Consider the following 288,358-nt stretch of genomic DNA (forward strand, 5'->3'; position numbering starts at 1 on the left):
GAAGTCCTACATTTTGGATCAGAAGACTCAATGGGAAAAGTATTTTCCCTTGGTGGAATTTTCCTACAACACCACGATTCACTAGCTAGCTTTGATTGACTTCCATCCCTTCCACATATTGATCATCAGCTTTGAGACTGTAGGAATGACTGAGATAGGTGAGATCAAAATATCTCTTAATTCTAAATTGGACCAAGCCTTGTAGGATTGCAGCTTGAATTTTTTTGATATTTCTCAAGAGAAGTAGGGCCCAAAAGTCATGAGAGGTTGCAGCCCTCATGATCCATTTGCTTGCCATTTTGATGGCCAGAAGTTTCAAATTTAGAATGCCGAGTCCACCTTTGTCTTTAGGCAAGTAGCATATATCTCCAGAGACTTTGGGGATTCTTGTGTGGTTTTCATTACCTCCCCAAAGAAAATTCCTTGCCAAGGCTAAGGCCTGTTTGAGCTGGTACTTGGCTGGAGACCAACATGACATAAAGTATATTAGAGAGGGTAAAATATAGTGGTTAAGTACAAAAGCCCTTGAGGAGATGGAGGACACGTATGTTTGCCACTTGATAATTTTTTCTCTGAATTTGTTTATCACCCACTCCCATCTCTGAGAGAAAGTGATCTTGAAGCCCATTGGGATGCCCAACAATCTGAAGATTTTTTTATCTTCTAACACCTGACATCTAGCTGCAACAATTGTTTGAGGTGTGGGACCTGAAGATACCTTATATCCAGTTTTGGTATGATTGATAGCAGACCCACTGGCCAAGCAGAATATGCTAAGACATTTCCAGAACTTGTCAATTGACTGACTGTTATTAGACAATATGGCATTGATATCACTTGCAAACTGCTAGAGTACAAGATCTTTAGCTGCACCTGGTATTTGAATCCCTTATAAACTGCCACACCTAATAGCATCTTGGATCAACCAGCCCAAAGTATCTGAACATTTAACATATAACAGAGGGGCAATTGGGCAACCTTGCCTGATAGATCTTCTGAGAGGGAAACGGTCAGTCAGATCCCCATTAACAGAATATTTTAGCAAAGGCATACTTTATGAAAAATTTTCCAAATCCAATGTCATGTAAAGATTGGTATATAAAATCCCATTTATAATAAACTTGGACACCCCAAGTCAAGATTCTACCGCAACACAACAAAGATTCGCTTAAAAATAGTTCACAGAAGACGACACTGCCCGGCGTAGTTCCGTGCCCAGAGGTATTGGCCCCAAAGACTGGCGTCCCTTTCATTATTTCTTTTAATATTAATCTTGGTGCGAAGTACAAGGGAGTCTGTTGGGATACACACTCAGACTCTGCGTCCAGATGCTCTGAGTAATGAGGGCCCAACAGACATATTTATTGTTACAAGGGATGCCCAAAAGTAGAGCCCCAAAATCTCAAACTCAAAAGCTCTTAAATTTAAAAGCAACTATAATCCAAAATCTTCTCAAAAATTAAAGCATAGTGCCCAAAAGCTGGCCAACGTAATTTCCGAAATTCCATACAGGCTGTCAGCGCAAACAGCGGAGCATCCATACTATTGTCCGTACAGCCTGCCACGTCAGCATGTCAGCGCATTTTGTGGTGGATTTTCCGTTGGCTGCCACATCAGCCTGTGTGGCGTATTTCAGGCAGCAGGGTGTGAGTGTGTATGTCCGGGGGCCAACCACGTCACCAGTTTGTGACATTATTCCCTCTTAAAAGAATTGTAATTGCCCTCGATTATGCGTGCAAAACAGATAGAGGCCATAAACTGTCTTAGTGGACATTGACTGTTAGTACCGACGCACTAGACATAACACATCTAGCACATGTACCAAATCAACAGTCACATCACCAGACATCAAAGGACATCACATGACAAATCACATTCAAATTCATTCCAAATCTCAAACCATGATTAATCGGCAACGTATTTAGTAATCGCATCTAGATCCAGCCAGGACCTCACAAATGCCCGATTAACTAATCCTTATTGCAATCATGTCTATAGTATCATTTTTGGGAATTCCAGTTCATAAAGTCATACGGCAGAATACTGTCAGCCCAACAGTATCCGTGAAACCCAAAGGGACATCAGTGACTCTATATAAAAAATCGGGGTAATCTGTTGACAAAGAAGCGGAGTGACTCCCCTCTTGTGCAAGCCCGTTGCACTAGATTCACCCATGCTGAAATCGGAGTTCTATCGGAGTAAACTATGCTAAACTGAATGCTTGAAGGTAAAGTTCCACAATCTAAGGAGTATCTGCTAGGTCCTCCTCCTCCATCCACTTCGCATCCAATGCAGGATAGTTCTTGAATTTAAACAAGAACCACCTAATCACTTTACCTTTAATCTTTCTATCTTTATGTGGTAATATCTATTCTGGAACGAGGATCTCCTCGCTTTCTTCCACTTCGGGTTGCTCATCTGGCTTCCCATCATTGGGCACATCGCCTTTAAAAGGCTTCAAGAGATTCACATGAAAAGCATTGTAAATCTTCCAAGTATCGGGCAGCTTCAGTCTAAAGGAGATATCATTTATCTTTTCTTTTATATGGAAAGCGCCATAATACCTCATGCCAAGCTTTGGAAAAAGCCGCTCCTTTCCTTTTCGTTTTCTTAGGCATGCCTTCTCAAAACGTAAGAGCATCCAATCGTTCTCCTTTAATTTCAAATCGCAACGATGTCAATCTCCTGCCTTCTTATGTCTTTCTTGAGATTTCTCTAAAGCCTTCCGAGCCTTGACAAAAGCGGTGTCCACGTCTTGCGTGTACTTGTCGCCTTCAAAAATCTTATCTTTGGTATGGGGAATGTTCTAATCTGCCAGTTGATTCCCTTTTTCCTTTCTTTCCTTGTGCCTTGGGACCTGCAGATAGCGTCTTTCGCTTCCCTGTCCATTGGCACGTCAGAGCCAATCACCGAAACCCTAAGACGCACTATCATCTGATTCCTCTTTCTCTAGAATTCTTTGTTGAACTTACATCTGGTTTCCTTAGTTCGTCGGAACCCTCTGATTTTCCAGAATCTTGTGATGAGCTATCATCTGGTTTCCTTGATTCATTCTCTTCACTGGAAGACTCTTGCCTTTTTGATTAAATCCTGCCCGTTGCATAAGTCAATGAGCTGGCATGCATCCCAAATCGCTGCTTAGTCATGTCCCATGAAGTCAGACTTCTGGTTTAAAGCATAGTCTCGAATCTCTTTAGCAAATCATAGCAAAACCGCTCAATCTGGTGTCACAAACTGGTGGCGTGGCATGCTCGGACACTTTCAGAGTAGGATACAAGCTTGGAAAACGTAGCAACAGGCTGACGTGACAGTACCGTATGGATTTTCGCTTTTCACACTGACTGTCGTACAAAAATCCCTCTTTTTGCACTGAGTTGCTGACGTGGCAGTGCATATGGAAAAATCAGCTGGCAAAATCTACGTGGGCTAATTTTGGCAGCTTTTGAGCCAATTGCTTTATTTTAAGAAGCCTAAGGTCTTCTGATTTTGGGGTTGTGCTTTTGGGCATCCCTTGTAACCTATAAATAAGTGGACAGGACCCTTGCTTCTCAGAGCATCTGGACGCAGAGTCTGAGAGTGAGCACCCTCCCACTCTCTTGTACTTTGAACACAGATTAATACAAAAAGAAATACCGAAAGGGACGCCAGTCTTTGGGGCCAATGCCTCTGGGCACGGAACTCCACTGGGCCATGTCGAATTAATTGTGAAGTGTGTACTGTTTTGAAGTAAATCTCTATTGTGTCGCGATAGAATCTTGACTTGGGGTGTCCAAGTTTGTTACAGTCGTATCAGTGCGCACCCAATTTCTCTTCTACCGGGAAATCCGATCCTTTTCTCGCAACACTTATGGATTCAGACAGAGATCTGGAAGGTGCAACGGAAGTGAATGTTGAACTTTGCTCAAGATGAGTGCTCCAAACTGTGCTCAAGGGTTCCTTTTACTTAAGGAAGGGAGAGCCTTCCGTTCCTTTAATGAGAGAGTGCAAATGATCACAAACAAAGTGAATGACACTGTGAATGAAGGTGCTGAGACTAAGAGATAGAGAGAGAAGAATATGACACCAGAATGTTATCAAACCCTCCTCCAAGGACCCTACTCTCTATGGCGAGAGAGGTCTATGCTATTGATTGCACAATCCTCGTACAATGGTCTAAATGCAATGGACTTGCCGAGGACGTTGACGACGAGGAGGGCTGAAATCTGACAACGCTAGGGGCTGAAATCTGCAAATCTTGTATCTGCTGAATTCTAAATCTATGTTAGGGACGACGACGATGATGACGACGCAGCGACGATGCGCTAAAAACGCAGATGCTGAAATCTGCGAATAGCGGGCTGAATTTGCAAACATTGGCTGATCTGACCATGAGACGAGGATTTGCTGCAGGAAGGTGAGATTTGCAAAGTTTGGGGGACTGCGGTACGGAATCTAACTATTGAAAACTGAAAACGCTAATGCTAATGGGGGATTTGTCGCGGGGAATCTACAAGCGCTGATGATAATCTGCAAATGCAAAAACGCTAGGCTGATCTGTTGTCTGCTGCAAAAAAGCTAGGGAATATGCTGTGAATTTGCTAACGCCAGGCTGATCTGCAAGTTGCAAAACGCTGGGGCTGATCTACAAATGCTGAAAACGCTAGGCTATCTTGATTGCTGAAAAACGCTAGGAGTTCCTGTCGGGGGTCTTGCTAAGAAGGTGCACTGTCAGACACTTGGTACCTACTGCCTATTTTGCAAGAAAGTGCTAGCTCAGCTTTCTTATATGTTAACTTGCCAAAGTTACCCTACCCAGTTTTCCAACAAAGTCACTTATTAATAATAAGTGAAAAATGGTTAAAATAGGAAAAATACGTTCTGTGCGCACTGTAAAATGCTCTTGATGGATTCAGATGGTAATGCTGATGATCATGTTGTGTGCAGCCAGAGGATATGAAACTACTCTAAGTGCCTGGATATGCACGGGCCTGCGAACATACTCACAAAGGTGCTATAACACTTTCTAAGCTATATGAACCCTTGTCATGAAGTAGCTTGTCCACATGCACATAGGGTTAGATGTGCACGTGACATCCCCCCCTTTTTCAAGTGAGGTACTGATACCGAACTATATGGCGTCGAGGGAGATCGCCAACAGCGTCTGGATGAATCCTGGGAAGGACTCTTGGCCGGCCAACTCTGATGTGTGGGTCGTGCGATACTTGAACTTCATAAAGGTCTGCAACGCTTGCTTCTTTCGGCCACACTGAAAGCGACACAAAGTCATCTGTGGCTATGTCAAAGCTCCAACTTCGGCTATAGTCGTGGATCTACCTTCTTCAAGAGTCTCCAAGGAGGAAAATTCTTGAAACCACGTCCAACACAAAAACATGAACATACCCATTCCGTGTAAAGAGACTGGAAAAATTCTAGTCTTCTCTAAAGACTGTGCATGCAATGTAGATAAACAAGGAGACGGAGTGCCAAACCGTTTATCAAACACACACAAAAAGTGAAATTCAAACTTGTCTTTCTGATCTAAATCTATCAACTGTGGCAAATCACAATGGAAATGCCGATGCTCCATGCTCAATCCTTCTTGTGCTCTTTCGGATAATGTGTCATGCCAAGGAAGAGACATGGAATGTGAATTCCTTGAATGCAAACATTTCATCTTTTCATGAGTAATCCGCATAATTCGTGCTCATTCATGAGTGAATCGTGTTCATCGTACAATATGGCTTACCTATGGAAAGGGAACACATAAAGACGGTGACTAATACAGGAAACCGTCACGAATGAAACACTCGAACAATGCATACTGACTAATGATGCGTATACACAATACTTCCTGCGGGGGTTCCTTAGATCTTGACTCGAGAGCCAAGATCGGTTCTTCGTGATTGATCGAATTTGCAAATGAGGTTAGCTTCACTAGAAAACGCATCAACCAAACCATCATCCTTACGAGCAATCACATCTGTATCTTGCAAATCATCATCATTGTGAATAATCACATCTTGATCATGCAAATCATGTGTGTCGTGCTTTGGAGAAGAAAAGACTGAGAAAGTCTCCTTCTCCTGATCCTTTTCAATCTTTGCCTGTACATTAGAAATGAGAGATGAAGAATGAACAACTTCCTCCCCACGAATGACAATGGGAGAGTCACTTTTGGCATTGAAAGTGAAAGTAATGGCTGCCCAATCAATGAGAGAGTTATTCTCACGAAACCATCGAATGCCTAAAAGCATATCACATCGTGAGAGAGGAGATACTACAAATTTTCTGTGGAAGGACGCTTGTTGAACAGTGAACAACACATCAAGGCACTCTCGTGTAATGAGAGAGTCCATACCGGGAGCGAAGCACGACACCTCGAAAGGAGATGTCTTGCTAACCTCCAAGGGGGCTCTTTCGACAAGAGAGTCACTTATCACATCATGCATACTGCCTGGATCAAACAATATGACAAAACGTTGACCCTTCACATGACCATAACACTTAATGAGAGACTCATCAATGGGAGAATCATGAGAAACTTGGGTCACACTCGCGTTCTCATTTATGGCATTAACAGAGGATGTGGGTTCTTTAGATTCGCTAGATTCAATTGTAGGACATGTTCTTTTTATGTGACCCTTGATGTGACAATGATAACATCGACCTTCCTTAGAATAAATGCTTTGTTCTTTTGACGTGATGTATCCTCGTAAAATTCTTTGTGCTGCTTTTTCATATGGAGTGAGCTTAGGTTTAGCAATTGTGTTAGCTTTACCCTTAGATTCATTTTGAGAGTTCTTTTCTGAGAGACTAGAGGAAGATTGGTTAGAAGAGTTACCATTCTTACCGTTCTTACCGTTCTGTGTGTTCTGAGAAGTCTAAAAGGTACTTTGAGACGACTTGTTCTCCTTAGGCTTTCCCTTGTTGTGCTTCATCTCTTGGGAGAGAGCAATTGCTACCACCTTGTTGAGATTCGCAGGGTCGAAGACTTCTACATATTCGTCCAACCCAAAAAGGAATGCCTCTTTTGCGCTCATGATCCAATTTGCGTAATTGGGTGCTGAGCTGCAAAACACGGTTAGAAAAAGCCATGACTGGCATACAATTCTGCTTGAGATTGCGTCAATCTTCTTTCAACCGCGCTAGGTACTGAGGAGGCATAAACTAGCCTTGAGCTTGTCTTGGAAGTCGGCCCAATTGAAGGAAAGGGGCACGTCTTCGTCAGCTTCCTCTAGGTGCGCGGTCAATTGTGCCTCTTGCCATGCGTGATACCAATTAATGGCATCACCGGCAAGGTACATGGCTGCCGTTAAAACCTTGCTATTCCATGTCTTCTTACTTGTCGCAAAATAAGCATTAAATTGATGCAACCAAGAATGAATAACGCTAGCATAGATCTTACCGTCATACTTACTGAATGTCAACTTCTCGGTGATGGGGTTGTTGGAGTCCGAATCTCGGCTTGCACCACTTGATGAACCACCAACATCTTTGGCCGGCTTGGGTTTCGAGGTGAGTACCAGTAGGACTAACTCTTGCATGCGTCGATCTCTCTGCACCTCACGCTCTAACTCCAAGGCCTCTCGTCTATCTTCGGCCTCCAAGCGCGCTTGCTCGCGCTCACGCTCCAAGGCTAACCGTCTCTCTTCGCGCTCACGATCCTTTTCTGCCTTTCTTTCTTCGGCCGCCAAGCGCGTCACACTCCAAGACTGCAGTTCTTTTTCGGCCGCCAAGTACACTTGCTCACGCTCATGCTACAAGACTGCCGTTCTTTCTTTGCGCTCGCGCTCCAAGGCGGTGCGTTGCGCTTCTTGTCATATCATCATGTCCATCATCGTCTTGACCAAAGACTCCATAGAATTTGGTGCAATCCTTGGAGTAGATGGGGAAGGGGGGGGGGGGGGGGGGGGGGGGTCGGAAAAACCTCCTCATGGGGAAAATTCTTCTACGCCACTTCCATGCTCATGACCTCCATGCGAAGTATCCATTCCGCTTCGGGTGATGACCATACACTGAAGTCTTTGGTTCTTAAGTTCACGAGGAATTTGGGTTCTTGTGGTGCTTAGGTTCTTGAGGGTCTTGAGTTCTTGAGGTTCTTGAGGGTCTTGAGTTTGTGAGGTTCTTCTTTAGCTTGCAATCTGTGTTAGAGAAAGATCTTCTCTTTCCCGAGCTCTTCTCTTTCCTGCGGGCGCACCCCTTGGCGGCCTTGCGCTCACACCAAGGTTTCTTTTTCCCACCTCACGTCGATTGGCCGGCCGCTAAGTGCATGGTCCGCTCTCAATGAGTGAAAAGAGAAACAAGGGGAGGCTGGACAAGCTCTTCTTTCTTGGGTTTCTTGTCACTCTTCAAAAACACGATTAGAAATCAACACGTCCAAGTGGACTTGGGTTACGTGCGACCACAACAAGCAAAAAAAATTATTGTGGTTCTTTCCTTGAGTGATACAGAACACTGGCAAAGCTCTGATACCAATGTAAGGTGCAACGGAAGTGTAACATTTAATGACCTAAAAACTTGTGTAGCGGAAATTAGCATGAACATAGTGGGCATTTCATTAGAATAGATTCCTAATGAGAATTACAAGAGTGCCTGGGTGGAGAGAGCAACAAAAAGCATAACACCTAGTTAGATAGCATCAACAATACTTTCAAAAGAGAGAGAAATTAAGCTATTGACAACAGTTGAGGACCGGATTTGCATGGAGCCGGTCCCCCCTCCAAAAGGCTTTGTATTATGGTTTCTCCCATCAAGAGAGACATTGTACAATACAATTCTTTGTGATCCTTCAAGACTAGCTAGTGCAATGAACATGAAATCTTCATGCACTAAGCAAAACACTTAGCAAAGAAAACTTTAATTATCCCCGTTCTCAGACCCAAGACCTCACACACCTTTGAAGATGGTGAGAGCTAGCAGGGTATGAGAGTAGATTGAGAGGAAGAAGGAGTATCTTACGAGAAAGATGTACATCTCCTCACATAATCACTCATATTAGCATAGATTTAGCTTAGTAATTAGCTTGGTAGAGGAGATGAGCATGCATTGAAGCTTGGCTCTTGGTTGGATTTGCATCCACATGCAAAGAGTGTGTTGATGTAGGCTTCTATCTCACAAGCTTGGAGTAGGTGATGAGCTCTCCATTAAAGCTTGGGAAGAGATAGTCTTCTCTTTCTTCACACATGAGATTGTGTGAGTGTGTATGTGATAATGCCTTGCAAAAATCATCCCCCTCTCTCTCTCTTGGGCGAGCCCTCTTGCTAATTGCTCTTGCAGGCTCGCCATTGGACCTCCCCAAGTCAAGCCAATGGCTATTAAGCAGCATAAGTGATAGCCTTCTGACATGTGTCCCCCTTTCCCCTTTTGTGAGAGCTTTAGGTAATTTAATAATTAAACTAAACTCTCATTGGACCCCTTTGCCTCCTGGCCAATAGGAATCAGGCAAGCCATTGGGCTCCTGAATTCTCATTGGACCCCTTGGGAGACTGTCCAATAGTCTTCTAGGAGACTTAATTCTCATTGGTTCTTTATTCTCTTTGAGAATTTAGGAACAAGGCTAAACTTCTGTTCGGCCTATCATCCACAAATGGATGGCCAAAGTGAAATAGCTAATCTAACCATTCTCGATCTACTAAAAGCCTATGTAACGGAAGTAGATCAAAGATCCCAATGGGAGAAGTACTTACCCTTAGTGGAGTATGCTTACAACAACACTGTACATACTTCCACAGGAAAAGCACCTTTCGAGGTAATTGAGGGAAGATCAAAAAGTCCCTTGCTACTTAAAGTACATGGGAAGATCTTCGCTACAGATGAGTATAGCCGAGACCTACAAGAAATTACTGGTCATTCTAGGATCTCTATCTGACACTATGGACATTGGCAAGCCATGGTACTTGAAAATTTGTGAAATGAAGAGGGTTGCCATTTGATGGGTTTTGATAGTCTTTTTGACAGGTATAAAATGAGCTTGTTTACTGAACCTGTCTACTATCTTCCATATTCCCGTATTCCCATGGATAGACTTAGGCAATCCAAAGATAAAATCCATGGATATGCTCTCCCATGGTGAATTAGGGATTGGCAAGGGTTGAAGCAATCCAAGTTGCTTCCCTCTATCAAATTTTGTCTTTTGGCATACCACACATTTAGAAACATACTCTTGTATGTTCACTTTCATGGTAGGCCAATAGAAATATGTTTCAATTCCCTTTAAGGTAGACTGAATCCCTCTATGCCCCGCATAAGGTGGAGCATGAGATTCATACATTACTTTCTCACGTAGTGAATTAGTAACGCATAGTCTATTGTCATAGAGAAGATAACCATCTTGTAAAGTAAATGGTTCCTCTTTCTTCCCTGATGCAAGGGCTGAAATCACATCTTTAAAATCGGGATCAATAGCATACTCATCTATCATTGAAGATAGATCATTGTGAGTTGCTATGGAAACCGCATTCACTCTCGGCCGTCTTGAGAGTGCATCAGCTACTTGATTATGCTTGCCAGCAATGTGAGCAATATGAAAATGAAATTGCGAAAGGAAATTTGCCCACCTCATTTGTTTGTCGGAGAGCTTGGTCTGCATCATGAAGTACTTAAGACTTTGGTGATCCGTTCGCAGAATGAAAGGAGTCCCCAATAAATAGTGCTTCCATGAGTCTAAGGCATGTAGAACTGCAAGGAGTTCCTTTTCATATATGCCTAGAGCTTGCTCAACAGGGTCGAGCCTTTGACTCTCATAGCCTATGGCGTGCCCTTCTTGGAGCAAAACAGCTCCAAGGCAATCACCACAAGCATCACATTGGACCTCAAATGGTTTTGAGAGATCCGGTAGTGTAAGCACAAGTTGAGAGATAAGCTTTTCTTTAAGCTTTTCGAAAGCATTTTTCTCCTTAGGAGACCATGTATACCTAACGTTTTTCTTTGTTAGGTCATGTAATGGTCCCGCAATTTGTGAGAACTTTTCTATGAAGCGTCTATAGTATGCACACATACCTATAAAGCTTCTTAGTTCATGAAGATTCCTTGGTTTAGGCCATCCTTTTATTATCTCTAACTTTGATGGATCCATTTGGATGCCATCTTGAGAGATAATGTGACATAAATATTGAATCTCTTGCAAGAAAAATTCACTTTTCTTTCGATTAACATAAAGTTTATTCTCTCTCAAAACTTGAAATATTACCTGGAGGTGTTGCTTGTGTTCGTCTAATGAATTAGAGTAGATGATAATATCATCAAAGAGCACTCCAGTGAAGGTTCGATGAGGCCAGAACAGCTTCTCCATCAAGCGATTGAATGTGGCTGGTGCATTGGTCAAGCCAAAAGGCATGACAATGTATTCGTAAAGACCAAAGGTGGTGCGAAATGGGGTCTTTACAATGTCTTGATCAACTATCCTTATTTGATGATAGCCACTTTTTAGGTCAATCCTACTGAAGTAGGTCGATCCTTGTAGCTTATCAAATAGGTCTTCTACCCGTGGAACGGGAAACCTATTCTTGATAGTGATCCTATTTAGTGCTCTATAGTCGACACACATGCGATATGTGCCGTCTTTCTTTTGCACTAATAGCACAGGTGAGCAAAATGCAGATGAGCTAGGCCTAACCATGCCCTTCTCAACTAACTCATGCACTTGCCGCATAATCTCCTCTTGTTGAGCTTGAGAAACTCTATAAGGAGGTTTGTTAGGCGGTGAACTTCCTGGAAGAAGTTCAATTGCATGGTCATCATTACCTCATTTAGGAGGTAGCTCATAAGGGATGTCGTCAATAAAAACATCTTGAAACCCCTTGAGAAAATTGGATAACTCTAATTCCTTTTGGTTGCTTTTATTTTCTTTTGCTAAAGCATTAGGTTCATTTTGAGAATCTTTAACAAAAATCATGTACACAGAAATAGAGCTCTTTATTGACTTGTTGAAAGCTGGTGTATGTACAGCTGGCCCCCCCTTTGGATCCCTATTTTTCCTCCTTTGGATCCCTACTGTGGTCGGTCTGCTAGCTTAACCAATATTCTAGCTTTTTCTCCCCTGGCACTTCCCCACATTAAATGATAAGTTTAATATGAGAAAATCATTTAGGAGAATTAGAATGATTATTATGACAGGAAGTGAATGTTGAACTTTGCTCAAGATGAGTGCTCTGAACTGTGTTCAAGGGTTCCTTTTACTTATGGAAGGGAGAGCCTTCCGTTCCTTTAATGAGAGAGTGCAAATGATCACAAATAAAGTGAATGACACTGTGAATGAAGGTGCTGAGACTAAGAGATAGAGAGAGAAGAATACGACATCAGAATGTTGTCAAACCCTCCTCTGAGGGCCCCACTCTCTATGGCAAGAGAGGTCTATGCTATTGATTGCAAAATACTCGTACAATGGTCTAAATGCAATGGACTTGCTGATGATGTCAATGACGACGATGACGACGATGAGACGGGCTGAAATCTGAAAACGCTAGGGGCTGAAATCTGCAAATCTTGTATCTGCTGAATTTTGACTCTATGTCGGTGACGACGGCGATGATGACGATGCGACGACAATGCGCTAAAAACGCAGATGCTAAAATCTGTGAATAGCGGGCTGAATCTGCAAACACTGGCTGATCTGACTGTGCGGCGAGGATCTGTTGCGGAAAGGTGAGATCTCCAAGGTTTGGGGGCTACGGTACGGAATCTAACTTCTGAAAATTGAAAACGCTAATGCAAATGGGGGATCTGTCGCCGAGAATCTACAAACGCTGATGATAATCTGCAAATGCAAAAATGTTAGGTTGATCTGCTTTCTACTGCAAAAACGCTAGGGGATCTGTTGTGAATCTGCTAACGCCAAGCTGATCTGCAAGTTGCCAAACGCTGGGGCTAATCTGCAAATGCTAAAAACGCTAGGCTATCTTGATGGCTGAAAAACGCTAGGAGTTCCTGCCCGGGGTCTTGCTGAGAAGGTGCACTGACAGGCAGACACTTGTTACCTGCTGCCTCTTCTACTAGAAAGTGCTAGCGCTAGCTTTCTTATATATTAACTTGCCAAAGTTGCCCTACCCAGTTTCCCAACAAAGTCACTTATTAATAATAAGTGAAAAATGGCTAAAATAGGGAAAATAGGTTCTGTGCACTGTAAAATGCTCCTGAAGGATTCTGATGGTAATGCTGATGATCATGCTATGTGAAACCAGAGGATCTGCAACTACTCTAAGTGCCTGGACATGCATGGCCTACAAACAGACTCACAAAGGTGCCAAAACACTTCCTAAGCTAATTGAACCCTTGTCATAAAGTAGCTTGTCCACATGCACATAGGGTTAGATGTGCACGTGACAAGATTAGTCGACTTCTTCTGCATCTGGGAATACAGGAGGAGATCGAGGAGAAGATTCTCATGAGCAATCAGAGGAAGAGTACGGCCCACCTCGGCCTACTTAGGCAGAGATTGAAGAGATGGAACGTCGAAAATTGGTTGACGGCGCGACAAAGATGATGATCAACATTACGAAGGATCCGAAAATTTGCATAATGTTTTACTCGGATATCCTTTGACAAGGTGCACACGCAGTGGCAGAAGGCCATAGAGCCACCCATCAAACCGGAACTCAAGAAACCTCCTACTGCAAGGATGTATACAGAGCAAGAATTGGAAGAGGTGGTTGATACACGGATCAGTCAGCTTTTTGATGCGAACAATAAAGCCAAAAAGCACGACAAAAAGCAGAAGAAAGGTACTGACTTCCCGGGTTATTTGGATCGTCAATCTACCTTTGCATTGGCAAGAAAGCAGAAGAAGCGTGTACGATTTGAAGTATCCAGTTCTGCTTTCTTCTTCTTCTGACAGTTCTTCTAGCTCTTCTCACTCGAGCAAAGAAGACAGAAAAGGAAAAAAGCGAAGCAGAAAGCAAAGCTTCGGAAAGGGCAAGAAAAAGGCAAAGAAGCCTAAGTTTCACCCAGTTTCTGACAGTTCTATAGAGGACTCGTCCTCAGATAGTTCGGACTCCGACGATCACAGATTTTACGCAAAGAAGAAGCATTTCTATAAATCCAACCAGTATGACTTCCTCAAAGATAAAAGAAAAAAAGTTCGAGAATTTAAAGAAGGTGGACAGTCAATTAAGTTTGACACTTTTTCTGGATTCCGAGATGCTTCGAGGGCTTTGGCCTTCATACAGCAGCTTGATATAGCTTTCTTTGGAGGGCATTAGAGCACTCCAAGATTCGGAGGGCTACCTCTTTCTTCAAGGGAAATGCTCGAACACGGTGGTCCACCCTTCTACTGAACAAGGAAGCTCCGATTAAGTAGTTGAAATTCAAAAGGCTTTTTATTTCTTCTTGGCTAACTCAGGAGTACGAACGAGATATACAAACTGCTTGGAATCATCTTTGTATGAACAAGAGAGATTCTCTGGACGCGTATTCCGAGAGATTTTGGAGCTCTTTTCTACCAGCTTCTTCATTTAAGAAGATCTCGTTTAAAGAACAGATTGAGCGGTTTTGTTGCGGATTTTCTACAGAGATCCGAGATCACTACTTAGAACAAAAGTACGATTCTATTCAAGAATTGATGGGTCATGTGAAACGGGGTTTTGCCATACATTCAGGCAATCTCTTACCCCACATTTGAGATCGTGACTCAGATAACCGAACAGACTTCTAATAATGAAAGTAGAAAGAAGAAGAGCCCTCAAGAAAAGAAAGATAAGGATTCACGACCCCGGCTCACTCTTCGAGAGAGGGCCAACTACATCAAAGAGGGGAAGTGTTTTGGATGCGGGGAACATGGGCACATCTCCGCGAAGTGCCCTAAAAAGGCACAGAAAGAACAAGATGAAGAAAGGCCAGAGAGTTCAAGGAACATAGACGAAAAGCCAAGATAAAAGCAGGACTAGTTCCAGATTGCATGGGTACTGACCCAAGCACGATTGATGAAAGTACAGAACTTTGCCGAGCTTGGGGCAAAGTGAAAGATCAAGAAGCCCCGATTTTCTTTGATGGAGGAGTCAAGGCCAACTTCATTTCACTTGAATTGGTGGCATGGCTCGAGATTACACCCAATCGGATGGGACCACAAGCAAAGGCAGTTCTAGCGGCACCTGGCAGGGACGTGGCCATTACCCCTGTCATTGGCGAACTTCGGTTGCATTGTCAGGGGTATTTGGGACACAAGGACTTCTACATAATGCCGTTGGAAGGTTGTGATGTCCTCCTAGGAATCCCTTGGTACCATAAGAACAACGCCGTGGTCGATTATCGGGCGAAGAAAGCGACATTGACTACTTAAAAGGGCCGAAATGTTGTACTTGATGTGAAATTGAAGGGTGAGTCTGTCCCTATTGTATCGGCTTCGGCCGTTTTGAAATTAATCAAATTCAGTTTGTTTGTTTACTCGATCTATTTGAAAGAGTTGAATGATGAACATAGGGCAAATATATCTGAACTTGATAAAGAACGCAAAGATTTTCTCCACACTCATGCCAATTGCTTCTCAAAGGGCCTACCAAGGGAGTTGCCACCATCTTTTTTTTTCCCAAAAAAAGATCCTTCTATTAGTTAATGAAACTACCCATAGGGCTACAACCTCCTCTACAAAAGAGGACTACACATCATGATGGGGAGACTCTCCCAATGAAAAAACAACATATGTACAATGAGGCTAGATCAGGGGATGGGAGGAGGGAAGAGCCACACAGGTGGACGGTAGTGCCATCTAAGCACACCCTGGTCCATGGTGAAAAATGGCCCAGGATGCCAAAGTTGAAGGAAAGCCTCTCTGCGCTCCTGCATGCGGTCAGAACTGCCCTAGAGTCTCTCGAACTGTCCTCTAAGAGTATGAATTAGCTGAAGCCAAAGATCCTGAACAGTCTCTGCTGGTGGTATAGGCCGCGCCTCGAAGATGCGGAAGCAGTGGGCCCGTCACATGAACCAGAGTCTCCGGCCACTGATGAGCTCCCAACACACCTCTCTCTCACTGCACCACTCCTGTGGAGTAAGCTGTGTGGCAGGTTGGATTGTAGGTCGCCCCCCCTGCATCACTATCATCCTGCTGGTGGATGATAGCTCAGACTAAAGTGTCGGGCCCGTGAGAGTGGACCAAGCAGCTGCCCCCGAAGTGTATAGCTAAGCCATGGAAAGAGCAGGCATCAGAACACGAAGCCACACCTGTTGTGCCAAGGGATAGTCCCAAAGACAGTGACGCTGACTCTCCACAAGGTGGTCACAAGCTGTGCATGCGGACGAGAGGCCACTATGCACAAGCCAGCTCCCAGCTGCTGTAGCTCTGTGTGCAACCAGCCACTGAAACAAAGTGACTCGCCTCGGCAGTATGGAGTCCCACAACCTCTCCCAAAAAATTGCCAAGAATTTAGCTGTGAGACCCTCCTCCTGCCAATGAGGTGCTGCAGCAAGGCGAGCCTCTCTCTGTGCTGCCAGTATGGGACGTCCCAGTCAAACAGTGTACTGAAAGAAAGGGACACCTGGGTGGTCTGCAAAAGAAAAGGGTCTCTCTAAAGCCACTCTCCAAGATCCACTGTACTCGTGCCAGTGGACAGCACTCCCAAGCCCACAGTCTCCAATGTCCAGTCGCAAGAGCAGCTGGGTCACGATCGATGACACAAGTCCTCCCACAGATGCCCACCACTCGGATCCTCTAAAAATAGCACTCTGCCACCTGCGGGGCCTCTACTGCAACTCGCTGTAAGCGTCCCTCACCCTGTAGCTCAAAAAACAGGGAGGGAACAGTCTCTAAGCAAGCCCGAACAGAGATGAGAACCTTCAGTCGCGTAAAGGCTCCCATCCATTTGGGCGCTGCTGACTCGAGAGGCGTGAGCCACTCAGCTGGTACTGCCTCTGAGATGTCCTGGCACATGCTCTGCACCCCTCTCATGCCCTGTAGCTGAAAGCCCTGTAGCTTCTCTGACAAGCCTGAAAACTGTAACCAGTCACCTAAAGAGCGTGCTGGACCCGCTACCATGGAACACCAGGAAACATGAGGCCGATTACCAACCAAGTGACCTCTCTGAGTGCTAACCATGGGGTTCCAAACAAGGGGCTGTCTCGCAGGCGCTCCTCCGTGCAAGTAGGCTGACGCTGCTCCAGGCCTTGCCGCAAGTGCTCCCAAGATCGCAGCAACCCCACAGCGAAGCGATCCTCCAATCTCCTGCTCAAACCAACTCTACACATCTCTGTGAAGATCCATCTAGTCGAAGGTTGCCAGGGGCCTCCTGCTTGAGGCACCCTAGCACGAAGCCGCTGTAACAAGAACTCCTTCCAGGGCTCCTCACCTGGAAGAAGACCTCGGACGATGAACTTCCCAAGAAGGGCTCTGCTCTGCTGTGCTGGGTCTATGATCCCAAGCCCTCCCTGGGAACAAGGAAGAATGATGACCTGCCAGGCCACTTTGGCCCGGGCTGTTAGAGTGTCTCGCCCTGACCAAAGGAAATTCCAGATCAGTCGCTCTATCTGGCTGATACAAGAACTCGAGAAGATCCAGCACAAGTGATGTACCACATAGTAGCCAACAACACCTGGTTGGCCACTACAACTCTGCCAGCCAGAGAAAGTCGTGCGGAGCTCCAATGTAACAACTTCCTCCTGATAGACAGGAGGAGGGGAGCAATCTGCTGCTCGAGAGACAAGTCCAAACCAACCTGACAACCCAAGTACCAAACTACAGTCCCTGGGGGAATCCACTTGAAACCCTCACCTGGCATCCAGTAGGGCACAGGAGCACTACCAACTGAGAAAGCCACTGTCTTTCTCCAGTTGATCAGTGCGCCAGATGCACAACAGAAGGTCTCAAGAGCCTGCTCACACCTGTGAAGGTTGGCCTCCTGGCCATCCAAGTACAAGGCTCAGTCGTCAGCAAACTTAGCGTCCAGTAGCTCATCTCTCCAAATAGGGAGTGCTAAGCCCCGTAAACCAACCTGCTGCGACACCAAAAACCTGCTCATCGCCTCAGCATAGAATAGAAAGAGGAAGGGGACAAGAGGGCAGCCCTGTTTGACCGAACGTGTGAGCATGAAACATATCACCTCTACATCCTGACAAAAGTACCTAACTGTGTGCCCGTCTGTACAAAGCTGACACCCCTCTGATCCAAGCATCTAAGAAGCCCATCTTGCGTAGAGTGCCCTCTAGAAAGTCCCAGTCAACTCTGTCATAGGCCTTCTCAAAATCAAGAAGAAGAATCACCAGATCCTCACCACGGAGCCGCGCTAGGGCAGAAGCCTCCCAAAAAGTAAAGATGTTGTCAACGATACTGCGCTCCTTGACAAAACCTCTCTGAGTCCCATGTATAAGGCTCTCAAGAAGTGGCTGGATCCTCAAACTCAGTTGGCAAGAATTTTGTAGGCTAAGTTGAGGATGGTGATGGGGCGCCATTCTCGAATCTCATCCAAGGAGCCACCCTCCTTGGGAATGAGGTAGATTAGACCCTCAATCATGCTGTCAGGCATCTCTCCTATGTGCAAGATGTACTGCAAAGCACTACAGAGATCTGTGCCAAGCACGTCCCAGTACTCCAAGAAAAAACTCGGAGTCAAGCCATCCTCACATGAACAGCTACCACGGGGGAGTGCACTAAGAGCCGTGTGCAACTCCTCAAGCTGAAGTGGCAGCTCAAGCCCCTGACGCATCTCCTCAGTCACAAGGCAAGGTATCTGTGCCCACACCTGCTCCCTGTATGCATCCTGACGCTCTGACTGAGGCTCTGCAGACAGTAACTCACGGTAAAAGTCAGTAGCACTGCACGCATGTCCTCTGGCTCAGAAGCAACTGACCCGTCGGGCCTCCTCAACTGATTGACCTTGGCATGCGTATGCCAAGGTCCCACTGCCTCGAAGAAAGCACCAGTCACTCTGTTATCCACCTGTGTCCACTGAGATGCCTGTCGATGGAAAGCAAACTCATGGCGCCGCATCTCTGTGCTAACAAGCTCCTGGCGAGCCTGCTGTAGCTGCTCCTCCAACCAAGGACTGTCTGGATGCTGCTCCTGCATCCTCAACAAGGAAGCAATGTCCAGTCTGAGACGCTTTTCTTCTTCTCTCGCTGCAGCCAGGCGAGCCAAAGACTCTTGGAGAAAGAAACGACTAATCTGAGCTAGTTCTGAGGCCACTCTATCAGCAGGAGAATCCTGCATGTCCAAGCGCTCTGTCTAGAGAGCCTCTACTCTCCCTCTCTGAGTGCAGAGTCCAGCAAGACCCTCTCAGAGATGCAAAGCATCGTGCTCCCCCTCCTCTGTCTGTCTACCACTGTGAGAATCACTGGTGCATGGTCCGAGAAGGAAGTCCCTGCCAGAATGCCAACTGTCCCACCCAAGTCACTGAGATGGTCACTAGTGTAGAAGCGATCTATCTGCGATAGATTCACTCCTCCCACTCTGCGGTCCGAACGAGAGAAGGCCAGGTTGTCTGGGAGCCTCACAAAACTAGAGTGCTGCCACACATCCGAGACCCTCAAAGTCATACAAAACCTCTCCCAAGCTGCCAGCTCAACTCCATGCACAGTAGCATGGCTACCACCAATCCTGTCAGAAGGGTCCTCCAACATGTTGAAGTCACCCCCTATGCATCAATGTTCTGCCTGCGGCAGAGACTCAACAATCTGTGACCAAAACTCTGCTCGTGCGCTCGCCACATTGGGCGCATATATGTTCAGGAAGCCCACAAGGCAAGCCTGAACTTGCATAGTGATCCACTGAGCCATGCCTGGCACAATAATCCCTCTGCCCACAATGGCCTGCTGCAAAGAATCTGCAAGAGTCATACATACCCCACTCTGGATGCCTCTAGGTCCAAAAGCAGCTGACCAAAAAGTATCATATCGTCCACGCAAGAGCTGACCACAACGTCTAATGCAGCTCTCACATAGATGATGCTCCTGTAGCATAAGGAGATCAATCTCTCCTCCCACAAGGCAGCGCTGAAGCTCCTGACGCACTTGGCCCTGCTGACGCTGAAACTGGGGCCCACCAAGTCCCTGCATGTTCCATGAGACGATCCTCATGGGGAGCAAGAGAGAACAGATATTGCCGCAGTAGCTAAACGTGCTATCTTCGAGGCTGGCTTGGATGGGGAGTAATCCGCATCCGAGCATCCTCTAGATAGGCGTGACTGCAACGAGTGCCTAGCGCAAGCCCAAGTAGAGCGAGCCGTATGTAAAGCAGCCTCCTCTATCAAGGAGTCCTCATGAATGTATACATAGCATGGCGAGCACTGAGTATCAGCAAAGAGGTTAACCACAATGTGTCTACATCCTGCTGCATCTGGAGGAGTCACCGCAAACTTGGCCAATGGCCAGAGAGTAGAAAGCAAGTCTGTAACTCCTAGATCTCCCAGGTGGTGAGAGAATTCTAGGACCTGTGTATGTAACCACTCCAACACTGAGTCGAGGGTCCACTCAGTCTAGTCCCTGCCGCAAAGGGAAAAGAGAACATGAACCCTGAAGCAGGCTGCCTCATGGTCTATTGAGGAGTCACCGAGAAAACGTGTAAAGTCGTAGTCAAGGAAGTCCCATCGGCGCCAAATGTCGAAGCTCGTCAGACCACAAGGGACTCCTGCAAAGGGAGACGTCTGTACCTATAGAGGGGGTCGCAAGAAAGGTTGTTCCTCTCTCGCCAAGCGACTCGTGGCAAAGGCGCTGCCAAGAGATCTCCTAGCAGCCGGAGATGGCCCTGCCCCCTGGGTCGACTGTGGAGCTGGAGCGGGAGGGGGGGGGTGTAGGAGCACGGGGAAGAGGGGGAGCGGCAGAGGTAGAGAGGCGAGGGAAAGAGGCGGCGAGAGCAGGAGACAGGGAGGAGGACGATGAGGAGGGGCTGAACTCTGGGGGGGGAGGGACTGTCGAGGGTGAAGCTGAGGTGGGGGCTGGAGCAGGGTCCTCATCCTGCTCAAGAGGACCGAAGCAGTTCCCCGTGGGAACCCACTGCTGCTGGGCAGGCGCTTGAGGACCACTCTGAGTGCCAGGCTGTCGCTGTGGCCCCTGCCGTCGTCGACCACGAACCTGCTGCCATCCCTCCTCCGTTGGAGCCCCAGGCTCGAAGGGTGGCTCTGCATGTGTGCGTTGTGTCTCTGCCTGTGGCTGCTGGCCAGCCCTTCCAGGCTGGGGCTGAGTCTGTGGTGTAGGTCAAGGCCTCCTTCGTGGACAGGCCTTCGCAAGATGGCCCATCTGTCGACAAATGAAGCACTGATTTGGGAGGCCCGAATACTCCACGCTCTCTCTAAACCAACCCCCACTCACCCAAGGCAGAAGAATGACCTTCGGGAGAGTGTGAGTGTCCCTAACCAGAACGCGAACTGAGGGAATGCCGGCCGCCTTGGCAGCTATTGAGTCTGCCGTGCGAGGTGTCTCTAGGATAGTCCCAATCGTTGAGCCTATCCTGGACAAGAGTGGTAGGTACTCCCTCCGCAAACCAGGAAAGCAGGCGGAGATGGGGAAGTCTGCCTCCTCTACCAGAACATCTGAAGCAGGGTCAAAACCATGTCTTCACTTTCGAAAGTGAGATCAAGCTGCTGTATGGTCAATGGACTCATGGCAATGACCTTGGACGCCATCTCAAGGGTCTCGAACTCGATCTGGTGGTAGCCCCGTCCGAGGATCTGAACGTCCAAGATCTTGCCCACCTTTGCAAGAAGGCGGGCCTGGAGAAGGTCGCGCAGCTCTCCTCTGTTGGGTCTGGTGCCGAGAATCTTGCAGATGACGGAAGTCGCCTGCAAACGATCCACCTCTGTGGCTAGGCTCGCTTGCTCTGTCGGAGTAAGAGCAAGTCGAATGGTGGCCTCAGCGGGGTCGGGCGAGGAGACTTCATCAGAGTCCCTCTGTGGCGGAGCTTGAGCCTCCATCTGTGTCTGCTGCTGTGTCGGAGAAGAAACGGGAAGAAATTTTTCTCTACAAAAAAGCCCCAACGAGCACTATCCGGAAACCAGCACTTGTCAGAGCCAATCACAAGAAACTTAGGCGCGAGGGTGGCAGAGAACGAAGATACGGGCGGGGCGGGCTGGAAATGGCAAAGGGTGGGAGTAGCGGGTTGGCAGCGGCAGTGAGGGGAAGGCGGGGCGGGCAGGTGGCTGAGGAGCGGACAGGGAGGGCAGCGCAAGGCAAGGGGAGGGCGGGAGACAGCGAGCGCACGCAACATAGGCTGCTGGCGGCGCAAGGGGGGCGGTGGGGGGGAGGGAGCTAGCGATGGCGGGAGGGGGGGCGATAGGTGCTGGCGAGGGAGGGAGAGAGAGCGGTAGCAGGCAGCGAGCACGCTATCGTATCTGAGTTGCCACCATCTTGTCTTGAGGATCACACTATTGATGTGATACCTGGAAGCACACCACTGAACCGGCCACCTTACCATGCGAGCCGAGCCGAGAATGAAGAGATTATGAACCAAGTGAAAGACCTCTTGGAAAAGGGTCTTATCCAACCGAGTACTTCACCTTACTGCTCTCCGGTGTTGTTGGTTTTGAAGAAAGATGGATCTTGGAGAATGTGCATTGATTATAGAGCTCTCAAAAAGATCACCATCAAGAACAGATTTTCGATTTTCAAGGATCGATGATATTCTTGATAGACTACAGGAATCCTCTTGTTTCAGCAAGATTGATTTGAAAAGCGGATATCATCAGGTCCGAATCGTGCCGAGAGATGTCTACAAGACAGCTTTTCGGAAGACTTTCGGTTTATATGAATTATGGTAATGCCTTTTGGCCTTAGCAATGCTTCAACGACTTTTAACCGAATGATGGACAAGATTTTCAGAGAGTATAGATCTTTTGTTGGCACTTTCTTTGATGACATTATTGTCTTCTCCAAGGATGAGGCAGAACATACACATCATCTGATACAGGTCTTTCAGGCATTGCGGGATCACAAGTTGGTGATCAATGCAAAGAAGAGTGAATTTTTCTTATCAGAGATACACTTTTTGGGACACATCGTCTCAGCAGCAGCAGGAGTGCAGATAGGCCCGGCCAAGATTGAGACTATACATGATTGGCCCGATTTGAAGAATGTCCATGAAGTTAGAAGCATCTTGGGCTTATGTTCTTACTACCGGCGGTTCATTAGAAAGTTTGTAGAGGTTGCTTTCCCTTTTCATATCTTGACACAGAAAGGAGTCCCTTTCTTGTGGGGACCCACAGAGGTGGCTGCCTTTTAGACTTTGAAAGAGAAATTGACTACAGGACCAATTTTGACTTTGCCAGATTTGCAAAAGTCATTCGAAGTATATTGTGATGCTTGTGGTCATAGTCTGGGAGAGGTCTTAATGCAGGAAGGCCATGTCATTGCCTATGAGAGCCGATTGTTTTCAAGGCCATAATTGACAGCACAGATATATGAGAAAGAGCTTTTGGCGGTTATCCATGCTCTTACTCAGTGGTGGCGACATTACCTACTCGGAGCCGATTTTACTATCTTCACTGACCATCAGAGTTTATGCTACTTCTTGTCACAGAAGCAGCTATTGAAAAAGCAAATGCAGTTTCACTTCCAGATTGTCCATGTGCAGGGATAGAAGAACTTGGTCGCAGATGCTTTGTCCCGGAAGCTGTTAGTCTTGGCTATTTCGGCGATTCATCATAGAAGCTTCGAGGATATGGTCGATCAGTACAACACAGATTCAGATTTTTTGGATGTATTCACACGAATACAAAATGGGGAGGTAGTAGCAGGATATTCCATACGGGATGGCTACTTGATGAAGAAAATGATGTTGTGCGTTACACAGTCGTTGAGGGAAAATGTTCTAACCGAATGCCACTGTCCACCATTTATAGGTAACCGCGGCATTGATACCACCTTGAAAAGTGTGGAGTGATACTTCTTTTGGCCGAGACTTAAAAAGGACGTGGATGATTTTGTACGCAGCTGCTTGGTATGCAAGAAGGTCAAGTTTGACAGGCATAAAGCACAGGGATTGTTACAGCCTTTACCCATTCCCACCCGACCCTGGGAACATATTCCAATGGATTTCATTTTTGACCTCCCGAAGACACAGAGTGGGCACGGTGGTATCTGGACTGTTATTGATAGATTTAGCAAGCCAGCTCATTTCATTCCAATGAAGAAAATAGTCAATCCAAATCATTTAGCGAGACCGTTCATTGCCCAGATATTTAGATTACATGGCATGCCTGAGACAATAGTCTCTGACAGAGATTCCGGATTCATGAGTTTGTTTTGGAAGTCTATTTGGGAGAACATTGGTACACGGTTGCAGTTCTCGTCATCTTTCCACCCGCAGACAAATGGGCAATCTGAGATTGCAAATTCAATCGTATTGGATTTATTGAAGTATTACATTTCTGATAAGAAGACTCAATGGGAATTTTTTTTGCCCTTGGTGGAATTTGCCTATAATAACACGATCCACTCTTCGACGAGGAAGGCGCCATTTGAGATTATTGAAGGTGCTACGAAGGTTCCACCCTTCCTAAGCACAAAAGATAAGATTTTTGAAGCCGATCAGTACATGAGGGACTTGGACACTGCTTTTGCCAAGGTTCGAGAGGCTTTAGAGAAATCTCTGGAAAGACACAAAAAGACAGCAGATTGACATTGTCGCGATTTGAAATTAAAGGAGAACGATTGGGTGCTCTTACGTTTTGAGAAGGCACGCCTGAGAAAGAAAAAGGGAAAGGAACGGCTTTTACCAAATCTTAGTAGGAGATACTATGGACCTTTCCAGATAACCGCAAAGATAAATGATGTCTCCTTTAGACTGAAGCTGCCCGATACGTAGAGAATTCACAATGATTTTCATGTGAGTCTCCTGAAGCCTTTTAAAGGCGATGTGCCCGATGATGGGGAGCCAGATGAGCAACCCGAAGTGGAGGAAAGCGAGGAGATACTCGTTCCAGAACATATATCAGCACATAAAGATAGAAAGATAAAAGGTAAAGTGATAAGGCGGTTTCTTGGTTAAATTTAACAACTATTCCGCATTGCATGCGAAGTGGATGGAGAAGGAGGACTTGGGCAAATACTGCTCAGATTGTGAAACTTTACCTTGAAGCATTCGGTTTAGCATAGTCTACTCCGATAGAACTCCGATTTCAGTATGGGCGGAATTTGGTGCAGCGGGTTTACACAAGAGGGGAGCCACTCTGCTCCTTTGTCAACAGATTGCCCTGATTTTTGATATAGAGTCACTGATGTCCCTATTGAGTTTCAGGGATACTGTGGGCTGACAATATTCTGTTGTAATGACTTTAAGATTTGGAATTTCCGATAATATGATATTGATTTGTACTTGACTTGTTTAAGTGCAGGAATTGATAAACGAAATGAGTGTAGCATTTTGGTCTGATAAATCTCTATAGACATGATTGCAACAAGGATTAGTTAATCGGGCATTTGTGAGGTCCCGACTGGATCTAGATGCGATTGCTAAATACGTTGCCGATTAATCATGATCTGAGATTCGAATGAATTTTGAATGTGATTTGTCATGTGATGTCCTGTGATGTCAAGTGATGTCCTGTGATGTGACTGTCGATTGGTACATGTGCTAGATGCATTGTTCCTAGTGCGTCGGTACTATCAGTCAGTGTCTGCTAAGACAGTTTATGTGCTCTGTCTGTTTTGCTGGCGTAATCGACGGTGATTACAATGCTTTCAAGAGGGGGGCATGTCACAAACTGGTAACGTGGCAGCAGACCCCGGGACACACATTGACACGTGGCAGCAGACCCGGACACATACACCACTGCTGAAATCTGCCCAGAAAATGCACTGACAGTGACACATGGCAGACAGTACAGAAACCCCTACTTTTTACATTGACTGTTGCTGATGTGGCATCCGTACGGATTTTGCGGTGTGAATTGCGGAGTTGCTGGCGTGGCATTGCGTATGATAATCCGATGGCTGAATTAGCAGCTTTTTGGAATAATTGCTTTTAAAAGTGAAAGGATTTTAAGTTTTACTGCTTTTGGGGCTCTGCTTTTGGGCATCCCTTGTATCAATAAATAAGTGGGCAGGGCCTCACTTCTTAGAGTATCTGGACGCAAAGTTTGAGAATGAGCACCTGCCCGCTCTCTTGTACTTTGAACACAGATTAATATTAAAAGGAATACCAAAAGGGGCGCCAGTCTTTGGGGCCAGTACTGCTCTTTATTTTCTTCTTGGCTGACTCAGGAGTACGAACGAGATATACGAACCGCTTGGAACCATCTTTGGATGACCAAGGGAGATTCTTTGGATGCTTATTGCGAGAGATTTTGGAACTCTTTTCTACCAACCTCTTCATTTATGAAGGTCTCTTTTAAGGAACAGATTGAGTGGTTTTGCTGCGGACTTCCTACAGAGATCCGAGACTACTGTCTGGAACAAAAGTCAAATTCTATTCAAAAAGTGATTGGTCATACAAAACGGGGTTTTGCGATACATTCGGGAAATTTGACTTACCCCATTGATGAGATCTTGACTCAGAGAACCCAACAAATCTCTCACAATGAAAGTAGAAAGAGAAAGAGTTCCGTGGACAAAGAATAGAAAGATACACGTCCCCGACTGACTCTTAGAGAAAGGGCTGTGTATCTCAAAGAGGGGAAGTGTTTTGGTTGCGGGGAATTTGGACACATCTCCGCAATGTGCCCCAAAAAGGCACAGGAAGAACAGGCTGAATACATGCCAGAGAGTTCTAGAGCAGCAGAGGAATGTGGCAGAAAAGGCAGATGAAAGCAGAACTGGTACCACATTGCATGGGGCCCGAACAGAATCAGATGAACAAAAGTACATCACTTTGCCACACTTAGGGCAAAGTGAAAGATCAAAAAGCCCTCATTTTCTTTGATGGAGGAGCTAAGGCCAACTTCTTTTCACTTGAATTGGCGGCTTGACTTGGAATTATGTCCGACAGGCTGAGGCTACATGCGGAGGTAGTTCTAGGGGCACCCGGATGGGATGTTGCCATTACACCGATCATTGGCAAACTTCGTTTGCAATGTCAGGGGTGTTTAGGGCACGAGGACTTCTACGTAATGCCCTTAGGAAGGTTGTGACGTCCTCCTCGAAATCCCTTGGTACCATAAGAACAACACCGTGGTTGACTGTCGGGTTGAGAAAGAGACTTTGACAAATGAAGGGCAAAGAGATTGTACTTGATGAAATTCAATTTCTTTACTTGATTTTGTGGAGAGAAGTGAATGATGATTGAAGGTCGAATACGTTTTGACCTTGATAAAGAACGCCACGATCTTCTCCACACTCATGCCGATTGCTTTTCTGAGGGCCTACCAGGCGAGTTTCCACCATCTCGTCCCGAGGATCACACTATTGATCTGATACCTAGACGCACACCATCAAACCGGCCCACTTATCGTGTGAGCGGAGCCCAAAATGAAGAGATTATGAACCAAGTGAAATACATCTTGGAAAAGGGTCTTATCTAGCCGAGTACTTCATCTTACTGCTCTCCGGTGTTGTTGGTTTTGAAGAAAGACAGATCTTGGAGAATGTGCATTGATTATAGAGCCCTCAATAAAATCACCATCAAGAACAAATTTTCGATTCCAAGGATCGATGATATTCTCGATAGACTACGGGGATCCTCTTGTTTCAACAAGATCAATTTGAAAAGCGGATATCATCAAATTCGAATCATGTCGAGAGATGTTTACAATATAGCTTTTCGGACGACCTTCGGTTTATTTGAATTTTTGGTGATGCCTTTTGGCCTTACCAATGCTCGAGCGACCTTTAACCGAATGATGGACATGATTTTCTGAGAGTACAGATCTTTTGTTGGCACTTTCTTTGATGACATTATTGTCTTCTCCAAGGATAAGACAACACAGAAATCATATGACACAGGTCTTTCAGACATTGCGCAATCAAAAGTTGGTGATCAATGCAAAGAAGAGTGAATTTTTCCTACCGGAGATACACTTTCTAGGACACATCATCTCAGCAGGAGGAGTGCAGATGGACCCGAACAAGATTGAGACTATATGTGATTGGCCCGATTTGAAGAATCTCCATGAAGTTAGAAGCTTCCTGGGCTTATGTTCTTACTACCGGCGGTTCATCAGAAAGTTTGAAGAGGTTGCTTCCCCTTTGCATATCTTGGCACAGAAAGGAGTCCCTTTCTCGTGGGGACCCACAGAGGTGACTGCCTTTCAGACTTTGAAAGAGAAATTGACTACAGGCCCAGTTTTGACTTTGTCGGATTTGCAAAAGTCATTCGAAGTATATTGTGATGCTTGTGGTCATAGTCTGGGTGCGGTCTTAATGCAAGAAGGCCATGTCATTGCCTATGAGAGCCGATTGTTTTCAAGGCCGGAATTGACAGCACAGATTTATAAGAAAGAGATTTTGGCGGTTACCAATGCTCTTACTCAGTGGCGACATTACCTACTCGGAGCCGATTTTACGGTCTTCACAGATCATCAGAGTGTACGCTACCTCTTGTCACACAAGCAGCTTTCAAAAAAGCAAATGCGGTAGGCTAACATCTTGTCACAGTTTCACTTCCAAATTGTCCATGTACAGGGACAGAAGAAATTGGTGACAAATGCTTTGTCCCGGAAGCCGTTAGTCTTGGCTATTTCCGTGATTCATCATAGAAGCTTCGAGGATATGGTCGATCAGTATGCCACAGATCTAGATTTTTCGGATGTATTCACACAAATACAAAATGGGGAGGTAGTAGCAGGATATTCCATACGGGATGGCTACTTGATAAAGAAAACGATGTTGTGCGTTACACAGCCGTTAAGGGAAAATGTTCTACACGAATGCCACTGTCCACCATTTACAGGTAACCGCGGCATTGATACCACCTTGAAAGGTGTGGAGCGATACTTCTTTTGGCCGAGACTCAAGAAGGACGTGGACGATTTTGTATGCAGTTGCTTGGTATGCCAGAAGGTCAAGTTTGATAGGCATAAAGCACAGGGATTGTTACAGCCTTTACCCATTCCCACCCGCCCCTGGGAAAATATTTCTATGGATTTCATTTTTGATCTCCCGAAGACACAGAGTGGGCACGATGATATCTGGACTATTATTGACAGATTTAGCAAGCAAGCTCATTTCATTCCAATGAAGAAAACAGTCAAGCCAAAATATTTAGCGAGACTGTTGATTGCCCAGATATTTAGATTACATGGCATGCCTGAGACAATAGTCTCTCACAGAGATTCCCGATTCACGAGTTTTTTTTGGAAGGCTATTTGGGAGAACATTGGCACACGGTTGCAATTCTCTTCATCTTTCCATCCGCAGACAGATGGGCAATCTGACATTGCAAATTCAGTCGTACTGGATTTATTGAAATCTTACATTTCTGATAAGAAGACTCAATGGGAAATTTTTTTGCCCTTGGTGGAATTTGCCTATAATAACACGATCCACTTTTCGACTCAAAATTATTGAAGGTGCTACGAAGGTTCCACCCTTCCTAAGCACAAAAGATAAGATTTTTGAAGCCGACCATTCCACGAGGGATTTGGACACTGCTTTTGCCAAGGTCCGGGAGGCTTTAGCAAAATCTCAGGAAGCAGCAGATCGACACCGTAGATTTGAAATTTAAGGAAGACGATTGGGTGCTCTTATGTTCTGAGAAGGCACGCCTAAGAAAGAATAAGGGAAAGGAGAAAAGATAAATGCTGTCTCCTTTTGAGTGAAGCTGCCCGATACTTAAAGAATTCACAATGCTTTTCATGTGAGTCTCTTAAAGCCTTTTACAGGCGATGTGCCCGATGATGGGGAGCCTGATGAACAACCCGAAGTGGAGGAAAGCGAGGAGATACTCGTTCCAGAATAGATACTGACACATAAAGATAGAAAGATTAAAGGTAAAGTGATTAGGGGGTTCTTGGTTAAATTCAAGAACTATCCTGCATTGGATGCGAAGCAGATGGAGGAGGAGGACCTAGCAAATACTTCTCAATTTAAGAAACTTTACCTTGAAGCATTTGGTTTAGCATAATCTACTCCGATAGAGCCCCGATTTCAGCATGGGCGAATTTGGCGCAGCGGGTTTGCACAAGAGGGGAGTCACTCCGCTCCTTTGTCAACAAATTGCCCCGATTTTTGATATAGAGTCACTGATGTCCCTTTGGGTTTCATGGATACTGCTAGGCTGACAGTATTCTGTTGTATGACTTTATGAACTAGAATTCCCAAAAATGAAAATAATACTGATTGATTTGTACTGATACGGTAAGAATGGTAAGAATGGTAACTCTTCTAACCAATCTTCCTCTCATCTCTCAGAAAAGAACTCACACAATGAATCTAAGGGTAAAGCTAACACAATTGATTTATACATGAATGAGCACGGATGTATTCGGATTACTCATGAAAAGATGAAATGTTTGCATTCAAGGAATTCACATTCCATGCCTCTTCCTTGGCATGACATAGTCTCAGAAAGAGCACAAGAAGGATTGAGCATCAAGCATCGGCATTTCCATTGAGATTTGCCATAGTTGATAGATTTAGATCAGAAAGTCAAGATTCGATCTCAAAGAAGGTAGATCGACAACTATAGCCAAAGTTGGAGCTTTGACGCAGCCACAGATGATTTTGTGTCCCTTTCGGTGAGGCCCAAAGTGCAGACCTTTATGAAGTTCAAGCATCGCACGAGCCACACATCAGAGTGGGCCGGCAAAGAGTCCTTCCGAGGATTCATCCGGACGCTGTTGGCGATCTCCCTCGACGCCATACAGTTTGGTACCAATACTTCACATTAAAAAGGAGGGGATGTCACGTGCACATCTAACCCTATTTGCATGTGGACAAGCTACTTCATGACAAGGGTTCAGTTAGCTTAGGAAGTGTTCTGGCACCTTTGTGAGTCTGTTCGCAAGCCGTGCATGTCGAGACACTTAGAGTAGATGCATTTCCTCTGGTTGCACACAACATGATCATCAAATTATAGTCAGTACCAATCAAGAGCATTTTACAGTGCATAGAACCCATTTTCCCTATTTTTGCCATTTTTCACTTATTATTATTAAGTGACTTTGTTGGAAAACTGGGTAGGGCAACTTTTTTTTTTCCGAGTGAAAGATCCTTCTATTAGTTAATGAAAACTTCCTATAGGGCTACAACCACCTCTGCAAGAGAGGGCTACAATAATCATGATGGGGAGACTCTCCCAATTAAAAAATTAACATATGTACAATGAGGCTAAATCAAGAGATGGGAGGAGGGAAGAGCCACATAGGTGGATGGTAGTGCCATCTGAGCACACCATGGACCATAGTGAAGAAAGGCACAAGACGCCGGAGTCGAAGGAAAGCCTCTCTGCGCTCTCGCATGCGCTCGGAGCTGCCCTGGAGTCGCTCGAATTGTCCTCTGAGAGTATGGATCAGCTCTAGCCAAAGATCCCGAAGTCTCTGCTGGTGGTACAGGGGGAGCCTCGAAGATGCGGAAGCAACGGGCCCGCGAGATGAACCAAAGTGTGCTCCCAACACCCCTCTCTCTCACTGCACCACTCCTGTGGAGTAAGCTCTGTAGCAGGCTGGAGTGTAGGTCGACTCCCCTGCATCACTATCATCCTGCCGGTGGAGGATAGATCAAACTGAAGTGCCGGGCCCGTGAGAGTAGACCAAGCAGCTTCTCCCCATGTGTACTGCTGAGAGGTGGAAAGAGCTAGCATCAGTCAAAGAACACGAAGCCACACCTACTGTGCCAAAGGACAGTCCCAAATACAGTGATGCTGACTCTCCATAAGATGGTCACAAGCTGCACATGCGGCCGAGAGACCACCATGTACAAGCCAACTCCCAACTATTGTAGCTCGGTGTGCTACCAGCCACTGGAACAAAATGACTCGCCTCGGCTATCTGGAGTCCCACAACCTCTCCCAAAAAGCTGCCAAGAACTCAGCTATGAGACCCTTCTCCTACCAATGAGGTGCTGCAGCAAGACGAGCCTCTCTCTGCGCTGCCAGTATGTGACATCCCAGTCGAACAGTGTATTGAAAGAAAGGGACACTTGGATGGTCTGCTGAGGAGAAAGGGTCCCTCCAGAGCCACTCTCGAGGATCCCACTGTACTCGTGCCAGTGGACAACTCTCCCAAGCCCACAGTCTTCAATGGCGAGTCTCAAGAGCTGCCGGGTCGGGATCAATGACACAAGTCCTCCCACAGATGTCCACCACTCGGATCCTTTGAAAACAGCACTCTGCGACCTGTGGAGCCTCTACTGCAACTTTGTGTAAACGTCCCTCACCTTGTAGCTCGAAAAACAGGCAGGGTACAGTCTCTGAGCAAGCCCGAACTGCGGTGAGAACCTCCATTCGCGTGAAGGCTCCCATCCATCTGGGTGCTACTGACTCGAGAGGTGTGAGCCACTCAGCTGGTGCTGCCTCTGAGATTTCCTGACACATGCTTTGCACCCCTCTCATGCCCTGTAGAGCTGAATGCCCTGAAGCTCCTCTGACAAGTTTGGAAACTGTAACCAGTCACCTAAAGAGCGTGTTGGACCCTCTGCCATAGGAACCCACGAAACATGAGGCCGACTACCAACCAAGTGGCCTCTCTGAGTGCTAACCATGGGGTTGTCTCAGATGCTCCTCCGTGCAAGTAGGCTGACGTTGCTCTAGGCCTCTACGCAGACTCCTCCCAAGATCAGAGCAGACTCAGCAAAGTGCTCTTGCAGTCTCTTGCTCAAGCCAACTCTGCACATCTCTGTGAAAATCCATCTAGTCGAGGGTCTCCAGGGGCCTCCAGCCTGAGGCACCCTAGCACTAAGCCGCTAAAGCAAGAACTCCTTCCAGGGCTCCTCACCTGGAAGAAGTCTAACGATAAACTTCCCAAGAAGGGCTCTGCTCTGCTCTGCTGTGTTGGGTCTATGATCCCCAACCCTCCCTGAGAACAAGGAAGAGTGATGACCTGCCATGCCACTTTGGCCTGGGCTATCTGAGTGTCACTCCCTGACCAAAGGAAGTTCCTGATCAGCCTCTCTACCTGGCTGATACAAGAACTCGAGAATATTAGTAGCCAACAACACCTGGTTGGTCACTACAACTTTGCCTGCCAGAGAAAGTCGTGCGGAGCTCCAATGTAACCACTTCCTCCTGATAGATAGGAGGAGGGGAGCAATCTGCTGCTTGGGAGACAAGTTTAAACCAACTTGACAACCCAAGTATGGAACTGCAGTCCTTGAGGGAATCCACCTGGAATCCAATTAGGCGTAGGAGCACTACCAACCAAGAAAGCCACTATCTTTCTCCAGTTGATTAGTGCGCCAGATGCACAACAGAAAGTCTCAAGAGCCTGCTCACACCTGTGAAGGTTGGCCTCCTAGCCATCAAGTACAAGGCTGAGTCGTCTGCAAACTCAGCATCCAGTAGCTCATCTCCCCGAATAGGGAGCGCTAAGCCACGTAAACAAACTTTCTGTGAAACCAAAAACCTGCTCATCGCCTCAGCATAGAACAGAAAGAGAAAGGGGGCAAGAGGGCAGCCATGTCTGACCGAACGTGTGAGCATGAATCAATCACCTCTATCTCCTGGCAAAAGTACCTGACTGTGTGCCCGTCTGTATAAAGCTGACACCCCTCTAATCCAATCATCTGAGAAGCCCATCCTGCATAGAGTGCCCTCTAGAAAGTCCAAGTCAACTCTGTCGTAGGCCTTCTCAAAATCGAGAAGAAGAATCACCAGATCCTGACCACGGAGCCGCATGAGGGCAGAAGCCTCCCAAAAAGTAAAGATGTTGTCAAGGATACTACGCTCCTTGACAAAACGTGTCTGAGTCCCATGTATAATGCTCTCTAGAAGTGGCTGAATCCTCAAACTTAGAGCCTTAGCAAGAATTTTGTAGGCTGAGTTGAGGATGGTGATGGGACGCCACTATCGAATCTCATCCAAGGAGCCACCCTCTTGGGAATGAGGTAGATCAGGCCCTCACTCATGCTGGCAGTCATCTCTTCTGTGTGCAAGATGTACTGAAAAGCACTGCATAGATCTGGGCCAAGCAAGTCCCAGTACTCCAAGAAAAAACTGGGAATCAAGCCATCCTTACCTGGACAACTACCACGGGGGAGTGCTCCAAGAGCCGTGGGCAACTCCTCAAGTTGAAGTGACAGTGCAAGCCTCTGACGCATCTCCTCAGTCACAAGACAAGGCATCTGTGCCCACACCTGCTCTCTGCATGCATCCTGACGCTCTGACTGAGGCTCTGCAGACAGTAACCCACGGTAAAAATCAGTAGCAACTGCACGCATGTCCTCTGGCTCAGAAGCAACTGACCTGTCAGGCCTCCTCAACTGATTGACCTTGGCATGCGTATGCCGAGGTCCCACTGCCTCAAAGAAAGCACCAGTCACTCTGTCACCCACTTGTGTCCACTGAGATGCCTGTCGATGGAAAGCAAACTCATGGCGCCGCTCCTCTGTGCTAACAAGCTCCTGGCGAGCCTGTTGTAACTGCTCCTCCAACCAAGGACTGTTTGGATGCTGCTCCTACATCCTCTGCAAGGAAGCAACGCCCCATTGGAGACGCTGCTCCTCCTCTCTCGCTGCAGCCAGGTGAGCTAGAGACTCCTGAAGAAAGAGTCGACTAAGCTGAGCAAGTCCTGAGGCCACTCTTCATCAGGAGAATCGTGCATGTCTACGCTCTCTGTCCAAAGAGCCTCCACTCGCTCTCTAAGTGCTAAGTCCAGAAAGACCCTCTCTGGGATGCGAAGCATCATGCTTCCACTTCTCTGCCTATCAGTCACTGTAAGGATCACTGGAGCATGGTCTGAAAAGGAAGTCCCTGCCAGAATGCCAACTAGTCACAGAAGTGGTCACTAGTGTAGAAGCAATCTATCCGCGATAGATTCACGTCACCCACTCTACGGTCCGAACGAGAGAAGGCCAGTCTGTGTGGGAGCCTCACAAAACTAGAATGCTGCGACACATCTGAAACCAGCAGAGTCAAACAAAACCTCTCCCAAGATGCCAGCTCAACTCCATGCACAGTAGTATGGCTATCACCAATCCTGTCAGAGGGTTTCTCCAACATGTTGAAGTCACCCCCTACACACCATTGCTCTGTCTGCGGCAGAGACTCAACAATCTGAGACCAAAACTCTACACATGCACTCGCCACATTGAGCGCATAGATGTTCAGGAAGCCCATGAGACAACCCTGAACCTGCATAGTGATTCATTGAGCCCTGCCTGTCACAATAATCTCTCTACCCACAATGGCCTGCTGCAAAGAATCCGCAATAGTCATACATATCCCGCCCTAGATGCCTCCAGGTCCAAATGCAATTGACCAAAAAGTCTCAGATCGTCCACGCAAAAGCTGACCACAACGTCTAATGCGGCTCTCACAGAGATGGTTCTCCTGTAGCATAAGAAGGTCAATCTCTCCTCCCACAAGGCATCGCTGAAGCTCCTGACGCAATCGGCCCCTCTGATGCTGAAACTGGGGCCCACCTAGTCCCTGTACAAATGCAGTTGACCAAAAAGTCTCAGATCGTCCACGCAAAAGCTGACCACAACGTCTAATGCGGCTCTCACAGAGATGGTGCTCCTGTAGCATAAGAAGGTCAATCTCTCCTCCCACAAGGCATCGCTGAAGCTCCTGACACAGTCGGCCCCTCTGATGCTGAAACTGGGGCCCACCTAGTCCCTGTACATTCCATGAGACGATCCTCATGGGGAGGAAAGAGAACCAATGCTGCCGCAACAACTAACCGTGCTATCTTCGAGGCAGGCTTGGATGGGCAGTAATCCGCATTTGAGCGTCCTCGAGATAGGCGTGACTGCAGAGAGTGTCTAGCCCAAGCCCAAGTAGACCGAGACGCGTAGATCTCCTCTGTTGGGTCAAGTGCCGAGAATCTTGCAGATGACGGAGGTCGCCTGCAAGCGTTCCACCTCTGCGGCTAGGCTCATTTGCTCTGTCAGTAAAAGAGCAAGTCGAATGGTGGGCTTAGCGGGGTCGGGCAAGGGGACTTCATTGGAGTTCCTTTGTGGCGGAGCTTGAGCCTCCATCTGTGTCTGCTGGTGTGAGGAAACTGCGGAGAAACGTCGATGATGGGGGAAGCTTCTACTAGATTGAACCTATCAAGGGTGCTGGCGAGGCCCGACAAGCAAGAAAAGTGGCTAAAGGTAAAATGCAGGCGGGCGGGGCAAAGGGAAAAGATAGTGTGCAGGTGGGCGGGTGGGGCAAAGGGCAGGCTCGCGGACAAGGCAGCGGCTAGGGACGGACAAGCAGCGGGTGGAGCTGGCGTTGGGCGGTGGAATGGGCTGGCGACGGGCAGCGTGGGGGGGGGTTTGGCAATGGGAATCAGGGAGCGGGCAGCGTGTGCGGCAGCGGGCAGGGGCGGGTAGGGGGGCTACGCGTAGGAGAGTGGGCGGAGGTGTTACGCGAGGGCAGCAAGAGATGGGGCGCAGCGATGGCGAGGGGATGGGGATGAGCAACGATGGAGAGGGGGGGGTGCGGGCAGTAGCAGCGAGCGCCTCCAAGAGATCTATTTCCCTAGGCTCATGAGTTATGGGTAGGGCAACTTTGGCCAGTTAATATATAAGAAAGCTAGCGCTAGCACTTTCTGACAGAAGAGGCAGCAGGAGTCCAACCACTCACAGTGCACCTTCTCAGCAAGACCAGCGTTTTGGCTCAAGACCAGCCTAGCGTTTTTCATCAGATCAGCCTTGGCGTTTTGCAGACATCAGATCAGCCCTGGCGTTTTTGCATACCATAGATCAGCCTAGCGTTTTCGCAATTGCAGATCTACATCGGCGTTTTGTAGATTCCCGGCGACAGAACCATCCTAGCACTAGCGTTTTCAATTTTCAGAAGTCAAACTCCGCACCGCAGCCCCCAAACCTCGCAGATCTCACCTTCTCGCAGCAGATCCTCCCTGCACGGTTAGACCAACCTGCGTTTGCAGATTCATCCCGTTATTCGCAGTTATCAGCATCTGCATTTTCAGCGCATTGTCGTTGTGTCGTCGTCATCGCCGTCGTCATCTACATAGAGTCAAAATTCAGCAGATACAAGATTTACAGATTTCAACCCCCAGCGCTTACAATTTTCAACCCGTCTCGTCGTCGTCATCATCGTCGTCGACATTGCCGGCAATTCCATTGCATTTAGACCATTGTACGAGGATTGTGCAATCAATAGCATAGACCTCTCTCACCATAGAGAGTGGGGCCCTTGGCGGAGGGTTTGACAACTTTTCCGGTGTCGTATTCTTCTCTCTCTATCTCTCAGTCTCAATACCTTCATTCACAGTGTTTATTCACTTTGTTTGTGATCATTTGCACTCTCTCATTAAAGGAACGGAAGGCTCTCCCTTCCGTAAGTAAAAGGAACCCTTGAGCAGAGTTCGGAGCACTCATCTTGAGCAAAGTTCAACATTCACTTCTGATGTACCTTACATTAATTGCTTTTGGGGCTCTGCTTTTGGCATCCCTTGTAAGAATAAAAGAGTCCTAAGCGCCTCACTCTTCAGGGCATCTGGATGCAGAGTCTGAGAGCAGAGGACCTTGCGGGAGTTGTACTTTGCTCAAAGATTAATATAAAAGAAATACCAAAAGGGGTGCCAGTCTTTGGGGCCAATCCCTCTTGGCAGGGAACTACGCTGGGCCATATAGACCAAATTGAACTGTGATTTTAAAGTTGTGAAGTATTTTAAGTGATTCTCTCTCGTGTCACGACAGAATTTAGACTTGGGGTGCCCAAGTTTGCTACACCCACTGTGTGTCTTTGAGAGATCAAAATGAAATCCATAGCAATACTTTCCCAGGGGCGGGTGGGAATGGGTAAAGGCTGTAACAATCCCTCTACTTTATGCATGTCAAACTTGACCTTTTGGCATACCAAGCAACTGCGTACAAAATCGTCCACATCCTTCTTGAGTCTCGGCCAAAAGAAGTAATGGTCCACACATTTCAAGGTGGTATCAATGCCATGGTGACCCATAAATGGTTCATAGTGGCATTCGGTTAGAACCTTTTCCCTCAACGACTGTGTAATGCACAACATTGTTTTCTTGATCAAGTAGCCATCCGGTATGGAATATACCGCTTGTAACATTTAATGGCCTAATAACTTGTGTGTAGCGGAAATTAGCATGAACATAGTGGGCATTTCATTAGAATAGATTCCTAATGAGAATTACAAGAGTGCTTGGGTGGAGAGAGCAACAAAAAGCATAACACCTAGCTAGATAGCATCAACAATACTTCCAAAAGAGAGAGAAATTAAGCTATTGACAACAGTTGAGGACCGGATTTGCATGGAGCCGGTCCCCCCTCCAAAAGGCTTTGTATTATGGTTTCTCCCATCAAGAGAGACATTGTACAATACAATTCTTTGTGATCCTTCAAGACTAGCTAGTGCAATGAAGATGAAAGCTTCATGCACCAAGCAAAACACTTAGCAAACACAACTTCAATTATCTCCATTCTCAAACCCAAGACCTCACACACCTTCAAAGATGGTGAGAGCTAGCAGGGTATGAGAGTAGATTGAGAGGAAGAAGGAGTATCTTACGAGAAAGATGTACATCTCCTCACATAATCACTCATATTATGTCCTAATAATCAATATCTAATTCTCCTAAATGATTTTCTCATATTAAACTGATCATTTAATGTGGGGAAGTGCCAGGGGAGAAAAAGCTAGAATATTTGTTAAGCTAGCAGACCGGCCACAATAGGGATCCAAAGGAGGGAAAATAGGGATCCAAAGGGGGGGCCATCTACAAAAGAGCCATGTGCAACAATGGGCTAAAAAGACCCTAAGGTTCAGCCCATTAAGACTTCATAAATGCTAAGGTTCCAAAATTCAAAGGTTATGTCCAAAGGTCAAACCTAGGGAAATTGGATGCTTTGTGTGTGTAAAAAAAGTCTTTGCATATCCCTACATGGGAGGGGGCGAGCCCTTCTTCTAGGGGATGAGAGAGAAAGTCACACACACACACACACACACAAGCTCCCTTTACACAAAGGGAATGAGGGACACATGTCAGCTCCCTAGGCCAGATGCCCACAAGGTGTACCCAATTCCTATTGGATGGCCTTAGAGGTGGACCAATGAGAATTAGGCTAGAGTAAATCTAGTTTAATTAATTTAAAAACACTTAATAAAAAAACCAATGAGAATTAAGTCTCCTAGATGACTATTGGGCAGTCTCCCAAGGGGTCCAATGAGCATTCAGGAGCCCAATGGCTTGCCTGATTCCTATTGGCCAGGAGGCAAAGGGGTCCAATGAGAGTTTAGTTTAATTATTAAATTACCTAAAGCTCTCACAAAAGCGGAAAGGGGGACACATGTCAAAAGGCTATCACTTATGCTGCTTAATAGTCATTGGCTTGACTTGGGGAGGGCCAATGAGGCTAGAGCAAGAGCAAATAGCAAGAGGGCTCGCCCAAGAGAGAGAGGGGGCTGATTTTTGCAAGGCATTATCACACACACACTCACACAATCTCATGTGTGAAGAAAGAGAAGACTATCTCTTTCCAAGCTTTAATGGAGAGCTCATCACCTACTCCAAGCTTGTGAGATAGAAGCCTACATCAACACACTCTTGGCATGTGGATGCAAATCCAACCAAGAGCCAAGCTTCAATGCATGCTCATCTCCTCTACCAAGCTAATTACTAAGCTAAAGCTATGCTAATATGAGTGATTATGTGAGGAGATGTACATCTTTCTCGTAAGATACTCCTTCTTCCTCTCAATCTACTCTCATACCCTGCTAGCTCTCACCATCTTCAAAGGTGTGTGAGGTCTTGGGTCTAAGAACGGGGATAATTAAAGTTGTGTTTACTAAGTGTTTTGGTTAGTGCATGAAGCCTTCATCTTCATTGCACTAGCTAGTCTTGAAGGATCACAAAGAATTGTATTGTACAATGTCTCTCTTGATGGGAGAAACCATAATACAAAGCCTTTTGGAGGGGGGGGCGGCTCCATGCAAATCCGGTCCTCAACTGTTGTCAATAGCTTAATTTCTCTCTCTTTTGAAAGTATTGTTGATACTATCTAACTAGGTGTTATGCTTTTTGTTGCTCTCTCTACCCAAGCACTCTTGTAATTCTCATTAGGAATCTATTCTAATGAGATGCCCACTATGTTCATGCTAATTTCCGCTACACACAAGTTATTAGGCCATTAAATGTTACATATTAGCATAGCTTAGCTTAGTAATTAGCTTGGTAGAGGAGATGAGCATGCATTGAAGCTTGGCTCTTGGTTGGATTTGCATCCACATGCCAAGAGAGTGTTGATATAGGCTTCTATCTCACAAGCTTGGAGTAGGTGATGAGTTCTCCATTAAAGCTTGGGAAGAGATAGTCTTCTCTTTCTTCACACATGAGATTGTGTGAGTGTGTGTGTGATAATGCCTTGCAAAAATCAGCCCCCTCTCTCTCTTGGGCGAGCCCCCTTGCTATTTGCTCTTGCTCCAGCCTCATTGGCCCTCCCTAAGTCAAGCCAATGACCATTAAGCAGCATAAGTGATAGCCTTTTGACATGTGTCCCCCTTTCCCCTTTTGTGAGAGCTTTAGGTAATTTAATAATTAAACTAAACTCTCATTGGACCCCTTTGCCTCCTGGCCAATAGGAATCAAGCAAGCCATTGGGCTCCTGAATGCTCATTGGACCCCTTGGGAGACTGCCCAATAGTCATCTAGGAGACTTAATTCTCATTGGTTCTTTTATTAAGTTTTTTTTAAATTAATTAAACTAGATTTACTCTAGCCTAAATCTCATTGGTCCACCTCCAAGGCCATCCAATAGGAATCGGGCACACCTTGTGGGCATCTGGGCTAGGGAGCTGACATGTGTCCCTAATTCCCTTTGTGTAAAGGGAGCCTGTGTGTGTGTGTGTGTGTGTGTGTGACTTTCTCTCTCATCCCCTAGAAGAAGGGCTCGCCCCCTCCCATGTAGGGATTGCAAAGACTTTTTTTGGTACACACAAAGCATCCAATTTCCCCTAGGTTTGACCTTTGGACACAACCTTTGAATTTTGGAACCTTAGCATTTTGGAAGTCTTAATGGGCTGAACCTTAGGGTCTTTTTAGCCCATTGTTGCACATGGATCTTTTTCACATGGCCCGCCCTTTGGATCCCTATTTTCCCTCCTTTGGATCCCTACTATGGCCGGTCTGCTAGCTTAACCAATATTCTAGCTTTTTCTCCCCTAGCACTTCCCCACATTAAATGATCAGTTTAATATGAGAAAATCATTTAGGAGAATTAGATATTGATTATTATGACACCGCCACTACCTCCCCATTTTGTATTCGACTGAATACATCAGAAAAATCTAGATCTGTGGCGTACTAACCGACCATGTCCTTGAAGCTTCTATGATGAATCGCGAAAATAGCCAAGACTAACGGCTTCCGGGACAAAGCATCTGCCACCGAGTTCTTTTGTCCCTGTACATGGACAATCTGGAAGTGAAACTGTGACAAGATGTTAGCCCACTGCATCTACTTTTCCGAAAGCTGCTTCTGTGACAAGAAGTAGCGTAAACTCTGATGATCAGTGAAGACCGTAAAATCGGATCCGAGTAGGTAATGTCGCCACTGAGTAAGAGCATGGATAACCGCCAAAAGCTCTTTCTCATAAATATGTGTTGTCAATTCCAGCCTTGAAAACAATCGGCTTTCATAGGCAATCACATGGCCTTCTTGCATTAAGACCATTCCCAGACTACGACCACAAGCATCACAATATACTTTGAATGTCTTTCGCAAGTCCGGCAGAGCCAACAGTGGTCCAATAGTCAATTTCTCTTTCGGTGTCTGAAAGGCAGTCACTCTGTGGGTCCCCATGAGAAAAGTTACTCCTTTTTGTGTCAGAATGTGCAAAGGGAAAGATACCTCTGCAAACATTTGAATGAACCACTGGTAGTAAGAACACAAAGCCCAAGAAGCTTCTAACTTCATGAACATTCTTCAAGTTAGGCCAATCGCGGATAGTGTCATTTTTTGCCAGATCTATGTGTACTCTTTCTGTTTAGACGATGTGTCCCAAGAAATGTATCTCAGGCAAGACAAACTCACTCTTTTTCACATGTATAAGCAATTTATGCTTCCTCAGTGTTTGGAAAACCCACAAATGATCAGTATTCTTTGAAAATCCAAAAAGTCATCATGAAAGCTGTCTTGTAGACATCTCCAAGAGCAATACAGATATGATGATAATCACTTCTATATATCAATTCGGCAAGTAGAATTCTGAAGTCTGTCGAGTATATCATCAATCCTCGTATTGTGGAAATCTGTTCTGGTTCATTGGTTCTTTATTTTGGCCTCGGCTAACTCTGTAAGGTGGCCGGTTCGGTGGTGTACTACCACGAATCAGTATTATCAGCTGAGTGGCTCACGCCTCTCGAGACAGCAGCGCCTAGATGGATGGGAGCCTTCACGCGACTGGAGGTTCTCATCTCAGATCGGGCTTGCTCAAAGATTGTACCCTCCTGTTTTTCGAGATACACGGTGAGGGACGCTAACACCGAGTTGCAGTAGAGGCCCTGCAGGTGACAGAGTGTTGTTTTCAGAGGATCCGAGTGGTGGGCATCTGTTGGAGGACTTGTGTCATTGATCCTGACCCAGCAGCTCTTGAGACTGGACACTAGAGACTGTGGGCTTGGGAGAGCTGTCCACCACTGGCACGAGTATAGTGGGATCCTAGAGAGTTGCTCTGGAGGGACTCTTTCTCCTCTACAAACCACCCGGGTGTCCCTTTCTTTCAGTACAATGTTCGACTGGGACGTCACATATTGGCAGCACAGAGAAAGGCTCGCCCTGCGGCAGCACCTCATTGGCAAGAGGAGGGTCTCACAGTTAAGTTCTTGGCAGCTTTTTGGGAAAGGTTGTGGGACTCCAGACAACCGAGGTGAGTCACTTTGTTCTAGTGGCTAGTCGCACACAGAGCTACAGCAATTGGAAGCTGGCTTGTACATAGTGGTCTCTCGACCGCATGTGCAACTTGTGACCATCTTGTGGAGAGTCAACGCCATTGTCTTGGGACTGTCCTTTGGCACAGCAGGTGTGGCTTCGTGTTCTTCGACTGATCCCTGCTCTTTCCACGACTCGGCAGTACACCTGGGGGGCAGCTGCTTGGTCCACTCTCACGGGCCCAGTACTTCAATTTGAGCTATCTTCCACCAACAGGATGATAGTGATGCAGGGGGGGCGACCTACACTCCAGCCTGCCACAGAGCTTACTCCACAGGAGTGGTGGAGTGAGAAAGAGGAGTGTTGGGAGTTCATCAGTGGCCTAACACTTTGATTCATTTGGCAGGCCCACTACTTCCGCATCTTTGAGGCTCGCCTTGTACCACCAGCAGAGACTGTTCGCGATTTTTGGCTAGAGCTGATCCACACTCTCAGAGGACAACTAGAGAGACTCCAGGGCAACACGGACAGCATGCGGAAGCGCCAAGAGGCTTTCCTTCGACTCTGGTGTCCTGGGCCTTTTTTCACCATGGTCCAGGGTGTACTCAAATGGCACTATCGTCCACATGTGTGGCTTTTTCCTCCTCCCAATTCTTGATTTAGCCTCATTGTACATATGTTGTTTTTTCATTGTGAGAGTCTCCCCATCATGGTTGTTGTAGCCCTCTCCTAAAGAGGTGGTTGTAGCCCTATGGGCAGTTTCATTAACTAATAGAAGGATCTTTTTCTCGGAAAAAAAAAATGCTCTTGATGAATTTTGATGGTAATGCTGATGATCATGCTGTGTGCAACCAAAGGATATGCAACTACTCTAAGTGCCTCGACATGCACGGCCTGCGAAAACAGAATCACAAAGGTGTCAGAACACTTTCTAAGCTAACTGAACCCTTGTCATGAAGTAGCTTGTCCACATGCACATAGGGTTAGATGTGCACGTGACATCCCCTCTTTAAAAAAGAGGGGTACTGGTACCGAACTGTATGGCGTCGAGGGAGATCGCCAACAGTGTCTGAATGAATCCTGGGAAGGACTCTTTGCCGGCCCACTCTGATATGTGGGTCTTGCGATGCTTGATCTTCATAAAGGTCTGCAACGCTTGCTTATTTGGGCCGCACCGAAAGCGACACAAAGTCATCCGTGGCTGCGTCAAAGCTCCAACTTCGGCTATAGTCATGGATCTACCTTCTTCAAGAGTCTCCAAGGAGGAAAATTCCCGAAACCACTTCCAACACAAAAACATGAACATACCCATTCCATGTAGAGTGACTGGAAAAAGACTATTCTTTCAAAAAACACTGTACATGCAATGCAGATGAACAAAGTGACAGAGTGCCAAATCGCGTGAGATCGAATCTTGACTTTCTGATCTAAATCTATCAACTGTGGCAAATCACAATGAAAATGCCGATGCTTGATACTCAATCCTTCTTGTGCTCTTTCTGAGACTGTCTCATGCCAAGAAGAGACATGGAATGTGAATTCCTTGAATGCAAACATTTCATCTTTTCATGAGTAATCCACCGTACAATATGTCATGCCTATGAAAAGGGATCACATAAAGACGGTGACTAAAATACAGAAAACCGTCACAAATGAAACACTCGAACAATGCATACTGACTAATCATACGCATATACAATACTTCCTTTGGGGGTTCCTTACATCTTTATCATACAAAACATGTGTCATGCTTTGGAGAAGATAAAACTGAGAGAGTCTCCTTTTCCTGATTCTTTTCAATCTTCGCCTACACATTAGAAATGAGAGCTGAAGAATGAACAACTTCCTCCCACGAATGACAATGGGAGAGTCAATTTTGGCATTGAAAGTGAAAGTATTGGCTGCCCAGTCAACGAGAGGGTTATGCTCACGAAACCATCGAATGCCTAAAAGCATATCACATCCTGAGAGAGGAGATACTACAAATTTTCTACGGAAAGACGCTTTTTGAACAATGAACAACACATCAAGGCATTGTCCTGTAATGAGAGAGTCCATACCAGGATATGTCTTGCTAATCTCCAAGCGGGCTCTTTCGACAAGAGAGTCACTTATCACATCATGCATACTGTCTCAATCAAACAATATGACAAAACGCTGATCCTTCACATGACTATAACACTTAATGATAGACTCATCAATGGAAGGATCATGAGAAACTTGGGTCACAGTCCTGTTCTTATTTATGGCATAAACAGAGGATGTGGGTCCTTTAGATTTTCTAGACTCAATCTTAGGACATGTTCTTTTTATGTGACCCTTGATGTGACAATGATAACATCGACCTTCCTTAGAATAAATGCTTTGTTCTTCTGACGTGATGTATCCTCCTAAAATTCCTTGTGCTACTTTTTCATCTGGAGTGAGCTTAGGTTTAGCAATTGTGTTAGCTTTATCCTTAGATTCATTTTGAAAGTTCTTTTCTGAGAGACTAGAGGAAGATTGGTTAGAAGAGTTACCATTCTTACCGTTCTGCGTGTTCTAAGAAGACTGAGAGGTACTTTGAGACAACTTGTTCTCCTTAGGCTTTCCCTTGTTGTGCTTCATCTGTTGGGAGAGAGCAATTGCTACCGCCTTGTTGAGATCCGCGGGGTCGAAGACTTCTACATCAAACTTGATATATTCGTCCAACCCAAAAAGGAAAGCCTCTTTGTGCTCATCATCCGATTTGCGTGATTGGGTGCCGAGCTGTTAGAAAAAGACATGACTGGCATACCATTCTGCTTGAGATTGCACCAATCTTCTTTCAATCGCGCTAGGTACTGAGGAGGCATAAACCGTGCCTTGAGCTTGTCTTAGAAGTCGGCCCAATTGAAGGAAAGGGGCACGTCTTCGTCGGCTTCCTCTAGGTGCCCGGTCAATTGTGCCTCTTTCCATGCGTGATACCATTTAATGGCATCACCGGCAAGATACATGGCTGCCGTCAAAACTTTGCTATTCCGTGTCTTCTTAGTTGTTGCAAAATAAGCATTAAATTGATGCAACCAAGAATGAATAACACTAGCATCGTTCTTACCGTCATACTTACTGAATGTCAACTTCTCGGTGACGAGGTTGTTGGAGTCCAAATCTCGGCTTGCGCCACTTGATGAACCACCAACATCTTTGGCCGGCTCGGGTTTCGAGGTGAGTACCAGTAGGACCAACTCTTGGATGCGTTGGTCTCTCTACACCTCACGCTCTAACTCCAAGGCCGCTCTTCTATCTTCGGCCGCCAAGCGCACTTACTCGCGCTCACGCTCCAAGGCTAACCATCTTTCTTCGCGCTCGCGATCCAATTCTGCCTTTCTTTCTTCGGCCGTCAAGCGCGCTTGCTCGCACTCACGCTCTAAGGCTGTTGTTCTTTCTTTGGCCGCCAAGCGCACTTACTCACGCTCACGCTCCAAGGCTGCCGTTCTTTCTTTGCGCTTGCGCTCCAAGGCGGTGCGTTGCGCTTCTTGTCGTATCATCATATCCATGATCTTCTTGACCAAAGCCTCCATAGGATTTGGTGCAATCCTTGGCGTAGATGGGGAAGAGGGAGGGTCGGAAAAAACTCCTGATAGGGAAAATCTTTGACCCTTCCATGCTCATCATCTCCATGCGAAGTATCCATTCCGCTTCGGGTGATGACCATACACTGAAGTCTTTTGTTCTTAAGTTCACGAGGAACTTGGGTTCTTGTGGTGCTTGGGTTCTTGAGGGTCTTGACTTCTTGAGGTTCTTGAGGGTCTTGAGTTCGTGAGGTTCTTGAGGTTCTTCTTTAGCTTGCAATCTTTGTCAAAGAAGAATCTTCTCTTACCCGTGCTCCTCTCTTTCCTGCGGGCGCACCCCTTGGCGGCCTTGCGCTCACACCAAAGTTTCTTTTTCCCACCTCACGTCGATTGGCCGGCCGCTAAGTGCATGGTCCGCTCTCAATGAGTGAAAAGAGAAACAAGGGGAGGCTGGACAAGCCCTTCTTTCTTGGGTTTCTTGTCACTCTTCAAAAACACGATTAGGAATCGACACGCCTAAGTGGACTTCTTGTAGTTCTTTCTTGAGTGATACAGAACACTGCCAAAGCTCTGATACCAATGTAAGGTGCAGCGGAAGTGAATGTTGAACTTTGCTCAAGATGAGTGCTCCGAACTGTGGTCAAGGGTTCTTTTACTTACGGAAGGGAGAGCCTTCCGTTCCTTTAATGAGAGAGTGCAAATGATCACAAACAAAGTGAATGACACTATGAATGAAGGTGCTGAGACTGAGAGATAGAGAGAGAAGAATACGATACCAGAATGTTGTCAAACCCTCCTCCAAGTGCCCCACTCTCCATGTGAGAGAGGTCTATGCCATTGATTGCACAATCCTTGTACAATGGTCTAAATGCAATGGACTTGCCAACGATGTCGACGACGATGATGACGACGACGAGATGGGCTGAAATCTGAAAACGCTAGGGACTGAAATCTGCAAATCTTGTATCTGCTGAATTCTAACTCTATGTCAGTAAATGACGCCGATGATGACGACGCGACGACGATGCGCTGAAAAAGCAGATGCTGAAATCTGCGAATAGCGGGCAGAATCTGCAAACGCTGGCTGATCTGACCGTGCGGCGAGGATTTGTTGTAGGAAGGTGAGATCTGCAAGGTTTGGGGGCTGCGGTATGGAATCTAACTGCTGAAAATTGAAAACGCTGATGCAAATGGAGGATCAATCGTCAGGAATCTACAAATGCAAAAACGCTAGGCTGATCTGCTGTCTGCTCCAAAAACGCTAAGGAATCTGCTGTGAATCTGCTAACGCGAGGCTGATTTGCAAGTTGCAAAACGCTGGGGCTAATCTGCAAATGTTGAAAACGCTAAACTGTCTTGATGGTTGAAAAACGCTAGGAGTTCCTGTCGGGGATCTTGCTGAGAAGGTGCACTGTTAGACACTTGGTACCTGCTGCCTCTTCTGCCAGAAAGTGCTAGCTAGCTTTCTTATATATTAACTTGCCAAAGTTGCAGTACCCAGTTTCCCAACAAAGTCACTTATTAATAAGAAGTGAAAAATGGCTAAAATAGGGAAAATAAGTAATGTGCACTGTAAAATGCTCCTGATGGATTTTGATGGTAATGCTGATGATCATGTTGTGAGCAACCAGAGGATATGCAACTACTCTAAGTGCTTGGACAAGCCAACCAGTATGAATTCCTCGAAGATAAAAGCAAGAAAGTTCGAGAATTTAAAGGTGGACAGTCAATTAAGTTTGACACTATTTTTGGATTCCGAGATTCTTCGAGGGCTTTGGCCTTCATACAACAGTTTGATATAGCTTTCTCTGGAGGGCATTACTCAGAGCACTCGAAGACTCGGAGGGCTACCTCTTTCTTCAAGGGAAATGCTCGAACATGGTGGTCCACCCTTCTACTGAACAAGAAGGCTCCGATTAAGTGGTTGAAATTCAAAAGGCTTTTTATTTCTTCTTGGCTGACTCAGGAGTACGAACAAGATATACGAACTGCTTGGAATTATCTTTGGATGACCAAGAGAGATTCTTTGGATGCGTATTGCGAGAAATTTTGGAGCTCTTTTCTACCAGCTTCTTCATTTAAGAAGATCTCGTTTAAAGAACAGATTGAGCGGTTTTGCTGCGGACTTTCTACAGAGATCCGAGATCACTGCTTAGAACAAAATTCAGATTCCATTCAAGAATTGATGGGTCATGCGAAACGGGGTTTTGCCATACATTCAGGCAATCTCACTTGCCCCACATATGAGATCATGACTCAGAGAACCGAACAGACTTTTAATAATGAAAGTAGAAAGAAGAAGAGCCCCCAAGAAAAGAAAGATAAGGATTCACGACCCCGGCTCACTCTTCGAGAGAGGGCCAACTACATTAAAGAGGGGAAGTGTTCTGGATGCAGGAAACATGGGCACATCTTCGCGAAGTGCCCTAAAAAGGACCAGAAAGAACAAGATGAAGAAAGGCCAAAGAGTACGAGAGCAGCTGAGGAACATGGACGAAAAGGCAAGATGAAAGCAGTCAGACTTTGAAAGAGAAATTGACTACAGGACCAGTTTTGACTTTGCCGGATTTGCAAAAGTCATTCGAAGTTTATTGTGATGCTTGTGGTCGTAGTCTGGGTGCGGTCTTAATGCAAGAAGGCCATGTCATTGCCTATGAGAGCCGATTGTTTTCAAGGCCGGAAGTGACAACACAAATTTATGAGAAAGAGCTTTTGGCGGTTATCCATGCTCTTACTCAGTGGCGACATTACCTACTCGGAGCCGATTTCACGGTCTTCACAGATCATCAGAGTTTACGCTACTTCTTGTCACACAAGCAGCTTTCGAAAAAGCAAATGCGGTGGGCTAACATCTTGTCACAGTTTCACTTCCAAATTGTCCATGTACAGGGACAGAAGAACTTGGTGGCAGATGCTTTGTCCCGGAAGCCGTTAGTCTTGGCTATTTCCGCGATTCATCATAGAAGCTTCGAGGATATAGTTGATAAATACGCCACAGATCCAAAGTTTTCGGATGTATTCACACGAATACAAAATGTGGATGTAGTAGCAGGATATTCCATACGAGATGGCTACTTGATGAAGAAAATGATGTTGAGCGTTACACAGTCGTTGAGGGAAAATGTTCAAACCGAATACCATTGTCCACCATTTACATGTCACCGTGGCATTGATACCACCTTGAAAGGTGTGGAGTGATACTTCTTTTGGCCAAGACTCAAGAAGGACGTGGACGATTTTGTACGCAGTTGCTTGGTATGCCAAAAGGTCAAGTTTGACAGGCATAAAGCACAGGGATCGTTAGAGCCTTTACCCATTTCCACCCGACCCTGGGAAAGTATTGCAATGGATTTAATTTTTGATCTCCCGAAGACACAGAGTGGGCACAATGGTATCTGGACTGTTATTGACAGATTTAGCAAGCAAGCTCATTTCGCTCCAGTGAAGAAACAGTCAAGCCGGATCATTTAGCGAGACTATTCATTGCCCAGATATTCAGATTACATGGCATGCCTGAGACAATAGTCTCTGACAGAGATCCCCAATTCACGAGTTTGTTTTGGAAGGCTATTTGAAGGAACATTGGCACACAGTTGCACTTCTCGTCATCTTTCCACCCAAAGACAGATGGGCAATCTGAGATTCCAAATTCAATCGTACTGGATTAATTGAAGTCTTACATTTTGGATCAGAAGACTCAATGGGAAAAGTATTTTCCCTTGACGGAATTTGCCTACAATAACACGATTCACTCTTCGACGGGGAAGGCGCCATTTGAGCTTATTGAAGGTGCTACGAAGGTTTCACCCTTCCTAAGCACAAAAGATAAGATTTTTGAAGCCGACCAGTACACGAGGAACTTGGACACTGCTTTTGCCAAGGTCCGGGAGGCTTTAGCAAAATCTCAGGGAAGACACAAGAAGGTAGCAGATCGACACCGTCGCGATTTTGAGAAGGCACGCCTGAGAAAGAATAAGAGAAAGAGAAAAGATAAATTTTGTCTCCTTTAGACTGAAGCTACCCAATACTTGGAGAATTCACAATGCTTTTCATGTGAGTCTCTTGAAGCCTTTTAAAGGCGATGTGCCTGATGATGGGGAGCCTGATGAGCAACAGGAAGTGGAGGAAAGCGAGGAGACACTCGTTCCAGAACAGATAAAGATAGAAAGATTAAAGGTAAAGTGATTAGGCGATTCTTGGTTAAATTCAAGAACTATCCGGCATTGGATGAGAAGTGGATGGAGGAGGAGGACCTAGCAGATACTCCTCAATTTGTGAAACTTTACCTTGAAGCATTCGGTTTAGCATAGTCTACTCTGATAGAACCCCGATTTCAACATGGACGAATCTAGCGCAACGAGTTTGCACAAGATGGGAGTCACTCCGCTCCTTTGTCAACAGATTGCCCCATTTTTTATGTACAGTCACTGATGTCCCTTTGGGTTTCGAGGATACTGTTGGGCTGACAATATTCTGCTGTATGACTTTATGAACTGGAATTCCCGAAGATGAAGATGATACTGATTGATTTGTACTTGACTTTTTTGAGTGCAGGAACTAATAGACAAAATGAATACAGCATTTCAGTCTCATAAATCTCTATAGAGATGATTGCAATATGGATTAGTTAATCGGGCATCTGTGAGGTCCCAATTGAATCTAGATACGATTGCTAAATACGTTGCCGATTAATCATAGTCTGAGATTTGGAATGATTTTTGAATGTGATTTGTCATGTGATGTCAAGTGATGTCCTGTGATGTGACTGTCGATTGGTACATATGCTAGATGTGTTGTTCCTAGTGCGTCGGTACTAACAGTCAGTGTCTACTAAGATAGTTTATGGTCTCTGTCTGTTTTGTAGACGTAATCAAGGGCGATTACAATGCTTTCAAGAGGGGGGTATGTCACAAATGGTTGACGTGGCAACAGACCCCGGGACACACATTGACACGTGGTAGCAGACCCGGACACATACACACACTGCTGACAGTGGCACGTGGTAGACAATATGGAAACCCCCGCTTTTTACACTGACTGTTGCTGACATGGCATCTGTACGGATTTTTTGGATTTTGCGGCGCGAATTGCGGAGCTGCTGACATGGCATTACGTACGGAAATCCGTTGGCGGAATAGGCAGCTTTTTGGGATAACTGGTTTTAAAAGTGAAAAGCTTTAAAGTTTTATTGCTTTTGGGGCTCTACTTTTGGGCATCCCTTGTATCAATAAATAAGTGGACAGGGCCTCACTTCTGAGAGCATCTAGATGGAGTGTCTGAGAGTGAGCATCTGGACACAGTGTTTGAGAGTGAGCACCTGCCCGCTCTCTTGTACTTTGAACACAGATTAATACAAAAAGAAATACCGTAAGGGGCGTCAGTCTTTGGGGCCAATACCTCTTGGCACGGAACTATGCCAGACCGTGTCGTCTTTTGTGAATTGTTTTGAAGTGAATCTTGGTTAGAATCTTGACTTGGGGTGTCCAAGTTTGTTACAAGAGGACCCTGCGGGAGTTGTACTTTGCTCAAAGATTAATATAAAAGAAATACCGAAAGGGGCGCCAGTCTTTGGGGCCAATCTCTCTTAGCACGGAACTGCGTCGGGCCGTGTCGACCAAATTGAACTGTGATTTTAAAGTTGAAGTATTTTAAGTGATTCTTTCTCATGTCGCGATAGAATCTAGACTTGGAGTGCCCAAGTTTGTTACAGTGGTATCACAGAACGGCCAATTACTCTTCTACCGGGAAATCCGATCCTTTTCTCGAGACAGTTATGGATTCCAACAGAGATCAGTCGACTTCTTCTACATGTGGGAATGCGGGAGGAGATCACGGAGAAGATTCTCATGATCAAACAGAGGAAGAGTACGGCCCACCTCGGCCTACTCGATACGAACTTGAAGAGATGGAGCGTGGATAGCAGGTTGACGAGGCAACGAAGCAAATGATTAAATTTCCTAAGGATCCCCAATTTGCAAAATATTTGACCCAGCAAGCGATGACTAAAGTTCATACTCTGTGGCAGAAAACCACCCAGCTACCAATCAAACCGGCGATCAAGAAGCCTCCTACTCCAAGAATGTTTACTGAAGAAGAAGTCCATGATGCGGTCCAGGCCAGAATCAATCAGATTCTGGATACAAAGAAGCCGACGGAAAAGCAATTAAAGCAACGTAATAAGGGAACTAATGTCCCGAGTTACTTGGGTCAAAAATCCACTTTTGAAAACGCCAAAAAGAAGAACAAGCGTGTACGCTTCAAAGGATTTCCCAGTTTGTCCTCATCTTCTGATAGCTCGGACACCTCATCTTCTTCTGAGTCGAGTGATGAGGACAGGAAAGGCAAGAAACGACGGACAGAGCACATGTTTTATGCAAAAGAAAGAATTTTTACAGAGCCAGTCAATATGCTCTCCTCGACAACAAGGGCAAAAAGCCCAAAGAATTCAAAGAAAGAGGACAAGCAGTAAAGTTTGAGCATTTTTTAGGGTTCCGAGATGCTCCCAAGATAGAATTTTCAGGAGGCCGCTATACAGAGCACTCCAAGATCGGATAGGCGGCATCCTTTCTGAAAGGCAATGCACGGACATGGTGGTCCACTCTGCTGTTAAGGAAACAAGCACCGAAAAAGTGGTTGAAATTTAAGAAACTCTTTATTTCTTCATGGCTCACACAAGAATACAAACGAGATGTGATTACTGACTGGAACCATGTTTGGATGGTCAATACAGAATCTTTGGATTCTTACCGTGAAAGATTTTGGAAAATTTTTCTACCTGCTTCATCCTTTAAGAAGATCAAATTTAAGGAGCAGATTGAACGGTTTTGTTGCGGGCTTCCCAAAGTAATTCGAGATTATTGTCTTGAAAGGAAGTCCGAGTCTATACAACAGTTGATGGGACACGCCAAGCGGGGATTTGCTATACATTCGGGTAAATTGACTTACCCATCGGATGAACCTTCAACAAGTCATAGGAGAAACAATCGACGAAGAGACAGATGACCTTCACTGACAGAAGACCAAAGAGATGAATATTTCAAAGCAGGGAAGTGTTTTGAATGTGGAGAACAAGGACATATCGCTACAAGGTGTCCCAAAAGGGCACAAGAATCGGAATGACTGGTAGATTGAAAGAATAGCAAGACGAGGCGATACTCGTTCCAGAACAGCTTTTTGAATTAGCATTATTTTGCTTTATGGATTTATGAAACAAGACTTTTTTTTGGAAGATTATTTTGAAATTTTGAATAAAACTAATGTTTTATAAAAGAATCTATTAATTGTGTAAAAAGAGCACGATTAAGAATGAGATGGAGCAGTGACAGCTCCTGAGTGAACCTGATAACAAATCATGAATCATGACTGATTCAATGGAATGAATGACTGGACCACTCTGTTCAGAATGAACTTAGTGATAATTTGGGATCCTCGGAAATGATTCTCACACACGACACTGCTTGAGGCGAAAGATTTCTCGCACACAACAGTGCTTGAGGTGACAGATTCTTGCACACGACAGTGCTTGAGTCGAAAGTCTCTATAGACATGATCGCAATATGGGATTAGTTAACCTGACATCAATGAGGTCCGGAAATGGATCTAGATGTGGTGACTAAATACGTTGTTGACTGTCATGGTCTGAGATTTGGAATGAATGTTTCTGTGATTGATTGTCATGTGATGTCCTGTGATGTCATGTGCAGTGATGTGACTGTCGTCTTTGTACATCTGCTATATATAGATGTGTCATGTCTAGTGCGTCGGTACTAACAGTCAGTGTCTACAAAGACTGTTTATGGCCTCTGTTTGTTTTGCAGGCATAATTGAGGGCGATTACAATTCTTTCAAGAGGGGGGCATGTCACAAACTAGTGACGTGACAGGCCCCCGGACAAACACACACACGTTGATTGCTGACATGGCGATACGGACAGGGCCGCTTTTTGCGTTGACAGCTGTACAGAATTCTGTATTTTGTGTTGATGCTTTTCTGGGCAGATTTTTGGGATCAGTTGCTTTTGGAACAAATTGCTTTAAGGGACTAGTTGCTTTTGAGTTTAACTGTCATGTGCACATCTAACCCTATGTGCATGTAGACAAGCTACTTCATGACAAGGGTTCAGTTAGCTTAGGAAGCTTTCTGGCACCTTTGTGAGTCTGTTCGCAGGCGTGCATGTCAAGGCACTTAGAGTAGTTGCATTTCCTCTGGTTCCACACAGCATGCTCATCAAATTACAATCAATACCCATCAGGAGCATTTTACAATGCATAGAACCCATTTTTCCTATTTTAGCCATTTTTCACTTATTATTACTAAGTGACTTTGTTGGGAAACTGGATACAGTAACTTTGGCAAGTTAATATATAAGAAAGCTAGCGCTAGCACTTTCTAGCAGAAGAGGCAGCAGGAGTCCAACCACTCACAGTGCACCTTCTCAGCAAGACCAGCGTTTTGGCTCAAGACCAACCTAGTGTTTTTCATCAGATCAGCCTTGGCGTTTTTGAAGACCACAAATCAGCCTAGCATTTTTGCAATTGCAGATCTACATCAACATTTTGTAGATTCCCGAAGACAGAACCATCCCCAGCAGTAGCGTTTTCAGTTTTCAGCAGTCAGACTCCGCACCACAGCCCCCAAACCTCGCAGATCTCACCTTCCCACAGCAGATTCTCGCCGCATGGCCAGATCAGCCTGCGTTTGCAGGTTCAGTCTGCTATTCGCAGACTTCAGCATCTGCGTTTTCAGCGCATTGTCGTCCCGTCTCGTCATCGCCGTCGTCACCGACATAGAGTCAAATTCAGCAGATACAAGATTCGCAGATTTCAGCCCCTAGCGTTTTCAGTTTTCAACCCGTCTCGTCGTCGTCGTCGTCGTCGTCGGCAAGTCCATTGCATTCAAACCATTGTACGAGGATTGTGCAATTAATAGCATAGACCTTCTCGCCATAGAGTGGGGCCCTTGGAGGAGGGTTTGACAACTTTTCTAGTGTCGTATTCTTCTCTCTCTATTTCTCAGTCTCAGTACCTTCATTCACAGTGTTTCTTCACTTTGTTTGTGATCATTTGCACTCTCTCATTTAAGGAACGGAAGGCTCTCCCTTCCGTAAGTAAAAGGAACCCTTGAGCACAGTTCGAAGCACTCATCTTAAGCAAAATTCAACATTCACTTCCGCTGCACCTTACATTGGTATCAGAGCTTTGGCAGTGTTTTGTATCACTCAAGGAAAGAACCACAAGGGTTTTTTTTTTTGCTTGTTGCGGTCGAACGTAACCCGTAACCCAAGTCCACTTGGACGTGTCGATTCCTAATCGTGTTTTTGAAGAGTAACAGGAAACCCAAGAAAGAAGGGCTTGTCCAGCCTCCCCTTGTTTCTCTTTTCACTCATTGAGAGTGAACCATGCACTTAGCAACCGGCCAATCAACGTGAGGTGGGAAAAAGCAACCTTGGTGTGAGCGCAAGGCCGCTAAGGGGTGCGCCCACAGGAAAGAGAAGAGCTCGGGTAAGAGAAGATCCTTCTCTAACACAGATTGCAATCTAAAGAAGAACCTCAAGAACTCAAGACACTCAAGAACCCAAGAACCACAAGAACCCAAGTTCTTCGTGAACTCAACAACTCAAGACTTCAGTGTATGGTCATCACCCGAAGCTGAATGGATACTTCGTATGGCTAGGAGCTTTTTTCGACCCTCCCCCTTCCCCATCTACGCCAAGGATTGCACCAAATCCTATGAAGGCTTTGGTCAAGACGATGATGGACATGATGATACAACAAGAAGCGCAACGCGCCGCCTTGGAGCACACCCGCGAAGGAAGAAAGACAGAATTGGATCCTGAACGCGAAGAAAGAACGACAGCCTTAGAGTGTGAGCGCGAGCAAGCGCACTTGGCGTCCAAAGAAAGAAAGACCGAATTGGATCACGAGCGCGAAGAAAGACGGGTAGCCTTGGAGCGTGAGCGGGAGCAAGCGCGCTTGGTGGCCGAAGATAAACGAGCGGCCTTGGAATTAGAGCGTGAGACGCAGAGAGACCAAAGTATGCAAGAGTTGGTCCTACACGTACTCACCTCGAACCCCGAGCCGGCCAAAGATGTTGGTGGTTCATCAAGTGGCGCAAGCCGAGATTTTCACTCCAACAACCCTGTCACCGAGAAGTTGACATTCAGTAAGTATGACGGTAAGATGGATGCTAATGTTATTCATTCTTGGTTGCATCAATTTAATGCTTATTTTGCGACAACTAAGAAGACAGGGAATAGCAAAGTTTTGACGACAGCCATGTATCTTGCTGGTGATGCCATTAATTGGTATCAATCGTGGCAATACGAGCAACTGGCCGTGCACCTAGAGGAAGCCGAGGTAGACATACCCTTTCTTTCAGTTGAGCCGACTTCCGAGACAAGCTCAAGGCGTTATTCTTGCCACCTCAGTACCTAGCGCAGTTAAAAGAAGATTGGTGCAATCTCAAGCAAAATGGTACCCCAATCATGTCTTTTTCTAACCGTGTTTTGCAGCTTGGCACCCAATTACACAAATCGGATGCGAAGCGCAAAGAGGCTTTTATGTTCGGGTTGTACGACTATATCAGGTTTGATGTCGAAGTCCTCGACCCCATAGATCTCAACAAGGCGGTAGCGATTGCTCTCGCACAAGAGATGAAGCACAATAAGGGAAAGCCTAAGGAGAACAAGACTTCGCAAAGTACCTCTCAGACTTATCAGAACCCTCAGAACGGTAAGAATGGTAACTCTTTTAACCAATCTTCCTCTCGTTTCTCAGAAAAGAACTCACACAATGAATCTAAAGGTAAAGCTAACACAATTTCTAAACCTAATCTCACTTCATATGAAAAAGCAGCACAAGGAATTTTAGGAGGATACATCACGTCAAAAGAACAAAGCATTTATTCTAAGGAAGGTCGATGTTATCATTGTCACATCAAGGGTCACATAAAAAGAACATGTCCTAAGATTGAATCTAGCGAATCTAAAGAACTTACAGAATCCACATCCTCTGTTAAAACCATAAATGAGATCACAAGTGTGACTTAAGTTTCTCATGATCCTCCCATTGATGAGTCTCTCATTAAGTGTTATGATCATGTGAAGGGTCAGTGTTTTGTCATATTGTTTAATCCAGGCAGTATGCATGATGTGATTAGTGACTCTTTTCGAAAGAGCCCGCTTGGAGGTTAGCAAGACATCTCCTTTCGAGGTGTTGGGCTTCGCTCCCGGCATGGAATCTCTCATTACACGAGAGTGCCTTGATGTGTTATTCACGGTTCAACAAGTGTCCTTCCGCAGAAAATTTGTAGTATCTCCTCTTTCAGGATTTGATATGCTTTTAGGCATTCGATGGTTTCGTGAGCATAACCCTCTCATTCATTGGGCAACCAATACTTTCACTTTTAATGCCAAAAGTGACTCTCCCATTGTCATTCGTGGGGAGGAAGTTGTTAATTCTTCATCTCTCATTTCTAATGTGCAGGCGAAGATTCAGGAGAAGGAGACTCTCTCAGTCTTTTCTTCTCCAAAGCACGACACACATGATTTGCATGATCAAGATGTGATTATTCACAAGCATGATGATTTGCAGGATAAAGATGTGATTGTTCACAAGGATGATGGTTTAGTTGATGCTTTTTCTAGTGAAGGTAACCTCATTGCAGATTCAATCAATCACGAAGAACCGATCTTGGCTCTCGAGTCAAGATATAAGGAACCCCCACAGGAAGTATTGTGTATGCGCATGATTAGTCAGTACGCATTGATCGAGTGTTTCATTCGTGACGATTTCCTGTATTTTAGTCATTGTCTTTATGTGATCCCTTTTCATAGACATGACATATTGTACGATGAACACAATTCACTCATGAATGAGCATGGATGTATGCGGATTACTCATGAAAAGATGAAATGTTTGCATTCAAGGAACTCACATTCCATGTCTCTTCCTTGGCATGACACAGTCTCAGAAAGAGCACAAGAAGGATTGAGCATCAAGCATCGGCATTTCCATTGTGATTTGCCGCAGTTGATAGATTTACATCAAAAAGTCAAGATTCAATCTCACGGTTTGCGTGTGTTTGATGAACGGTTTGGCACTCAGTCACTTTGTTCATCTGCATTGCACGCATAGTTTTTTCGAAAGAATAATCTTTTTCCAGTCACTCTACGTGGAATGGATATGTTCATGTTTTTGTGTTGGAAGTAGTTTCAGGAATTTTCCTCCTCGGAGATTCTTGAAGAAGGTGGACCTAAGTCCATAGGCGTAGTTGGACCATTAAAGCAGCCTCATATGACTTTGGGCCGCTTTTGGTGCGGCCCAAAGAAGCAAGCGTTGCAGACCTTTACGAAGTTCAAGTATCACATGACCCACGAATCAGAGTGGGCCGGCAAAGAGTCCATAGGATTCCAGACACTATTGGCGATCTCCCTCGACGCCATACAGTTCGGTACCAGGACCTCACTTTAAAAAGGAGGGGATGTCATGTGCACATCTAACCCTATGTGCATGTGGACAAGCTTCTTCATGACAAGGGTTCGGTTAGCTTAGCAAGTGTTCTGGCACCTTTGTGAGTCTGTTTGTAGGCCGTGCATGTCCAGGCACTTAGAGTAGTTGCATTTCCTCTGGTTGCACACAACATGATCATCAAATTACAGTCAGTACCAATCAAGAGCATTTTACAGTACATAGAACCCACTTTTCCTATTCTAGCCATTTTTCACTTATTATTATTGAGTGACTTTGTTGGGAAACTGGGTAGGGAAACTTTGGCAAGTTAATATATAAGAAAGCTAGCACTAGCACTTTCTGACAGAAGAGGTAGCAGGAGTCCAACCTCTCACAGTGCACCTTCTCAGCAAGACCAGCGTTTTGGCTCAGGACCAGCCTAGCGTTTTTCATCAAATCAGCCATGGCGTTTTGCAGACAGCATATCAGCCCTGGCATTTTTGCAGACCACAGATCAGCCTAGCAGTTTTGCAATTGCAGTTTTACATCGGCGTTTTGCAGATTCCAGGAGACAGAACCATCCCTAGCAGTAGCATTTTCAATTTTCAGCAGTCAAACTGCGCACCGCAGCTCCCAAACCTCGCAGATCTCACCTTCCTGCAGCAGATCCTTGCCACACCGTTAGATCAGCCTGCGTTTGCAGATTCAGTCCGCTATTCGCAGATTTCAGCATCTGCGTTTTCAGCGTATCGTCGTCGCATCGTCCTCATTGCCGTCATCACCGACATAGAGTCAGAATTCAGTAGATACAAGATTTGCATATTTCAACTGAAACTGGCCCATGGGGCGGTAGGCGTTGGCTTTCACCCGAAATTCTTTACTTTAGACACACACAGAGAGAACGTGCAAAGGAAACCTGCAACGGGAATTAACACTTAAGTACACACACGGCTCGGAAGCTAGAATGCTCTAAGCAGACGCCGACAAACTGTAGGCCCCAAAATTGGCGCCCCTTTCGGTATTTCTTTATACTTTGAGAGGGTAAATTACAAAGTAGAGACGCCGACAACCTGTAGGCCCCAAAATTGGCGCCCCTTTCGGTATTTCTTTATACTTTGAGAGGGTAAATTACAAAGTAGAGTCCTGGGAATACTTTACCTGTATCCCGCTAGATACCACCTGTTTTGGCCAAATTTCGGCAGCATAACAACCCCGAAACTTGCGCGAAACCAATTCCCCTGTTGGAACTCACTTCCAAGCATAAACCCTCTGATTTCTGTCTAAAAACAGTAAATACAAAAATACAGGTTTTTGCCACGTTTTCAGTCCCAAACAGTCTCCTAATTGTCCTCTGTCAGTGGGGCACAATTCCCAATGGTTCTGTCGTCCATATGGCTGAAAAACAGTCAATTTACAGCGCATACACAGCGCTGAAAATGCACCTGTACGGTGAGGTTATGACCCTCACCGGTGTCTACTTTGAAGTAGCAGTTAGCTATCCCTGTTCCTGCTCAAGGAGGCTCTTGCCTCAGCACAAAAGCATAAACCCACACAACTGTACATCAGTCAAATGAAGAGCCCTCTTGTGGGGCATCACATAACTTTACGTAGGGGAGAGAGAGAGCAGTGTGTAGCGTGCAAGGCATCACTCCTAGCACCACACTGTACATGAGAGGGAAAGAAAGCACCCCATAGCTCTTAACCTGTGACAAAAACCTTAATGAAGCATCCCCCCAGCATAAATCGAGCGCCCCCTCTTCTGGGCTTGACCTGTAATGCATCTGTGAACAAACAGATGCAAAAGGGGAAGATTTCCATGGCTGCCAAAACCTGCGTATAGCTGAAAACGCAGCAAAACAGCCCTGTAAACACGCATCTGATGCCTTCCAATGCTGAAAATGAGCTCCTTGGTGCTAGTTAAAGTCATGGGAAGCTCAAAAATGGAGAGAAATGGCTGAAAATCAGAGTTATCAGCCTCCAAAACTGCTCCAAAAAATCAGTTACGAGTTCTCTTCTCCCAAACTTGGTAAATTGGCCAAAAAGTGCCACTTGGCACTCATACATGCAATTTCTCCGCATTGGGCTTCCTGCTTAAAAGTCTCTCAACCGGTGCATCAGTTGAATTTGCAGCAGAGTAATAAAGTGTTCCCCTTGTCATTGCGAAGGTAGTGACACGAACACATTTCACGGCCCAAAATAGCAGTTCCCTAATGTTTAGGAGATGCTTTCGTTGGGCTCCTATTGGTCATCTAACCATCTATCCCCATTCGGACCGCATCCAAAAATGCAATGTAGCCCATTTGTCGAGTACTTTCCTTTGGTGGTCCCACCTTGACTTTGTGACTTTATTGAGTTCACTTCCTAGTATCCACCAACTTGCCAAGTGCGACGGGGGAACCTAAATGACTTTGAACTGAGCCTAGACACCCTTTTACTACTAGAATTCCAATGCCGACCAACTTCCTATCTGCGGGTGAAACTATTGTTCACAATGGCTATACAATGTCCCATTATTTGCAACTTCAAAAAGAGGGTCCCAAAAATTAAACAAAAATCATCAGAAAGAAACCAACAACTAAGGTTAGCAGTTGCCACGTCCTCGTGACATACCCCCCTCTTGAAATTGCAAACGTCCTCGATTGCGTACCATATATACATGCCATAGATGATCTTGTGTGGTAAGCACCCTTTTATCATCGCATGTATCCGCAAGAAAGATTGTCAAAACATGTGGACAAATGACTTAATGAGGCCTTCATACTTTTGTCAAATTGTACACTGCTATTGCACTGAATCCATTAGTACATTTGATGTGCTAGCTCTATCATTACCCCTCCTTTGCAAACATTGGGTTGGGGCATACGTAGGCTGTAACCCAAAGGCCTCAAGGTAAATCTGCAATACATTTGGTGACTCTGACTGTTCATGCTCTTCCATCCACTTTGCATCCATAGTTGGATAGTTCTTGAACTTCACCACATAGCATCTTGCAACCTGTCCCTTAACTTTTACCTCTGCAAGAGGCTCTTGCCTCTGCAAACGAGCATAATTCCACAACACTATGACGTACCACCCACGACCAAGTAAGCTCAAATTTCCAGATGATTTACCAATGCGTCAAAGAATCCAAGCAATCGCCTCAAAGAATCGGCGAGCAACGTGTCACATGGCAGACCCGCATCACTTCCGCAGGAGATCTAGTGGCCAATCTACCACCGTGAGACCTCTCCCTGTCTCATCTTGGTTCATACTTGCAAACCCTAAAAACACAGCAGAAAATCAGCCCTAATTTGACCACTTTTTACCAAGGCGAACATGCGGAATTTCCTGTTTGTCTTGTGAAGAGGAACCCTCTTCCATAATGCCCTTCCCTTTGTCGGCCATAGTATAATCCCGCGCTCCTGTACTCTGTGTCTTTACCCAAAACAACCGAGCCTCACTTCTTGAGGAAAAAGTGATTGATATCCCGGCAATGGAACCTTGAAACCGGCCCGTGGGCCGGTAGGCGTTGGCTTTCACCCAAAATTCTTTACTTTAGACGCACACACAGAGAACGTGCAAAGGAAACCTGCAACGGGAATTAACACTTAAGTACACACATAGCTCGGAATCTAGAATGCTCCGAGCAAACGCCGACAACCTGCAGGCCCCAAAATTGGTGCCCCTTTCGGTATTTCTTTATACTTTGAGAGGGTAAATTACAAAGTAGAGTCCTGGGAATCCTTTACCTGTATCCCGCTAGATACCACGCAGCATAACAGCCCCGAAACTTGCGCGAAACCAATTCCCCCGCTGGAACTCACTTCCACTAGCATAAACCCTTTGCTTTCTGTCCAAAAACAGTAAATACAGCTCGCTGTATTTATTGGTTTTTGCCCTGTTTTCAGCCCCAAACAGTTCCCTAATTGCCCTCTGTCAGTGGGGCACGATTCCCAATGGTCCTGGCGTCCGTATGGCTGAAAAACAGTCAATTTACAGCGCATGCACAGTGCTGAAAACGCACCTGTACGGTGAGGTTATGACCCTCACCAGGTGCCTGCTTTGGAGTAGCAGTTAGCTACCCCTGTTCCTGCTCAAGGAGGCTCTTGCCTCAGCACAAAAGCATGAACCCACACAACTATACATCAGTCAAATGAAGAGCCCTCTTGTGGGGCATGACATAACTGTACGTAGGGGAGAGAGAGAGCAGTGTGTAGCGTGCAAGGCATCACTCCTAGCACCACACTGTACATGAGAGGAAAAGAAAGCACCCCATAGCTCTTAACCTGTGACAAAAACCTTAATGAAGCATCCCCCCAGCATAAATCGAGCGCCCTCTCTTCTGCACTTGACCTATAATGCATCTGTGAACAAATAGATGCAAAAGGGAAAAATTTACATGGCTGCCAAAACCTGCGTATCGCTGAAAACGCAACAAAACCGCTCTGTAAACACGCATCTGATGCCTTCCAATGCTGAAAATGAGCTTCTTGGTCCTAGTTAAAGTCATGGGAAGCTCAAAAATGGAGAGAAATGGCTGAAAATCAGAGTTATCAGCCTCCAAAATTGCTCCAAAAAGTCAGTTACGAGTTCTCTTCTCCCAAACTTGGTAAATTGGCCAAAAAGTGCCACTTGGCACTCATACATGCAATTTCTCCGCATTGGGCTTCTTGCTTAAAAATCTCTCAACCGGTGCATCAGTTGACTTTGCAGCAAAGTAATAAAATATTCCCCTTGCCATTCCGAAGGTAATGACGTGAGCACACTTCACGACCCAAAATAGCACTTCCCTAATTTTTAGGAGATGCTTTCGTTGGGCTCCCATTGGTCATCTGACCATCTATCCCCATTCGGACCGCATCCAAAAATGCAATGTAACCCAACTGTCGAGTACTTTCCTTTGGTGGTCCCACCTTGACTAAATGAATTTGAACTGAGCCTAGACACCCTTTTACTACTAGAATTTCAATGCCGAGCAACTTCCCATCTGCAGGTGAAACTATTGTTCACACTGGCTATACAATGTCCCACCATTTGCAACTTCAAAAAGAGGGTCCCAAAAATTAAACAAAAATTATCGGAAAGAAACCAACAACTAAGGTTAGCAATTGCCACGTCCTCGTGACATAACCCCTAGCGTTTACAGTTTTCAATCCCCGTCTCTCGTCGTCGTCACCGTCGTCTACATCGTCGGCAACTCCATTGCATTCAGACCATTGTACAAGGATTGTGCAATCAATAGCATAGACCTCTCTTGCCATAGAGAGTGGGGCCCTTGGAGGAGGGTTTGACAACTTTTTTGGTGTCGTATTCTTCTCTCTCTATCTCTCAATCTCAGTACCTTCATTCGCAGTGTTTATTCACTTTGTTTGTGATCATTTGCACTCTCTCATTAAAGGAACGGAAGGCTCTCCCCTCTGTAAGTAAAAGGAACCCTTGAGCACAGTTCGGAGCACTCATCTTGAGCAAAGTTCAACATTCACTTCCGTTGTACCTTACATTAATTGCTTTTGGGACTCTGCTTTTGGCATCCCTTGTAACAATAAAAGAGCCCTAAGGGCTTCACTCTTCAAGGCATCTGGACACAGAGTCTGAGAGCAGAGGACCCTACGGCTCAAAGATTAATATAAAAGAAATACCGAAAGGGGCGCCAGTCTTTGGGGCCAATCCCTCTTGGCAAGGGATTGCGTCGGGCCATGTCGACCAAATTGAAATGTGATTTTAAAGTTGTGAAGTATTTTAAGTGATTCTCTCTCGTGTCGCGACAAAATTTAGACTTGGGGTGCCCAAGTTTGTTACACCCACTGTGTGTCTTCGAGCGATCAAAAATGAAAGCCATAGCAATACTTTCCCAGGGGCAGGTGGAAATGGGTAAAGGCTGTAACAATCCCTCTACTTTCTGCCTATCAAACTTGACCTTCTGGCATACCAAGCAACTGCGTACAAAATCGTCCACATCCTTCTTGAGTCTCGGCCAAAAGAAGTAACGCTCCACACCTTTCAAAGTGGTATCAATGCCGCAGTGACCCGTAAATGGTGGACAGTGGCATTTGGTTAGAGCCTTTTCCCTCAACGGCTGTGTAATTCACAACATCGTTTTCTTCATCAAGTAGCCATCCGGTATGGAATATCCCGCTACTGCCTCCCCATTCTGTATTCGACTAAATACATCAGAAAAATCTGGATTTGTGGCATACTGATCGACCATGTCCTCGAAGCTTCTATGATGAATCGCGAAAATAGCCAAGACTAACGGCTTCCGGGACAAAGCATCTGCCACCAAGTTCTTTTGTCCTTGTACATGGACAATCTGGAAGTGAAACTGTGACAAGATGTTAGCCCATCGCATCTGCTTTTCCAAAAGCTGCTTCTGTGACGAGTAGTGTAAACTCTGATAATCAGTGAAGACCGTAAAATCGGCTCCGAGTAGGTAATGTCGCCACTGACTAAGAGCATGGATAACCGCCAAAAGATCTTTCTCATAAATATGTGTTGTCAATTCCAACCTTGAAAACAATCGGTTTTCATAGGCAATCCACATGGCCTTCTTGCATTAAGACCGTTCCCAGACTACGACCACAAGCATCACAATATACTTTGAATGGCTTTTGCAAGTCTGGCAAAGCCAACATTGGTCCAGTAGTCAATTTCTCTTTCGGTGTCTGAAAGGCAGTCACCTCTGTGGGTCCCAACAAGAAAAAGGACTCCTTTTTGTATCAGAATGTGCAAAGGGGAAGATACCTCTGCAAACTTTCGAAATGAAAACTTTCCAAAAACTATGTGTGGTGCAAAAAGGATCGGATCCTCCGTAGAAGAAGAATCTTTCTGTGTTGTGATACCACTGTAACAAACTTGGACTCCCCAAGTCAAGGTTCTACCACGACACAACAAAGATTCACTCTAAAATAGTTCACAAAAGACGACACGGCTCGGTGTAGTTCCATGACCAGAGGTATCGGCCCCAAAGACTGGCGCCCCTTTCGGTATTTCTTTTTAATATTAACCTTGGTGCAAAGTACAAGGGAGTCTGCTGTGACTCGCACTCAGACTCTGCGTCCGGATGCTCTAAGTAATGAGGGTCCAACAGACATATTTATTGTTACAAGGGATGCCCAAAAGCAAAGCCCCAAAATTTCAAACTCAAAAGCTCTTAAACATAAAAGCAATTGTAATCCAAAAGCTTCTCAAAAATTAAAGCATAGTGCCCAAAAGCTGGCCAATGTAATTTCCGAAATTCCATACAGCTTGTCAGCGCAAAAAGCGGAGCGTCCGTACTGTTGTTCGTACAACCTGCCACGTCAGCATGTCAGTGCGTTTTGCGGCTGATTTTCCGCTGGCTGCCACATCAGCTTGTCGACGCATTTCAGGCAGCAGGGTGTGTGAGTATATGTCCGGGGGCCAACCATGTCACAAGTTTGTGACACCATTCTATTCTATCATATGCTTTATCGAAATCTATTTTGAAGAAGACAAATTCTTGCTCACTCTCCTGTGCATAATCCATAGCTTCCCACAAGGAAATTATTGCATCAAAAAAAAATATGCCCCTCATGAAGTCTTTCTGCTCTGGTAATATAATCATATGCATTATTGGGCAAATCCTTTTGGCTAGAGAGAAATGAAATGAAATGTTATATTATTGTCTTCAAAAGGCCAAAGTGACCTATGAGACCAGAAAGTTACAATGTGGTGGATCTGATACAAAGTCCGAGTAACAAAATAACAACATAACAAAATAATAATACTATGGAATCCTAAGCTGCTCGATGTGAAGTAAGCAAAGTAAGCAGCTGGCTGGGATAGCTAAATAGCTAAATCCATCGCTGGCGGATCTCATCAATCTCCTCCCTTGTCATTAGTCTGACCGGGGCGTCATGCATGCCTGGCCAAAGTGATCCGAATCCTCTGATGCAACCTCTGTTGATGCTGTGTAGTCCTTCGCAGTCATGGGCGTTTGGATCTCCCTAGCTCAATCGCTCAGTCGATTAGTGTGCCTCTGGTGCGAGACGAATGTGAGCTCTGCTGTGGTAGTAGCTCCTCCGGTTGTCCAGTGTCTGCTCTAAAGAAATATGTGATCCGTCTTAGCCTCCCCTCTCATCAGGCTCTCTCTATGTCTGCGCAGCTCGAGCAAGAACAAACCCAGGCATCTCTAATCCTCGTATCCCATGACTCTGAAGAGTGGTCCAAAACCCTCTCTAAATAGGCAATGGAAGCGGCCTCGTATCTCGTAGTAGACAGGGCAATGGCATGTATAGTGCAACTCTATCTCACGCTCCATGTCACACAAGGGGCATGTCCTAGCCTCTGCTGGTACTCCGCTGTACCTCCCAGTCTCAATCCGCAGCTGGTGTAAGATGTGCGTATCTGGCCAATAGCACATCGTATCCCATGAGACACATGGGTGTCCATGTATATGGGTCTCGTCACAAAATCGTCCTCCGTAAGCTGGAGAAGATGCTCTCTGTAGAAATCCATCTTCATGCCCAACTCCTGTGCTGGCTGTATCCACGTCCTCCTGGTGTCTAGCTGAGTCAAGTCCTGGCGGATGAGCCTGGTGATCTCGGACTGTATAAGAGTGAGAGCTGGTGTAGTCAGTGAGAACTGGAAGGGGCCATGGCAGCCTGTCTATGTTGAACCCATGCACCTGAAACCATGATGTCATCTCCCCATACCAGCATGTTGTATCTCCCTGCATGGCTAACTGTCGAGAGGACTCAAGTGCAAGGCGGGCATATCCATCTCTGGGAAGTTCCCACATGCGGTGTATGAAGGAGATGGATTTGGTGAGCGCCTCAACCACAAGTGGGAGGGCCGCTAACCCTTCTCGGATAATGGCACGCGGTACTGAAGCCTTTACTCTAACGAATCGCGATATCATAGAGACCAGAGGTTTCTCCATGTCCCCTCATCTATCAGTGCGACCCGACCTCTCATGATGATCCAATGAAGGTAGCTCCATAGAGCAATGCAGAAGCCACCTAAGTGTCAAAGAGCCAAAGCTTCGTCCGAGGCTCCTGAAACTAAACCTGCGAACACATCCTCTCCAATCTACGCAATGTTGCATGGGCTCTAGTCAATCTGGTCTCTACTTCTCTCCTCAATGAAAATGTTGGCTGCGAAAAACCACTCCAAGGTAAGTGTAGCATCTATGTACTCCACTGTCTCTTCGCCGTATGTGAATGTAGGTGCTAACCTCCTGATCCACTGTGGGGTGGTATTAAACACCATAACCTTGGTTTTACCAAGGTTGACAGACAAACCACTTTCGTGGGCAAACCTATGCAAAGCATCCAAGTGACATTGCATCCCCTCTGGAGAGTCGGAGATCAACAAAATATCATCATCATATAACAATAGTGGAATCCATGTCCCTGCCAACTGTGCACCACTATCACCATCGCTCTTGATGTAGTCAGAAATCTCATCCACATACATACCGAATAGAGTAGGAGAGAGCTGGCAGCCCTGCTTCACCCCAATAGTGGAGTGAACCGGTGTAGATAGACCCTCAGAGATGCGTACATGCCCCACTACTGACCTGTATAATCCCATGATCCCCCAAATGAGCTTTGTGGGTACTCTCATCTCCTGTAGTCTGCGCATCAATCTAGCTCTGGGTACTGTGTCAAATGCTTTGCGGAAGTCCACAAAGCTACAATAGATCCATCTCCCATGTGATCTGCCCTCCTCAATGATGGCTCAGAGTGTCAAGATATGATCATCGAGCACTTTAGCTATTTGAGCGGGAACACTTTGTTTCCTTATTCTTGCAATAGTTGCTCTAGCTTTTGTGTGGTCAGCTCCTCTCAGAGGAGGGGCCTCAAAGATATCAAAAAAGTATTCTTTAATAGTTTCCATGTTTTCTTTATAGCTTGAGGCCATAGAGCCATCTTTCTTTTTGAGGTAAGGGATGAAGTCCTTAACCTTTTTCCTTTAAAGAAGAGAAAACATGTTTTTATATGGTCTATCTAGCTTTCCAACCCAAAATTGCCTACTCCATAGGATAGAGGTCTTAGCAAAAAGGAGCTCCTCCTCCCTAAGTCTTGTTTTCAGTTCAATGAGGGTAGGGTCAGGAGGACTCGAAGGGTCAACAGAAGCCTCAGGCTCAGATATTTTCTTATGTATCATCATTCTTCTGTTTACTCGAATCTCTCTAGCCTTCCTCTTGTAATCAGTCATTAATCTTTGAAAATCTTTGACTGTAGCATCCCAAGCTTTGAAGGCGGAATCAATAGAATTGAAAGATTTAACCAACGTATCCATGACCTTCTCTTTTATAACTTGAATGGGAAAGGGGGACTGGTCTAGGTGAGGCCAGCCAGACTTAAACGTACATTCTTCTTTTTGTAACTCAAAAAGCACAGGAGAATGATCTGACAGTAACATAGATGCATCTTTGCTACAATTACCAAGCCAAACATCTGATAACAACCCTAAGTTCATGTAAACCCTGTCAAGCCTAGCTGATCTGTAACACTCACCATATTGTTTATTGCTCCAAGTGAAACCAATGTTTGTAGAAATGTCAAGCAGCTGTAGTTTATTTGCCATCTGATCCCAAGCCATTTTTTCTGATCCAAAAATTATTTGACCCAGCTGATTCCATCTATTAGAAATGTCCTCATTGCTCAACCATGTTGAAGTCTCCTGTGACAACACAAGGGTTAGAGAGCAAAGACATCTCTTCCAAATTTGAGTCATTTCAAAGAAAGAATTAGGGGCATATGCTGAATGAGCTATCCAAAGTTAGTGCAACCCAGCACCCTTTAGTGGACAACTGTATTTTACTCACCAAATGGTTGTATTTTATTGAGATGCCAATAGCAGCTCCACCTTCACCTGGACTGTGATTAGTAGTAAACCATTTGTAATCTGAGCCAAGTCTTCCCAAGTTAGAGTGAAGTGAGTTGCCTGCTGTTTTAATTTCCTGCAGGCATATAAAATCAGGTTTGACATTAAAATCAACCGATCAATTCTTTATGGCTTGTGCTCTGGAGGGGTCAGCCCAAGATGATTAGAGTTTGGGGGAATGGCTGCCATTGCAACATAAGATATATTTTGGGGTGAAAATGTGCCAGGGTTTGCCAGAACATGTGTAGGAACGTCCTTTAACATTGGAATTTCCTATTTGGAGAAGCCTTACAAGGGAATTGTGTATGTTTAAAATATAGATAATTGATTTTCATTGAGGCTAATCTAAAGAAAAGGAAGGACGAAATTCAATAGTAAATGACATCTTGGGAGGTAGCTTTTAAAGTGAACAACACAATTCCAAAAATGAAATCATTGGCCTTGGTCTTCTTTAGAGTGCAGCAGGGAAGTTTACCTTTAAGGGCATGTATTTGGAGATTTTTTCCAATCTAGCCAAGCACCATGTGGCATCCCTATGAGAGATATTGTATTCTTCTTCCAAAACAGTAGAATCTTTTGGTTGACCTCCTGAGATTAGGTCCCTCCATCTTTTAAGTCCAGCTTTGAAACACCTGTGGGCTCTTCAAGATAGGCCATCTTTGAGTCGATCTGCAAAATAACCAAACCAAAGCGAATCATCCCAAAAGCATGAGATATTATCCAAGAGTTTTTTATTCGGGGTCCAACTAGCTTAGCTCCATGCCTTCCACATATTGATCATCAGCTTTGAGCCTGTAGGAATGACTGAGATAGGTGAGAACAGAATATCTCTTAATTCTAAATTGGACAAGGCCTTGTCATGATCCATTGGCCTACCATTTTGATGGCCAGAAGTTCCAAATTCAAAATGCCCAGTCCACCTTTGTTTAGGCAAGCAGCATATATCCCAAGAGACTTTGGGGATTCTTATGTGGTTTTCATTACCTCCCCAAAGAAAATTCCTTGCCAAGGCTAAGGCCTGTTTGAGTTGGTACTTGGTTGGAGACCAACATGACAGAAAGTATATTAGAGAGGGTAAACTATAGTGGTTAAGTACAAAAGCCCTTGAGGAGATGGAGGACACGTATGTTTGCCACTTGATAACTTTTTGTCTGAATTTGTTCATCACCCACTCCCATCTCTGAGAGAAAGTGACCTTGAAGCCCATTGGGACGCCCAGCAATCTGAAGATTTTTCTCTCTTCTAACACCTGACATCCGGGACCTGAAGATACCTTATATCCAGTTTTGGTATGATTTATAGCAGACCCACTGGCCAAGCTGACTTGTCAACTGACTGACTTCCCAGAACTTGTCAACTGACTGACTGTTATTAGACAAAATGGCATTGATATCATCTGCAAACTGCTGGAGTACAAGATCTTTAGTTGCACTTGGTATTTGAATTCCCTGTAAACTGCCACACCTAATAGCATCTTGGATCAACCAGCCCAAAGCATTTGAACATATAGCATATAACAGAGGGGCAATTGGGCAATCTTGCATAATAGATCTTCTCAGAGGGAAAGGGTAAGTCAGATCCCCATTAACATATATTTTAGCAAAGGCATTGTCAAACAAAATGTGTACATACTTTATAAATTTTTTTCCAAATCCAATGTCATGCAAAGATTGGAATATAAAATCCCATTCTATTCTGTCATATGCTTAATTCTATCGAAATCTATTTGAAGAAGACAAATTCTTGCTCACTTTCCTGTGCACAGTCCATAGCTTCCCACAAGGAAATTATTGCATCCAAAATGAATCTACCCCTGATGAAGCCTTTTTGCTCTAGTAATATAATCATATGCATTATTGGGCTAATCCATTGGCTAGAGAGAGAGAGAGAGAGAGAGAGAGAGAGAGAGAGCAAAAATCTTGTAAACTAAAGTCGGACAAGGAAGAAGTCAGAGACCAAAAATATTGTAAACAAAAGTTAGAGATGGTGAAGCTCCCCGCGCCTTCCATAATGTCCATCTCCATCCCCGAGGTATTTATGATGCACCGATTGCTCAAAAAGACACAGCCACCACATAAGGAGCATGCAATTCAATCAGAGATAAGAGTGCAGAGAGCAAGTCGTACATTTCCCAAGAGATTAGCAAAATGCAGCATTGTTTTGGATATCCATTTTGTATTTTAAACCATGCAATTAGCCAGATGACAACCTAGTGTCAACACAAGATTGAAACAAGCAAGTTTTCTGCCCTTACTTCACTTTTGCATCATACATTGCGTACAACCTACGTAACAGTGTCTGTCTGGCTGAAATTTTGCATGCTCGGGCCAGTAACACTGAACATATGACCGAGCAATCAGCCAGAAAAATAAAAATATTTGCAGCAAATGATTCAGGAGTTGCATGTGTACACATTTGTTATGAAATCTTCCATTCCTAATTTATTGCTTGGCAATCATGCATTACCCCATGCACCATCCAATCTGCCATATCCCGAGCGTCGTGCTTGCAATCCTGGTAATCAGCCATACACACAGATTTGACAGGACATACGGCTCGTCATATCAAACGGCAATGCAGTAACGAGCGAGAGAGAGAGAGAGAGAGAGTTCAAAAGCCAAAAACCTACTTATTCACAGTCTGTAAAAGTAATACTGGCTTTGTAAGCCCAACACCCGTTATGGGTAAAATGTTTACTAAAAAAATAAATACTACCATTTTAACCTAACAATTATATTATAGGGCTTCGCTTCAGTGGCAGCTCTGCCTTGTACACAACCATATCCTCTGTGGCATCTTCCGCCGTGACATTGACCCACACCGTATCATCTACTTCTCCACTTACATGCAATGGTAGAAACTTGGATGATGAATACTTTCGAAGGCGAAGATCCCAGTCAATCGTTTCCGTCAGCTTCTTCACCTCCCAGGTGCACCCAGTATCTGCAACAAGCTCTTGGTTTCCTTTGACAAAGCGTACGATGAAATCGTCTACCTTCGTGAAGACTTCATCTACAGACGCCTCCACCTCTTTTAATAGCTTTCGTGCAAGATCATGATATAGCTCTGCCTTTACAACACTGTCAATTCCCGCATTCAGAATGGCACAGAGCTCTTGGACCTTAGATCTTAACCCTATCTCAATGGAGCTCCACAGAAAGCTTTTCTGAAACGAGTCCATCTTGGAGCCATGTTGAGCGAGGACTCCTGTGAATCTTGCATCAACTCCAAGCGTTGCTAGCATGCGGTTTACCATGAGGGGCTGCATTAAAGTAGAGCGTTTAGTCACTACGTGTATACTGTGCGTCGCCATCGGAATCGCACATTTTCAATCGAGTGGATTATCTCAAAACTCTAATCGCTCTCTCTCTCACCTTTGCACACCTGAGGATCTATTATTGCCACATTAGAGCTTTTGAAAAATAAATTCGGTCCTTTTGCAACATAGTATTAATAACAACCTCTACCTCTAAAGAAAAGCATACCCATAGTCGAGCATATATTATTGCCACATTAGAGTTTTTGAAAAATAAATTCGGCCCTTTTGCAGCATAGTATTAATAACAACCTCCATCTCTAAAGAAAATCCTACCCATAGTCGAGCATATGAATATATCTATTGCTTAGACTTTTGCATGCTATAACGATTACACTATGGCACAGATGCTGATGCTCATGCTGCTACAATAGCATGAGGAAAAAATATGTCATTCTAGCAAACAAAAGTCTAAGCAATAGATATATTCATATGCTCGACTATGGGTAGGATTTTCTTTAAAGATAGAGATTGTTATCTATGCTACAAAAGGGTTGAATTTATTTTTCAAAAACTCTAATCTGGCAATAATAGATCCTCAGGTGTGCAAAGGTAGAGAGCGATTAGAATTTCGAGATAATCCACTCGATTGAAAATATGCAATTCCGATGGCGACGCACATCATACGCGTAGTGACTAAATGCTCTACTTTAATGCAACCCCGATGGTAGACCTCAGGCAAGCAACGCTTGGAGTTGATGCAAGATTCACAGGAGTCCTCGCTCAACAAGGCTCCAAGATAGACTCGTTTCAAAAAAGGTTTCTGTGGAGCTCCATTGAGATAGGGTTAAGATCTAAGGTCCAAGAGCTCTGTGTCATTCTCAATGCGCGATTTAACAATGTTGTAAAGCCAAAGCTATATCATGATCTTGCACGAAAGCTATTCAAAGAGGTGGAGGCGTTTGTAGATGAAGTCTTCACGAAGGTAGACGATTTCATCGTACGCTTTGTCAAAGGAAACCAGGAGCTTGTTGCAGATACTGGGTCTACTTGGGAGGTGAAGAAACTAGCGGAAACGGTCGACTGGGATCTTCGCCTTCGAAAGTATTCATCATCCAAGTTTTTGCCACTGCAAGTAAGTGAAGAAGTCGATGATACATTCTGGGTCAATGTCAGAGCGGAAGATTCCACAGAGGATATGATCGTGCACAAGGCAGAGCTGTCACTGAAGCGAAACCCTACAATATGATTGTTAGGTTAAAATGCTAGTATTTATTTTGTTAGTGAACATTTTACCCATAATGGGTGTTAGGGCTTACAAAGCCAATAATGCTTTTACAGACTGTGAATAAGTAGTTTCTTTGCTTTTGAACGTGTGTCACCTAATTGTGACATACCCCCTCTTGAAAGCATTGTAATCGCCCTCGATTACGTCTGCAAAACAGACAGAGGCCATAAACTGTCTTAGTAGACACTGACTGTTAGTACCGACGCACTAAGAACAACACATCTAGCACATGTACCAATCAACAGTTACATCACACGACATCATTTGACATCACATGACAAATCACATTCAAAAATCATTCCAAATCTCAAACCATGATAATCAGCAACGTATTTAGCAATCGCATCTAGATCCAATCGGGACCTCACACATGCCCGATTAACTAATCCATATTGCAATCATGTCTATAGAGATTTATGAGACCGAAATGTTGCAGTCATTTCGTCTATCAGTTCCTGCACTCAAACAAGTCAAGTACAAATCAAATCAGTTGGTATCATGTTCATTTTCGAAAATTCTAGTTCATAAAGTTATACAGCAAAATACTGTCAGCCTAGCAATATCCCTGAAACCCAAAGGGACATCAATGACTCTATATCAAAAATCGGGGCAATCTGTTGACAAAGGAGCGGAGTGACTCCTCTCTTGTGCAAACCCGCTGCGCTAGATTCGCCCATGCTGAAATCGGGGTTCTATCGGAGTAAGACTATGCTAAACCGAATGCTTCAAGGTAAAGTTTCACAAATTGAAGAGTATCTGCTATCTTAATCCAAGTGCAGCACTTTGTTGCCTCTGGATAGAGCTTGCAAACAAAAAAACAATTTCAATGAGTGTGGCATGACCATGTACAGTCCCCCTTTAGAGATCGAAATGCACCATGCACGGCATTGTCCATGATAAGTAAGCGCCTATCTCTCGAGGGGATGAAGCTGCCCGCTTTTGCATGGGTCCGGAAGAAGCTTCACTTTTTCTCATCGAATCCATTTTAGGCATATCGATGACCTCCTATGAAAGAGCGGCATTGGGTGCGGAGACTGAACACTGCCTATACAACTTTTCAATATAGTAAGAGGTGCAACAAGCTTAACATTGTACAAGGGGAAGACTTTACGAAACATGTGGTTGATAAACAATCCAGATTCTAACTTCTCTAATAAAATCAAGTTATGAACAACATTTGAAATCTGAAATCTGTAATTGGAGTGGATGCTTCAAGGTAAAGTATAGACCCGTTGATAAAGGTAATACCTTGCTTAGGTTTGCAATTCTGGGCTAAGAACAAACCTTATGAGGAGTTAAACTATCCACACTACACCCAACATACTAACATAATGTAATGTGCGAACTATAAATGTGTCATACATAAGTATATTGGAGATTTGGCACTCGGTCAATTAAAAATTTATAAGAAAGGAAATCCATGTCCTACTTCGTAGTCTAGTACACAGTTCGCCCTACTCCATGGACATTAGAATTCAGAGGGAGGCACTGAATCTAGAAGTCTTGTCATTTTTTGTTGCATTTGTCGCTTTCTAAATGTTGTCTTCAACATATGAGTGTGTTTGTTGTGGCAAACAAAGCAAGAGGTCAAGTTAATCAAAATAAATAGAGATTGTACATTAATTTCAAATGCAATTGGAAGCATAGAAAACTATTGGTCCATGTCTACTATCTACCAAGACAACTACCAGGTATGTTCCCAGCATATCATTGAACTTTTGAAGATTTTGGGACATCCTTTTATCGCAAAGATCACCATGAGGAAGCTTGAGCCTCTAAACTAGGGTAGAAAGCGGGTCTTAGGGCCAATGTGGGGCACCAAATCTTACCAAAAGGTATCAATGGGGTCATAATTAAGTGAATAACAAGTTCCTAGGGCCAAAACACAATGTTCATGATGCCTTTGTTTATGGCCGCTATCACAAACAACTCCTCTAAATCAAGATTTCTTGCCACATCAAGAATATGTGCTTGAATCACAAATGTGGATTGTTTATGGAGATAAAAACATCGGTTTAATGTCTGATCAAAACCAAACTTCCATGGCAGCACCATCAAACTATACAAACCAATGTATATCACCAAGCCACCAACTTGGGTTCTAGAAAAAATTGGTATCATACCGAGGACACATGAAGACATGTATATATAGACTCACATGGTTTATCTTACGCTTTTAAGGACTCCACTCTACCACAATGATTTATTTTTTTTTAAATGCTCTCTCAAGAATTTTCCTCTAACTAAGTATTTTTTACTTTTTGCCTATTCTCAACTTTTTACGTTAGAAAAAACAAAAATTTTGATAAATAAGAGGGACCCTTGTCATTTGATTCCCTTATATCTATATCCTCATCCTTACCTCCTTCTCCACACTCACTCCCCACCCTAACATGCAATTAGACCCTCTTGCCCATTCCATCCCCTCTTCATCCATAACCACTCACATTTTTCTCATTTCAACCAAACCTCAACGTGTAAATGCAAACGGGAAGGTAGAAGAAGACAACGGTCAATTGGAAACAAGTGAATTCATAACTTTCTATTGCTTCAACCATTTCTTTAAATCCTCTTTCTATCATAAATATCCATGCTTTCAGCTAGTATACATGGATTTTTTAACTTTTAAATATCGATTAACTAATTGACTCAATAACCATCAATCTTTTCTCGAAATGTACCTTCTCAAAACAATCTCAAGAGGAAAGATTTAGTAGAACATATTTACCTCTCCCTTTTTCCATCTCCATTTACTCTAAATAACTCTCACACTTTTGGGCCCACATCCATGTGACTCAAGGGGACAAAAGAGACCAATGCACCTAAATGTGCTTTGTGCAAGGGTGAAAGATTGGGTTCCTTGCAACTGCCAATGTGCTCTGGCTGTTAGTGTAGACGAGAGTGCCAACAGACTCTTGTTCAACTCCCAAATCATCCATAAGGTGTTTAAGCCATACAGACTCAACCATAGCTCTGAAAGTTGCCTTGTACTCACCCTCACAACGAGAAGCGGCCACAGTAGGTTGCTTCTTGCTTAACCATGATATGCATGAACTGTCAAGCATGAAACAAAAACCACTCGTCATGGATATTTGTGTTTCATAGCATCCAATCCAATCTGAGTAAAAAAAAAAAACATAAAAATTATGGCTTCAATGATTCCCCCTTGGGATAAAACAACCCAAGATGTAGAGTGTCACTCAAGTAGAAAAAGATCCAGTTAGCTGCGTGCTAATGCTTTGATCGTAGGCTATGCTTAAATCTACTCACTTGTGAAATGACAAATGGAACATATAGCCTTGTAACGGATACATTAATTAGGCAACCTACAAATGTATGGTAAAGGGTAATATTTGCAAGATCTCTAGCATCATGTAGACTTAAATTTTGACATGTTTCCACAGGAGTGGCAATTGATTTTCAATCATCAAGTCCAAATCTACTTAGCAAAGTTTGCACGTACTTTGTCTAGCATAATGTGATATCCTTATCACGCTTCTTAAACCGAGTGCCCAAATAGTGATGTAAAAGCCCTAAATCTAATATCTCAAATGTGGCATTCAAATTAGCCTTAAACTCAGCAATATGTCTTGCATTTAGATTGGTCAGTAAAACAAATCACCCACATACACAACAACAAGGAGATATCATCATCCACACGTTTTACATACAAAGATCTCAATTGAACTATTTCAAACGCCACAAGAAGTCAAATGATTATTCATTTTCTCATACCAAGTATGAGAAGATTGCTTTAAACCATACAATGTTCTATTACATATGCATAATTTCTTTTCTTGTCCTTTCTTGACAAAACCACGAGGTTGCATTACATATACTTCCTCAAACAAGTCACCATTCAAGATGTACATCCCATTCAAAATAAGCTATCATCCCATTCAAGATGTACATCCTATCCAAAATAAGCTCTCAATGCACAAATGAAACAAGCAATAGTCATACGACAACTGGGAACAAAAATTTCTTCATAGTCAATGTCCTTCTGCTAAGTATAACCTTTTGCAACAAGCCTTACCTTATATCAATCTATACTACCAACTGACTTATGTTTCAACTTATAAACCCACTTTGTACCATTGACCTTCTTGTCAGGCTGCAAGCCACATTAAGAACAAGTATTGTTCTTCCCAACTGCATCATATTCATCTTGCATAGCAACCATCCAATTCTTTAAATTTGTGCACTTCATCGAATGTGAGAGGTTCATCCTTGTCACGCATACTTGACATAAGCATAAGAATCTGATGCATAAGAAGCATGATGAGAAACTGAATGAGTACGATTAGACAAAGGTGCATCCAATTTACTATCATGCAAAGTATGCACCAACCATTTTGGCATATCTCTAGCTTCCTCATTTTCAGCCATGTCCTCATCAAGTGCATCATTTACATCTGCATTAGAAATAGGTTGATCTATGACATCACTTGAAACCTATGTAGGGTGAATTTTTCCCTCATTTGGACTTACATTTATATTCACACCATTGAAAAGAGGAAATAAGGTATCAAAAATTTCACGTGAGCTTACACTTGTCTCTTTAGTACATGGCAATAAGGGTTGAACTTCAACTTCCACAAAATAACATCTCAAGAAGTTAGAATGTGTTTCAACTATGGATGATATAACTTCTAACCCTTGCTTTCACTAAGTGTTGTGTTGTTGGGGAGAAATTGGTGTTCAGATACTATATGCAAAGCAAAGCTTGTCAATGGTCTTCCCCTATTGGGAGTATGTGAGACACTCGACTTTCATGCTGCTCAATACACCGTTGACCTTCATATATGTCTCCATGATGATGTGGTGCATGAAATCTCTGTGAATTATGATTGGCACCTCGGCCATCTTTGCGAGTATCTCAATCTGACATATACATTGCCGAAGTTGTGCCTCTTTGTTTTCAATGACAAGGTTGTTGGATTTAGACAACAAGCTTTCTTTGTGAGGACATTGCATTCCCACGATGTATTACTATAAAAGCTTGTAACTGATGCAAATTTATGTCCCATTAATATATATTATGTTTTGAATCTCATCTCTGGACTTATTTGTTCATTTTCAAATTTCTCTACAGCATTTTATTTTAAGACAAGTTTTTGAGCAAAAATGTTCAACTAGATTGACTGCAAATGCCAATTCCTTCATATATTGTCTTGTATTGCTTTGTCATAGATTTTTTTAATCTATAAATTTTAGTTAATTTCAAGGGTTTTTTTTAAAGTTTTCAAAGTGACTTTGGGTATATGAACCACTTTCTAAGTTTTTTAATTTCATTGCTCACATTCACACTACAAGAGGTTGTGTGCTCTTGTGACGATGTTAGCGACGGAAATACACTGGGTTTTTATAACCCCCGACGTCGCTAAAACCGTCGCTACGAGCGTCGCTATATGCATCGCTATATAGCGACGCTCATAGAGACGCTCATAGCGACGCATATAGCGACGTTTACACAGCAGACTATAGCGACGCTACAGAGCCATAAATAGCGACGCTTATAGCGACGCCCGAGAGATTTTTTTTTTGGTGGCAGGGCATTGAATGCCCTGCCACCCATCAACCATATTGTACTTGATTCACTTTTTTAAAAAAGTGCAAGGGTAGATAATAGACCCAAAATAGTCACCCACAAGACGCATTGTTTGCAAAATTGACAATTGTACACATCATAGGCAAAATGAATTGATTGGCAAATGTAATAATGACAATTGTACAACATCATAGGCATAAAGAATTGATTGGCAAAAGGAACTGTGGTGACAAATGTAATAATATACATGGTTCAAAAAGACGTATAAAATCCGTCTCATGATACATAAGCTATGAGAAACCCTAAACTAATGCTATCTAGCTACGGCTAAACTGACGTCGTCTAGTCAGACGTCTCATCGCGTCCAAGCGGCGTATCTGTCGGATTCTGCAAAAAAAGACAATAAGACAGCTTTCAGTAAGTATAAACATATAACGACATTTATAAAACAATACAAAAAATAAAAAAGAGTAAACCCTAATACTAACCATGCCGCCGTGAGAACTAAGAATTTCCATCAGGGCGTTTAAGCCCTTCCTGCCTGCGTACTCGCGCTCGTACGGTGTGGGATCACGTCCTGTCATCGACCACAGTCAAAACATACAAAGATTTCATTATGTTAGAATTACAAAACTCATAAACCCTAAACTATCGAACATAAAGAGCAATGTGAAAACACTTACAAAATCGGCCTCAAATGATGCCCATCCACCGCTCCCCAAGTGGTGCGAGCTCCCTGCCTCTACTCGCGCTCTGGCTGCATCCTTTTGTTGCTTCCACTTGTCGGGATTCTCGCGCGCTGCTTTCTTCGCATTCTTCCAATCTTCTTTGGCCAGCCAATCTGGCCTGTTCCACCCATTCTTGATTGCTTTTTGCACTTCGGAACGCTTGTGTTTGCAGTATTCGCGTATTCGAATCTTCATCAGGTCTTCATTGAAGCGCTGATCCCGTGTTGGAACGGGAAACTCATCATGAAGTATGTTGATGACTCTGTTTTTTAAATCACTTGGTACTTCACTCCATTTGTTTAGTATGTAGTGTCTAAACAGCTGAGAGCAAAGACCACGCATGCGCGAGATCACCTTCTTGCCGTCATCATCCATGATGATGCCGCCGCTGATGTCGACGGAGTAAGGCAAGCCCTCTGGCCGGTGACGCGTGAACCTGGGTGTCCCGGCAGGGGTCTCTAGCGGCGTGTCGATGGGGGTACGGACGTCAGGTGTCTCCACCGGCGTTTGGGCCCCGAAGCGAGGAGTGTCGAGTGGGGTGGCTCCTGGCGGAGTAGGTAGAGGTGTGTAGCTTCTAGGAACAGTCACCGTGCAAAACCTGGCATAGATGGCGATGCTGTGGCTGGTGTGGGGGCGGGCAAAGAAGGGGAGGGTAAAGAGCCTCGTCGAACACGAGGCGGTGTGGAGGCATCGGTGGCAGAATCCCCACAACAACCGCCACCGCCACCACTAGAGCGCCGGTGTCTAGACGAGTGTGAAGCTCGTCTCGTCGACGCCGAAGCTTCGGAGCACGCCGAATGCTCCGAAAGAGAGGGAGATGCGGATGGAGTAGGAACGCGCGATGATGCGCCAGAGCGATGACGCTCCACGTACCACTGTCTCTACTGCGGTGACAAAGAAGAAAGAAACTCCTCATCATCCATACCTGCATCAATTGGCAACAACTCGATCTATAATAGATGGATCGAACTCGCCAAATTCACGAACGTGCTGCAAAGAAACACGTCTTGTCCGTCGCACAGCATGCTTGCATTGATTACAAGGACAGAAGACCCTCGTTGAGAGATAGGTGTTTCGGTTGGACGGTCCCACATCCTCGTCGCTACTCATAATGAGGATAAAAAACTTATAACCTGGACAACAAATTTAATATTCTATTGGCATTCTTCGTCTTATCTCTCTCTCTCTCTCTCTCTCTCTCTCTCTCTCTCTCTCTCTCTCTCTCTCTCTCTCTCTCTCTCTCTCTCTCTCTCTCTCTCTCTCTACCTCACATTCTCTAGTCATGTCCAATCCCCGCACACCTCGGTCTAGAGGTGCACGGAGATCAGAACCACCGGGTTATAATCTCGTCTTTATTGGTCAATACCTATATTTGTGGGTACAAGAAATCTACACACCCACGTCTACATGATACTGCATGTAGTGGACAAAACCCCTTTGCCTCTTCTCTAGCTGTAGCACTTCACAGCATCTTAACATCTTTTCACAGTAGATCTTTTCACTGTTCGTCTAACTCTAAACCCTAAACCATAAGTAATTCTTGCGTGGACTCGATCTAACGTAAATAAGCGTAAATCTAAATAAACGTAAATCTAACTAAAAATAAACCTAAATCTAATTTAACGTAAGTCTACATCTAACCTAATCTTTAATGTCTTTTGGGATAGTTTCCTACGACGTTAAAACTCTCTTCTTCTTGTGTGTGTGTGTGTGTGTGGGTGGGTAAACCTAAATAAACCTAAGTCTAATCTAATATAACATAAATCTAAATCTAACGTAAATATATTATGTTATATTAAAAACAAAGAACTAAACTAACAGGGATTATAAGAACCTTAAAACTGATTTAACACATAATTTTTCACATAACTCGGCAAGAGTTGGCATTCTCATCACTAAAGATGTGAGAGTTAACTTCCGGCGGTGACGCTGCCTCATCTCCATCCACATCTGATGACAGCAATTGGCCCTTTAGACCGTTCTTGCTTTTGTTACTAACTTTGAAGTTGCTGTTGAATGACTAGAGGTTGTCTAGATGGTCATTGTGTCGGGGATGTAGTGACTCTTGCCGCCTTGAAGATCCACCTTCTTCCCTATCTTCTGAAGACATTTCACCAGTACTTTTGGATCGACGGAGCCCACCATGAGTGAAGGCAGCAATACCCTATATTCCATTGAGGGCTTTCTTCACCCGCTTCATGCAGGCATCGCAGGCTATGGAGACCTAAATCTAATCTAATATAACGTAAATCTAAATCTAGCGTAAATAAACGTAAATCTAGTTAAAAATAAACCTAAATCTAATTTAATGTAAGTCTACATATAACTTAATCTTTAACGTCTTTTAAGATAGTTTCCTACGACGTTATAACTCTCTTCTTCTTGTGTGTGTGCGCGTGTGTGGATGTGTGTGCCAATAAAAAGAGATAAATGGTATAACCTTTCTATCACCCATGCCAAGTATGATAGATTGATTATGCCATTTCCCTCTTGAATAATAGGTCTTGAGTTCAACTCCTCGTCGGCTAGATCTTTAGTTCTTTTAATTTCAATTAGTTTCCTACGACGTTAAATTAGTTTCTCTCTCTTTCTCTCTCAATGTGTGTGCGTTTTTTTGGATCGTATGCATGTTTTCTCTCTCTTTTCCTCTCTCAATGTGTGCGTTTTTTGTTTATGCATGTTCTCTCTCTCTTTTTCTCTCTCAATGCGTGCGTTTTTTGTTTATGCATGCTCTCTCTCTCTTTTTCTCTCTCAATGTGTGTGTGCATTCTTTGTTTATGTATGTGTGTGTGCGTTTTTGTTTTTGTTTGTACTCTCTCTCTCTCTCTCTCTCTCTCTCTCTCTCTCTCTCTCTCAAAAACACTATGTGTGTGTGTGTATGTGTGTGTGTGAGAGAGAGAGAGAGGGAGAGAGAAAGAGCGGAAGGGAACATGAGAATGAGGAGAGGGAAGGAGCATACCTGGCTCTCCTTCCTCTCCTCGTGTGTGTGTGTGTGTGTGTGTGGAGAAGAAAAAGAGAGAGAGAGAGAGAGAGGGAGAGAGAAAGAGGGGAAGGGAACATGAGAATGAGGAGAGGGAAGGAGCATACCTGGCTCTCCTTCCTCTCCTCGTGTGTGTGTGTGTGTGTGTGTGTGTGTGTGTGTGTGTGAAGAAGAAAAAGAGAGAGAGAGAGAGAGAGAGAGAGAGAGAGAGTGAGGGAGAGCATTACCTGCTCCTTGCTTGAGGGCGTCGAAAAACTCAGATCTGAGATCTGAGTTTTTGGGCGCGCTCGGTTATTTTTTTAGCCCAGTCGGCGTCGCTATGAGCGTCGCAAATTTCTTTGTAAATTTGCGACGCTCATAGCGACGCCGGGATTTTTTTTTTTGAGCGTCGCTGTGTGAGCGTCGCTAATATGAATAGCCTCTTGTAGTGTCACACACCTCTAGCACTAAGCTCTCTTGGCATCTTCCTCGCGCACAAACACATGGCAACATCATTTGATGCACTCCTTGCACAACTTGGAAAGGTTGACCTTACAGATCAAGAACATGACCTCGTGAGTGTGTTTGACGGATCAATCAACATGCATGCCATATCAAACTTACATGCAGAGGCCTTCCAAATATTTCTCGATTACATGGAGAAGCACATGACTAAATATGTAAATTTTTTAAAAGGATCTGACACAGTGTGGTTTGCTGGTGGATCTCCTTAAACATCTCTATGGGGCCCTTGCCTTCTCTACACTGCCATGGGTTGATCGTACGAAATAGATGATCTTTGAGAGTGCTCATCATGTCGGCAAGCATCCGAAGTACCCTCCAGCTTGATGATCTGCGAAATATAACCAGGTTTTGAAAGGTCTCTGTGCTTCTTTCCCGTCTTGCCCGGCTTGTTGCTACACGGGCAAACATCACAGAAAAGAATTGGTGTGAATCTTGAGAATTAGGCACGGGGACCTACTGCATATCAATTCCATGAACATTGATAAAGGATGGTCGAGGGCACGGGGTTGATGGATCTGCATGAGCTAATCGTACTTGGAGCGTAATAATGTTGGTTATAACCAGTTGCGCCTGCAAAAACGAGATGAGTAAGCTGGACAATATACTGTTCAGCTGGTCATTGGGTCTTGTTGCACACAAAGCTGCTATGATCGCTACGCGGCGAAGGCGCAAGTAGGCTTATAATTAGGTGTTGAGGCTTCATTGAAAAAGAAGACCGATTCCAATATGCCAATGGGGCAAACACTGCCGATGGGCCACTTCCGACGGTGTTTTCCCTGTGGCCTGCTCTTACTCAATCATCACCTCATCCACTCTTGCAGAGGCAACCTACATGCGTGAGCGAGAGCATCCTCGCGTGCAAGAAGGACACACACACACACACACACACACACACACACACACACACACACACACACACACACAAGTTGGAGATACTAAAACTAGAATTTGAGCTTGTCATGTAGGCTTTGGAGATGAATTGCTTCATTATTTTTAGACATAATAACCTTTTTTGGGAGGTAATTTTGTGACAAATTGCTAAGAATTCAAATAAGGATCTCAATTGTCAAAAAAGAATGAAGATTAGGGAATCGTGACCAAAATAGATACAAGAGTATTTTGGGAATTTTTTAAATTTGAGGGGTATTTTGGAAATTTCCACAAATTAGAGGGGTATTTTGATAAATTTTCCTTTAAGAAAATAGAGTTAAATTGAAAAATACCCTCAAACTATAGAAAAGCTGAAATTTCTATGGCCAATTCATGGCAGAACATCAGGAAGCTAGTCAAAGATGGTTTTGTGATTCAAAAGCCAACTAAGATTCACTCTAGAACAAGGGTGAAGTGTGCTCTAGAAGCTAAGTTCCCAAACCTTGTTCCAACACCGAGAACATGGCTTCTAAGTTCCATCCAAAAGAAAAACAAAAGGGCACACTTAAGATTCCCCTTCATGGTTAAAAATTTGAAGCCTTCGCCAATATAAACTAAATTGAAAATCTACCTAGTATTTTGCAATTTTAGAGGATTAAAATGCACTAAATCTTACCCTTTTCGGGAGGTAATTTGTGACAAATTAATTGCTAAACATTCAAATACGGATCTCAATTGTCAAAAAAGAATAAAGATTAGGGAACCGTGAACAATCACACCAAAATAGATACAAGAGTATTTTGGGAATTTTTTAAATTTGAGGGGTATTTTGATAATTTTTCCTTTAAGAAAACAGAGTTAACTTGAAAAAGATGTCAAATTGTCCAATATAAGGGGTCGTCCGCTGCTAAGTCTTTCTGTGTTGTCCCCCAGATCCTGTAGATGCATTTGTGTCATCAACCTCTTCAACTAAGGAACCTGAAGGTTTCAAAGGTAACGGCTAGATGCAAACGTTCAATTCTTATCAGCAGCAATAAGAAGTGGAGAAAGTTGTGTGTGCGATTTTGCAAGCACATTACGCATGCATCAAGTCTGTCTGCATCAACAGTGTTGCAGAGGGCTTGTCCTTGGTGACCAAAGGTGACGTGCTGAAAGAAATGAAGACATCTTACACCTAATGAATTTTATTTTAAAACTCCCAGTAGTAGGGTAGTGTGTCAAGCGCTAGCACTCACCAATTGGAAGTGTAAGTGTGTGTGTGTGTGTGTGTGTGTGTGTGTGTGTGTGTGTGTGTGTGTGTGTGTGTGTGTGTGTGTTAATAGCTGTTTTTTGGCTCTTCGTAATTGCCATAGTGAGCTACCTCACCCTACCAAAATCACCCAAACATTGTGGCTATCTTCACCCTTTCACTGTACATAGGCGTGTGTGAGTAACGGGACTTTTCCCATATCTTCTTAAAACCCTCAGCTAACTAGTCACTAGGCTAGTGAGCCAAATAAATAAATGAAAACAAAAGCCAAAGTATATTATAGCCCATTGGTGTATAAATATTTCATTGTATATAGGGCCTAAAAATAGGGAATTTTCATAATTATTTTGGTATTTGTTTAAATATTTCTACCTAAGTGTGCGTTATTTTTCTAAGTATACTATGTACATTTACTCACCATTACCATAATCTTTCTTACCTACATATTCTATAAAAAATCATTTCATGCAAGCTTCTCTTGTTTTTGGTGTGAATCCACTCCAAGGAAAAACCTCAAAAAATACCTTCCACCATCAGTCGTTGCCTTTCACTAAATTTCTATTTTCTACAGGTATTTATTCTAACCTCTTGTAAATAAATATACATCAATAAAAAAAATGAGGGCCCTCCTCATTTGATTCCCTATATTTTCATATATTTATTTTATATATATATAACCCACACTATTCTAAATTCCATGAATTGTTTATATATACTAGCTTGTTTTCTTTCCATCATATCCATATATTAAATTTATGAATAATCCACAACTATGCATATTTTCAAACCCTTAATAATTAATTAGGTCATGCTCTAATGCAAGGAGGGGCTCACCTTTGGAGCCATATGCAAATTCAACAAAAGGGGGGCCACTGAAGACTTTTTTGTGAAGAAATATAAGCATTTTGGTGGGATTTTTTATATCTATCTCCACTCCAAATTTGAAGCGGTGGTTAGAGGAAAAAGTGTGGAACAAAAGTTGAATGATCAACTCAAAAATTTTCATAATTTTTGAGCTACCATCGGTGAGGTATGATTGTTTTATTGGACCCCAGTCTGCCCACTTTTCTCACAAGTAGCCTATAGTCTTCTCTCACCTCTTTCCACACTTCTACACACACACACACATACTCATTCCTCTCAATCCCTCACTCAAACCTGCACCTTCCATGGTTTCTCTCACCTTCTTCACCATTAACCTCCCCTCTTACTTCCATAGCTCTCATATGAGCTCTACATGTACATACACCATCTCTATGCCTCTCTCTATTACTTCCAAAGTACAATTTCATCTTACTCCTTCTCTATATACATAAAATTCAGCATGTAAACCATGTTTAACCTCTGCAAATTGAGAGATCTCATCAACCGAATTTCTATTTTCATCGTGATAATCAACCTTGACGGCGGTGGCATAAAGAAGAGAAGAAGAAGAAGAGGATCGATAGTCATTTTGAGAACCTACACAAGTAAGTCCAAAACTTCTTCAAGCTTCACCATCACAAGGATTTCCTCACTTCATTCAACCATCTTACTTCAACCATCCACCTCATTCTACCCATTGTAAATATATCATTAATTTTCTAGTGATTACTAACACTAACCACTAAAATACTAACACAAAATAGCCATTGAACTCCATAAAAGACACCTCACCTCAAGACATGTGTATAGTAACTCTATCTCTCTCTCTCTCTCTCTCTCTCTCTCTCTCTCCCCTTTTAAAACTCTACTTTCACTTTATCCACCATCAATAATGCTCTCTTTTGAACCCACATCCATGACTCAAGTAGACAAAGAATGCCTACAATGTTTTAATATTCAGAAAAAATCATTATCCTGATTTGTTACCTTGTAAATTAGGATTTTCAAATAAGCTTAATGAGGGTCTCAACCTATAAATATGCCCCTCTCCTTCTTGAAAAACTATCCCCCAATATCTCACATAGCACCCCAACACTCTATGCGTGAGGAGAGACTTAGGCGTAGCAACCACTTTGTGAGCTTCACTTTTGGTGTGAGAGAAGCTTTCAAGCTACACATTGCGAGTGAGAAAGCGTGAGCTCCAAAATCTCAAAACCACTATTGTATATGTTCCTCCATCATCAATAAATTGAGGTTTGGTGCATCAAAAGGCGTGAGTCGACGTTAAAATCTTCGTCCTTCCACTTGTGCGATACAATTCGGTGAATTCAAGGTGACTTGTGTATTCTAAGTTTCTATCGTTCGATCTTGTTTGAGAAAGTGTTTTAGTGTGTTTTCATTGCCAATTTTGTGTCCATTGTACAAGGGTACTGTGGTGAGAGGTCTCCCACACCCTAAGACTGTGTGTGTGTGTGTGTGTGTGTGTGTGTGTGTGTGTGTGTGTTGGCAATGTTTATCATTCACAAAGCATTGAGTTAGCTTTGTACTAGCTCTACGATAGCATCATAACGAACCATCTCCATTTGCAAGTCACAAACAAGGTATTACGCAAGTTCCGTTCCTCTCTCTCTCTCTCTCTTCCCTTTGCTCTAGCTCTCTCTATTTCATTTTGTGTGTGTCTTTGTGTGAGATTGCTTGTGTGCATTTTGTTGCACCTCCTTTTGGTTGTGACAAAATCTCTCTTGCGTCCTAGTTCGCATCCCATAACTAGGTGATGCCCCTATCTTGTTTTGGGTTTGTTGTTGTGTTGTGCTTGTGGTTGCCCCAGCCCCAATTGAGCAGGACAGGAGCCTTGAGGGGTGTTTAGAGGTTGCCTCTCTTCTTGCCTACCCCGAACCGCCTCGGTGTGTGTGTGTGTGTGTGTGTGTGTGTGTGTGTGTGTGTGTGTGTGTGTGTGTGTGTGTGTGTGTGTGTGTGTGTGTGTGTGCGTGCGTGCGTGCGTGCGTGCGTGCGTGCGTGCGTGTGTGTGTGAGTGAGAGAGAGAGAGAGAGCGACTTAATGTTTGGAGAGGAAGACACAGAGCCCCTTGCCAGTGTGGATGCTAGCGCCCATTGAGATTGAATGAGAGAGGAAGAGATAGTCTCAACTTGAAAAAAGTAACGCACTCGAATTAAATTTTCAATTGACTTACCCCTTCGCCTGCTCTGTCGCTCTCCCAGCTCACATCATGCAATTAAGGCCTTCCAAGTAATGACATCCTGGATAATAAGCCCACCAAGATCTTTATTTTCTTATTTTATTTGTGTGTGTGTGTGTGTGTGTGTGTGTGTGTGTGTGTGTGTGTGTGTGTGTGTGTGTGTGTGTGTGTGTGTGTGTGTGTGTGTGTGTGTGTGTGTGTGTGTGTGTGTGTGAGAGAGAGAGAGAGAGAGAGAGAGAGAGAGAGAGAGAGAGCGAGAAGGGGAAAGATAAAGAGTGTGGAAAAGAAGATAGAAAGAGAAAGTAGGGGGAAAATAAAGGTAGATAGAGAGATATGGACAGGGAGGGATTGAAGAGACAAGAAATTGATACTAATAAAGTCCAACCACCATGGTTTTCTCCAAGATTTACTTGATGATAGCGTAACATATAGAGATAGCTTCATTGATAGCTATGGGTGTGTTAATTATCTATAAATATAGCTTAGAGTGTCATCTAAAATATATTTGGATAGCCACTAATCTCTAGAAATCTCTACCAACAATGGCTTCCTCTTCGTCATGCAAGGTGAGTTTGGTCTTGAGTATTGTTAGCGGTGAATCTTTGTTGCTTGATTGCCCTGCAAGATTTGCCATGGTCAATCCTATAGATTGTGGACGTTGTAGTAATAGTGAGATACTTGCCATCATTTCCACTACGGATGGTGACATTCATACATTAGGGGAATTTTGAGGTCACTTTTGTGCCCTGTAAGAATATGTAGAGAGAGAATATATACTTTATTTTAAAAATAGTGAAATGTTTGTAAAAAGGTGAGTTTGCGTCCTTTTTACCTCCACCGAAACATGTCATTGTCAAACCTTTCAAGGATCTTTTGTATTCTAAAAAATACTCCCTCCAAAACTAACGAAAACGTCAGTTCTGGCCCAAAATTCAAAATTTTCAAAAGCTGAAACAAACCTTTTCTGTGTCGTCTTCTTCCTCGTATCTGCACAGCTTTTTCCTATAGTACTATCTCTGACAAATACTGTTAACAGACTTCCATGAGGAAGAGAAGAAGCTTATACCATCTACACATTGAGCTAAATGAAGAATATTGTCCAGTGCGCAAGAGAAACAAATGTGCAGAGGTGTCCTCGTCCATATTTGAAGCAATGCGGCAAGATCAAAAAAATCACATTGATCTCTGGACTGATGGAAGATTGTATCCAGTGGACCCAATGACAAAGAGCACTCCCCCATTCTCAAATTGTTCATCTTTGATAAAATTTGTGGGTGATGGTCAAAGAGGGTTGCTGGGTTATACACAGAGTCTTGCGGCAAAGAGAGATATTCTTAAGTTAGAAGATCATTTGACCAAACAAATGATAAATACTCTTAAACAACAACTTGAGGAATGTAAAGAGAGAAACGAAAAGCTACAAACTCAGCTCAAACAAGCTAGAAGCAAGAATACAATGTTAGGACACAGACAAAGAGAAAAGAAGTTAAAGAACATTGAAGCCTTGAGACGTGGTGGAGGAGGTTGCAGCAGGAGAATCAGAGCAGCAAGGTATTGTTATTTTATATGATTCTGCTTATGCTTATTTTATATGATTCTACTTATGTTAGGTTGTTAATCTTTTTGTTAAGTTGTATTATGATTCTGCTCCACATTATTATGCTTATGTTATTGTTATTATGCTATTGTTCTTTATTAAATGATTAATATTCAGTTAACTTTAATTTAGTTTGTTTATTTTGTTGGTGTCATTTGGACAATAATCAGTTAATTTTGTACCTTTTGATTTAGGACTTTGCTACAACCAAACTCTGCATCAAACATGGAAATGGCAGCTAAACATTATTGATGTTTTACCTCTCAAGGTTGCCAAAAAGATTTTCACAGAGAAGAAGTTTAAAAAGGCAAAGGAGCAGTGCATTGAGGGATTTTTGCAGAGCTCTTGCTTGGACAAGGAGGATGTGCAATATACTATGGATAAGGTAGGCATTAGCAGAGATGGTTATAGCAAGCTGTTCAGAAATATGAAGTCAAGGTTAAAGCAATGTAAGGTCAGGTCCTCTTTGCTTCCAAAGCCATCCATTGTGCAGCAAGCAAGGAAAAAGATCAATGAGAGGATAATGGAGATGTTGGGTGAGCCTCACCACATTCATGGTACCTATCATGGTAAAAAGAGGGATCTTCAATTTGACGAGTTCAATAATATTTTCCTTGACTTGAAGACACTTCAGAAGGAAATGATCAGATTCTATGAGCTGGAGCATACAGAAGCAAATGGTGTTGTAAGTTTTGTGATAAAGCTTGATGAATGTGAGATTGTTAAGAACAGAAAAATTGAGAGGATTTCCATAACTTTAATGAACAGAGCATTGAAACCGAAGGATACCAAGTACTTCAGTGTGCAATCGGAGAAGAATGTCTGGTGGCTAGGTGCTTTTGAAGTAGAGAGTGAAGACTTTGATGTTATGGATTGGGTTTTCCATCAAACAACAATACCCGAAGTCATTAATGCACAAGAATTAGGGGAAGAGCTTGAAGTTGAAGGGTTTGGAAGTTTGGAGAAAATTGTATGTGGGGTTTGCCTGGAAGTTACAGCCAAAAGCAGCTAGAGATGCTGCAATCAAATGTATTGAAAGGGTTTTATCAGAAATTGGCCTTCACAGTGGTAAGGTTAAGATTGAAACAGACCTGAAGAGGCCTTCAAATGGAAACAATGTGCCTAGAAAGGTATCTGTTGGTGGTGTGAAGGCCAGAGCTTTCCTAGGGTTTCATGGCAAACTAGGAAAGGTAAATGCCAAGAAGGGTTCATCCAATGTGAAGTATAACCAGTGGAAAGCTCTCCACAATGCCATCAAAGATCATGGTCTTGAAGGTACATCAAGAAACAAAAAGGCAGAGGTATGGGAATCACTAGACAAAGTATTTTCCTACTGTGATAAGACATCCTGGGGCAAAAATGATCTGCCAAATTTCAAGAAAGTGCTCAATAACTTCAGAAGTGCAATGAAAGATGCTTGGGATCAGGAATTCACACATTACATGGTAAGTTTTTTATTTATTTAACATACCTTAGGATACTCATCCTCCTCAAACAAGGCAGGTTCCCATATATCAATGGATCTAGTTGGCCTTACTTCATAATCTCTGGTCTTTTCCTCTCCCATATGCTCTATTTTAAGCCTTTTCTGGATCTCATTGAACTCCTCTTCAGAAGGTACACCCTGTTGCTCATATCTCAGAACAATGTCCTGCACATGCTTTCCAACACTTGAGCTGTCAATAAAATTTTCTGCCTCTGTGTCCAAGAGTGCTAAGGGGCAAGGTGAGTAATCAATAAATCCTATGTCATTAGATCCCCACTCAACCAAAACTGCCAAAGCATAATCTTTCCTTAGATCAAAAAGATGTTGAATGTCATTCAGCAAAACATATTCCTTTTTGTTAACTTTGTATGTGGGAAATGTTGCTGTGCAATGCAAAGGATCAACATCTTCATCCTCAATGTCAACATTCTCCACTTTAGTGATGTTTTCTGCTTTAAATTTTGCAATGTCCAGCATCTCAGTGCTTTGTAGCTTCTCTTCCTCTTCATGGAACTCCATCTCTATCTCCTCTTTCTCTTGGTCCTCCTCAGCCTGGGAAATCTGCTTTGGAATCTCTTTGCCCTCTGGTGTTGGGAGTACACTGAAGAAAATGATAAGTCCAAGGTCATAATCTACCAACTGGCAATGCATATTACCATGAAATTTGCAAGGCTTTATGATCTTTTGCCAGTCTGGATGAAGGCTTGACCACTTCTTTGCAATACCTGTCCTTGACAAGCTACCTGCTTTGCATATATCAACAAAATGAACAAGATTGTCAAGCCTGTGATCTCTGATCAATTCTGTATATATCTCTTTCAAGTCACTAATTTGTGTAGAGAAGCCATCCACAAGTGCTTGAAGATCAAAGGCAGCATTAAAAATCTGTTTAACACTTTGAAATCTTGTAAGTTCATTAACTTTGTAAAGAAAAGACATCAGCCTGTCATCAGCAGTCTCTTGTATATCCTCTGTATCCATTATGACAATCCACAAATGCTCAGCTGAAAAAGAGAAAAGAGAAGTCTATCAAGACATTAACCACCCTTCTTTATATCAAGTCTACAAACAAATTAAAAGCATAAAATTAAGCGCACAAATTAACCGCAAGCAAAAAAGAATTACGTAAAATTGTCACATGCTAAGTTTGTCACTTGCTATGCGAACTGTGAGGGGTTAAGAGAAACTCGGCACTCACTAACTATGCGCACGGAGTGACACTTGGTACGCGATTTCCTATTGCTAGGAAGAGGTCGACGGCTCCCAAAATCGCGCACGGGGTGTCGCGGTGTGTCGCTTGGAGGGTTGGAGGCTTAATTTCGAAGCCTTGTGAATGACAATAAGCGAAAAAACGGGTTGGGTAGGTTCTTTTTATAGCCAAAAACGCCGCCTCGGGGGGTGTGCAAATCGGTTGCCGCCTTGAAGTGTGGTCCAACGGCTAGTATGCGCCTAGGGACTTGCGCAAAGCACCCTATATAAAACTCCTCAGAGCCCAAACTAAGCGCATTTTGAAGGAGGTTCTACCCGGTTCTCGCACTTCCACAACCCAAAATTTCGAGCGCTTTGACCGTCACCCCGTGCACGATATTTGTAAGTGTGAAGACTTTGCCCCCTTTGTCATTTCGCGTACGGAGTATCCAAGCAATGTGTTCCACTATGTCCACAAGTGTGATCATGTTTACGATGTGTACCGCAATGTGTGCCACTAGTGTGAGGACTGTGCTCCCTTTGTCATTTCGCGTACGGAGTGTCACCGCAATGTGTTTACGATGTGTACCGGAATGTGTGCCACTATTTCCACAAGGAGAAGTTTACCATGCATACAATGTGTGCCTCTGTGAACCGCTTGGCACTCCGTCACCCCATGCGCGATCATCGAAAGTGTGAGGACATTGGTCCCTTTGTGATTTTGCGTACGGGGTGTCACCGCAATGTGTTCCACTTTGTATGGAAATGTGTGCCATTATGTCGAAAAGGAGGAGTTTACTTTGATAAAGTAATAATAAAAATTAAATATACATCGTTTACTTTTTTTACTAATGTTTGTTGTGTAACAATCATTCCTATCCCTTTTGAAGATGGTAAGGACCAAGAAGACTGCAAGGAAGGTTGATAAGCCTCTATCCAAAGATGAAGAAGAAGCTCAGCCTAGCAAAGCTTCAGCTGGTACTTCGAAACCAAAGAAGAGCACATCTCAGAGGAAGGACCCTAAACCAAGCACACCTGACCCTCAACCAAGCAAAAGAAAAACTACACATCAGAGGAAAGCTTCCAAGCCACTGCAGCTTAAGCCTCTCCTTACAAAGAGAAAGTTCAAGCAGGGGGTCAAATGTCTAAGAGAGATAAGGAAGGCCATAAAGGCCATCAATCTTGCAATTCCCAAACTTCCCTTCCAAAGACTATGCAGACAAGTTGCAGAGGAGTACAAGATTGACATGAGGTGGACTAGAACTGCATTGGCATGTATCCAGGAGGCTTCTGAGGACTTTATGATTGAGCTTTTCCAAGATGCCTATATCTGTGCAGCTCATGCCCATAGGGTTACTTTGATGGACAAAGACATGATCACTCTCAGGAGGCTGAGATACAGGTTTTCAAGAATGTTGGAGCCTGTCCCTATGCATAATATTAAGGCCTTTAATATTCTCAACATCCCTCCATGGAGGAAGCCCAAGGAGCCTGAAGTAGGAGTAGTTGATATTACTGAAGAAGAGGAAAAGGAAAGGAAAAAGAGAGCAAAGGAAGACAAGGAAATTGCAGAGAGAAAGGAGCTTGACCTGTTGGAACCTCAGCTAGTGCCCCTCTTGAGGAGTGTCAATCCTACTGGTTTTGTTGTCGCTCTATTCAGTGAGGAGGATCCTAGGGAGGATTACAATTCACTTGACTCTGAGACCTTGGAAATTCTCAAGGACTGGACCAAGGAGATGAATTCTCCACTCCTTATCACATGCCTCAGGTTGTTTTTGTTTTCCTCTGTATTTTTGTTTATAGCAAGAACTCTTTATATAACAATATCTTGTACCAGGTTAATGATGCATACATATGAGCCAGACCTTCAACAAAAGGTGGAATTTTTAGACCCTTCTATCTCCCACTTTCTCAAGACAGAGACAAATATTAGAGAGCTCACAAAGTGGTTGATTCATGTGGACTTGGAAATCTGTGAAATTTTCTTGATTCCTTATCATGAGAGGTAAGTTTCCTACCTACACCTTGTGAAGAAAATTTACTAATTCATGTTAGAAGGCTAACTGAGGCTTGTTTTTATAGCTCACATTGGAGTTTAATTGTAATTGATATTGTGAAAAGAAAATGCTACTTTGTCAATTCTCTTGCTGGAGTACATGGTCAAGCAAAATTGTAAGTATAGTAGCAGACACATTTTGTAAACCACAAGCAGAACCTCAAGCACATACTTTTAAAAAAGAATTTTGGACAGTGCTGCTACAAGATTTATAGAGACACTGGAGAATTGTCCACCCATGCCAAAGATGCTGACTGAAATCCAATTTTCAGTTGTGAAGGTTGGAATTCTTTATGCTTTGTTCACTTCAATGGATTATCCTCAAATATTTTTTCCCATAAATACATGTAATGAGTTGCAGGTTCCAATCCATCCTGAAAGCCATTCATGTGGATGGAGGGTAGTGACAAATGCCAAGCTCCTCTTGGACTTCATATACTGCAATGACAATCAGAATATAGAAGTATAGCATATTTCATATTTGCCAGCTGTATTTTTTCTCATTTTATTGTTCCTAAAACTTGCTTTCTATTGCCTTGTATAGATCAACAGAGAGTGCTATAGTGAGAACCATGTATGGTTGACAAGAGCAAAGATTATCAAGTATATGATTGATGCAAATAGACAACTGCAAGAGGTATTTAAAGATGATGATGTTGAAGAGAAGGGGAAAGCAAAGCTAGAAAAGGCAAAGGGGAAAGCAAAACTAGAAGAGGAAAAGGGAAGTGAAGAGGAAGAAGAGAGTGGTGAGCAGGAAAAGGCAAGTGAAGAGATGGATGATAAGAGAAAGAGGAAGCAGCCCTCAAGCCCTCCTGCCAAAGAGCCCACAAGAAAATCTCCCAGGACAAAAGAGCCCACTGCAAAAGCACCAACCCCTAGGGACAGGAAAACTCCTGGCAGAAAACTATTCTAGCTTTTTGTAGCCCACTCTAATTGTAGCCCACTTGTATCAAGCTTCCCACTTGTATCCAATTGTCTATTCTATAGCCCACTTCTATCCAATTGTCTATTCTATAGCCCACTTGTATCCAATTGTCTATGTAATTGCAAATATTTGAAATTGAATACATTTTGATCACCTTGTTTTAAGACTCTATTACAAAATCAAATCATTGATGTTTTGAAAAGTTGCATTTCAATAACAAAATAAAGATCCTTTTAGATCTTTATTTCAATAAGATCCTTGCAGGTCATGTGATACAAAACAAGATCCTTGAGGTCATGTGATACAAAATAAGATCCTTGCAGGTCATGTGTTACAAAATTGCCTTGAAGGATGTTCAAGGCACCAAATGTACAATGCCATCCAAGATGTCCTTGCACTGTAGCCTCTTTTCATTCCTTTTTGATACCTAACAAAACAGTCCAAGTTAAATAAAGAACCAATAAGAGAACAAGAGACTTTTAGGGATAACAGTTACCTTTCCACCATTTATTTGAAAGCAGAATGTTGTGGGCAGTTCAATTTCATCATTTTGCAGGTCCAATCTCAATTGATGTAAGCTACACATGCCTCTTATCTTTACAATTGACAGATGCTCATTGTTTACCCATATATCAATGTCTTCTATTGGGCTGTCAATGAAGTCCTCCATGTCTTGATCAATGGAGTTAGCTGACCACCAACATAGTGCCATCTTCTGTAATAAAATGACATAATGAAGTTTTGTGTCCCTATCATGTATTTGCAAGCAATTGAGCCAGCTTGCACATTACAAGTGATTCCATTCACTGTTTTGGTGTTCCAACCCTCATCCACAAATTCAAGTAGATTTGTTGAGTCTAAAGTCTTCACTGAAAACATTGTTCTAGATTTTCTGACTTCAGCATTAGAGAAGAAGTCTACAAAAACTGTAATGGGCATGAATATAGAAATTCTACTCTGTTTGCTTGCTATGTTTGCTTTCAAACACTTTTAAATCTCACAAAACAGTTTGCACCTGTAGCCCTCACTTGTATTTGAGCTAGGGAGTGACCATTCTCCACTTTTGAAATCAGGCAAGTCTAGCTTGGTTGTGGCTCCAAGTTCTCCAGTCCTTCTAGGTGGAACATAATAATGGTCAAAGAAGAATATTCCATTCTCTGCCAATGAACCCTTAGTCCTTCCCTTGTATATTTCTTCACCAATTGATCCATGACACACATCCAGAATATTTATAACACATTCTACTGGCTGCCATTCCATAATGTTTGAAGGATACAAATCTGTACAACAAATAACCTTATACAACATGCATTACAAATAAGGATTTAAGTTAAGAGACTTACAGTTTGGTCTATGTAATGGCAAAGCAGAACTCTCTAGGTCAATATGCAGATCTTTATGCATGTACACATGCTGAACCAGCACCTCTTTGATTGATTTTTTGTTGTCGCCAAAGCTGAAATCTTTAACAATACCCTTCCATCCCGCCAAGAAAGAGTTTTTGGTGGAAGACTTTATTCTCTTGTTCTGTTGCATCCGTATCCACGTTCCTTTGTGTATAGTTATTGGAATCCATTCTCCATTTTGATCAGTCGTGTTGTAAGTGACAATGGCTTCAATGGAAGTTCTTGGTCATTTTGATCGTGATGAAGATTCCATGGTGAAAAAAGAAATGAGCAGAGAAGTTTAGCCTGAGTTCAAGAGAAGAATAAGCAAAATGTGCAAAAAACGGTTCAAATCTGGAAAAGATCATGAGATAGAATCCAAACGTTGTTTTATGATGACGACGTGCAAAATGAAAACAATATAATATGAGAAGTACGTCTTTCTAAAAGCGACACCTATTGAATGCCTTTGCACTTTTACTTGTTTACATTGCTATTTACCAGCTCAAAGTTGCGGTAAAGATAGAATATTTGCTTTTTTGTGAGTTTTCAAAAATAGAGGTTCCGTAACGGAAGCTCTTCAACCATTGGTTGAGACCACTCTCTCTCTCTACACACTAAAAGGCACAAAAATGACCTCAAAATTCCCCTAATGCTCAGGTGAAAGATGCACATTGTCGTGAGGGCACGAATGCATGAAAAATTCATGTTGGACACATCTTCTTCACAAGTGCGGGGAAAGAGGTATGAAATAAATATTGCAAGTAGCCCAATGTGTACATGTGGTGACTTTGCAGAACGAGTGGCACAAAGAAAACCCTACATTGCCTGCAAGCATATTTACTTCTTCTTCATTCACTACTTTGTCTTGGACCTAAACCACAATATCTTGATCCATCAAAGCAAGCTAACAAATGAGGATCTACTTCGTGTGTTCAATTGTCATTGTACAACATAAAAAAGCATTGTAATTAAATTAGTTCTCTCACATCCCTTAGTGCCCATATGTATTGTATGGCACAAACCGCAACAACTGATTTAATATTGTAATTCTTTTTGTTGGAATTCATGATATGAGATGGTGGCTTGTGTCTTCTTGTCCTTGTCCTATGTTCGAAGCATAATTTTTTCCAATGCACCCCCATCAACAATGTGCATGCTAATTACATTTTTAGCATTGTGTATACAATGAATAGTATGTGCATAGCACAATGTGCACGCAAATACATAGAGTCTTTCCATGCAGTCAACGATGCCACAACATCCCTATTCAACACCATGTATCAGCTTGATTTAAATGCACATCCAATCGAACTCGATATTGAGCAACTTGTTATTGCAAACAATGCAATCATGCTTTGAGGGGAACATGTTTATTGCACCCCACAAAGAGTGCATACTTTGAGTGACATGTGGAGGCTTGGGTAGAAGTGTGGATGACATACCTTGTTGTGCAAGGTCAAGCCAATGGAGCCAACGACAACACTAGCGATGAGGACAACTAGATTTCCCGATTGTAATCTAGTGTTAGAGCAATAGTCTTGTACTGTTTTGTTTTGGTCCATATCTATCTTATTGTAGGTGTTGTTCTAAGATGTGTACTTTCAAACATTTTAATATTAGTCTATATGGGTTTGTTATTGCAGTATTTTAATGTTATTCATCCATTGATTTTTGAGAGAGGACAAAGTCAAAGTGGATTATTATGTATTGTAAACCATTGTTATTGGCTTGTTGCGATTAGTCTGCATGGATCATTGTCCGGCTGATGGCTAATCTTGTTGCACGACGTATATTGTGATGTTTGAAAAGAGTGTGTGTGCTCTGATCCGGGTATAATTTTTGTTCGTGTAAAATTGGATTGTTGCAAATGAGTCGGGTGTATGCTTGCATGTCCGTGTGGTGGTCAAGCTTGTACATGAGTGTATGAGTGCACATGAGAGAGGCAAAAAAAGAGAGAGATTTGTAAATGATGGATCTTTTATCGAGGTGTGTTCACCAATGGATATATTCACACACACACACACGCGCGCGCGCGCACGCACACACACACACAGGAGAATTTTAACATAATAGGAAACTATCACAAGTGACCTTAACGATCTATTTGACAAGGAGAGTTGAACTCAAGACTTGTTATTCAAGAGAGAAATGACATAACCAATCTACCACACTTGGGTGATAGAAAGGTTATACCATTTTTCTTTCTTTTTTAGCACACACACACATATGCGCGAGAAGAAGAAGAAGAGAGAGAGAGAGAGAGAGAGAGAGAGAGAGAGAGAGAGAAGAAGAATAAGAGAGAAGAGAATTTAAATGTTGTAGGAAACTATCACAAGAGACGTTAAAGATCTATCCAACGAGGAGACTTGAACTCAAGACCTGTTATTCAAGAGAGAAATGGCATAGCCAATCTACCACACTTGGGTGATAGAAAGGTAATACCATTTTTCCTTCTTTTTTTTAAAGCGCGCACACACACACACACACCTAAGATGAAGAAGAGAGAGAGAGAGAGAGAGAGAGAGAGAGAGAGAGAGAGAGAGAGAGTCTTTTTGGAATTTGCTTGCGAGATTCCAAAAAAGCGCTCGTCGAAAAATGCTCACCACAAAGTCACGTCCAACTTGCCTCAACAGATTTTGGAAGGGGTTGCCTTAAATTTGTCCTTTTCCTAAGGAGTGGTTGGCAATCATTCAGAAACTACAAAGGGATAAAGTGGTGTCTCTCAGGATATATGAAAATATGGCCTAATTTAATATGCACATGCACATCAAGTTTTTTTCAGACAAGGTGATGGAAATAAATCCACTTGATCTAGCATAAGGAGATAAGTACCTAGGATAATAATTAGGCTAAGAAATCACAATTATCCATAAGGAAGCTCTGATACTAGTTGTAGGTATTAGGTTAGGCCGGATGGGTGTTAGTAGCATTCATAGATAACTAACACAATGATGTCAATGACAAGATTAATCAAAAGGTGGACTCGATATGGATGCTGAAGTAAAATGACATTGCATTACATTGATACAAAATGAATAATGTACATTGTGCTTTCATAGTCCAAGGCTAAGCTTCTAAAGGCATAGAAATCATGGACCTTCTTTAATGCAGTCTTTGGACTTCATTGAATGTAGTTTCATGTGTCATGGATGTATGTCATGCATGTATGCCTCATGGAAGTTTATGGTCATCATGCCATGAAAAGAGATGATATTCCCCTAGAACTCCATGGCTAGGGCAATCCCAATAGTAAAGCCAACTTCACATCCATTTGGACAAGTTCCATGTCCTCAAAGGCTACTAGTCCAAGCACAAGACGTAATGTAGTCATCTTAACCACTGGAGAAAAAATCTTATCAAATGCCACGCCTTTCTTTTGATTGAGACCCTTAGCAACCAATCTAGCCTTATACTTAGGCTCAAGATCTTTTGCCATGTACTTCTTCTTGTGCGCCCATTTGCAAGGCAAGGCTTGTTTTCCCTCCAACAACTCTATCCATTTCCAAGTCTCATTATTTATAATCGAGTTATACTCAGATTGCATTGCATGCTCCCACTTCACGTTATCTTCCATCTCGATAGCCTCTTTGTAGCAGGTAGGCTCGCCATAGTCAATGACCAATAAATAGTCTAGCCTAGCTAAAAATGCTTAAGGGAATCATATACATGTGTAGATCTCCTCAATGTCTAAGCGTTAGACTCTGCTCTTGCATGAGCATCACTAGCTCTCTCTCGAACACTACGAGTGGTAGGTACATCGCTAGTAGATTGAGTTGTTTTTGTAACTAGACTTGAGGCTACATCCTCGAATCTCACTTCGCTACACAACCTCTTTTACAGGTTTTTTGTGCATCTTTGGCTCATTATAGATCACTTCTGAGCTGTGAATAACTCTTCGAGATTTCGGGTGCCAAGGAACGATACCCATCTCTCCATCTACACCATAGCCAATGAAGATGCAAGCAATTGTGTGATTTGGGGTTTAGCTTCTTTCTAAGATATTTAAGCACATGTGAGAATGCCTCACACCCAAACACATGTAATCTATCATAATTAGGATTCTTGCCTGTCCACATCTCCTACAAAATCTTGTAGTTCAATGGTGTACTAGGTGACCTATTGATTATATGTACTACTGTCATAACAGCTTCTCCCCAATATGCTTGAGGTAAATTTTGCATAGATAGCATGGAAGTGACCCTATCTTGAATAATTCTATTCATTCTCTCAACAACTCCATTATGAGCAGGTGTATACAGCATAGTAAATTGCCTTTGAATGCCTTGTTTTCTATAGAAGTCCTTAAAGTCACTGGAGACGTACTCTTCCCCATCGTCAATGCGCAAAGCCTTCAACTTCTTGCCTTATTGGTTCTTGAACATAGCTAAGAACAGTTGGAAGAGACACTAAAGAATTCATTTTGTCCTCTTCAAGAGGTAGACCCACACCTTTCGAGTAGAGTCATCAATGAAGTCCACATAGATCACTATGAACCAAATCCAAAGGATTCCCTAACTTTCTATCCAATGGTGATGAGGTAAGCCTAATCCGTTTCCCATAAATGAAATGCTCACACAAACTAAAATCATCATAGTTTAACACGAGGATATAGCCAAAATGTTGTAATTGCTTCATTCCTTTCTGACTAAAATGATCAAGCTAGCTATGCCACAACTCAGTAGAAGGCAGCTCGGCTACGTAGATAGAATTATCTTTCACAGAAGAGAAATACAAGGAATATACTGAGCTAGATTTTTTGCCTTTGAGCGTGACCAAGTTACCTTTTCTAATTATTCATAAACCATTGCTAAACATTATAGTGTATCCAAGATCATCAAGTTGTCTTGTTGAATCTAAGCTCTTAGTTCGCTTTGGCACATGTTTGACACCTTTGTTAGTGGGTCGCTGCCGATGAACGTCTATAGCATAGCTATCTGGCACTAGCATAATATGTCAACACTTAGGGAAGTGGCGTGGATGGGGCACAAGGACTCTCTAAAGTTATCAGTTCTAAAGAAGAGAAGTGAACGTAACAAGAAAAAGCATCAACTCAACAAGCAAATCATCACTCTTCGATTGAATTTTTTTGTCTATGTCCTTTCTCACCGCTCTATGTCATCATGCCATTTCATCGATTAAACGAACTCAGATTGTCACAAAACTTTAAGGAAAGCTTTACTAGGCCTAAAGGGACAAGTCTACAAAGTCTCATCACAATCGGACGAGGTACATGGATCACGATCCATCATGACCCAAGTCACATAAACTACAACAAAATAGTCCAAACACGTCGCCCTAAGGTCTAATAACACTTTCCTATGGTCAAAACATTGGAGAGAGGGAAATGGGAACACACCCAGAACACAACACAATGCCTCACTATAGCCCAAGGGGGTATACACAGCGCCCCAATCCACTAGAGTTCACCTTCAAAACTTGACACTATCCGCAAGACACCAATTTCACACGACCATACGCACACATGCTTTGCAATGCACCAAACATACCCAATCATTTTGCTATATCCAACTCACAACCTCCCACATGTACACAGCCTCTCTCTATCTCTCTTTGCCCAACAAATTTTGGGGGGCACACACGCCACACGCCCAAAAACACACGCACACAAGCAAAGAAGAGAAGGGTGAAGGGGAAATCGGCGCCAAGAGACATCAATGATGGAGTCCACTATCATCAACACAAACATGTACAAAACGGCTCGATTGGCACAGCTTTGACAAGCTCAAAATCCGGGGTTGGCAGCCCTATCTGACTATCTGTACCATCAAAATGGCAAAAAACCCCTTCAATTTCACATGCATCTCCTTTTATAAGAGTGGTTAAGCCAAAAGAAAGAAAGAAAAATGGATTTCCTAGCTCGTGCATTCATCTTTGAGCTCATTTTGGTTTTTTTTTTGCCTTGCATACACTTGGTATGTTCCTTTTAGAAACCCTTGCATGGGCTCGCCACACTGACAAGCTACTATTTCCTCTCTCACACTTTCTCACATGACTCCTCTCCTTGTTTTTTTATCTGGCTATAATTGCCCTCTTGGCCGCCCGGCTCGGCCGCGCACTTTGATTACCCTTCGGGTTCTCTCTCTCTCTCTCTCTCTCTCTCTCTCTCTCTCTCTCTCTCTCTCTCTCTCTCTCTCTCTCTCTCTCTCTCTCTCTCTCTCTCTCTCTCTCTCTCTCTCTCTCTCTTACAACTACCCTGGGACAGCCCCCCTACCACTAGCGATATCGCTAGTGGCGGCTCCCCCTTGTTGTCCTCCAAAATTTGGGTGCCCAACAGGGCCGTGGGACCCATCCCATAACGGTGCCACATCATCATTGTCTTCAGTGCCGCTGTCAACCAACGCTCCGCCAAAACCGGCCATAGCCGCCTCTAAGCATCGTCGTGCGCCTGACGGGCCACCACCCCCGCCTATGCAAGGCCCAGCAAGACAACCGCCATCGCTGCGTTAGGAGCTCCAAGAGCCCTCGCCTCTTCACATAATATCCAATGGGCCCGTTTTTTGCTTTATACCATGGAGTTCCCACCCCCTAGTTCGCCTATGGGTTTAAACAATGCCACGTGGCCCACCATGGGTGATTACCCTCCAAGCCTCCAAAAATCTCCTTTGAAAATCTTCAAGAAAACCCCCCAAATTAGCCAACTCTTGGCCCCATTTGTTCTGCTTGCCAAATATTGCTCAATAACCCAACCGTCAAGCTGTAAACTCCAATTAGGAGAGATCTTTTCCAAATTCAATTCCCCTTCCGTCCTCCCCACTTCGATCGTCCAATGATCTCGAACAACGCATACCAAAATTGAAAAAAAGCATTTGGCATCACTCTACCACAATTGCTCCCCAACTTCCAACTGCTATAACTTTTCAATTTGGGCTCCGTTTGACAAGCAGTGACTTCTTGCCAACTCCATATGAAGTGCTCTACCTTCCAAAACTTGGTCGAACCCAAAATGATGCTCGATGGCCCGATTCCCAATGCAATCGGGCGGGCATATAACCGGTCCCTACCATAACGTCCTCTACTAATATCTCTCTCATCTTGGCTCTGATTGCTGATCTGAAAAGCCTAGTAGGTTCCATAAATCCAGCACTATGCATCTATACACAAAAACCGGCTCATACCACCTGGTCCAATCTGCCGTGTCCGTCTTAGATCTGCATTGCGCTACACCTTCAAACTCAAATATCTTGGGCTCCGTAGCTCTATTTGATGATCCTTTTAGACCTGCTCCTTTAGCACTTCAAGCTCTACATTTCTAGGCAAAAAATTTGCACTTTGAACCTCTTTCATTTGGCACCTTGTGAGGCCCATCCTTGAGCCCATTTGGTCTATAGAACCGCATCAACCATACACATCCATTGCTACCTATCTACTCAGGATCTTTGTATCTTATCTAGCCCTTTGCCTTGCATCTGCTAGCCATCACATACTTGCTCATTCCATGTTCTATGGTCGACCAACTTTGGCTGCACCAACGTTAAAAAACAATGATTTAGGCACTCAAGTATGAAGATTAGGTTTGTAGATGAGTAGTTTCAAACCACAATTAAATTTCCAATGCTTACACTTGAATGAAATAGCAAGAAAAGAGGAACACAATACAAGTTTCAAAATTGAAATTTGATTACCCAATCGCAAGAGATGTTGATTACAAGTTGGCGCTGCTTTGTTGAAGATGATGAAACAGGAAACAGAAGGAAGACAGCAACTCAGAGTAGGAAGAAGATGGAGAAGGAGAAGACACAGAGCTTGTGTACGAGATCTCTGTAGTCTCTCTCTCTCTCTGTATTAGAATAATAGTGTATATACAAACTCAGAGCTACAAAGCTTATATGAAACCCTAAGAGAAGGTGTCCTTTCACACCAGATGTCCAGGGGGAAAAACCCAGTGGGAGAAAAGTGCCCCTGGTGAAGCGCGTATACACACTAACACTACTACATGTCTACAAATCCCCCCTGTAGTGATAGTGTGAATCAGTACAAGGTAGCAGATCATCATGTGTATGAGAGTAAGCCCAAAGCTTTTCGGAAAGCTTCAAACTTTTCTCGTGATAACGCCTTCGTAAATAGATCTGCAATGTTATCCTGTGTAGGACAGTAAGTTAGTGTGATCTCCCCTGCATGTAGCCTTTCCCTGACATAGTGGTAGTGAACCTCTATGTGCTTTGTTCTTGCATGAAATACTGGATTCCTTGCAACTGCCATAGCACTCTGACTGTCAGTGAAAATGGTAGTGGGTGCCTGGTGACACTCACAAAGATCTGCCAATAACCTGCGTATCCAAACACAATCAACTGTTGCCGTGAAAGCTGCCCTGTACTCAGCTTCACAAGTTGATGTAGCCACTGTGGGTTGCTTCTTGCTTAGCCAAGATATACATGCATTTCCCAAGAAAAAACAATTGCCACTTGTGGAATGTCGTGTGTCAAAATCACCAGCCCAATCTGAATCGTTGTAACCAAGAAGCTGCATAGAACTGTGATTTCCATACATATCCCCCCTTGGAAAGAACATGGCAAGATTAGGGGTACCTGAAAGGTAACGAAGTATGCGCTTCACAGCCTGCCAATGATGCATACATGGGCTGTGCATAAATCTGCTTGCTTGTGAAACCCCAAATTGAATGTCTGGACGAGTGTTGCCTGCCAAATATATCAAGCAACCAACGGCTGCTGCATAAGTATGTACATCAAAAGGTTCTCCAGCATCATGCATGCTCAACTTTGATCCAGTTTCTACGGGTGTAGAGATTGGTTTACAATTTTTCATACCAAACTTGTCCAAAATTTTATGCAAATATTTTGCCTGCAACATGTATATGCCATCCTCTAATTGCACAAACTGAATACCCAAGTAATAATGTAGCAAACCAAGATCAGACATCTCAAAGGCTTTTCTCAAAGCATCTTTAAACGCTTCAATTTCATCTGCAATATTACTTGTAAGAAGCATATCATCCACATGAAGTGTTAGCATAATGAGAACTCCATCTCTCTTTTTGACATACAAAGTACTTTCTGTTGGACTATTCTGAAATCCTTGGCCAATCAAATAAGTATGTATCTTCTCATACCATGCTCTTGGAGCCTGTTTGAGACCATACAAAGATTTACGCAATCTACATACCTTTTGCTCTTGACCTTTTACAACAAAACCACTTGGTTGACTTACATAAACTTCTTCCTGCAAATCACCATTCAAAAAACCAGTTTTGATATCCAACTGATGCACTTTCCAACCATGATGAGCAGCAATTGCAACTAGTGATCTAACTGTGGACACACGAGAAGTAGGAGCAAAGGTTTCATCATAATCTATGCCTTTCTGTTGCGCATAGCCTTTTGCCACAAGCCTTGCTTTGTACCTGTCAACAGTACCATCTTGTTTCCTTTTTACCTTAAAAACCCACTTTGTACCAATAGGCTTTTTACCTGTAGGCAAGTCCACTAGATCCCATGTATGATTCTTATGAATAGAATCAATTTCTTGCTGCATAGTATCTTTCCACTGAACACACTCTAAAGCTTGTTCAAATGAATCATGCTCATCTGCATCACAAAGAGTGCTAAAGCAAGCCAAATCTACTTGCTCTCTGCCAAAAGTAGTACCAGCACGTGTTTTTCGTGGCAACGATGCATCCAACTTGCTATCCTGCAAAGTTTTCTAAACCCATTTAGGCAAGGTTCTTTCTTCCCTGAGAACTTCTTGCTCTTCACGCACAATTTCCTCTACATCATGAGGTGTCACATGCTGATCAAAAGATTGATCAAGATTATCAACCTGTTGTGATTCTTGATTCTCCACAAAAGACGGAAGCAAACCTTCAAATACATCATGTGTCTGCATATGAGGTACATCAAAAGCAACCATAGATTGAGCAGTAGTTTCTGAAAAAATTACATCACGACTTTCAAAAATCTTGTTTGTAGCAGGATTGTAAAGTCTATAACCTTTACTTCCACTACTGTACCCCACAAATATACATTTGATTGCCTTATCATCAAGCTTCCCACGTAACTGCTGAGGGATGTGAGCATAAGCAAGACAACCAAAAACACGAAGATAACTGACTGAAGGTTTTCTGTCATACCAAGCTTCATATGGAGTAATGGTCTTCAAGGCACGAGTAGGACACCTGTTCAAAACATGTGCTGCACAAGCAACTGTCTCCATCCATAGCTTATGAGGCAAACTCTTAGCCTTGAGCATACATCTAGCCGTCTCCATTAAAGACCTGTTCTTCCTTTCTGCAACACCATTCTGTTGTGGTGTGTATGGCATAGTGCATTGGTGTTTAATGCCTTTCTTTCCCAAAAAATCCTTAAATGCACCTGACAGGTATTCACCTCCTCGATCGGTACGAAGAGTCCGTACTTTGCAACATATTTCATTTTCAACCATGGCGACATAATGTTGAAAAACTACAAACACGTCTGACTTTGCTTTGAGTGGATACACCCAACAAAACCTGGAAAATTCATCAATGAAGGTCACAAAATAAAGGTTGTTTCCTATAGATGGCGTCCTCATAGGACCACATACATCACTGTGTACAAGCTGAAACTTTCGTGTCGCTCTAACTGAACCAGCCTGCGAAAATGCAAATCTGTGCATCTTTCCAAGAACGCAACCTTCACATACATGTCTTGGTGGCATCTCCAATAAATACAAATCATGCACCATATTATGACGTTGTAAAGTCATCAAACTGCCATAACTAACATGCCCAAATCTAGCATGCCACAACTCAGCATCCTGCATGGCCTAAGTCTTTGTTTCTGCAATGCATACCTAAATTTGCTTTTCATAACGATCTAGCACAAATAGTCCATTTTCCAGCGTACATGTAGTGATAAGAGAATAACCATTCTCTCGATCTCGTACAACACATCTGTCATCCTCAAAAATGACCCGAAGACCATTTTTTGCAAGAGAGGATACAGACAACAAATTCTTCTTGATCCCTCGAACATATAAGACATCTAGCAAGCATAAATCTGAACCATCTGAAATGGTAATCAAAATCTTGCCAACGCCTTTGATTGGATAAGAAGCATTATTTGCACATGTCACCTTCTTTCCTGCTGGAGCTGCATCCAATGAACAAAACAAATCCTTCCTTGAAGTAATATGCCTGGATGCACCACTATCAAAGTACCAAATCATTTGTTTCTTGTCAACACTGTAAGCAAAAAAATTTGAACATACTACAAAAGCATAAGAATCCTGCACAAAGTTTGCAGGCTCTTCTTTAGCTGTAGAAGAATCACCAGAAGATGAAACAACCAAACTTGACTCTTTCTTCTTTTCTTTAGCAATTCGCTTTTTACACTCACTAATGTAGTGACCAGGTTTCTTGCAGTAGTGACATTTACCTTTCTTCTTGGACTTGTCGGAATCACCTTTAGACTTCTCTGAAGATTGTCGTGCACTAGACTTGGAGTGATGAGCACTCTCTTTACCCTTGTTTTTGTTATGTACAACAAGAGCATGATCCATACCATCCACCTGTAAAGACTTGTTCTTACGTGATTGATCCTCCTGCAATAGCAAAGCCACTAACTCTTCAAAATGAAGAGGCTCAGGATTAGCTCGCAAAGACAGAGTCAAAGAAGTCTGAAAATTCAAATAAGATGGTGGTAGTGAATTGAGTGTTTTGGAAACCAAGTCCTTCTCTGGAATCACTTCATCAATGCTAAGCAATTGCTCTTTAAGATCCCTGATTTTTGTAAGATGCTCGACGATAGCGTCACCTTCATCCATCTGTATTTTGTCAAGTTGTTTCTTCAAAAACTCTATTCTGGCAGCGTTTCTTCCTCCAAACATAGCTTGCAGAGTGTTCCAAGCATCCTCAAAAGTTCTACAAGATCTGATATGTGGTGTGATTGTCCTCTTTATGGTTAAGGCAATCACAGCCATAGCTTGTGCATCTTTAGTATCCCATCTCTTTTGCTCTGGAGTGACTTGTGAGGGTCCTGCACCAACAGCTGCACCACGACCAGGCGTGGTAGGTGCAATGCTACCTGGACGAACTTCATCTCCAGATACATAATCCCACAATCCTTTACCAACCAAAACATTTTTGGCCATAAAAGACCAAAGAGAATAGTTGGTACCATCCAATTTGTCTTCGGATGTAAACGCACCAAAAATCTCTTTCTCCGTAGATTGAGCCATACTGTGGATGCACACAAGAGAGCAAAAGAACCTCCAAGAGATTCACAAATCTCCTCTCCAATGCAAGCAAAACTCTACACAAAATCTCAGCACAAAGCTAAGACAAGCTGCTTCCCAAAAGAACTGTTTACCTGAAGAAAATCTGTCAAAAAGCACACCCTCTTGATCTAAACGCCTCCGAAAAGTAACTTCTTCTACGTTGATCAGAACAAAATTCTGAGGGCTCGAACGGCTTCGAAAGGGGGGTAAAATCCCGGGTCACCTACTTAGAATACTCCCGGAACGTCGAGGATGCTCCCACGAGCAAATTTTCCGAAAACTGCCTGAAAACTGCGATTGCGCGCGCGGACGCGAAAACGCAAGTAGAGGCTCTGGAAATCACCTTGCTCTGATACCAATTGTTGAAGATGATGAAACAGGAAACAGAAGGAAGACAGAAACTCAGAGTAGGAAGAAGATGGAGAAGGAGAAGACACAGAGCTTGTGTACGAGATCTCTGTAGTCTCTCTCTCTATATTAGAATAATAGTGTATATACAAACTCAGAGCTACAAAGCTTATATGAAACCCTAAGAGATAAGGTTTCCTTTCACACCAGATGTCCAGGGGGAAAAACCCAGTGGGAGAAAAGTGCCCCTGGTGAAGCGCGTATATACACTAACACTACTACATGTCTACATGCTTGGCCGCATGAGCGTACGTACAACAGAGCTCTTTTCTCTCTAGAAAATAATCCTCCTTTCACACTAAGGTTATTGTCTTTTATACCTAGGGCTTTCTAAATGGCCAATGGCTGGCTCACATGGGCCTTACACATATCATGATAGAATTACAACCCAGGCAATCAACCTGCTACTATAGAATCAAATTTACACACAATGTAGATACACTAGCTCAAAAAATAACAGAGTACAAATTCATTAATGTGGTGTTCGGCTAGGTGGGCACCCATATAGTGAATCCGGCTAATTGTCCCCCCTTCCTAGCTCATGTTGTCCCTTGACACGACCTTGTGGAATGTGGTCATTAGGGTGGTCTTCAGGTTTGTCTTCAAAGCTGGTCTTTAGCTTTGAAAGTGATGTGTTGAGGTTTGTTTTCAAGGCTAATCTTTAGCTTTAACGTGATGTGTCATTAATGACGCTTCCCGCTTCCTTGAGTGATCCATACCTATTGTGTTCTGGTTGATGCATGTGTTGGGGACTTCAATTGTCGAGACAAGTTTACAGTTTGTTGGACATTTGCCTTTCCTTGTCACTTTTGGTAATGAAGAAGGCTATTGGTGTTGCCTGCCACTATGGGAATTGAGGTTCTTAGGTCGTTGACTTGATGATGGACCTTTCTCTTGGTTCCATTGCAATGCAATTCCTCTACAATATTTCAACAACTCTAAAGCATTCAGTGAGCTCCTAAGGATTTTTGTTGATAGGCTTTTGCTAAATGTGTCATTGCTAGGTAGTTGTTCTTGTATGCCCAGCCTTTGACTTGCCATTGTTCAATGGAGCTATGTTGTTGTCTTGGAAGATAGGAGTTGCTCTTGACAAGCATGTAGAGATCTGTAGTTGTTCCTCTCTTTGGTGATTGTTATGGGTAGCAATTTCCTTATTGCTTTCGTATATGCTCTTATTGGAGTTGAACAGTGGGACTTGAAGTACATGTTCATTCAAGTTGAGTGCTTGGGAGAAACAGTGGAAGAGTGTCTAATGCAAGTGTCAGTTATTGGACACTATATGCATACAAGAAATTTGTCAAGAAAAAGCATTCAAGGGACAAATGTAGCACATGTGACAACAAAGGATGTCACAATATGTTCCACGTTTCCAAGAAGGGGTTTTGATGTAGAAGCTGCTCCACTGATACCTCATTGTGCTCAATGCATAAGTTTCTTTTGGACTTCATCCTTTACTTTGCCAGATTTAAAATACATAGACTTCGACTCTTATGCTCACCTATACAAAAATGAGCGACAAAGCATAAATATGCTCACCTCTTTCATCTTGTGCAGTACCTAGAAAAGCTAAGACTCTTAGACCATAGAGAATATTACTTGAATGTTTGGGACTAACACCTCGCTCATTTAGTGGCTAAGTTGCCCGACTCTGACTTTTATGCCCTATATTTTTAATGGCGACTTGGACGTACCTGTTTAAGGCCAGAAACCAAATTTCATATGTTATTTAGATTGATGCCTCTTTCATTGTGTTGGTCTTTGGATGCCACCATTTTTTCCAATAGGGTCGCATACTTTTGCTCCTCTTGATTGGTTTGTTGTTTGTCGATACTACTTTGTGAAACGGGTTCTATGGCTATAGTAAGGACTGATGGAGCTTCAGCTTTCTCTCCCAAGAGAAGTAGTGGTTGTAGATGTTTGTGGGTTTGATTTTATTGAGTTTCCAATAGAAATTTTGAAACCCATCTTGTTTGTGGTCCTCGTGTGACCGTCTTTTGTATTTACCCCTTCTGCTCAATGACTTGATGACATTGGGCTTTGATACCAGTTGTTTCTATCATAGAATCCTTGCTTTTGTAGTAGAAGACGAGGTATCCAGATAGATTGGGTTTTGTTGTGATTGGCTTCTATTGTCTCTTGGTCATGATTGCTTGCCTTTGGGTGGAGCCTTGTGTTGCATGATTGATCTTAGTTGTTCCAAGTTGAGCTACTACTTTTTGTAACCATATTTGAGTGTTACCTTCATAAATCCTTGTGCTTCGAGTAGCCTAACTAGAATCATCCATTGCTTCACATATCTTTGTTGGGTAGCTTGGTAGAAATTTGACTTTGGTACCCATACCTGTCGTATTTCTTGTTTCCTTGAAGGTGTTCTTTTTTGCCTCTTATGGTTGTTCTTTCTCCTCTTTGAGGTGTTTGTCTTCTATTGATAGCTCGGCCTTCTCTTTGTAGAATTTCTTTCTTGAGGTGAGTAGGCCCAGGCTACTACCTTAGGCTTTTGGGCCCAAACATTAGTGTTCCCTTGAAAGTAGCCATGAGCAATGATTGACTCATTTGATGCTACCCACCCTACTACCTTGGGTTCTTGAGGTTGAACTTGTGCTTGGTGTATCCAAACTGGATCTTTGACTCTGATGTGTCATTAAATCTAATATCTAACCAACCCAAATGATTTTCTCATATTAAACTAATCATTTAATGTGCGAGAATGGATGGGATCAAGGGTTAGAATATATACATGTGCTTACGGGTCTATCTCAACATGGGGCCAATGTTAAAGGGGTCCAAATGAGAGATGATCTGTCAAAGAGCAAGGCTAGCCAATGGACCTTGAAGACCTTAGGGTTAGCTTCATTAAAGACCTCCAAAGGTTAGTGTTAAAAGTCGTTTGACCTTACGAAAGCTAGGGATATGCTTGAGGTGGAAACCGGGCCCAAGCTTGAGGTGCTTGTCGTGCCTGATGATTGAGATGCTTGAGATGATTGAGGTGCTTGATGAATGATATGATTGTCATGCTTGAGATGCTAGGGTTGTACTTGAGGTGGGAACCCAGCCCAAGCTTGAGGGGCTTAAGGGCCGAGCTTGCGGTGAGAACTGGGCCCAAGGTTGAGGGGATTGAGGTGTCACAAAATTCAACAAATATCCCTACAAGGAGGGGGCGATCCATGCAGGTAGGGGGGGTGGTTGCTTGACTTCTCTCTCTCCCAAAGGGAACCCCTTACTCAAGAGGCAAGTAGGACACATGTCAAGCCCCTAGCTAGGTTACCCTCAAGGACTGTCTAAAGCGTATTGGTTGACCCCTAGAGAGGTCCAATGATCATTTCGTTGATTTAATTAATTGCTTTTGCATTTATCAAGTCCTCTCTCTCTAAGGGGAAAGGGAGACATTTGTCCCATGGCTACCCTTGCTGCTTGATATGCATTCTGCATGTGATTGGCCATGCTTGCAGGGGTCCAATGAGCTTCCAAGTTGAGCTAGAAGGGGGTTCGACCAAAGCAAGAAGAGGGGTTGCTTGGGGGGTATACTCTCCCACACACACACACACACACTCTTATTGTGTGCAAAGTGCAAGAGCTCCATCTCCTTCTCCAAGCTAGTAGAGAATTTGAGAGCCTACACCAACACTCTTGGCTATGGAATGCAAATCCAACCAAGAGCCATGCTTCAATGCTTAAGATTGCCATCTTCTCCATCTTCATTACTATGCTATTATGTATGCTAGCAAGAAGAGTGATGATAAGTGAGGAATTGCTTCTTTCTCCTATGAATGTTTCTTCTTCCTCTTCCCTACCCTCATTCCCCGCTAGCTCTCTCCACCTTTGAAGGTGTTTGAGGCCTTGGGACTGAGGCTTGGGATAGTTAATGCTTTTTTGCAAAGTCTATGTTATGCTCATGATGCATGAAGCTTTCCATCTTCATTGCATCACCTAGGTCACAAGGAACACAAATATTGCATTGTACCAAGTCTCTCTTGATGGGAGAATCTATAATACAAAAGCCTATTGGAGGGGGGACCGGCTCCACATAAATCTAGTCCTCAATTGTTGTCAAGTTCTCTAAACTCTCTCTCTTGCAAAAGTATTGTTCATGCCAAGTTAATTAAGTACTATGATTATGTTGCTACCATCAATTAAGTTCACCCTCTATGTTCTCAAAGAAGTCTCACAAAAATGCTCTCTTTAATTCTCCTAATTCCGCTATTCTCAAAGTTCAAAGGCCATTTCCATTACATTGGTACAGAGCATTTGATTTCTCTTTTCTTGCTTAAGAAGAGAGGTCCTTAAGTAGACTATTAAATTTTGTTAATTATATTAGGGTAACTGGGACTGGGATCTATTATCGGTTTTGTTGAACCCACTATGTGGGATATGATGCACACCTCGAGAGCTTTGATCTTAATAATGGGGTCTTTTTAGACTTGCCTACGGATTTACTATTATTGAGCCATAAGAAGTCTGAAAGGAGCTATCCCTTGGAAATTCTGCAATATTAGACCCACTCCACTACTCTCTATAATTAACCATATTGAGCCATGGGTGTAGATGCTTAAGTGCTGATTTTCAAAGGCTAAGAGGAGTAGCAACTAAGGTTTTGAATTGCCAAAGAATACACTAAGTAAACGTACAAATTCTATTAACATGGCTGAAGTGAGTAGAATGCACATTGATAGCTTTAATTTTTCACATGAAGGTGCTAATGATAATGCTACCCATGTTTGTCAATTATCTTGTTACTAGGTTGCAACAAGCTATGGGCAACCCTGCTTTGCAAACCAAAGTTACTCAAAAACTTCGTGCTTATGGGATTTCCCTTCCTCTCCAAGAGGAGTGAGAGCTTAGAAGGCCTCTTGATGAGACCCCGAAAAGAAGACTCTCTCCCATACGCGAGGAGGAATCCAAAGAACGAGAAAGTAATGAATCCCTAAGTTCCTCTGAAAATGTGCCTCCACGAAGACAGCAATCTAGACAGTCGCCAACTCATCCCAAGAGGAAACGGTCAACCCATAGTCCTTCTCTTTGTCACTCCAAAAGGGAAGAGAGGAAACAAAGGATGAAAAGGGCAAGAAAGAGGTCACCCTCTTCTCCTTCTTCTTTGCCTTCCTCCTCTTCCGACGAAAGCTATGGCAATTCTCCTAGAGAATACAAGAGGGGAGGACATCTCAAATCTTACCCTACATGGCAAAGGTCACAAAAGCTCAAGAATTTCAAAGAGGGAGGAAAGAGTATCTCTTTTCTCACCTATGATGGCACCTTTGGTGCCATCGACAAAGTATTGGCAATCATCCAGCAATTTGATGCGGCCTTTGGAGACGAGGGCTTCATGGAGTCCTCCAAGTTACACCATGTAGCTATGCACTTCCAAAAATCGGCTCGTCAATGGTGGGTTAGACTTCGTGGCAAGGGGGAAGCACCAAAGACATGGAAAACTCTACATCATGAAGCAATTCCTTGCAAGCGATGCAAAGAACAAAGTGCTTACCGAATGGCAAAGTTTGAAACTTCTCTCCCATGAGTCTATTCACAAATATGTGGACGAATTTTGGGATTTACATCTCAAGACTACTATCTTTCAAAAGATAGACTTTGCCGAGCAAAAGCAACAATTTTGTGCAAGATTTTTAGAAGAAATGGCCAAGTACGTCAACTCTCAATGGCCTGGTTCTATCACCGAAGTAATCCACCACACCATGGTTGCTTTGCACATCAATTTACAACAAGGAGCTAGACGGAATGTCAAGCCCATGGAAAACAAAGACAAGAGTGGTACAAAGGGAAAAACCAATGCCCAAAATTCTTCCAAAGGCAATTTCAACAACAACAACAATCAGCCTAAGGAGAAGGGAGTCTACAAAGGTAAAAATAAACTCTCTCCTAAAGAGCTTGAAGCTTTTTGCAAGGACCACAAATGTTTTGGGGAGCAAGGACATGGCTATCATTCTTGCCCTGCCCGCAATGAGACTCCTAGAGCTTCCACAATCGAAGCTCCAAAAGAGGATCCTCATTGCAAAGAATCACCTCTCTCCTATGCTCGGGGAAAGGTAAGGGAGCATTATGCCTTCGTCTTGTTTGACCCTGGCTCTACTTACAATTTCATAACAATGAATTTGGCCACCAAGTTGGGCATTCAAGCTTTTGAGATGGGAGATACTGTAACGGCCGACACAGCTTTCAAGGGACAGCAAGACTTCGTTACTCCCTTGATTGGGAAGTTGAGGCTTCATGTCCAACGCTATGTCAACAAAGAAGATTTTTCATCTCTCCTCTCCAACATGAGGATGCTATCCTAGGGGCACCATGGTTCAATAGCATGGTTGCCAACATGAAGTTCCTTGAAAGGAGAATATACTTCACCTATAGGGGAAAGAACATGTATGTAGATGCTAGTGAGTCTAGTCATACTATACCACTTGTAAATCCTCCTCCGTTTGATAAATCAATGAAGAGCTCAGTTTTTGCGTACATGATTTTTTGTCAAAGAGTCCCTAAAACGTCCTAATGTTTCATCAAATGTAAATGGTAGGAATCAAGAAGAGTTAGACTTGTCTAATTTTCTAAAAGGATTCCAAGATGTGTTCATTCGATGATATCCCTATGGACTTACCTCCAAAAAGAGGGGATGATGACCATCAAATTGAGCTCCTACTAGGAATCTCACCACATAACAAGGCCTCCTTATCGAGTTTCTCAAGCTCAACAAGAGGAGATCATGAGGCAAGTACAAGAATTGGTAGACAAAGGGATGGTGAGTCCTAGCTCCTCTTCCTTTTGTTCTCCAGTCCTTTTAGTGCAAAAGAAAGATGGTACATACCATACATGTGTGGACTATCCAGCACTAAACCATATCACTATAAAAAACAAATTTCTCATGTCTCGGGTAGAAGATCTGTTTGATAAGCTACAAATCTCTACCTACTTCAATAGGAATGACCTTAAAAGTGGCTATCATCAAATAAGGTTAGTGGATGAAGATTTTCTAAAGACCATGTTTCGAACAACGTTTGGTCTTTATGAATATCTAGTCATGCCTTTTGGCTTGACTAATGCACCAACCACGTTCAATCGTCTAATGGAGAAAATCTTTTGACCCTACCGCAAATTCAATGATTGATGATATCATCATCTAATCCAAGTCCTTGGAGGAACACAAGCAATATCTCCAAGTGATTTTACAAGCACTGAGGGAGAACAAGCTTTTTCTCAATCAAAAGAAAAACAAATTTTCCTTCAAGAGATTCAATACTTAGGTCATATTATCTCTCAAGATGGTATCCGTATGGATCCATCAAAGTTGGAGGTAATAAAAGCATGGCCTAACCCAAGGAATCTACATGGGCTAAGAAGCTTTATTGGTATGTGTGCATACTATAGACGCTTCATAGCAAAATTCTCTCAAATAGCAGGACCATTACATGACTTAACAAAGAAGAACATTAAGTACTCATGGATTGCTAAGGAGCAAAATGCTTTTGACAAGCTCAAAGAGAAGCTTATCTCCCGACCTATCCTTATGCTTTTCGATCTCTCAAAGCCATTTGAGTTCCAATGTGATGCATGTGGTGATTGCCTTGGAGGAGTCTTGCTTCAAGAAGGTGCATGCCATAACATATGAGAGCCGTAGGCTCAATATGGATGAACAAGTCTTGGGCATTTATGAGAAAGATCTTTTAGCTGTTCTACATGCCCTAGACACATGGAAGCACTATCTATTGGGGAATCCACTTATTCTCCGAACCGATCACCAAAGTCTCAAGTACTTCATGATGCAAACCAAGCTTTCCGACAAACAAATGAGGTGGGAAAATTTTATTTTGCAATTTAATTTTCATATTGCTCACATTGTTGGTAAGCACAATCAAGTGGCCGATGCAGTTTCATGACAACCAAAAGCTAATGCGATGTCTATAGCAACTCATAATGATCTATCTTCTATGATAGATGAGTATGCCACTGACTAACTTTAAAGACATAATGTCAGCCCTTGCTTTGGAGAAGAAAGAGGAACCATTCACCTTGCAAGATGGTTATCTTCTCCATGGCAATATACTATGTGTTACCCACTCCCTTCGTGAGAAAGTCATGTATGAATTCATGCTCCTCCCTATGCGGGACATAGTGGCATTCAACCTACTCTTCAAGGAGTAGAGACATACTTTTATTGGCCTACCATGAAAGTAGACATACAAGAGTATGTTTCAAAATTTGTGGTATGCCAAAAGACCAAATATGATAGAGGGAAGCAAACTGGATTACTCCAGCCATTGCCTATCCCAAATTTATAATGGGAGAGTATATCCATGGATTTTATCTTTGGATTACCCAAGTCTATCCATTAGAATACGAGAATATGGACAATAATTGACAGGTTTAGCAAGCAAGCACACTTTATTCCTGTCAAAAAGACTATTAAGGCACACCAAATGGCAACTCTCTTCATATCTCATATTTTCAAACACCATGGATTGCCAATATCCATTGTGTCAAATAGAGATCCTAGAATGACTAGTAATTTTGGGAAAGGTCTCTTTGAGAATCTACGTACAAGATTGAATTTGTCTTCGGCCTATCACCCACAAACAGATGTCCAAAGTGATATAGCCAATCTTACGATACTCAATCTACTAAAGACTTATGTTATAGAAGTAGATCAACACTCAAAATGAAAAAGTACTTACCTCTTGTAGAGTATGCGTACAATAATACTGTACATACTTCTACGGGAAAAGCACCTTTTGAAATCATTGAAGGAAGACCTAAAAGTCCCTTGCTACTTAAAGTACATGGGAAGATCTTTTCTGCCGATGAGTATAGCCATGACCTACAAGAATCGTTTCAAAAGATTAAGGAGGCTATATCCATCTCTCAACAAAGTCAAAAAGTTGCTATGACAAGCACAGAAGGGCCTTCATTTAAAGAAAATGATTGGGTCTTACTTAAAGGTGTCACAGATCATAGCTATAGAGATGTAGAACGAACCCAAGGAGAAGAACTAAACTCCACAACTGACCAAGAAGGGGGAATACCAGCTTGGCTGCAGAACAAAGCTCACCATTGGACAGGAGAAGCTTCAGAAGGTGGTAGTTTAAAAAGGAAGATTGCATTCTTGATAGGACTACACAAGATGAGGCATATATACCATAGCCTTTTCCAAGGAGATGTTAAAAACTTTTGGATGGCAACAGATACTGGCCACTCTTGATGTGTGTGTCAACGAGGTGATTCTCACCAAATTTTGCGATGAGGAAGGATATGATATCATTCCATTCCAGATGTGGGTGTCAGTCTAGATCCGAAATTGGAATTGGAAGTCCCTGATGAGGAAGGGGTTGCCGATTGTCGACGCATAGTGGATGAGATCTCAATAAGAAACCTTGACCAAACAGACAAGAAGCTTTCCAAGACTCGATGGATAAGTTGTTAGAGGACAATGTAGACAACGAGCTTTCTAGTAGCTCAAGTCAGAACATCAAATGGAAAGATCGACAGGTGATCTACTATGATTTTCTGGACCAAATTCTCGAAGACAGCGTAGATATTGGGATAAACGCATAAACAACCGAAACAAGACAAAAGAAGACTCAGTACCTCTGTTAATCGACAAAACGCAATAATTAAGGTTAGTAGAAGCAACTGATTGCCTCAAAGACAGGATATCAAAGAAGTACATGAAACGTGACTCAACCAAAACAAAAATGAAAAAGAAGAACACATGAAAACCACAAACAGAGAGCATTTCCGAGAAAGCGACGAAGTTGTCCAAAACGGAGCGCAAAAAACAAGTACAATGAACTGAAACGAGCTTTGAAGGAAGTTTGGACAACGGAAATGGAAACTGTTTGAGGAATCAAATGATGACAAATTCGATGCACCTTCCCACTATAAGAAGTATACTATTCAAGATAGAAAAATTGTGGTACAGAAACCCAAAACGAGATCCTAAAGAGCCAGGAACTTCATATGATGGGCCTGAAAAATCCAAATGTATGAACTTAGCAAAACCAGGCAAGGAACTTAAACTAGCATACATTGCCATGGACCTCACTGACGAAGTCAAGAAAAGGTACAAATAATTGTTGCACTACCGAGACCAACAAAAATGAAAGAAGTGCAGGCATTTATGGGGCATTGTGGGTACTACAGGTGTTTCATATATATGTATGTTGTAATAGCTAAGTTGTTGCATGCCCTCATTGCTAAGTTTGAATGGAGAGAAGAATGCGAGCAAGCTTTCCACAAATTGAAGCAGCAACTAATTTTTGCTCCAATTTTGCAAGGCCCTAACTGGAGCAAAATCTTTCATGTTCATGTTGATGCATCAACCTATGCCATAGGATGCATATTAGCCCAGCTAGGAGAGAAAAAAATGGATTTTCCCATTTGCTACTTTACTCGACAACTAAACAACACAGAGAAAACTTATACTACTACGAAAAGAGAAGGTCTGGGAATGATATATGCTGTCAAAAAATTTAGACACTACCTTCTTGCAAACAAGTTTATTTTCTTCGTGGATCACCAAGCACTGTTATATCTAACAAACAAACCTTGCAACACTGGAAGAATTGTTTGCTGGTTTATACTATTGATTGAGTTTGACTTCACGGTAGGCATAAAAAAGGGGACTACACACACACCCACACACACGAGAAGATCATCTTTCACGACTGTTCCATGGGGAAGCACCTGAGGGTATCGATGATGATCTTCCAGATTTGTATATGTTTAACATTGAAATGGTTTCAAGGTGGAGTAAAGAGGTTATTCCTCTACTCACAATCGGGTCATTACAGGTAGAAAGACAACCATCAATTATACATCGAACACAAAATCTCCAGGTTTTAGCAGGACAATTGTACAAGCACGGTAAGGATGGGATTTTGAGACTATGTGTACAGCTCAAAGAATCCGACTGCTACCTCAAACATGCTCATATACAAAATACGGGGTTTCACAATGGAGAAATGCAAACATGCCAACGGCTAAAGAGACTGGGAGTCTACTAGCAAAACATGGAACACAGTGTCCATACATATGTAAAATCATGTGATATCTGTACAAAACAACCTCTAGTGGAACATGCCACCCGTTTCGAGTAGTACAAGCACACAAATGGAGTACTCACATAACTAAGTACTTAAGAAATAAGCCTTCCCTGAGGGATGGGGCAAGGCAATAATGAAAACTGTAGAAGAAGAGGCAAAACACTATCTGCTAATTGCCAACCAACTGTATAGGTGGGGAAAAGATGAACAACTGCAATTGTGTGCTACGGAAAGCGAATATTACATTATCCTAGAACAAGTGCATTCAGGTCAACCAGGGGGACATTTCTCTGCTGATAAAACGGCAAAGCTAGTGCTACACTCACGTATATGGTGGCCAACCCTGTTTAGGGATGCAAAGACCTATGTCAAACGATGTGATGAATATCAATGCACAAAACCACCCCTACGGAGAGATGAAATGTCATTAAGGTCTATGATGGGGGTACGTGCTTTTGCCAAATGGGGCGTTGACTTTATTGGTCCCATCATACCTCTGGCATATAGGTTGCACGCACAATACATCATAGTAGCAACAGACTACATGACGAAATGGGCGGAAGCGAAGGCAACATAGAAAAATGATGCACGAACTACAACACAGTTCCTTTTCAAACATATCTTTACAAGATATGGTCTACCCATAGAAATAGTGAGCAATAGGGGAACACACTTTCTAAACAACGTCATTGAAAGCCTCCTTGAAAAATTCATGGTGGTCCATCGCAAATCAGCACCCGATCACCCGCAAGCTAATGGGCAAGCGAAGAGTACCAACAAAATTTTATGCATTGTACTTACCAAAATAGTCAGCGACTCAAGAAATGATTGGGATCAAAAGCTACACACAGTATTATGGGCTTACAGAGTAGCTTTTAAAACTTCCATCAGGATGACTCTCTTTAACATGGTGTTCGGGATTAATGAAATTCTACCCATGGAATTCTTAATCAAAACCCTATGAGTTGCAACACAATTAGGGTGGACAGGCCATGAGCTATCGGAAAGATTAGACACCCTGGAGCAATTAGATGAAACCAAAATGAGAACGATAGCTGGGATATATGCTCAAAAAAAACAAATGAAGCCTTTCCATGATCAACATGTGATTAGCAAGGAGTTCCAAAAAGGGGATTACGTTTTAATGTATACCCTCAGATAACACTCCAAAAAACTCAAAAAGCGAGGAATGGAGCCTTTTGTAATACATGATATATCACAAAGTGACGCCATCAAGCTTTCAACATTAGCAGGTCAGGAGATGCCTAATTGGATGAGTGGCTGCAAATTAAAGAAATATATTTTTTCGCTGACACCAGAGGAACTTGAAACAATACATGGAGTTGATTAGAGCAGAAGTCAAGCACATGACATTCGGGAACAGGCAACAACAGGAAGCCAAAATCAAAATATTAAAGCGTAAGGAGCAAGAAAACTTTCAGAGAAATGCACGACAGAACAATTGTATCGATACTATTCCGATAGCATCCATACAAACGGAGGCTACATGGTTAGGTAGCATGGATCTATGCATTAGATTACAACTTGTTAATGGCACCACCGAGCGAGCCTTAGTGGACACTGGGGCAAGAGCTAATGTTGTTAACTACTCCACTTTCAGAAAACTCACAAGGGAACCTCTAATTCCAAACACGATGGGGTTCAAAGTGGCAAACAAAGGCACAACGGACAATCTAGGACACATAAATTTACCAATTACTATTTTGATGGAACAATTTATTCTCATCAATTTCATGTGGTCAAGGACCAGGATCTTAACAAAGCAGTTATTCTGGGAGTGCCATGGATGCGCACTTATCAAGCCACACCAAATTGACAGGACAATACCTTGCAGCTCAGACAAGAGGACCAATCTTTTTCCACACCCTTTATACAAACAGACCATGTATGGGAGCCTCTACAATCACCACCTGCTCCAATTCAATGATATTCTCCAACAGTGGTCAGGAAAATATGGGTTAAAAACTCTCTCATGCAAACCAATCCGAAGAAATTGTGGATACCAAAACGACAAAGCAATGCAAGCCAGCCTACATTGCCTCAACAGAAATCCGACCTTGACCAATCGCCCAACACTTTTGACCGACAACCAAGGCCAATCCAAGATCAACATCAACAACCAAAAGACGTCAAGTGGGTATGGAAACCAAAACAAATTCACTCACGAGATTCCTCTTCAAGAAAATCCACACCAAAGCAATTTCATTGGAGCCCAAAACAAAGCCCTCAATCAAAATAACCAGCAGGATCACAACTTCTGCAGGTCACTGTCAAACACAGGGCACGTCTTCTACAATTACTATTGTTCGGACCACGCAGCTTCAACATAACCTGGCCATCAGCAGCCATTGAACATATTGTTCAGCACCCCTATCTTGCACAACACTTTGTTTCCCCATGCATATCCTCCATTCGCATCATAGAGCCACACTATACGGATATGCATAGACACATTCTTTGTTCCCTTGCACTCTAACACATGTTCATCTGGGACGACTCACTCTAGGAAGGGGGGAAAATGTAGCAGGACTATCATTTTGTATTTATTATTATCATATCATTTCTTTTCCTTCAAAACAAGCTTTTCAGAGCCTTATAAACTCTTAGCCGACAAAAATCATGAGGCATACCTACACCATCTAATATTGGGTGAAGAATATGTATGTATGAGAGATTACACTAATTTTGGCTAATTTTTGGCCAACTAATAATAATTGTAAATAATTTTCTTCTACTAAAAAGCTAAAAACGACAGATAATCAACAAAAATACATAAGTGGATCCAGGAAAGTCGGAATTGACTTTTGAAAGCAAACGCCAATACTTCAAAGCAAGGGCTTCGAACATGGCAAATATGAAAATATTTGACACACGATGGATTTTGAGCCAACTTCTAATGGATCAAAACTGCAGATTGAACGTCATTTGTTGACCGAATATCAGAATGAAGAACAGTTCGAACCGCAAGTGACATGAACAACAAGATATGATCAATGAAGGTAAGTATGAATGGGGCATTCCGAGTAGACTAAGAACATATAGTCAAATGGGGCAACATAAGCTCATTCACATTCACAGAGAGAGAGAGAGAGAGAGAGAGAGAGAGAGAGAGAGAGAGAGAGAGAGAGAGAGAGAGAGAGAGAGAGGGTGAGCCATAGAAGCATAGGGTTTCTGGCTTTGTTTTTGTTTGCTACGACTACCTCGGTAGCTTTTACTACACCGAATTCGACAAATATGATCATTAACCCTACAAGAACATGTATGTATGCCCCATACTGCATCAACATTGCCAAAACAACAAATCAGAGCAATACAAAGTCACAAAATCTGCAAACTATCATGGCCATTGGGGGACTTCAAAACTCACCCAAAACCAAAAACCTTTCATCAGTAGACCCCTAGTAGCTGGCAGAATCAGGCAGGGCAAAAACAGCTACAAAAGGTGGTGGAACATGGATCGCGATCCATGTTCCTCAAAACCTAAATTCAGAAAAATTTGTACAGAAGCATCCACAGGTGGCCAAGAACAACCTCCCCTAGCTAGATTTGCAAAATGCTTCCCAACATGGATTGCAATCCATGTACCTTTTTGCCAAAATTCAGGGCAGGAGTGGTTCACTAGTTGGGGAATGCAAAAATATGATTGGTGCTACAAAAATAATCACAAAAATTGCTCTTAAAATCATCAAATCCTCTTGGGTTGCTACCTTCAATTTGCAAATGGCCTTTTGGCCATTTTCAAAGAAAAAATGGTATGATTCCAGCAAAAACTCATGGAAAGGAAAAATGGTATGCTTCCAGAAAAAAAACTCATGGAGTAGGGCTAGGAGTAGAGTTCTTAAGGAGTTTTCATTTACTGCTTTAGCCAGTTGGGAAGCTTCACCCCTCTCCTCAAAGCCTATCATAAAGGGGATGTAACTTAAAGGTGTTTTTAGGATCAAAACCAAGCAAAAGATTACCTGCAAAGTGGTGCAATTTGCCTCGATCAATTTTCCCCCTCCAATGGATTCAGATTCTGGTGGGATTTGACAGGGAGCTAGACAAAGCTGTGAATTACAGGCACAAATCATCGGGAATCGAGGCAATAACAGATATCAGGCAAAGGATGTGCCCAAAAGTGGTTCAAAAAAACAGATAAGGGCAAGACGGAAAAAACATGGCCATAAACTGGGAAATGGGGTAAACTAAGAAAAAACATGTTCAAATTTGAAAATATTTCACCAGTGTATTGGGAAGACCTATGGGAACATATGTGCAAAGAAACTGTATCAAAATTCCTCCCAACATGGATCGCAATCCATGTACCTTTTTGCCCAAACAAAGAAAAATCCATACCATCTAGCCCAATATGTTCAAAGAAGCCAAGCCATGAAGTTTCAAGCCATTTGAATCCAAAATCCACTTCAAAATGCCAAATTTCTCTAAGTATGCAAAAGATTTCCAAAAATTAGCCTAAGTACCAAACCAATGATCCAAATCCCAAAAAATTTGGACCAAGGCACCATCTAGATAAATCCTACCAGATGGTATCATCAGATTTTCAAAATGTTGTCCAACATGGATTGCAATCCATGTACCTCAAACCCTAAATCCAGAGAAATTTGCACAGTAGCATCTCCATATGCCCATGAACAACCTCCTCTAGTTGGATTTTCAAAATGCTTCCCAACATGGATCGCAATCCATTACCTTTTTGCCAAAATTCATCTATTACACTATACCCTTGTGCCTATAGTAATTGTAGATGCACTGGTGACATTTGGTCAAATTTAGGGTAGTTTTGACAAAGTTATGCTCATTTTTCATTTTATGGTCAAAGTTTGCGTTTTTTTCAACTTTTCGATAATTCTGATCAATTGCTAAACCTTAATTCCAATGCTAAACTGACCACATGATGCCTCGAAGGAAAGCACAAAGGGAATGGGAAGCTGCACCTTATGAGATAACAGATATCTCCTCAAATGAGAAGGCTCATATCACCGAACAGGTACTCGAAGCAATACCGGCTAACATATTCATCGGAAGATTTCAAGCAACGGACGGAGAAATAGTGAAGGCCACTATCTTCCCAAGGGAAATGTGGACACTGCACCAAAAGCCTGGGGTACAAGCAGGGGGCAAATGCCTACAATTGGACAACTTCCTATGATTACCGCCCTGGGGAACGGACTTCAGACGAGCTCATGAACTCATCAGCTCGATTCAGTACAATGGGGAAGCCACCTTGACTGACAAAGATGGGGCAACAGTCAAGGTTAAGATCACAACAGAAATAATCAATGAAGCTCTCCATCTGCAGCAAGGGATGCACAATCTATTGCAAAAGAAAAAATAAATAGACAACGATAAAGCTTTCTTGAAGCAAAGAGGCCACAAGTTGACATATTAGGATTTGATCTACTCAGAACTGAATTGCCGTTGCGCCTCATATCGCAACACTTCAAGTACAAAAGCCACCAAGATACACGGAACCGCTTTTGCACATGCAGTAGTAACGGCTATGGGCTTAGCAGAGAGAAGAGTGGTTAGCTGTGACTTCGGAAATTATCTCCTCGACAACATTGCCAAAGCAAATCTAAAGGGGAGCCAAAAAAGCAAGACCTACATGAATGCAGGATCAATGCTGACGTAGATTGCCTATCAAGCATTAGGGATGATTGATGATCTACCACCCGCAGAAGTGCGTATAGATTTGATTCACAAATCTGAAAGAGTAGTAAGACCGATGGCCAGACCATTCACAAGGCCGAACAAGGCAGAAGCTAAGCAAACAAGGCAAAGCGCAACCAGAAAGGACACTGACAGTGAAAAGACAGAGTCGGATGTTCCGAGTAGCCAGGAAGCTGGGTCCCAACAAAGAGATACTCCTTCGGAGTACCAGTCTTCAAAAGAGGAGCATGACAATCAGCTCTCCCTGGGATATACAAGATCGAAGAAGTGAACGGCTCGCGTGGCAGAGGCCATCCCAATTACTCAAGCGAGGTGAGCAATGGAAGAAGCGCAGGCGCTGAGGGAAATGATTCACCAACAGTAGCATGAAGACAAAAGAAGTCAAGGAACAGAAGCTGATGATGAGAAAGAACAAGAAGCAAACATTCCGTTGCTACACAGACAGGCAGTAGTTCTGGAACAAATCAAGCAACGGAAAAGACAAGAAGCCGAGGAGAATCGAGAGATTGCCAACATCATGCGGCAACGGATCCAAAACGAGCTCAAACAAAAGATGGAGCTAAGAGAGAAAGAAGAGGCAAAGAGACCATGCGTCAATGATCTTGAATCATCTGACAAATCCACTCAGACCAAGGAAGAGAAAGATAACTCACAAGGGAAGGAAGAGCAAGACACGCTTGACCAGCAAGGTCAGGAATTTGATTCTCCAAAAGACAAGGAGGTACCTTCAGAGACTGCAACAGAAAAAACAAGAAAAATTGTAGACCTCCCATAGCAAGGAGCGAAGAAGGTGCAGTCAAAAGAAAAGACAGATCAGGAAACGGAGGCAACACAACCAAAGCCTACCACAATTTCAGTAGCTATGGAAGAACTAAAGCTGAAGGAAAAAATGACTGATGAGACTGGCACATCATATCAAGGTCAAAGAAGCTAGCAAAAACCAAGATCGCCTCGATCACAAGCTGTAGTAGAGGAGGGAGCACAAATGATCAAGTCATTCGACATCGATGCTCACTTAGAGCAGATCAAGCTCAAGTTACAATGCCAAAGAGATCTCTACAACCTGCACGAGCTAGAGCTGGAAGATACCAAAAGAGACGCGTCTAAGGCAGCTAAAAATACCTTGCAGCTAAAACAAAGAATAGGAATTGGAGAAAGCATAGCTACAAGTCCAATCCAAGTTGCAAAGAGAACAAGAAAATGCAGCCTACTATTACAAGGAGGTGCAACAGTTAAATCAGGCAAACACTATCCTGCAAGTCGAGCAGCAACGTCTTGAGGAGGAACTAAGCAAAGAAAGGGAACAAAACGAAAAACTGCAAGAGTCATATGCGGTGGTCAACAGGACTCTGACCCAACTTTAGCCATACAAGATACTCCAACCTCCTCAACCATGGCTGCTAGATCAACCTCCTTGAACCAAGAGGTAAAAGATCTAAAAGAGGCCCTTGTTCAGGAAAAGTATGGCAGACAAATCATGAGACAACAGGACATAGGGCACTGCAAAAAGCTAAAGGTGAGGAAATTGAAGAATTGAGGAAGCAGTTGGCAGAGGCACGGGGGGACTTGGAGACTCTGACAGAAATTCAAGCAAAGCCTCAACAAACAACCCCAGTGGACTTTGGGCAAGAAGGAGGATTTGAGCAATCAACATGCGACGCTCACCAAACAGATGTGCCAACTACAAGCACTAGAAAAGCAACGCAGGAATCTGCAGATCTAGCCACGACATCCATTTTGGATTCGTCCAAGGGCGAAATTCACCGCTGGATCTCAGAAGTCAAAGACTCCTTGCACAAAGCATATTTGCAATATGAAAGGAAAGTGTTGGAATCAGCTGCCCTCCTCATGATCACTCCAGATTGTAAAGAATGAGGATGCAAGAGAGCTACACAAGACAAGCACAAAGCACACAGAGATGGAAAACTTCTTCTTCTTCTCACAGAAAAGAGAGTACAAAATGACCAAGTGCTAAAACTGAAAAGTAGCACATATGTACATGCGGTCACTAAGTGTGAACACGTGTTGACCGCTCGGTCAACAACACAACATAACTCAAGTTTCATACCAAAGTCTTATCTTTTGCGAGTTATGAAATGTTGCGGATTATGGCTATAAACCTCATTTGTAATGAGTAGTTATTCTAGTTTCAGAAGCCGGGGTGCAATGGCACTTCCAGATTGTAAATACAAAGCCATTTGACCCTTCCCTTTCAACCCCATTTTTGGTTAAACCGAAGGTAGCCTTAGTATATAAGGTACCTAGGTCATTTTGTAAAGAGGACTTTTATCATAATCAAAACTTTAGCGCTGCCGTCTACTGTGTGTGAGAGAGAAAGAGAGTGAGTGTGAGCTTCATCCTCTTGCTATGCCCTGCTCGCTCAACACATTGGAGATCCGACTGCACCATTGCTGTAGGCTCGAGGAGAGCTACGCGACAACGCCAAGCATTCCACACGAGACGAAGCGCACACGCCGACGCATCTACGAGCTATTTGTGGCCGTAAGTGTATCAACGATGTCTGTTTTCTACGTGCTAGTAGTCTATAGAAACGTGGAGACATAAGCTACGCATAGGTACTCATAAATTTCAGTTTCGGGCACTTTCAAAATTCTGCTCTGTCATCCTACGCGTTTTTCGCAGACGGGTTTAGAGTGAGGGTTTTGAGTGTAGAAGAGTAGGGACAGGTGTATCCTAGTGAGGGGATGGTGTTCCTTAAGTTTTGTACGAATCTGGCATGATTAGGTGACTTACCTTCCGTATGTGTGTATGTGGCTAGGTTGTGTAGTTGAGAGCAGTGAGGTTCTTGATTATGGTATAGTTGGCCTTCCAGAGTGTTGTATGTGTAGGATGGTCTCAGCCTGACAAGCTAGAGAGATTTCCTCTGTGTGCCTATCGTGTCATCTGTGTCCTCGATTGACATTATGTTGATCTAGGTAGTGTTTGCATGCACTTCATGGGTGTGTGAAACTTCCCGTCCAACATTGGCGCCGCTGCCGGGGACACAAGGACCTAAGTAGGTTTCCTACTAACACTCGTGTGATGGTTGCTTGATTTAGTTTCGGCTAAAGAAAGCGTTTTTCTTAAGTGGATCCGGAAGAGCATATTCCGTGATCAAGTGGATAGCCAGGAAGCGTGTGTCTTGCCGAGGGTCTGCGACTAGATAGGTTTAGTTAGGATCTGTGGATTAGAGTAGTTGTTGGTGGTCGAGTGATTTGTGAGGTGATAAAAGCGTTTACTAGTCCGTGTGTGGCAGTGAAGCGTTTTTCTACTCATAGATACAAAACCCCATATGATTTGTAGGAGTAGCTTTAGGTAAGTGATCCGATTCTGATCTAGAGCTATTCAACACTGAATTATTTGCTAAAGTACTTGATTGCATTTGAAATCACGGAAAAGTATGCTTTTGAGGGTAAAAATGCATTAAACAAGCTTTTGTGGACATTTTTGTATGATTGACTGATGTTGTGCATATAGAAGAGCATTTGCAAGGGTTCTGTGAAGAAAACCTGCAATTTTGTAAACATAGACATCCTACGCATAGGATGTCTCAAGGGGGTTCTGGAGACCAAATTTGAAAATTCTGACTGCACCAGTGGGTTCAGAGGGTAGGTTTTACCCTAGTAACATATTGACTTGGGTGTTTTTCCCTATTTTTGTTGACCAAAAGCCAAAAGGCGGAGTCAGACAACGCAAAATTTCATAAAAGGCTTAAATTGAGTGATTTTTGCATGTTTTTTCAATTGTGAAGCATACTTTCACTTGCTGAGAGCATAAGGAAGCATCAGGGACACTTCAGTCTCAAAAAATCAGCAGTAGACATCCTACGCGTAGGATGTCTACAGGGTGATCTGGGCATTTTTTTGAAAATCTGAGGTTACCAGTGTGTTTAGAAGGTAGGTTTTGCCCTATTTTCACCTGGAAAGTGGAAATTTGACCAAATTTTGACAGATCAAAGCCAAAAGACGAGAATTGCCAGACATCCTACCCAAATTGTGTCCAAGGCCTAATTTTGAGACCAAACCATAAGATGGCTGCATGAACATGTTTTGAATGATACATTGAGTGACTGAAAGGGGTTTCACCTCATTTGGGTGAGAAAATTGGGTTCAAAGCAGACTTTAGCACTTTTGATTGAAAAAGGCAAGAACAGCTAGTTTTGGGGTCTTTTGAAATCCAAACCAAAATCCAAGCATACCACTGGGTTGCTGACATCAAGGGGAAGCTTTGGGTCAAGTCTGGGGTCAAACGGGCCAAAAAGACATCCTACGCGTAGGATGTCATATGTGTGATTTTGCACTCCAAACTTAATTTCGAGCATACCACAGTGATCAGCACCTTAAGGAGAGTCTATGGTTCAAATTTGGGGCAATTATGAGCAATTAGACATACTACGCGTAGGATGTCTAAGGCATGATTTAGAGGCCAAATTCAAATTGTGGACATAGCAGGGTGTTGTATAGCCTTAGGCAAGCCTCATAGTCAATTTTAGTCCAATTTGGAGTTGATTTGACTGGTGAATTCATCAGAACAAACATCAGGCTTTTGAAACAGATTCTTGATCATTTGACCAACCTATAGGTGTCAGAATCAAAAAGTAAAAATAGCTGTGAGTTTAGCACATCAAGGGGAAGCTACAGTGCAAGTTTGAGCTGAAATAGAGCAAAAAGACATCCTATGCGTAGGATGTCTCTAGCTTGATTTAGGACTCCAAATCAACCTATGAGCACACCACTGTGATCAGCACATCAAGGAGAAGCTGGGGTGAAAATTTCAAGTCATTCTGAGCAAAAAGACATCCTACGCGTAGGATGTCTCAAGGCCATTTTTACATCCAAATTAAAATCTGAGCATACCATTATGTTGCTGGACTTAAAGGGAGTCTCTGGACCAAATTTTGTTAAATTCTGAGCAAAAAGACTTCCTACGCGTAGGATGTCTCTAAGCGAGTTTTAGGGTCCAACTGAAATTTTGACCATACAGAAGTGTTCACAGTGTCACCGAGATCCCAAATCTTCTTTTAAAAATTGAATTTGGACTCATTTTGACCACTCTAAACTGCATTTCACTGTTTTGGCCATAACTTTCACAAACGGTATCAGATCGGAAAAGTTTTTATATCAAAACGTAGCCTGAGAGCGGCTCTACAGATCTTAGAGCAAAACATGAACTAAATGTATTCCTACGGCAACCATTTAGTTCAATTTTGAAAAAAAACGTCGTTTGAGGCCTCAAAATTCATCCACAAGTTAGGGGTGTCTAAAAGCGACAATTTGCGAGAATTGTGACGAACCGGTTGCAGTTTTGGACATAGTTTCGACTTTTCCCTAACCAAAGCACTTGAACACAGTGGACTAAGTCTACTTGAACCAAGCAAAAGCTCTTAAGCCCAGAAATCATGTCTACCCTAGATTCAAACGCAGCTTACATAAGCTTGGAGATCCCGACGATAGAGGAATATCCTCCCGCAATGGATCTTCCAAACTTGCAATTGATAAAGATCCATCATGTTGAGAGAGTTTGGATGATTGGTCATGAGAGTGAAGGACTATATAGATACATTGACAACAATGAGGTCAATCTTTATAAGTGCTCAGATCCATACCTAGAAGAGATAACGGATTACAAGCTCTTATATGTCTACAAATACGGAGTCGACTGTCAATGGAGATCTATAGTTGTCGACAAGTATGGACTAGAATACAGAGTTGTAGAAAGCACAAATCCACAGACTGTACTAGAAAGAGGTGGATATTTGGTCAATGAAGGACCACAAGGACTTAAAGAGTCAAGGAGATGACACATCCTCTCAGCACAGTGTTTCACAGATAAGTGAGTCCATTGCCAAGCCAACGGCACCTATTGATCAAGAAAAGCTTATTGACGACTTGGTCAAGAGGTTGATTCCTCTTGTAAGGTCTGATTCGGGAGAGCCGAAGTGGTGTGAAATTGAGAGAAAATGGACAAACCATACGGGGGAAGAGTGCTATTATAGCATGGAAAATGCTAGGGAGAGGTATATACAACCTGTTCAAGAAGCACCTACTCCACCTAGATACATTACGGGGAATGCGCCAGGACCAGTAGGAGTTTTAAGGCCACAGCTTGTCTTAGGACAACAACCTCCGCTGCCAGATGCTAGAATGCACGTAGACATGAGATACATGCCAATGATGGAAGCATCAAATAAACCAACGCCAGTACCAGCTACAATGTGGTATAGCAACCAAAGTGAGTACTACCCTTCGGAGCAACAAAATGTGAGAGAAACACATGGAATGGTGAGGCCGGTACAACCTCCACCTCCTGGGTTTCAAAAGAAAGAAAGAAGGTATGAAATGGACGAAAGGACATTGCGATTCATTGCAAATAACGGCTTATCTAGGTCAAAGCTTGCTTATAGCCAAGAGGAAATGCTAAAAGAATCTCCTCAACCACAGACAGATTGTCACAAAAGTCGTGACAACCACTTGGTCAAACAATGTCCTCATACGGAGATCACTGAAGTAAATGCCTATTGTCTTGAGTGTGGCATCACTCACTTGATCCCCGATTGCCCGAAAAACCCAAACCAAATCAGGAAAACCACGACAAATTTATTAGGGATTGTTCAGCTACCTAGTAGCTCAGAAAATGAAAATGTCGTACCAGTTCAAGTGGTTACGAGAGCACAAGCTCAAAAGAAATCTGATGAGAATCCAGAGACAAAGAACACGGAAAGTGACATGAGTCCAAAGACAGATGATGGACCAAAGACAGACGCACCTAGTCAGAAAACCAAGAGCAAACGAAATAGTTGGAAAGCTAGAAAGACTAGGATGAAAGCACGTAGGGAACGAGAGAGAAAATCCCTAGCTGAAAAGCTTACCGAAGCTGAGGAGAAGATAAAACAACGTAAGGAAAAGGAGGCACCTTCTCTTACACGGATGGTTAAACCTCTAGAAGAACCATCCACGGATGAGAAACCAAGAAGTGCTAGTTTAGGAGGATCTGTGTTGATAGAAAAGGTTAATGAGACGTTAGATGCCCTCTTGAAAGCCTATGATGTGAGACTAAAAAAAAACCAAACCCAAGAACACAGGTGGATGACATATCCCTATGCGGAACTAGAAAAGCAAAGGTTTGAAATGTGCCCGAAAATGATTCAAATGGCCCAAGCTTTAGTAGAGCCACCAGTTGCAAAACCTGAGGATGTGATCCGTGTCATGCCTACACAAATAATCCCACCAAACCAGGAACTAAAAGAGCCATATTCTAATCATGAGCACATACCAAACCTCAAAGACCTAGCATTAGAACCAAGGATAGTACTGAATACCACGGATAAATCTTCCGAGGGATTTCACCAAGCTATACCTGAGGATTGTAAAGAGATGGATGGTCTTGACGAATTGTGGAAACAAGTCAGAGAAGCCAATGAAGCCGATGACCTAAGAAGACTAGTAGACAAGACTGGTGATGAACGTGGAGTGTTTCTACCACCAATAGAGGAATTTGAGACTAGATCTCAAATGAATCTAAACGTGCAATCGTGTTGGGCGACAAAGGATCTGTACAATCTATGGATAGTCAACCCCATTCGCTAAGAACACTACCGTCCTACATGGGAGAGTACGAGACCAAGTCAGATGTGGTTGCAATCCCATCACAGAGACTGTCTCCCAAAAAGGCCATCGATTCAAAGGGGCTAGTAGATATTCTATCTACCCCAATCACCTGTACAATAATGTTAGCCGAGTTGCTCAGAATAAGACCAAACATGTGGGCTAATGTGGGTAAATGTCTAGAGAAATTTGGTGTAAAAACCCCAATGACTCAAATCGAGGAAGGCATCAAAGAGCTTGAAATACCTCAACTAAATACTAGGCCAGTGCCATTAAACAAGGTAGGCGAGTATTACGAGGGAGAAGATGGAAACACCACCCTTCCTATGGAATTCAATGGTGTAAAAACCATGGCAATCCTTGACAGTGGAGCTGGTGTGGCCATTGCAACCACAGAGGTTTGGAAAAAATGGAGAAAACCTGCCTTGAAATCCACACGAATGACCCTGCAGCTTGCAGACGGACACAAGGAAAAGCCCCTAGGACTGCTAGAAAAAGTACTTGTTACTTCTTGTGGCATTGAATATGAACACACTTTTGTTATTGTTGACTTTGGCAAGAAGAACAACTATGACATCATTCTGGGAAGACCATTCATGCGACAATTGAAAATGGTCCAAGATTGGGGTTATGACCATATATACCTGAGACATATGGAAACCATAACAAAGATAAACTTGAGGGACCATAGCTATAGGTATGTGATGAGAACACCGGTTGAGGAGTTTGATTCCGCCACAGTAGCAGGATCAGAACTTCCAGCTTGGTTAGGTAAGCCTAAAGAACTATGGATGTGTGGAGCTTCACAATGTGGTAGCTTGAAACATGAGGAATGTATCCTAGAACGGGTTATAGAGGATATGGACTATATCCCATAACCATTTCCTGAAGAGTTGTTAGAGCCTTTTGGATGGGAACACATCTTGGCTACTCTGGACGTGTGCGCCGTTGAGGATGCTCCCACAACAAAGTTTTGTGATGAAAATGGCTATGGTGTCGTTCCTTATTTTGCAGTGAGTGTAATCCAAGAAAACGAAGATATCCAGACATCAACAAGCTCTCAAAATAAGGAGCAAACAAAGAAATGTGGAGAATCAAAAGATGAAGAAGACGACGAGTTCTATGACTCTGTAGAACACTTCCAGCTTCAAGAAGATCAACGACCCGGGAATCAATGTCATCACTACACGAATAAAGTGCATCAAAAGTGGATTCCAAAGTCCTCGGTGAAGACACAGCCACCACAAGCATCCTCATGCAGGGCTCCTAATAAGGATGCAAAGACTCAGCTAGGAGGAATACGACCAGAGCAACGAGCTAACAATGCTCTAATCAATGGGCTAGAAAAGTCATCCAAGAAACTACCACCCACCACGAGCAAACAGACAGTAACTTTCCACTACCAGCCAAAAAATCAAGGGAAATACAAGAAGTCAACCTTGCTGAGGATAGTAGCGATAGTGATGAATCTTACAACATCCCCTATCATCAACTCAGGCCATCACTATCACCAACCCCTTCAGAAACAACCATGACAGGTCAAAAGAATAGGACAACAAGTCAAAGCCAAAAAGCTCGACAAATCTGGATACCAAAAAGCCAGATCGGCCAAAAACAGATATGGATCAAGAAGACAAAGATCTCTAATGACAAATCACAAGATCCAACACCAAAACAAAAACAAGGAAAGCGTGCACGAACGGGTAAGAATATCACAAAGTCGCAAGCTTTCACAACTCAGGTCTGGGCTCCAAAGAAGTTGATTCAAGCACAAAAAAGTCAGGAATTCATTTGGATTCCAAAACAACCACAGTATCAACTTTCAAAGCCTAAATCCCGTCCCCAACCAAGCGTACAAGGGCTGAAGCAAAGACCACTGTTGACTCACACAACAAAAAGGTGGATCCCAAAGAAGTCTCTTCAAACACAAACGAAGCACGGGAAAGTATGGGTTCCCAAACGAGAGCCAGCAACAAAACAGCCAATAATCGCAAAGAAATGGGTCCCAAAGAAGAACAACAAAACTGTTGTCAGTGCATTGTCGCTTGAATTCTTAAAATTCTTCCTGCGATTACAGTACAGTTAGAAGAGAGCAAGTCGCTTCAATCAAGCAATGATACAGGAGCTTCAAAGACCATTACATTGCTTAGAATAGGAAGCCTCGCCAACAAATGCCAATAAGCAAACTGCTTATACCCACATCTTGCACAGCATAAATCTTTTCCATGCATTGACTGTGTATGCATAATAGGGCTACACTACAAGGCCTGCATAGGCACAACTTTTAATTGCCCAAGCACAACACATACCCTTTGCGATACCCTGTCGTAAAGGATGACTCCAAATAGGAAGGGGGGAGGCATTCTGAATGCGGACCTAAACATTATGACTATTAGAGGGCAATGTTTTGTGAGATGCATTGAATTTTTGTGTTTTATTGTGATAATTTTTTGACGAAATTTAGAGTATATGCCCTCATAGTAGTGTTACAGAGGAGTATGGGGACAAAATCCATATATGAGCCCCTAGGGACATGTGTATAGTGTACATAGCATTTAGATTTCTATTTGAGGAGTTTTCTTTTGTTGAGTTGTTTTAAGATTTTCTTTGTTTATTATTAAGAAAAAATAAAAAAATCCATAACCCACATGAAGAAAAGACTGACAGGAGGCCTGAGCACTACAAAGAGAAGAAGGTACAGAAAAACGATGAAACTTCACGAAGTATGTCTCAGCAACCACTACAACAGCCGAAGAACTTATCACAAAGCAGTGTCAACATGCAACCGACAAGTCATACAAGTCAGAGTCGAGTAGCTAAGCCACAAAATGAGTGAGGTGCTAGTCCCAAAGCTTCAAGTAATATTCTCTGTGGTCTAAGCGTCTTAGCTATTCTAGGTATTGCTCAAGCTGGAAGAGTTGAGCATATTTACGTTGTGTCGCTCATGCTGGTATAGGTGAGCAAAAGAGTCGAAGTCTAAGTACTTAAGTCTGGTGAAGTGAAGGAGAAAGTCCAAAAGACACTCACGTACTGAGCACAGTGAGATACGAGTGGAGAAACTTCTACATCGAAAACCCTTCTCGGAAAGGTGGAAGCTATTGAGACATCTTTTGATGTCACATGTGCTACATTTATTCCTCGAAACACCCATCATCTCCTTCTTTCACATTGCATGCTTTTGTTGACAAATTTCTCATATGCATATAGAGTGTCCCATAATTGGCACTTGCATCAGGCACTCTTTCCGTGTTTCACCCAAGCACTCACCTTTCATGAACATGTACTTCACGTTCAACTGCTCAACTCCAATAAGAGCGTATACCAAAGGCATTTTTTTTCCCACCGGGTTTTTTCCCTTTGGTCATCCAGGTTTTAGACCCTAATCTAAAGACACCTATCACCATCCTCTTGTACATATTTCTTCTACATCAACAATAAGGAAATGCCACTCAAATCAATTGACAAATGAATTGGAGCACCAATTTCTGATCATAGCATACTTCTCCTCAATGGCGAGTCGAAGAATGGCCTACAATGACAAAGCTGCAGACAACACTAACAACATGATTGCACAGGAACAAAGAAGTCCCCAATGAAGAAGAGCAAACATAAAAGTAATCAGAGGATCTCAAAAGATGAATGGTTATGATGAAAGATGTCCGCTCTAATGGATCATAGTTCTTGTTGTGGTTCGACAAAGATACAAGCAGTGCAACAGATGAAACCAAAACAATAACAAAGTGTTGACCGCTGGGTCAACAACACAACATAACTCAAGAACAAAGAAGTCCTCAATGACAAAGAGCAGATATAAGAGTAATCACAAGACAAAATCCTTACAAATTTGTCATTGGCTCACAAGATCAGAAAGCCAATCACTCAATTCTACAGATTGTAGAAGTTGTTTCTGAGAATCACAAATACTCCGAATTGACAGATTTGCTAGAGCAAGTGATGGATGGAGCTTTCTCTATCCATGATGATAAGAGTCAAGCTAAACGACATTGGGTTCTTTTTGAATTTAGATCAGGCAGTAGATCTATAATGACAGAAACAGATGCTGCAGCTCGGAGCGTGGATATGAAAGACATAAAGTTCGTCATCAATTATGATTTTCCTGAATCATGTGAAGACTATGTACATCAGATTGGACGAACAACACAAGCTACTACAAAGGCTATCGTCTATACTTTCTTTACAATAGCAAAACGACAGCAAAGACCACATCGCCATCGACAATCAAGTCACGTCGGGACGACATGAATGCGGAAGGGGGGAATGTTGACCGCTGGGTCAACAACACAACATAACTCAAGTTTCATACCAAAGTCTTATCTTTTGCGAGTTATGAAATGCTGCGGATTATGGCTATAAACGTCATTTGTAATGAGTAGTTATTCTAGTTTCAGAAGCCGGGGTGCAATGGCACTTCCAGATTGTAAATGCAAAGCCATTTGAACCTTCCCTTTCAACCCCATTTTTAGTTAAACCGAAGGTAGCCTTAGTATATAAGGTACCTAGGTCATTTTGTAAAGAGGACTTTTATCATAATCAAAACTTTAGCGCTGCCGTCTACTGTGTGTGAGAGAGAAAGAGAGTGAGTGTGAGCTTCATCCTCTTGCTACGCCCTGCTCGCTCAACGCATTGGAGATCCGACTGCACCATTGCTATAGGCTCGAGGAGAGCTACGTGACAACGCCAAGCATTCCACGCGAGAGGAAGCGCACACGTCGACGCATCTACGAGCTATTTGTGGTCGTAAGTGTATCAACGATGTCTTTTTTCTGCGTGCTAGTAGTCTATAGAATCATGGCGACATAAGCTACGCATAGGTACTCATAAATTTCAGTTTCGGGCACTTTCAAAATTCTGCTCTGTCTTCCTACGCGTTTTCCGCAGACGGGTTTAGAGTGAGGGTTTTGAGTGTAGAAGTGTAGGGACAGGTGTATCCTAGTGAAGGGATGGTGTTCCTTAAGTTTCGTACGAATCTGGCATGATTAGGTGAGTTACCTTCCGTATGTGTGTATGTGGCTAGGTGGTGTAGTTGAGAGCAATGAGGTTCTTGATTGTGGTATAGTTGGCCTTCCAGAGTGTTGTATGTGTAGGATGGTCTCAGCCTAACAAGCTACAGAGATTTCCTCTGTGTGCCTATCGTATCATCTGTGTCCTCGATTGACATTATGTTGATCTAGGTAGTGTTTGCATGCACGTCATGGGTGTGTGAGACTTCCCGTCCAACACGCGCCTAAGATAGATATGATAATTTTTTGGTTTTCTTTCATGCACCTTAGAACAGATGCAGTCCTAATGATTTTCTACTTACCCTACTCCTACTGAACATGAAAAAAGAGTACAAAAGTTAAAAAAGTTAAACCTTCAGTCTGAAATCCCTACTCTCTACTTAGGTGATGCCCTTACCGACCACTAGCTTGTCGCAAGGACCCTCTACCTAATCAGTCCTACTAAACTAAAGCTCTCGAGGTCCTTACCGAGTATCTCTACTCTCACTCTCAACCGTGATAAAGTCAAAAATTGTATTACTCTAGCCAAAACTAGAGGAAGTAATGGAGATTCAAGTGAATGCTTCGAGGTTTTTCTCTAGTCTAGGTTACCTCATCCCCAGCAATGGCGCCAAAATGTCAGCCGACTCCCAAGCCTCACCATAATAATGCTAGAAAAGCGAGAACCGCAGACATAAAATGTCAATCCGTGGGAGGTAGCTGACCTGACTAGTGCATGGAGGCTACAAGAGATGGCTAATCTCTCGCAAAACCCAAGGTCTAAACCGCTTCTACCTATCTTAGTCTCAAATGTGTGTCAGGCATCAAAAGCTACTTTCCTTACCGCAAGCTTAATCTGATGATTTGGTATAGCTACAAGTCTTTGAATGCAACGTAACTTTATGCCTAATATAAGCAGAGTATCATTAACGCTCTCGTGTACTCAAATGTCATTTTTTACGCTCAGACAAAATCGTGCCTAAGATAAACATTTTATTTTACGTCAATCAATATTGGTGTCTGAAGCACTCTACAGCTTCCTCTAGACGTGCTCTAACTATTCCTAAGGTCATAAACCAGTTTTGGTGCGTGTATTATACATAAGAAGCAAAATTAGCTTGTAGACAGTACGACTAAAAATACACTTTCATTGCAAGAAACTTACGTTAAATGGAAGAGCTTTCACCTGCAAACACGTTGGTATGCTCATAGTAGCAATGCAACACCGTACACGAGAGACACGAGGATTCGAAGAAACAGTAGACTCACATTGAGCTTCTGCAGCAAACGCTTACTTTCATTATTCAAAAACTTAGGTTTTGATTACAAAAGTTGGCTTTTATACCTTAGCCAAGGTTCAACGAATGGATTCCTAGCTATTTGGGCTCAATACAAAGCTTAGAACTTACAATCACAAACTTGCAGGCTTTCAACCCCTCTAGACTTGTTGACAATCAATAATATTACAAAGGCTTTGGACTTTGCAAGATTCTCAATAATACAAAGGGGTTTAATACAATCAATTGGCTTTTAAAAAATGAGTGATGTCCCTTTTGACGCTCTTTCTCCAACTCAGGTTAGCTGAGCAACTAACACCATTGAGGATATGGAACTTGTTCAAATGGATGTCCAAACAGCATTTTTACATGGGGATCTTCATGAAGATTTTTATATGCAACAACCACAAGGGTTTGTTATTGAAGGCAACAAAAGGATGATTTTCAAACTTAGAAAGGCTCTCTATGGGAAAACTAAAAATATGAACCCCAAAGGGGCCTTGTAAGAGCAAACAACTAGGTTTCAGTCAACAATATGACATAAAAGGGGGGGCATGGATAACCCATATCTACATACCTCAAAACTATGTCATGTAACATATCTACAAAAAGAGCTCATCAATGCGATCCAAATGTACTATTATCCGACAAATTTGAAGTTAAAATACTCAAGTTATGGCCATTTGAAAAAAATGTAAAAATTGGTGGGACCATGGCCACAAGCCCTTCTCATTGGTGTAGAGAGTATATTCCAAAAACATCTTTGATCCTAAAGGCCCCTTTTGGGGTTCAAATTTTCCCTAATGAAGACTGAGTACATTTCCAAGTTACTTGAACATTTTCATATGGAGAAGGTATCTACTAGCCCATTATCTCAATATGTAAAACTTAGCCACATTGATTTTCCTAAACCAGAGAAGAAAAAGGTTGAAATGGATGCAACTCCTTATGCATCTACTATTGGTAGCTTGATGTATGCCATGATTTCTACACGTCTAGACATTGCATTTGCAGTAGGAGTAGTTAGTAGATACATGTCTAATCCTAGTAAGAAGCATTGGGAGGCAGTGAAAGGATTGATGAGATATTTGAGCGGTACAAAAGACAAATGCTTATGCTTTGGAGCAAGGAGGCATGTATAAAAGGATGCATGGATGTTGATTATGTCGAATATGTTGTTGTCTCTGAAGATTGCAAAGAAGCTATTTGACTTGCTCAGCTAGTGGAAGATTTGGCATTAATGGTGAGATTCCGATATTGCATTGTGATAGTCAAAGTTCTATTCAACTAGCACAAAATCCTATGTTTCATGTGAAGACAAAGCGCATTGAGATCAAGTATCATTTCATTTGGGAGATGCTTGAGGACAAGTGTATTCAGCATGTCAAGGTGCTAACTTTCTCACAAAGGGTTTACCTCCTGAGCATTTTGCTATCGTGACTTGATGGGTATTGGGTAGAGCCATCATAATCCACTTACCCTTTTCTCCACTTATTGGCACATTGACCTTTAAGTGGGAGGTTGCTAAGGATATAGGCCAATGCCATCACATACTAATCTCTCACTAACTGTAATCTGATTCTTTCTTATTGATAATATCAAACAATAAGGAGCTCACACATAGTATGAGAAGTAACTCCACCAAAACCTCTCTCTCTTCTCTTGAAATGCATCCCTTTTGGCACTCGTTGAATCTCCACACAAATGGCTTCAATCGTTCTTCCATCTTGCCCTCAAAGTCATCTTCACTCCTACAGATGCAAATTTGCACTTCTATTCTATTGCTTGCAAACGCGCTTGTATATTGCCCTCCTTCATGTAGCTATGCATAACTTTTTTGTGTAGAACAATTTTTTGAATTTTAAATGGATCCAAACATACTAGCAAAATCGGGCCTCCCCACTAGCAAAGACTCAAAACTAAAAGCATATCATGAAAAACCTTTCACTCAATGCAAGTTTGATTTTATTTGGATGCATAAATAATCCAATGACTACTTTCCAATCCCATCATTTCTAGGGAGAGAAATAAGAAAGAAAGCATACCTCCTTCAAAGCTTATTGACCTAAGGAAATAAACATAAGCTACCACCTATGTGCATGTGTGGATACCATCGGCTGTGAAACTAGTGCAACCATTTGCTTTGATACTAGTGGAACATAGACAAAAATCTAGGCATCAAAGCCTCTCACAAGAAGAGCTCTTGTGAGGAGCTCTCTATTTAAGAGAACTACAATATACTAAACACCTAACCATAGGAGTCCCTCGTATTAAGATTGGGCCCTAACCGTTCACACTTGGCCAAACACTAGTTAAGCATGTGGTGTGTCCAAGTTACACAACCATGAGTCTTATCGTACACCGAGCGATATTTTTTGAGCAAACCCTAAACCCGAGCATACAAATTGGGCACATTTGAGCTGAACTCTGAATCAAGAAAAATGAAAACAATAACCATCAAGTATTCATTGTCGAACAATTACTATAAAGAGATTTTTTTTAAAAAATCTATCGAATCTTCCTTTGTAAATGGGAGAAAATTCTAACATGGTCCATTGGACACCTCACATGAGGATTTCAAAATAATGACTTACAAAATCAAATAAGGAATCGCATATCTAGATGTCAATGAATGAACCCTACATCAAAACACTCGCTATAATTTCTCTAGACTTTATGAAAAGTACCATTCATCATCAATGAAAACATTGTGTTTATGATGCCTCTTGTAGATCTAAGAGTTGTACAGCAAGTCCATTGTCATCCTCTTAGTTGTGCCTCAACATAGATCGACTTCCACAAACAAGAAAAAGTGTACATAGTCAATACATATAAATACCAAATTTCATTCAAGAAAAACATGAATAAAAATAGATTGAACCACCTCCATGATACATAAATACCAAAAAATGATACAAATCATCAAAACCAAAAACATGTAAGTATTGTCAATGTCATAGTAGGAGTGGAGCCTCACTAGTCATCATAGCAGTTAACATGCGATGGCATGTTGTACTCATTATCAACATCTATAGAGGCAAATGCCTCCGCTCAGCTTCTCTTTTTAGGGCGAAGCAAGGGCATAACATAATCAATGATCAGAGGCTCGGCGATATCAATCGTAGCACACTCCCATCCAAATGATAAGAATGTAGCCAATATGAACGGTGTACCACATCCTAGCGATGAAAGCCCACAACAAAATGGTGAAAGAAAAATGCAAAATTTTGTTATCATTTGAATTTTATTCATAAGAATTTTCTACCTATAGACATGCACGTCGACGAGCATGTATAGAGAGTATAGCATTCTTATACATTATGCATCTTTCTTTCATAGTTTACTCATGTTAAAACATAGTTATACCAAAAAGAACACATAATTTTTAAAAAAAACCGGACAAGTTTTTCTTCGCACGTGGAACAAAAATTCAATTGAACACAAAAAAGAATCCAACACATCTCTAAAGTCACTCTAGCAATGCCTCTATGGTAAACATGTTTTGATAACAAACCAAGGTTATAAAGTTACCTCTAGACATGCCCATCGACATGCATGTCTAGAGGCAATCTCATAGATCTTTCTTGTTGTTAAGATATGTCTAAAAATTTTGAAAACATTTGCAAGTTTTTCTAAACATTTAAATTTTGCTCATTTGAATTGACTACCTATGGACCTGCACGTCGATAGGCATGTCTAGAGAACACGAGAGACCAACAATCATATAAGAAAAGACCACGCTTACAACAATGAAAAAATGCCATTGCACTTTCTTGTTGTAGGGGTGCACGACAACGTGGAGCCGATCAACTCTATGTAGCTTCAAAGACAAGACCACTTGGGCTTCAAAGGCAAATCTTTCTCTAGGGGTGCACAACACCGTGTGGATGATGGAGCACATGGCCTTTGCGGGCAAGACACCAATGCAACGTGTGGCCTTCATGGGCAAGACGGCGAGTTAGAAATGGATCTATGAACGAGCGAGCAAGAAGCAAGGAATGTGAACAATTATGGTTTGATTAAGGTAGGAGGCTCATGTTTTATACGCTCTTAAAATTGTATACTCCTAGTGATGCTAGGGACGTCCATGGAGGGTCTTGACAACACTCAACAAGGTGAAATTCTATTGCTTGACACATAAGTAAGAAGTGTGAATGCGATCAAGAAATGATCGCCAATTCTTGAAACAAGTATCCTAGCGGATAGAGATTAGGTATGCCGTTGAGCGAGTTTTATGAAAGGTTGAAGCAAGCTAGGTAAGTTTAGTTCAAGCGGGTTAAGTTATGTAAGTATAGTTCAAGCAGGTTAGGTTAGATACTAAGATTTTAAATTTCAAATGTTATAATGACATGCATGGGTCGTTAATGAAAGAAGTGGGCTCTTTAATTCCACAACTATGACACTCTTTAATATTTGAGATGGGTATGCAAACCTCAAAGATGAATAGAGCTCCATTGCGAGAGGAGTGTTAAAAAGAAGCACTCAATATTTGTAGATGCAAACGAAGAGCTTGATGAGGAAGATAGTCATAGACCATGCATGTGGCAACCATTGAGTCTACAGTAGGGCATAGTGTGCAAGCAAAGACTATGTCTAGAGTTGGTGAGTATTGGCTTGAGGTGAATGTTCCAAAGACAATCTAGGTTGTTAGAAGAATCGAGCCTCAACGAAAGATGTCTTGCTTTGGGATGGTCAATTATCAAAGTGCTAGCCATGGTTGATACATCAATAAGGGAAACAATTATGTACCACATGTGGGGTTGTAGGTCTATGCTTTTGAGGATGCAAAAAGTATCTTACCTTAGCTACAAATCCAAGTGGGTTGATTGAGGGTTTTGTGACTCAAGTAACATGCATGCATGGCAAATATTTAACATGATTGAGGGACCTCCTTGCCCAACTCTAGGTGTTTGGTTTGTAGCAAAAGAAACACAATTGTTGCCAAATGAGACAACACTCACAATCAAATAGACTTATCCTTCAATAACAACAAAAGCTACAAATTTGGATAGTGGTTTGAGAGCAAAAAATAGAGTTCCCAATGGCTTCTTCCAACCTAAGTATAAGGATAGGAAGCTTGTTAAATGGAGATCGAGGCAAACAAGATTTTGGAACCTAGAGTGACTTGAAGAGCACCCTTGAAGCAAAGTTGGTAAAAGACGTGATTATTGTGTGCAATGAAGCACATGTTTTCTATGTTAGCACCAACAAATAAAGAGATCCACATACTCAATCACAGTCTCAAAATTTCCACAATGCACATGTGAAGACTTCCAAAGAGAGAAGCTAAAAAGCAAATCTATGTTCCATGCAAACACATGTACTATGTTCTCTTTCATATTCTTGGATAGGACTCATGTGCCCACAAGTTCATGCACCAAGGTACCTTAACAAAGGTAGAACTTTTTCAAGCTCTTGGAGACAAGCAAATAAGTGTGCATCTCTAAGATGGGTAGAACATGGTGTTAAGATTATATACCTCACAATGTTGTTGCCATTTATTGACATTTAACTATCAAGCTAGGAGTTTACAAGATGCAATTCTAACTTTTATTAATTTCACAAAGATGGGAGACACACTAGTCCATCAAGAACTTACTATATAACATCCATTTCTTGTTGGCATTTAGATTTACTATTCAGTCTTAAGAATTCACAATTTTGAATCTTTTGGCTTTAATTAAATGTTTGTTTTCTTAGAAACTATTGGCCATCAAGAACAATGTGTTTGTGTTTGTGTTTGTATTTGCTTGCTCGATTTAGAGGTCACTCAAATTCAAGCTGAGGATTCCCTCAACAACCAAATAGCCCTCCTAGACCTTCTAATATCATGTTAGTTGTAACGTGAACTCCAATACTAACTCTTCACAAATGTTCATGGCACCTTACCTAAGCCTACCATACACACTCCATGGCCCTAATGCTATAGATGACATGACAATGCGTATGTTAGAGACACAATGCTTGCACCAAAGGAATGGTACCCTAACTTATATGCTTTCATATAAGTAGTACAAAAATGGATCATGAATGCACAAGAAAGCTACATGTGGTAATCTTTAAATTTCAACCAATTATGTGAATCAAATGCTTACGATGATGCATAGTTATTACTTATGATATGCTTGCAAGATGTTCACCTAAATTTTTCATGTTAAAAGAGTATACACGAATCTACCTCATGTTTGTTTCCAAAGATATTGTTTGCAGGACTCCACATCCATGGCTTCCACAAAAGCAAAGCAAGCAGCTTGCTTTGCATAGCTTACTTGCCATCACTCATTGACCAATTCTATTATACTCACAATTGATTCTATTGATTCAACCAGTCCTCCCATGTCAATTCACAACTTCAAGCAAGATCATTCATCTTCCCTAGTGTGATGTGGTTGGAGTAAGAAGAAACACGCCTACAAAACCATGCAGAAACAGCAAAGATAGACCTCAAAACAGCAAGGGTACACTCAACTTAACAAAATGTGCACTACAAATCAGCCCAAAAAGTACATCTCTAATACAAGTGGTTACGTTGGCTCAAGTGATCCAACTTCCATATCCATTTCCTCTAAAACAAAAGCCTTCAAACAATTGAAGCATAAAAATCCCATTTTGCTGATGCCTCCTCTTGCTACATAAAGCTTCCACCTCCCAGAACTTGCAGACACTCTCTCAGAACAAACTCTCTGTCAATTACCTCACTTTCTAATTTGTTACAAGACTTGGTAACATGGCAAGGCTTTACTAATGTCTTTGGATCCTGCCGTTTCAAACGGCACAGAAGTTTCTCCAAGCACTAGAAACACTAAAACACTGTTTCCAGGCCTGGGGGTGGCATTTCCCACAGCACAGCTCAAATATGCAGACCTGCCATGCACGTATCATGTAGAAAAAGCCTGGAAAGCTAGTTTGATAGGGCAAACATACATGAAATTACACTGATTTGCTAGAACCATCCATCCTGAGGACAAGCTTCGAAGAGTTATGAACATTCCACATCTTTTCTAAAGGTTTGCAGACCAAACCGTGTAGAAAACAGTTATAACAGCCCAAAACTGCACAAAAAAAGATCAACTAGGAAATATATGTGGGGGTTAAGAACCTCACTTCTGTCAACATCAATACATAACTCACTTTGACTCATGTGCTGAGCAGTCACCGGTGGGCTGGGCAGTCACCCACACACCCCTCTACAGGGGCACCAATCCTTTTGAGTGACAGCTGCAGCTCCAACAACCAGATAAATCAAGCCTGTGATTTCACAGCCAGCCAGCCAGCAGGTTTCATCCTCTTGCTCAACACAAAGCTGCCAACTGTGTTTATGTCCTTCTTGGCTGTGCTTATGTGCTCAAGCTTGTACACTAAACACCTGCTAAGCAAAATTTCTTGAGTAGCCTTATGTGCTCAAGCTATCAGCTGAATAAAGAATCTAACTAATTTCATGAATAACCGGGATTCCACAAATTATACATAATACTTGAACCAGACAATAATTGAAAACGATAAACTGCAGGTAAAGAGACCTAGAGACAGACACAAGATATTATATTCCATTCAACAAAGATATATACAATGCCTGTCAATTCATTCTAGGCTTCTGAATGTGCTGTGGCATCATTGACCCCTAAATCACAGAAGGATGAACCTCAGTCATGAAACCCTAATGATGAGAAGGAAAACCCTCATTCCAAGCGTTAACAATTGTTTGAAAGGAGAAGGACCATCTCCATGAGGAGGCAACACTACAAGAAGGTGGACGCAAAGCCTAACCCCCAAACCCATAGAGAGTTCTACCTTGGCGCTTCAAGGCATACACCACATCCATGGCAGTAACAGTCTTCCGGCGGGCATGTTCTGTGTAGGTGACAGCATCTCTGATGACGTTCTCGAGGAAGATCTTGAGCACGCCACGACTCTCTTCGTAAATGAGGCCACTGATGCGCTTCACGCCACCTCTGCGAGCGAGGCGCCGGATGGCGGGCTTGGTGATACCCTGGATATTGTCACGCAGGACCTTGCGATGGCGCTTGGCCCCTCCTTTGCCGAGCCCCTTGCCACCCTTACCGCCTTGCCACCCTTACCGCGTCCCGACATGGGGTCTTCTTGCGCTGCTTCTGAACGGATGGGGCAAATACTCTGTTTCTCAAGAGCGCGAGCAGTTCAGCCTTTAACAGTCTGTTGATCCGCCACTCGGATCCGCGTTGCTCCTTCTTGACCGTCCGATTTAACTAGTAATCGGACGTCCTCACTTCTTTACCTCTCTCGGAAGACAAAGCTTAGGGGAGGCTCACACTGTGCAAATGTGCTCAGCACTTCCACGTAGAAACCACGTTCACACATCATGGATGGACTTACTAAAGTGTCAACTTCTCGCTCTACCAAATTGTTGAGGTAGGATTGTTCCCGTAACCCAGCTCAATATACATGCATATAGGGTGAGCATGTGGTGGGTTTCAAAGGACGTGGAAACTAGTAGTGCACATGTGGCATCATTAGATAAGGGACAACCCAAGGGGATACCATAATAAAGCTCCATTCCATGGAATGTTTTTACTGTTAATATGGCTTCCAAATAAATCAATCCATGGATTTCTCAAAAGATTTCTTCAACTCGTTCGCAAGAGTTGAGCTGGAAAGAAAGGAGGCACACAACACAGCACTCTTTATACAGTACATAAACAAAACATAAGTTATTTCTTTTATGTTCATTTAACGATCCACACACCACCTAGATTCTAGTTTTATCTTATAATCACCTCAAAATATTCTCATTTAACCATAATATTTACACAATAAAAATATTATGGGTACACCTATTAAAAAGGAAAAACTTCTTGATACTCTTTTTAAGACTCCCACAGCATGTGGATGCATAAGAGAAACCAACACAACATTGTTTAAATGGAAGCATCATGTTGTGCTCATGCGGATGCATAATAAAAACCAGCACAAAGTTGTTTGAATGGGAGCATCATGTTCTGCTAGGTAAAGCTAACCCCAACGTATTGTTAGAAGCCTTGCATGCCTATTCAATGACAAAACCAAGGGCTCCTTTGCCCAATTGGACATACCTTGCAATAAGTGCATTTCAACAAACATCTTAGAGAAGAAGTTTAACAAAGACAAATATTGTGGTATTATGAGTGCATTGCACTTTGCATACACGCTCATGAATCCCCTGAGTACATGTAGTTCCAAAGTTATTTATTCACAATTGCCAATGTATATCTTAGTGCCAACACGTTGATATTTGTACATAAGAAAGATATAGGGCAAGCACCTGCACCCTATGCATTTGGCTTGCATTTGAAGATGAGGACTTATCTATCTCCACCTTAGTATGATTTCTAGAACATAGGTTAGGCTAGCAACATAGTTATAAGAACAATAAGCTCAAACACTAAATTTTTGAAAGCCACTAAAGAATGATAAAGTATGCATAGATTCAAAGATTAATGATGTCTTATTTTGAAAAATAATTATTGGGCATTCTATCATTAACACATAAAAGAAGTCCAAATGAAAAGGAAAGAACTTATTTGAGTGTGTCTTTGTATGCCTAGAGCTATGAGAGATCATTTTAAGATATACGTGGTTGCCATTCTCTTGAAGTGGACCTAGTTAAATTAATTATCTTCAAATGACTAACCAAACATGTACTCAAGGAGGATGCCCAACTAGCATAAAGCATCATAGACTTGACCATACTTGTATCAAGCACCTAGAAACCCTAATTGTGAAGGTAATAATTGATTAGTAGCACTATTGTTAGGGTTCAATACAACTGGCTCGATACCCATCACACTAACTGTACTAACCTTATATATTCTTTTGATCATATAGAACAATAAGGAGTGGTGAGGCAATTTTGAATCCTCACTAAGAGCTCCACCAACATCGTACTCATGTCTACTCTTCTTCTCCCTTGCACTTTGCACGCATCGTGCACTCTTCAAGTGGTATTGTTAGCGGGTCGTCGCGACGGACGTCTGCAGCATAGCTTTTTTGTACTAACATAATGTCAATATGCAGGGAAGCAACTCGGGATGAGGCACGGAGACTTAATGAGAGTGTCAATCTCACCAAAGTGAACTCAAAGGGCTACTCATACTACTACAAAAGCAAATCAATCACTTCCTAATCAGAGAATCAGTATGCGTCCAATCTCACCGTTCTAGGTCATCTCGCATTTTCGGCATCCAAATGAATTCGGAATGCAAGGAAACTTAAGGAGAGGTACTGCAACACCTAGGGGCACAATCCTACCAAGTTCTGCAACCATCTGGGAAGGTATATAAATCACGATCCATCACAAAAAATGTGCAAAAAACTGAAAGAGAACTATACGGAAGGGTCCCCCGTAAGCATAGAAACACTTATCCATGGTCAAAACATCAAAAAACAACCATTTTAACCTTCAAATCAATGCATTTAGCTCACAAGCAATGCATCATGAACCACATCAGAATTGAGAATGGTTATACTTAAATTGTAGAGCAAGAGACAAGGAACACAATGTGCTATTTGGAAATGAATTCTGATTACCAATCCAGGAGAAAAGAGGATTACAACTTGTAGCAACAAGAGGCTTCTCACAGTGAATGTTAAAAACTCCTTTAAGCTAATGATGTCCTTTAGTTTAAAACTAAGGGTTTTGACTTAAAGGCTAAGGGAGGGATTGCGAACGAAGGTTTTTCGCAGCCTAGTACGCTTCTAGCGTGTTCACACTTAGTGACTGCATGTACATATGTGCTACTTTTCAGTTTTAGCACTTAGTCATTTTGTACTCTCTTTTCTGTGAGAAGAAGAAGAAGCTTTCCATCTTTGTGTGCTTTGTGCTTGTCTTGTGTAGCTCTCTTGCATCCTCATTCTTTACATGGTATCAGAGCCTGGTGCAGGTAAGAGAGGCTAAGAGAGCAAGAGCATCACAATCCCTTCGTTCGCAATCCTCCCTGATCAGAACAGGTCAAGTCTGTGAGGGTTTTTCGTACAAGTTTCTAAGGGAGGGTTTTTCGTACAAGTTTCTGAACAGGTCTCCAAAAGTGCAGTACACAGAGATTTACTGTATATGTACAATGGTTGTATGTACGCTTGATTGTGGACACTCGTTGAGTGTAGAAAGCGTTACAGGTACCACGATAGCAGGTTCAACAGATTTGCAGGTTTTTGCAGATTGCAGCTATTTTGTCTTAGTGCTTCAAGATGTCTGACGGTTTCAGTCAGATTGTTACTGAGAAGCTTGAGAAAAATAACTACCCTGCATGGAAGTTCAGAATAACAAATTTCCTAAAAGGAAAAGGTTATTGGGACTATGTAGAAGGAGACAATGAAAAGGAACCAGAGATTCCCGAGGCAAATGCTACAGCAGAACAAAGGAAAGCTTTGAGGGACTGGCAACAAGGCCAGAGCAAAGTAATGTATTGGCTTTCTATGAGCATCACAAATGGCATGATGGGCTATCTACAGAATGCTAAAACCCCCGCCATTGCATGGAAAAACTTAGGCAGAGTGTTCGAGGTGAACACCAAGGCCAGGAAGCTTCAACTAAAGTCGGAGCTAAATCAGGTTAAGAGGAACAACCTCTCAATCAATGATTATGCCTTGAAGATCAAGATTATCATTGAGGCTCTTGGATCTATTAAAGTTTCAGTGGAAGACGATGACATTGTCCGTGCATGCTTGGATGGTCTAGGAGATGAGTATGTACATTTCAAGTCTTCCATGAATACAAGAGACGATATCCCCGTGTTCCAAGATTTGATTTCTATGTTTATTCTTGAGGAGAAGAATCTTGACACGTCTTCTTCTCATGGCAAAAATAATTCTGAGCATGCCTTCTATTCTAACTCCAATAGAGGTAGAGGTAGAGGTCGTGGTCGAGGCCCAAGGGGTTGCAGGGGCCAATTTCAAGAAGGTCAATCAAATCAAAACAATACAGGTGGCAGGGGAAACCAATCTCAAGGCAGGGGGAGTCAAAGAGGTCGTGGTGCAGTATCAAGCAGGCAGCAACATATTGCAGATAGCAGAGAATGTTGGACTTGTGGTGAAAGAGGTCACATGTCACGTGACTGTCCAAAGGGAAAAGCAAGTGGAAAGAGCGAACAAGGCAACTATGCATCTACTAGCAGAGATGCAGATGACAGCAAAAACGAGCGCATGTTTGTTATGCAGCATGTAATGAATACAATGACTGCAAAGAATTCCACCCAAGATGATGTTTGGTATGTGGATTCAGGTGCCTCTAATCACATGACGTCTCGTGGAGAGTGGTTTAGAGATATGTGCAAACCAGATGTGTCAGGCTATGTGCAGACAGGAGATGACACAGCTCACCCCATTGCTCATGTAGGGGACATACCTCTAAATACGAAGAGTGGGAAATCCAAGTACTTAGCAGATGTACTTCATGTCCCAAACATTACAAAGAATCTTGTTTTTGTTGGACAAATGGTTGAGCAGGGTTTGCAAGTTCGCTTCAATCCGAATGGTGGTTATGTAGAAGATTTCCAGAATCGCTGTAAGCTGATCACAGAGGGCAAATGTGTGGGCAGAATGTTTAAGCTGAATGTAGACATGCCTGAGGTAAAAGCTGCATTATTTGCACAGGGCACATGTGTTGTGGCTGATGTTGACATTTGGCACAAACGCATTGGCCATGTCAATGAGCAGAGATTGCGCAACATAAATCAAAACAGATTGTAAAAGGTTTGCCCAAATTCAAGGTGGATGGTATGCATAAAGTGTGTGCAGCATGCCAGTTTGGAAAACAGTCAAAGGGCTCATTTCCACATGAGCGCAATGTATGTAAAAAGCCACTTGAGGTGGTGCACACAGATGTTTGGGGTCCAACCGATACTGCAAGTATACATGGTTGCACGTATTATGTCTCTTTCATTGATGACCATACAAGGAAAGTATGGGTCTACTTCATGCGTAACAAAAGTGAAGTGTTTGGTCACTTTCAAGACTTCAAAGTCATGATTGAGAAGGAGACAGATATGCAAATCAAGACATTGAGGTCAGATGGAGGGTGAGAGTACTTCTCCAATGATTTTTAAGATTTTCTATGAATGCATGGTATACGCAGGCAGTTTACATGTAGATATACTCCACAACAGAATGGGGTCGCAGAAAGAAAAAACAAGCACATTGCAGAGGTTGCACGTGCATTGATGAATGAGAAGAACATGCCTCATCATTTTTGGGTTGAAGCTGTAAATACAGCTGTGTACATTATGAACAGGACACCTACAACTGCGGTGCATGATGTAACGCCCGAGTGTAGTCTTTGATGAGATGAGCAGCTGGTACAGTAATGCACATGGCACTATTGGGGCTGATGTAAAAGATGATGTGGTTGTACAAAATGTGAGGCCACAGTCACAGGTTTTGAGTGGACCACAAGAGTCGTCTTCTCGTGGCTCTGTTGAGAAGCCATGGAATGGTAGACTACGTACATAGGTTACTCCACCAGCAGGTACAGGGAATGTATCACGAAAAGGAAAGGAAAAGGTAGATGAACCTCCCTTTATGGCTGATGCATCATTGGGTTTTTCACATGTAGACATGGATTCAGATGGTTCTGAACAAAGTCTTGATGAGGAATTTGGAATTCCGGCTGTCACGACACCTAGTGTAAGGAAAGTACAAGAAGATGCTAGAGGCAAAGGAGTGACCCAGGACCGCGCAGATCTAACAGAGTCAGAAATCTAGTTTAGAAATTGACTTATGATGGGTATCTAGCGCATCACCAAGCCTACATGGCTAAGGTGATACAGGATGTGGAGCCCACATGTTTTGAGGATGCAGTTGGAAATGTGCATTGGGATGATGCAATGAATGAAGAGATGGCTGCATTGGAAGCAAACGACACATGGGAGTTGGTGCCATTGCCAAGTGGCAAGAAAGCTATTGGTTGTAAATGGGTGTATAAAACCAAGCATAAGGCTGATGGTAACATTGAGCGTCACAAGGCAAGGCTGGTCGCAAAGGGTTATGCACAGACGTATGGCATAGACTATGAGGAGACCTTTGCTCCAGTGGCGAAGATGATGACTGTGAGAGCTGTCATAGCAGTGGCTGCATCTAGAGGATGGATTATGCATCAAATGGATGTAAAGAATGCCTTCTTGAATGGTGAGTTGCAAGAGGAAGTGTATATGGATCAGCCACCTGGTTATGTCGATCCAGGTTACCCAGATTATGTATGCAGGCTTCTCAAAGCTTTGTATGGTTTGAAGCAGGTCTCTAGAGCATGGTATGACAGGATTGCCAAGTATCTTGTCAGTATTGGGTTTAGGAGAGCTCATGCTGATCATTCACTCTATGTACGTGAGAGTGATGTGGGGATTGTGGTCATTACCATATATGTAGATGACCTTATTATTGTGGGTGACAATGCTATGGAGATTGACCATGTGAAGGGTCTTCTCAAACAGGAGTTTGAAATGAAAGATTTGGGCGAGTTGCGCTACTTTCTTGGCATTGAGGTGATCAAGACTCCAGAGGGTGTATGGCTTTCACAGAGACAATATGCTTTGGACATGTTGTCAAAGTATGGTATGGCTGATTGTAAGCCAATTTCTATTCCCTTGGATGTGAATGCAAAGCTGAGTGCAGAGAAGGGTGATGTTGTTGAGGATGTCAAGATGTACAGAAAGATTGTGGGTAGTCTAATCTACTTGACTATCATGAGGCCAGACTTGAGCTACACAGTAGGCTTGGAGAGTCAGTTCATGCAGCTTCCGAGGAAGCCACATTTGGATGGAGTACGACGCACACTTCGGTATGTGCAAGGGACTCTTGACTACGCATTGTTCTATGCAGCAGATGCGCCATTAGCATTGTATGGGTATACAGATGCAGATTGGGCAGGTAGCATTGTTGATAGGATATCTACGAGTGGCTTCATGTTCTCTTTTGGGAGTGCTGCTGTTACTTGGAGCAGCAAAAAGCAGCCTACGGTTGCTTTATCGAGCACAGAGGCCGAGTACAGAGGTGCAGCAGTTGCGGCGTGCGAGGTAGCTTGGCTACGCACATTACTTGAGGACTTGGGAGTGCAGGTGGACCAGTAGATTGTGATCCATTGTGACAACCTCAACAGCATGCAGTTGGCTAGGAACCCAGTGTTCCATGCCAGGACCAAGCACATAGAGGTCCATTACCACTACGTTCGAGAGAGAGTGTTGGCGGGCGACATCGACTTGGTCTACGTCAGCACAGAGGAGCAGATAGCGGATATCTTTACCAAGGCCCTCGGAGCTGAGAAGCTTCGACGTTTCCGGACTATGCTTGGACTCTGCGACATGCAGAGCTCGAGGGGGAGTGTTGAGATGTCGAGCTCTACATCTTGAGCTGGCATCCACTACGGGTCTTGGCCGCTTACGGCATTTACTCACTGGCGCGTTAGGTGACCGACACAGAGGATCTCTGCTAGTGATTCTACAGCTGGACTACACTTATAGTGCCAGCCTAGTACGCTTCTAGCGTGTTGTTAGAAGCGGCTAACGGCTACACCATTTATGCACCAAGTTGTGGATGTGCCATAGTGCACATTATTTACTTTTCATTGAATAGGGCTTGGGCTCATTTAGGAGTTCCAAAGTTGTATGAGTTTAGGCTAGAGAGCTCACTTTATCCCATAGTTGAAGGGTTTGAGGCCCAAAACTATAAAAGAGCCCTATGCTTAATGAGAGGTCATTCTTGAGTGGTCCTTTTGAGAACTCTCTCCCTAGAGGAGGTTTTGATGGCCTAGCCTTTGAACTTAATGCCCATGCTTAGAAGGCTAGTGCTAATCACATGTAATTAGTGTAATCCTCTCTTAATTAATCTAGTCTTCATTATGTTGTCAATCATGTTTCTCTACTTTCCTTCATTGTTTTGAAGTGTTGATCTTCTCTAATCTAACTCTTACTTATGCTAAGCTTCTCCGATTAGTGGAGTCCTTATCTAACTCTCTCGATTAAGCGGAGTGGGTGTACTCGTGATTGAGGGATTAGAGTTGTCCTCTAATGGTGTGCTTGTGTATGTGTAGGTTTAAGAAGCCTTGAGCTTAATTTGATTATGTGTGACTTGATTTGGACACCATGATGGGCATGGTTGGGGTGGCCGACTTGAATGCGATCTTGTGTGCTTAATCGTCAATGCATGTAATTAGAGTTGTGCTTGAGAGATTCCAAGATTAGTGTGTTTCACTTCGTTGCATGATGTGTGTAGATGATTGCTTGAAATTGATGCTTGATGTGCGATTAGCATTAGTTGATTTGGGATGATTTCTAATTGCATTGGAGGATGCACGCTCTTGAATCCTCTCAATCTTTGCATCCGATGACACTCTCGCGCATTCTTTGTGTGATGCCTCCAAGCCCTAGCCGGGTCATGCTCTCTCTCTCTCTCCGGATTGATAGATTTGTGGGAGATTGCCTATGCTATGGCGAGCCTCCAACATTGGCGCCGTTGCCGGGGACGGGTTGCCTACGCTAGTGGAGTTGAGGTTGCAAAAGATAAGAGTAATTAGATTACCGATTTCTTGTAATTGGGTAGGATTTGATTTGTGTGTAGTGTAATTAGGTTTAATTGGATGTGTATAGAGTCATTTCACCCCAAAAACCCCTAAATTCTCTTTTGATTTTGCTAATTTTTCACTAACCTTCACTAATTTTGCATCCCATTCATGCTAATTGTACTAATTCCATGCTAATTTTATGCTATTTGTGCTAACCTAACCACTAATTTTGATTTGGAATGTATGCTAAATCCCCTTAATTGAGGAAGATCATCACTCTTAATTGCTCTAATCTATGCCTAATCATGTGATTGAGTGTTGATTTTGGTCAATTTTTTGACCAATTTTGGACCGAATCGGAGTTGCACACATGTGTGTGCATGATGGAATCGTCACAGGGAGCAAGGATTAGCTTGGATACAATCAATTGTAAGTGGATTGACCTACTCCGTTTAATTTTTTATTGATTAAGTTGATCCCATTGAGTTGCTAAATCATTGCGAAAATTAGGTGTGTGTGCCTAATTGATGGAATTTATGCCTAATTTGATGAAATTGGATGCCTAGATGCTTGTGGAATGGTAGTTTTGCATAAATTGTGTGTGCAAATCACTAAATTGATGCGTATGTGAGGCTATTCCGGTCATGGAGTAGGCCTAATTGCCAAAATTTGGGCAAGATTTGAATGTGTGTGCCTATGTAATGGTGCTTGATTATCCAATTTGGATTGAATGATTGGTGTTGATCACTAGTCATGATGATTGAATAGACCTAACCTTTGTGTGTGTATCGTCAAATCAATTGAGATAAATGACTCAATTTGTGCACAATTGAGAATGATTTATGAGCATTTCCATTACGGTGTATGCCAAATTGATTAAAGATGGTAAAAAATGCATTAATTTGTGCGATCGTGAATTTCCATAATCAAGTGTGCATAGCCTTACGAACCAAAATGAAAGAAAACCAATATGGGATAGGAGAAATCGAGATTGCAATGATTATATGAATGGTCTTGCAAAGAAAACATTTTTTCATGACATTTTGCGTATACAATGCATGATTTGAAGTCGTTTTTCGATTGGAAAAGAAAATGAATTTGAGCAATTGGTTTCATTTTGCGGTGTGTGCATTATCATGCATGCATTTGATGTGCCCAATTGCACCCATTTCGATGCCAAGCTTGTTTTGAGCGTGAACATGCTCTTAGTGGATTTTTTCAACCAAAAAAAAAAGAGACATTTTTAACAAAAAAAATGAGCCAAACACACACACACACACACACACCCTTTTTTTAGCTAAAAGCCTGACAGGTTTGGCGCTTGCAGTATGCAACCACACACCCACACCTGCATGGCGGGTCGCGACCCCACAACTTGGCTTGACACTCGCGCGCTCCGCGCTGCCTTTTGAGGCTTTCAAAGCCTACAAAACCCGCCACTTAATTTGGGCTCCTGTTGACCACGCCTCACCTCTAAGATCCCGCCTTCGCAGCGAACCACGCGCACTTAGGACTGTGCATGCCGAAAAATAGTGCAGCCGACCTCACTGGCTTGGCGCAAGCCAGACACGCGCACCCCTTGGCCGCATCCTGCCATGCTGGCCCTGATCGATTGGCCGCTTTCAATGCCTTGTTGACAACACGTGTGTTAGGAAATAAGACGTAGCTAAATAGATAATTGAGTAGATTACTTAATGGAGAGAGACAGATTTACATACACGAGATTATAGAGTAGAGAGAGAGAGAGAGAGAGTACACACGATATACGTGGTTCACCCAATGTGGGCTACGTCCATGGGAAAGCAGCCACTCAATGGCTTTAGTACTTCAAAACAAGAAGTAGTTTACAAAGGGATTATACCCTTAATGGAGCTCCCGCCTTGCTTCACTCTCACCACCTCACACTCACCTTGTTGCATCAACTTCACACTATAAACTGTGTGTAGAAATGGCCTCCTTTTATAGGCCAAAAGGGCTGCCCTCTCTTATGAGAGATAGCCATGTGTAGCCGCCCTTGTGCGAATAAGTCCAAATCAGACCCTCCAATCCGCCCATGTGTGGCCGCCCTTGAGAAGACAAGTCTGCTTTTGAATTCGGCCACCGGCCATTGAATTCGGCCACCGGCCACCGGCCATTGACTTCCGACCACCGGCCACTGGCCATTGACTTCCGACCACCGGCCATCGGCCATTGACTACCGGCCATCGGCCAACCGATCGGTTGTTTTCCGACCACTTTCCGGCCGCCGTCCGACCATAATATTCCGGCGAAAAAGAATATTCCGGTGAAAAAAAAAGTATCGGGGGCCTCCGCCCCCGAGGCCTTTAAAGTTGCCCCTGATTCTTGTCCGTGAAAATTTTGGTTTCCGGTGAGTGATTTTCCTTCACGCACGATGGCTTCTCCTCATAATGGGGGCCTTACAAATGTGCGCTTTTACCACAAAAAATTACAAGGGTAAATCAGGCTCCATACTTAACAACGCGCACACTGGGAGACTGATCTCCAAACCAAACCTGTGACTGCTTTCCATTCTGGCTTCTTATCCTTGAATGCCGATTGAAGATGAGCAAAAGCTCAACTTCTCCTTGTTGACCACCTTTGTAAACATGTCTGCAGGATTTTCACTTGTATGCACCTTTCCTAGCTTTAGTTGTCCCTCTTCCAAAAGAGTGCGTATGAAGTGATATCTCACCTCAATGTGCTTTGTCCTTGAATGAAAGGCTAAGTTCTTCACAAGATGGATAGCGCTTTGGCTATCACTGTACAAGACACAATTGTCTTGTTTGAATCCAAGCTCTTCTAAGAATCTGTGAAGCCACAGAATTTCTTTGCTTGCCTCCGTCATTGCTACATACTCTGCTTCCGTGGTAGAAAGTGAAACCACTTTCTGCAGCTTTGAAGCCTAGCTTACTGCTGTGCCTCCAACCGTGCACACATAGCCAGTAGTGCTCCTTCGAGTATCTTTGTCACCTGCCATATCTGCATCAGCATACCCTTCTAGAAAAATATCAGTTCCTCCAAAATACAAAGCATTTGTTGTTGTCCCTTTTAGATACCTAAGTATCCACTTCACAACTTGCCAATGCTCTTTACCTGGGTTGTCCATGAACCTACTCACAACTCCCACTGCATGTGCAATGTCTGGCCTTGTCCAGACCATAGCATACATTAGAGAACCTACCGCTGCAGCATATGGAACTTTAGACATATAGGCTATCTCCTCTTGTGTCTTTGGACACATATCCTTCGTTAGTTTAAAATGACCAGCCAAAGGTGTAGAAACTGGTTTTGCATTTTGCATTGCAAACCTTTCTAGTACCTTTTTGATGTAATCTTCTTGAGATAGGTTTATTGTCTTCTTCGTCCTGTCCCTTGATATTTTCATACCAAGTATCGTCTTTGCAGCACCTAAATCTTTCATTGAAAAAGATTTGGACAGCTCCTCTTTTAGGTCTTTGATGTCCTGCATGTTAGCACTTGCAATCAACATGTCATCAACATACAACATTAGGATGATGAATTTCCCATCTCCCAAATTCTTCGTGTAGACGCAGTGATCCGAGTTGCATCTTGTGAATCCATGATCCCACATCCATCGATCAAACTTCAAGTACCATTGTCTTGATGCTTGCTTTAAACCATACAAGCTCTTCTTTAATCTGCAAACCATTTTCTCCTTACCTTTTACTTCATACCCCTTTGGTTGAAGCATGTAGATTTCCTCCTCTAAGTCACCGTGAGGGAATGCCGTATTTACATCCATTTGCTCGAGATTTAGATCATGAGCAGCCACAAGGCTTAGGACAAGCTTAATTGAGTTCATTTTTACAACAGGAGAAAATATTTCATTGAAGTCAATACCTTTCTTTTGAGAAAAACCTTTTACCACAAGCCTAGACTTGTACCTTTTCTTCCCACCTTCTTCTTCCTTTAGCTTGTACACCCATTTGTTTTGAAGTGCCCGCTTATCTTTAGGCAACTCAACCAACTCCCATGTTTGGTTGCGATGTAGTGAGTCCATCTCCACTTGCATGCTCTTCGTCCATTCTTCTTTGGATTCATGTTGCATAGCTTCTTCATATGATTTCGGCTCTCCAGAATCTGAGATCAAGAGATGGTTGAAGGAAGGAACAAACCTTTTTGGAGGTCTACTTGCTCTTGTAGATCTTCGGGGAATAGGTTGAGGCTCCTCATTTGGTTGACGTTGTTGCACATTGTCACCGCTTGCAGTCCTTGATTCTTCACCGTCCTCAAGCTCCATGTACTCATCACCTGTTTCTTTTGTTTGTTTTCTTTCCAAGTAATCTTTGTACATATTTTGTTCGTTAAAAATTACATCCCTACTCCTTAAGATTTTACCATCTTCAGGATTCCATAGGCGATACCCAAAGTCTCCTTCTCCATAGCCAATGAAGAAACACTTTTTGGACTTTGCATCTAACTTTGATCTTAGGCTTCTATCTATGTGCATGAAAGCCTCACACCCAAACACTTTGAGAAATGCATAATTCACCGGTTTACCTGTCCATGCCTCTTCTGGAACTCCCCCATCCAATGCCGTTGAGGGTGACCGATTGATTAAGTACACAGACGTACTTACAGCTTCCGCCCAAAGCTCAAGCGGTAGGCCTGCATGTAGTCGCAACTTCGTGCTCGTTCCATGATTTTCCTGTTCATCCTTTCTGAAATCCCATTTTGTTGAGGTGTCCTTGGGGTTGTCCTTTGCCTCCGAATGCCATTGCTAGCACAAAAGCTTTCAAAAGCTTGGCTGCAATATTCGCCTCCATTGTCGGATCTGAGGCATTTAACCTTGGTACCTGTTTCATTCTCCACAAAGGCTTTCCACCTTTGAAATATGGAAAATACATCGGATTTATTCTTCATGACATAAACCCATGTTTTTCTAGTCGCATCGTCTATGAATGTTACATAGTACAATGAGCCACCAAGTGATGGTGTACTTGCAGGACCCCAAACATCAGAATGAACCAACTCAAGTTTTTTATTTTTTCTTTTATTTCCTGATTTTTGAAATTTTACCCTCTTTTGTTTACCATAAACACAATCTTCACAGAACTCTAAGTCCACTTCTTTCAAACCCGGTAGAAGCTTCTTTGTTTGAAGGAGTTTGCATTCCTTTGGCACTCATATGCCCAAGTCGGTAGTGCCACACCGCACTGTCAACTTCTGTAGTTGCTGCACAAGCTGAAGGTTGCGTGCTAACAGTACACAAGTAAAGTGTACCGACTTTTTCACCCTTGGCAACCACCAAAGATCCCTTTGAGATCTTCCACCGTTTGTTTCCGAATGCAATGTTGTGACCTTCATCGTCCAATTGTCCTATAGAGATCAAATTTTTGCGAAGAGAAGGAACATGCCTAACATCTTTAAGCTTCCATTCATTTCCGTTAGCAGTTTTGACAAAAACTGTACCTTTGCCAACAATCTCACAAGCTTCATCATCTCCCAAGTATACATACCCAAAATTACCTTTGGTGTAGTCTTGGAAATGTTGCTTGTGTGGTGTCGCATGGAATGAAGCCCCGGAATCTACTATCCAGGAATTAGACACATTGTCTAATGAGAGAATTAGAGCATCTTGCTCTACTTTACCTGCCACATTGGCCTCCGATGTTGGCTTGTTGTCTTGAGACTCTGTCTCCTTCTTCTTCTTGGACCAGCAATCCTTCTTGATGTGGCCCTTCTTGCCGCAGTTCCAACATTCAAGAACTGACTTTGTGCATGACTTGCTCCGCCTTGAGCAATCACGACCCTTTTGGTTTTTGAACCTCTCCTTAAGCCTTCCTCTTGTTTCCACTGATAGTGCAGCACTTGATGATTCTCCTGTGCTTCTCCTTCGCATTTCCTCGCTTAGGAGAACACCCACAACATCATCAAACTTAAGAGTATTTGTGCCAGAGATAGAATTACTTACAGCCATCACAAGGCTGTCCCAACTATCCGGTAGAGATGATAGTATAAGGAGAGCTCGCACTTCGTCATCGAAATTGATTTTCACTGATCGAAGTTGACTTATGTTTGTGTTAAAGTCATTTAGGTGTTCTGCAACTGAACCATTCTCTGCCATCTTTAGATTGAACAAGCGCTTCATAAGAAATACCTTATTGGATGCCGATGGTTTCTCGTAGAAGTCGTCAAGTGACTTCATCAAGTCCTCCGTGGTCTTCATCTCCGAAACATTGAAGGCCACCGTTGACGCCAAGCTTAACCGGATTGTTCCCAGTGCCTTTCGATCAAGGACAATCCATGCTTCATCTGCCATTGTTGCGGGCTTCTTCGCAAGACCGCCTAGTGGCAAATAGAGGTCCTTCTGGTAGAGATAGTCTTCAATCTGCATCTTCCAATGTTGGTAGTTTTTGCCATTGAACTTCTCAATCTTGAGCTTCCCTTCCTCCGCCATAACTCCCACTCAATTCAAGGAATCCTTTCCTTGAGATAATTTAGCTACGAGCAAACCTTGCTCTGATACCGCGTGTTAGGAAATAAGACGTAGCTAAATAGATAATTGAGTAGATTACTTAACGGAGAGAGACAGATTTACATACACGAGATTATAGAGTAGAGAGAGAGAGAGAGAGTACACACGATATACGTGGTTCACCCAATGTGGGCTACGTCCACGGGAAAGAAGCCACTCAATGGCTTTAGTACTTCAAAACAAGAAGTAGTTTACAAAGGGATTATACCCTTAATGGAGCTCCCGCCTTGCTTCACTCTCACCACCTCACACTCACCTTGTTGCATCAACTTCACACTATAAACTGTGTGTAGAAATGGCCTCCTTTTATAGGCCAAAAGGGCTGCCCTCTCTTATGAGAGATAGCCATGTGTAGCCGCCCTTGTGCGAATAAGTCCAAATCGGACCCTCCAATCCGCCCATGTGTGGCCGCCCTTGAGAAGACAAGTCCGCTTTTGAATTCGGCCACCGGCCACCGGCCATTGACTTCCGACCACCGGCCCCTGGCCATTGACTTCCGACCACCGGCCATCGGCCATTGACTACCGGCCACCGGCCAACCGATCGGTTGTTTTCCGACCACTTTCCGGCCGCCGTCCGGCCATAATATTCCGGCGAAAAAGAATATTCCAGTGGAAAAAAAAAGTCTCGGGGGCCTCCGCCCCCGAGGCCTTTAAAGTTGCCCTTGATTCTTGTCCGTGAAAATTTTGGTTTCCGGTGAGTGATTTTCCTTCACGCACGATGGCTTCTCCTCATAATGGGGGCCTTACAAATGTGCGCTTTTACCACAGAAAATTACAAGGGTAAATCAGGCTCCATACTTAACAACGCGCACACTGGGGGCCTGCAAACCTTGAAAGGCGATAGACCCCACTGAGCCCGTTGAGCCGTTGAGTTGTGCCTTGACTCGCTAGCTGCCAGCTTCAACCTTGTCTCTCATGTGCAGACTCAGTGCCGCTGCCCATTGCTCATTTTGTCTCGCTCGCACTCCGTCCGAGCCTGTACTAGTTGTCCCTGGCCCGCCAAACTTGGCATTTTCCTCTGCATACACACCCACGCACACACACACAAAAGCAGCTCACGCCACACACACGTGCTCTCATCCAACTTGCAAACTACAGTTGCGCGCACACAAAGCCGCAGTGCCACACACACACACCGCCGTCCAAGCCTGTTGCAAGTTGAAGACACACCCACCACTTGCCTCTGCAGCGCAGGCCATCACACACACACATTCTCATTAAACCTATACCACTTCCTATCCCAACGCACACCCACTGCCTGCCCAGCTGCTGTCGATCGCGTCCCTACCCCCTGCTGCCATGCCGGATTCTACTGTCTCACGTAGGTGCCCGCCCACACACACTGTGCCACAACTGTGCCCTGTTCCATATCATCCAACCCTGCACCTCCGATGCCTGCAGTCGACTGCCCTGCATCCCACAACACACTACACACACACTATATTGTGCGCATTCCTCGGCCCCCTGCACGTCGATGACAAGAAACATATAAAAAATAAAAATAAACTTCATACAAATCTTAAGGTGGGTTCACACCCCATAGCTTGACTCAAAAGGGGAGGATTAGGAACTTTGGAAACTGAAATTTCCACTGCTTTCGGAAGATTTTGACAAAGTCAAGCTATCAAAGATCCATGGATTGAATAATAATGCAATAGTGGGACTCACAAAATGGGGTCAATAGCTCCATGCACTAGATGATCAAAAAATTAGTGATCACTTGAGTCGAAGCCCTCTTTATGGGGTGACACTATTTTGTTATGTATGCTACACAATGCATGTGGGCACAAGCTAATCATTTGGGTATATTTGATCAGTCCCTCTTTGTCTCTCTTTTCTTGCTTCCAATGTCAATATATGCTACATAAGAGCATGAGAAGCAAATGCATTGATTTACTGTGCAATGGGTGAACAATTGTTCATAGAGCTACATAAAAATTGCCAAGTTTGTGGTGGAATGTGATAAAGTTTGGAGTTTGGATTGAATAAAAACTTTCGCAAGCACTAATCAACGTTTTTTTTTATAAAGGATGGTGTCCAATGATACAAAACAAGGTTTTGATGCTTTGAGGGAGTTTCAATTCACTTCATCTTATGATCTCTTTTTCCCTTGCTATGCATGTCGTATGGGTGCTAGTTGGATGTGATCATCGAGGGTGTGCATTGAAAGTTTGGGTTTGGCATTGTTCGTTATTTTTTTAGTGCTTAAGATGTATGCAAAAATCATGGCATAGCACTAAATTGGGTTTCTTGAATGACCATGAGAGGGTAGTAAAATTTTGGGCTTGTGATTGAGCATTCTTCTAGTGCTTGGCTTGATTGAAATTATCATTTGCACGAAAATGGCAAGCTCTATTTGACATGCATGTGAGCTTCATGAGAGAGTTTCACTAAATGATGAGTTGTGATTTCTTGGTCGGACTTTGTGCTTAAACTTAACACTGCTTGTGCATTTTTAATGCTTGAATTGAATGAGAAATTATTTGAAAGCATTAAAATTGAGCTTGTTTTGATGGACAAGAGTGTGCGTAAAAATTTGAACTTGGCTTTGTGCATTTTTTAGTGCTTATATTGGATGATCAAAAGCTAAAGATCACTAACATTTGAGTTGTTTTGAAGGGGTGTGGCATATGTGTGATTCCAAATGATCCAAGATGGGGTCATCATTGCAATGTATTGCAAAATTTGGCTAATTAGAGTCATTCCAAATGTGTAAAGTTGTAATGCTAGCTCATAGCTTGGTCTAAAAATGCAATTTTTTTCATTTGAGCTAGCGTTTAGCCAACTTTTGAGCTTTCAAGTACATACTTTGGCTAGTAAGAGCCATTCATTTTCATTTCATCGAGTTGCAGTCATTTCTAGCTCATAGAGTGTGCTCTAAAATTGTAAAATTTATTGAGCTAGTTGTTAGCCAACTTTTTGAAAATCTTTAAATTGTAAAATTCGGCTTCGAGAGCCACTTCATTTCATCAAAGTTGCATTATGTTTTAGCTCTTGGCTTGTTTTAAATTCCATACTTCAAGAGAGTTAGAAGCTAGTCAACTTTGAATCATGCATGACAGATGATAAAAATTGTATGTAAAAGCATTTTATCTCTCTCATTGTTGTTGTGTATGCATAAATTTGCTACTTTAGAGCATCATGTGCATAACCAAAGGCATTTTTTTCCCTTGGGTTTTTCCCTTTGGAAAATTCGGGTATGCAAGACCCTAGCTTTAGGTTTTCATTAATGTTTTTGTGTGGATTTTCAATAATTGGCTTTTGTAGGTTGTGTTTACACTTAGCTTCAAAAGACTTCTTTTGCAAATAAAAGATCAAGAGGCTTCTCTACACAAAGGATGCTTGCTCAAGGGTGCTCAAAGAGCATGAATAGGTGTAATCCTTCCATGATTTTGCTCAAGGGTGCTCAAAGAGCATGAATAGGTGTAATCCTTCCATGACTTTGCTCTTTGTTCATCTCTCCACTCTCTTGCTTGGTTTAAGTGAAATTTTGCTTCGAAGCTATGGTTTTTTTCAGGTTAGAAAGCTAGGCATCGTAAAGTTTCAACACCCTACTTTGTGAAAATTAAACTCATAAAAAATTAGGTTTTATGAATGCTAATCATAGGTAATTGACCTTGACCTTAGGTTAATGTAGGTTCATTTCTTGCTAGTCCTAGATTCATATTGATAAGTCTTAATATTCCACTCATTTTTTGTCATGACCTAGGGCTATGATTAGGCTTTAGTTTTTTTTAGTCCAATTGCCACTAGTTCTCATAAAGGAAGCAATAAAAATGTGCTAAAAAAATGAATCATGAAGCAAAGAAGTGTCCAAAAAAAGTAGCAACAATGCTACTAAGGCACATGAAAATAAAAATTCTATGTTATGATGTGTCTTTGTGAGGCCTAGCGCCTTATTGGCACTTGGTAGGCGAGGGGAATCACCTTGGCTTGCTTGGTCAAGGCCCTAAACCGATGCCCTGCGCTGATAGGGGTTAGCCGTCGCCTTGGTAAGCTAGTAGGCTTTTGGAACACCTTCTTGAGGGTTCAAGGAGCTGAGAGTCGCACCTAGACTTGCCTTGGGGTGGTAGCCTTGTGATTGTGCTTTAAATTTTCAATGAATGACTAAATCAAAACTTCCATGAGCTTCAAAAAGTTTTGACAATGTACTAATAGATTAGGAGCTTTTTATAGCCCATAGACATGATAGACTTGAATGATTTATTAAGATTGTTCACATAGTCTTTAGGCTAGTAGGTTTATGAACTTGCATTAGCCTAGGGTCATAATTGATTGCTTGTGTTTCATGCATAAAACTGAAATTTCAAGTGGTTTAATCTTCACAATAGTTTGAGTATTTTTTTGCTTTATGTTGTCTAGTTTTTTACTATGATTGACCCATCTTTTAGAAGCAAAAAATCACTTTGCATGATTGTTCATTTATGCTTCATGTTTATTCATTTTTGGTGGCCTTTGATGCTCATTACTTGTTCTTATATTTTGCAGCTCAACATTTCTTCCTTGGACTTGCTTTCTACCATGTCACCATGTCTTGCTTCACCGGCACACGAGGACGTGCGCTAAATTAGGAAGGGGGGAAGTTAGAAGCGGCTAACAGGCTACACCATTTATGCACCAAGTTGTGGATGTGCCATAGTGCACAGTATTTACTTTTCATTGTATAGGGCTTGGGCTCATTTAGGAGTTCCAAAGTTGTATGAGTTTAGGCTAGAGAGCTCACTTTATCCCATAGTTGAAGGGTTTGAGGCCCAAAACTATAAAAGAGCCCTATGCTTAATGAGAGGTCATTCTTGAGTGGTTCTTTTGAGAACTCTCTCCCTAGAGGAGGTCTTGATGGCCTAGCCTTTAAGCTTACTGCCCATGCTTAGAAGGCTAGTGCTAATCACATGTAATTAGTGTAATCCTCTCTTAATTAATTTAGTCTTCATTATGTTGTCAATCATGTTTCTCTACTTTCCTTCATTGTTTTGAAGTGTTGATCTTCTCTAATCTAACTCTTACTTATGCTAAGCTTCTCCGATTATGGGAGTCCTTACCTAACTCTCTCGATTAAGCGGAGTGGGTGTACTCGTGATTGAGGGATTAGAGTTGTCCTCTAATGGTGTGCTTGTGTGTGTGTGTAGGTTTAAGAAGCCTTGAGCTTAATTTGATTATGTGTGACTTGATTTGGACACCATGATGGGCATGGTTGGGGTGGCCGACTTGAATGCGATCTTGTGTGCTTAATCGTCAATGCATGTAATTAGAGTTGTGCTTGAGAGATTCCAAGATTAGTGTGTTTCACTTCGTTGCTTGATGTGTGTAGATGATTGCTTGAAGTTGATGCTTGATGTGCGATTAGCATTAGTTGATTTGGGATGATTTCTAATTGCATTGGAGGATGCACGCTCTTGAATCCTCTCAATCTTTGCATCCGATGACACTCGCACATTTATTTGTGTGATGCCTCCAAGCCCTATCCGGGTCATGCTCTCTCTCTCCGGATTGATAGATTTGTGGGAGATTGCCTATGTTATGGCGAGCCTCGAGTTGAGCATACATAAAGTCATGTCGCTCATGCTGGAAGAGGTGAGCATAAGAGTCAAAGTCCATATAATATATAAGGTGGAGAAGGCGGAGTAGTCCAAAAAAGAAAAAACACACACACTCACGCACTTGACACAGTGAGGAAGAGTGGAGAAACCTCGACAGCAAAAACCCTTCTTGTGAGTAGTGAAAGCTTTTGAAGCACTCATGCTATATGTTTTGCTAGCTACACTAACTCCATGAAGAACCCATCAATACTCTTCTCTCGCACCACATCTTGTTTAACATGCATAACTCTGTGCAAGCATATAGATGTCCCATCATTTGACATATGCATTATGCACTCTTTTTTATTCCACCCATGCACTTACACAAACACATGACGATGACCAAGCGGAAACAGATTTTATGAGCCTTTGCTCAACACCAATGGCTCTGACTTCAAGCTACTAACACTTATCCATGTATATCAAGCCCATACTAGTAGCCATATGTACTTTAACTTAGCATAACTCTATCACATCAGAACCTAAGTACATATAGACTCGCATTTAATTATGACTAAATACATTTTTTCCCACTGGGTTTTTCCCTTTAGTCTTATCCAGGTATCCAAGACCTTCATTTTGTATATACGCTATATTTTACTTTTACTCTTTTATTTTTTATAACAAAAAAAATAAGAAGAACCACGATATCCCCACACTATTAATTGCAAATCTACTGACAACTCAAGGGAGAGGCCAAAAAACAGCTTGACAAAGCTTCAAGTCAACTTACAGGTACGACTGCCAGGTAACAACCATAGAAAAAGAAAACTAGAGTTACAATGACAACGAACTGCTGCACCAACAAGTCGATACAACCTCATGCAATTCAAGATACAACAACCAATCGGAGGGGGAGAGTTCTAGGCTTCAGATACACTACAGGTACAACTTCAAGGCAGCTTTAACATCACGCAAAGCAACAAACTGCAGAAGAGGCTTCCACAACAACTTCAACCAACACCAAGACATCAAGAACTCATCAAGGCCAGCAAATACATAGGGTCTTGTCGGGGACGACAAGAATTTGGAGGGGGAGAGTGTTGAAAGGACGCCCTTTCAACAACGTTTCCATAAAGATTCCATTAAAGATTCCTCAAAGATTTTGTAAAGATTCCACATGAAGATGGTGATGAAGTAATGAAGATGAAGATGGATGCTGCAACATGAAGATACGAGTTCATGGACGTCATCGAATATCCCGTTATTATTATTTTGAGCCATTACGGCCACTTTTGTAATGTTTACGGGAACCTCATATTTTAAATCGGCACTTGTATTTTGGCCGCAGATGCTTGTATAATGAGTAAAGCCAACTCAGTTTCTTGTAATTAAGCTTTGTAGAAGCCTAAGGACAATTTAGGTCATTTGGTTGGACATTAGGTTTGAAGGCTTTGTATATAAGCTAAAACCTAAGGCTTTGTAAAAAACACATTACGTTATCTCAAATAATATACAGTCGTGGGTTCTGCAGCACACAGTAGTGAGCTTCACGCACACACACCCTCGCGCACACTAATCACATTGCAGATATGAGAGTAGGAGCGTGTTAGCATCGAGGAGCTCTCCGCGTCGACGCAAGCAATGCAAGCCGAGGACCACATCGCGAGCCCGCCTGCTACGAGCTATATTTGGTCGTAAGTACCTCAAACGACATCCGATCTGAATGAACAAGTAGTCGTTAGAATCAGGGCGAGAAGCTCTTCGTGTTGATGTCTTTGTAGATCAGTTTCGGACACTTTGAAAATTGTTGTTTTGAGTCTATCGCGATAGCGATTAGAGGTCTTACAGTTATGGTTTTCAGAGTTTAGGTGTTTGGCCATATAGGATATATCCTTGTGAGTCTTGCCCTCCGATTTCGAGTCATTCCGATATGATTTGAGACTGTTTCGAGCTTGTAGTGTTCCGTAGGATGCGTTGTCTGTTACTTTGCTTTATGGTAGTGTTGTGGTAGGATTAGTGACTGTAGAGTGTTGTTCGTGTCTAGCTCAGGGTTGACAACCTAGAGATTGCCTCCATGCCCTAGTCGGGTCAGCTACGTCCTCGGATTAACAGTTTGTTGGTCTGTGTTCTCGCTGTGCTCCATCGTCCGTCGCGGCGTACTCGCTAACATTGGAGCCGTTGCCAGGGATGAAGCGCCTAAACTAGCGTAGACCGTGTCACTCGTGTTTGATAGTATAGCGTTTCTCTAGAGTTTTCTACAGTGTTGTCACCATTTGCCTTCTTAGTGGGAAGTCAGAGAGCGGATCTCTTGACTGAGGGATAGCCAGGGAGCCTACGTCTCACCGAGGTGGTCCACCATGAGGTTGAAGTATGGTTATATTATTTTGTTGTGTGTTTAAATTAGGTTTTGTGGTTTGTGTGTTTGGTTGTGACTTATGGTTGTGAAGAACTTGAAAGAGAAAAAAAAACGCAAAGAAAAATGCAAAAGGTAAGCAGGAGGCTGTTTGCTTGCCAGAAAGCAAAAACAACCATTCAACTATCCAAAGTAGGACTTTAGGTAGTGTAGGACATGTGATGTTGATCTAGAGCGATTTTGACATGAAAATGTGCTTGAAAACACAAAAGGCGGAATTGTGTTGATTATGATAAAAGTGCTCTAAAATGGTCGTTTGAAAGCCGATTTGAGTGCTTGTTTTTGCATTGGAGACCTTAAGGTAGGGGGAAAACACAGATTTGGTCCCAAAAAAAAAAAAACTCTAAGAAACCCAAAAAACAAAATTCTGAAACCAAATCTGCAATGTGATTAGTGTGCGCGATGGTGTGTGTGCGTGAAGCTCACTACTCTGTGCTGCAGAACCCACGACTATATATTATTTGAGATAACGTAATGTCTTTTTTACAAAGCCTTAGGTTTCAGCTTATATACAAAGCCTTCAAACCTAATGTCCGGTCAAATGACCTGAATTGTCCCTAGGCTTCTACAGAGCTCAATTCCAAGAAACTGAGTTGGCTTTACTCATTATACAAGCATCTGCGGCCAAAATACAAGTGCCGATTTAAAATATGAGGTTCCCGTAAACATGACAAAAGTGGCCGTAATGGCTCAAAATAATAATAACGGGATATTTGATGACGTCCATGAACTCGTATCTTCATGTTGCAGCATCCATCTTCATCTTCATTACTTCATCACCATCTTCATGTGGAATCTTTACAGAATCTTTGAGGAATCTTTATGGAAACGTTGTTGAAAGGGCGTCCTTTCAACACTTATGTTAGAAGCGGCTAACAGACTACACCATTTATGCACCAAGTTGTGGATGTGCCATAGTGCACAGTATTTACTTTACATTGTATAGGGCTTGGGCTCATTTAGGAGTTCCAAAGTTCTATGAGTCTAAGCTAGAGAGCTCACTTTATCCCATAGTTGAAGGGTCTGAGGCCCAAAACTATAAAAGAGCCCTATGCTTAATGAGAGGTCATTCTTGAGTGGTCCTTTTGAGAACTCTCTCCCTAGAGGAGGTCTTGATGGCCTAACCTTTGAGCTTAATGCCCATGCTTAAAAGGCTAGTGCTAATCACATGTAATTAATGTAGTCCTCTCTTAATTAATCTAGTCTTCATTATGTTGTCAATCACGTTTCTCTACTTTCCTTCATTGTTTTGAAGTGTTGATCTTCTCTAATCTAACTCTTACTTATGCTAAGCTTCTCCGATTAGTGGAGTCCTTATCTAACTCTCTCGATTAAGCGGAGTGGGTGTACTCGTGATTGAGGGATTAGAGTTGTCCTCTAATGGTGTGCTTGTGTGTGTGTGTAGGTTTAAGAAGCCTTGAGCTTAATTTGATTATGTGTGACTTGATTTGGACACCATGATGGGCATGGTTGGGGTGGCCGACTTGAATGTGATCTTGTGTGCTTAATCGTCAATGCATGTAATTAGAGTTGTGCTTGAGAGATTCCAAGATTAGTGTGTTTCACTTCGTTGCATGATGTGTGTAGATGATTGCTTGAAGTTGATGCTTGATGTGCAATTAGCATTAGTTGATTTGGGATGATTTCTATTTGCATTGGAGGATGCACGCTCTTGAATCCTCTCAATCTTTGCATCCGGTGACGCTCTCGCACATTCTTTGTGTGATGCCTCCAAGCCCTAGCCGGGTCATGCTCTCTCTCTCCGGATTGATAGATTTGTGGGAGATTGCCTATGCTATGGCGAGCCTCCAACATTGGCGCCGTTGCCGGGGACGGGTTGCCTACGCTAGAGGAGTTGAGGTTGCAAAAGATAAGAGTAATTTGATTACCGATTTCTTGTAATTAAGTAGGATTTGATTTGTGTGTAGTGTAATTAGGTTTAATTGGATGTGTATAGAGTCATGTCACCCCAAAACCCCCTAAATTCTCTTTTGATTTTGCTAATTTTTCACTAACCTTCACTAATTTTGCATCCCATTCATGCTAATTTCATGCTAATTGTGCTAACCTTACCACTAATTTTGATTTGGAATGTATGCTAAATCCCCTTAATTGAGGAGGATCATCACTCTTAATTGCTCTAATCTATGCCTAATCATGTGATTGAGTGTTGATTTTGGTCAATTTTTTTGATCAATTTTGGACCGAATCGGAGTTGCACACACATGTGTGTGCATGATGGAATCCTCGCGTGGAGCAAGGATTAGCTTGGATGCAATCAATTGTAAGTGGATTGACTTACTCCGTTCAATTTTTGATTGATTAAGTTGATCCCATTGAGTTGCTAAATCATTGCTAAAATTAGGTGTGTGTGCCTAATTGATGGAATTTATACCTAATTTGATGAAATTGGAATGAAATTGTAATCAAATAGGATGTCTAAATGCTTGTAGATTGGTGATTTTTCAAGAAATGTGTGTGCAAGCATTAGGAAATCGCCTAATTTCGTTGCTAATTGAGCAAAAATTGGATTTGTGCACCTAATTTTTGTGTGTGTGTAATGCTAAATTGAGTTAAAATTTGATCAATTTTTGATTAAAATTGAGTTAACTTAGCATGTATATACTCATGAATGTGTGATCAAATGTGCAATTGATGAAATGCAATGAGTGATTAATGAAATTTTTGCACAAATCGACGGCCTAAATTTAGGTGTGTGTGCCTAAGTAATGGCCAATTATGCCTAAATTGGGGATGAATAATTGGTCTTGGTTGCCAATTGTGATGATTAAGGCCTAAATTTTGGTACATGTATGATTTATTGATTTGAATGACTCAATTGCGCATAATTGAGAATGATTTTATGTATTGCCATTGAATTGTAGCCAATTCGATTGGTTATGGCAAAAATTTTCATTACATTGTGCATTTTCAAGTGCCATAATCAAATTTGTGTAGCCATGCAAATTTAAACCAAGTCCAAATGGATTTTAGTGATTTGAGCAAATGGATATGAGCATGGGGGATTGGAAATCGACTTCAAGGCATAAAATTTTCCCAATTAAAAGTGTGACATCGAGTAATCCTCAATTGGGGACAATGCGGAGGGAAAGTGGATTAATTGTGCACAAAGTAACTAGAATTTTAATTATGAATTGGCTTTAATTCTCATTATGTTGCTTCAAGCAATGAGATGTGTGCATGATTAAGTGTTTTACAATTGGAGTGAATGACTCAATTCATGCTGATTGGGAATGGTTTTGCAAATGGGAGAATTAGTTTAATGTGTTGTGAGCTATGCTATGCCTCATAGGGTAAGATTGCAAGGATTTCTTATGGTTTACACATTTTGATAATCAATGGATCGAACTTTCATTATGCATTGTACAAAATGGCTAATAAATGCTCAATGTAGACCGGGCTGCGAATATTTTTATGAGCTTATAACTAGTTCTTTGATATTGGTTGAGGATTTGAACATAACTTTGAGATATTGTCACTTGCGCTCAAAGAAATGGTGGGAATGCTCCCTAAGTGAGCTTTTGAATTTTTTGAAAAAATGCCAAATCAATGAGCCCGAATCTCAATACACTCACTCACACACACCCATTTTTGGCCTGATTTTGGCGCTAGCAAACAAACACACACACACAAAAGCTGCCAATACAGCTCGGCATTCTGCCTGGCCTGGCCCCTACTGTCATGTGGATGCCCGCAACCAACCCCACCTCGCCACTTTTGGCTTGGATTCCTCACACCCGCACACTCAATGCTCACCCGCATGCTACTCTAGCTTGGAGGGTCAAACCTACTCCAACTTGCCCAATTCATGATTTGGTGGGGTTGTCAAAACTCGCCATCCGTGCATCACACACACGACCCCTGACCCCTCATTTTCCACTGCAGTGGCCGCACCTTACGGGTCCTTCACAGCTCCAAAAAACAAGCCTCGTGATCACTGCATCTCGGCAGCCCACTCAGGCTATGAGGCACGCACCATGCGGGGTCGACCCATGCTTTGATAAGGCAGCAAACCTCTCCCTGAGCCACGCTTGTCCCAGCCCCACTTTGGATGCTTTGGATCCTGCACACCTTCAAAGTAAAACACATACACACGCTGCTGCAACTTCGGAGTTGCCCTTGCTATCGCTTCAAGTAAATACACACTCTCTATCGAGCTCGGCAGGTTTTGCCATGGGCATCCAGCAAAAGCAAAACACACGTGCACACTTTTTAAGAGTGCTAAAAACAGGTAGCACCATAAACACACACAAGCGCTCGCAAAACCGACCCACCGTGCCTTGGCTGCGGATGCTGGCTCCGTCAAGACACCCACACACACACACACACACTTTCTTGCAACTCCCGGATTTCGCCGCTTGACCTGCTGCTATAATTCGCGTTGGCTCACCGCCAAGTCAACACACTCACCCACACACCTACACTACCTCTTTAGCCTTCCCCGCTCCCAATTCTCTCTTTCTCTCTCTCTCGCGGCCTCCTCAGAAACGCATCTGCAGCCTTAGCCATTTCTTCAAAAAAAAATAAAAAAAAATAAAAATAAAAACTTTAAGCATGGTTCCCACGAAACCCTTCTTCAATAGGGAGCAGCATCTTAGTTCTCATTCGACTTATGAGAGACGCGAGGACTTGCCATCAAAGGAACGATGTTGTAATAGATCAAAACAAATTTGGCTACAAGAATCGATGTTAATGTTTCAAATTGAGAGTTTCAAATTACAAATTGCAAGCTCTATAAATCTCTTTGCTATGTATATCGTATGTGCTATACATGAGCAAGGATGTGGACATTAGTTGTGTGTGTCATATTTTCTATGTAAGAGAAACATGAGAGCCTTGAGTAAAGCTATGATTGTGTGATGATTGCCTTACTTGCACTAAGCGTGGTTTAGTGCTCGGCTGGATTGAAAATCTTATTGCACTGAATGGTAATCTCTTTTTGAAATACATATGAGCTTCATGTGAGAGTTGCACTAAATGATGAGTTATGATTGCTTGGTCGGGAGTTTGTGCTTAAACTTAACATTGATTGTGCATTTTAAGTGCTGCATTTGATTGCAAAATATTTACATGACGCTTAAAATTAAGCTTCTTGAATGATCAAAAGAGAGCATTTGGGCTTGTGATCGATTGTAGTGCTTACTTTGAATGGAAAATGCTTTCATGCACTAAACAATTGAGTTGATTTTGAAGGGTTTGAGCAATGATTGAGCTGATTGAGACTTTAGTGCTTAAGTTGAAAGAAAAATGACGGGAAAGCACTAAAATTGAGTTTTTTGATAGCAACAAGAGATCACTGAAATTTGGATTTGGCATTGCTTGATACATTTTAATGCTCGACTTGAATGAACATTCATTGGAAAACATTAAAATTGAGCTTGTTTTGATGGACAAGAGTGTGCGCAAAAAATTGAACTTGGCTTTGTGGATTTTTTAATGCTTGTATTGGATGTTCAAAAGCTAAAGAGCACTAATGCTTTGAGTCTTTTTTGAAGGAATGTGGACGAAGTGTGTGTTCAAATGATCCAAGAAGGGGTCATCATTGAAAAATATTGCAAACTGTGGCTAATTAGAGAAATTCCAAATGTTGGGATTAAACTTGTAATGCTAGCTCATAGCCTTGTCACAAGAGTTAATTTTTTCATTTGAGCTAGTGTTTAGCCAACATTTGAGCTTTCAAGTACAAATTTGGCTAGTAAGAGCCATTCATTTCATTAAGTTACAGTCATCTCTAGCTCATAGATTGCACTCAAAAATGTAAAATTTCAATTGAGCTAGTTGTTAGCCAACTTTTTGAAAAGCTTCAAAATGTAAAATTCGGCTTCTAGAGCCACTTCATTTCATCAAAGTTGCATTATTTTTTAGCTCTTGTATTGTTTTTTCAATACTTCAAGTGAGCTAGAAATTAATCGACTTTTGAATCATGCATGAGAGATGGTTGAAATTGCACTATTTGCTTATGTAGAAGCTCATTATCTCTCATGGTTGTTATGTATGCATAAATTTGCTACATTAGAGCATCATGTGCATAACCAAAGGCATTTTTTCCCCTTGGGTTTTTTCCCTTTGGCGAATTCGGGTATGCAAGACCCTAGCTTTAGGTATTCATTGATGTTTTTATGTGCATTTCGCTTTCAATAATTGGTTTTTGGAGCTTGTGTTTACACTTAGCTTCAAAAGGCTTCTTTTTGCAAATAAAAAAAGATCAAGAGACTTCTCTACTCAAAGGATGCTTGCTCAAGGATGCTCAAAGAGCATGAATAAGTGTAATCCTTCCATGATTTGGCTCTTTGTTCATCTCTCCATTCTCTTGCTTGGTTTAAGTGAAATTTTGCTTCTAAGCTATGGTATTTTCATGTTAGAAAGCTAGGCATCGTAAAGTTTCAACACCCTACTTTGTGAAAATTAACTCACAAAAAATTAGGTTTTATGTATGTTAACCATAGGTAATTAGCCTTGACCTTAGGTTAATGTAGGTTCATTTCTTGCTAGTCCTAGATACTTAGTGATAGTCTTAATATCCCATTAACTTTTGTCACGACCTAGGGCTATGATTAAGCTTTAGTCTTTTTTAGTCCAATTGCCACTAGTTATCATAAAGGAAGCAATAAAAATGTGCTAAAAAATGAACCATGAAGCAAAGAAGTGTCCAAAAAAGTAGCAAAAATGCTACTAAGGCACATGAAAATAAAAATTCTATGTTATGTTGTGTCTATGTGAGGCCTAACGCCTTATTGGCACTTGGTAGGCGAGGGGAATCACCTTGGCTCGCTTGGTCAAGGCCCTAAACCAATGCCCTGCGCTGATAGGGGTTAGCCGTCGCCTTGGTAAGCTAGTAGGCTTTTGGAACACCTTCTTGAGGGTTCAAGGAGCCGAGAGTCGCACCTAGACTTGCCTTGGGGTGGTAGCCTTGTGATTGTGCTTTAATTTTTCAATGAATGACTAAATCAAAACTTCCATGAACTTCAAAAAGCTTTGACAATGTACTAATAGATTAGGAGCTTTTTTATAGCCCATAGACATGATAGACTTGAATAATTTATTAAGATTGTTCACATAGTTTTTAGGCTAGTAGGTTTATGAACTTGCATTAGCCTAGGGTCATAATTGATTGCTTGTGTTTCATGCATAAAACTGAAATTTCAAGTGGTTTAATCTTCACAATAGTTTGAGTATTTTTTTGCTTTATGTTGTCTAGTTTTTTACTATGATTAACCCATCTTTTAGAAGCAAAAATCACTTTGCATGATTGTTAATTTATGCTTCATGTTTTAATCATTATTGGTGGCCTTTGATGCTTATCACTTATTCTTATGTTTTGCAGCTCAACATTTCTTCCTTGGACTTAATTTCTACCATGTCACCGTGTCTTGCTTCACCGGCACACGAGGACGTGCGCCAAATTAGGAAGGGGGGAATGTTAGAAACGGCTAACAGGCTACACCATTTATGCACCAAGTTGTGGATGTGCAATAGTGCACAGTATTTACTTTTCATTGTATAGGGCTTGGGCTCATTTAGGAGTTCCAAAGTTGTATGAGTCTAAGCTAGAGAGCTCACTTTATCCCATAGTTGAAGGGTTTGAGGCCCAAAGCTATAAAAGAGCCCTATGTTTAATGAGAGGTCATTCTTGAGTGGTCCTTTTGAGAACTCTCTCTAGAGGAGGTCTTGATGGCCTAGCCTTTGAGCTTAATGCCCATGCTTAGAAGGCTAGTGCTAATCACATGTAATTAATGTAATCCTCTCTTAATTAATTTAGTCTTCATTATGTTGTCAATCATGTTTCTCTACTTTCCTTCATTGTTTTGAAGTGTTGATCTTCTCTAATCTAACTCTTACTTATGCTAAGCTTCTCCGATTATGGGAGTACTTACCTAACTCTCTCGATTAAGCGGAGTGGGTGTACTTGTGATTGAGGGATTAGAGTTGTCCTCTAATGGTGTGCTTGTGTGTGTGTAGGTTTAAGAAGCCTTGAGCTTAATTTGATTATGTGTGACTTGATTTGGACACCATGATGGGCATGGTTGGGGTGGCCGACTTGAATGCGATCTTGTGTGCTTAATCTTCAATGCATGTAATTAGAGTTGTGCTTGAGAGATTCCAAGATTAGTGTGTTTCACTTCGTTGCTTGATGTGTGTAGATGATTGCTTGAAGTTGATGCTTGATGTGCGATTAGCATTAGTTGATTTGGGATACAAAGTATGAAAGAACTTCGATTTGCAGCAATAAGCAAAATCTTTCCAACTCCTTGAACATGATAAGAGGCATTGTTGGCACAAGTCACCGTATCCCCTTGAGGGACAGACTCAATAGAGGTAAACAAATCATGATGTGATGTAATGTGATTTGTAGCACCACTATCAGAATACCACACCTGTGAATCTGTAGCAACTGAAATACATGCATCATGGAAAATAGGATCATAAGTGCACTCTACACTAAATGCCCATTCTCAATCAACATCAGCATCACAATCTCCTTTGACAGAAGACTCTACAATCATTGCACTTGTATTGGACCGTGTAGTGGATCCAGCCTCTTTCATTTGCATTGGAGGATGCACGCTCTTGAATCCTCTCAATCTTTGCATCCGATGACGCTCTCGCACATTCTTTGTGTGATGCCTCCAAGCCCTAGCCAGGTCATGCTCTCTCTCTCTCTCTCTCTCTCTCTCTCTCTCTCTCTCTCTCTCTCTCTCTCCGGATTGATAGATTTGTGGGAGATTGCCTATGCTATGGTGAGCCTCCAACATTGGCGCCGTTGCAGGGGACGGGTTGCCTACGCTAGTTGAGTTGAGGTTGCAAAAGATAAGAGTAATTTGATTACCGATTTCTTGTAATTAGGTAGGATTTGATTTGTGTGTAGTGTAATTAGGTTTAATTGGATGTGTATAGAGTCATTTCACCCCAAAAACCCCTAAATTCTCTTTTGATTTTGCTAATTTTTCACTAACCTTCACTAATTTTGCTTCCCATTCATGCTAATTTCATGCTAATTGTGCTAACCTAACCGCTAATTTTGATTTGGAATGTATGCTAAATCCCCTTATTTGAGGAGGATCATCACTCTTAATTGCTCTAATCTATGCCTAATCATGTGATTGAGTGTTGATTTTGGTCAATTTTTTTGATCAATTTTTGGATCGAATCGGAGTTGCACACATGTGTGTGCATGATGGAATCCTTGCGTGGAGCAAGGATTAGCTTGGATGCAATCAATTGTAAGTGGATTGACCTACTCCGTTCAATTTTTGATTGATTAAGTTGATCCCATTGAGTTGCTAAATCATTGCTAAAATTAGGTGTGTGTGCCTAATTGATGAGATTTATGCCTAATTTGATGAAATTGGAATGAAATTGTAATCAAATAGGATGCCTAAATGCTTGTAGATTGATGATTTTGCAAGAAATGTGTGTGCAAACATTAGGAATTGGCCTAATTTCGTTGCTAATTGAGCAAAAAAATTGGATTTGTGCACCTCATTTTTGTGTGTGTGCAATGCTAAATTGAGTTAAAATTTGATCAATTTTTGATTAAAATTGAGTTAATTTAGCTTGTATATACTCATGTATGTGTGATCAAGTGTGCAATTGATGAAATGCAATGAGTGTTTAATGAAATTTTTGCACAAATCGACGGCCTAAATTTAGGTGTGTGTGCCTAATTAATGGCCAATTATGCCTAAATTGGGGATGAATAATTGGTAGCAAGTACCAATTATGATGATTATTGGACCTAAAAGATCGGTGTGTATTTGATTGATTGACTTTGGATGATTCAATTAATACCCAATTGAAAAGGATTTATCTACATTACCGTTGTGATGCATGTGCCAATTTGATTGGAAATGGTGAAAAATTTAATGACATGTGCATTTGCAAATACCTTACTCAAATGCGTGTGGTCATACAAACCCAAAATGACAATCCTAATTAGGTTTGGATGAGTTTGATATCGAGATGAGCACTCGAGTGCAATGATAATTACATGGGTTGAATTTGCAATTGTGAGGAAATCATGCATGAATTGACCATTTCCCTTATACGTTAAATGGATTCAATTTTGAGCAGGGTTTTGTCCATACATTAATTCAAAACTCAATATGCGTGCTCAAGAAATCATCACATTGAAGTGAGATGAATGAGAATGGTAATGTGCTTAGGTTCATTGACCTGTGAAGCATGATTAAGTGAAGTACGGATTTTTTTTTAAAAAATGGCATCCAATTATGCAAGCTTATTGATTTTTGAGTAAGCTTTGAGAATGGGAATTGAGTGATCAAATTATTAAGAAAGGTATTCCCAATGAAAGAATTGTACACTTTGTAGTCCATCGTCCTTTTCTCTTTGCTCTTCAGGTGAAACACCTCTTAAGGAGGGAGGTTCTTTTTTGAAAAAAACAAAATGCTAACTCACTCCTACACATAAAATACGCTGGGAAGATATTTTGGTTTGGCTTTATTCACAAAAAAAAAAACACACACACACACACACCCACCCATTTATGGCTACCGAATCTGGGCGCTAACAAAACGACACACTCACACACACCTACTTGAGGCTTGGATTGGCGCTCGCGAACACACACATACACATATGCTTCTCGAATCTCCAAGCTCTTGTCGTGCTGCCCACTTGCAGGCCTTGTGCTTCTATCCTTTGGACTTTCCGAATTAATCGCTGTTGCAAGTTGAACAGACGCGTTTTTTGTTGTCGCCTTGCTTGGACACGGCCCACTTGCTCGCCTTCTTGGCCTCGCAGACATGTTGCCCCACCATCACACACACACGTTCTCAACACATGAACACTCTCGAGTCTCACTCACCTTTATTTCAGGCTCACTCGCTTGAGTCTCACAGCATATACAAGCATTTAATAGTTGCTAGCATTTCTCTGTCAGCGCTGCCGAATCGTCCGTTCTACTACTGCCGCTTTTGTGCTTGATCTTTTGCGGCTTGAAGATGGCCTGCGAAGACAGAATTTCAAGCTCACCATTTCGGCATGGTGCTGCAAAAAGTCTAAAACTCCACACACAAAGATAACGTCATGTTGTGGATGCCCCTCTTTTAGGTGGCGATGTGGGAGTAAAATCATGAAAATTAGCAATATTAACAGGAGGGGAGGAGCACATGGTACAAGCTTTAACCCCTCTTTTTTTCATGTATGGGGTCTGTCACCTACATGGGCAGTACTGGGTTGCGCCAAAGCACTAAAATGGGAAAACCAGATTATCATTGCGGCGACTAGATTGGGGCTCATAGAGGGTGTGCTTTTTTCCTGCAAGAAGGAAGATCATGACAAGAAAACGTGTGCATGGAGGTTGTTGACCAAGCGGGAGTTGGTGAGGAGCAAGGCGTGATGCATACAACTATGAAGATTTAGCTCCATCTAATCCTCCGGCGAGCGACATCTTGCAAGAAGACAGTTAATTTCTCTTTGTATCTTGTAGGATGTCTTTTAATTCACTCTCGTGGATTTGAGTACTGTTTGGAAGCATCTAAGATTTGGAGCCTATGTAAATCATTTACCGAAGGATCTGGGAATCGCAACAGAGAAATGCAGGCGAATGGGTCTCTCTCTGCTTGAGTTTGCATTGGCACAACAACTTTATGCCATTCCTTGGCTCTCTCTCTCTCTCTCTCTCTCTCTCTCTCTCTCTCTCTCTCTCTCTCTCTCTCTCTCTCTCTCTCTCTCTCTCTCTCTCTCTCTCTCTCTCTCTCTCTCTCTCGCGGCCCCACATTGAGTCGGCCCGGTAGCTGCAGCTCGCAGTCATTTTCAGGGAATAAGAAAATTAAAATTAAAATAATGAAAGCTTACGTTCCCACCCTCAAAAACAAAGAAATCGACAATTCCTACTCGACTCTTCTTTTGCCTCCACATCACCCCATCTGTCCAAGATATTGGATTATCCCAATTGATCCTCAATTCCTCTATGGTTTATCCTAATCCAAGAAACCCTGCCGTGGCCCTTGCCTTCACTAACTCACAACACAGTTTGGGAAAATATCATTGGACTTTATAAACAAAATGACCAAATTGAGTATTCAAAGTACTTTAGGGTACAAATCTCTGACACCTGTTTGATATGAATGTTAAATTACACTAAAGTCGGGCATCAATTTTGGGTGAATGTCCATGAGATGACGTTACATTTTGGTTTGTGAATGATCATGGTATGTTTTGATGCTTATTTTGACTGCCGAATGTTGTCATGCACTAGTGAAAGAGCTTCATTGGGTATTTATTACTGCCAGAGCTAAATAGTCCTTTCCATCAATTGCTATAAATGTCGTATTTGCTAATTAAAGAGAACGGATATGGGCTACGACTGTGTATGCATCCATTGTAAAATTTGCATAAAGTCATTAAAAAAGTTTGGGATATGATTGAGCATGATCTTACTGCATTGACAATTGAGACCTTTGTCTGTAGTAGAAGAAAATTTTATTTTTGGCATGCATATGGGCTTCATGTGAGAGTTGCAGTAGATGATGAGATGTGATTGCTTGGTCGGGACTTTGTGTTTAAACCTAACATTGCTTGTACATTTTAATGCTCGACTTGAACGAACAATCATTGGAAAGCATTAGAATTGAGCTTGTTTTAATGGCCAAGAGAGAGCATTAAAACTTTTGGGGTTGTGGATGATCATGCATTTTTAGTGCTTGTGTTGAATTTCCAAATGCTTAAGAAGCACTAATGATTTGAGTTTCCAAATGCTTGTGTTTGCTTGTGTTGAATTTCCAAATGCTTAAGAAGCACTAATGATTTGAGTCTTTTTTGAAGAGATGTGGCAGGTGTGTGCTTTCATTGATCCAGGAAGGGGTCATCATTGCAATATTGCAAAATTTGGCTAATTAGAGCCATTCCAAATGTGTGGATTAAAGTTGTAATGCTAGCTCATAGCTTGGTCTAAAAATGCAAATTTTTTCATTTGAGCTAGTATTTACCCAACTTTTTTGAGCTTTCAAGTACAAATTTGGTTAGTGAGAGCCTTTCATTTCATTCCATCAAGTTGCAGTCATCTCTAGCTCATAGATTGCACTAAAAAATTTGAAAATTTCATGTGAGCTAGATATTAGCAAACTTTTTGAAAAGCTTTAAATTGTAAAATTTGGCTATCAAGAGCCACTTCATTTCATCCAAAAGTTGCATTATTTTCAGCTCTTGGCTTGTATTGTTTTTTCCATACTTCAAGTGAGCTAGAAATTAATCGACTTTTGAATCATGCATGAGAGATGGTAAAAATTGCAAAATTTGCTTATGTGGAAGTATTTTATCTCTCTTCATGGTTGTTATGTATGCATAAATTTGCTACTTTAGAGCATCATGTGCATAACCAAAGGCATTTCTTTCCCTTGGGTTTTTTCCCTTTGGCGAATTCGGGTATGCAAGACCCTAGCTTTAGGTATTCATTGATGTTTTTATGTGCATTTCGCTTTCAATAATTGGTTTTTGGAGCTTGTGTTTACACTTAGCTTCAAAAGGCTTCATTTTGCAAATAAAAAAAGATCAAGAGACTTCTCTACTCAAAGGATGCTTGCTCAAGGATGCTCAAAGAGCATGAATAGGTGTAATCCTTCCATGATTTGGCTCTTTGTTCATCTCTCCATTCTCTTGCTTGGTTTAAGTGAAATTTTGCTTCTAAGCTATGGTATTTTCATGTTAGAAAGCTAGGCATCGTAAAGTTTCAACACCCTACTTTGTGAAAATTAACTCACAAAAAATTAGGTTTTATGTATGTTAACCATAGGTAATTAGCCTTGACCTTAGGTTAATGTAGGTTCATTTCTTGCTAGTCCTAGATACTTAGTGATAGTCTTAATATCCCATTAACTTTTGTCACGACCTAGGGCTATGATTAAGCTTTAGTCTTTTTTAGTCCAATTGCCACTAGTTATCATAAAGGAAGCAATAAAAATGTGCTAAAAAATGAACCATGAAGCAAAGAAGTGTCCAAAAAAGTAGCAAAAATGCTACTAAGGCAGATGAAAATAAAAATTCTATGTTATGTTGTGTCTATGTGAGGCCTAGCGCCTTATTGGCACTTGGTAGGCGAGGGGAATCACCTTGGCTCGCTTGGTCAAGGCCCTAAACCAATGCCCTGGGCTGATAGGGGTTAGCCGTCGCCTTGGTAAGCTAGTAGGCTTTTGGAGCACCTTCTTGAGGGTTCAAGGAGCCGAGACTCGCACCAAGACTTGCCTTGGGGTGGTAGCCTTGTGATTGTGCTTTAATTTTTCAATGAATGACTAAATCAAAACTTTCATGAGCTTCAAAAAGCTTTGACAATGTACTAATAGATTAAGAGCTTTTTTATAGCCCATAGACATGATAGACTTGAATGATTTATTAAGATTGTTCACATAGTTTTTAGGCTAGTAGGTTTATGAACTTGCATTAGCCTAGGGTCATAATTGATTGCTTGTGTTTCATGCATAAAACTGAAATTTCAAGTGGTTTAATCTTCACAATAGTTTGAGTATTTTTTTGCTTTATGTTGTCTAGTTTTTTACTATGATTAACCCACCTTTTAGAAGCAAAAATCACTTTGCATGATTGTTAATTTATGCTTCATGTTTTAATCATTATTGGTGGCCTTTGATGCTTATCACTTGTTCTTATGTTTTGCAGCTCAACATTTCTTCCTTGGACTTAATTTCTACCATGTCACCGTGTCTTGCTTCACCGGTACACGAGGACGTGCGCCAAATTAGGAAGGGGGGAATGTTAGAAACGGCTAACATGCTACACCATTTATGCACCAAGTTGTGGATGTGCCATAGTGCACAGTATTTACTTTTCATTGTATAGGGCTTGGGCTCATTTAGGAGTTCCAAAGTTGTATGAGTCTAAGCTAGAGAGCTCACTTTATCCCATAGATGAAGGGTTTGAGGCCCAAAGCTATAAAAGAGCCCTATCCTTAATGAGAGGTCATTCTTGAGTGGTCCTTTTGAGAACTCTCTCCCTAGAGGAGGTCTTGATGGCCTAGCCTTTGAGCTTAATGCCCATGCTTAGAAGGCTAGTGCTAATCACATGTAATTAGTGTAATCCTCTCTTAATTAATTTAGTCTTCATTATGTTGTCAATCATGTTTCTCTACTTTCCTTCATTGTTTTGAAGTGTTGATCTTCTCTAATCTAACTCTTACTTATGCTAAGCTTCCCCGATTATGGGAGTCCTTACCTAACTCTCTCGATTAAGCGGAGTGGGTGTACTCGTGATTGAGGGATTAGAGTTGTCCTCTAATGGTGTGCTTGTGTGTGTGTAGGTTTAAGAAGCCTTGAGCTTAATTTGATTATGTGTGACTTGATTTGGACACCATGATGGGCATGGTTGGGGTGGCCGACTTGAATGCGATCTTGTGTGCTTAATCGAATGCATGTAATTAGAGTTGTGCTTGAGAGATTCCAAGATTAGTGTGTTTCACTTCGTTGCTTGATGTGTGTAGATGATTGCTTGAAGTTGATGCTTGATGTGCGATTAGCATTAGTTGATTTGGGATGATTTCTATTTGCATTGGAGGATGCACGCTCTTGAATCCTCTCAATCTTTGCATCCGATGACGCTCTCGCACATTGTTTGTGTGATGCCTCCAAGCCCTAGCCGGGTCATGCTCTCTCTCTCCGGATTGATAGATTTGTGGGAGATTGCCTATGCTATGGCGAGCCTTGAAAGGACGCCCTTTCAACAACGTTTCCATAAAGATTTCATTAAAGATTCCTCAAAGATTTTGTAAAGATTTCACATGAAGATGGTGATGAAGTAATGAAGAGGAAGACGGATGCTGCAACATAAAGACGTAATCGAATATCCCGTTATTATTATTACGGCCACTTTTGTAATGTTTACGGGAACCCCATATTTTCAATCGGCACTTGTATTTTGGCCGCAGATGCTTGTATAATGAGTAAAGCCAACTCAGTTTCTTGTAATTAAGCTCTGTAGAAGCCTAGGGACAATTCAGGTCATTTGACCGGACATTAGGTTTGAAGGCTTTGTATATAAGCTGAAACCTAAGGCTTTGTAAAAAACACATTACGTTATCTCAAATAATATACAGTCGTGGGTTCTGCAGCACACAGTAGTGAGCTTCACGCACACACACCGTCACGCACACTAATCACATTGCAGATATGAGAGTAGGAGCGTGTTAGCATCGAGGAGCTCTCCGCGTCGACGCAAGCAATGCAAGCCGAGGACCACATCGCGAGCCCGCCTGCTACGAGCTATATGTGGTCGTAAGTACCTCAAACGACATCCGATCTGAATGATCAAGTAGTCGTTAGAATCAGGGCGAGAAGCTCTTCGTGTTGATGTCTTTGTAGATCAGTTTCAGACACTTTGGAAATTGCTCTTTTGAGTTTATCGCGATAGCGATTAGAGGTCTTACAGTTATGGTTTTCAAGGTTTAGGTGTTTGGCCATATAGGATATGTCCTTGTGAGTCTTGCCCTTTGATTTCGAGTCATTCCGATATGATTTGAGACTATTTCGAGCTTGTAGTGTTTTGTAGGATGCGTTATCTGTTTCTTTGCTTTGTGGTAGTGTTGTGGTAGGATTAGTGACTGTAGAGTGTTGTTAGTGTCTAGCTTAGGTTTGACAACTGAGAGATTGCCTCCATGCCCTAGTCGGGTCAGCTACGTCCTCGGATTGACAGCTTGTTGGTCTGTGTTCTCGCTGTGCTCCATCGTCCCTCGCGGCGTACCCGTTAACATTGGCGCCGCTGCCAGGGACGAAGCGCCTAAACTAGCATAGACCGCATCACTCGTGTTTGATAGTATAGCGTTTCTCTAGAGTTTTCTAGAGTGTTGTCACCATTTGCCTTCTTAGTGGGAAGTCAGAGAGCGGATCTCTTGACTAAGGGATAGCCAGGGAGCGCGCGTCTCGCCGAGGTGGTCCACCATGAGGTTGAGGTATGTTATATTATTTTGTTGCGTGTTTAGATTATGTTTTATGGTTTGTGTGTTTGGTTGTGACTTATGGTTGTGAAGAACTTGAAAAAAAAAAAACGCAAAGAAAAACGCAAAAGGTAAGCAGGAGGTTGTTTGCTTGCCAGAAAGCAAAAACAACCATTCAACCATTCAAAGTAGGACTTTAGGTAGTGTAGGACATCTGATGTTGATCTAGAGCAATTTTGACATGAAAATGTGCTTGAAAACACAAAAGGCGGAATTGTCCTGATTATGGTAAAAGTACTCTAAAATGGTCGTTTGAAAGCCGATTTGAGTGCTTGTTTTTGCATTGGAGACCTTAAGGTAGGGGGCAAACACAGATTTGGTCCAATCCAAAAAAAAAAAAAAACCCCAAATATCTTAAAAAACAAAAATGTGAAACCAAATCTACAATTTTCAAAAAAACAAAAAGTTTGATCTCAAGACCTTGTTTTGCATATGCTCTAGAGCTTGTATGTGAAATTTCAAAGCATTTGCATCAGTGCTTGTGCATCTAAGTGGGAATTTGCTTTTTCCGAGTGTAAGGAAGTGAACTGTGAAATGCTTGAATCCAAAGGAAAAGAAGTCCAAATTGAATGAAACTTTGGGGATAGGCTTCTAAGGGCATTAGAAACCAAATTGTCCAAAAACAGAGAAAAAAATCACTTCCCAGTGGCTCTCTGCGCAGTCTATCGCGATAGACTGGTGAATTGGAAATAGACTCACAATCAGGCAAAATCCCTCATACCATAGGTAAAACACATCAATACAAGGCTGCTCCCAAAAATTGAGTGTACTTGGACACCTGCTTGACCACCAAACCTCAAGTCTGGTGTTTAGAGTCTAAGTTCAGAGACACAATGGTAAAAAGACCTTGACCAATAGTCCAAACATTGCACAACTTTGTGTATTCACTATACAGAGGATAAGGAAACTAGTTGTGAAGAGAACTTTGTAAAAAGACCAAAACTGGGAAACTTTATGAGCCTATCGCGATAGGTTGGGGATATTTAGTTGTGGACCTTATTTTGCAAATCCCTCCTGGGGATAGCTTAATCAGAGCCTACATAGCATACACACAAAATTTCAAGGTGTTTGGATCACTAGAAGTGAATCTAAAGCCTAGATAGAGATTCAGGTTCTGACAAAAACACTAAAAATGGCCCAAAACACAAACCAAGTGTCCAAATTGCATGAAATTTGAGGGATAGACACAAGAGAGTAAGGGGAATCTAAAAGTGAAGTCACAATTTTGAGTTGACTTTTCCTGCACAATCTGCTATGCCTATCGTGATAGACTCATGACATTTTGAGTGGGACACTTTTTGGAAATTGTGACTAGATAGCTTGAATCCACTCCTCACCTAGACCTTAACCATCATTTCAAATTTGAAATTGGACATCAAGAAGACCACCAAAGCACTTGTCTGGTGTTTAGAGTTAGACTTCAGAGACAAATTGGTTAAAGGGACTTGACCAAATTTCCAAACCTTGTGAAACTTGGTATACATGATCTACAGAGGGTAGGGAACACATCTGTGAAGAGAAAATTTGAAAAAAGTGTCATTTTAGTATACTTGGTGAGTATATCGCGATAGACTAAGAACTCAATGATAGAAATTGAATTTTTCAAAAACCTCTATGGCATAGCTTGGAAAGGTGCTATCAAGGACACGTAAAAATTTTGAAGTCATTTGGACATCAGAAAGTGGGTCTAAGACCATTTGAGAGGATTCAGCTTGTAAAAAACACCAGATCTGGTCTAACTGACAAAGTAAAAGTCCAAACCACTTGAAAATTGGTAGGAGGACTAAGGAGAGGTGTTGGAACACAGTGGTATAGTCAAAGTTCAAGTTTGACCTATAAAAGGGATACTTGCTCAGTCTATCGCGATAGACTCAAAGTAGGGCCAAAGAAATTGAAATTTTCAAAATCCTCTGGAGCATAGCTTGTTTAGCCTCTCAGGAGGTTACACACAAAATTTGGTGGATTTTGGACAATTGGGAAGTCATCCTAAGTCTATTTCTAGTGATCAGATAGACTCAGAATTCTAGAGTTGGAGTTAGAGACCTAAGAAAAAGTCCAAAACAAGTGGAAATTGGTGAGCAAGGTGTACAGAGCATAGCAAACACAGTGGTAAAGAGAAATTTTGAAAATTTTCAAAACTGAAGAATCTGCTCAGTCTATCGCGATAGACTGAGGTTTTTTCCCAGAAATTGAAAATTTTGAAAACTGACCTTAGAGCCTTGTTCAACATGTTGTTGTGAGCCTGTGGTTAAAATTTGAGTAAATTTGGAGTATTGGAAGTGCATCTAAGAGGATTACTTCATAAGATCATAAAAGAGACTATTGTTTGATGCAAGTTACAAAGGAAAAGTATTCCAAATTGGTTGAAACTTGGTGAGTAGTATCTCAAGAGAAGGGGGAACTCAAATCTATAAAAACAGTTGAACAATTGTATCCCAGTAACACTCTGCTGAGTCTATCGCGATAGACTCCTAAATTCACTGTAGAAAAATCAAAATTCAAATCTGACTTCATATTTGGGTTTAGAAGGCCCATTATACCCTGTACACAAAGTTTGAGTGCATTTGGACATCTGCAAGGGGTACTTGGTGAGTCTATCGCGATAGACAAGTCAGGAAATTTTTTTGAGAAAATCTTTTGAAACCAAGTATACCACTGGGTTTATCATTGCCTAAGGAGTGCACACACCAATTTTAGGCTCAAACTGACCACTTGCAAAAACATCAGATAGAGCAACTTTCCAAATTACATATCACTGTTTTGGTCATAACTTTCACATACGGACTTCGATTCCAAAACTTTTTTTTATCAAAACGTAGCTTGAGAACAGCACTACAGATCTTAGAGTAAATTGACCAAAATGGTTGCCAACAGCATACATTTTGGTCAGTTTTGAAAAAAAAACAATGTTTAAGGCCTCAAAATGCATCCGGAAGTCAAGGGTGTCTAAAACCGACAATTTGAGAGAATTGTGAGAAAACGCTCACAGTTTTGGATTTTCCCTGACCAAAACACTTGAACACACTGAGAGAGGTATTACTACAGCAAGGTAGAGCTGTTAAGCCTAGAAGTCATGTCTACATCAGACTCAGACTCAGCTTATACAAGCACATGGATTGCAGGGATAGATGAGCACCCGCCCAGAATAGATCTTCCAAACCTACAGTACATAAAGACCAAATTTGTGGAGAGAGTTTGGATGTATAACCATGAAAGTGAAGGACTATATAGGTATATTAATGGAAATCAATTCAACCTTTACAGTTGCTTAGAGCCTTACCCAGATGAGCTGACAAAATACAAGCTCTTATATGTCTATATATACGAGGTCGACCGACAATGGACATCTTTATTTGTTGACAAGTATGGACGAGAATATAGAGCTATAGAAAGCACAAATCTGCGAACCAAATTAGAGATGAGTGGATATTTGGTCAATGAAGGACCTCAGATACATCCACCAAACACAGGAACCTCTAAGAAAATTCCAAAGAGGGGACCACCACCTGGATTTCCCCCTAGAGCGATAACGAGAGATGAAACGATACCAGAGAGGAGTATGGTTCCATACTTTGCACCCCAAAGTATAAGACCATCTCAGCTAAGAAAATGGGTAAATAGAAAGTACAATGGCATAGGAGACCCATACGCCCATGTCTCCGCTTTCAAGCAAGTCCTACGAGCAGAACGAGTAGAGGACTTCCACACGCAGTATGAGGGTTTTGGACTTACATTGGAGGACAATGCACAAGCATGGTTTGAACTATTGAACCGGAGAGAGTTCACAACCATTGAGAAAATTTTGGATGAATTTGTTCAAGAATTCACCAAGAGGGGCATAAAACATAACACCCTTCCTAAGATTCAGGAATTTAAACAAGGCGAAACAGAAACATTGCGACATGCAATACTGCGTTTCAAGCAATATGTTGCTAGATGTCCTACCCAAGAGTTACCCACGCCAGAACGTCAGATCCTATGCTTCATCAGAGGGCTTAGGAATGAGAATCTCCAAAAGGACCTATACATGAAAAGATACCAAACCTTGGAAGAGGTGACCAAAGCGGCAGTTGACCTAGTTGACAATTGCAAATTCTATGAAGATGGTCAGAAGAAGATGAATGATGCGAGTGAGAAAAAGAAAACCGCTGATCTTGAGGATCAAAGAGGGAATCTAGGACAAAACCAAGTAAATGTTGAGGAACAAATCATAGAGAATGTGACGCATCAACCACTCTGACAGAGTACCAGCCTATATAGTTCCTAAACGACGCAGGTGCATGACATGTGGAGAGGACCATCCGACGCAACATTGTCCTGACTATAGACCTAAGACTCCACTAGGGTTTGAGCATGTTATGTCTCAACCGCCTAGATATCATCCTGTAGCGGAACAAGTGTTCTTAAGTGAAAGACCCATAGCTGCTAGAAATGCATATGTGAGTCATGAGCTTCAAATAGAAAGATATGTGGTAGATCAGAGGCAACTTCAAGGTCAATATCAAGTATTGCCACAACAACCAAGACGTCCATGTGAAAGATGTGGTAGTAGTGATCACTTGATTAAGGATTGTCCACACCATGATATCATGATAAATGTATATTGTAATGAGTGTGCAATCACACATATGATTTTAGATTGTCCTAAGAATCCAAGAAAGAAAGGTAAAATGCAACCACATGTTACCTTTCATTCTACCAGCAAATCAGAGAAAGAATGAGCCGCAACAAAAGGAGAGACGACAACAACAACAGAGCAAGAAACAATTGCAAAAGAACAAGTGCTTAAACAAAAAGAAGATGAAAGTAAGCAAGTTGCGCCAGTAAACGTTGTCACAAGAGCACAAGCAAAAGTGCAAGAGCAGAAGCCTATAGACGGAGAGACTAGTAAGAGTTCCAAAAGCCGTAGAAACTCTAGACGAGCAAGAAGGACTAGAATGAAAGCAAGACTAGAAAGGGAGAAAGGAGAAGAAAAGGCTATGACAGCTGAGTTGGGAACAACTCAAGAGCCACATAAACAACAAAGGGAAGCTGAAACCCTTAAACCAGCTAAAGCACCCAAGAGTGCTAGTTCAGGAGGATCTGTCCTAGTGGACAAAGTGAATGAGCCTTTAGATGCAATTTTACAGGCTTATGAGGCTAGATTGAAAAATAGACAGACCTTAGAACAAAGATGGATGACCCATCCTTATCCTGAACTAGAGAAGCAGAGGCTAGCAATGTGTAAGCAGCTCATTATAACTGCTCAAGCATTGCTAGAACCACCTCCACCAGAAGTGAAGGATAGGATAGTCACCCCAGTGCACAAAGATGAGAGCATTAAAGTAGACAAATTGCCTAGAGAAGAGGTAGATCATAGGGAAGAACCACTACCAAGGTCGCAAGACTCGAGGGTAGTCCAAAATACAACAGATGAATCAATGAGGGATTTCCCACCCTATGTTCCTATAGTTGAGGAGCAGTGGCCAGAGGAGTTATGGAAGGCTGTTCGAGATGCCCAAAACAGAGAAGAGGATGCTGGACCAGCACCATTTCCTGAAATCACATTAGATAGACCACAAATGAGTGTTGATGTGAGGTCATATGATGGTGACGTAGGATCCATAGCCTCCGAAGACAGTAGACATGCATCGTTAAGAACTTTGCCATAGTACATGGGAGATTTTGAGGCAAAGTCTGAGATTGTGAGACTTCCATCACAGAGGCTAGGAGGGACAAAAGAATTGGACACAAAAAATTTGACTGACTTGCTATCCACGCCAGTGAAGTGCACAATTACGTTGGCAGAACTTTTGAAAATCAGGCCAAGTATGTGGACGGATATAGGAAAATGCTTGGAAAAAATTGGGATCAAAATCCCGTTAAGGTTCTTGGAAAAAGAGCTAGATGAGATCGAGAAGCCTAGATCAAATGTAAGATCGGTACCTTTGAACAAAGTAGGAGAGTACTGTGAAGGAGAAGATGGTAATGCCACTTTGCCTGTCGAGTACAATGGGATTGAAACGAAAGCTATACTTGATAGCGGAGCAGGAATTGCCATAGCAACAAAACGAATATGGGAGAAATGGGGTAGGCCCGCCTTTAGAACAACCAGAATAAAATTATAGTTAGCGGATGGGCATGTGGAAAGACCCATGGGATTGCTAGAAGCGATAGTGGTGTCTTCTTGTGGTATAGAGTATGCGCATACTTTTGCCATAGTTGACTTTGGCAAGAAAAATAACTATGAAATCATCCTTGGAAGACCATTCATGAGGCAACTCAAGATGGTAGAAGATTGGGGTTATGATTTTCTATACTTGAGACATGCTGAAACCACAACACGTGTAAATATGAGAAATCATAGTTACCAAGATGTAACTAGAATGCCCGTGGAAGATTTTGATTCTGCAAGACAAAGTGGATCAACAGACCATCCGTGGATGGGCAAAAAGAAAGAAATCTGGATGTGCGGAGCATTGGAGTGTAGTGACTTTGGGAGAAATGAGAATTCCTTAGAGAGGGTCTTAGAAGATGATGCTTACATAAGAGAACCTTTTCCGGAAGAGGCGTTAGAACCGCTAGAGTGGACTCAGATATTGGCTACTTTGGATGTCTGTGTTAATGAGAGCACACCAACAAAATTTTGCGATGAGAATGGGTATGATATAGTCCCCTACTACATGCTAAGGGTTATGGGTGAGACAGATGAAGAATCTGAGTATGAGTTCGAAACAGGGTTATCAGCTATGGGGATAGCACAAATTCAGATACGTAGCCCGAATACTGGTCATATAGAAATAGGTGCTCTTTGCGATCGGTGTGCAATAACACACTTGATTACAAACTGTCCAACTCGAATGCATAGTACAAAGGAGGAGCCGCAAGTCAATGAAGCAAAGTTGCAGGAAGAAGGGCTAAGATCCAAAGAAGATGCTTCAGGTCCAGCGCCTACAAACGAGCAATATGAAGACTTGGAATCAATCAAAGAAGAGGTGCAACAAGTGACAGGAAGTTCAGACACTATTGGTGACATTTCAACAGCTGAAGTCGAGGAAGAAGAGCCTATGACTCTACAGGAACCAAATGCTGATTTTGTCTCTCCAAAAGACATATCAGAGGAAATGATGGTCAAGCTGGAGGTAGAACACACAGACCAACTCACAAGTGTGAACAATGAAGAAGAAGACGACAAGGAGTCCAGGCCAAAGATTGCTCAAGTCACTCAAGAGAACACAGGCAATCTAGTACCAAAGAAGATCAACTTTTTGCTAAGTGCACAAGACGGAGTCAAGATGAATTTTATGCCAGAAAGTGATACAAATTCCAAGACTAATGTCATGTCATATGGCATGTGGTTACTTCTAGGTAAGCCAAAGCTTTATGATATTCAGATAAAGGTAAATCTATCACCTGAAGTAGATGTTATAAGTATGGGGATTGTAGAAGCTACTCTCCAACTACACTCGCAGAATGTCAAAGAAAAATTCTTGGTGGTAGATTCGCGACAAATGGGAACACACTTGATTTTGTCCAAGCCATGGGCACAAGTCTTTGAAGACGAGCCTGAAGATTCAACAATGGTCATCACGACAAGCTATCAAGCGGAAACAGAGGTCAAGCCTACAACAGTTCAAAGATTCTTGGCTATTGAAAATGGCAAAGCTAAAGTAAGCCCACAGTCTCTAGCCCGGTCAATGCAAGTGCAAGACAAAGCCTCTACATCAAAAGCCAAACCATCAACAAAACAATGGAAACCCAAGCAAAAAGTCTAGCAACCAAAGTTTCCATCGCCCGAACGTCTCCAAAGGAAGTCAAAACAGGTCAACCAAGTGCTAGTATCCAAGGCACATATTAAAGTTAATGATCCAATTTTGGACTCTCTTCTTCATTTTACCAAACTTAAATTACATAGACTTGGACTCTTATGCTCACCTATACCAGCATGAGCGACACAACATAAATATGCTCAACTCCTCCACCTTGAGCAGTACCTACAATAGCTAAGATTTTTAGACCACAGAGAATCATACTTGAAGCTTTGGGACTAATGCCTTGCTCATTTAGTGGCTCACCTGCCCGAGTCTTGACTTTTATGCCATGTATTTTTAATGGCGACTTGGACTTACCTGTTCATGGCCTGAAACCCAATGCCATAAGTTCTTGAGATTAAGGCCTCTATCATTGCTTTGGTCTTTGGAAGCCACCATCTTTTCAAGTAAATTGGCATACTTTGACTCCTCTAGCTTCTTTTGTTGCACGGGATGTTCCGTAAGGAGGCCACATTGTTGTACCTCTACTTTTTCTTCCTTGCGAGGAGCCTGAGTTTTCAACAGTGGTTTTGGGACCCACTTTGTTGCTTCATGAGTTGCTCCCTTGACTTGATGGACACTAGGCTTTTGTATCCATACTTGGCTATTACCATTGTAAAAGCCTTGCTTTTGTAGTAGAAGACGAGGGATCCATTTTGAGGCTATTTCTCCCTTGGTTGTGCTTAGTCTCCATTGGCTCTTTGTTGTTGTTGATTGTCTTTGTGTGGGGTCCTTTGCTACTTGGTTGGTCTTAGTGGCTCTAGGTTGAACAACTACTTTGGGTAACCATATTTGGGTGTTACCTTCATAGAATCGTTGTGCTTCAATTAGCTTCACTGGAATCATCTGCTGATTCACCTCTTTGTGTTGGGTATATTTGTTGAAGTCTGATTTCGGTACCCAAACTTTTTGCGTCGCCTGCTTGGAAGGTCTTTTTGTTTGCCTTTTGTTGGTGTTTCGTTTGCCTGGGTATTTTGTATTCCGTTGATAGCGCGTCTTGTTCCTTGTAGAACTCGTTGGTTGAGGTGGGTAGGTCCAAGCTATTACTTTAAGCTTTTTGGCCCAAACATTAGTGTTTCCTTCGAAGTAGCCTTGAGTAGTGATTGACTCATTTGATGCTATCCACCCTGTCACCTTTTGTTGTTGTGGTTGAATCCGTGTTTCATGTATCCAAACTGGGTCTTTGACTTGGATGTGCTCTTTGGATACCAACACTTGGTTGACATTCTTTGGCTTCTTTTGGATGCTTTTTTGTGATGGAAACTTTGGTTGATAGCTTTTTGCCTTGGTTTCCATTGCATTGTTGGTGGTGTGGCTCTTGATGCAGAGGCTTCGTGGGAAATTTGATGGAAGCTCGTTGAAGGTAAAGTCATCTGGCGAGGTTGATATACTTCAATGTTTACCTTTGATTTACCTTTTTTCGCGATGGTTGGCGATTTCTTCTTTGCATGGATTTGAGAAGCTTCATGGAGTCTTACCGTTGTTGTTGTTGAAGCTTTTGATTGTTGTCGAAAGAAGATGTTCCTCCAGCTTTCTGTCAGGACCAGACTCGCTTTGATATGATGGGAGTTGATTATGTGGAAAGTATCTTTATACTCTCCGGTACTCAATTTGAGTACAGCTTCTGCCACTCCAAAGCTAGGAATCGGCATTTTTGAACTTGTGTAAACTGTTTCTCATAGCTCATTGATTGGTGGCTTTCCTATCATGATCCACGTTTGATAAGTCATTAGATTCTTTGTTGCTTCTGGATCTATTGCAGCCGAGCATGTAACCTTGAGCCTTGTTTGTCCGCATAAATTGAATTTGATCATTGTAGGAGATAGTCCATCTTCTTCCTTGTCCTTGTTCTTTTTTTGATCTTGCGTTTGTTGAAGATTTGCTGTTGAACTTGGAAGCTTTTCTCCTTCATCTACTTTCATTTGCACTTTTTCTGGAGTCGGCTTCTTTGAAATAGCTTTTGTCGTTTCTTTAAGTATGTCAATAATGACATATTCTTGTGGTTGCTCTGCTTCCTTCGTTTTCAATTTTTCCTCATGCTCCAGGATGTAGCTATCTGTCTCACTTTTTCTGCTTTCACACTCACAAACTTCATTAGCTTCCTTCAACACTTTCAACATAAAACATGAAACTAGGTCGTAGCCTTCTTCATTACAAAACTTGGTTGGAGTTAGCTCATTTACACACACATCCAAGGTTGCCAATATTTGAGTCCATCCAAATGGCTCAAATAATTGCTCTGGAAAGGGTTCCGGTATGTAAGCTTCATCGTCCATTGATCTTTCTAGGATGCAATCCTCCTTCACTGAGCTTCCACACTTTGAAGCACCACACATCCAAAGTTCTTGTTTGGTTTGTAGCCACACAGGTATCTCTTTCCCATTAACTATAGTAGAGTCAATTTCTTCTAAAGGAGTTCTATTCACATCTCTATAGCTATGGTCTTTTATGCTTATTTTTGTGGTGATCTTTTTATGTCTCAAGTAGATATAGTCATAGCCCCAATCTTGAACCATCTTAAGTTGACGCATGAAAGGTCTTCCTAAAATGATATCAAAATTGTTCCGTTTTCCAAAATCTACTATTGCATATGTATGCTCGTATTCAATTCCACAAGAAGTCACAATAATTTGCTCTAGGATACCCAGAGGTTTTTTCGTGTATCCATCTGCAAGTTGCAGCTTCATTCTAGTTTTCCTAAGCGCTGGTCTACCCCATTTTTCCCAAATGTATTTTGTGGCTATGGCTACTCCAGCCCCACTATCAAGTATAGCCAATGTTTTAACTCCTTTGTATTCCACAGGTAAGGTGGTGTTTCCTTCTTCTCCTTCGCAATATTCCCCCACCTTGTTTATTGGCACAGGTTTAGCGTTTTCACTTTCTTGTTGAGTTTTATTTGATTGTTCATTTGAGGGTTGATCTTGAAGAGCTAACTTCAATCCCATCTTCCCCAAATTTTTGCCTACTTCATCCCATACGTGTGGTCTAATCTTAAGCAGTTCAGATAGAGTAATGGTGCATTGTATTGGAGCTGACATCAACTCTTGCATACTCTTTGTATCCATCATCTTGGATATGGCTTTCCTCTGAGATGGCACCACTCTAGTCTCTGAGTCTGCCTCATGTTCTCCTATGTATGAGGGTAAGGTCTTCAAGGACTCTGGTTTGCTTTCAATTGAAACTTCCGTCCCTGCATCTCCGTTTAGAGATTGAATGTTTCCCTGATAGACTTCGTTCCCTGTATTGATCTTAGTTATGGGTGCAGATTGGAAAGTCGCACTTCCATCTTTTGCACTTCTAATTGCTTCCCACAATTCATTTGGCCATGGCTCATCTATCTCTGGGATAGGTGCCATAAATTGTGATCTTGACCTTGCATCATTAGTGGTGTTAGCCACTACTTGATCATCTAGTTGAATTTCTAGGTTGTTGGTTTCTTGTGTTGCAGTCTTTGCTTGCACATCCTTTTGTGATTCTAGCTCAATGTTTCTTTGAGTTAATGTTTCAACAACCTTTGCCTTAGGCATTTCAAATCCAACACTTTTTGGTTTTGTTGCTAGAGGTGGAATTGGTGCTTCAGGCTCCATCATTGCCTGTGCAGTTTTTACCAATTTCTTACACATTTTCAATCTCTCAGTCTCTACCTCAGCATGAGGATATTTCATCCCTCGTTCCTCTAGGGTTTGGTTGGGTTTCAATCTAGCCTCATATGCTTCCAGTGCAGCATCTAATGGCTCTAGGACTTTGTCTACCAACACAGATCCTGCGGAAGACGCCTTCCTCGGTTTCTTATCGCTCACCACCGTTTTATTTTCCCGTTCTTGTTTTAACTGCTCCTTTGTCTCTTGTAATTCTGTTTGTAGTGCAGTTTGATTTGTAATTGTTTTTGCTTTAATTCTGTCTCTTTTGGCTTTCCAGGATTTTCTCCCAGTCCTTACTGACACACTAGTTGTTTCCCCTTGTTTGGGTTGTTGATCTTTCTCCTCATTAGCTTGGTCCTCAGCATTTTCTTTTTCTTGGGCTCTAGTCACTACATTCATAGGAATTTTGGGTTCTGCCTCTGATCCACTTGGAGAAGGTAACACTCCCACAACATTCATTGTTGTTTTCCCCTGTTTGTTTGGGTGTTTTGGACAATTTGGAACAACGTGTGTAATGGCACACTCCACACAATATCCAATTATCTCTACACGAGAACAATTCTTGGCCCAATGATTACCTCCACACTTGTAGCATGGTCCATCTTGTTGAGTCACTGGTGGCACAATTGATGGTTGTTCTTGCTTAGCCAGAATGGTCTCTGGTCTATGCTTTTGATTGGCTATGAACATCAGAGTGTCCTCATTCAATGAATAGAGTTTTCTCGTAGGTTCTTGCCCTAGCCTAGGTTGTGATACCTTAGCTCTTTGTAAAGCCCTTGATACAACCCTATTTTGAAATCATGGATGATTTGATAATGGCATTTGTTTTTCTATTTGATGTCCAAATAGTATCCCCCTCGTGTAGGTGTGATCATAGTAGCACTCACTCATCTCATGATTGGTCCATTTTTCCTCAATGGCACACCATTTTATTCGTTGTGCTACTTGCACTGCTAGCTCATCTAGGTTGGTCATTAATTGAGACATAACCACTTGCCTTGTGTTGGTTTCACTAGATGCTAAAGGAGCATTATCCATAGTGATTTTTGTATCACCAATTTCTTTGCCATAGGCTTTACAATTGTCAACTAGGTATAGCGCTTCTCTTGTGACTTGTTCAAAAGAAGTACATCCTTTTAAGTGCAAATCTTTCCTGAGAGTTTCATTTTTCAAACCCTCTATGAAGAGAATTGATAATCTTTCATCCTGTGGTAACTCGCGTTCCGGACATCTCTCTATATATTGTTTGAAACGTAGCGATGCTTCCTTCTCTCTCTCATCTTCTTTTTGCTTGAATGCATAGATTTGGGACACTGTGTTATGCTTGATTCCCCTTTTAGAGAACTCCACAACAAATTCTTGCAACAGTTGTTCAACGTTTGAGAAGGCATTTTTGTCCAACGGTTGGAACCAATTCAATGCTATCCCTTCCAAGGTTAAGCCAAATCCCTCATACTGTGTATGAAAATGAAATACTTGTTCGGCTCTTAACACTTGTTTGAACAAGGATGCATGTACGTATGGATCCCTTAATCCATCATACTTCTTCTTGACACATTTGTCCAATTGATATGGTCTCATTGGTTCTGGTTCAACCATGTATCTTAGCGTGTTAGGGTCTCTCACAAGGACATCCCTCGTTCCCGCTTCTCGTCTTGGAGCAAATCCAAGTGGAATCCCCTTGGATATGCGCTCTGGCATCGTTTTTGGCTGAAAGTAAGTAGGAATCGGAGTACCCTTGTATATGTATCTCTCTAAGTCAATTGGATCGACAAGTTTGTACTCTCTTCCATACTTATCTACCATTAGAACTTGCACTCCCTGGTCATCTGTGTATGTGAAGGCATAGAGGTTCTTGTAGTCTGTCAACTCTTCAATGGTGGAATTTAAACATCTATAGAAGTTTTTTTGATCCCCAATAGGTAACCTATAAAGGCCATCATAAGTGTAATCCGTTAGAACTCTCATGGCTTCATTGGTTTTGATGAACCTCACGTTGGGTTTGTTGATTAGAGGATGCTTCTCCTCTAAGTCTCCAGCAATTTTCACTTTTGCTCTTCCAAACTCCCGCATTTTAGTTGATTGGTTTGGTTTCCAGTGAGCTACATGATCACTTGACAAATATCCATGAGCCATGCCTTGGGGTTTTGCTTGATATGATTGATAAGCCTCATGGTCTTGTCTCAACCCTCTTGTTATAGGTGTTGCAGTATTTCTGGCTGTTTGTGTAGGTGGCATAGCTCTGAGTTGAGTGGGAAACCCTAATGATGGATGAGTTGTCATGTTTAAGCCTCACTCAATACTCTCAAGATGGTCCTTGATAAGAACACCTTGTCTTAGTGCACACAATCCCTTTTTGCCCCTGGTCAAGTCTCTAAAAAGTTAGGAATTTGTGACTTTTTGGTCTCTGGAAATTGGTTTTGGGTACCCTAAAAGTTTGGAATTAGGAAACCTAGAAAAATTCGGCTCTAAAACCAAAATTTAGTGCTATTGCCTGCAAGCTTTCTTCCTAGCTATACCTGACTCAATTTGGAGTTGTCTATCAAAAGTTAGAGCACTTTTGGTGAACTGTACTTGAAACAACACTCAAAACAGTTTCAGGACTAGCACACAGGACTTTGGCTTGTATCTTGGCTTCCAGAGGGTATTTTTCACTCAAACTTGAGATTTGGGATGTACTCAAGTAGGTCTACAAACTTATAAAGTCAGATACCCCCACTGTGTAGAGGTACACAGATCGAGATCGTTGACCCCATGTCACAGATTTTAAAGATTTTTGCACAGTAGCTAGCCCTTGATGTCTTGATACCAAGTGTCTTTGTATTTTTGAATTTGGAGATGTTTTGACCAATGAAAACCCAAATCCCAGGTGGTTCTGCAGTTTTTGGCCTGATTGTGTAAATGGGACTTTTGACCACTTTCTTTTGCTTTTTTGACCTTGCTCCTTTTGGAAAATATGTTGCACTAGATGTCAGCTACCTACTCATAAATTTTCGGTCCAAAATGTCACTGGGGTACACCGATCTCGATCGTAGTTTGGAGCCCAAAATGGATGAAACTTGTGGATATGGTAGACAATGATGTGTACAGTCTACTCCCCAAATCTTTTTGAATTTGGACAAGAAAAAGTCATGTTTTCAACAGATCTTGGTCTGCTGCAGTGGTTTTCTGTCTGTCTGCTGTTTTTGGCTATTTTGGTCACTTTTTTGAATTTTGAAAACTCCTGGTATCTTATATAACCTAGGTGTTTGTGTGGGTAAAGTCTGGTCAAAATCTGGCACTGAGGTACACTGATCGCGATCGTTGTTTGGAGCCCAAAATGGATGAAACTTCACCAGCTTGTTCACTAGGCTATTTTAAGACTACCTGCCAAATCTTTTTGAATTTGGACTCAAAAAAGTCAAGAATTTGCAGTTTCTTGGTCTGAAGTGCCTGATTTTCCTGAATCTATCAATTTGACTTGATTTTGGTGTTTGTTTTGGGAAATGAAAGCTATTTGGGATTTTCCTGTGAACAGGCTATCCCTCTGTATGGTTTCTTCCAGTTTTGATGTGTTTTGGTCTTTTGAAAGTCAAATTCTATGCCAGTTTAGCAGTTTTTGACTTGGATCTGTATTCAGATGATTTGACAAGTATTTTGAGGTTTCTCGCTCTAGGTCCTTTAGACTTTTATGTTTGTATACACCTAAGGATCCCACAGATGAAATTTGGTCAAAATCTGGCACTGAGGTACACCGATCGCGATCGTACTTTGGGGCCCAAATTAGACCAAATTTGGTGTGCTTGTAGACACTGATGTTTAAAGGCTATCCCCCAAGTCTTTTTGCATTTGGATCACCAAAAGTCAAGATTTTGCAGTTTCTGGGTCTGTCAGGCTAGTTTTACCCAAGTGGCCTGATTTCCTTGATTTTTGATGTTTTTGGGTGTGGTTGGTTTAGACAAACTTGTTTAGAATCTTATCAGGAAGGCACATGTCAAATCTTGTCCAATTCTGACACTGAGGTACACCAATCGCGATCGTAGTACAGAGGCCAAATCTGATGAAATTTTACAGGCTCTCTTTGACAAGTATTTCCCAGTGTTTGGTGCTACCACTTTGTGATTTGAATCAATTTCAGCTCTGTTTGGTCAGATTTTCAAAATTTCAGAGTCTTATGGCCCTTTTGCCAAAGTTATGGTTTTTCTAGTTTCTCGACTCTAACTTTTACCCCAAATCTGACTGGAATGTGATTTACTTATCCTACTCCTAAGTACAAAAATGAAAGAACATAAGAAAATGAATCAAACAAAACAAACAGGATAAAAAACGGATGATGGATCAGTACTCAATCGATACAAAGAAATTTGAAGAGCAAAAATGCTTAAAGCAACCTCACTCACAACTCCCTATATCTCTCAAGAGTAGATCTAGCCAGTCCACCGACCCTAGACTCCACTAAGCACTAAACCCCTGTCTAGATGCTTCACTGAAATGTAAATGGAATGGAAATTATCTTTTGGAACAATAAGAAAACTCTGAATACGCACTCGGTCACTCATCACCTAAGATTCATTCCCCGGAAGCGGCGCCAATGTTTGCGGGTCGCCGCGACGGACGTCCATAGCATAGCTCTCAAGCATCAACATAAAATTATCGATACAGGGGAAGCGACTCGGATGAGGCATGGAAACTCACTAGGGTGTCAATCCTAATGAAGTGAACTCGAAGAGATGCAACTACTAACTCTACAAGCAAATCAAACGCACTAAAGCCAAGTAATCTGCCTATGTCCTTCTACACAGCTCTATAGTCATCACGCCCGTTCACCATGCAAATCATATCGGAATCGCACGAAACTTGAAGGGAAGCTACAGGGGACTATCAGGAACATATCCTATCACTGTCACAGCATTCTGAGAAGGTACAACGATCGCGATCGTTCATCCCAAAGTACGTAAAAACAGTAAACGATTGATCCTAAAGGGTCGTTTTAGGGTCCCTAAAGCCTCTCCTAGGGTCAAAACAACATAAAATATGCATATAAACACTCAAAACAACGATTTAAGGCCTAAACGGATGCGGTTGAAACCTTCAACGAATCTTGAATGCTTACACTTGAATGGAAGAGCAGAGTAAGAGGAACACAATGCAAGTAACAAAACTGAATTTGGATTACCGTAGCCACAATGGCGATGATTACAAGTTGGAGCAAGAAGAAGCTCTCTGTGCGTACAGCAATAGTCCCTTACCTTCAAAAAATAATCTCCCTTTTCCACTAACCTTAGTGTATTATATACCTAGGGCTTCCTAAAGTGGCCGGCGGCCAACTTCTCATGGACCTCTACATACATCACTGGAAAAATTACATATTTGACTTAGACTTGACATAGACGATTGACATTAGGCTTTTACAGGGTTTGATGTATTAAACATCGGAAAAATAATGTGACCACATCAAAACTTTGGCCGGATGACCCAACGGGCGCCTTGGCTAGGTGGGCACTTGTATGTTGTTATCACCTCCAAACATTGTGGCAGCCTCTTCTGCAGTTGGTTGCTTTGCGTGATGTTAAAGCTGCCTTGAAGTTGTACATGTAGTGTATTTGAAGCCTGGAACTCTCCCCCTCCGATTGGTTGTTGTATCTTGAATTGCATGAGGTTGTATCAATTTGTTGGTGCAGCAGTTCGTTGTCATTGTAGCTCGAGTTTGCTTTTCCTGTGGTTGTTATCTGGAAGTCGTACCTGTAAGTTGACTTGAAGCTTTGTCAAGCTGTTATTTGGCCTCTCCCTTTTGACTTGTCAGTAGATTTGCAATTAGTAGTGTGGGGATATCGTGGTTCTTCTTGTTTTTGTTGTTATCAAAAATAAAAGAGTAAAAGTAAAATGTAGCGTATATACAAAATGAAGGTCTTGGATACCTGGATAAGACTAAAGGGAAAAACCCAGCGGGAAAAAATGTCTTTAGTCATAATTAAATGCGAGGCTATATGTACTTAGGTTCTGATGTTATAGAGTTATGATGAGTTAAAGTACATATGGCTATATGGCTACTAGTATGGGCTTGATATACATGGATAAGTGTTAGTAGCTTGAAGTCAGAGACATTGTTGTTGAGCAAAGGCTCATAAAACCTGTTTCCGCTTGGTCATCGTCATTTGTTTGTGTAAGTGCATGGGTGGAATAAAAAAGAGTGCCTAATGCATATGTCCAATGATGGGACATCTATATGCTTGCACAGAGTTATGCATGGTAAACAAGATGCGGTGCGAGAGAAGAGTATTGATGGGCTCTTCATGGAGTTAGTGTAGCAAGAAAAACATATAGCATGAGTGCTTCAAAAGCTTTCACTACTCACAAGAAGGGTTTTTGTTGTCGAGGTTTCTCCACTCTTCCTCACTGTGTCAAGTGCGTGAGTGTTTTTTTTTTTTTTTTTTTTGGACTACTCCGCCTTCTCCACCTTATATATTATATGGACTTTGACTCTTATGCTCACCTCTTCCAGCATGAGCGACATGACTTTATGTATGCTCAACTCTCCAGCTTGAGCTTATACCTATTAGCTAGACTCATAGACCACAGAAAAATATTAACTTGAAGCTTGGGTTTGACACTTTGCTCATTTAGTGGCTTAGCTGCCCGACTCTAGACTCTTATGCCATGTAAGTTTAATGGCGACTTGGACTTACCTGATCGCGGCCTGAAATCCAATTCCATATGCTTGTGATGTTTAGGCCTTTCCCGTTAGTTTCTGTTTGAGATGCCATGTTGTTCAATACATTGGCATATATCTGCTCTTCATTCCTTGGTAGCAAATTGTGGTCTCTTGATGAGACAGGTGTTGATGTTGAAGCAATGGTTGATGAAGTCTTCTTCTTCCAAATAGTGTTCTTCAAAACTGTGACCTCCGCATGTATCGTTGCTTTCTTTTTGTTGTTAAGAGGCTGTAAAGGAGTTGTGTATCTTTCTTGTTGTTGAGCCTCAATCACGGATTTTGGAACCCACATTGTTCTTGGGCCTGGTGTGATGTCCTTTGCCACTTCCCTTGTTTCTTCTTTCACTTGATGGTGCCTTGTCTTTAATTTCCAAATATGGCTGTTACTTTTGTAACGGCCTTGCTCTTGTAGTAATTGACGAGGGATCCATCTATAGGTTGTAGTACTCTTGGGTGTAGCGGGTGGCTGCTCTTGATTTCTTGATGTTTCTTGCGTTTCCTGGGTGATTCCTTGATAAGCTACTACCTTAGGTAACTAGATTTGAAAGTTACCCTCATAGAATCCTTGTGCTTCGAGTAACTCGACTGGAATGAATCTTTGGACTTGCTTGGAGGTGATCTTCACTTGACTTTGTTGGGTAGTCTGGTAGAATTCTGATTTCATTACCCAGACTTGTCGTATGGTTTGTCCAGTGGAAGACCTTCTCTTTTGCTTTTTGTACCTGTCCTTTCTCTTGGTTGAGTTATGTGATTGACTTTGACGGCTTTGTTGATTCCTGACTGAGTGGTTGTCATGGGATGGATATCGCCAGGCTGTTATCTTGGGCTTGTTGACCCAAACATCTGAATTTCCTTTCTTGTAGCCTTGTGCAATAATTGATTCGCTTGATGTGATCCATCCTGTTACCTTTGCTTGTTGAGGTTGTTCCTATGATTGTATCCAAATTGGATCATTAACTTTAATCTGTGCCTTGGATACTAGCACTTGGTTGACCTGTTTTGACTTCCTTTGGAGACGTTCGGGTGATGGAATCTTCGGTTGATAGACTTTTTGCTTGGGTTTCCATTGGTTTGTTGATGGTTTGGCTTTTGATGTAGAGGCTTTGTCTTGCACTTGCATTGGCTCGGCTAGAGACTGTGGGCTTACTTTAGCTTTGCCTTTTTCAATAGCCAAGAATCTTTGAACTGTTGTATGCTTGACCTCTGTTGCCACTTGATAGCTTGTCGTGATGACCATTGTTGAAGATTCAGGCTCGTTTTCAAAGACTTGTGCCCATGGCTTGGAAAAAAGCAAGTGTGTTCCCATTTGTCGAGAATCTACCACCAAGAATTTTTGTTTGACATTCTGCAAGTGTAGTTGGAGAGTAGCTTCTGCAATCCCCATACTTATAACATCTACTTCAGGTGAGAGATTTACCTTTATCTGAATATCATAAAGCTTTGGCTTACCTAGAAGTAACCACATGCCATATGACATGACATTAGTCATGGAATTTGTATCAATTTCTGGCATAAAATTCATCTTGACTCCGTCTTGTGCACTTAGCAAAAAGATGATCTTCTTTGGTACTAGATTGCCTGTGTTCTCTTGAGTGACTTGAGCAATCTTTGGCCTGGACTCCTTGTCGTCTTCTTCTTCATTGTTCACACTTGTGAGTTGGTCTGTGTGTTCTACCTCCAGCTTGACCACTATTTCCTCTGATATGTCTTTTGGAGAGACAAAATCAGCATTTGGTTCCTGTAGAGTAATAGGCTCTTCTTCCTCGACTTCAACTGTTGAAATGTCACCAATAGTGTCTGAACTTCCTGTCACTTGCTGCACCTCTTCTTTGATTGATTCCAAGTCTTCATATTGCTCGTTTGTAGGCGCTAGATCTGAAGCATCTTCTTTGGATCTTAGCCCTTCTTCCTGCAACTTTGCTTCATTGACTTGCGGATCCTCCTTTGTACTATGCATTCGAGTTGGACAGTTTGTAATCAAGTGTGTTATCGCACACTGATCGCAAAGAGCACCTATTTCTATATGACCAGTATTCGGGCTAGGTATCTGAATTTGTGCTATCCCCATAGCTGATAACCCTGTTTCGAACTGATACTCAGATTCGTCATCTGTCTCACCCATAACCCTTAGCATGTAGTAGGGGACTATGTCATACCCATTCTCATTGCAAAATTTTGTTGGTGTGGTCTCATTAACACAGACATCCAAAGTAGCCAATATCTGAGTCCACTCTAGCGGTTCTAACGCCTCTTCCGGAAAAGGTTCTCTTATGTAAGCATCATCTTCTAAGACCCTCTCTAAGGAATTCTCATTTCTCCCAAAGTCACTACACTCCGATGCTCCGCACATCCAGATTTCTTTCTTTTTGCCCATCCACGGATGGTCTGTTGATCCACTTTGTGTTGCAAAATCAAAATCTTCCACGGGCGTTCCAGTTACATCTTGGTAACTATGATTTCTCATATTTACACGTGTTGTGGTTTCAGCATGTCTCAAGTATAGATAATCATAACCCCAATCTTGTACCATCTTGAGTTGCCTCATGAATGGTCTTCCAAGGATGATTTCATAGTTATTTTTCTTACCAAAGTCAACTATGGCAAAAGTATGTGCATACTCTATACCACAAGAAGACACCACTATTGCTTCTAGCAATCCCATGGGTCTTTCCACATGCCCATCAGCTAACTTTAATTTTATTATGGTTGTTTTAAAGGCGGGCCTACCCCATTTCTCCCAAATTCGTTTTGTTGCTATGGCAATTCCTGCTCCGCTGTCAAGTATAGCTTTCGTTTCAATCCCATTGTACTCGACAGGCAAAGTGGCATTACCATCTTCTCCTTCACAGTACTCTCCTACTTTGTTCAGAGGTACCGGTCTTACATTTGATCTAGGCTTCTCGATCTCATCTAGCTCTTTTTCCAAGAACCTTAACGGGCTTTTGATCCCAAATTTTTCCAAGCATTTTCCTATATCCGTCCACATACTTGGCCTGATTTTCAAAAGTTCTGCCAACGTAATTGTGCACTTCACTGGCGTGGATAGCAAGTCAGTCAAATTTTTTGTGTCCAATTATTTTGTCCCTCCTAGCCTTTGTGATGGAACTCTCACAATCTCAGACTTTGCCTCAAAATCTCCCATGTACTGTGGCAAAGTTCTTAACGATGCAGGTCTAATGTCTTCGGAGGCTATCGATCCTACGTCACCATCATATGACCTCGCATCAACACTCATTTGTGGTCTATCTAATGTGATTTCAGGAAATGGTGCTGGTCCAGCATCCTCTTCTCTGTTTTGGGCATCTCGAACAGCCTTCCATAACTCCTCTGGCCACTGCTCCTCAACTATAGGAACATAGGGTGGGAAATCCCTCATTGATTCATCTGTTGTATCTTGGACTACCCTCGAGTCTTGTGACCTTGGTAGTGGTTCTTCACTATGATCCACCTATTCTCTAGGAAATTAGTCTACTTTAATGCTCTCATCTTTGTGCACTAGGGTGACTATCCTATCCTTCACTTCTGTTGGAGGTGGTTCTAGCAATGCTTGAGCAGTTTCAATGAGCTGCTTACACATTTCTAGCCTCTGCTTCTCTAGTTCAGGATAAGGATAAGTCATCCATCTTTGTTCTAAGGTCTGTCTATTTGCCAATCTATCCTCATAAGCCTGTAAAATCGCGTCTAAAGGCTCATTCACTTTGTCCACTAGGACAAATCCTCCTGAAGTAGCACTCTTGGGTGCTTCAGCTGGTTTAAGGGTTTCAACTTCCCTTTGCTGTGTCTGTTGCTCTTGAGTTGTTTCCAACTCAGCTGTAATAGCCTTTTCTTCTCCTTTCTCCCTTTCCAGTCTCGCTTTCATTCTAGTCCTTCTTGCTCGTCTAGAGTTTCTACGACTTTTGGAACTTTTACTAGACTCTCCATCTGTAGGCTTCTGCTCTTACACTTTTGCTTGTGCTCTTGTGACAACGTTTACTGGAGCAACTTGCTTACTTTCATCTTCTTTTTGTTTAAGCACTTGTTCTTTTGCAATTGTTTCTTGCTCTGTTGTTGTTGTCGTCTCTCCTTTTGTTGCGGCTCATTCTTATTCTGATTTGCTGGTAGAATGAAAGGTAACATGTGGTTGCATTTTACCTTTCTTTCTTGGATTCTTAGGACAATCTAAAATCATATGTGTGATTGCACACTCATTACAATATACATTTATCATGATATCATGGTGTGGACAATCCTTAATCAAGTGATCACTACTACCACATCTGTCACATGGACGTATTGGTTGTTGTGGCAATACTTGATATTGACCTTGAAGTGGCCTCTGATCTACCACACATCTTTCTATTCGAAGCTCATGACTCACATATGCATTTCTAGCAGCTATGGGTCTTTCACTTAAGAACACTTGTTCCGCTACAGGATGATATCTAGGCAGTTGAGACATAACATGCTCAAACCTTGGTGGAGTCTTAGGTCTATAGTCAGGACAATGTTGTGTCGGATGGTCCCCTCCACATGTCATGCACCTGCGTCGTTTAGGAACTATATAGGCTGGTACTCTGTTAGAGTGGTTGATGCGTCACATTCTCTATGATTTGCTCCTCAACATTTACTTGGTTTTGTCCTAGATTCCCTCTTTGATCCTCAAGATCAGCGGTTTTCTTTTTCTCACTCGCATCATTCATCTTCTTCTGACCATCTTCATAGAATTTGCAATTGTCAACGAGGTCAACTGCCGCTTTGGTCACCTCTTCAAAGGTTTGGTATCTTTTCATGTATAGGTCCTTTTGGAGATTCTCATTCCTAAGCCCTCTGATGAAGCATAGGATCTGACGTTCTGGCGTGGGTAACTCTTGGGTAGGACATCTAGCAACATATTGCTTGAAACGCAGTATTGCATGTCGCAATGTTTCTGTTTCGCCTTGTTTAAATTCCTGAATCTTAGGAAGGGTGTTATGTTTTATGCCCCTCTTGGTGAATTCTTGAACAAATTCATCCAAAATTTTCTCAATGGTTGTGAACTCTCTCCGGTTCAATAGTTCAAACCATGCTTGTGCATTGTCCTCCAATGTAAGTCCAAAACCCTCATACTGCGTTTGGAAGTCCTCTACTCGTTCTGCTCGTAGGACTTGCTTGAAAGCCGAGACATGGGTGTATGGGTCTCCTATGCCATTGTACTTTCTATTTACCCATTTTCTTAGCTGAGATGGTCTTATACTTTGGGGTGCAAAGTATGGAACCATACTTCTCTCTGGTATCGTTTCATCTCTCGTTATCGCTCTAGGGGGAAATCCAGGTGGTGGTCCCCTCTTTGGAATTCTCTTAGAGGTTCTTGTGTATGGTGGATGTATCTGAGGTCCTTTAACGACCAAATATCCACTCATCTCTAATTTTTTTCGCGGATTTGTGCTTTCTACAGCTCTATATTCTTGTCCATACTTGTCAACAAATAAAGATGTCCATTGTCAGTCGACCTCGTATGTATAGACATATAAGAGCTTGTATTCAGTCAGCTCATCTGGGTAAGGCTCTAAGCAACTGTAAAGGTTGAATTGATTTCCATTAATATACCTATATAGTCCTTCACTTTCATGGTTATACGTCCAAACTCTCTCCACAAAATTGGTCTTTATGTACTGTAGGTTTGGAAGATCTATTCTGGGCGGGTGCTCATCTATCCCTGCAATCCATGTGCTTGTATAAGCTGAGTCTGAGTCTGATGTAGACATGACTTCTAGGCTTAACACCTCTACCTTCCTGTAGTAATACCTCTCTCAGTGTGTTCAAGTGTTTTGGTAAGGGAAAATCCAAAACTATGTCCAAAACTGTGGGCGTTTTCTCACAATTCTCTCAAATTGTCGGTTTTAGACACCCCTGACTTCCGGATGCATTTTGAGGCCTTCAACATCGTTTTTTTTTCAAAACTAACCAAAATGTATGCCGTTGGCTTCCATTTTGGTCAATTTACTCTAAGATCTGTAGTGCTGCTCTCAAGCTACGTTTTGATAAAAAAAAGTTTTGGAATCGGAGTCCGTATGTGAAAGTTATGACCAAAACAGTGATATGTAATTTGGAAAGTTGCTCTATCTGATGTTTTTGCAAGTGGTCAATTTGAGCCTAAAATTGGTGTGTGCACTCCTTAGGCAATGATAAACCCAGTGGTATACTTGGTTTCAAAAGATTTTCTCAAAATTTTTTCCTGACTTGTCTATCGCGATAGACTCACCAAGTACCCGTTGCAGATGTCCAAATGCACTCAAACTTTGTGTACAGGGTATAATGGGCCTTCTGAACCCAAATATGAAGTCAAATTTGAATTTTGATTTTTCTACAGTGAATTTAGGAGTCTATCGCGATAGACTCAGCAGAGTGTTACTGGGATACAATTGTTCAACTGTTTTTATAGATTTGAGTTCCCCCTTCTCTTGAGATACTACTCACCAAGTTTCAACGAATTTGGAATACTTTTCCTTTGTAACTTGCATCAAACAATAGTCTCTTTTATGATCTTATGAAGTAATCCTCTTAGATGCACTTCCAATACTCCAAATTTACTCAAATTTTAACCACAGGCTCACAACAACATGTAGAACAAGGCTCTAAGGTCAGTTTTCAAAAATTTCAATTTCTGGGAAAAAACCTCAGTCTATCGCGATAGACTGAGCAGATTCTTCAGTTTTGAAAATTTTCAAAATTTCTCTTTACCACTGTGTTTGCTATGCTCTGTACACCTTGCTCACCAATTTCCACTTGTTTTGGACTTTTTCTTAGGTCTCTAACTCCAACTCTAGAATTCTGAGTCTATCTGATCACTAGAAATAGACCTAGGATGACTTCCCAATTGTCCAAAATCCACCAAATTTTGTGTGTAACCTCCTGAGAGGCTAAACAAGCTATGCTCTAGAGGGTTTTAAAAATTTCAATTTCTTTGGCCCTACTTTGAGTCAATGTTGGAGGCTCGCCATAGCATAGGCAATCTCCCACAAATCTATCAATCCGGAGAGAGAGAGAGAGAGAGAGAGAGAGAGAGAGAGAGAGAGAGAGCATGACCCGGCTAGGGCTTGGAGGCATCACACAAAGAATGTGCGAGAGCGTCATCGGATGCAAATATTGAGAGGATTCAAGAGCGTGCATCCTCCAATGCAAATAGAAATCATCCCAAATCAACTAATGCTAATCGCACATCAAGCATCAATTTCAAGCAATCATCTACACACATCATGCAATGAAGTGAAACACACTAATCTTGGAATCTCTCAAGCACAACTCTAATTACATGCATTGACGATTAAGCACACAAGATTGCATTCAGTCGGCCACCCCAACCATGCCCATCATGGTGTCTAAATCAAGTCACACATAATCAAATTAAGCTCAAAGATTCCTAAACCTACACACACACACACACACAAGCACACCATTAGAGGACAACTCTAATCCCTCAATCATGAGTACACTCACTCCGCTTAATCGAGAGAGTTAAATAAGGACTCCACTAATCGGAGAAGCTTAGCATAAGTAAGAGTTAGATTAGAGAAGATCAACACTTCAAAACAATGAAGGAAAGTAGAGAAACATGATTGACAACATAATGAAGACTAGATTAATTAAGAGAGGATTACACTAATTACATGTAATTAGCACTAGCCTTCTAAGCATGGGAATTAAGCTCAAAGGCTAGGCCATCAAGACCTCCTCTAGGGAGAGAGTTCTCAAAAGGACCACTCAAGAATGACCTCTCATTAAGCATAGGGCTCTTTTATAGTTTTGGGCCTCAAACCCTTCAACTATGGGATAAAGTGAGCTCTCTAGCATAGACTCATACAACTTTGGAACTCCTAAATGAGCCCAAGCCCTATACAATGAAAAGTAAATACTGTGCACTATGGAACATCCACAACTTGGTGCATAAATGGTGTAGCCGTTAGCCGCTTCTAACAGCGCGCCTAAGATAGAGAGAGGGTTTTTGGGACTGACATAGTCAAACTGAACTTGCAAGGTGGTAGATCAACTTGATTAGATGATTCTCCTTGATTTTGGAAACATTGGATCACTAAAACACTTGGTCAAGCCCAAAATTGAAAAAAAACGCAGACTTCAGAGAAAATCAACATGGAAAAGTCAAATCATGTTAAAACTTGAAACTAGAGTGTGGATAGATCCTAAAAGTGGGAAAAACAATCTATGAAGAAAAAAAAATGAAAAATGTCAAAATCTGGTAGAGTCTTGTCTTAGGCGCGCCAAAGATAGAAAACTCTCCAGAGAGGGTATTTTGCCAATATTTCAACTCATAGGTTCTAGTTAGACCATAAGACAACTCCTGAGCAAGTTTCATAAAATTTGAAGCTGTTGAAGGATAAAAATACCAAGAAAACTGGAAACTAGACTACATGATAAAAAACAATGATAAAACAATGGTAAATTGTCCAAACTATGCGAAACTCATTGTACAAGCTTGAAATCACATGTAGAATCCATCCAAGGCACATTAGTAAAAAATATGTTGAAATAAAGAAGATTTATCTTAGGCGCGGCGAGGATAAATCTCCCACCAGAAAAGCACTTTTGTCATTTTGACACTAGGAATGATTTTGGTAAGCTGTGGAGATCCCATTTGTGTGACAGAAGTTGAAGTAGACCCACAAATAGGTGCAGCCATCTTAGGCGTACCTAAGATAAAACTGAGCAAAATTTCACATTTTTTTGCACATAGGGTCTATTGGGCACTTAAAAAAAGAATTTTTGTATATTATGTGACTCAAGATTGATGAATTGTGGAATCACATACGGTTTTAAGTGTTGTCGTGCAAGGAATGGCGACTTTGTGAAGGACATGAGAGCAAACAACAAAAGCATTGCGTTTGAAATCAAATGCAACCTTTCTGTTTTGAAGTATCAGTTCAATTAAGTTGTGTAAATCCATACATGAACCTAAGATCTGATCGAGTTTTTGGAAACTCGATTTAGGAGAGAATAGGAGCAGAGCATCCACAAAAGAGAGCGTACATCAAGGGAGACCATTTGAAACTATTGCAGAAGAAGTGCCAGACACTTACTCCAATTCAAGCTTAGATATGTCTTCTTTTTCAACTCAATTAGGAACGGGGACCTCTCTCAAGTTCCAGCACATCTTGAATTTCTTGAAGACCAACAAGTACGAAGCCCATATTTATTTGGACCCAAATGAGGAGTTTGCAGTGAGGATAAACGACCATATCATTGAGTGTGAAGAGGAGGTTAGGGCAAACAAACAAGACGACCTTTATGTAGACCGAAATGGAGTACAATATCGCAAGATACAAGACCCTGATTCTGTGGATAAATGGGGATTAGAGGTTGAAAGTCTAATATCAGATAAGGATGTAAAGGCGGGACCCCTGGTGTTAATTAGAAGGGTATGAGTTAATAGATACTAAAACATTGAAATGAATTCCCACTGATAACCCAAGGCTTGGAGTTTATTGATGGGAAGAAAAAAATATTACGAATTTGGTATGGACTACCCATGCCAAATTAGGACAACTGACGCCCTTGAAAATTGTGTACATTTTCAAAATCAAGGACAACGGATTAGCAAAACTTCCAGTTTATCTATTCAGAGATTGTTACGACTGTCATGATGACTCCAAAAGAGATTGAACAAACCAAGTACCATGGACACTCAATCCGTGAAGTGATCATGGGAACCGTAGATGAAACTGGTCTCATGTCACATGTGGATCTAAGTGCTAGAACTTATGATAGCATGGCCAATCAATAAGGAAGCATAGCAAGTATTAGCCACCTCAATGATGACAATAGGGAAAGAAAGGTGGAAACCACCTATAACAGGGGAGAAATGAGTGGCATGAGGATGAGAAGAGGTCCCCATGATTCACACTTATCAAACAACTAGTTTGAGGGATTAATGGGAGAAACATTGGATAGAAGGGAGAGAGTGGGTGCTGAACACAATTGTAGAGTCAAATCAAGAAATTTCCAAAAGTGGGTTAAAAAATATAGCGGGACAGGGGACCCGTATGACCATTTGGCCAGCTTCAAACAAATTTTGAGAGCTACCAATTTCCATACATAGTTTGAGGGATTTGGGATGACCTTGGAGGGCAAAGCCTTGACTTGGTTTTATACCATACCTCCTGGATCAGTAAAAAACTTGTCGACTTTGGCCATGAGATTTGATGCTACTTGTTCTAAAATGGGAATAAAGCATAGTAATGTGGCACAAATCTATAGTTTAAGAAAAAACAAGTAGAAATTGTCAGAGATAGCATGAGTCGAAGGAGGCTGTACATCGATAGGTGCTCGAAGTTGGACATTCCAACCGAGGAAAGACTAGTCTCATTGTTTCTAGAGGGGCTATTAAACAAAGATTTGCATGCTATTTTGGATAACAAAAAACACATGACTTGGAAAGCGTGCAATCTAGATGCGATCGATTTGAATGATAAATGCGAGACCTTCAATGAGGAAAGCAAAGCTAAAGCTACACAGAGAGAGTGAAACACATCCACCGTGCCAACACAAGCAGGATCAGCTGATGCATCTCGCCAATGCGATAGAGGACATGCTTAAACGCATGAACAATATGATGATCAATATGCAAAGGATGCCGATGCTAGGCCCATTGCAGGGACCAAATGAGGGACAACCTATGGGACAACAAAGGCATCTAAAATGGTGCACCATTGAAGAAAAATGGACAAATCATGAGACAAACAAGTGCTACTACAAGCGTAAATATGATGGAAATGTCTAATATGTGCCAATGAGGCCACATGGACAACCCATGTATAGATACCCACCCAATATGGCACGCATGCAAAGATCACCTATGAATGTGGAGCGACCACAACCGGTGTTGGGTCAACAACCGCCACTTCTAGGGAATAGAGCCATACCAATCAAGTACATGGTGTCTAAGGAACAAACGGATTAATAGGAGTGTTAGTACCCGTTACTCCATATCCAGAGACTAGTTCAGTAACAATGGCAATAGAAGAAGAGTGGTATAACCAACCTACTCTAGTCCCTATTGAGTCGATGTGTCAAGCACTCACTGATACAACACCTGTTTATTTTATTGCAAACTAGGGGGCAAGACCATCTAAGCCAATGCCCAAACCCAAAAGTGGAAATTGTCACAACTATGGAGCGAATGACCATTGGAAAAATGACTGTCCTGAATCGGATAAGAATGTGAGACCTATAGAGGCATATTGTGGAGCGTGCGGACGCAAGGATGGGCACTTTCCTGAGAACTACCCTAGGAATATGACAAACAAAGGGAAGACTACTTTAAACTTAGTTTAAATGGTGCCAAGTAGTTCGTCAGAAGGGGAACCGATAAATCCTGTTATGGTGACGACTAAAGCACAAACCAATCAAAACAAACAAAAAAACGCAAATGGATTTGATAAATCCACCAATTCCTCCAAAAACTCCAAGAAAGTGTAATAGGACTTATTTATGAATTTTTTAAAAGTAAAAAAGAATGCAATAGGCTATATCTTTTGTTGAATACGATTTAAAAGCTTGTTTTAATAGTTTATTAGATAGCGAGTATTATTCTTATGTAAATGAGTTTAAGATATTGAGAGACAAAATATATTCTCTTCTTTTTAAATAATACACTAAAGACATATTTGATAAAGATTAATGAAAAAACAGATAGTTTGTCCATGAACAATATAATAAAATGTAGTTAAAATTGATGTTTTTATTAATGTCAATATTTTATTTTTATGTGTTTTTAGCTTAAAATACATGGACAAGCTTAAAATAAGTTGAAAAATTTGTGGAGACCTAAAAATAACATTTTATGAGACGCGATCTTAATGTTGCATTTTTAGCCATAGAAAGAAGTTTTTGGCAATTTTATCTACGCTACCTTGTAGATTATAGACCTGTTTTTGTCGTTTTGAGTACCTGGAAGTCTATATTCTGACTTCGTATGACAAAGTTATAGTAGAAACAAATTGTCAACAATAGTAGCTTACAAACAGATATACACATGTAATATCTCTTCTGTTTGATCCAATCAAGAAGTGGGTGTACTCTTTTATAATGATACAAAGTTATGTTTTCTAGTTTGATTATCATGTTGAATTGGTTGCATGAGTATGTTCTTTTGGCTATTTTGTAGATGTTGCAGAAACCAATGTGATATATACTCTACAAAGTGAAATGAGATCTGTATAAGGTGGAATGCCATTGAGATTATGACCGTGTTGCAATTTGGATTATGATCATTGTTGCCATCGAGAGATCGAGATCAAGATTGAGAGTGTGATTGAGATTGAGAGCTAGAGTGTGATTGAGATTGAGATTGTGCACAAAATTTACATTGAGATTGCGATTGTGATTGAGAGTGAGAGTGTGATTGAGATTGAGATTGAGATAGCTAGGGGGTGGTCGAGAGGTTATGAAATGAACTATGTTCTTCTTGTAATGATTACCTTACATCCATACAGACTTTATTTTATCTATTTACTCTACGTACTTTGTATTTTCCTTGTTCATCAATCTATTTTGCTCTCTCGTGTCGCATCACGGAAAGACAAACGCAAAAGATACAAACTCAGGAGACAAAAACAACAAAAAGAGATCAAAAGGAAGATACAAAAGGAGATAGACAAAAAAATGTAGATTCTTTCAACAGATTTTAAGGAACCTAAACCAAAATCGGCTAGATCAGTTCTGGTTGATAAAATTTATGAACCAACCAATGCATCTTTTCAAGTTGGATTAAAATTCGATCAAACGTTGGAAAACCAATGGAAAAACTATCCAACACCTGAAATGGAAGCAACTACATTAGAAGCTTACGGAAACTTGGTGCAAATCACGCTAACCTTGATGGAAAACAGAATCCTCAGCAGGAAGTTATAGGAGAACCTGCAGAAGTTGAGACCCAAATCCTAAGAGAAAAAGCTTAAGAAAAGGAAGGGTCAAAAAATTGAGAAAATGATGAAATACAACCACCTAAATTGGAAGCTCCTGATAGTGAAGAAGGATGGGACAGGGTGCCAATTGTTGGGGACGATTGACCAAACTATTTGTGGAAACAATTATAGAGGTGAAAAATGGGAGCTTGACTATGAAATCAACACCAATCAAAGAAGTTCGTTTTAACAGACCATCCATGAAACTAGATGAACAGTCATTGTATGGAAATTGGGGATTGGAACAGTCAAACTCTACAAAAGCTGAAACCTTGCAAACACTACCGTCTTACTTAGGTGAGAATGAACAAAAATCAATGGTCTATAAAACAACAAAACTAGAAAGACCAAGACAAACTTTGGATGTGGCTACTCTACAATCCATTATTGCGACACCAATTCAGTGCACAATCACTTTGGGTGAGCTACTGAAATTGAGGCCACATCTATGGGGAGATATACAAATCACCGTGGAAAGGATGGAATTAAAAGGAGCACCTCAAATGAACTTGGAAAATTGCAAAACAAAGAGATATAGACTAGACTTGTTAAGTCGGTACCTATGAATAAGGCCAAGGACTATTGTGAAGGGAATAAGAAAAACACAACCCTTCCAGTACAATACAATGATGTAACGACTATGGCTATTTAGATAGTGGAGCAGGCATAGCCATAGCAACCAAAGCTGTATAGGAAGCTTGGGGGAAGCCAACAATTAAGCAAACAAGAATGAAACTGCAATTGACAGATGGACACATAGAGAAACCAATGGGCCTACTAGAGAATGTGATAGACACCTCCTGTGGGATTGACTACCAACACACTTTTACCATTGTAGACTTTGGAAAAAAACTCAATTATGAGATTATCTTGGGAAGACCGTTCATGAGATAGATACAATTAATCTAAGATTGGAGCAATGATTATCTCTACCTAAAACAAGTAGGGACAGTCACTTGAGTGAACTTGAAACATCGTTCTTACAAGGATGTCTTGAGGACACCAATACAGGAATTGGACTCTGAAAGTTGTGCAAAAATTGAACTGCCATCATGGGTACATATAAACACTCCAATTTGGATGTGTGGAGCTTCTCAATCGGGTAGGTTACAAAGGGAAGATTGTGCTTTGGATAAAGATGTAAATGATGCAAATTACATACTAGAACCATTCCCTGAACATTTGTTCAAACCCTTTGAATGGACTCAGATCTTGGCCACCATGGATGTATGTGTTAATGAATTTACACCTATACACTTTTGTGACGAAGAGGGCTATGATATAGTCCCAATCCAAATGGTATCTATTGAAATATATGAAATGATCAAGGAGCAACAAGTATTCTTTGATCACTATTATGATGCTACAGACAAGTGGGAAGAAGAACCAATTACAACAGAGGGATTAGATTCTGAGAAAGAGCAGGTAAGGGCCAAGCTTCTACTCAGAGGAGGGAAAGAAAGGTTTCTTGAGTTTCGAAACCAACACTGAAGATGCCAACAAAGATACCGGAAAAAAGGAGACCATAACTTAAGAAAGAAAACCACAAAATGGCCATTGGAAATCAAAACTCAATTCTTGATGAAAGTGAATGCAGCAGACTGCATAAAAGACAAAATGATTGGAAGGTATCCAAATGTAGAGCATGCAAAAATACAAAACCAAACGAAAACAAGGTTGATTAAGCCAGATGAAATGAAAGGGAAAGAACCTCTGATGACAAAGACAGAGTGAAAATAAAAATACAAAGAACTGAAACGAACCTTGAAAGAAGTATGGACCATAGAAATGGAATTGAATAGTGACAAATTGAGAAAAACCATTGTTCTAACTCATTATAAGAAATAAACTTTACAAAATTGCAAGATCATTTTAGAGCAACCCTTGTGACAATCAATAGAACCAAGGAAGTCCTATGAAGGACCGGAGAATGCCAAATGAATTCACCTTGCAGAGCTTGGAGAGGAGCCAAAATTGGCATACATAGCCAAGGATATGTTGCAAGAAGAAGAGGAGATTCTCATAAGGACATTAAAAGAATACAAGGATGTTTTTGCATGGTCTTATAAATATCTCAAAGGGGTGGATCCTGCATATGCCAACACACTATCCCTATGAGAGATGATGCTAAGCCAAGCAGACAGAGACCATACACCTATACTAAGATCTTTGGCAAAAAATCAAGGAAAAGATAGAGAAACTTAAGAAGGCCGAGTTTATCTATGAAATAGAACACACCGATTGGGTATCACCAGTTGCAGTGGTGCCAAAAAAGAATAATAAACTTAGAGTGTGTGTAAATCTAAAAAAGGTGAGCTCCACCACCATACAAGATAACTATCCCCTTCCCATCATGTGCTAGAATGAGTAGCTGGCAAGGAAGCTTATAGCTTTTGGGATGGCTTCTCTGGATACAACCAATTGACTATCAATCCCAAGGACCGACATAAAATGGACTTTGCCACAAAGTGAGGAATTTTTGCTTATCAACTAATGCCTTTTGGATTGACCAATGCACTGACAACATTCTAGAGGCTAATGAGCGATGACTTTAAGGAGTATCTGCGAAATTTATTGAAAGTATACATGGATGATCTTTGTGTACACTCCACAAAACGAGAAAGTCATTTTGAACATTTACAATGTGTCTTTGAGAAATGCCGTCTTTATAGGATTTGCTTAAATCCTGAAAAATGCGTTTTTATGGTTAGAGAAGGCAAAATTCTTGGACATATTGTGTCAAAAAATGGTATAGCCATAGACATGGAAAAGGTGGCAGTGATCACAAAAATGGCTAGGCCAACAACAATCAAAGAAGTGCAAGCATTTATGGGACGTTGCGATCACTATTGTAGATTTATCTACATGTATGCAGTAATTGCTTGGCCCATATATAGCCTTATCACTCACTTTGAATGGACTGATGAATAGGAGGAATCCTTCCAAAATCTTAAGCAAGCCTTGAGCTCATCCCCAATAATGAAATCTCCAGTCTGGAACAAAGTGTTCCACGTACATGTCAATGCCTCAAGCTATGCAATTGGTTGCATCTTAGCCCCAACCGGGAGAAGGAACAATGGATTTTTCTATCTTTTATGCTAGTAGACAATTAAACATGGTGGAAAAGAACTAGACAACCATGGAAAGAGAAGGTCTTGGTATGGTATATTCAGTCAAGAAATTTTGACACTACTTGTTAGCTAACAAGTTCATCTTTTTTGTAGACCATCAAGCCTTACTCTATTTGGTGAATAAGCCATGCAATACACGTAGGATAGTAAGATGGTTTATCATCCTACTTGAATTTGACTTCACAGTCGTGGTAAAAAAAGTCAGTACTCACTAGTGAGAAGATCACCTGTCAAGACTCACCATGAGGGGGAAGCACCTAAAGGGGTAGATTGATGACTTACCCGATGCATAGATCTGTTCTCTGTGGAAATGATTCCAAGATGTTCAGAAGATCTTGTGTCTTTAATGACTATAACACAAGTGGATTCTCAAATACCAACTCCTATAACACCACGATTGATTAACGAGTCAACCCTATCTTTGTTGCAGGAAGATTGTATTGCAAAAAGAAGGATGGAATCCTGCTCTTGTGCATTAATCCTGAGGAGCAAGAAGCCTATTTGAGTTAAGCTCATACCACAATCATAGGCCTACATTTTGCGCAAGATCAAACCCTAGAAAGATGAACTTGGTTGGGTGCTTACTAGCGTACCATGAAGAGAGATGTTCATCATTACATGAATGATTTCTCTCAAAGTAAAGGAAAAGCCGCCATACCCCATGCCACATTATTCCACATTTCAATCACATGCTAGTGGAGTAGATACATGGTTGAGTATATGACTAACGGAATGTTCCCAGAATACATGAGTAAAAGACAAAAGGGAGCAATAGAAATTGAGTCAGCCAACTATACAATGATTGAAAACCAGCTCTATCAACAAGGGAAATATCAATAGCTCAGACTGTGTGCAAATGAATAGGAGGATCTTCCTATTTTGAAACAAGCTCAAACAAGTCTAGCAAGGGTCACTTCTCTCATGAAACCACATCCAAAGCCATATTGATGGCAGGCATTTGGTGGCCAACTTTACTTTTGCTGATGTGAAAGAATTTGTTTGACGATGTGATATATGTCAAACGAGCAAAGATACCAACGCGAATGGATAACATGCCATTGCAACCTATGATGGGAGCATGCACATTTGCTAAATGGGGTATAGACTTTGTAGGTCCAATACAACCACCAGCTTACAAAACTTAGGCACAATATATTATTGTGGCACAAATTACTTAACCAAGTGGGCTGAGGCACGAGCCACCAGGAAGAGCGATGCTAGAACCACTGCTACATTATACGATTGCGTTTTTACTAGATACATAATTCCTATTGAGCTTGTGACTGATCATGGATTGCATTTCCTCAATGAGGTAATAGAATGTGTACTAGATGAGTTCATGGTAATCCATAACAATTTTACACCCTACCACCCTCAAGAAAATGGTAAAGTAGAACATACAAACAAAGTTTTGAGCTCTGTACTAACGAAAATTGTTGGTTCATGCATAATGGACTGGGAAATGCATCTTCACTCTGCCTTATGAGCTTATCGAGTTTCCTTTAAAATGGCTTTGAACACCACTCCTAATTTGGGTCTATGGCCTGGATTCTATATTGTCGATGGAATTCTTATTTTTGTGAGCACACTCTAAAGAACACATATAATCACCTGATATCCAAAGTTTGAGATTTTTTTTTTGGTACGTCCCCTATGTTAGAGGTCTTTTGACGCCTTTGGGTTGTACTAGTGGAAACATACCCCCTTGTTGAGTTTTTGAATCTCAAGTCTAGGTTTTATTACATGTAGCTCAATTTCTCTTTACGTGTAGCTCCAAATTCTTCCAGTAACTTCATGAACAAAGAAGCCTAGGTCTACTAAAAAAATCAATATGTCATTCCCAAGTGGTGCATAGGTGCACCTATTTTGAATTCCCCAAATTTGACTTTTTGTTTTTTTTATATGTTACCCAAGGTTTGTACGCACAATTAAGGTTTCATTGGTAAAAGATTTTAACAACCCACACTTAGAGTTGCAACTAAGTTGGAATGGAAAGGGCATGAGTTGGCAAAACAACTCGAGGACACATAAAGCCTAGATGAACAACATTTAGCGGCCATTGCCCACATATACGCACAAAAACAAAAAAAAAAAGTTCTTTGAATCGCATTTGTTGACTAATGTTTTTAAACCGGGAGATTTAGTCTTGGTCTACTCGTTGAAACAACATATACCCAAGTTCAAGAAAAAAGGACATGGTCTTTCTATCATTGAAGATGTTTACACCAAGTGGGTCTGCCAAGTTAGCTACTGTAGATGGAGAAATCATGGAAAATTGGATTAGTGGATGTCAACTCTGCAAATACAACCTTCCCTTGACTAATGAACTTCTACAGAGAATGCATGCATCCAAGGAAAGGAAGCTTAAACGACAACAGGTTATTGAGAAGGCTCAAGAAGAAGCTCACATTTGAGTTTTAAAATAGAAAGCTGCAAGAAAACGCGTTCTCCAAGATGTACCACTCAATACTCTCCAGATTCAACCCTTAGCAGAGGATGAAGTCGAGGCTAATGGAAAGTGGATGGACGGTCTTGATATGCGAATCAATGTGACTGTGAACGAGGATTACAAGGTCAAAGCGGATACAAGATCCTGAGTCAATGCGATCAACTATTCCACTTATTGTCGCAAAGCACTTGAGTATTGTCAATCCACTGTCAAGGGGTGCAACAAGAGCATCACTCAGCAACTTTAGGGAAGATCAACTTGAACATTATGGTTCATGGATTCTCTTGTCCTCATACCTTCATATGTATAGCAATTGAACGCATGAATGAGGACCTAATATTAGGTGTTCCATGGATGAGAACCCATAGAGAAATTCAAGATTGGGAAGCCAAAATTCTTGAACTCACACTCAAAGGAGGAAAACTCAAAATACCATTTTCATACAGTAAAGAGGAATGGAAAGAATCTCTTGGTGATTTCCAATCAAATAAGCATGAGTCATCAGCCACCATTACAACTATAGCTCCAATAAAGACTTCTTCTACTCAACTAATGTAGGGAACTAGGCAAGCTTGGATACCCAAAAGTCATCTTGTCAACCGACCTCAGCAAATTTGGGTGCCCAACAGATTGCTATACACCTCCAACTACCCTAAGGGAAAACCATCGTATCCATATTTTCAATAGAAACCACTTCTACTAAAGATGAAATGGATATGGCAACCAAAGGATAAATGTGTAGCTCAGAGCAGAAGACCAACTACCCAAAGTAGACAAGTCAAACTATGGGTACCAAAGACCCCACAACAACTCAAGCCAACCTTCATCAGGTACAAGTGGATACCTAAAGTCAAACCACCCACCACAATTGAAACCACCCGTTCCAGTCATCACACAACAGATGGTGCATATCGCACCATAAAAGAATGCACTTAATTTCTACAAGACTTACTCTTCAAGAGAGTTCAATCATGATGTACCTCGCCATTGGAAACCCGTGAGTACAATACTCAAAACCCACCTCTTGCACAACATAGCGTGTTTAATTGCATCAACATCAATAGCATTATAGGGCCAATTAGGGCTATGCCTAGACACAAATTTATAACCTATGCAATGCACAACCAAAATACTCTATTGTCCCAGTGGATGGAAACAAGGGGGGGGGGGGGGGGGGGGGAGACAATCTAAAAATGGAAAAGCATATGAAGTTGGAAAAGATAACAACAATGTTTTGAAGTAATTGTGTGTTAGCGTATGATTTTCTTTTAAATAAATTTACCAATTGCCCTAATAACACGATGATTGGGGAATGCAATAAGTTAACCCCTCAGTGTGTGTATTTAGTGTACATAATTGCCAAAATCCATAAATAGTGCAGTTTTTACTTATATTGCGTGTTTGTTTTGGCCAAAATCATTATGAAAATGGAGCAATCCACAAAAATGTGACCAAATATCAAAATTAGAAGTGTATTAGTATTTTTGAGTATAGGATGGAAAGTTTTGAGCAGTCTGGTTGATTTTCCTTTAATTTTTGCTAATAAAAGCCATATAAATAAAAATTAATAAGCAAGAATGTTAGAATTGGATTCCGACTTCAAACGCCACATCTCGAAGCTCAATGTAAAAGTTTTTTTTTTGTGGAAAAATTTTGATCAAAAAACTTATTATTATATTTTTTTGATATATATGCATGACATACTTATACGATGGACGTAACCCAACCCCTCATTGTATACACTTCCACAATAACGTCAGCTAATCTGTCCGAGACAAATTGAGGCTGGTAGATGGGGTTTTGATTGTTGTATATGTATACAACAATGAGCACTTTACATCGTTGGCTCTATGCATAAGGTGCAACCAATCCCATTGATAGTTTCTATGGGTAGCAAGTAGGCATGGCCTAGCTATCAAGCAATTGATTCGGGGGAAGACATGAATACATTAAGAGAGCCTCCAAGTAGGTAATCTCTTGTGTAAACACCTAAGAAAACCTAGTAGGGTATTTGAGATCTTTCTCCTTTGTACATGGGGAAAAAAGATTCTCACATGACTTAGTAGTGAATAAGATTCCAATTGCAGAATATCTGTTGCTTAGTTGCAACATATCCCTGTATTCCTATGGATAGACACTGGTAATCCAAAAACAAAATCCATGAATGTGTCTCCCGCTTTGAGTGACTGGAAGAGCATTCACACAAACAAAATGCGGTGGAGGTTGGGATTGGGCAGCTGGTTTTTGTACAAATGGCACCTTGGTTGCTTGATAGGGATGACTAGGGTAAGAAAAAAGTTCTCACTTCCTATTCATTGTGGTATCTCCCTTAAAAACTCTCTTATGCTTTGACTTGGATTTGATTAGAGCATCCGCCAATGAGGTAGGTCAAAGGGACTCTACTTCAGGAGCCAAATCTTCTTGAAGCCCAATGATGGAGCAACTTAGCTTTTGTGCCTCAGTCATAAGAGGAGAATATCGTGAAAGTTAGACGAACTCTTTATAGTAAGCTTCAACAGACCCGTTCCCCAAAAAACTCATTCATCTTAGTGGTGGAATAGTCTAGGGAAAGATATCACTCCTTGATATGATGCTTTAACTCATTCCAACTTTGGGTTACCTCTACTACTTGTGGCAAGATTGATAGTTGAGCTTCCACCATGTTTTTGTTGGTCCTTCTGGCTTAGCTCTTCCCATTATCCCCCTGAGCTACTAAATTGTAGCTGACAAGAGCAAAGTAGTCATCCATTTGAATTATCCATTCTTCTAGTTGAGTAGGCACATCATCACCCGTGCCTAAAAAACTATATGGCTGCACAATTTTGAGCAATGTCTTAAGATCCTTATCACGCCCAAAATCCTCTACGAGGGCTGTAGCGAGAGACATCTGATTTTTGGACTTGGTACATGGACATCTTGAGGTGTTAGTAGCGCTTGTGCATCAACAAGCAGAGAATTTGAAGTGTTAGTTGCTGGCAAATCTTGGGCAGTTTTATCTCTCAAGAACTTATATGGCATCTTCTCCCTTTTTTTTTTCTAAAGACAAGAACCACTTTCTCTTAGCAACCCAATCACAAATCTTATACACAAGATTAGAGTTAGATTTTTCAAAGGTAGACATTTCAAAAGGAAAACTCTTTGTTATTTCTTTTTCAAAACTTTGTTTTTTAATCCTTAAAAAAAAACCCTCTTGAGGGGATAATTATCGGTGTAGGGGTACACTTCTTTAGTATCTACTAAATGCAAAGTCTTTCGTTTCTTGTTTTGACAGTACAACCTTTAAAGCCCTAAGGTTACTAGTGATGAAAGTACAATACTATAAACTGGGATTAAAATGACTTGCGAGCACATATAGCCTTGCCATATTGTTTCCAAGGGGTATGTCTAAAGGGTCCATTAAGCACATTCATTTGTGTGTAAATAAACATCTTCACGTGGGAAAGATTGGTGATTAATAGAAGAAGCTTGCTTTCATAGGATGGATCATGAGATCTGATAGTACAATAGCATTGGGGACCTAGTACCAATTTCTCTTTCACAATTGCATTTCCAATAATCCAAGAAGAAGCTCAGAGTCAAACCATCCTCCATTGGGCAACTAACACGTGGCAGTGTAAGAGCCTCGTGAATCTCCTTTGGCTCGGGGGGGGGGGGGGGGGGGGGAGCTCAAGCCTCTGACACATCTCCTTAGTCACCAAACAAGTCATCTGTGCCCACACTTCTTTTTGCATATGCATCTTGGCTCTGAGACTGAGGCTCATTTGAAAGATGCTCTCTATAAAAGTCAGTAGCAACTGCACGCATATCCTCTGGTACTGCATCCAGTGAACCATCTATCATAATAACTAATATCTAATTCTCCTAAATGATCTTCTCATAACTGATCATTTAATATGGGAAAGTATCAAGGGAGAAAAAGCTAGAATATTGGCTAAGTTGGCAGACCGGTCATAGTAGGGATCCAAAGGAGGGAAAATACAGATCCAAAGGGGGGCCATTTGCAAAAGAGAAATGTGCAACAATGGGCTTCAAAGACCCTAAGGTTCAGCCCATTAAGACTTCCAAAATGCTTAGGTTCCAAAATTCAAAGGTTATGTCCAATGGTCAAACTCTAGGTAAATTGCATGCTTGAAGCCTCAAATGTCTTCCCACATCCCTATCCTTGAGGGGGCAAGCCCTTTGAGGTAGGGGATGAGAGAGAAACACACACACACACACACACACACACACACACACTCTTGCAAGCTCCCTTTCAACAAAGGGAATAGGGGACACATGTCAGCTCCGCTCCCTAGCCTAGTTGCCCCCAAGGTGCATGCAAATCCTATTGGATGGCCATAGAGGTGGACCAATGAGAATTAGGCTAGAGTATATTTAGTTTAATTCATCTAAAAACACTTGATAAAAGAACCAATAGAAATTAAGCTCTCTAGAAGACTATTGGGCAGTCTCCCAAGGGGTCTAATGAGCATTCAACAGCCAAATGGCTTGCCTGATTCCTATTGGCCCCATAAGACTAAGAGGTCCAATGAGAGTTTAATTGCATTAATTAAATACCTAAAGCTCTCACAAAAGGGGAAAGGGGGACACATGTCACAAGGCTATCACTTATGCTTCTTAATCGTCATTGGTTAAGCTTTGCAGGGTCCAATAAAATGCCATCATGTGCAATTAGCAAGAGGGGTCGACCAAGAGAGAGAGAGAGGGGGACTGAATTTTACAAGGAATTATCACTTACACACTCACACAAGCTCATGTGTGAAGTAAAGAAGACTATCTCTCCTTCTCAAGCTTTAGTGGAAAGCTCATCATCTACTCCAAGCTTGTGAGAAGGGAGGCCTACACCAACAACTCTTGGCTTTGTGATGCAAATCCAACCAAGAGCCAAGCTCCAATGCATGCTCATCTCCTCTACCATGCTAATTGTTAACTGAGTCAACGTCAGTTAACAGAAGCTACTAAAGACCGAAGACGTATGAATGCACATCAAGGATGAATGCAAAGAAGCAGTAAAGATTGGAGTTACACATTTTCCACATTTTTCTAAAATGGTCACGTATTGTAAATTCTCGATTTATTTCAAGCCATTGTAATATTTTAATGTGTTACGGGCTCAATGGGAGTTCCAAACTGTAAAGAATAGGTCAGTTACTGTGCCTAGGTAGTAGATTTAGTAAGTGGTGAGCCCTAAAGGCCTTGGGCGCCCGGACATTGCATATTTTACCCTAGGTACATAAGGTAGTGTGTAAAAGAAATTAGGATTCTAAAGCTCATTTATTGAGAGCACTCTTTGGTGAGAGCTCTTGAGGTGTGTGGCTATGGAGTCCTTGAGCTTCTCCTTGCTCATGAGACTTGATTAACACTAATCAATGATTCATTCTCTCTCACTATGCCTCTCTCTTATTTTTTATGATTACCCATGATGTTTAGATTAACTAGATCTTAACTAATTAGTGGTTAATCCCTCTCTAATCTTGTGTGATTGCCCTCTTTTGCTTGTGTGTGCATGAAGGTTTGATTGGAGTGTGGTGCTCGATAGATCTATGTGTGTGTGCTTGCGATTAGTGTGTTGCATGATAGGATTAGTGTTGTGTGCATCTTGCAATCGTAGTGTGTGTGATTGGATTGACTAGAGGTGAAGAGAGGTGGATATGGAGATTGCCCTTCATTGCAGCTTAGCTCCTCCATAGGCCGAGAAGCTCACGTTGTAGAGTTAACCATTTGTGTTGCCACGATTAGCTCACTAACCGTGTGAGTGTTTCTATGCCCTAGCCGGGTAGCTCATCCCTCCGGATTGATAATTTTGTTGGTCATTGGAGCTATTGCATCGATGGGACCCCCATGGTGCTGTTGCTGAGGACGATGGCCTACGCTAGTATAATTGTGGCATAAATGAATGTGTTCCTTCACTAATTTCACTTGTGTGTTTATGTTTTGTGGATTTTGGATGTGTGTGCATGAAGCATTACGTTCATAATTCCCTAATGTGTGACCATATATTGCCAATTGTGTGTTTACACACTCTAATTTCACACTAACCCCTTGCTAATTTGATTAATTTTTGCTAATTTGCTAATGTGCTATGAAGGATTGGAGCATTCGACCATTCAATTGATCTTCAACGGAAAGGTAATTAAGGTGGTATTCTCAACCTCCCTAGGATCTAAGGATGTGTAGAATTGTGTAGAGATCCCACCATGATGATGCAATGTAATGCTATGCTATGTTGATGCAATGTAATGTAATGCAATGTGGATTGACATTTTTGCGATTTTTTCGTTTTCACGCCGTCGTAATGCCGAAATTTTTAAGAATTGGTGGCGCATGAATTTGATAAGTTTCAATTGCTAATTGATAATTGTGGATTGCTAATTGGGTGCCTAATTGAGTTAATTGCATGCTTGGATGATCAATTTGTGTGTGCATTAAAATCAAGTGTGTGTGCATTCTAATTGAGTGTGTGTATGCTAATTTTAGGTGTGTGTGCACTATTTTGCCCATGTTTGAGCACCTAGAAATCAATGTGTGCATTATGATTTTTCAATTGTGATGATTGATGTGTGTTGTGCTCATGCCCAACTAACGATTTGTGAAGTCACATTGCAAATCCGACAAATTTAACCCTTTTGTGTGCGCACCTAAAGATTGGTAAAAACTGTCAATTTTTTAGTGTGTGTGTGTGCCTAAAAAGTGTTTAAATTGCATGGTTGATTCAATGTTTTGATTGCATGATTGATGTATGTAATGATTAATTTCTGCATTTTTGTGCTCAAAACAGTGATTTACACACTCTAATTGCGTCAATTTATGACCTAATTTTGCTGGTTTAATTGCCTAGTCTTGATTTTATTGATAAAATTTTTGGCAATTAAATTGATGTGATTTGTGCAATTTTATTTGGCTTCACTATTCCCTAATGTGTGAAGAATTTGTAGAATTTTTTTGGGTATTTTTCGAATAAGTTTTGTAAATTTTTGGCAATTTTTTGCATTAGTTTTTGGATAATTCCATAAAAATTTGATTTTGCGATCTTTACGAGCTATTTTGTGTGTGTGTTTTTACGGTATCATTTTGTTCGCATTGGTGCCCTCCGTGGTCGAGTTTTGAGCGTTTTGCTATTTGCGGGGGTCGGGTTGATGATTGTGTCGCAAATCGCATATTTGGTAAAATTTGCTATTTTCGGTGTGCTATTGCGTGTCGAAAATGCTTGATAGTGAATTACGATGATTTTCTAAGATTCCTAATTTTTTTCGGGAATTCTTTGGACTTTTTTGACAAATGTTGGAATTTTCTGGCGAATTTTTGGAGTTTCGGCTAATTTTCGGCCTATTTTTGGCGTTTCTGGACGATTGGAAAATAAAAAATAAAAAAGTAAATAAAAGAAAGCTGGTTCGAGCTCGAAGCTCGTGCCTTGCGGCGCATAAATACTTCTCTTCTTCTTCCTCCCGCTTCGTGTGAACCAACCCCACATCTTCACTCTCTCTCTTCCCGTCAAACTTCCGCTCTCGTCTCGCTGCAAGGGCGCGATCAATATGTATTTTAACCGGTCAAAATCCTAAAATCTCGGTTAGATTTTGAGCTTGCCTTGAAGAAAACTGGGCAATTTTCACAAGTTTTGTGTAAATATCGGCAAAAGCTTCAAATTTTGACCTAAAAACTGGTAGAGCTTCAAGTTTGCCCTTATTTTCTTCGGTTAGAAAAAATGTATTTTTTCTAGCACTAACTCTCTCGCTACTACTCTCTCCCCTGCGTGAACCCCTGTCTACGCCCACACCCTTCTGTCTCCCCCTCTTAACTCTCTCTTTGTCCTTCTCACACTCTCTCTCTCCCCCTTATTCTCCCTCACTCCCTGCGTGTCCCCTGTCTCATTCTCTCTCCACATTTACTCTCTCTCTCTCTCTCTCTCTCTCTCTCTCTCTCTCTCTCTCTCTCTCATGCTACACGCCAGGCCACCCTCTCTTGGGTTGACAGGCAACTGAGTCCGCCCGCCGTGTGCGCCAAGCTGCTGAGTTCTCTCTCTCTCTCTCTCTCTCTCTCTCTCTCTCTCTCTCTCTCTCTCTCTCTCTCTCTCTCTCTCTCTCTCTCTCTCTCTCTCTCTCTCTCTCTCTCTAACTCCTTGGCAATCCGCTGCATGCTTGCACGCGCGCACGCCTCCTTCTCGTGCGCGCCGTCGAAATCAGCGCTTCCAGTCAATGCACAGAGCTGTCTCAACGGGCAGGTAAGCCAAGTAAGGTGCATGTTATTTTATTTAATTTCAATTTCCATTTAAAAAATCAACAAAAAAGGGGATGAGAAAATTGAATAAAAAAATACAAAAGGAATAAAAAATCACAAAAAATCCAATAAAAATCAATAAAAAAGAGAATATAATAAAAAAGGAATAAACTCATAAAAATAAAAAAGAGTTTAAAAAATTCATAAAAAACTTAAAAACCTCTTAGAAAATTCTAAAAAAGTTTAAAAAATTCACAGATAATTCACCAAAAAAACATAGAAAAAATCACGAAAAAATAAAAATCACAACAAATCCAAAAATTCACAAAAAATTTAGAAAATTCACAAAAAAATCACAAAAAATTAGAAACCTCTTTAAAAATTAGAAATTTGACCAAAAAGTTCATAAAAAATTGTACAAAATTCATAACACCTTACAAAAAATTCTAAAAAAATAGAAAATTCACAAAAGAAAAAACTCACAAAAAATCTTAAAAAACCCAAAAATCCCACAGATAAATCACAAAAATTGTTAAAAACTCATAGGAAATCCAAAATCGTCCAAAAAAATCAAAATAAATCAAAAAATCCTATTTTAAAAAAAAAATTAAAGCTTTCTCTTAAGAATCATAAAAATATATATTTTTTAGAAAAGTCAAAATTTCACAAAAAATTTAGAAAAATAAAAAGAAAGTCACTTGGAAGTGCCAAAAAAGCCAAAAAGTTCGAAAGACTCAGAAAGGCAAAAAGCAAAGCGAAAAAGTGTACGACACACCGAGCAAATAGCACAAATCAAGCAAACCGCGCAAAGTGAAGCAGAAAAACAGCCTGAACAAGCAAGCGAAACCACCAACAGTGGAGTGGTAGTCAAATTTCAAAAATTCTGCATGCAATAAATTAGCTAGTGCAAGCAATTGCATTACAACTTAGCTTTTAGTGGGACAAACAGGAGCACAACTCGAATACGATTGCAGATTAGGCTAGTAGGAGCAGCAAAATTTTACTAATCAACACTAAATTTTTCCAATTGACAGTTTTTGTAGATTAAGCCAACACGGATTCAAATCGAGCCGAGAGTTCAAGTACAGCAGAGCAAGCCAATAAAAGTGGCAGCACAAGTGCAACTGCTACAGACCAGATTTTATAGCTTTATGGCTACAATGGAGATAAATTTTTGTACACAAATTCAAAAGGCCATAGATACTTAATGAGTTGCAAAAGCAACACGGGAGGCAAGATCCTATTGATTAAAAGTCAAGCCAGATTCAGAGAACTCCCAGATATTCACAGACTTCAGTGGAGCCAGGTACTGCAAGCTTAAAGATGAAGTGCATATAGAAGTTCAGAAAGTCAACCCAAGTGTTTATCTAGAAATCTACACAAGCCGGAAAAGCATCCATTTAGTGCATATGAAATCAGGGTCATTGTACATGGATTACAGTGGTAAGATCTATAATTGAGAGCCAGAGATGGAAGATTCAACAGATCAACCAATAGAAGACAATCTAATTGGAGAAACAAGTCAAAGACGGTACAAAGGTCAAGATGGAGCAATCTATAGCTTGATGCTCAGTGTTTTGAAAGAAGATGCCGACAACTTGGCAGGCACAAAAACAGAAGCTCCTCAGCAAGAGCTTGACATGATCGACCCATATGAAATACCACCAGTCATGGTGTAGTGCTCAGATTGTGGACAAAAAGGTGGAAACTTTTTTGAAGAATGGCCAAGAGATCCAGACAACAGAGACATATCAACTGCCAAGCAAGGTACATAGCAAATTGGAAATGCGAATCTCGATGTAAGTGCATTTAATTCGTCACTTTTAATGCTATAAGATGATTTTGCATTACCATTAGAAGAACCAGTAAAATCACTACAAAGGCAAAATGATCATAAAGATGCAAAGGCACCTGTAAAGCTTCAAATTGATTCTTTGAACAACAAATTCCTGCATGAATTTAGTCAAGGTGTCAAAATATCACCAAAGGTTGAAAAGACTATTAAATTTGCAAAAGATTTTGCATCCATTGACACAAGTGTGCAATCATTCACAAGTCTAAGGGACACATCAGACATAATGATGTTAGCATTGTATGGTACACATCATTCATATGCACACTATGTAGACCAAAAAGGGAAACTGTACAAAAAGGATCAACCTGTGTTTGAACGGCCCACATACTAGCTCATAGAAGTGTGTCCAGTGATAGATGAAAATAAGGATGGTTCATTTAAGAGGAAAGAATCTATTATAGCCCATCCTCTCTAGAGCTGAAGGATATTACCCAAGTGAACCTAGAAATCTGTTTAGAGCCAAACTCTCCTCCATCAAAAATCAAGCTTTGATGTTGTGACCAAACGAGCATATACTTTGACCAAAACAGTAGTAGATATAGATGGGAGTGTAGCATCTATGATGCCTTGGGTCCTGAAACCACAGAAGCTCATATCATAGGAGACCCATGGGATAGAGAATATCAGGGCAAAGATAATGCTATTTATAGTTTGACTTGGGGAATAATTTGTCATGTTTTACGAAGATACATTGGAAACTATGTAGAAGGTTTACAGATGCCAAATGTCAATAGTGCTACCCAAAGTGTACCTTCACAATCCCAAAAGGTGAGACTAAACCAAAGCCAAACAATTTTGAACTCTTAGAATGAAGCAGGTTATAGTGATCACCCTAGGAAGGGGGGAGCTGCAAATCCATCAAGCTCAACTCTTATACCAGGAAATGCTACACTAGGTAGAAGCCCTAGAGTGTCTAGCCAACAGACTCCTTAAAGGCAGAAACCATTGAAAGATCATATGGTTGTTGGAAATTTCCAATTGACCCAGATTCCCTCAAAATCTGCAGACAAATGCTTATATGAAGATCATCAGGGACAAAAGTTTCAACTGATCTCCACAAGTCAAAGTAAAAAATCGACAAATGCAATAGTGATCAAACAGTTACATGTGATCAAGCTCACATATGCATACCAAGATGCACATGGTAATGAATATCAGCAAGGTCATGACCTTGTACAAACCCATACAGATGACCCGCCGACTGAAGTCAAGGACTATTTGAAGATGATGCAAAGCCTCAAGCTGCCTGAATAGGTGACAAAAAAGTCAAAGTCAATGAAAGCTAAAGTTGAGAAGGCTACACAAAGGTCACCACCAAAATCTCCTCCGACGAGACAGATTCTATCAGAAAGTATAATGGATCTTCTAAGGTCAAAGGTTACTCAAATGCAAGAGGACAATGCTCAACAATTGCAAAAAAGTGCAATATCATCGTCATACTAGTCAACATCAATTGAAGCAGATGGTCAAAGCAAAGAGAATTTAGATAAAGCTCAACCAAAGGACACTGCCACAACAAAAGAAGTCAATTTAAACACAGGTCCTGAGAAGATCAAGTGCAACATCACCAATGAAAATGAAGAAAAACTATTAAGCGAAGTAAAGCTAGATTTTTAGTTAGACAAGAACCTCATGTCTTTTTGCACTTGGAAAGGATGTGACCAACCACAGTTGGAAGATGCTTCTGAATTTGTGAGCATATCTGGAAATAAACGAGCAGAATGCTGGGGAATCATCTCCACCACCATTGAATTAAGTTCACAGATCATCATGGCTCAATTCTATGTGATCACAGAAAAAGAGATTCCAGACGACATCATAATGGGAATGCCAATGGCCCAGAAGATGTTAGAGATACAGAATTCAAACATGATGGAGTCATCACAGATATCAAAGAATGAAGATCAAGACTAGTCACCCGCGGATGACAGCACAAAGTCCTCAAGCACAGTTAGAATGGAGACTGATGCCAAAGCAAAGCTTATTGAAGATGATTCATCTCCATCAAGCAGAACTTCAAAAGAGCTTAAAGAAAACCAAGCTATAGCAAGTGCATATCAAACAGAGCAAAGAGCAACCAGGATAGCTATTGAGCAAAGAATGCCACCAAAGACAGAAGTTAAGAAGAATGGGGTTGCAGACAACCAAGAAGAAATAGGAAGCCCAAAGATCAATCAGACAATGTTAGTTGAATCAGCAGACAAAGGTAAAGCTAAAGTGGACCTTCCATGGACTAGCAAAGAAGTTGTGACAACATATGCCTCTACATCAAAGAGCCCTCATGGATCAGCTTCTTCAAGCAAGTCAAGCTCTCAAAACTTCAAGTCAATTGCTGAACCAACTAAAACCTTTAAGGAGACACCTAGAAAAGCAAAGGTATATCATCCCAAATACTCAAGAAGGCAAAGGAAAGTCAAGCAAGTGTTTGTTTTGAGCATTTTAGTCAAAGTCAATGATCCGGTTTGGATTAAAGGCAAGAAATCAACACAGAAAGACAAACACATGGGATGGATAGCATCACAATGGAGCTTAAAAAAACAGGAGTACTATGGAGATAACAAACAGATATGGGTGTCAAAACCTCAGGTTAGAGCATATGAAGTAATGTCAAGTCCCTCCCAGGAAAGAAGGCCCACAAGGTATCGACCTCGACAATATCCTAGGATACCTAAGAAGCAGGTATGCAACAAAACAACATTGAAAGATGCTAAAGTCTACCATAACTCACAAGAGGATACAGAACAGATCTCAAAGAATGTTTCTCTTGGACAAGGATTCAACGCGGGTTATATAAATATTTGGCTACCAGTCAACCACAAGCCAACTGCAACTACACCATACTTGCATGAAGGTCTCAAGAACTCAACAAGACCTAGAGCTCAACAAAGTCAACACAGGAGATCCAAAAGTCATCAAGAGATTTGGATTCCTAAATCTTCCAATGCATCAAAAGTCAAATGTCAATGATCAACAAAGGCCTACAACAACATCAAAGACTCCTATAAACAGGCCCAATTGGAGAATCAAACAGATAATGGAGTCTTCACAATTAAAGAAGGACAACCCAACCAACGCAAATGCAGATTCAAAGAAGATAAAACAAGTATGGCAAAAGAAACCTTCAATGCCAACTTGGTCCTTCACTAATCCTCTTTTTGAGGATTCAAGCTTACTTTTACTTGAAGAAATGTTTGTAGTAAGCACAAGAATGTAAAAAATCAAGTCGCCAGGGTGCAAAAAACACTCTTTGGCATAGTCAATGTCGGGTTGCTGAGCCATAAAATGAGCAAAGCATTAGTCCCAAAGCTTCAAGTCATATTAAATTCTGTGCTAGGAGTCGTAGTTATTAGGCTTACGTACAAGCTGGAAAAGTTGAGCATATCTAAAGTCATGTTGCTCATGCTGGATGAGATGAGCATAAGAGTCGAAGTCTATTAACTTACAATTGGTGGAGTGTCGTAGAGTCCAACACTCACACACAATGCACTGTAAGATGAGAGCACATATCCTCGTCAACAAAAACCATTCTTAAAGGGGTGCTAGCTTGCAAAGCCATGTCATATGCTTTTATAGCTACACCATCTTTATGAATTACCCACCAAAATCATTCTTGCACAGCATATTGTTTCCCATGCATTTCTGTGTATGCATAAATAAGATGTCCCATCATTGGACATATGCATTATACACTCTTTCTTACTTCCACCTATGCACCTTGAGTGGACTACAAAAGGCAAACCAATGTTCCATCATGCTACCCTCTCATATTTTCTACCTTTTTTAATTCCATATCTATCAGCAAATAATCCCTTGAGTACTTTATTAATATTTCCAATGCTAATAAGTACTCCAGTAATGCGCGTATCCAAAAGGCACTTTTTTCCCACTGGGTTTTTTCCCTTTTGGTCATCCAGGTATTAGACCCTAATTGAGAACCTCATCATCCTACTTCCCTTGTACATACTTTTCATAAATAAACATCAGCCTCATCATTATGCTATTACAACGGACAAATGCAACATGATCTCTCACAAACCAGACATATTCAAACCAATAAAGATGCTATAGCATATTGAACTTCATCAACAAATTCAACGACAAATGAAGACAGTCAATCCATCAACAACCAATCAAAAAACTTCCACAGCTTCCACGGACACTTCTCAACAATGCCCGAGGATGGGCACTAAAATAGGTAGGGGGGAATGTTAACTGAGTCAACGTCAGTTAATAGAAGCTTCTAAATACCGAAGACGTAGGAATGTACATCGAGGATGAATGCAAAGAAGCAGTTTAGATTGGAGTTACACATTTTTCACATTTTCCCAAAATGGTCACGTATTGTAAATTCTCGATTTATTTCTAGCCATTGTAATATTTTAATGTGTTATGGGCTCAATGGGAGTTCCAGCCTGTAAAGAATAGGTCAGTTTCTGTGCCTACGTAGCAGATTCAGTAAGTGGTGAGACCTAAAGGCCTTGGGCACCCGGACATTGCATATTTTACCCTAGGTACATAAGGCAGTGTGTAAAAGAATTAGGGTTCTCAAGCTCATTTGTTGAGAGCACTCTTTGGTGAGAGCTCTTGAGGTGTGTGGCTATGGAGTCCTTGAGCTTCTCCTTGCTCATGAGACTTGATTAACACTAATCAATGATTCATTCTTCGACATGAAGACAAGGTATTGAGAGGTGGTAAGATTATCTGATGGTATCTTATTAAGTTTAAGAACTATCCTTTTGAAGATGAAGTCTTCCCACATCCCTATCCTTGAGGGGGCGAGCCCTTTTAGTAGCGGATGAGAGAGAAACACACACACACACACACACACACACACACACACACACACACACACACACACACACACACACACACACACACACACACACACACACACACACACACACACACACACACACTCTAGCAAGCTCCCTTTCAACAAAGGGAATAGGGGACACATGTCAGCTCCTTAGCCCAATTGCCGCCAATGTGCATTCAAATCCTATTGGATGGCCATAAAGGTGGACCAATGAGAATTAGGCTAGAGTAAATTTAGTTTAATTCATTTAAAAACACTTGATAAAAGAAGCAATAGAAATTTAGCTCTCTAGAAGACTATTGGACAGTCTCCCAAGGGGTCCAATGAGCATTCAATTGCCCAATGGCTTGCCTGATTCCTATTGGCTAAAAGACTAAGAGGTCCAATGAGAGTTTAATTGCATTAACTAAATACATCAGGCTCTCACAAAAGGGAAAAGGGGGACGCATGTCACAAGGCTATCACTTATGCTTCTTAATTGTCATTGGCTAAGCTTTGCAGGGTCCAATAGGATGCCCAATAGGTGCAATTAGAGGGATGACCGAGAGAGAGGGAGAGGGTGTCATAAAATCTAATATCTAACCAACCCAAATGATTTTCTCATATTAAATTGATCACTTAATGTGGGAGAATAAACGGGAACAAGTGTTAAGATATAGATATGTGCTTATAGATCTATCTCAACACGGGGCCAATGGTAAAGGGGCCCAAAAGGGAGATGGTCTATCAAAGAGCAAGGCTAACCAATGGAGCATAAGACCTTAGGGTTAGCTTCATTGAAGACCTCCAATAAATGTGTGTAAAAGTCCTTTGACCTTAGGTAAGCTAGGGCTGAGCTTGAGGTGGGAACCCGGCCCAAGCTCGAGGTGCTTGTCCTGCTTGAGGTGCTTGTCGTGCTTGAGGTGTTTTTCATGCTTGAGGTGCTTGATTAAGATGCTTGAGGTGCTTGAATGGCTCCATGCTTGAGGTGCTTGACTTGCTGCATGATTAAGGTACTTGAGGTGCCTTGAGAAGCTTGCCTGAGATGCTTGTGGGAACACCCCCTAGTTCAAGTGCTTTGTCATGCTTGGTGAGTAAGGTGCTTGATCACCTAAAGTCAAAAGCATTCCTACAAGAGGGGGGGCGAGCCCTTTTCCTAGGGGCTAGAGAGAGAACACCCACTCACACACACAAGGGAAGCCCAACTTGAAGAGGCAGCAAGGACACATGTCAGACCCCTACCCATGTTACCTTCATGTGTTGCTTGAAGCCTACTGGCTAAGCTTCAAAGGGGTCCAATGATAAATTACATGAATTATCTAATTGTTTTAGCATTTATCTAGCCCTCTCTCTCAAAAAAGAAAGGGGGACACTTGTCTCAAGGCTACCCCTACTGCTTGTAATGCCTCCTGCTCATGATTGGCTAGGCCTGGGAGGGTCCAATGAGCTTCAAGCATGAGCTACAAGGGGGGGTCAACCCAAGCTAGCTAGGGGCTTGCTTGAGGGGTATACTCACCCACACACACTCACAATCACTCTGATTGTGTGTTATGCAAAGTGCAAGAGCTCCCTCTCCTTCTCCAAGCAAGTAGAGGTTGAGAGTCTACACCAACACTCTTGGCTATGGAGTGCAAATCCAACCAAGAGCCATGGTTCAATGCTTAAGCTTGCCATCTCCTTCTTCTTCATTACTATGCTATTATGTATGCTAGCAACAAGAGTATGATAAGTGAGGAACTGGTTCTTTCTCCTATGAAATGTTTCTTCTTCCTCTTCCATACCCTCATTCCCTGCTAGCTCTCTCCACCTTCGAAGGTGTTTGAGGTCTTGGGACTGAGGCTTGGGACAATTAAAGCTTTCTTCAAGTTCATGTTATGCTATGATTGTGATGCATGAAGCTTTCCATCTTCATTGCATCACCTAGGTCACAAGGAACACAAAGAATGTATTGTAACGAGTCTCTCTTAATGGGAGAAATCATAATACAAATGCCTATTGGAGGGGGGACCGGCTCCACATAAATCCGGTCCTCAACTGTTGTCATGTTCTCTACATTCTCTCTCTTGCAAAAGTATTGTTCATGCCAAGTTAACTAATTGCTATGATTATGTTGCTATCTTCAATTATGTCTAACCGCTATGCTCACAAAGTTATTTCTCAAAAGTATTCTCATTAATTTCCGCTATTCTCAAGTTGAATAGGCTAATTCCATTACATTGGTATCAGAGCATTTGGTTTTTCTTTTCTTGCTTAAGAAGAGAGGTCCTTAAGTAGCCTATAAATGGTTGATGTTTTTAATTATAATAGGGTAAGTGGAACTGGGATCTAATATCGGTTTTGTTAAGCCCACTATGTGGGGGATGGTGCACACCTCGGGAGCTTTGGACTTAATAATGGAGTCATTTTAGACTTGCCTACGGCTTTACCATTATTGAGCGATAAGAAGTCCGAAAGGAGCTAGCCCTTGGCAACTCTGCTATGTTAGACCTACTCCTCTACTCTCTATAATTAACCACTTTGAGCCGTGGGTGTAGATACTTAAGAGCCAATTTTCAAAGGCTAAGAGGAGTGGCAACTAAGGTTTTGAATTGCCAAAGCATACACTAAGTACATACATAAAATTTTGTTAACATGGCTGACAATAATCAAGAGAGTAGAATGAACATTGATAGCTTTGATTTTGCACATGAAGGTGCTAATGATGATGCTCCCATGTTTGTGAATTATCTTGTGACTAGGTTGCAACAAGCTATGGGCAACCCTACTTTGCAAGCCGAAGTTACTCAACAACTTCGTGCCTATGGAATTTCCCTTCCTCTCCAAGAGGAGAGAGAGCTTAGGAGGCCTCTTGAAGAGACCCCCAAAAGAAGACTCTCTCCCATTCGAGAGGAGGAATCCAAAGAGAAAGTAATCAATAAAAATCTAAGTTCTTCTGAAGATGTGGCTCCACGAAGAAGGCAGTCTAGACGATCGCCTACTCCTCCCAAGAGGAAAAGAGCAACCCATAGTCCTTCTCCTCATCACTCTGAAAGGCAAGAGAGGAAACAAAGGAAGAAAAGGGCTAGGAAGAGGTCACCCTCTTCTCCTTCTTCTTCACCTTCCTCCTCTTCCGATGAAAGTTATGGCTATTCTCCTAGAGAATACAAGAGGGGAGGACATCGCAAATCATTTCCTGCATGGCGAAGGTCACAAAAGCTAAAGAAGTTCAAGGAGGGAGGAAAGAGTATCTCTTTTCTCACCTACGATGGCACCTTTGGTGCTACCGACAAAGTCTTGGCCTTCATCCAGCAATTTGACGCGGCCTTTGGGGACGAGGGCTTCACAGAGTCCTCCAAGCTACGTCATGTAGCTATGCACTTCCAAAAATCAGCTCGTCAATGGTGGGATAGCCTTCGTGGCAATGGAGAAGCCCCAAAGACATGGAAAACTCTACGAGTTTCCATCATGAAGCAATTTCTGCCAAGCGATACTAAAGATAAAGTTCTTACCGAATGGCGCGCCTTGAAACTTCTCTCTCATGAGTCTATCAACAAGTATGTAGACAAGTTTTGGGATTTACATCTCAAAGCTACTGTCTTTCAAAAGATAGACTTTGCCGAGCAAAGACAGCAATTTTGTGCGGGATTACCTGAAGAGATGGCCGAATACATCAACTCTCAACGGCCCGGTACTATTACCGAAGTAATCCACCACACCATGGTTGCTTCACGCATCAATTTCCGTCAAGGGGCTAGACGTAATGTCAAGCCCATGGAAAACAAAGATAAAAATGATGCAAAGGGGAAATCCAATGCTCAAAATATTTCCCAAGGCACTTCCAACAACAACAACAACAACAATAATCGGTTCAAGGAGAAGGGAGTTTACAAAGGTAAAAACAAACTCTCTCCTGAAGAGCTTGAAGCTTTTCGCAAGGACCATAAGTGTTTCAAGTGTGGAGAGCAAGGACATGGCTATCGTTCTTGCCCCAAGAAGAATACTCGCAATGAGACTCCTAGAGCTTCCACCATCGAAGCTCCAAAAGAGGATGCTCATTGCAAAGGATCATCACTCTCCTATGCTTGGGGAAAGGTAAGAGAGCATGATGCCTTCATCTTGTTTGACCCTGGCTCTACTCTTAACTTCATATCAATAGAGTTGGCCACCAAGTTGGGCATTCAAGCTTTTGAGATGGGAGATATAGTAGTCGCTTATGCAGCTTTCAAGGGACAACAAGCCTCCATTACTCCCTTGATTGGGAAGTTGAGGCTTCATGTCCAAAGCTATGTCGACAAAGAAGACTTCTTCATCTCTCCTCTCCAACATCAGGATGTTATCCTAGGGGCACCATGGTTTGATCGCATGGTTGCCAACATGAAGCTCCCTGAAAGGAGAATTTACTTCACTTACAGGAGAAAGAACATGTATATAGATGCTAGTGAGCGCGGTCGCACTATTCCACTTGTAAATCCTCTTTCTTTTGATAAGTCAATGAAGAGCTCAGTTTCTGCGTACATGATTTTTGTCAAAGAGTCTCCAAAAGATACTAATGTTTCATCAAATGTAAATGATAGGAATCAAGAAGAGTTAGACTTGTCTAATTTTCTAAAAGGATTCCAAGATGTGTTCATCAATGATATCCCTATGGACTTACCTCCAAAACGAGGGGATGATGACCATCGTATTGAGCTCCTTCCTGGAAGCTCACCACCTAACAAGCCTCCTTATCGAGTCTCACAAGCTCAACAAGAGGAGATCATGAGGCAAGTACAAGAGCTGGTAGACAAAGGGATGGTGAGGCCTAGTTCCTCTCCCTTTTGTTCTCCAGTCCTTTTAGTGCCAAAGAAAGATGGTACATACCGTATGTGTGTGGACTATCGAGCACTAAACCATATCACTATCAAAAACAGATTTCCCGTACCTCGGGTAGAAGATTTGTTTGATAAGCTACAAGGCTCTACCTACTTCAGTAGGATTGACCTTAAGAGTGGCTATCATCAAATAAGGATAGTGGATGAAGATATCTTAAAGACCGCGTTTCGCACAACGTTTGGTCTTTATGAATATCTAGTCATGCCTTTTGGCTTGACTAATGCACCAGCTACGTTCAATCGTTTGATGGAGAAAATTTTTAGACCATATCGTAAATTCACTGGAGTGTTCTTTGATGATATCATCATCTACTCCAAGTATTTGGAGGAACATAAGTAGCATCTCCAAGTGATTTTTCAAGCATTGAGGGAGAACAAGCTTTATCTCAACCAAAAGAAAAGCGAATTCTTCCTTCAAGAGATTCAATACTTAGGTCATATTATCTCTAAAGATGGTATCCAAATGGATCCATCAAAGTTAGAGGTAATAAAAGCATGGCCTAACCCAAGAAATCTACATGAGCTAAGAAGCTTTATTGGTATGTGTGCATACTATAGACGCTTCATAGCAAAATTCTCTCAAGTAGCAGGACCACTACACGACTTAACTAAGAAGAATGTTAAGTTTGTATGGACTCCTAAGGAGCAAAATGCTTTTGAAAAACTCAAAGAGAAGCTTACTTCCCAACCAATCCCTGTGCTTCCGGATCTCTCAAAGCCATTTGAGGTCCAATGTGATGCTTGTGATGATTGCCTTGGAGCGGTTTTGCTTCAAGAAGGGCATGCCATAGCATATGAGAGCCGAAGGCTCAATGGTGATGAACGAGTCTTGGGCATTTATGAGAAAGAGCTTTTAGCTGTTCTACATCCCCTAGATACATGGAAGCACTACCTATTGGGGACTCCATTTATCCTACGAACCGACCACCAAAGTCTCAAGTACTTCATGATGCAAACCAAGCTTTCCGACAAACAAATGAGGTGGGCAAATTTTCTTTCGCAATTTAATTTCCATATTGCTCACATAGCTGGTAAGCACAATCAAGTTGCCGATGCACTTTCACGACGACCAAAAGTTAATGCGGTGTCTATAGCTATTCACAATGATCTATCCTCTATGATAGATGAGTATGCTACTGACCCTGACTTTAGAGACATAATGTCAGCCCTTGCTTTGGGGAAGAAAGAGGAACCATTCACCTTGCAGGATGGTTATCTTCTCCACGGCAATAGGCTATGTGTTACCCATTCCCTTTGTGAGAAGGTTATGTATGAATCCCATGCTCCTCCATATGCGGGGCATAGAGGTATTCAACCTACTCTCCGAGGAGTAGAGACGTACTTCTATTGGCCTACCATGAAAGTGGACATACAAGAGTATGTATCAAAATGTGTAGTATGCCAAAAGACCAAGTATGATAGAGGGAAGCAACCTGGATTACTCCAGCCATTGCCTATTCCAAATTCACCATGGGAGAGTATATCCATGGATTTCATCTTTGGATTACCCAAGTCTATCCATGGGAATACAGGAATATGGACAATAGTCGACAGGTTTAGCAAGCAAGCACATTTCATTCCTGTCAAAAAGACTATTAAGGCACACCAAATGGCAACTCTCTTCATATCTCAGATTTTCAAGCACCATGGATTACCCACATCCATCGTGTCAGATAGAGATCCTAGAATGACCAGTAATTTCTGGAAAGGTCTCTTTGAAAATCTAGGAACAAGATTGAATTTCTCTTCGGCTTATCACCCACAAACGGATGGCTAAAGTGAGATAGCCAATCTTACGATACTTGATCTACTCAAGACTTATGTTACCGAAGTAGATCAACACTCACAATGGGAAAAGTACTTACCTCTTGTAGAGTATGCCTACAATAATATTGTACATACTTCTACGGGAAAATCACCTTTCGAGATCATAGAGGGAAGACCTAAAAGTCCCTTGCTACTGAAAGTACATGGGAAGATCTTCGCCGCCGATGAGTATAACCGTGACCTACAAGAATCTTTTCAAACGATTAGGGAGGCTATAGCCATCTCTCAACAAAGGCAGAAAGCTGCTGCTGATAAGCACAGAAGAGCCTTAATGTTCAAAGAAAATGATTGGGTCTTACTCAAGTTTCCTAAGGCTGGATTAAGGCAAACGACGGGCAAAAATCCTACGGGCCATCAAAAGTATTATGCTAAACTAGCAAAAAGATACTATGGTCCTTTCCAAATCTTGAAGCCCATCAATGAAACGGCTTATCAACTCAAGTTGCCTAACCATTGGCTTATACACAATGCCTTTCATGTAAGCCTACTTAAGCCCTACAAAGGAGAGCCACCAATTGAACCAATTATTGAAGACCCTCCCGAAGTTGAAGACCAAGAAGAGGTGCTACAACCCGAAGCTATCCTTCGGCATGAAGACAAGGTACTACGACATGGTAAGATTATCCGACGGTATCTTATTAAGTTCAAAAATTATCCTTTTGAAGATGCTAGATGGCTGCAAGGAATACAGCTTAAGGATAGTATGAACCTTGTCAATGCTTACAATGCTACATTAGAGTAAGCAAATGTACAAATTTCTTTTAAATGACTCATGTTTTTGTCTTATATGACTAGTTTTTTTTTTCTGCACAAATTTAACTAGTATGCATGCTTAGAATTATGTTTGTGATGACGACGTCTTTCAAACACCAAGTAGAATTTGTCACTCTACTTTGGGAGAATGAAATGGACTAAAGAGCAGACATGCTTGCGGCAGCTATGTCTCCCAAGCACCAAATGGATTAGTCATCCATCATGGAAAGATGTCGTAGGGTAAAAAGGGATCCTTTACCCGCTAAGTACGATTGACTAATGACTAAGACTTTATCTCTTCTACCTCATAGTCGAGGATGACTATGATTTCAAGAGAGAGGTAATGTCATAAAATCTAATATCTAACCAACCCAAATGATTTTCTCATATTAAATTGATCACTTAATGTGGGAGAATAAACGGGAACAAGTGTTAAGATATAGATACGTGCTTATAGATCTATCTCAACACGGGGCCAATGGTAAAGGGGCCCAAAAGGGAGATGGTCTATCAAAGAGCAAGGCTAACAAATGGAGCATAAGACCTTAGGGTTAGCTTCATTGAAGACCTCCAATAAATGTGTGTAAAAGTCCTTTGACCTTAGGTAAGCTAGGGCTGAGCTTGAGGTGGGAACCCGGCCCAAAGGTGCTTGTCCTGCTTGAGGTGCTTGTCGTGCTTGAGGTGTTTGTCATGCTTGAGGTGCTTGATTAAGATGCTTGAGGTGCTTGACTGGCTCCATGCTTGAGGTGCTTGACTTGCTGCATGATTAAGGTACTTGAGGTGCCTTGAGAAGCTTGCCTGAGATGCTTGTGGGAACACCCCCTAGTTCAAGTGCTTTGTCATGCTTGGTGAGTAAGGTGCTTGATCACCTAAAGTCAAAAGCATTCCTACAAGAGGGGGGGCGAGCCCTTTTCCTAGGGGCTAGAGAGAGAACACCCACTCACACACACAAGGGAAGCCCAACTTGAAGAGGCAGCAAGGACACATGTCAGGCCCCTACCCATGTTACCTTCATGTGTTGCTTGAAGCCTATTGGCTAAGCTTCAAAGGGGTCCAATGATAAATTACATGAATTATCTAATTGTTTTAGCATTTATCTAGCCCTCTCTCTCAAAAAGCAAAGGGGGACACTTGTCTCAAGGCTACCCCTACTGCTTGTAATGCCTCCTGCTCATGATTGGCTAGGCCTGGGAGGGTCCAATGAGCTTCAAGCATGAGCTACAAGGGGGGGTCGACCCAAGGTAGCTAGGGGCTTGCTTGAGGGGTATAATCACCCACACACACTCACAATCACTCTGATTGTGTGTTATGCAAAGTGCAAGAGCTCTCTCTCCTTCTCCAAGCAAGTAGAGGTTGAGAGCCTACACCAACACTCTTGGCTATGGAGTGCAAATCCAACCAAGAGCCATGCTTCAATGCTTAAGCTTGCCATCTCCTTCTTCTTCATTACTATGCTATTATGTATGCTAGCAACAAGAGTATGATAAGTGAGGAACTAGTTCTCTCTCCTATGAAATGTTTCTTCTTCCTCTTCCCTACCCTCATTCCCTGCTAGCTCTCTCCACCTTCGAAGGTGTTTGAGGTCTTGGGACTGAGGCTTGGGACAATTAAAGCTTTCTTCAAGTTCATGTTATGCTATGATTGTGATGCATGAAGCTTTCCATCTTCATTGCATCACCTAGGTCACAAGGAACACAAAGAATGTATTGTAACGAGTCTCTCTTAATGGGAGAAATCATAATACAAATGCCTATTGGAGGGGGGACCGGCTCCACATAAATCCAGTCCTCAACTGTTGTCATGTTCTCTAAATTCTCTCTCTTGCAAAAGTATTGTTCATGCCAAGTTAACTAATTGCTATGATTATGTTGCTATCTTCAATTATGTGTAACCACTATGCTCACAAAGTTATTTCTCGAAAGTATTCTCATTAATTTCCGCTATTCTCAAGTTGAATAGGCTAATTCCATTACAGAGGGGGACTGAATTTTGCAAGGCATTATCACTTACACAGTCACACAAGCTCATGTGTGAGTAAAGAAGACTATCTCTCCTTCTCAAGCTTTAATGGAAAGCTCATCATCTACTCCAAGCTTGTGAGAAGGGAGGCCTACACCAACAATTCTTGGCTTGTTGATGAAAATCCAACCAAGAGCCATGCTCCAATGCATGCTCATCTCCTCTACCATGCTAATTACTACTAAGCTATGCTAAGCTATGATGAGTGATTATGTGAGGAGACATACTTCTTTCTCGTAAGAATACTCCTTCCTCACGATCTACTCTCATACCCCGCTAGTTCTCACCATCTTCGAAGGTGTGTGAGGTCTTGGGTTTGAGACCGTGAGGGAATTGATGTTGTGTTTTACAAGTGTGAGCTTGGTGCTTGAATCTTCCATCTTCATTGCACCAGCAAGTTATTGAAGGAACACAAAGTATTTTATTGTAAAATGTCTCCCTTGATGATGGGGAAACCTATACTACAAAGCCTTTTGGAGGGGGAATAGCTCCATGTAAATCCGGTCCTCAACTATTATCAATAGCTTAATTTCTCTCTCTTTTTGAAGTATTGTTCATGCCTATCTAAATAGGTGTTATGCTTTTTGTTGTTCTCTCCATCCAAGCACTCTTGTTATGCTCATTAGGAATCTATTCTAATGAAATGCTCACTATGTCTATGTTATTTTGTACTACACACAAGTTATTAGACCATTAAATGTTACACCATCTAGCCTACTCAATTGGCTAGCACTGGTGCACGTGTCTAAGGGCCACAGTCTTGAAAAACTCACTAGTAACTCTGTCCCCCACATGGGTCCCCACTGAGCTACGTGATGATGGTATGCAAACTCATGTTGCCTCTCCTCAATGGTGATCAGCTCCTTACGAGCCTGTTGCATCTGCTCCTCCATCTAGGGGTTGTCAGGGTGTCGCTCTTGCATCCTTGCAGACATCCTTTCCAAGGATGCAATGCCATGACGGAGACGCCTCTCCTCTTCTCTAGTTGTGGGAGCCAATCGACGAGCCACAGACTCCTCGAGAAAGAAACAACTAATCTATGTGAGGCTCGTGGCAACCCTATTAGAAGGATGATAGACTAGGGCTCCCACATTTGCTGAGCTCCAATTGTTCCTTTGACAAGAAAGGGGAGGTGTACAAAGTGTTCAAACATGTCCTTTTTTTTAGAGTTGCCACTTCCATTTGCTTTTGTACAGTTTTGAGAACTTCAACTTCTTGAGAGGTCCACATCATCTGAAAAATTTCATGCAATTTGATAACTTCTTTTTCAATACCTCACTCTTTTTCTACAAGAGTATTCTAAAATCTTTATCTATCTAAAGATAGAAACTACACTCTGATACCACTTGTAAGGGCCATGCCAAGGACGGCCCGTTGCAATGTTCTCACACAACTATACCACAACTCTTGACATTCCTCCCGCTTGAGGCCACCAACACCAAGATAGGACTCCTCCTACTCTTTGATGCCAGCTCAAGGGGGTGATAAAATTCACCACTTGTTAGGGCCATGCCAAGGACGGCCCGTTGCAATGTTCTCACACAACTATACCACAATTATTGACATTCCTCCCGCTTGAGACCGCCAACACCAAGATAGGACTCCTCCTACTCTTTGATGCCAGCTCAAGGGGGTGATCACCTTTTTCTCATACGGATTCCTTAACCCCAAACATCTTTCCTTATCGGTTCAAAATTTCCAATCGAAGTCATCAAACTAAATTTGAACTCAACCTTCCAAAGTCAACTACCAAGAGTTCTCTAATTCACCTCCCTTGGTTCAAGGTCATCGATGCTTTTTTTCTTAATTATGATCAAGCATAGACGTCGGTGCATTCCCCTAAGATGAGTGTTATTACTAACTACACAAATCTCTCATTCCCAAGTTTGATCCCCACTCGATAGATTGGAATTCCTTTCCTCTTTTTTGACTTAGCTTAATGTACAACATAAAATTGATTTCAACTTTTGAACCAACAAGTTAACCCTCTGAAATCCACCCTCTCACCAAACCATTTGACAAATTGCACATTCCCAAGGTAGTACTAAGATACTAGGAAAACATGATTCCAATCAAGTCATTCAGAGAATACATTTCAAGCATTTTAAAGCAACATGCAACTGTTGCATATCCTTGCGAGTGTGCATTTATTAATTTGTTTCCACTTTTCTTCATTTTAAAAGATTTTAATTCCTTTTTTCTTTAGTATTATTAAAGTTATCTAGCTATTTTTTAAGAAAAAACATTTACTTCTCCATGCATATCCCTATCCTTGTCCTAGGACTAGTGTATCCTGTCTCTTGAAGGACCATCCGCCATTAAGTTCCCAAAGGTAACACTTGGGCTGGCATTTTCTCTAATCATTTCAAATAATTTCACACTTAAAACTTATATGTTGTGCTAGGTCTATCCACATCAAATCTTTTTGATAAATTTTTTATCCTACTTGAATTTTTTGATTAGATTCATTGAGTTATGGATCCTTAGTTTCTAGTTTATTTTTAGTCTTTACTCAAACAAGACCTTAAGAAGAAAACAACGAGTCTCTTGGGAGTTTATGGTTTTGTCTCAAGGGAATTTTCTAAGTTAACCCCATCTTGGACAAATCCCAATTGTTTTCTTTGCATTATTTTCCATCCATGGAGTATCTCCATGGAAGGGGTGGAAGTTTTATATTCAAGCAGTAAAATGCAAAGTTCCAAAGAGTGGACATGCTAGTGTAGTGGAAAATACTAATGCAATGGAGTATGAATGATAAAAATTCTTCTTTAAGATGGGATTTATGCATACCTAGGCTATCGTGGAGAGGACCAATCACGTAGCTAGGTGAGGCTTAAAGATTTGGGGTTTTCCAAATGACAAGACGAGGAGGAGGGGGGGGGGGGGGGGGTGAAGGTGCTGCTGGAAGCGTGTGCAAGTGCGAGAGAGAGAGAGAGAGAGAGAGAGAGAGAGAGAGAGACCTGCTTTGGGTGGAGCGCACATCAACATTATCCTGTTGCAACTCCTTATTCATTTTTGTATATTAAAGAATAAGCGTATATAGGTTAAGTTAGTAGATGGGTTAGTAGTAAGTTGGATGTACGGCCAGTTGGCCTGAATCCCAACAAACTCCCACTTGAAGACCAATGCAGCCCAAGTGATCTGATATGTACAAGCGTGAAGAAATCTAGTGGCTTCAACCTATACCCATCAACTCACTGCAATGTGTAAACCGCTCCAAAGCTAAGCCTTTTGTCAAAGCATCTGCTGGGTTGTTGTCAGTGTGTACCTTGACCAAACCAATGAGCTTTTTGGCCAAGAAATCTCTCACAAGATGATACCTGACTTCAATGTGTTTCGGTTTGGAGTGAAACATGGGATTCCTTGCCAATGCAAGAGCACTCTGACTATCACAATACATTAAGGGAGTCTCATCAATGCCAAGATTTCGGAGCAAGAGAGATAACCATACAGGCTCTTTACTTGCATCCGACAATGTAACATACTCTGCTTTCGTAGTGGAAGATGACGTGCAATCTTGAAGACATGACCTCCAAGATACTACTGCTCCATCAAATATGAAGACATAGCCAGATGTCGATCTCCTATTATCGACACAACCCGCATAGTCTGCATCCGCATAACCCACAATGGATGCATCACTGTTCCCAAAGTGTAGACACCTGTCAACCGTACCTTTGAGGTACCTAAGAATGCGCTTCATTGCTTCCCAATGCTTGCTGCCAAGATTTGCCATATATCGGCTCACCACTCCCACTACAAAAGCAATGTCTGGTCTTGTGGCCACCATAGCATATATGAGACTGTCCACTACCAAAGAATATGGTACCTTAGCCATTTCTACTCTCTCAGCATTAGATTTGGGTGCATCTTCCTGTTGGACGGATACGCCGCGACGGACGTCAGGACAGCGAGAACTCACCTAACAAGATTTGTCAGCTAAGGACGAAGCTCAATCCGGAGGCGCGTGGAAGCAAGCATAGGGTGTCAACCTACACTCGACCAACTCCTAACTAATTCCTACAGAGGTCTCTACCCAATGTCTAAGCTACAGCCTTCAGGAGTGCATAAGAGGAAATTTCTTACAACCCTTTCTAGAGAAAAATACCCATCAAACGATCTCGAAACGCCACAGAACTTGAAGGAGACCCTACTAACACCAATAGGTCGCTCTCCCTAAGGTCTTTGAACCAAAACCCCAACCCAAAATACCTGGTGCAAAATCACGTAGGATGTCTGGCCGAAATTTACAGGTCGTCGTTTCCAAAAACTAAAGTGCCTAATGTGTAGCTCTACTCAATGCGAACGTGTGGATATGCTGCAATGCAAAATCGGACAACGTATGCTCACCGAATCACTAGATGAAGCTTGTAGATGGAGCTCGCAAAACCGGACCGTACGCGCGCAATGTAGGTATTGGTGCGTAGCTCTCATCTGGGGCAACACGCTGCACTTCTCTGCACTCGATTTCGACCACCGCTGCGCGTGTAGCGTCAAGATGAAGCGCTCACTCTCTCTCGTACACAGTACGCTCACTCATAGACTTCAAACTTTTTTAAAATGACAAAAGGTTTTTTCATTAAGGTCAAAAAGTGGTATAAATACCTTACAATCTCAAACCCTAATGTTCCAATTTAACCATCTACTCAATCTAAATGTCAAAACTGGGATACAATCTGGAAACTTCTGTAAGCCCCAATATTTACAAAGGTAAAATGTCGGGTTTCCTCAATAGATGAATAATTACAAAAATAATAATCCACCGAGCAGTCATTTTTCGTAGGGTGTGTCCAGCTTTTAACACTCCCCCCCTCCTTGTTCATGTCGTCCCCGACATGGCTGTTGAGCTGCTTCTTCATTGTAGGCTTTCTCTCATCTTGAGCAGTGACTCATATCTTGCATGTTGAGCCAGTAGTGTCGGGCCGAATATATCTGTGATGATTGTGAAGAAGCCGGTGTAGAAAGCTTCTTCAAAGGCCTGGAGGTGATAGGATGGCAAAAACATGATCCTTTGATACAATGCATGTATCACCTCCTTGGAAGGCTGATCAGACAGATCATATGCATATCTGTATGTATCTGGAAAGAAGAAGATACTTTCTGTCACCTGGCCTGGTTTAAATGTCTTGAAGACTGCCAAAAGTGTTTTGCAAATCTTTCTCATCATAATGCAAGATAGGTCAGGCGAGCTAGTGAACAATTTGATGGCGCCCGTTAGGGTTTTCACCATGTATTGAACACTTATTCTCTCGCTTGCCTTCAAGCCTGGCAGCTTCGGGTAATTCAGCCAAGTAGGTTGGCTTCTTTGCAATAGCTCATGGGCCTTCCATGTCCGCATCCTTGGTAGTGGGCAGAAACTTAGGTCATCTTTGATGACTTTAGGTGCCTCTACTAGATGGATTAGATATTGTGGATACTTTGTCAGCCATGCCTTTCTCCACCTGGGTTGAGAGTCGACTATCAACTTTACCCCTTCAGGCTTGGAGATGTCTGCTTTGTACAGTGGCACTGTTGGCTCCTCTCTGATTCTTTTGTTGATTGTTGCAGCTTCGTACTTTAGCAGAGGATATGGGAGAGAGGGCTGTAGCCATTCATGCCAAAGGTTGCTGGCATCTATCTTCTGAATAGTCATTGATTTAAAGACCCTCTTCTCCCATTCCAAGGCTTCTTTGGCTGTGCCTCTGATTTCCGCTTCTATGGCCTTTCGCAGCTTCTCTTCTTCTTCTTGTGTCAGATCTTGTGGCTCTTGTGAGGGTCCTACAAGGATTTCCTCTTGCATGGTGGTGTCCATAGGATCTGCCACATTCTCTAAGTCTATTCCTTCCATGGTTGCTGGCCCTGTGCTAAACTACTCTTCTGTTTGCTGCTGGCCTCTCGCTCTTCTATTTGCTTCTGAAATGTCTTCTTTTCTGCTTCAGCTTGCTCTCCCATATTCACAAGGAGGTAGGTCAAATCGGCATTTATCTTCTCCGCCTCCTCGAGCTTTCTCTTGATGGTTTCTAGCTCATTCTGCATTGCTTTGTGCTCTTCTTCCATGCGGGTTTGCATGACCACTGACCCCTCGGCCATCATCAGCCTCTGCTTTCTCTCTAAGGTTAACTTCTTTTGGAGCTCTTTCATTTGTTCTTCATAAATCTGACTCTCTGAAGTGGTGTGAGTTGAGCTAGTAGCTCTGACTCTGGCAGGAGATGCTCGTAGCCGTTGGATGGTTTGATCTTTGACTTTAATATGGTCTTTGAGCTTGATTACCTGATCCTGGCTAGCTTCCTGCTCTATCTCTGCCTTGTCTTTGGCATTCCGCATGGCTTCCACTTCCTTGGATTCTTCAACAAAACATCAATTTAGGAATTTTGGAAAAAATACACAATTTTGGGACAATTTTTTGTTCGTTGGTGCCATTCGCATGTAGGGTAGAGGTAAGAGGATGCAATAATATGGTTTTCCTTTTTGGGGAGAGGAGGCATGTGCATGAGTTCGAGAAAGAAAGAGAACCCAAACTATTTGAAAATGCTACGTTCATATGTTCTAACCAAAGCCATGCCAATCTTGAAGGTACTCTATTGAAAGATAAATGGAAATACCCACCACATATGGAGCAAGGCAATTCTACATTGATCTTGGAAAATGAAAAAAAGAGCTTATAATGTACAAGAGTATGAGAACGAGATCAACATTTGAAGCCTCTATGATTTGGTTTCCATCGTCTCAACACGGCGGACCACCCTTCTGGCACTTGATCATGCTTGCCCGCCAGAGACACCTGCACCCCATTGTGTTGTGTACTGAGGGCGATGAGCAGCTCAGAGAGAGAGAGAGAGAGAGAGAGAGAGAGAGAGAGAGAGAGAGAGAGAGAGAGAGAGAGAGAGAGAGAGAGAGGCGATGGACAAAAGAGAGAACGAAGCCTTTCATTAAAAAATTTGTATTCCTTGCGTATTGGGGGCGACGAGCAGTACAGTGTGTGTGTGTGTGTGTGAGAGAGAGAGAGAGAGAGAGAGAGAGAGAGAGAGAGAGAGAGAGAGAGAGAGAGAGAGAGAGAGACTCGAGGGGTGATGGAAAAAAGAGAGAATGAAGCCTTTCATTAAAAAACATTTCCGCTGCTTGTTGTCTTGCCTTGACGTTGCTGCCCCGTGGCCCGTCTACTTGTTGCCACGTTTAGCTCACCCCGACCTGTCTCATATCGGCTTTCCTCTCCTGCCACGAGTTGTCTTGGTAGCCATTACCCCTCACCAACTGGTGGCCTCCCAATGTGTCATGACCCATCCTCCCTTCATTTTTCAATTTTATTTTCCTTTCCACGTTCGGTTTTCACTTCCAAAGAGGGAAATCTCCCCAGATTCGGGTTAAACAAACCCTTCTAATATCGTACCACACATACTAGCTCTATGTGTTGGATGCTAGTTCGTATATAAGTTCTACATGAAAGTTTTAATGTTGCACTCCAACCGCACGTAGCTAGGTGATGAGTGCCTCTTGAGCGCAAAACACAACTTGACAAATAGTAAGAAAGAATCCAACTTACAAGATAAGAAAATACATAAAGCGCCTTGGGCACAAGAAGATTTGGAAATTTTCTCATGTAAGAAAACGGAGCCTTTTTCAATGTTTTTTATACAATGCATAACATCATGAGCTTTTGCAAGGGAGGCACCGCATACCTAACCAGGTACGATTGGGGACAGGGCACCGGGCCTGGCTAGGTATGCGGTGCCTCCCTCAATGATGTTGAGGTAAGTCAAATGTGGGAATTATTGTGAGAATTTGTCCAAAACTTCTTGTGGAGGAGGGCTTTTGGTCCTAGAAGCAGAAGTATGATCCATTGCACAAGGTGGTTCACTCATGAACATTTCTTTTTTCAATCATGGACCAAGGCTCAATCTTGAGTTCGAGCGATTGAGTTGAACAAGGTCGTTCACTTTACAAGAACATGAGGATACATGATTCAGGAACACAATTTTACTCCAAAAAATAAAAAGAACTCATCGTGTGCACATAGCAAGAGACCAAAAAAAACTCCTCTTGTACCTACCTAAAACCATTGATGGACGAGTTCAAAACCGTCAAGTTTAAATTCTAAAACTAACGAGAATCGTCAAGTTTGAATTTTAAAACTGACGGCGGGTTCGAGCTGTTGGCGGTTGCTCGACACACCGTGAATGCATCATCTGCTACCTGCAACCCACAGCTGCATGGCCTACATACTCCACCTGCTATGGCGCTTGCTTTGAAGCCGGGAACCACCCATTTTTGCCATTTCTATTTTGTTGCTATTTCTACTGACGTTGCAGCCATGAAGAGGTCCCATGGCTATCAGCAACACCGAGATCATACGCAGGAAAGAAATCTACCATGGTGCTACGGTAGTGCCTGTATTCAACGACGCAAATGGAGGTGCTGAAGCAAAGGTGGGCGAGGAAAGACGAGGGGTTACTGGTGGTGAAGAAGGTGGGGATGGGGGCTGATAGCAAGGGCGGTCGAGATCCACCCAGTTTTGCCATTTCTACTCTGTGGCTATTTCTACTGACGGCGCAGCCATGCAAGAGGTCCCATGGCTATCAGCAACACCGAGATCGTACGCAGGGAAGAGATCTACCATGGTGCTACGGTAGTGCCTGTATTCAACGACGCAAATAGAGGTGTTGAAGCAAAGGTGGGGAGGAAAGACCAAGGGTTACCAGTGGTAAAGAAGGTGAGGATGGGGGTGATAGCAGGGGTGGCCAACAGACATTGCCGTGGTCCTAATAGCAAAGGTGGGTTGGGAAAGACGGGACTTTACCAATGGTGAAGAAGCCCGGGACGAGGCTTATAGAAAGGGCAATGGAGGCGGCCATTGGGAGCACAACAGACATTACCATGGTGCGGATGCAAGCAAGAGATCTACCATGATTGTAGTTGCTGATAACAGAGGTGAGCAAGGTAAGTCCAGGGGCTACTAGCGGTGAACAAGCTAATAGCGCGCGCAATTGGGGCATCCATTGGGAGCGCAGATGATGTTTACATGGTGTGGATGCAAACAAGAGCATATACTTGGATTGCGTTGCAAGAAACATGGATCTTGCCAACATGAAACAAGTCCTCTACAAATTGAAGAAGGATTACCTCGGTCCTCTACAAATCACGGTTGTGTTGGTTGTAGTATTCAATTGATAAAGAGGAAGCAAGGAAATAGCAAAGGAATGGATCCCTTGGCCATCACGTAATGTATCAGCACTTGTAGGATCCCATCCCTCATGCGTGAGAAAATCACAGCATTTGGGATTCCTTTCATGTAGCCACCAATATATTGAGGGTGGTTCACCATAGCTTGTGAACATAAATGTCAACCCAACTCCCTTTTAATTATTCTGATTGTAGGCACTCTACCTTTCTTAGTATGTCAACCGCTTGGTTTCTTACCTCATGTGGGCTTGAACTCCATTTCCATTAAGTTCGATCTTGAGCTCCATCTAGGCTCCTTGAGGCTTTAACTAGAGTTACAACCTTATGGTGTCGACTCTATTCAATAAAAAATGTCATGGGCTCAAACTTAAATTTGAGTTGCACCACATGGGCGTCCACCTTGAGGATCGAACTTAAGTTCGAGCCTCCACCCCACCTAAGTCGCTTCACACTCAAACATAAGCTTAAGCTTCATGGTGTCCACTCTATTCAAGAGAAAATGCCAGAAGGTTTGAGCCTATGCTCTAGATGGGAGCTACCTTGAGGCTCAAACTTAAGTTCGAGCCTCCACCCCATCTACAAAGGCCTCCACTCCACATGGGCACCCACTTTGAGGATCGAACTTAAGTTCGAGCCTAATCTATCTAAGTCGCTTTAGAATCAAACATAAGCTTTATGGTGTCCACTCTATTCAAGGGAAAATGCCATGAGGTTTGAGCCACCACTCTAGACGGGTTCCCACCTTGAGGCCCGAACTTAAGTTCGAGCCTCCACCCCATCTAAGTAGCTTGAGATTCAAATGTAAGCTTGAGCCTCGTGTGTCCACCAATTCAAGGGAAAATACCATGAGGCGCAAGCTAGAGTTTGAGCTTCCACCGCACCTTGAAGCTCTAACTTAAGTTTTAGACTCAACCCCATACGCGCACCTTAAGGCTTGAACTGAAGTTGGAGCCACCACTCCATCTATGTATGAGCCTTTGCCCATGTATGAATTTTGCTACTAGATATAGGTGAGCTTCTTTATAACGCTTATGTAATAGTATCTGCGTTTTCAATCTGCTTAACCATGACTATAATCTTAGAGATAAAATTTATCATCAAGCTCAATTTTTGATTAGAGACCTAAATTTTTGAGTTAGAGACCTGAATTTTTGTAGCTTCTATAATAAAGTTAGTAAGGTTTTTCTTTCAAGTTTGATACCTAGGTATAATGAGGTCAGACTAATGGCTACTTAAGCATAGCTTTTGGTGTTTTGTAAATGGACTTATAAAATAGATTAAAAGTCATGTTTTACATGAAATATTTATCCTAGACGTTGAGCATTGCAGTTTATTTTTGACTTTTGAGTTAAGATAAAATCTCTCGACAATTTTTTATCCCAAATAAGCTAGATCCATAAGTTTTAAAACCAAGCATAGTGTGTAATATTATGAGTACAAACAATGCATCAATTAGACTATAGCACATATCTATAATACAAAAAACATGATCACATCCAATGCAAAATAGAAATTATGGTATTTTTATATAGCTTCTATGAAAATAGAAAATACAATTTCTTCATGAAGAATACAAATAGAAATTATGGCATTTTTGTATAGCTTCTACCAAAATAGAAATTATAACTTCTTCATGAATAATACAAATGAGAGACTTGAATAGGTCTCAATTTGCCTATATTGGTCTTAATGTTGCCACAACATATACAAAAGTGTCTATATAGTTGTATATTAAGCAATACATTTTTAAATGGAGCAAAGGGTGCCCACAAACAATTGAGAGGTTGGATTGGAAAAAAATACTAAGATTTTAAATCCTATTTCATAAAATGGGACTTGAATAATTCCCATAATTCCTAAATATGTCTTACAAGTTGTAGGGTTAGGTTGTCCCTTTCCCTCTCTGCATCTGTCAATGTCTTGCTGAGTTTTCTGTATTCGTCTTCAGCTCCTTGCAGACTTTGAGCTGCTGCTTCATTTTGTCGTTCCATCTCCTGGAATCTTTGCAATGCCATGGACAGATTGGCTTGCAGCTCTACAGATTTCTCTATATGCCCTTGGCTTTGTTTTTGGAGAGAGTCAACTTCAGATTTGATCAGAACTTCATTGGCTTTGAGATTAGCCATCTCACTTTCCGTGCCCATTGATTGTGCCGTGAGCCCGGTTAGCTTGTTCATCACCACGTCCCAATCATTGGTGGGTGGCTGTAGGTCCACTGTACCAGTGGCCATCTCTTTTAGTTCCACTAACCGCAGGCTCTGCATCTGTTCTTTGGGCCCTGTGCTTGCCAAGTCAAATTCTACTGTAGCTGCCTCTTCTCTTGAATATCCCACAGCTAGTAGATCACGAAATGTGTTAAACCTTCTTTCCTCTGGATCTATCTTTTCCTCTTTTTGTTCATCTTCTTCTTGCTGCTCTTGCTCTTGGCTCTTTTCTTGCTGAAAATCTTCTTGTTCCTCCTCCTTTTGTTGGGTTTGTGGAGGGCTACGAGGAGGTGGTGATGGCAGTGGGCTGGACTCCGGGCTTGACGGTGGAATTGGTGGCTTCTTCTTAAAGTCCCGGTCCGCCTTGGTCTTTCGCTCTCTTTCCTGGCCTTCCTGCTCTTCTAGCAGTTGCCGTCTTACTTCATCCACTTCTTCTTCTGTAAATGGGATGTTAGGGATGTTTTCTGCCGTAGCATCCAAGATCTCAAAATTTTTGATGTAATCTTCAAACCTATCTCTATGCACCCTTTGGGATGATTTCGACATGGCCTCTAGTGATGGCTTCGATAGCTCGCTCAAATCTCCCTTGAGGGCTCTTTCGGCTCTGAAGCTTTCATTAGCCGCTCTAGCCGTGCCGCTTTCTGTGATTTTGTCTTTTTGACCGGCACTTGTACAGATTCCTTCTTTCCCTTGTTCAACTCTGGCTGCTCCTCTTGCACGGTCTCTAACCGGCACTTCAAACATGTTGCTACCCTGGGTGCTTTGGGGGGTTCATCCTTTTTATCTTCTTTGAACCTTAGCCAGTCATTTTGTGATGGAGGGTCAGGCCATCTTCCCTTGGCGTGAAATGCCCCATAAACCACTTTCGTGATCAGCTCACCCGGCACAATGTAGGTGGGGTTCTTGTTGCCCATCTTCACCAGATTATCATGGATATAGGAAGCATAGTTGATCACCTTCGGCTTGCTCTTCTGCATTGCCCAGGTGAAGGTTGTGGCAATTGCTCCAGGCGGCATTCTGTACTTTTGTGGCCGCTTTGTACACATGTGGAAATACTGGTTGTAAAGCTGGCTCATGATTGCCACTTTAGGGTTTGCAATGTCTTCAAAGATGTAGTTGCTCTTCTGTTCAGAGTACACCTTGACTTCATCTCTTCTTTTGGTTACACTATCCCCTTTGTTGGAGAGGTCTAGTGCGACTGCCACCACTCTCTCTGTGATTTCAATCACAGTGTCTGGCTTGCCCTGCAGATCCGTAACTCTGGCCACTCCATCTTTTTTGATTGTAGTCACAAACTCCCATACTCTTTTTATGTCAATTCCAACTGTCACATCTTCAAAATAGTTATGGAGATCTATCTTCTCCAGGTACTCTGCCATCTTGCTTCTGACAAACTCATTGAGCTCCCGAGGTAGCATGGGTAGCTCTATTACATTTCCTTCATTATCTTTGAGCACGCCTTGGTAGATCTTCAAATCATTTGACTCTAGCAAATCCTCCTGAATCCACATGCTGGTTGGCTTCAGAGTTCCTTTTGGGATGACAAACGACTCTACTTCTTCCAAGTAATCTTTTATGGTCATTCTCTTCTTCTTTGCCGGTGATTTTGCGGCTACCATAGATCCTATTGCACTCAGTAGTCCCAAGTTAGCGTTTTTTCCATATCAGCTGAAAAACTGAGTTTTAACTATCCAAATGACTTGAAAATTGAAAATAAAACCTAAAAGGAACTTGGGAAACCCTGCATGTGCTCACAGTATAATTCTGGCCAAAATTTATCATTTAGACATCCTACGCGTAGGATGTTTTTTTCATCAGTTTTTGGTGAAACTTGGCAGGCTGGTGGCCCTTGGCCTGTGCAACATGGCTATGTGATTGGAATTGGGTTTGGGCATCAAAATGTGCATTTTTGGGCAAATTCAGGATTTAGGCTCACAAATTGGGTAGGATGTCCACAACAGGTGGCAAATGATATTCAAATGGGTTGAAACTTGATATATGAGCTCCTTGCACCATGGTAATGGCTCTCATGATGTCATTTCTTACATAGAAGGTCAAAATCATGCTGGAGACATCCTACGCGTAGGATGTCTATTTCATCAAAATAGCTTGAGATTTGTTATGTGGGTAGCTCTTGGCTTGTGGAATATGGCCCTGCTCTTGGATTTTGATTTGGACAAGAATTGATGTTGGTAAGACCCTGTGTAGTGTTTTTGGGCTCAAAAAGTATATCTTGGAGGTGTTGGGGGTTAAAAATGATTAGAATGGCTTGAAACTTGATATATGAGCTCTTGAAGGTGATATGAAGAGATCTGGAATTGAAAAACATCATCTGTGGGCTAAAAATGTCATTTAGACATCCTACGCGTAGGATGTATGTTTCAACATTTTTTGCATGTGACCACACAAATTGGTTGGCAATGTGCCCATGAATATATTGTGCAAGTTTCATGTGATTTGAGCAAGTTTTGGTAGGTCTATGGTCCATTATTGCCTCTATGCCCCGACTTTGCGTTTTTTCATGCATATGAGGTCAATTTTTGTTCATATGTGATGAAACTTGGTGGCTAGCATGTAAAGGCTATTCAAAAAATGTGTGTGATGAGAGTTGTTAGGTTTGATGCCCAAATTTGGCCTTGAGACATCCTACGCGTAGGATGTTTCCTGATGAAATTTTTGTGGAGACTGCTACTGGTGCCTGCCCTTAGTCCCCTTGAGTCCCTTTTAAGCCCTATTTCAACAAAAAAGTCAAATTGATAGATAAAAACTCCCTGTGTGGATTTCAGAGCCTTCGAGCCGTTTTCTGAATTTTGGAGTACTTTTCGGCGATGAAATTTCTTGATGTTGGTTTCCATAGCTTCCCAATCCCTTGGGGATCCTTGCCGTATGGTTTTTGTCGACTTTGGCTTCACCGGAGCTCCATTTGGCAATTTGTCACTCTAGAAGCGCCCGTGGTTGCGTTTACATGTCGTCGATGACTTGTGGTGGTATACTACCAAAGGACTTGGTTGTTGATAGTCTAGGAAAGCCGCTCGTGAAGTTTGGTGGCAAACGGACATGCGGTTTGGTCGCGAGAGCTATTTGACGCTTTGTGTGTCTGATGCCGTTGCTGAAGTTTAGTGCCGCTTTGGGTCACCTTTTGGTCATGTGGGCTACATAGACTTGTCGAGCATGTCGAGATGCTCCTACCCATGAATTTTGGTAGCATTTGGGTGCCTTTCCGCCGATTTCCCATTTGGTGGCCTCTTGTGGGGCTCTAGGAATTAGGGTTTTTCCCGATGGTTTTCTACTGCCTTTGGGCATCCAAGATTGGTCTCCTATGCTAGGGTAAGCCGCCAATGAAGTCTCATTGCTTTTGGGTTAGCCGTTAGGTGGCCAATTCTACTTTTAGGTCTCTACTGTCCGCTTTCTGTGTGAACCCTACGCTAGTTTTTGCGACAAAACGACAAACATGCGCAAAAAAATCAAGGTGGTGAGCCTACCTCTCATGTCTGGAGCCTGTTGGGTAGTCGTGCACATCGTAGAAGCTGCTGGAAGTTCCATTCGCTCTAGGTGGCAGAAGCTCTTTCTCAAAAGTCAATAGTGGAAATGAGCTTAAAATAAAGTGAAAATTTCTTATAATAGGGGTCGCCGAACCACTTTTCATGAAATTTGACATATGATCCCAACTTCTTGCGAGATGTGGTTTAGGCTCAATTTTTTTTTGATTCGGATTCCATTTTCCCAGTTTACGAGAAATTTGACGTTTCGGTCAAAATCTGGCCAAAACACGCTTTTCGCTCCAGTCTCATAATTGCACCCCCATTTACCATAGGTTGTCCTATAGTAACTGATCATCCCCATATTTTTTGTTTTTCATTACGATCGTTTTTCACTTACTTTTTATATTTTTGAAGTTTTCTGCCAAAAATTAGTAAAATTAAAAGGAAACTAGCAAACTTAACGCAGAAAATCCTCAAAAATCATAATAAATCAAAAACATCACCACGAAACATTATATACACTCACTTGCAATTTTTATGGCTGGATTTCTCCGTTTTACCAATATTTTGCCTGAAAAATGGCTATTTTTACTTATATACACACACCTAGGGGCTTGATTTGGTGTTTGGCCCCATATACTTGTCTATTCATGCTGTATAAGGGCATATGTACTTGGGTTAGTTCAAAAAATTTCACAATCAAACGACAACCCTTAAAATAGTCGAAAAACATGTCCTTTTTTTCTCTTTCTGCCATTGGGTCCGCATTTGAGAATGCCTCTCCCCCTCCTAGCCGGAGTCCTCCCGGACGACAAGGTATCGCCTTGGAGTATGTGCCGTGCATGGGTTGAAAAAATTGTGCTAATGCTTGGCCGTGTAATGTGGCCCTATATAATGCATACTCGGCCAATGCATGGAAAAATTAATGCTGTGCAAGAGAAGGGTATAAGCAAGATGCTTATTGGCATTTGCCGTCGAGGTTTCCTGCTTGTTGTTGATTTGGTGGGCGGAGTTTCTTTGCAAGTAAAAGTTGTAACTCTACCGCTCTCTGTTTGATCGTTTTTCTTGCAAAAGTCGCATGGTTTGCCGCTACTGTCGATATGGCCGTATTCGTCTCCTTGGAGAGAATTTTCGTGTCGGAATTGGTTGTAGACCTTGTCTCTTTTGCTTTCCATTTGTGGCTTTGTTTTGGAGGTTTTTGTAGGTTTAGTGCTACTTTTGCGGTTGTCATTGTTTTGCTGCCGATTGGTACCCACATAGATCGGTTTGCCGGTTTCATCTGCACTTGTCTGCCTTTCGATGTTGCTTGTACTGAAGGGAGTTCCTCTTGGTTCGGTTTCGGGATCCAGATGCGAGTCATATTTGAGTTGCTGCTGAGCATTTTCTTTGGGATCCATATCTTTTTTATTCCCTTGGTTTTTGGTTGAACTATTTGCTTATGTTGAATTCTTCTGTTGTATTGTGGTTTGTCTGCCATGTCGCTTCTATCCTTCCGCACCCATACTTGTTTTTCTCCTGTTGTTAACTCTGATCTCTTCACTGCGGTCGGTGACTTTTTATACTTGTAGTGAACAATGTTGACAGTTACCTGTTTGTTTACCATGGGTATCGTGTTGTTCTTTAGTGACACCCTTCCTTTTGGCTCTTTATCCAGTGATTGCATTGCTGGCAGCTGATTCTTCCGGGGTTGCTGAGCAAAGACTACCATCTGTTGTTCTTGTGCATGCTGAATCTTGACTGCATTCACATTCCAATCTATCTCCACATTATACTCTTTTTGCCAAGGTTGTCCCAACAACATGGGGTGTTGTGTGCGTTCATCCTCAACCACATAAAACTTGAGTGGGTAAATATATTGATGTACTTGTACATGCAATATAGTCCATCCCAATGTTTTCAGTGAATGTGATGTACTACTTTCCAACACTTGTGGAGTAGGATGAAGTTGACCTGTGGGCTTGAGCTGTTTGTATAATCTGTAAGAGATCAAATGTACTTGAGCTCCAGAATCAAGCAATGCCGTCGATTCAACTTGATTGCTACCCACTTTGACTGCAATTATTGGCTCCACTATGTCTTCATCAAAATTCGTTAGTCGAATGGCATTGATTCGCAACGGTGATCCACATTGTTGTTGTTGTCGTAGAAGCCTTTTTTTTGCTATGCGTTCTTTTGCTTCTGCTTGGGCTTCTTCTCATACCCTCTACTTCTCCTTCATCCGTTGTTTTTCTTGATGGATTTGTTGAAGCATATCCTGTGTTAGTGGTAAAAGATAATTTCTTTAATCGACACCCACTAATCCAATTTGGCATTTCTTCTCCTGCTAATGTAGCAAGCTTGACAGCTCCGCTTTGTGATAGGTCACTAATCACAAAGGGTCCCATCCCTCACTTTTTAAGTTTCTTGGCATGTTGCTTCAAGGTATAAACAAGTACATAATCACCTGTTTTGAACTCTTTCGTACGCACATGCTTGTCATAAAACTCCTTTTGTTTTCTCTTTTTATCGTAGATCGAAGCTACAGCTCTCAAGCGAAGTACATCTAGCTTTTCAAGATCATCTATTCTTGAAGAGAGATCATGCCCTTTCCATTCTAAGCGTTTCGCTACTCGTAGAGTTGGGATTAAAAACTCTATGGGTAATATAGCATTTAGGCTAAACACCATGTTGTATGGTGTCGTTCCTATCAATGTTTTGTAAGCTACCCTGTATGCCCATAGTGTTGAGTGTAACTGCTGATCCCAATCTGTTCTTGACCCTGATACAATTTTAGTGATAACCGTGCATAGTATTTTATTTGTGGCCTCAGCTTGTCCATTTGCCTGTGGATGATATGGAGCAGATTTTCTATGTATGACCATGAATTCCTCTAGTAGATATTCAATGACTTCATTAAGAAAATGTGTTCCTCGATCACTGACTATTTCTATTGGTAATCCGTATCATACAAAGACATTCTCATACAAAAATTGTGTAGTGGTTCGTGCATCTAATTTTTGTGTTGCCTTGGCTTCTGCCCATTTTGTGAGATAGTCCATAGCCACAATGATATATTGGGTATGGGTGCGATATGCAGGGGGTGAAATAGGTCCCACAAAATCAATGCCCCATTTTGCAAATGCCCTTGCTCCCATCATTGGCCGTAGTGGCATCTCAACTCTCTTTATTGACACCTTGGTGCGTTGACAAGCGTCACAACGCTTTACAAACTCTTCAGCATCCATATGCAATATAGGCCACCATATTCCTACGGGTTAAGACAATTTTTACCATCTTATTGCCTGAGAAATGGCCTCCACTTATTCCGCCATGTGCGTGTTCTAGAATCAACAGGTATTCACTTTCACTTGCACAGATTCTAAGTTGATTGTCCTTTCCTTGCTTATAGAGTTGGTTCCCAATTAAATTATAGTCGCGAGCCTCCAGCTCTATAGCCCTTTTCCGTGCTTTTGTTATGTTTCCAGGGAATGTCCTTGTGGTTAAGAAATCAATGATATATTGACTCCATGCAGGTGCAATGTTTACCTGAAACAATGTCGCGTGATCCACTGGTCATTTGGCACTACATATAGTAGAATTGTTAACATAAGCATGTGTGTCCACGTACATAGTTGGCCAATAAACCCCTAACTGTTTCAGTCTCTGGTGTGTTTTCATTGTTGAACAATAAAATGCACAATCCTGGATATGTGCTTCTTCAAGATAACACTCGAATTCCTCCGGATTTATACATAATTGTAGAATTTGGTCCGAGCCTAGATGATACAGCCGTCCTGCGATCAACTGGAAGTTTCTTGTTTGTCGAATTGTTTGTTGTTTGGATCCATCTTCCTTGTCATCAAATCCTCCAAAAGAAAGAATGCTAACAATTTCCTGAGACCATTTGGGTATCATTTCAATATTGAAAAGATAAGCATCTGGTATGTCATCATCTACTCCTTCAGGAGCTTCCCCATTGTGTAGCCTTGAAAGATGATCTGCCTGTAGATGAGTTTTATCTTTTTTGACTACCACTGTGAAATCAAACTCTGGCAATATAATAAACCAGCGTACAATTCTCCCGGTATTGCATGGTTTATTTACCAGATACAAAAGAGCTTGATGATCTGTGAAGAACACAAATTTGTTCGCGAGCAAATAATGCCGAAATTTCTTTACAGCATAAATAATTCCTAACCCCTCTCTTTCGGTGGTTGTGTAGTTCTTTTCCGCACTATTTAATTGTTGGCTTACATAACAAACTGGAAAATCCATTGTTCCGTCTCCAGGTTGAGCCAGAATACTCCCGATTGCATATGCAGATGCATCAATGTGAACATGGACTATCTTTTCCCAATCTGGTGCTTTAAGTACAGGTGCGGATACAAGGTTTTCCTTCAGCTTTTGGAATGAATTTTCACACTCCTCAATCCAATCGAAATTGACTAACAAACAATACAGAGGTTGTGCGATGACTGCATACATATATATAAATCTTCGATAATATCCGCAGTGTCCCATGAAGGATTGCACTTGTTTCGCATTAGTAGGCCTGGGCAGGTCTACTATGACTTTGATTTTGTCTAGGTCTGTGGTTATGCCATTTCTTGAGACAACGTGTCCTAAGATGCGGCCTTGCCTAACCATAAAAATGCACTTTTTCGGGTTAAGACAGATTCGATATGTTCTGCATTTTTCAAATACCTTTTGCAAATGGTCAATATGTTCCTCTCGTAGAGGAGAGTGTACACAAAGATCGTCCATGTATATTTCTAAGAATATTCTTAGGTATTCTTTGAACGTGTGCGTCATTAACCTTTGAAAGGTAGCTGGGGCATTAGTTAAGCCAAAAGGCATAACTTGATACACATAAATTCCCCATTCTGTGGCAAACGCTGTTTTGTGTTGATCCTCTATTGCAATTGCCAATTGGTTATACCCTGAAAACCCATCTAGAAAGGAATAAGCCCGTTTCCCGGCCACCCTCTCAAGTCCATGTTCTGTGATCAGCAAGGGATAATTGTCCCTTATGGTGGCTGCATTTACCTTTTTGAGGTTTACACACACTCGCAGTTTTTCGTTCTTTTTGGGGACATCCACAATGGTGACACCCAATCTGTATGTTCTATTTCATAGATGAATTCAACATCCATCAGTTTGTCAATCTCCTCTTTAATTCGTTTAGCAAATGTGACATTATATGTATAAGGACACTGTGTGCTAGGTTTGGCATCTGATTTCAAAGGAATTGTATGTTGGCATATCGATGGATCAACTCCTTTGAGGTCTTTGTAGGACCATGTAGACACATCTTTATACTTCTTGAGAAGTTGTGTTAGCAGTTCTTCTTCTTTAGGCTCTAAATCGGTTGCGATATAGACCGGCTGAGGCTCTTCACCTGGTTCAGCGAGGTCTATCCTTTTTGCATTTTCCGGCCCATCGTAAGATTCCTGGTTTGTTCTTTTCCTGACTGGTGGTATCATTATGATTTTTCTATCCTGGATGGCGAATTTCCGATAGTGTGATGGTACATTCATGTCTCCTTTTTTTGACTTCCCCTTACCATCACTATCTCCCTCAGTAGTCCATACCTCTCGTAAAGACCGTTTTAGTTCTTGGTATTTCTGTTTACGCTCTAGTTTGGTCCACTCTGGGTCTTTTGTTGTTTCTTTTTTTGATTTTTGTGATTTTGTTTCTGTTTTAGCTTTCCGTACTTGTCTTATTTCCTCTCGTGTTCTTTCCCTTCAAACTTTTGAGAATCTTCTTGATATTTGATCTTTTACACAATCCTCTGCTTTGACAAGCATTAGATAGTGAGTTTTATCTTTGATCCTGGGCATCAGGTTCTCTCTTGCTTTGTTTCCTGCTCGTTTTCTCCTATAGCGTTCCTGGCGTCTAGGGTGCTGATTGGCAAAATCATAAAACCTGATATTCTCTGTTTTCTCCCCACGCTCGCTTGAGCTGTTGAACACTCATTATCTGCATCGTTATTTACCTCCAGATGCTCAGAGGAGTTATAAACTCTTCTTGTTCTGGTGGTTCTACTATCTCATCTCCTCCTGGTATAAGGCTTACCATGTAATAGGGTAGCACATCATAGCCATCCTTATCGCAAAATTTTGTTGTTGGACTATCTGTAATGGTACAGATATCCAATGTTGCTAGTATGTGCTCCCATTCCAGAGCTTCTAAGGCATCTTCAGGAAAAGGTTCCGAAATATAATCCTTGTCCTCAATCTCTCTTTCTAAGACGCATTCCTCTCGTTTTAAGCTCCCACAATGTGAAGCTCCGCACATCCATAGCTCTTTTTGTTGCTCTAACCATGCTGGGAGTTCCGATCCTGCCAATGTAGCTGAATTAAACTTTTCCATTGGTGTTTGGTTCACATTCTTGTAACTATGGTCTTTTAGGTGTATTTTGGTTGTAGTCTTGCCATGTCTGAGGTATATGTGGTCATACCCCCAATCCTGGACCATATTTAATTGTCTCATGAATGGTCTTCCCAAGATGATCTCGTAATTGTTCTTTTTGTTGAAATAGACTATTCCAAATGTATGCTCATACTAGATTCTGCATGAGGTGACAATCACTTTTTCTAAGAGTCCTAGAGGCTTCTCCATGAACCCTTCTGCCAATTGAAATTTCATTCTGGTAGCTCTCAAAGCTGGTTTTCCCCATTTTTTCCAGATCTCCTTGGTGGCGATAGCGACTCCTGCTCCACTGTCAAGAATAGCTTTGGAAACTACTCCTTGGAATTCTACTGGTAGCGTGGTGTTTCCATCTTCTCCCTTGCAATATTCTCCAACCTTGTTTAAGGTTACTGGCCTAGTGTTTAGTTGAGGCCTGTCCAATTCTCTGATCCCTTCTTGAAGCTTCGAGGTGGGATCTTTCACTCCAAATTTTTCTAGGCATTTGCCTACTGTGGTCCACATGTTTGGTCGTAACCTCAGGAGTTCGGCTAACGTGATTGTGCATGCCACAAGGGTGGACAATAACTCAATCAACCCTTGTGAATCCATTACTCTGTTGGAAGAAAGTCTTTGAGATGGGATTGCTCTCACCTCAGACTTAGCTTCATACTCCCCTAGTTAAGAGGGTAGAGTTTTCAGTGAGTCTGTTTGGCTGTGCCTCGAACTAATTGATTCCTTGTCTCCCCCTTGTGATTGCATATCAAAGTTCATTTATGACCTTGCCTCAAATTCTTCAATAGGAGGTAAGATCTCATTTTTATCTTTTCTCATGCTATTCATGTGGTAACTCACCCTGTTAGATTCGTTGGCCTCACGGATTTGCTTCCACAGATCATCTAGACCGTTACAGTCCTTACCCATTTCTACCGTCACTTGCCTCATGTGTTGTATTTGGCACTATGATAGGCTTTTCCCTAGACTCATAGGCATTTGTGAGTCTTTCCTTCATTTCTACTTGTTCCTCTAAAGCTGGTTTGATAGGGGTTGGAGCTAGTACTTCATGCCAATTTGCAGGTTTACCAAGCGGGTTTTCTATCAAAGATTGAGCTGTTTCAATTATCTTTCTGCACATTTTCAACCTCTGTTTTTCTATTTCAGCATATGGATAAGTCATCCATCTTTGCTCTTGGGGTTGGTTCTTTTTGAGTTTGGCTTCGTAAGCTTTTAAAATTGCATCTAACTGCTCATTTACCTTGTCTGCCAGTACTGATCCTCCCGATCCTGCACTTTTGGGTTTTTCTATTTCCTTGGGTGCTATGGTTGCCGCAGTGTGTGAGCTTAGGCTATCTAGATCCTCTAACCGCTCTAATCTATCCTTTGTGTGTTTTAACTCCTCGGATAGAGCCGTTTGCTCTCGTTCTCTCCTGGCTTTCATACGTGCCTTTCTAGCTTTCCAAGTGCTTCTCTGATTTTTTGTTTCTGAACTTGGGGCATCGGTTTTTGGCTCTTCAATTATGGGTTCGCTCATCATTCTTTGAGCTTGGGCTCGCGTCACTGCCTGAATAGGTATGATTGTCTCGTTTTCTGACCCTCCACTGGAAGGCACTGCTTCCAGCATGTTCAAGGTAGTTTTTGCTCCTTTGCTTGGGTTCTTAGGGCAATCAGGAATCAAATGAGTAACTCCACACTTGGTGCAATATGCATTGACTCTAATGATTTCATCATGAGGACAGTCTCTTAGCCAATGGTCTCCAACACACTTGTAGCAGGGTCCTTTAGGCTGTTGAGGTGCTCCTTGAGCTCCTCTTTGTTGGTATGCATGTCTCTGCCCGCCCATGCCTACGTTGGCTATGAACAACAATGTTCGTTCATCGAAGCTATATCTTCCTTCTCTTGCTGCCTGTGCAGCTGTTGGTGGTCCTGCACCTCCTATCATGCACCATGGTTCTGGTGTTGAGGATTCTTCGGGTGGATAATAGACAGGATTTGCAGCATATCCATTGGGATCTTCATAATATGCATGCATAGGCACCAAAGCCTTCTCTTCTGATTTAGTTATGGTTGGTGTGTACCTTATGCCGGCTGGTCATAATCCTAGTAGGGGTGGTTGTTGCCCCAACACTGGTTGTGGTCTTTCTACACCTACAGGTCCTGGTAAGTTGCCTGCTTGATACCTAGGTATCGGTGGAAGTTGAGGAGATGCTACCTGAGCTTGGGGAGCATACGATCGTTCTCTCACATATCCCTAGTTATAATAGCATTCCTCCGTCCCGTGGTTTGTCCATTTTTGTTCAATAGCACACCATTTTGGCTGTTTAGCTTGTGGTTTGTCTACATGTTAATCTTTTTTAGCACTTTCTCTACAAGCTGCTCCTGGTTTACAACTACTTCTCCTTTCGGTGCTGTCTTAGAAGACTTACTTCCACTTTGTTGTGAGGATGAATCGTCGTCAAGATCCTTAAACTCACCCTCTTTGTAGAACACACAATTTTCCACAAGGTAAAGAGCCTCCTTAGTTAACTCATTTAACGTAGTGCTCCTCTTCATATGTAAGTCCTTCTGGAGATCTGCATTCCTTAGTCCTTGTATAAATATAAGCATAAGTCTGGACTGAGTTGGCAGTTCTTCCACAAGATAGAACTTAACATAATCATCCTCTAGGATTAGTCCAAACCCTGCAAATTGGGTAGGGAAATCTAACACCTCTTCAGCTCTAATTACACGCACAAAGGCTGCTACATGATCTCTAGGATCCCTGTTTCCCGTGTATTTCTTGTTTACCCGTTTTTGCACTTGAGAAGGTCTAATTCTACGATGGTCTACAAATCTCATCATTGGATCTCCACGTCCTAATCAATATACCTCCTCTGGTCTTCTGTAGTAGGCTGGTTCCTCTCCCAATGGTGCTCCTAAGCCATAATTTCTAACAGTTCTTGCCAGAGATGGTTCCTCTCTCCGAACTCGTTCTATGGGTGGTCTTCCAGGCTCTGTTGACCCTTGATTTTTTGGCTTACTGTCTCCTTGATACCGTGAATAGAGTGGTGGTTCTTGTAAATCTCTTAGCCCTCGTGCGGCTTGATAACCATCTCGGTTTTGGTCTTGTTCTAATGTTGCAGTCTGTAGAAGCCATGCCTACAATGATGGCTGGGTTGCTGGTTGGTTTTGGTTGTTGAATGTCTACGGTCGGGTAGAATGTGAGGTCGCGTCATACTCCTCTGAAAAGGGATTTGTTGACTTGCTAGGGGTGTAGGTGGCTCTTGGCACTTCATCGGGGGCATATGTTGATGGTCCTGGAACTGTTGCCTTTTCTACCTCCTCTGGGAGAATACGTTGGTATTCTCACCCGTACCTATCAACAAAAACGATATCCTTCCCCATAGCAATTTCATAAGAGAATAAGTAAAGAACCTTGTCTTTTCTTAACTCGCTTGGGTAGGGTTCTTTGCGACGAAAGTAAGAGACTATTCCTTTGCTCTCATGCTTGTAAATTCCCACATTCTCATTATAAGTTGAAACCCTGGTTTTTTTCTTATCATACATAAAAAGCGCTCCAGGTCGATCAATGTTTGAAGGTGATTCTTGAGTTTCTGAAACCATTTTTCCTTTTGCCACGTTATCTCCATATTTGTTGTAATCATCAGGGTTACTAACTATCAGATAGTGGTTCCCCTTTTCGTCTCGGAATCTATCTCCATCATCATAGACTCAATTATCTCCAGTCTCTGAGCCGGCCTTTCTTCAATACAAATACACTTGCGTCCTTGATGTTCAGAATAAACTAGGGCTCCCTTCGAGTTTGTTCCTTCTAAGAAGATTACAGTGAACTTGGAATCATTCAAATGATTTAGGGAGGTGCTTCCTCCTGGCATTGGTCCATATTAGGTGAAACCTCCTGGCTGTTGACTACCCATCATGAAGAAGGATTTGTTTGATGAAGTGTTAGTATCACTACCCTCCTCAATAATTGGTGCTAGTGGATCTAGCCTTGCCTGAGTTACACTCTCCTCAGTGGACACTAAGCTACCTTGGTCACCTGCCACCTTTTGGTCTCTAAAAATGTGTCTTCCTGATCTTAAATTCATCAAACTTAGCAATGAAATTTATACAAATCCAACCACTCACCTGGCAAAGGATCAGCTTCCGCACAACTTCTTGCTTTGCTGCTGAATATACATGTACACAAGCATTTAATTTCGACAATCGAATCAAAGTATCTAACTACTAGAGGTGATTTTAGTAATGATTGGTATAACTGGAGAGTTAACCTCAACCACTACTATATTTTATACACTTCTAATGTTCTGGATTAGGTCTACTAATCTGGAACTGTACTTCCCTCGGACGTTGGTCAATTTACATGAAAAGTCTGAATTCACTCTTTGCTCCGTCAAAAGGTCAAACAAGGTCCAAATTCACTTCTAAAAGAAGTTCTGGAACCCTTAAGTCAAATGGAACCTCATTGTATAAGCTCAATCAAATTTTCTCTTCACTAAGTCCCAGTAGACATCCTACGCGTAGGATGTCTCCTGCTCTGTTTTACCTGGATTCTTGCACTATGGATTCTTCTTGATGTGCTGAGTCCACAGATGTTTTTACTTTTTGATTTGGACACCTATAAGCTGGTCAATGGATCATAAATCTGTTCCGACAGCCTGTTATCGGTCTGATCAGTCAAATCAACTCCAATTTGGACCAAAATTGACTAGGAGGCTTGCCTCAGGCTATACAACACCCTGCTATGCCTACAGTCAGTATCTGGCTTCAATTTCTTGCTTTAGACATTCTACACATAGGATGTCTTTTTGCTCAAAATGACTTCAATTGCAAGCACAGACTCCTCTTGAGGTGCTGATCACTTTGGTATGCTCAAAACTGAGTTTGGAGTGAAAAATCACACAAATGACATCCTACTTTTTGGCTAGTTTGACCCCAGTCTTGATCCACAGCTCCCCCTTGATGCCAGCAACCCAGTGGTATGCTTAGATTTTGGTTAGGATTTCAAAAGTCCCCAATTTTAGCTGTTCTAGCCTTTTTCAGTCAAAAGTGCTAAAGTCTGCTTAAAACCCAATTTTTCTCACCCCAAATGAGATGAAACCTCTCTCAGTCCCTCAATATATCATGCAGATCATGCTCATGCAGCCATCCTATGGTTTTGGTCTAAAATAATGCCTTGGCACAATTTGGGTAGGATGTCTGGCAATTTCTGTCTATTTGGCCTTATCCTGTCAAGATATGGTCAAATTTTCACTTTCCAGGTGAAAACAGGGTAAAACCTACCTTCTAGACACACTCGTCAACTCAAAATTCCAAAATTCCTACCAGATTAGCGTGTAGACATCCTACGCGTAGGATGTCTTCTGGCTTAAAATTTATTTTTTTCTAACAGAATTGCTCCTGATGCTTTGCAGCTCTATCAGAAACACTCACAACAACTTTTGGACTTCACTTCAGCTTTCAAACACACTTTTGCATCTTTTACAACTTTGTGATGAATAACAAGCAAGTATACATGCATGAAGTGCTCTAGATCCTGAATCATGATGTCCTACTTACTCTATTCCTACTCATCATGTGAAATGGTGATAATGGTGTTTTGGTTGCTTCCTGGCCTCTCCGGACTCTCAAGCTCTCCTCTCACCGCCTCTACCACTCTAACTCCTATTCTCTACACCACAACTCAACTAAAACTACCTAAGTCTACCTAAGTCGAAGGATCTAGGCTAGACACACGCTCCCTAGTCTCCCTCTAAGACCTAGAGAGTCCTCCACCCTTTGATCCTATCTAAATGTAAAACGAGACTCTTGGCAAGCCAAAGAATCCCTATCCTCAAGGACTAGTCTTGGTCACCTACCTAGGGTTTTCGTCCCCGGCAGCGGCGCCAATGTTGGACGGATACACCGCGACGGACGTCAGCACAACGAGAACTCACCTAACAAGATTTTCCAGCTAACTCGCAGGCACGTGGAAGCAAGCATAGGGTGTCAACCTACACTTGACCGACTCCTAACTAATTCCTACAGAGGTCTCTACCCAATGTCTAAGCTACAGCCTTCAGGAGTGCATAAGAGGAGATTTCCAACAACGCTTTCTAGAGCCAAATACCCATCAAACGATCTCAAAAACGCCATAGAACTTGAAGGAGACCCTACTAACACCAATAGGTCGCTCTCCCTAAGGTCTATGAACCAAAACCCCAACCCAAAATACCTCGTGCAAAATCACGTAGGATGTCTAGCTGAAATTTGTAGGTCGTCGTTTTCAAAAACTAAAGTACCTAATATGTAGCTCTACTCAACGCGAACGCGTGGATATGTTGCAATGCAAAATCGGACAACGTATGCTCACCGAATCACTAGATGAAGCTTGTAGATGGAGCTCGCAAAACCGGACCGTACGCGTGCAATGTAGGTATTGGTGCGTAGCTCTCGTCAGCGGCAACACGCTGCACTTCTCCGCACTCGATTCCGATCACCGGTGCACGCATAGCATCAAGATGAAGCTCTCACTCTCTCTCGTACACAGTACGCTCACTCATAGACTTCAAACTTTTTTAAAATGACAAAAGGTTTTTTCATTAAGGTCAAAAAGTGATATAAATACCTTACCATCTCAAACCCTAATGTTCCAATTTAACCATCTACTCAATCTAAATGTCAAAACTGGGATACAATCTGGAAACTTCTGTAAGCCCCAATATTTACAAAGGTGAAATGTCGGGTTTCCTCAATAAATGAATAATTACAAAAATAATAATCCACCGAGCAGTCATTTTCTGTAGGGTGTGTCGAGCTTCTAACACTTCCTTGCTGAGTTTCAAGAATGCCTACATTGCGGTACTCATTGCTTTCCCCCCTGCATATTGAAACGCTGCAAAACTTTCTCAATGTATGTTTCTTGAGATAAGTCAAGAAAACGATGTTTGAGATCTCTTTTAATTCGCATGTCAAGAAAGGGTGTAACATCCCCCAAATCTTTCATTGCAATATGGTTGCTAAGTGTTTTCTTCAAGTTGGCAATCTCCGCAATGGATCTCCCAGCTATAAGCATGTCATCAACATACATAACTAGAATGATCGTTGAGCCGTCATCTGGTGTACAAGCAGTGATCCTCTTCACTCCTTTTATATCCTTGAGACCTCATACATGCATCAAATTTATGATACCACTGCCTTGAACCCTGCTTTAAGCCATAAAGTGCCTTTTTGAGCTTACTTACTAGCTGCTCACGGGATACGTTCTCCTGAACAAACCCTTCAATCTGTTGCATGTAAACATGCTCATCGAGATCCCCATGAAGAAATGCTGTCTTTACATCCATTTGGACAAGTTACATGTCTTCAATTGCTACAAGACCAAGTACGGTTCTAAGTGTTTGTCATCTTGACCATAGGCGAGAAGATTTCATCAAAAGCGACTTGCTTTTGCTGTTTGAACCCTTTGGCTACAAGTCTAGCCTTGTATTTTGGATTTGGATCACCTGAGGTAAATTTCTTCTTGTAAACCCATTTGCAAGGTAAAGCTTTCACAACATTTGGAAATTCTGCCAAGTCCCAAGTGTCATTATCCAGAATTGAGTTATACTTAGATTCCATAGCTTGCTCCCACTTCACCACATCATTTGTCATCATGGCTTCTTGGTAGCAGCTTGGCTCACCGCAATCAATCAACATGATGTAATCAAGACCTGACTCGAAACGCGCAGGTGGACAAGAGACTCTAGTAGACATCCTCACTCCTTGACCATTGCTATCTACTCCCTCTGGAGCATTGATAGTGGAAGGTACATCACTAGCCCGCTGAGTTGATTTCACAGTCTCTGAGGCAACATCCTCAAAAGTGACTCTCCGAACCTCTATTTCTTTGATAGGTTGTTTGTGCATCTTTGACTCATTGAAGATCACATCTGAACTACGGATGACTCGACGAGATTCTAGGTGCCAGAGACGATATCCCATCTCTCCCTCTGCACCATATCCAATGAAAATACATTTGTGTGACTTTGGCTCTAACTTCTGTTGAAGTTGTTTAGGCACGTGAGCATAAGCTTCACAACCAAAAACACGTAGATGGTCATAGTGGGGCTTATGTTTAGACCATAATTTTTTGGAATCTCATAACTCATGGGCGTACTAGGTGAACGATTTATAATGTAAATTGCGATCAAGACAGCTTCTGCCCAAAAGCCTTGTGTGAGATTTTCCATAGAAAGCATGGCTGTGACTCTTTCCTGAATCATATAATTCATGCACTCAGCAATTCCATTCTAAGCTGGTGTGTATAGTGCAATAAACTGTCATTTAATCCCCCTTTTAGCACAAAAATTGTCAAACTTCTTGGAGACATACTCTCCATTGTTGTAAGTCCACAACCTCTTGAGTTTCTTGCCAGACTGATTCTCAACAAATTCCAAAACTTTTTTGGAAGACAGAAAGAACTTGATCCTTAAGTTTCAAAGGATATGCCCACACCTTTCGATTAGGTCATCTGTTAATGTCACAAAATAGCTGCCCCCCCCAGGGATTCGGTTGACATAGGACCATAAACATCAATAAATACTAAATCTAGAGGTTCATCTCGCTTTTGACCCAATGGTAAGTGAATGGACCTAGTTTTTTTGCCATAGATACAATGCTCACAAAAAGGAACGTCAACATAAGACAAGACAGGTAAGTAGCCAAAACAAGTCAGAGTTCTTATTCCTTTTTGGCTAATATGACCTAGCTGACAATGCCACAACTCAGTAGACGGCAGCTCGGCTATAGATATGTAATCATGACCAACATCTGACACATGCATGGAATACAAGGTACCATGCTTCTAACCTCTGAGTACAACAAGATTTCCTTTGCGTACTATCCATGAACCGTCGCCAAATGTGGTGTTGTAGCCCAAATCATCAAGTTGGCCAACAGAAAACAAACTCTTAGTTTACTTGGTCACATGTCTGACATTACATAAAGTAAAGTGCATGCCATTCCTTAGATGAAAATTGACATTTTCGACACCCTCAATGTCTAGTTCATAAGCATCACCAAGTCTCACTTTGCCACAAGAGTGAGAATAAGTAGAGAACCACTCTCTATGTGGTGTCACATGGAAATTTGCACCAGAATCTACTATCCAATTTTGTGCATACTTTACATCTTCTATAACAAGACCCTCGACAAGTAGATTTGTTGTGAAGACCAATACGTCAGAGATAAGTGGCATAACAACTGCTGGAAGAGTCTCTATAATAGGAGCATTTGAAGACTCTACCACATTGATCTCCTCTAACTTTGCTTTGCCCTTGTTTGAATCATCAGACTTAGAAGTGTCACGAGATTGTTTATCCTTCTTGCTTTGGTTCCATTTCCTGCAATCCTTCTTCGCATTCCCTTTTTTATGGAAGGATAGCACTCGACATTATGCATAGAACCCCAAGACTTACTACGTGAGCCCCCATGTTCCTTGTTTTTGGCACGACTTTGAGTGCGACCCCTCTGTCTATCACTAGCAACATACGCATCACCATCCTTCTTTCCTTCGAGAGATTTCTTGCAAATCTCCTAGGTAAACAGACTCCCAAGAACGTCATTGTACACTAGACCGGTACCAGGTGCGGAGTTGCTAATCATAGTATAGAACGTATCCCAAGACGAGGGTAAACTGCATAACAAGAAGATACATTTGATTTCCTCATCGAAGACCAAAACCCTGAGTGGTCAACTGAGTGAAAATGATATTGAACTCATTAATGTGAGTAGAAATAGTGTCCTTTTCCTTCATACGAAGGTCAAACAGCTTCTTCATCAAGAAAACCTTATCAGTGGCACTTTCGTTCTCATAAAACTGGAACACAACTTATCCCATACATCTCTTGCAGTCCTTTCTCCAACTATAGTAAAGTACACAGATTCGGCCAAATGCAAACGGAGGGTAGATTTGGCCTTAGCATTAAGTCTCTCCCACTCATATACTCGCCCTTTGAGCGCTCCATGATAGGATCCAACTGGCCTTTTTGTATAAGAACATCTTGAATCTACTCTTTTCAGATAGCAAAATTCATCCCATCAAATTTCCGGATATTGTAAATATCCTTTTCACCACTAGATGACATGGCTACAAGCTAAAGATAATATGGTGATAAACACTGGTAATTTTGGGAAAAATTTGGCAAAGTTTCCCAAAAAAACTGACAGAATCTCAATCCAAAACTATCACAAGAGAACAGTTACGCATCAAAAGTAATGCTCTCAGAGCATAAGACAGGCACATCAACCACTAACTATGCATAAAAAGTCAAAAGCTGACTTAAGACTGCCAACACGGCGTCAAATGCATCTATCCCTCTCTATACATGTCCTATGGCAAGGCCATGAAAAAGGAGTACTCCAGCAACCTGTATCACCGAAAGGATGTCAACATTCGAGAATCCCCCAGCTCAAGAAAACCTCATGCTATTGACCCTCACAAAAGGTTTGCAGACAAGAAACCAGCCCAATCTCAGAAAGGGCCTCCAAACAGAGTCTCAAAACCGGTTGGGACTGCCAAAAACAAGCCAAATTGGCTCCACAAAAGGTACATATGGCAGTTTTCGCAACTCAACGTACATCCACTGTCAACAATACTGCAAGGTGCAGTATACACACTCAAACAAACACCAAACAAAATGTGCAAGCAGTAAACAAATCCGTGTAGGGAGTAAAGATGCTATCAAAAGAGCTGAAGCACTATCAAAAGTGCCAAAACAATGCATATGCGCATCAAGTACTCCCACTGAAATCTGTGCTGATACAAAACACTGCAACCTATAAGAAACCTGGATGTCCTGTATGTATACAAGAACCTGTGAGGAGATGGATGCCTAAAAAACCCAAGACAATGTCAATGCCAAAAAGTGCTCCTAATCAGCCCATAAACACCGTCTTAATAGCACATAATAGCCATCAAACAACTATATAAAATCTCAAAATAGTCTCTGAACAACTTGCACCTGTGTCTTGTACCTGTACCTCTAGCAAAAGTGGACTTGAAAAATACAACTCCTGAAGTGTAGCTCGGATGAAGCTTTTGACTGCACAAACAACTTCGAAAGCTTGATTGAAACGCTCTCGGAACGTTGAATTTGCCGATGCTGAAATTGGAAACCTGTTTGCACTTTTGAAAGTGCACGCGCGCACGGACGTGAAACGGAAAGCACAAACCTTGATCTGATACCAGTTGAAGGTGCCACGAGAAGCGTGTGCAGGTGCAAGTGCGAGAGCAGAGAGAGAGAGAGACCTACTTTGGGTGGAGTGCACATCAACGTTATCTTGTTGCAGCTCCTTATTCATTTTTGTATATTAAAGAATAAGTGTATATAGGTTAAGTTAGTAGACGGGTTAGTAGTAAGTGGGATGTCCGGCCAGTTGGCCTAAATCCCAACAGGGGGTGGCGGACGAAGGGGGGGATAAAATTACTTGAAACGAGAATCCTCTTTCAAAAAATCCTTTGATTATGATTAAATTACCCTTCAAATCTCAACTTCCCGTTGAGGGAATTAGATACTAACTTAATTAGATCACTAGAAATCTTACACACATACTTTATAGAGAGGATTTTTTTTCCCTATTTCTTTATGTAACTTGAATACATAATCAAAGAAAAAGTTGTGAGCCTTTCATGAGAGCATTCCTTTTGAGAAATTTTAATGTCTCTTTTAGAAAATAAGTTTAGCTCCAAGTTTAACACAAAAAAAATTCCAATACTAAATTTCCTTCGATTTTATGGCATTTATCTCCATTGAGTAATTTAGGTAAGAGAATAAGAGTAACTTTAAAATTGATAAGAGATTAGGAATTAAGAAGTGATTATAGATATTAGCCACCATTTATCATGCATACTATTTAAATAAGTATGATCTCCAAGCACCTATGGATAAAGAGAGTGCTTTCTACTCTCCCTAGGCCATACTAGCCTAGTAATCTAAAAAAAGTAAAATGATGGAACTTGAAATAACATCATAGTTAGTGGTTAGCGACATTGTTAATTAAAGATTAATAGTGACCCATAATTTGAAAGGAACAACAAAAATAATAATTTGTTCTTCTTCTCAAGCAAGCAAGAGGAAAGCTTGCTTATGGAAACATGAAAGCTTAAGCATGAATTAACTTAGGATTAAAAGAAAATCAATTTCAAGATGTGCAATAGCATGAAGATGACAAGACAATTGTAATGCATGCACATGACAAAATGTATGTACTACACATGGAGGTGAAAGCATGATAACATGGCATGCTTTAACCCGTTCGTGCTAATTAGCACAACTTTGACATACGCTAACTAGTACAATAACACAAGCTAGATCTCTAAGATCTATGATGTATGATATATCAATAGAAAGCTCCTGAAACAAGGAATCCAAATGTACAAACTTCAACAGATATTGATATTATTGGCGATAATTTTACCGTGCACCCTAGTTTTTTTAGGTATGCTAATTTGAATATGCTAACAAGCACAAAAAGCATGTCACATTAACATGCATTTACCCATGCACAAGGGCATTATGAACAAAAGCACACGACTAGACACTGCAATTGAATATGGTAAGACCTTCCCAACACACATGAGTACACACATAAACATCAATAGCATTGTAAATGGAATGTATGCATGCTATGCACCATAGGTCACAATGATTGTGTTCTCAGCATTTTGGATCAATAAAGGTCAATATGAAGATCAGGACATGATGAAGATATATGATAAAGATCAACATGTTGACATGACGACAATACATGAAGCCAATGACAACAAGATGAAGATGAAGATGAAGATGACAACAACAACGACGACAACGATGACAACAACAACAACAACAACAAAAACAACAACAACAACAACAATTACAACAACAACAAATGACAAGACAATAAGACACCTTTGAAGAGGAAGTACATAAAGACTTCTTCACACATGAATGAATGGATGATGTTTACTACCTAGGACTACTAGTGTGAACCTACTAAGTCCCACTTGTGAACCATGGTGATGAATCTAGTAGAGAACCGTTATGATGTATCATGGGACATTGAACCATGGTCGCTGAGAATTGCCACAATGTATTCAATTGAGAACTGTGAAGTGTTGAATCCAATGAGAACTACCATGATGTATCAGGTAGATGAATCATGTTAGCCTAGGAGTACACCATGACATGAATACATACATGAAGTCTTTGTAAAAAATCCAAGTTTGTCTTAACGAGGTGATTGCTGGGGTAAGCCCAACTCGTGAAAAAGCCCTCAAGCCACCTAGGAAAGAATAGATGTTGACGTGATCCAATAACGAGAGGAGGCATTCTCTCTAGCCCAAATGATTGTAAATCACTAAGCCTACTTAAGAGGCCATTTTTTGATAAATCAATTTCACTTTGATTTTTACTAATTGTGTCTCTACTCTCTCTCTCTATATCTCTATCTCTCTCTCTCTCTCTCTCTCTCTATATATATATATATATATATGCTCTTGCATTTGGCATAGCCTAACCCTAATTTCCATCTCTCCAACCCTAGCCCTAACACCATGGTTAAGCTAAGGATCCATCCTTCATAGCCTAATGCTAAACGATTGGTGATTAGGGAACACACTTCCAAATAGCAATCCATGCTGGTGTGGATAGCTAGAGACAAATTTCTTGTAGTTACTTGCACCCATCCATAGCGTTGAGAGAGGTTGTAGCAGTTATTTGAGGTCTAATTTACGTTGCACTCAAGGCATTGAGAGGACGTAGTGGCTTCAATACAACAACCCTTCAAAGATAATATAGCAGCTTCAAATTGGCATTCCTGAGAGGGAGTTTGGGTTGGAGCACAATGGTGGGCCCTCATGGAATGCGTGATGATAGAAGCTACTGACGATTGAGGGTCAAAAGTTGGATCCAAAAGGTGACGAGGGTGCTTGGGAAGGTGTGATGGTAATCTCTTGATTATATGGTGATGTCAAGCCACAGATCAAGAGGTTCTACGAGCATTGAGAAATTACAAGCATGGGATGCGAGTATTATGCGTGGTCGACAGGGTTGTGCTAGAGGTGCAAGGATAGAACAAGTAATGATAGAAGGCATGGATGATATCCCATTGTAGTATCCCATTGAAGATAAAGATGAAGTGGGGATATTTAGTAGGTGCAGTTGGCGATATTCCGGTGGTAGTGATGGCCAGTTTTTGAAACCACGGCCGCAAGAACCAACCCCAATCGGGGACGAGCACAATACCAAAAAAAAACGATAAGAGACATTCTTTTTAACATTCACCACCCCCCCCCCCTCCCCCCCCCCCCCCCCCCCCCCCCCCCCCCCCTTTCTATGCTTGCCCAGCGTGGGCCACCACAAATTTGGCGACACCCCCCCTCCATTATCACCAGATGACAGAGGTTTCTCTCTCTCTCTCTCCTACTCGGCCCTGACAACCCACCATCTCTCTCTTACCCTGCTTCTGTGTCGCCTAGCCCAATGGGCTCATAAAACAAATGGCCTCTTGTTTTTCTTCCAATGGCGGGCTGCCATGCTTTTACAAGAGTCTTCCTCTCTCTCTTTCATTATTCATATTAAAGCTCTCTCTCTCTCTCACACACACACACACACACACACACACACACACACACACACACACACACACACACACACACACACACACACACACACACACACACACACACACACACACACACACACACACACACACACACACACACACACACACACACACACCCCTCCTTGCTTGTCCATACTCCTGCCCAGCGGGCCGCCATACCACCCTCTCCTTACACACTCTCTTGCCACCTCACCAACCCCCCCACCTTGTTCGACATGTGGTGGGCCGACCCTTCTTCACACTACTCCCTCCCCTCACACTCACTCACTCACACTCTCTCTCCCCCTACTCTTCTCTCTCCCTCCTTTGTCCTAAGTCTCTCTCGCTCTCTGTGCGAACGGCCCCGCAGGCGTATCCAAAGAAGCATTCTTCTCTCTCTCTCTCTCTCATAACCCAACACACCACCCTCATCCCCCCTTCCCTGGCCCGCTACCCCCTTACCCCACCCCGTTGACCATAAACTCCCCCCCCCCCCCCCCTCATCTCAGTCGGCTACAATGCCGCACGAGCTCGCTCTCATTCTCTCTCTCTCTTTTTCTCCCTCACACTCATTGTGTCAAGCCCACAGCGCTGCCATGCGGTGCAAAACTTTCTCTCTCTCGATCTCTTATTCACACCCACATACACACACACACTACCCCCCCCACCCCCCCATACCCCTCATTCGTCAGCCATAGGGCTGCACCATTCACTCTCTCTCTCGCTCTCTCTCAACCGGCCTACAGGCACAATGAAGATGCAATCTCTCTCTCTCTCTCTCTCTCTCTCTCTCTCTCTCTCTCTCATACACACCCCACACACACACATGCACACACACACACACACACGCATGTACACGTGCGTGCACACACACACACACACACACACACACACACACACACACACACACACACACACACACTTGTTCAAAGTGTTGCTTACAAAAAAAAGAGTCTATCATAAATAAGAGCAGATAAACCGCCTAGGTTCCTCTTACATCACGGTTAAGCCATCCATTACATGATCACACAAACAACTATCGCAATAGAAACATATGGGTGGTCGTTCAGTAAGGGGCAGGATACGATTAGCTAATGCCATGCTTAAACCTCTGGTTCGGGGAGAATAATCAAAGTATCCTCGTAAGTAGGGGCCAAAATGAGGACATAGGAAGAGCTTGTGATGAGGAATAAATTGTGCCAGTAGGAATAATCGCTCTGAGAACCCGCGCTTCATAGACTGCTCAACGTAATAGTATTTCGGACCTAAACCCATGGCCTCTTTTACCATTGCCAGACTAATGTTCTTCTTGAAATGCTCTCGACTCCATAATGTTACTTTGGTGAGTTTATCTTGATATGTCCACCACTGTGTTTGGGCTACAGATGTTCCCTGGTTCGGAAAGAGGAGGCTGGCATATTTTTTTGACAAATGATCTGCGAGCTAACTCATTAGACTGCTGCAGGTGTTGGACTGCAAAAGCTAATATTAGATCAGTGTTTGTTGCCATGAAGGATAAATGTAAAAAAGCATACTAATTTCCTGTACTAGTGTCTGATGCCACTCCAATGGCTTCCTTTCTTTTATACTGAATAGGGTATAACTCTGCTATGCCCTGACTCGGGTTAAAACACCAAACAAGAGGTATGTGGAAGATATGACCTATCCTTGATTGGTATAGGGAATAATGTTTAAAGATCTTCTGAATACCTTGCATGTAGTTTCTTATGAAGTGATATAACCTAGTGTTAAAAACCCTTCATCTAGTACATATGTGCTGATGCCACTCCAGGCTCGGCTTTATACAAAACAAGGAAATACCTTAAAACACCTAACGTGGGTGTAGGAAAGCTTTTTTATAAAGGGACTTGGAAAAATATGCATTACCCCTTGAAATACTAATAGGCAGGGACTAATTGGTTCTTAGTACCTAAAAATATCATCGGGTATGGGGCCTTTAGCCTACCAAAGCTGTAGATACCTGGAAGATATGACTTAGCCTTGATGATATATGGAATAATGTTTGGTTTTTCCTCTGAATACCTTGCTAGTTGCTTATGGTATATTTCTTTGCATATAATCGATTATAAAAAAACCCTTCATCTAGTACGTGTGTACTAATGCTACTCCAGGCCTGCTCTATACAGTACGAGAAAATACTATAACTTTTTTGGCCTAATCCCCCTAAAAAAAAGAAGAGAAGCACACCTAACTTGTATTGTATAGATGTTGTGGTCTTTGTATAAGGAGAACTTTGAAAAATGTGTAGTACCCTTTGAAATACTAACTGGTTGTCTACAATAGGATTGGAATAATTGTTTCTTAATACCATCATCAATTGGGCTGTAGCCTACCAGGGTATATTACCTCTTGTCTACCTCTCAGAACTTCTATGGTGCATGGGAATGCTAGCTTAACATGGTATTTCCTTCTTAAGGGGAATTGGTAACTACTACTTCTCATAAAAGTTTAAATTGGACTAAGAGTGGGTCATTATCTTTTGCCTTCGAGATAATTATTACTGACAAACCACACCCTGCACGGCTGTTCGATCTACATGCCATGCCTCGGCGACGATCGTGCTCGTTCATATGCTTCTCCTTGGCTTTGTGCACCTGTGTCATCCTCTCGTAGCAGTATGACAGTATGCATATCTTTTGGGATTACGGGTTGACGAATCCGATCTCGTACAGTACGCTCTGTATTGACACCAAGG

The 288,358-nt window shown here is 42.0% G+C and overlaps 4 protein-coding genes across 4 annotated transcripts; 1 reads left to right on the forward strand and 3 right to left on the reverse strand.

The window, feature by feature from the left end:
• Positions 1 to 72,304: 72,304 nt before the first annotated feature.
• On the reverse strand, positions 72,305 to 72,817 carry LOC147463184 (uncharacterized). The gene has a single exon (XM_086528157.1). The coding sequence runs from the start codon at positions 72,815 to 72,817 to the stop codon at positions 72,305 to 72,307; it is 513 nt and encodes a 170-aa protein (XP_086384283.1).
• Positions 72,818 to 73,553: 736 nt separating this feature from the next.
• LOC147463185 (uncharacterized) lies at positions 73,554 to 74,078 on the forward strand. The gene has a single exon (XM_086495674.1). The coding sequence runs from the start codon at positions 73,554 to 73,556 to the stop codon at positions 74,076 to 74,078; it is 525 nt and encodes a 174-aa protein (XP_086351800.1).
• Positions 74,079 to 147,622: 73,544 nt separating this feature from the next.
• On the reverse strand, positions 147,623 to 148,091 carry LOC147463186 (uncharacterized). The gene is made up of 3 exons (XM_086487703.1): positions 148,082 to 148,091; positions 147,885 to 148,002; positions 147,623 to 147,814 (listed from the first exon to the last, which is right to left on the reverse strand). Exons 1-3 carry the CDS (start codon positions 148,089 to 148,091, stop codon positions 147,661 to 147,663), a joined length of 282 nt encoding a protein of 93 aa, XP_086343829.1. The 3' UTR covers positions 147,623 to 147,660.
• Positions 148,092 to 148,475: 384 nt separating this feature from the next.
• Positions 148,476 to 150,118, reverse strand: LOC147463187 (histone H4-like). The gene is made up of 2 exons (XM_086495683.1): positions 150,019 to 150,118; positions 148,476 to 149,023 (listed from the first exon to the last, which is right to left on the reverse strand). The coding sequence occupies exons 1-2, from the start codon at positions 150,116 to 150,118 to the stop codon at positions 148,713 to 148,715; spliced, it is 411 nt and encodes a 136-aa protein (XP_086351809.1). The 3' UTR covers positions 148,476 to 148,712.
• Positions 150,119 to 288,358: the final 138,240 nt, after the last annotated feature.

Source organism: Adiantum capillus-veneris, chromosome 2, assembly GCF_014529385.1.
Source record: "Adiantum capillus-veneris isolate H3 chromosome 2, ASM1452938v2, whole genome shotgun sequence".
NCBI lineage: Eukaryota > Viridiplantae > Streptophyta > Polypodiopsida > Polypodiales > Pteridaceae > Adiantum > Adiantum capillus-veneris.

Bases quoted from the DNA above. Each gene is read 5' to 3' on its own strand.
- LOC147463185 (XM_086495674.1), top strand. From the start codon at position 73,554: ATGGTAGACCTCAGGCAAGCAACGCTTGGAGTTGATGCAAGATTCACA.
- LOC147463184 (XM_086528157.1), bottom strand. From the start codon at position 72,817: ATGCTAGCAACGCTTGGAGTTGATGCAAGATTCACAGGAGTCCTCGCT.
- LOC147463186 (XM_086487703.1), bottom strand. The intron at 147,815-147,884 runs GTAATTTCATGT...CGTGCATGGCAG, and splicing joins GATGGTTCTAGCAAATCAGT to GTCTGCATATTTGAGCTGTG.
- LOC147463187 (XM_086495683.1), bottom strand. From the start codon at position 150,118: ATGAGCGTGTATGCAAAGTGCAATGCACTCATAATACCACAATATTTG. The intron at 149,024-150,018 runs GTATGTCCAATT...GGACGCGGTAAG, and splicing joins TGAAATGCACTTATTGCAAG to GGTGGCAAGGCGGTAAGGGT.